The sequence below is a fragment of the Myotis nattereri genome (assembly GCF_964212035.1).
Source record: "Myotis nattereri genome assembly, chromosome: 3".
NCBI lineage: Eukaryota > Metazoa > Chordata > Mammalia > Chiroptera > Vespertilionidae > Myotis > Myotis nattereri.
In genome coordinates this window covers 8,332,382-8,545,174 of record NC_138077.1, presented here as the reverse complement: position 1 = coordinate 8,545,174, position 212,793 = coordinate 8,332,382, and the positions used below count along the sequence as shown (strand labels likewise).

The following is a 212,793-nucleotide window of genomic DNA, read 5'->3' as shown; positions in this document are numbered from 1 at the left end:
CGCAATTCTACTTTTGAATGTACACTCAAAAGTGAAAGCGGGGTCTTGAAGAGATAGTTGCACATCCATGTTCACAGCAGCATTCATCACAGGCGGCAAAGGCAGAAGCAACCGTGCCCACCATGAATGACGGATCAGCATGTGGCCCAGCCGCACAGTGGAGTATCATTCAGCCTTGAGGAGGAAGGAACTGCCACACATGCCACAGCACGGATGAACCTCAGGACACCACGCTCAGTGAGATAAGCCAGACAAGAAAAGACAAATACTGTGCGATCCCACTCATGCGCGGTCCCTGGAGTTGTCAGATTCATGCAGGGAGTAGGATGGTGGGTATCAGGGTCTGGGGCAGGGAGATGGAGAATTCGTGTTTCATAGAGACAGAGTTTCAGTTTGGGAAGATGGAAAGTTCTAGAAATGGGTGGTCTCAATGCCACTGAACTGTGCACTTAAAAATGGTTAAGATGTAAATGTGATGTGTATTCTCCCACAATTTTTGAAAAGGTAATGTGGGTTCCAAAAGGTGGGAGGGTCCTGCAGTCAGGCCCCCAGGCCCCGCCCCTCGCCCGGCCCTGGCCCTTCACTGGGAAGCACCAAGGACCAGCTCACACTGCGAGAACCTTTCCACATGGTGACGTGGCTGCAAAACGCTCCCAACTTTGAGTCTGCAGCCCCGTTTCTGGGAAAATACCCCGAGGAAAAGGTCTCTGAGGACAAAATGCTCTTCCCACCATGATTTTAATCAGGAGAAGCTGCCAACAACGGAGCGTCCACGGGGGTGAGGGGTGGGCTGCATGTAAGCGCCCTGAGAAACAGGACAGGCCCGGCCATTCGGGGCCGCGACCCAGCAGGGCCGTCGGAGGGCTGGGAGGCGCAGCGGTGTTTAACATGCTAACCTGCGCTCACCGAGAAAGGACTGAGCTACAAGACACACGGGCCCGGCAGCTTCAGGCTGTAGGGTGGGAGGCTGGCTTACTTTTTCTTTCCTCAATCTGCAGCAGTTTGGCTGCGCTCACTTTCACAGTAACATAAATATCAAAACTGGGAGCAGCGTGGCCCTAGGGCGGCCCCTGGACATTCCTGCCCTCGGCTTTCCCACGCTGGCATCATCACTGGGCTCTTCCCTGTCGGAAGGGAGAACCATCTTGGGGCAATTAAGGGCTTTTCCATGGGGAAGGGCTGTCTCTTGTCTTCTGGGGCACCCACCCCAGCGAGGGGGAGTGCTCCCCACCCTCAGCTCAGCCTCACAGAGGTGGGCCTTGGGCTAAGGCTCTGGTGGCAGCAGCCCTGCGGCCCTTGCACTTGGCCAGCGAGGCCGCCAGAGCCAGGTCTGGGACCCGCATCCATGCTCCTCGCAGACCCCCAGTGACAGGTCTTGCCTGGCTCCCCAGGATTTGTTTGTTTGGGTTTCCTATCACCTGGTGTTGCTGAAATGGCCGGGGAAGAGGGTGGAGAGTCCGTCCAATCAAGCACTTATCTCGTCAGGAAATGCCCGCAGACACACCCAGAATGTTTAATCTGGCCTCAAAGGGCAGTTGCACTGACACATGAAATTAACCATGACAGCAGAGGCCCCGGCAGGAGATGAAGGGCTAGGGGTGGGGGGTGGGGGGTGGCGGCCTTGCAGTGCCTTGTGCCAGAGGGAGCCTGGCACCCCCGCCCCAGCGCTCATTTGATAAATGACTGACCTTTCAGAGCCATTTAGCACCATCAATAAAAGCTGGTCTCCAGCTGGAAATCCCCCTCAGAATCCCCCACAGGCCTCCCAAGAACAACTTCCTCCCAGAGAGAGCGAGGGCTGGGACACCCATGTCACCTGCAGCAACAGCTGGGCAGGTGAGGGGCCTGGAGGGGCAACACTCTCGATCCCCTCCAGCCTTTTCATGCCCCACCCACTGCAGGGCACTCTGGGTCTAGTCTGGGCCTGGAGGCACCTGGGACCCTGTCTGTGTCCCAGGGCCGCTGGACAGGGTGGGGGCAAGGAAGTCTCACCCACCTGTCCTGCAGGGAATCCTGCGGCTGGGTCACCCTGAGAGCCCCACGACCCAGCAGCCTGCCCTGCTTGCTGCCCCACCCATTCTCCCATGTCTCCTCCTGTCTCCCCGCCTGCCTACCTCACCTGGGCGCCCCTCCTCAGGTGGCTCTGGAGAACCAGACCAGGACAGCCGCTGGGCACCAGGGCTCGGCAGCCAGACCCCTGTGGGCACTGTGGGGTCAGGTACCAGGCCTGGCAGGACAGCTGTGAGAGGAAGGTCTGGGAGGGCTCTGGGAGAGTTCGGCCATCACCAGTGTGTCCAGGAAGCTAGGTCCCACTGCGTGCTCATGGGCAGACGGGCAGACAGGCAGACAGGCAGACAGGCAGCGCATGCTGCCAGCACAGGCCCATGTCCCACTGCGTGCTCACTGACAGACGGGCAGACAGGCAGCACACGCTACGGGCACAGGCCCGGGTCCCATGGCACTCAGGGCAGAGCTGGGATCTGAGATCCAGGCAGCTGCTTCCTACATTTTTTCTCTGAGGACCAGCTCAGTTTCCAGGACCTAAAACCCATGTCCACCCCAAGTGGATGAGCCCTCGAAGCAGGCAGCGTGGTGGGCAGTGACAGGGTACCAGGGGTCCTGGACTGACTGCCCTTGCTGCCACAGAGCTGCACTCTGACCCGGCTACGATGGTAACTCCTATGTTATGTGTATGTCACAGTTAACCATCCTTGTGCCCCTGAAAACCTCTAGACTTGGGGAGCAGTCTTCACACATGCACGTCCTGGGCTGTGCTGGGCCAGGTTTGGGCAAGGGGCCCATGAGCTGTCAAGGGGGCTTTGGGCTCTGCCTCCTCAGAGTCCCACGCGGAGTGAGCTCTGTGCGGTCAAAGGCACACCCACCCTTTAACCCGAGGTGGTCAGCAACTTCACCGTCAGCCTCTGCATCGACTTACAAACCTCCCAAAGGCAGGCCCCCAGGTCCCAGTGTGCTCACGGACAGAGGGGCAGCCCTGGCCGTGTGGCTCAGTTGGTTGGGCACCGTCCCATGCACCAAGAGGCTGAGGGTTCAATTCCTGGTCACAGCACATGCCCAGGTCGCAGGCTTGATCCCCAGTCAAGGGCATGCAGGAGGCAGCCATCAAAGTTTCACTTTCACCCCCCCACCCCCACCCCACTCACTCTCACACACACACACAAAGATGGTTTCATAGGCTGAACTGTGTCCCCCCAAAGCCGGTATGTTGAAGCCCTGACCCCAAGACTTCAAACTGTGACTGTGTTTGGAGATGGGTCTTTGAAGAGGCGATTAAGGTGAAATGAGGTCATCACGGTGAGACCTGACCCAATCTTTCTGTGACCTTCTGAGAAGAGACCAGGACAGACACACAGAGGCACAGGCATATGAGGACACAGGTAGAAGACGGCTATTTGCAAACCAAGGAGAGGCCTCAGGAGAAAACAGCCCTGCTCGCACCTGGATCTCGACTTCCAGCCTCCAGGACTGTGAGAAAATGAGTCTGTTGTTTAAGCCGCCGGGTCGGTGGTGCCATCATGGTCCCCTGACACTAACACAGCTGGGTTCTGAGTTTCTCCCAAACCATCCTTTAACCCCAGGGAGCAAACCAGGTCTTCCCCAGGCTGGGAACGGCCCCCTCAGGGGGAGAGTCCCCTGTCCCTGCAGGACCCAGAGTCGGGGCTGGGGCCGCAGGTCGAGTGCACAGAGCCCGTGATGAACGCAGACTTCCGGCGACATGTCTCATAGAACTTCCTGTTTCAGGTCAGATCAGAAGCCCCATGAGACACTAATGAACACTATTTCAGTACTTCTGCTATTTGACCTTAGCCCAAACCAGGAAGTGCAGGGAAGCATGAAAACGAGACAGAAAATATTGAAGAGAACATTTAAAACTGATGGATTATGCAATTTTAAGACAACTCCATAAATTCCCCCCAAGGCGCCGTGGTCCTCCCTACGCTGCTCCCCCCACAGGCACAGCCGTTCCTTTGGAGCCCAGAACTGAGGCCACATCGGGACACACAGGACCCATGGGTGCTGGAGAGCAAAACAGAACAGCTGGGGCTGGTGGCTGGTGGGAGTGGCGTCTCCACTGGGGGAAACAGCCGGAAGTTTCGTAGCCACCGGCCCCAGCTGGGTCAAGCATAGGGTGCCCCACTGTGCACACCCATAGCCCCACAACCCCTTGTTCTTGGTGGCAAACGCGTGAGGCTTGGCCTGCACCACTGGGGGGCTGCCAGGGGGTTCTGGAAGACCCTAAATGGGGCACAATCCAACACAAGGTGGGCGTTCTCCAAGGCCTGTGAGGACAGAGGTGGGTGTCTGCCAGGGTGGCCCTGACCATCTGTCCTCAGACAGCAGCCCAGCCTGAAGCCACAGCAGAGTAACTCCCAACACAATGGACCCCTGATGGCCCGCCTAATCGTGGACCCACCCAGCAACTTGGCTCCCCGACCCAGTGATCCCTTTACTCTCTCTCCTCCCAACCCTGAGTCCAAACCTGCTTGGGGGGGGGGGGGGGGGAGGGGAGGCGGGGAGACACACACATGGCCTAGCCAGGGGCCAGGGCTCTGTAGTGCAGGGCCAGCCACCCAGGGCAGGACAGGCCCAAGCCCCACCTGGCAGGATGCTCACCTGAAGTTACAGACCACCCGTCCATTTGTGGACCAGGAGTGGGGCTTTTCTGCACCACAGCCACCCATGTCGCTTCCTTCCTTCCTACCACCTGCCTGGATGTGCAGGTATCTGGGAGACCTGCTGCCATCTGGCAGGGACCTCTGGGGTGTTCATGTCTGCTGTTCACTCTAAGCACTGAATCAATGCGTCTCTCACCCCAGGCCCTGAGCTGGGGGCTCGGATGGATATGAACAGATGCGCCCCGTCCAGCCCCCGCTTGAGCACCCCGTCTGTGGAGGTCAGCCAGATGCTCAGTTCCTTGATGCAGGGCAGCCCACTGGACAGGCCCCTGGCTCAGCCTGGGGCAGGGAGTGTACCATTACCTCCTGCTGCATAACAAACTACCCAAAAACGTAATGGGTTAAAACAACCATCACTTCATTTGCTCACAGTTCTGAACCAGCAATTCGAGCCGTTCTCCCCAGGCCTTCACGCACCGCAGCCATTCAGCCACTGGTGTGGCCGTCAGCCCACTGTCGGAAAAGGAGTGTGTGGACACACAGGCTTGCCACCAGAGTGGCACCATTGGGATGTCTGCTCCTGTCTCTAAGGAAGCACCAGGCTGTGAGCTCAGGGCTGAAGGACACGGCACAGACAGCACCTGTCCTCCATCCACCCACCAACACAGCCAGCCTGGCCCCTTCATGCCCACCCACTCCTTTCTCACAAGGCCCGCTGGCTTCAGGAGAGCAGCAGACATGAGGGGGGAGCTTCCAAAGCCACATCCTTTTCCTGGGAAAGTGCAGCAGGAACAGTCTCGCAGGATGTTTGCTGGGCGAAGGCCAGGGCCCCACTCGTGGAACGTCTGCCCTACTGTGTGCAGGGCCCAGGGGCTGAATCATGTCCTCAATGCGGAGCACGCCAAAAACTAGAACTAGGCTTGTCATAGTCAAACTACAGAAAACCAAGATAAAATCTTGAAGCCACAGTCTGACTGGTGTGGCGCAATGGTTGTATGTCCACCTATGAACCAGGAGGTCACAGTTCAATTCCCTGTCAGGGCACATGCCCAGGTTGTGGGCTCGATCCCCTGTGGGGGAAGCGTGCAGAGACAGCCAACCAATGATTCTCTTTCATCGTTGATGCTTCTCTCTCTCTCTCTCTCTGAGATCAATAAAAAAATATATATATATATATATATTTTTAAATGTATTTTTATTAATTTTTTTACAGAGAGGAAGGGAGAGAGATAGAGAGCTAGAAATATCGATCAGCTGCCTCCTGCACACCTCCTACTGGGGATGTGCCCGCAACCAAGGTACATGCCCTTGACCGGAATCGAACCTGGGACCTTTCAGTCCGCATGCCGACGCTCTATCCACTGAGCCAAACCGGTTATGGCAATAAAAATATATTTTAAAAAAAGTCACAGAATTAACCACCTGACCAAAGAGGAGCAAAGGTAAGAATGACATCTGACATCTCCTAGAAATCATGAAGCAAGACAGGGAGTGAAATATTTGAAGTTGAGCCCTAACCGGTTTGGCTCAGTGGACAGGGCGTCGGCCTGCGGACTGAAAGGTCCCAGGTTCGATTCCGGTCAAGGGCATGTACCTTGGTTGCGGGCACATCCCCAGTAGGGGGTGTGCAAGAGGCAGCTGATGGATGTTTCTCTCTCATTGATGTTTCTAACTCTCTATCCCTCTCCCTTCCTCTCTGTAAAAAAATCAATAAAATATATTAAAAAAGAAAGAAAGAAATATTTGAAGTTGAGAAAAAGGCCACCAACACATAGAAGTCTATACCCTGAAAAATGATCATTCAAAAGTGAAGGAGAAAAACTATTTCAGACAAACAAAACCTGAGGGGTTTGTTGCCAGTAGACCCGCCTTGCAAGAAATGTTAACAGAAGTTCTACAGAGAGAAGGAAGGATATAGATGGGAAACTCAGGCCCACATAGAGGGAAGGATTGGAGGAGGGAAAAGTGAAGGAAAAACAAAGCACCTTTCTTATTCCTAATCTATACAGCAGACAGCAGTTTGTTAAAAATAATAACAGCAACAATGTAGTCAATGATTAGTTTTCATAGAAGTGGAATGAATATAAGAGAGGGAGGGATCTGCAGTACTTTGTAATTAAATGTTATTGCCTGGCCAGCGTGGCTCAGTGGTTGAGCCTTGACTTATGAACCATGAGGTCATGGTTCGATTCCAGGTCAGGGCACATGCCTGGGTTGTGGGTTCAATCCCCAGTGTGGGACGTGCAGGAGGCAGCCAATCAATGATTCTCTCTAATCACTGATGTTTCTATTTCTCGCTCCCTCTCCCTTCCTCTCTGATATAATTTTTAAAAAGTTACTAGCATTTGAAAGCAGTCTTAGATTAGTTATATATGTATTGCAAACTGTACACAATCACTAAAAAAAGTAAAAAAATATAATTGATATGCTATCGGAGGAGAGAAAATGGAACCATATAAAACGCTCAGTTAAAACCACAAAAAGCAGAGTGGAAGGCAAAAATAGGAACAAAGACTGCGGGCAATGAATAGAAAATAGGAACAATATGGTAGACATTAATTGAACTGTGTCAATAATCACTTTGAATGTCACTGGTCTAAACATACCAATTAAAAGACACTCTGTCAGGCCCAACTACATATTGTCTACAAGAAACCCACTTTAAATACAGGATGGGCAGAAGCAGGTTTAGTTGTTGGCACGGAAAAATAATACAATAATTAATAAATAATAATATAAGAATAAATTCTGCCCTGGCAGGTGGCTCAGTTGGTTAGAGCATCTTCCCATTCACCAAAAGATTGCGGGTTTGATCCCCAGTAGGGGCCTGTATGGGAGGCAACCAATCAATGTATTTCTCTCTAAAAATCAATAAAAACATATCCTTGGGTGACAAGAAGAAAAAAAGAGAAGCATCTGTGTTTCCCATACTCACAATTGTGAACCTACTTTTGCCCTGTCCTGTACACAGATACATTGAGATTACAAGTACGTAGACAGACAAGGAAATACACTGCTAACACAGATTAAAAGAAAGTAGAAACAGCAATGTTAACTTTAGACATGGCGACCTAGAACAGAGGTATCAGGGATAAAGAGGGGCCTTACATGATGATAAGGGGCCAATTCTCTGTTCAAACCTGTAGAGAATCTTTATGAGATTATCTGAGCCAAACTGACAATTGCTGGGAAGCAAAATTTTAATGGATTGAGAAAATGTTCTGGAGAATGGCAGTTTTGCACCTTATTTTATACATCAGAGTCAAAGGGGTTCCCTAAGGAGAGTTGTGGGGAAATCTCTCAGATTGGGTAAAAAGTAAAATAGACACATCCTTCTTTTACACTGGCGGGTATGGATAGTTAACAGCACACAGTGATGGTATGCGGGAGAACGAGGTAACAATGAGGGGTTCTGTGGTCTTATGTTCTGGGGGGAGGCTGTGCCCTGCAGGGTCTGGAGAAAGGGGACCGCTCTGACACCCCACAGGTGTGCTCCTGTAGATGAGAAACAAGGTGAAACAGTGACGGGCAAGGCTGACCTTTGTCAAGGAAGATTCCGGCCTAGGACATGAACGTCCGCCACGACTCGCTCTTAGTTAGAAAGTTTCCATTTCAGACCACCTGTGCGGTTACTGTAGGTCGCTGAGTTTGTAAGGCCACCATGCTGGCCTCCCAAGAGCTTGTCAGGTTTAGTATATGGCCCTTTTTTTGTCCACATCTCCAAGAAGACATAACAAATCCTAACACACATGCACCTACAGAGAGGGTCAAACTACATGGGGCAAAAAGTGATAGAATTGCAAGGAGAAAACCCACGATTATCGTTAGAGACTGACACCTCTGATTCAGAAACGGACAGACCCAGCGGACGGAAGAGCAGTGTGGAGACGGCTGAACTCAACGACACCAGAAGCAGCTGGGTTTAACTGACCTCTAAGGACCACTTTATACGACGACAGCAGGACACGCATTCTTCTCAGGCTCACAGGGGACATTCATCAAGAGAGGCCACATTCCAGCCCCAGCCGGTTTGGCTCAGTGGATAGAGCTTCGGCCTGTGGACCAAGGATCCCAGGTTCGATTCCAGTCAAGGGCACGTGCTGTGGTTGCAGGCTCCTCCCTGACCCGGCCCTGGTTGGGGCATGTGGAGGCAACCAATCGATGTGTTTCTCTCACATCGATGTTTCTCTCTGTTAGTCATTCCCTCTCTCTTCTACTCTCTCTAAAAATCAATGGAAAAATACCCTCAGGTGAGGATTAACAAACAAACAAACAAAAGGCCACATTCTGGGTTAAGGATACACCTTAACACATTCAAGAGAACAGAAATCATTTAACATCTGCTCTCAGACCACAATGGAATTAAATTAGAAGTCAGTATCAGAAAGAAAACGGAAAATCCCTAAGCACTTGTAGATTAAATGACATACTTCTAAAGAACACGTGTATCAAACAAGAAATGTCAAGCGAAATTTTAAAATATTTTGAACTAAATAAAAATGAAAATACAGCAATCAAAGTTCGTGAGATGCAGCAAAAGGAGTGCTTAGAAAGAAATTTATAGCATTAAATGCATGTATTAGGAAAGAAAAAAGATCTAAAATCAATAACCTAAGCTTGTACTTCAGGAAACTTGAAGAGAAAATTATAAGTTCTAAGGAAGCAGAAGAAAAGAAATAAAAATTAGAGCAGAAGTAAATGAAACTGAACACAAGAAATAGAGAAAAATCAATGAGACCAATAGCTGGTTCTTCTTTGAAAAGATCAGTAATATTGATAAGCCTCTGGCCAGTCTAAGAAAAAAAACCAGTGAAGACACAAATTCCTAATATCAGAAATGAAAGAGGAAACCTTATTACAGATCCCATAGACATTAGAAAGATAGTAAGACATACTCTGACCAACTTTACGCCCACAGATTAACCTGGATGAAATGGACCAATTAATTCCTGGAAAGACAACATTTGTCAAAATACACAAGGTACAGATGGTCTGAATTGGCCTATATATGAAACGGAAATTGAAGCAATAATTAGATAATTTTCCCAAACAGAAGGCACCAGACCCAGACAGGTTCAGAGGTGAATTTTGCCAAGCTTTAAGGAAGGCATTATACCCGTTCTCTACAATCCCGTTCAGAGGAAAGAAGCTGAGAGAATACTCCCCATCTCATCCCATGAGGTCAGCATCACCTTGGTACCAAACTAAAGGCACTATAAGAAAACTGCAGACCAGTATCTCTCATAAACAAAGATGCAAAATCCTCAACAAAATATTAGCAAGTCAAAGCCACAGTGTTTAAAAAGAATTAAATACCACAACCAAGTGATTTATTCCAGCCATGCAAGGCTGGTTCAACATCTGAAAATCAACTATGTCATCCATCACGTCAACAGACTAAACAAGGAAAATCACAAGTTCCCATCATAGACACAGAAAAAACACTTGACAAATTTTAACACCAATCTATGATAATTTAAGAACCCCCTCTTGGGAACTTAGAAATAGAGGAAAACTTCCTCAACTCAACAAAGAAAATCTATAATTAACCTACAGCTAACATCACACTTGAGAAATTCAAAAGCTTTCTTAAGATGCTCTGCCCCGGCAGAGGCGGCAGGGGAGACTCAGGGAGGCCACCCACCCAGGCTGTCAACCAGGGAGCCTGCAGCCAGACCCCAGGACAGCTCTGTGGTGCCCCTGGTGGCAGGGCCTGACCCGGCACACACAGCACACCACTCATGGCCCTACTGCCCCATGCCGTGCTGTTCTTGACCTTGCTGGTGCTCCCACTGAGCCTCTGCACCGGCCACTCCACGGTCTCTTGGCTCCATGGCTCATCTGCCTGTGTACCAGTCATGCCCCCAGCCTGGAAAATCACAAGCTCCGTGAGTGCTGGGGTCACGTCTGCCCGTTTCCTCTGGCTCTGGGCATCAGTAGGCACTCAATCGCCCAATAACTGACAACTCGGGTTCGGACTGCTGGGGCCTCTTCAACGTTTCAGATTTGAGCAGCAGTCTTTGCCTGACCCAAGTCCCAGCCTAGCCTTATGACGGGACAGTCAGGAACCCACTGCCCAGGCCTCTGCTCGGGTTATGTGGGCAGATGCAAGTGGGACGGGCGCGGGACGTGGAGCCATGTGTGTTGGCGGTGGCCCTATTTCCCCAGCACAGTGGGGTCTCAGGAAGGGCAGGGAAGTGCCATCTGACCCGGGCCATTAGCACCTCATGGAAAAGCCATGGGATGCACAGTAGCCAAGTACACAAGGGAAGTGCCTGAGGACTGAGGGACACACGATCGCTTTCTGGGGTTTCCTTGTAAGTTCTCCCTTCCCTTTTGGTCACCTGCCCTTTGGCCAGGTCACCGCAGGTGAAGCAGAAGTGAGAGGAGGTGAAACCCGGCCAGCCTGTTGTTCCCCGAGCGCAGGCTCCATTTCTCGGGCACCCTGTCCACAGCACCTCTGATTGCCAAGCCCTGGGGGTGAGCCTGGAGTGGGTAGAGGTAGGGGGGTGGTGCCGCCCCCGCCCAGGGCTCCGTTCCAAGGGCCCATCCCCTGGCGTTTCCAGAAGAGACAAACCACACTGCAGAGCAGCTGGAGTCACAAACTTTGATTCTAGATGAACCACTGATCTGAACGAAGGTGAAACAACAGGTAACAGACGACAACACAGGAAAATGTGCGTCATGATGGGGGGGCGGAGAGGAGTAACAGAGAAACACAAGTGTGAAGGGTGATCAATGGGCCACATAAAAATGAGGACTGCCCTAGCCGTTTGGCTCAGTGGGTAGAGTGTCAGCCTGTGGACTGAAGAGTCCCAGGTTCGATTCCAGTCAGGGGCACATGCCTAGGTTGTGGGCTCAATCCCCAGTAGGGGGCATGCAGGAGGCAGCCAATCAATGATTCTCTCTCATTACTGATGTTTCTATCTCTTTCCCTCTTCCTTCCTCTCTGAAACCAATAAAAAGGTATTTTAAAAAATATATTTTATTGATTTTTTACAGAGAAGGGAAAGGGATAGAGAGTTAGAAACATCGATCAGCTGCCTCCTGCACACTCCCTACTGGGTATGTGCCCACACCCAAGGTACATGCCCTTGACCGGAGTCGAACCTGGGGCCCTTGAGTCCGCAGGCCGACGCTCTATCCACTGAGCCAAACCAGTTAGGGCAATAAAAAAATATTTTAAAAACATGAGGAATATCTGCTCACCAAGACGCCCTTGAGAATGAAGACAGTGGGGAAACAATATGGTGACCCACTTAACTGACAAAGGCCTTCTAGGCAGAACACATACATAACCTCAATGACAAGACAGACAACCACCGGAGCCGGACAGGTCCTTCACAAAAGAGGATTGCCAAAAGGCTGAAAAATACATAAAAAGTCATCAGCCTCAGTGGACATCAGGGAGACACCACCCATCCACCAGGGTGCTGGAATGAGACCGATGGCCAACCGCACCAGCAGGCGGGAGAGCGGGACACGCGTGCTGGTGGCACACAGCATGGACACGCAGGAGCACTGCCGACTTCCCACTAAAGCTCTGCCCCACAGCCTGGCAGCCTCCCGTGACAGTGCACGGAACACGATGAGACGTTGGTGGAGGCGCGGAACGTGCGCAACACCCCAATGGAGACACCCATTTGGAGATTCTCCCACAGGGGAAGCCACACGGCCAAGACTCCCCTGTGCTCGAGCCGAGACGCACTGGCACCTGCGGGCTCAGGTCTGGGGCTGAGGTCTCTGGGTCCGAGTGGAGGTTCCTGAGTGCGTCACTGTGAGAACTCGCTGAGGCGCACGCTTGGGACCTGCGCATTCTGCCATATGCGCGCATGCACACACATGAGCAGTGCTTCAATCAACAACCTTCTTAGGGAGGAGACTTCAACCTGTTACCTGCCCTCCAGCGAGGTTCCCTTTAGCAGCACAAGCAAGGACAGGCCTGGCCCTACGGCTGGTGCTGGCAGGTGCACCAAGGGGGCTCTTGCCCACGGGCCCAGCTTCAGTGGGAGAAAAGCTGGCCGCCAAACAATGGGGTTCCTGTGGAGAAAGGGCTGGAATGTCAGGGGCTGAAACAGGTGCAGGTGAGCCAGAGGGCCTGGGCGAGCGTGGTGCCAGGAATCACACCCCAGAAAACCAGCAGAGGGGCGTCCATCACCTCACCCTCCCTGGCAGGGGTCGGGGAGGAGCAGAGTGGCAGGCCCTGTCTCTGCACCCGTTCCCAGGCCGCCTCCGACACAGTGCAGTGTGAACTGGACCAAACGAAACAATCCAGCTACTTCCACCCAAGAGCTTTCTCAAAACCAAACAAAGCACAAACACGGTGGCGTCCGTGTATCCAGAGTGCTGCCAAGGGGCACAGAAGACAGACCGAAAGGGGAAAGGCGCTCCACACTTGGTTGGTCACCCCGAAAGCCCTCTCCCTATAACAGAAACCACACTTGCAAGAGGAACACAACAGAATGTACTGTGCCGTCTGGATACATCTGTGCCAGCTGCTGCTCGTGCCTGGGACCACCTGACAGCCACTACCTAGCAGGCCCACCACCCAGGCTGAGGATTGCAATTTCTTCCTGAAATTTAAGAGAACTGAGACTAATTAAGAGACCTCATTTACATTCCTCATTTGCCCATTTCAGAAGACCTGACACGTGGCTGCCTGCTACAGAAATCCCAACAACATTTTAATGAGTCCATGTTTACTCCAGATTAGAGAATCTTTAATTGTTAATAACCATGTTTCAAGTTTTCTGATTATTACATTTATAAACTTAAAACTATTTTCCCTTCCAAACACTAAGTATTCTGAAGCTAGGCAAACCTGAGGTTAGACAGTACCTCTACCTGACTGGCTTCGTGAGAAAGCTGACTGTCATTCTGGGAGGCACTAGGCGTCCAGTCGCTACTCCTACAGGCGGGGGCTCTGCCTGCCTCCTCTTGGAAGGAAGGTGAGCTGAGCAGAGCTGATGATGACTCTCACCCCAATTATCCGACCCCGTGTGTCATATTCCAAGCTGGACAGGACAATAGGCCGCCAGCTCTGCCTGGTGGAAGAGGCGAAGCCAGAGCCGGCGGCTCACTTCCTGGCAAGCTCCAGCACCTTCGTCACCATGGCCCCGATCCCGTCGTGGATGTGGTGGAGCGCCGTCTCACACATGAAGGCTGGGGTCGTGACCACCTTGTTTTTCTGGTCCACGTGAGCTTCGTGCACAGAAGTTAGGGAAACACTACCCAGTAAGGATGAGGGGAAGTTTTAGGCGCTAAGCACGTCCCGGCCACTGCTCCCAGCTGCCCTCAGAACAAGCGTCCCGTCCTTCCCAAGGTGACTGGGGTGTGGGGGGGACATTCTTCCCGGAGGAATCTGCTGGCAGGGCCTCTTCTGCACAATCTGTGCGGCTGAACTACATGAGAACGTGACCAGCACGCTCCCAAGAGGAAGAAAGCAGCTTGCACCTCAGCGGACCATGTCGGCCTCATGAAGCTGTACAGCAGAGTGCCCCTTGGTACCCACAACCCTGAAGGCGGCAGCAGCACCTCCGCTTTTCAGATCAAGAAGATTAAGAGAGTTCACCTGCGTGCCAGCAACAGCAGAGCAGAGGCCAAGTTCACCTGCGTGCCAGCAACAGCAGAGCAGAGGCCAATTTCACCTGGGACCCACCTCCCCACCCAGCTCACGCAGACCCTGGAGGTGACAGAAGTGGCCTCGCCCCATCTGCCCTGGACTACACAGAACCCTGGGCCAGCCCGGCTCCTTCCGACCGGCCACAGATCTGCTGGCTGCTCTGCGCTGGGGGATGGGGGCGGGGGACACCTGAAACTCACTGCTCATAAAGACACTAAGGATGAAGCCACCTTCAGCACAGGCAGGCGCCCAGAGGTGACGTGGTCATCTCCAGGACATCCTCCAGGCCCAGGTCCAGACCCGGGGTGTGACCCGCCTTTGCCCGAGGCTCTCTACGCCCATGGTGCTCGGCGCAGTTTCTGGTTGGAGACATCGCTTGACCAGCCACAGAAGAGGGAGACCCCTCTCCACACGGGTCCCCAGCTGCTGGAAAGGATATGGTCACTCCCTTCACACAGTGCTTGGCACCCATGGCTTTGATGGCTTCCGCGGTCCCGGCATACGGCCACTTGCCACCTTCCTCCTGCTCGTGGCCCACGGTGACCTCGACGCCAGGGAGCACTTTGGCCGCGAGGACAGGAGCGATGCAGCACAAGCTGAAAGGCAAAGAGACAGGGTCAGGGAGGCGGAGCCTCTGCAGTTGAGGGGAGACGTGCAGCGTGGATGGCATCAGCCTGCTCACAGGTCCAGTCTAGGAGGTGGGCAGGAGGCACATGCACAGACCGCCCCCAGGCTCGCACCCTAGGCTGGCACTGGTGGTGCTGCAGGGCTCCAGGACGGCCGCTGTCAGCAGGGACTGTCCTCAGCAGCCTCTGTCTCCCGCTGGGATGAAGGGGTCTAACATAAGCTGCTCTTTTTAGGTTCGCCAGTAACACGGTAGCAAGCAACACCCATGGGAGCCAGGAGCGGCCTCAAGTTTGCATCCCGCGAATTTGTTCGTAGTGTGTGCACTGGGCTCCTGCCAAGCCGTCTCCCAGTGACCGGCTCCAAAGACGGGAGATGCTCGCGCTCCGGCTCACTGACGCGGACAAACCATGCAGCAGGAGTGAGAAGCAGCCACTGGGACACTTGTGGACACGAAAGTCTGATGAAATCAGGTCTTATAACAGGGTCGCCATCACACGTTTCTGAGCCCCTCCTGGTTGCAGGTATGGCCAGCCTCACCTGTCCGTCAAGACCAAGGACCAGGGGCTGTGACATGAGCCATGGTTGTGCCGATGAGTTTGGGGGTGCAGAGAAGGAGACCCTAGTGTGCGGCCGGCCTCAGGATCCAGGCTCCACAAGGAAGATAGGGCAGTTGAGGATGACATGGTGGCAGGAACAGTGCACACAGCAGCAGTGAGAGTGGAAGACAAGGGCTAACTAGCTGAGCAAGGACAGGAGGGCGGATGGCGGCCAGGCAAGGGGCAGGGGTGCTGGGAAAGGATGGTGGTCAGGGAAGGACTGACGGGGGAACATTCTGGAACCTGACAATCACCCCTTCTCCTTCCTGTTAAGTCATCAGGAGAAACTAATGTAACCACAAGACTACAGAATTTTCAGAGCTGGAAGGCACCTGTGAAATCCCTCAGATAAAACGAGGAAACGGGCCAAGTTTTCAAGACCATGCAGCTCAGAGTGGCAGCTCCCAGTTACAAGCCCCAGGCCCTGGCCCAGGCCCCCTGCCCTCCCCACCACTGCCAGTCACCAGAGGCCCTCCTGCCCCCAGGCCTGCTCCTGGGCCAGCAGAACCTACCCGATGGGCTTCCCCGCCTTGTGGAAGTCCTTCAGGACGCGCTCCACGTCTTTGTTGACTTTGCAGTCTTTCCCGTCCACGGCGAATGTGCTCCTACAGTGAGAACAGGGTGCCTTACATCTCAGAGCCCCTGGCTATTTGCCACACTGAGATCTGACATGTGGTTCCATGGATTCCTCAGCAATGGAAATGATTAGCCTGTGGGTGTGCACATGTACACACGTGACTTCTCATTATCACTGTATATTTTTCTGTTTGTTTTGTTTTTAAAGAGAAAACAGTATGGAAAACGGGAGGAGGGAAGTGGGGCAGCAGAGGTGAGGTGGGAAAAGCAGACCCAGAGCTAGCTGAAGCCTCGGACTGCGAGCCACACCACCTGGTCCTTGGAGGTCTGCACTGGCCTAAAGCCAGTGACAGGTGCTCCACCTGACCAGCAAGGGAAAGGAATGCAAATTAAACAAGACACCGTCTTTTTCTGCAGAGCAGGAGTGGCTCAGGGTCTGGAATAGGCTGCCCTCCCAGGTGGTGGGTATGCCCTGCCTGTGCCATCTCTATGGAAGGCAACTGGGAGAGACCCGTCGAATTTCAAAGTGCACCCTCTTTGCCAAGAGCCACACGCTGGGCTTCCCTGTGTTCCGTCTGTGGGTCCCACTCCTCCATCCTACACACCTGCACGGCGTTGGCACAAAGGACTGACGGGTGGTCACTCTCCTGACACGTCAAAATGCATCATTTAAAATATGCACGCCCACTGCACCGCCAAAACGCTATTAGAAGAAGAGAGGACTGGACATCACGAGCCCCTACCAAAGTCGGGTCATCCACCCAGTGGGATGTTTGCAGCTGTTAGACTATGAATGGACCAATAAGCCACACAGTTACGAGGCTACCATCTGGTTAGAATTTTAACACAACCACATATGTGAATATCTCGGGAAATACACACAAAAGCTAGTAACAGTGCCAGGGAGGGGGCCGGGGTCCCACCAGGAGGAACCGAGTGACTTCTGTCACCACTGAACTCGCCTGCTGCCACGTGCTGCACCCAAAAGACCACAGCAGCCAGCGCGTAGGAAACCGCTGATGTAGGCGCGGGCCTTTCTTCTGGGAAGGCAGGAAAGCATGGGGCCAGCGGCCAGAAGTGCATGCTGGCCCAAGGAACCCCCCCCCCTTTAACACCGAGACACAGGCACACCAAGAACCAGGTGCACCTCCTGTCTGAGCTCCTAAGCCAACCAGGTATGGTGTCAGCCGTGCTGGGGACACGCCCCAGGGGTGGTGCTAACGGTCAGAGGTAAGGCCAGCGGTTTGTGAAGCCAGCTCATATTCCTGAGAAGGAAATCCTGGTCCTGTCGCAAGTGACAAGCCTTGCTGACCCAGACAGTTCTCTGCCATCTCCTACCAGGAAGCTCGTCAAGAGGGTGACATGGGGAAGCCACCTGAATGGCTGGTTTTGGGGACAGGGAGTGGGTGTGGGGCAGGGACAGGGCTCCCTCCCGGCAGAAAAGCAGCCTCCTAGGGGCTGGATCTGGAGGCATCAGGAGTGGCCTTGAACAGAGTCAGACTTTAGGGGACATACCACCTCCGCCCATCACTTTTGGGTGCAGGATGCCCAGACGGACAGAGCCAGCATGGGGGTCAACTGTCCCAACAGGGTGATGGGGGATAATGAGCAAGGACCCTGGCTGAGGCTTGAAGCTTCCCCTGCCCCATCTCCCCTCTCGCTGACTCTGATGACAGGTGAGTACAGGTGAGGCAGTCATCTCTAAAGATCAGCAAGATGCTCCAACAGGACTCTGGGACAGGCAGCTGGAAATGTGGGTCGGTAGGGGGAGGTTTGCAGTCCAAACATGATGGCAGCCAGGCAACATGTGAGTGCAATTCATGGGGAGAATGGGAAGGGGCCGCAGGAGGGAGGCGGAGACTCCATGAGGAGTACACAAAGGACCACTGGGCCCAGCGATCAGGCCGGACCCAACAGCACCCAGAAAAGTCGCCTAGGAGGGAGCACCTAGGTAGACACCTGCAAAAGGAGGTGTGAACAGCATGGCGAGGACCCAAAGGAGGTGGGCCTGGAAGGGCTGTGGGAGAGCAGCACCCACTCAGTCCAGGAGCTAAGGGGACGAGGAGAGAGCAATAAGAGGAAGTGGTGATTCCTGGAGCGCTACATGGGCAAGCGCCGTCAGCAGAGGGTGGGGAGCAAGGCAGCTGCAGAGCCCCAGGAATGACCTAGTCAGTGGAAAGGAATGCCCTGGGCTGGGTGCCTGCGGTCACAGTTAGGTGGTTTCATCACACACCCCGGGCTTGGGAAGGAACGTTCTTATAAGTGACACAGAAAAATGCTCCATCCAGGGCTGATTTGCTGATCTGCTGTTTCCATCAAACGCACAGAGTCAGGGTGTCACACACACTACACTGCGTGTTCACACAGCTGTGACGTGAACCCCCCTGCCCACAACAGGAGACAGGTCCTGGGACAGAGGCCAGTACAGACAATTTCCATGAAACTCAGAGACAAGGAAGGAGGGAAGAGAAAGAGGACCTGAAACCCCAAGGACGTCATAGTGACGGCCTCCCAGGCTCCCAGCCAGCTGCCGTGGCAAAGACCCAAGGGCTCCAGTCAGGACAGTCAGGTGACCGGAAAAACACACACACTTTTCTGAGCCCCACGGCCCACAGGAGCGTGGGCGCCTGCAGGAACAGACACACCTGCAGGAACAGACACACCTGCACAGAGGGTAGGTCAGAGAAGTCACACCCACAACAGTGGCCAGGTGCCAGGAGGGCTCGGGAAGGGAGCAGGTCGAGGAAAATTCAAGTCTTGCCAAAATGTGACCTGAGTCCATCCTGCATTGGTTCCGTCAGAGCAGCTACTTGCATCGTTTGGACCCGAGACCTCAGCAGTGGCTCATGTCGCCACCTGGTCCCCATCTACTGCTCCAGGCAAAAAGCACAGACCCCAAGCTCAAACACTCACAGGTTTTTGGCAGCTCCAAAGCCCCCAGGAAAGATGGCGGCATCATGGTTGGCTGCACTTAGCTGGGCCAGGTCAGTGATCTTGCCACGGGCGATCCTTGCTGACTCAGCCAGAACGTTCCTGGGAACGAGCACAAAGCAGCCAAGAAAAGGTTCAGGGCAGACGGGAGAATGGCAGGTAGGAGCCCACAAGACAAGAGGCCGTGTTTTCTCAGCCACGCGGAGCATGCTCACACGTGAATGTCACGTGAGTCCGCAGAAAAGGCAGTTAAAGCTACAGGGACGTAGACGTCTGCTGGACCCTTCAGATCAGCACTTCCAGCCCACCCGGGCCTTCTGGAGCCTCCTGCATCAGTCAGGGGCCCCCAGGAAGGCAGACCCCAAGGGTCTGAAGCAGACAGCATCTATGTGGAACTGATGGGCAGGGCGGCGGTGGGGAAGTCAGGGGGCTCCTGCGCCGGGTGAGTGCAGCAACCACAGTGGGAGCCACTGCCACCCTAGGCCAGGGTCCTGGCTAGGACCCACCCGCAGCAGGCGGAGCTGCCAGTTCTTCCCCTGGCCCATCTCCCACTGTCTGACCCCAGCTGGAAGCTGTCGGGAACCACAGCCTCCAGGGGCCATTCCCTGGGGTCCCGGCAGGACAGGAGGGGAGAAGATCTCAAGCACCCGGGGCCGCAGGAACAGAAACACTGCGGGGAGCTACTCAAAGACGTGTGGGCCCAGGCAGGCGAGTGAGGCGGCAGACAAACTGAGGCACACCCCTTTGGTCAGACCAAAGTATGGAGCGCAGCCTGCAGTAACCTGTTCTGGTGAGGAATGGAAGGGAAGTATGGACGGCGACATCCCGGCTCACTGCGTCGGTGCAGACCAGAGGACAAGAGCGCGAAGGAAGGGTGCTCGTTTGAACAGACTGGCCCTGGCTGGGCTGAAAGCGATACGCGTGCAGGTTCTCGGGGAGCTCACAGTCAAGGACGAGAGGGGGAGGACCCACACCTGGTCTCGCTCTCAGACGGCTGCCCCTTGGTGTGGTCAATCACGTGCATCTGAGGGACGTTAGGCGCGAAGATCTGGACCTCAGCCCCGCCACGGCTCAGGTGCACCAGCACCCTGCAAGGGAGGAAATCACACCAGGCTTTGAGACAGGCCCAACCCAGCTTCACCTGTCCACGTGCTTTTAAAGGCAGGATTGTAGCCGAATGCCAGGTATAAATTCCTTGTGTCGTTAATATCCCGCTTGTTTTGCAAAAAGCTGTGGCTGGCTTGCCGAAGACCCAAACACCCACAATTTGAATCCATTGTCACTGAACCAGCCTGCACTGATGAGCCAGTCTCCATTTCCCTTTACAGACCGAGGTGCAGGGGGCGGGGTGACCTGCTGGTGTCACAGTCTGGGTGTTTGGGTTCCCAGGCTGCTGTGGGGTGTTGTCCTCCCACAGGCCAACTGATGTGGGTCTCAAAAGGCTTAGGGGGGTCTCGGGTGGGTAGGTTTAATTCCAGGAGTCCCCCAACTTTGCTGTCACGGAGGTGGGAGACACGGAGACATGCAGGTCTCCCAGAGGGCTGCTCTATGACAGGCAGGCGGTAACTCACCCATCAGTCCCGGACCCGGTGCTGTCACTGTGCCCCTTTGGGAGGACGCATGACCCAGCAGAGCCGGGACTGCCCTGGTACTCGCTCGGGCTCTGCTGCTCTTGCAACTTCCTGGACACGCCACGTACAGCTCCTGGCACGTGCTGGGAGGTTTCAAGCTGTGCCCCGCTACTCGTGCTTTCTCCACTCTCCTGGCCCTGTGCCACCCACCTCCGCACACTAAATTTCACTCCTTCTCTAGCGCCAACACTGGCACACACGGGCAACCCGGGGAGGGGAGGGCTCTGAGGACACCCACAGCCAGCAGCCCCAGGCTCCTAACAAAGCAACAACTGACAGGTTTACAGGAGCAACAGTCTACAGCCAGGAGTGCTGCGCGGATGGAGACCCGCTGACACGGGGAAACCAGCTCCAAAACTCAGGCACCTGATCCCAATGTTTGTAACACGTGGGCGTTCAAACCACTAGAGCAGCGGTTCTCAACCTTGGCTGCACATCAGAATCACCTGGGAATCTTTTTAAAATCCTTGGATTCCCAGGTGATTCTAATGTGCAGCCACGGTTGAGAACCACTGCCCTAGAAGGATGTCACAGGTGATGCTGAAGCAGCTCATGTTGTGTCTCGCATTTTGCACGTGTAATTTAGAACGTCCCCCCCTGCGCCTCCCTGTGTCTTGTCAATCACTCCTGCCTTAACAAAGGGTAAAGGTTCCTCAGATCGATCGGGTCAGGAGAAGACAACCCCTCCCCAGGGCACTGTCCAGGGGGCTTACGCCGAGGCCTCGTGGAGCTCCGTGCCGTCGTAGACTCCGCACCCGGACAGCACCTGCGGGGGAGCGCGGGTCACGGGAGTCCACGCGGGGTGGCCCACGTGGGGGTGGGGGAGGGAGAGGGTGTTTCGGGTCGGGGACGGGGCGGGGGGAGCCCGACCTCGCGGCCCGCCCCACGTCCCCGCGGGCGCTCACTCACCAGCGCGACCCTGGCCCCCGGCCGCGGCGCGGAGCCGTGGAAGGCCGCGCGCGGGGCGGGCGCTGGCCCAGTGAGCAGCAGCGGCCGCAGACCGGGCACCGGCGCGAACGTAGAGGCCGCCGCCGCCACCAGCCGGGGTGCCAACAGGGCCCTGACCGCCGCCATGGCCGCGCGGGGACAGCAGGGTCAGAGGGTCAGACCGCGGAAGAGACCCGCGCGGGAACCCGCTCAGTGGCGCCTGCGCAGTCGCCCTCTCCCCAGCCCGTCAGCGAGGGACCGCGGAAGGGGCCGCGCATGCGCAGCCACACAGTTTCGCCTTGGCAAGAGCGGCGGTGGGAGGGGCTGCGCATGCGCAGTCGCCGGGCAGTCCTGCGGCTCACCCCGAGGGAAGTGGGACGTTTGCCCCTGGTCCCGCGTCGCTCGCGAGGCCGTCCGACCCTCGACCCTCGACCCTCGACCCTCGACCCTCGACCCTCGACCCTCGACCCTCGACCCTCGACCCTCGACCCTCGACCCTCGACCCTCGACCCTCGACCCTCGACGGTCTCCTCCAGCCCCGCCCCGCGCCCCCAGCTCCGGCGGGTTCAGGTCGACCCTGCGGTGTGTCCCGGGCCGCTGTGAAATAGCCCGTGTCAGCTCACCCCTAAAAGCGATTCCTGAGCAGCGATCAGCGTTCAGACGTGGGGCTCCAGGGTCATGCTGTTTGCGTTGGGGTCCGAATGCAGCCCCAGCCTGCGGCTCCTTCAGTTTGCCCTCACGTGGTCTTTCCCGGTGCGCCCCAGCACAGCCTGTGCTCGCGCCCCCTGTAAACCGCAGGCCCCCCTGGAGGCGCCCCTCTCGCTAGGATAGCCCCAGGCCGTGGCGCGTCCTTTAATCCAGAGCCCGCGATGCTCAGTGTGCCATGGCCCTTGCACTAATCATTGCAAAATGGGGACATGCTCATTCTTCCGGGTACATAAAGCACACCAAGTTATGCAGGAGCCGGTTGGCATACAAACGCCTGGATAGATGCTTTATCCTTTCCCTTGATTTGAAGTTTCAAACACAGATTTTCAAAAGATTATTTGAGAGGTCGCAGGTGAGCAACAGGCTGGGGCTGCAGACACAACCCAGGGCTGTTGCTTCTGGGCCCCACCTGCTGAGCTTCGCCTTCCATTCCTGTTACCTCCATGCGGGTTTGCTCAGCTGTACTTCCCTGTGCACACGTGAAGCTTACGGAAAAGCTCAGGTGAAGAGGGAATACATTTGTCCAGCCTGCCGGCGTTACAGGTGGGGAAGATGTAGAACACACCCAGTAACCGGGCTGAGCTCTGCCAGCCTAAGCATATGCACTGTGGGTGAGCAGAGGGTTAGAGGCCACGAGCAGGCATGGGCCGGCCGCGGAGGGCGTTCCCGTTGGATGGTGGTGGTGGCAGATACTGGAGCACCAGGTGTCATATGCACTACCCCCACCTGTCCAGGCAGGCCTCACATGAGCCTCGGGAGGTGGGCAGGTATCCACTTTGAGGAGCACAGGAGAGCCGGGCTGTCCAGTGACTTGTAGGCCGCACCTGATAAGCGACGGGGTGGGGCCCAGGACACCATCCCGCACTCTTGGGAAAGTGCTGCACCTGAAGCTGTTGCTACCAGCGAGGGGGACCCAGCACCTGGCTGTGGTGAAGCTGGTCCAAGCTACTCTCAGGGCCGCCTCCCAAGGGACACACAGGGCAGAGCTGGCACATCAGGTCTCCGAGCTCCTCAGGAGGCCCGTCTGGTCCTTCTCCACGGTCAGATCAAGCAGCTGCTCTCTGCCCAGACCCTATGGGAAGATTATGGGGTAGGCAGCCTAGGCTGGGGGCCATGAAGGCTGGGCGTGGCGGGCGGTCCACCTGTCCTGCTCACCTGTTCCCCTGGCATGGAGGTGCCAGTGGGTGGGTGGCCTGACTCCCCTGCATGACAATTACACTCATGATACATTATAAACATTTTAATTCAGAGTTTAGACTTAATCCATATTTACATTTTAGAAAATCCCATCTTTTTCATCCCTAAATGTACCATTAACACTTCTTATTAAAAATATAAATAACTTTCATACAAAGTTCATGAGTCTATAAATATGAACCTATTTGCCTCTCGAAAAGGCATTTGCAATAGCAGACGCCCAGCACTTTCTTATTCATACCATCAGGTCCTGGGCCCTGTGTGCCAAGCCCGTGCTGACCAGGGACCGGTCAGCTTGCTCTGATGCTTCGTTCTTGCACAAAGAGCGAGTCCTCAGTGATGGTTCCACAGCTCCCGATGGCCCTCCACTCACTTCCTGGGACCAGACAACCGTGGTTCTCTTTCTTCTACGGCCTTAACCGAAATGAGCCGGGCTGCAAGGCGCCGGCTTTACACCAACAGTGTGTCCCCGTCGTCCCCATCCCCATGTCCTCCACCGAGCAGGTGCAGACCGTCCTCATCATCAGACGCATCCGCTTCCTCCTCACTTCCCAGCGGCTCCGAGGGGCGTTTCATGCCCCGCTGCTTGGAAACTGCCAGAGCGTACTGAATGTTATAGCGGTTCCAGTCGCAGCTGTGAAAGTGCGGGGGTCACGTTAGTGAAAGCAGGAGTGACTTCTATTTTGCCAGAAACGCGGGTTCACCGGCACCCACCACCTCTCTGTGACCCTGACGATACCCAGCCATATGGTACGTTCTGTCCCCGAATGAGGTGACACTGGGAGCAGACCCTGCTGTGGTCCAGCTGGCGATGATACAACCCCCACCCAGCCCACCGACGCTGGCAAAACGTACAGTTTGGAAACGTCGTCCAAGTGCCGCTGGATGCTCTTCTGAAGGAACTGAACTGCCGGCAGCAGCTTCCCTGCTCTGGAAAGGAGACTTCCCTCAGCTCCGCAGCTATGAAAGGCCCCCCTTCGTGGTGTATGGGCGTCTGAAGGCCTCACGTCACACCACACACGCATGCAAAGCCCTCACCTCATGCTGTGCATCCACGTCAAGACCAATTCACGCCATGCTTGCATGCAAAGTTTCCCCTTTGATATGCAAAGATCAGCTGTGACAGGAGTCACGGACGAATGAGCAGGTCAGCACATCATACCTGGACTTCAGCTTCTGTCCATGCGCCATGAGCAATTTCTGAGTCCATATGAGGTAGAATTCCAGATGGCGAGACACTTCAAAGGATGAAGCCAAAAACTCAAGCACTTTCTCCACGTACAACTCGGGGAGGGAGGAGCTGATAACGTCAACTGTAAGAGAGAAGGAAACCCACGCTGACTCTGCCAAGAACTCAAACCAGGAGAAAAGCCGATTACAGCTTATGCCCTTTCTGTACGTGCACAGAACCAGAGAGCCCCGACCAGCAGCTGTGGGTGCAGGGTCCTGGCAGCTCCCCGCCCCCTCCCCCCCCCCCCCCCCCCCCCCAGCCGGGCCTGGCGCTCACTCTCATCCCAGGGCACCGACTCCAGGGTCTCCTGCAGCAGCTTCTTCTCGTTGAGCCGGACGGCCATCAGGATGGCCCTGGTGAAGTCCCTCTGGCGCAGTGCTGCCCGGATCCGCCCAGGGGTGACGCTGGTGTCCAGCTCAAAGGGGTCAAAGAGCATCTGGGTGTCCAGAGAGTAGATGAGGAGCCCCTCAGTGGTGGTGGCTGCCCAACAGCGCCCTGCGAAATGAAGCAGTCACACGGCTCCTAGCCCCTTATGCGCATGTTTCCTCACTTATTTTAAGGAGCAGGCACTGAACACAGTGCGCGGGCCCTGAGGCAGCAGCACAGGAAGGAGCACGGGGATGTCTTCCTCTGGCTCCTGCCCCGGCCGCCAGGTCCTCTGGGAGGAGCACCCGGTCACTGGGCCAGCCGTCCTCCCGCACCGCGCAGTGGCAGCAGACACATAGGTGCTCCCGCCTTGTTCACACTGGCAGGCCTGGCAGAATTGCCTGGCAAGGGCAGCAGATACTTCCAACTTTGCAGGCCATGTGGTCTCTGCAGCAATGTCTCAACTCCACCACATGCCCAGACAAAAGGGCAAACGAACTGGCATGGCTGGTCTGTGAAAGTTCAACTTAAAAAACAGGTGGCCACCAGACCTGCCTCTCGGCTGTGGTTGGCACCCCTGGCTCACAGTGGTACCATGCCAGGCGCTGCTCTGCACCTTACTGTCCTTGTCACCACTCCACGCTGGAGTGTCAGCTATCAGCTAGTAAAGACAAGCCCACCACAACCCTGTCATGTTCTGGTCTGCACACTGCACACACATAATGGCCCCAGGCCCTGGGGGTACTGACCCCTCCCCACAGCTGCCAGAGGCAGTCTGCTAGACACTCTTGGGGCCGGGGGCAGGGTAGAGGAGCAAGATACTTGATGGTAGACGAGGCGGCGGCCTCCAGCATGGTCCCAATTGGCACATGTGGAGGGTGCTCAGAGCAGGTGTCTGCCTCCCTGTCCCTAAGCCCAGCCTGTCTGAGGTCACAGCTTTCATAGCCAACCTCCAGACAGGACAAAGATGACCATACCTAATGCATGGGGGACAGTGCAGCTCAGACAGAGCTAGTCAGAAACTGAGACCAGCATTGTCCCTGGGAGCAGAGGCTTTGTGCAGAGTGTGGGTCCATGCCGGACCCGCCTTCCAGCACCAACAATGCTCTGCTTGGCTCACCTGTGGGAGAGAAGCGGAGTGAAGTCACCCTGATTTCCGGTTTGAAGTGACGAGAGCTCATGTCACCTGGAAATCAAAAGGAACCACTCAGTTACAGGGCAACATATCCCTCATCAGGTGAGTCACTTCACTGGCCCGGGTGGCAGTCCTGTCCCTGGCCCTCCAGCCCTATTCGCAGATGTGGCAGGTGAGCCCTGAGGTGGCACCTCAGACCTGCACGAACCAGCAGTGTGCATGTGGACTGGCCAGCCAACCACTTATTAGTTCTGGGAAGAGGCAGGCTGGTTCCGCCTCCACCTGTCCATCAGCCGGGAACTTGGAGCCGTGCACAAGCCACATGACTACACCAGGCAGGTCTGAGTGGAGGCCCATCCTTCCTGGGTATTGTCACATGAATCCTTTCAGGCACATTGTTTTCAAATTTGCTTTGTAAAGGGCAACACATTCTCATAGTAGGAAACTCCACAACTCAAAGGTGACCTGGGAAAAGTCTGTCTCCTCACTGCTCAGCCCTCGGCTGCCTGGAGCCCTTCCTGGAGGGCTACGTTCCATGCGTGCCCCACCCCGCAAGACACTGCCGGGAGCGCTCAACCTCGGGTGACCGACGTTTGGAGCCAGGTCCTTGCGGGTCTACAGACCCCTGGTCTGTCTACACTCAGTGCCAACAGCAACACCCCCGGAGTGGTGACAAAGCGCCCGGGCAGGTGGAGCCACACTCAGCCCGAGGGTCTGGAGGACGTGGTCAGCGCAGGCCTGTTGCCACCTGGTGCAGAGAAGTGAGCGTACGGTGCTCTGTGGTGCATGGAGCTGCTCTAGAACCGGCATCGGCTCATTTGATCCTCCCGGTCACCCAGCCAGCTAAGGTGCCCTCGCTCCCCAAGTGCAGGGCGGGCCTCGGGTGCCGGAGTGGGCATAAGCCAGGGCTAGAACGAACCGGGCCCAGGCCAGCTGCTGCAATATCATGCGACATATGGGCTTTCTGGCAGATAAATGTCCCTTCTTGATGGGACCCAAGTCTGCTGCCCTGTCCCTGTGAGGCACATGTACCCCTCGGGCCTCCTAGACTCCCCAACACTGAAGTCCTTTGCCCCATATGGGGGGCGAGGCCCAGAGGTGAGGAGGACGCAGCTGTGCAGCAAGTCACAGGGAGCTCCCCGCAGCCAGGCCTCCAGCAGACACCACACGTGCGCAGTGAGTTTTCAGACATGAACCACGGCAGCAATGCCAAGGGAGTAAAACTGCTGCTGCCCAGGACAAGCAGGTGAGCAGGGCGGCCTGCTGTGGCAGAGTCCACGGGGACATGAAGGACCCTCTGCTCACCTTTCCTTACGCCGGGCAATGGAATCGCGACTCCGTTCTCCTCCCCGGCATCTTGATCAATTAGCGCCAGGTTGCCAAACTCTGTCATTTTCCTTCGGTTCAAAAATTCCTACAAGAGTTAAACCCAGGTATCTCTGTAAGAGGTGGGGGAGGGGAGCACGCCTCCCCCTCTTTGCTGTGTGTGTAACACTTAAGGAAACCCAGCCCTGTCTAGGGCATGCACAGGACACAAGGCCCCTGAGGAGAGACAGCAACAAGCCAGTTTCACGGCAGAACCTCCCTCAGAGCCTAGTGCTGCTGGGCAGGAGTCCCTGCTGCCACAAGGGGGCTGGATTCTCTAACTCAACCTTCAGAGGACCCCCAGGGGTCTCTGTGAGGGGGACGAGCACGGGGGTCTGCTCCCTCAGACTGCCAGGCCCATCCTGGCCATCCCGTGCCCTCACCCCACAGCCCAGCCCCGCTCCACACCGGGTCCTGAGAAGCCCGCAGAGCTGTGCTGTGGAGCACTGGCTGCTCGCTCACCTCCATGGCGTCCAGCGACAGGTTGCAAGAGATCTCAAACTTCTTCCTGAGAATCTGCTCCCTGATGTGGTAGATGCACACGAACTTGGACATCCCTCCTGCCAGGACACTCTGGCCGTCCGCGGAGTAGCACAGAGTGGTGAAGGCCCTGCAGCGCAGGGGACTCGGACTTAGTCACCACTCGGGGACTGTGACGTGTGGTCCTCCCACATGTTCCCCAGCAGCCTCCTCGGCTCACTGCCTAGACACCCACACGACTCTAACCCTGCACCCACAGGTCCCTAACTCTGCACGCACAGCACACTAACCCTGCAGTCCCGTTCCCCTCAGTGTCGGGCATGGGCTGCAGCCTCCTGGGAGGCACAACCTCAACACAAAAGGACCATGTGGCTCAAATCAGGTCGTGTCCTTGTGAAGTCAGAAGGAAATGGATGTCTTCAAAATTAAAAACCTCTGTGCTTCAAAGGACATCATCAAGAAAGTGAAGACAACCCACAGAATAGGAAAAATATCTGCAAGTCATTATCTGATAAGTCTCTCGTTGTATCTTGAATATATGCATTCTTACAATTCAAATGAGAAAGACTCATTGACGCCAATTAAAATGGGCCAATGCTCTGGAGACACATTTATCCAAAGCTGACGATCCAACCCAACCCACCCATGAAAAGATGCTCAACAATATCAGTCCTCAGAGAAATGCAAATCAAAACCACGAGTTTTGCCATCTGGTGCGGAGAAGTGAGCGTGCTGTGCTCTGTGGTGAACACGTCCTCAAACTGCAGCACCTCACACCAGAGCGGCTGCGATGTAAAACGTCAACAGCACCGTGTTGGTGAGGGTGTGGGGGAATCGGAACCCGCCCACACGGCTGGGGGGCAAGGGACATGGTGCTGAGTCTTTGGAAAACCATCCGGCAGTTCCTCAGAAGTGAGTGTCACCCCAAGTCACCCAGCATCTCCATGGCGAGGGCCGAACAGGTATCCACACCAACCAGCCCCGAGTGCTCAGAGCAGCGCCGCTCACACGGCCTAAGTGGGGGACACTGCGATCTAACCCACAGAACCCCAACACAGGCTCAGTGCCCCTCTGGAGGATGAGGGGCAGAGTCCCCTCTGCTGAGCAGGCTCCTGGGCTCCAGGCGCACGCCCCGGGTGAAAGACGCCCTGCCCCCAGCACGGCACTCACTTCCCCTTGGCCGAGTGCTTGGCGGTGATCTTGTCCAGCTCCTTCCTGCCCGTCTTGAGGTCGTGCCTGCCCTCGATGGAGCCCGTCTGCACGGCGTTCTCAGGGTCCCAGAAGGTGATCTGTGCGTTCAGCGTGGCCACAGCCAGCTCTGCACCGTCGGGTCGATAGGTCACAGCCAGAGCTGAAGAGAGATGGAGAATCAGAGCCTGAGGAAGATCCAGGCTCCAGCAGACGGGCCACACCCTCGCTGCCCTCATTACCAGCTCCCTGAGGGATGGGCCTGGGCGGGGCGGGGATGGGGACACACAAGCTCTCCCTGAGATGCTCCACCCCAGTAGGAAGGGCCAGGCCTCAGCACCAACAGCTCACAACCACAGCTACATGTGCAGACAGGGCCCCAGTGCAGTGGGGCAAGGGGGCCCAGACTTGGCCATAGTTGGTACAGGGAGGACTAAGCAGGACGAGCCTGGTGGGAGGGCACAGGGGAGTCACACAGAGGTCACGGCAAAGGTTGCCCTGATGGGATTGCAGGACAGACGGGAAACAGACTACCTGGGGATGGAGGTCAGTGTGGAGGCCACATAAAGATACCAGAGGCCGGCTAGTAAGAGACTGAACCAGAGGCAGGTGGTGGGCAGGAAGCAGAGAAGCCCCCAGCGACCTGGAGTTGGCAGATGTGTTCTATGCAGGCCAGACAGCACACAGTCTAGTCTCTGCTGTGACCAATCAACTCCGCTGCCACAGGGAAAGCAGCCACAGATGAGACGTCCACACTCCGCTGGCTGTACATGGGGCAACTTCATGCACAAGCACAGGTGGTGGGACTCGGGGTGGCAGGGTCCACCCAGCCTGCCGTGGGGCCCCTGCACCTACTGCTTTCGGTGGACAAGAGTTAACCTACCGGCCAGGGCAGAAGTGGCAGGAATCTACAGCCGGGGCCCGCTCACTCTCTTAGGGGGGAGCCCAGTGCAAAGTGACACGACTGGGCTGCCAACCCCGACGGCTGTGGGGCCCGTGGGAGTCCTGGGCTTACATCCACACACAGCTGAGCCGGGCAGGACCAGCACTGAGACCAGGCCTTCCCACCCTGGGCCACGACTTCCGCCCGCTCACCCCACGTGCAGCTCACCATCGGAGGTCAGAGCCAGCGTCTCGGTGGTCCTCCAGCTGTCCACCATGTCCCACAGGCGCACTGTCTTATCCCAGGAGGCGCTGGCCAGGATCGACTTCATCGGGTTGAAACACAGACCGCTGATGGGCCCCTCGTGGCCGGACAGGACCTACGACAGTTCATAAAGGAGGTTTGAGAGATGAGCGTGGCGGGTGGATCCACGCCGGACAAGGGAGCACCGATGCTGTGGCTGCTGAGACACGACCCTTCTGAGTGCTCACGGCTGTGGGGTGAGGAAAGCGGGAGGCGAGGCCAGAAACCTGGAGTCAACAGTGACCCCTGCCCCTCCTGCACCACCCGTCCCTCTGGAGCACAGCTCCTGGGACGAGCAGCCTTACCTCCAGCAGCCTGCCTGTCTGCATGGACCAGATAAAGATCTCGAAGGAGTCCTGCGCCCCGGCACAGACGATCTCCCCGCTGGAGTCCACCGCCACGCAGGAGAACTGGGTGGGCCTCGGGGACGTGAAGGTGCGGAAGTTCCGGTACCTGCCGCGAAGAGAGAGGCCCAGCTGACATCGCCCGCCGAGGCCCCTGCCGCCCGTGTGTTCCGGGGCCTGAATGCCGTGGCTCCATCCCGAGCCTCTGTCCACACCACAGGCTGCCCGACAATCCCAGAACCCTCAGCCTCACTCTCACAGCCCAACAGAGGAACAGCCTGCTTTGAGCCAGACTGAGCAGAAAAGTCACCTGTGAAGGTCAAAGGCCCGCACAGTCCCGTCCATGGAAGAGGTCACAATGACGTAGCCAGTGGCAGTGAAGGTCACGCCGGTGACGCCGCTCGAGTGCTCCGTAAAAGTGATGAAGCAGAAGCCACTGAGGGTGTTCCACACCTTGACCTGTGTGGGGAGTGAGGAGCCGGCGGGCCCCGGTTTGGGCTCACTCTCTCACACACACATGCACGCACAAATCCCGTGTGGACACCGCCTGCCCACCTCCTCCCATGAGGGAGGGCTGGGGGATTGTAGGGGGCCGTGTCACCCTGGGAAGTGCAGCGTCAGATGGTGGTTGGTAGCACCAAACACCCCTCAGCCAAGTAGCTACACGTGTGGGAGCCCAAGCTCAAATCAGGGAAAGACACCTGAACCCACTCCACTCAGATCCGGGTAAGTTCATAAATGCCTTTTCCTGAGCCCAGATGAGGTGAGTGGGCCTGCAAGCCCTGGGATGAACCCCACAGCTGGGGCCTCGCCCAGGGCCTCGGTGACCCAATATGCCCAGCCTGAGGACAGGGGCAGGACCCCACACCTCCTCCCATCGGGCCATGCTCCCTCCCCGCTGACCAGCCCACCTTGCCGTCATCCCCGCCGGTCACGATGTACTGCCCGTCAGGCGAGTACGCCAGGGACACCATGCTGTTGAAGTGGCCCTGCTGCTTGAGCACGTAGGACTCGCTCTGCCACTCCCACACCAGCAGCTGGCCCAGGCCTGAGGGCACAGGGTGGGGCTGAGGACCTGATCCCAACCCCCTGCCCCGTGGGCAGACGAAGGCACTGATTGCTCGTGAGATTAGGGAGGGGGGGGGGCAGGGGGGTATCTGGCCCTGGCTCACGCTGGCACCCTGAGTGCCTATCCTACTCTGAGGCAGGTGCCGCCATCACCTTCCACCTGCGTGAGGGGACCAAGCGCAGACACACCCACCTCCTGAGTCCCCAGGGTGCAGAGTGGCCCCATACTCAGCCCGCCAGAGAAACCCGTTCTGGAAGTTTCACTGACTGCTCCTTCACCAGAGCCACCGCTGCCCCCTCTGCTCACAGCGTCTCCCAGTCCCCGGAGGGTCCGGGACCGAGGTGGGACCACTCGCAGGTGTCCCAGAGCAGAAGCTCCTTGTTCTCACACCATCGGGCAGGAAGACGCACCTGAGCAGCCCAAGGCGATCCAGTCCCCGGAGCTATTGATGGCGACAGACTCGATCCTCTGATCTGAGATGCTGAGCAGAAAGCAGGACTCCGTGAGTACAGCGCCTCCTGTCCCCACCCTCGGGGTCCAGCTTGCCATCAGAGACCACAGCCGGCCCCTCCAGCCTACACACTTCCTACCCACTCTCTCTCAGAGTCAACAGCCCAATGCAAAAGCCCTGGCAGCCCCAGAGCGCTGCCCTGCCTTCCAGTCCCTGAAGGTGCATAGTTTTGTGGAGCAGGCATTTTAACTTCCTCTATGTTCCGAAGATACAGAACAGAAGGGGGGGAAAAGCTGAGACCCACACGTGGAACCAAAGCCCGGGGAAGGGAACATCTGCCTCCCCTGCACTCCTCCGAGCACCCGGCCAGGACGGAGATGAAGCCAGGTGTCCTGGGAAGCCGCCCGTGCGGCCACCAGGCCTGGGGCCACTGCAGGGCCGAGACCAGGGCAGGCACAGCATGGCCTCACCTGGTCCCTGCCACTAGCCCCTCAGACCTGCAAGTGCATAAGCCACGCCCACCAGAAAGCAGAGGCACCCACCTCAGGGAGTGGATGAGGTTGAACTCCGGGAGCTCGTGAAGGTGGAAGATTCCAGAAGCAAAACCAGTGACCAAGAGATGGATCTTCTTGTGATAAGCTGCAGCTGTCAGATTGTTAAAATCTCCTTCTTTGTTGAAAAAGTACCTAAGTACAGGGGACAGCAGAGTTGGAAGGACCAGAGAGCCAGGCTGGTCTCACAGCCCCGCCTGGGACGGGAGGCCAGAGCGCCCGCTCCATGTGGGCCCTCGGGAAGCCGGCCCTCGCTGTCCTGCCTTGAGTCCCCTATTCCCTCCCGCCCTCAGCTCTCCATTCCGAGCCTCCCTGCGCCTGGGACCCAAGGAGCCTCTCAGCTGGTGCCCGTGCCTGGACTCCCCATGACGGGCCTACGATGAGCATCTGTTCTGTGCCTCTGGGTCCTCACCCCGTAACACCCCCCCCTACCCCCACCCCCCGCCAGGGACCCTTCTGAGGCAAGAGCCCACTCCAGCCCGAGAGGGTACGAGGCCCCCCCCAGCCCTCCTCTGTGGACGGGAGACCTACTTGGCCAGCCGGGAGTACTTCACTTTGCCCTGCTGCTCTTCCGAGGCCGGCGTGGCTTTCCCGCGGATGGTGGTCTCCCGCTCCTCCTCCTCCTCCTCCTCCTCCTCCTCTTCCCTCTGCAGCAGGTCTGCCTTCCAGCCCGTGGGGGCTTTCAGCCTCAGGCCCTCAGGGGGGGTGTCACACTGCCACACACACAGGGCTCCGTCCTGGCTGAGCGTGTAGAGCTGCAAGTGGGAGCACACAGGTGGGCATTGGTTACCCTGACCCCAGGCCCACACCATCCACAGGCAGCTTGACAAGAACTCTGTTTACCTGTCCCACAAAGCCTCCCCCATGCACCAGAGAGATGATTCCTAACGGGCAGCCAACAGCCACCCATGACTCCCCAACTGACCTGGGAGGAAGCAGGGGAGGGGGCACCTACATCGACAGGGGCGTGACCCGAGACTGTGGGGCTAGGGGTCTGGGTGCAGGGACATACGTCTAGGCTGTTGGATTCAAAGAAGCAGGCCACGATGGTGTCCTTGTGTCCGCCCAGAGCGTAGTAGATGAGGTTGTCCCAGCGCTCGGCCCCAAACACCCACGTGGACATGTCTTTGCTCCCGACCGCAAAGCACCTGGAAAGAGGAAATGGCTCATCCCCAGGGCTCCCAGCTGAGCACTGCCCCAAGCACAGTGGAGACACCCCAGGGCAGCGGTTCTCAACCTGTGGGTCGCGACTCCTTTGGCAGTTGAACGACCCTTTCACAGGGGTCACCTAAGACCATCCTGCATTATCAGGTATTTACATGACGATTCATAACAGTAGCAACATTACAGTTATGAAGTAGCAACGAAAATAATTTTATGGTTGGGTCACAACATGAGGAACTGTATTTAAAGGGCCAGAAGGTTGAGAACCATAGCCCCAGGGTGACTAGCAGGGACAGGTCAGGGTGTTGGCTACATCCATCTGTGTGTCTCCTGGAGCCTTGGTGGACACGTGTCACTGTTCTTCCTCGAAAAGTAGGCCCTCACAGGGTCAGCCAGAGAAGTCCCAAGAGCTGATCACAGAGCCCATTGGGTGTTGCTTGGGGAGTCAGCTCAAGCCTCCCTGAAACCGCCCCGCCCCCGCCCCCCCCAAGATCCCAATTGGGGCAAACTCTGCTTATGGCAATGACAGAGCCAGACGCAGGTGCCTGTTAAGGTCTGGTCTCGAGGCTCCCCACCCTTCCCCCATAGACCTGTCCCCCAGGAACGTGAGACTGCTGTCTCCCACAACATGCTGCCTGGGGACTGTGTCCCCGCTCCCCCGCCCTCCACTGAGGCCAACTGGTCCGATGTACAAAGCAGCAGCCACCGCCAGACTTCGTCTCTCCCTGAACGCAGAACGACAGGCAGCTGAGAAAAAGCCAGCCACTCTCAGGTGCCTTCTGGGATGGTTAGGAATGGCGGCCATGAAAGGGTGGGCCACAGCCGCTCCGGCACCCAGGCTGGGAAAGGCTTGCCCGCTCGCCCACCGCCCACGGCTCCCGAGGCCTGTGCTGGCATGAACCTGGCCAGTGCGCTGGGTTACAGCTTCCCTCGCCAGGGCGGACCTGCTCTCTGGTTTCAGTGACCAATGCCAAGCAGCGTGGATCTAACTCCAACCAGGCGCCCTCCCTCACCCAGCCCCACACAGGGCTCAGGAGGCCATTTCAGAACGAAACGGGCGTGACAACAGTCACCCGGCGCTCTTTCTCGAATAAGAGGCTGGTTACAGGCATCCTTTCTGGCCCCCCAGCCTCCCCGGCCCCCCCACCCAGGCCTCACCGGGAATCATCTGTCCAGTCAATGTGTGTGGTCTCATCGTATGGCCCAAAGTAGGTTTTGTCCAGGACAAAGGCGTTGAACTCTCTCTTCTTCCCAGGGGCGTGGTACATCTGAGCAATGTTGCCTTTCGTGATGACGAACTTCCTGTGGCAGAAACGGTAGTCCCGGTAGTTATCCACATTCAACACCAGCCAGACCTGAGGCCAGCTCGGGCCCTGGGAGCACAGACCACCTGCTCGGAGGTTAGTCTCCGACGAGGCACCTGGGGGCCGGCCTCACGTGGGGACCAGGGGAGGGAGGGCTGGCGGACGGCCAGGGAGGCTGCCACACCGCTGCCCTGAGCAGATCCCCCGCAGGCGCTCCCTCCCACCAGCCCAGTCGCCAAAGCCCTGGGAGGAAGACGGAGGAAGATACTGGCCCTGCTGACAGGCAGGACCTCGGATGCTGGCTAGGGGGCTTCTCAGTGTGGACGTGAGGCTCGCAGCTGAGCCCGGAGCCGCCCCTTCCCCGGCACATCCCGGTCAGCCCAGGTCTGAGCAGCCTGGGAACAAGCCCCCTTCCCCTCGGGCCTTGAACCTGGCCCCACACAGCCTCCTCACGACGACTTCGAAGCTGGTGGCTCCTTCACAGCCCCACGGTCTGGAGGCCGTGTGCCCACCAGCCCAGAGCAGGCGGAGCAGAGGGGCCGCGCGGGCAGCCCCGCAGGAGCCTGGACCCGGCGGGATCACTGGGTTCAGGAACTGTCTGAGCTGCCAACACAAGGCACAGCACCGGCTCCCACGGGGACTCCTGAGTGGAAAAAGCCCTCCAGGCCTGCACCAGGCAGCTCCAGCCCTGGACAGCGCCGGTCCTGGGCCGGGAGGCCCTTACCTGCCATCGGGGGAGAAGGAGACGCTGTGCACGCAGCCCTTGAAGTGGAAGCGGTGGAGCACGGACCTGCAGACCAGGCTGACCAGCAGCGCGTTGCCCCCTGCAGGAAGGAAGGGAGTGGCCACCGTGACACCTGGCCTGCAGCTGAACTGGGGGCTCCCAGCACGTGAAGCCCAGCCCCGCTTCGATGCCAAGGACTATGCCCACCACTCCACACTCCCCACACCGGGCCCCAGGGTGCGGGCCTATAACCCCAACAGGACCTGGAGTCGGCTTTGTGTCACCCTGATGCCCACACCTGCCCCCCGCCCCCAACCTGTGCCATCCGTCACCACCCTGCACCACTGTCTCCTATCTCTTGGTCACTGGTGGTTACCTTCATCGACGATGATGGCGAGTCGGCCATCTGGGGACAGCCCCACACACTTGACATTGTACCGGGTGGTCAGGGGCAGGGTGTTGGACTTGTTGCTGAGAGACAAAAACCAGAGCCGTGAAGGTGGCCTCACGCTGTCAGACGGGGAGGCCGGAACCACCAGGTCACCCGCCCCACGACACACCCCTCCTGTCCCCGGGGCCAGAGCTCTCCGCAAACCCTTGCTCCTCACTAAAGGGAGAGGAAGACACCCCTGGAGAACATGTGCCACAGCATATTAAACACCTAAAATGTGGCCTTTTTAAGGTCAGTTTTGCTTCCAGGACTGCACATCCAAACCCCACACATGTATAAAGTCAGAAGACTGGAAACAAGAGAGATTAACAGGAGAGATTAACCACAAAGACAGCACATCCACGTAAAACTGTTTTTACAGAAACTGCACAAAAATGGAAAAATAAGTAATGTCAAAAACAAATAACCACTGTGTTAGATTCTAATTTTGTTCTTTTATTTTATTTCCTAATTTTTCTTCAGTGAGTGTTTGACAGCTACTTTAGAGAGCCCCTCTCAGATGTCACTGAAACAAAACAGTGACAGTAACAACCACGCCAGCAGCCAGCCCTGGTCACACCCCGCGCAGGCACTGCTCTTGGGCGCTATAGCAAAGGCGAACGCTTGTACTACTGTCCCGTCCTACAGACAGGGGCACCGAGGCCTGCAGACCGGGGGAGAAACCCAGGCAGACTCTGCAACAAGAGGATCTTGCCCAGCGCGCCCATGCAGGGGTCCTTCCCTTAAGGAAGAAACACAGAAGCACTGCGCTGACGGGGAGGCGTCCAGGGCGGCTTCCACGCCCTCGCACCCTTTCCCAGTTTAGCCCAGTGACACGCGAGTGGTACCTTGAAGGTAACAACCTAGATACATGGGGTGTAGCTGAGGCACTAGAATGAAGAAACTGGGACTCCTCCGGCCAGTTCCACTGCGGACCCATCCACTCTGTAATCCGGTGGCCTCCGCCTCAGGCTGCCTGAGTTAACAGGTGTACTATTAAGAGGACGTTAAGGAAAACACCGCTGATTTTTACATGCAGAACTATAATGACTGCTGCTGTTAACATGATTTTGGTGTTATGAACTTCATACTTTTGTTTTTTAATCCTCACCAGAGGATATTTTTTCCACTGATATTTACAGAGAGGAGAAGGGATGGAGAGGGGGGGAAGAGACAGACAGAGACAGACACACACTGAGCAGCTGCCTCCTAATGTGTCCCAACAGGGGCTGGGGATCGAGCCTGCAACCCAGGTACATGCTCTTGACCAGGACCCGAACCCAAGACCCTTCGGTGCATGAGCCAATACTCCAACCACTGTCCAGGGGTTACGAACTTACTTTTTAAGGTCAAATACAGTGACTCTGTTTCCCACAGGACTGATCACAGAATTTCCATCACATGTAAAATTTAAGTTTCCACGCCGATAGACTGTCCCCAGCAAATTTGAAAACTGGAAAGAAAACAAAGTTGTCTTCATACAAAGAAAACACAGAATCTCAACTCCAGAAAAGGGCTAAGTGACAAAACTGATCAAGAAGACGGTGCAGGGCCCCCACAAGGTCCCCGGTCATCCCGGGGTCCCTCCAGTCACCCCCTGGGACACTTACTGGGCACCTACGCAGCCAGCCCTGAGCCAGAGAGAGGAAGAAGTGAGCCCAAACCCTAGGGGCCCGAGCTCCCACGGAGGTGGCTGAGGGTACCATGAGCACTGGGGAAGCCTCCACAGACGGGAGGTATCTGCCAGGAGGAGGAGAGAACAGGGCCCTCGTTTCAGGAGGAGAAAAGCTGCAACAATGGAATGGCACCCACCCCAAGTGCACTTTGGGTCCAAGGCTTCCTGAGCACAGGAGGAGCCTGCCAGCATCCTATTTATTCACTCATTCATTATCCAATCATCAAACGTGAGTGTGGCCTGGAGTTATCTCTGTGCGCAGGGCCTCTGCCCGCAAGGCCCTCACGGTCTACGTGCAGCAGGCAGGGCGAAGGAGGCACCATTAGACATGGGGCGAGGCGCAGACAGCAAACCCCAGCAGTGGGAGAGGAAGGGGCATTTCAGGGAGGGGCTCTTGGAGGGGCCGTCTGGGCTGGAACCTGGACGAAGACCCGGCAGGACGCATTGGGAGCAATAGGCCAGCAGGGCCGAGAACCTCGGGGAGCCCACGGGCCTGGTGATCCAAGGTTGTAAGCAGAGGCATGCTCTGACCCAATTCCTACTTTTTTTTTTTTTAAATATATTTTATTGATTTTTACAGAGAGGAAGGGAGAGGGATAGAGAGTTAGAAACATCGATGAGAGAGAAACATCGATCAGTCGCCTCCTGCACACCCCCCACTGGGGATGTGCCCGCAACCGAGGTACATGCCCTTGACCGGAATCGAACCCGGGACCCTTCAGTCCACAGGCCGAAGCTCTATCCACTGAACCAAACCGGCTTTGGCCCAATTCCTACTTTCTGACAACCACTCCAATGACCACGGAGGCAAGAGGGGAAACAGGGAAGCCGCTTAGGCTTCTGGGATACTCCACACAGAAGGTGAGGGTGTCCCAACCCGGGAGGTAATGCCAGGAATGGAGACGCCCCTGCACGTCGTCCGGATACGGGAGGGGGCAGGGCAGCGAAGCCCTTCGGGGTTTGGGTCACAGAGGAGTGTTGGGTAAGACAAGGGTCTCCAAGTCTGGGGGTTCTTGCTAAATGCTGCTCTGGATACATGCTCACGTGCAGCACAGTATTTTGCACGTGAGCTTTACCAGAACCACAACGGGCAGGTTTAGCTCACTGCGAAGAAGGAAGCAACATACGATCAGCCGGTGTATATGAACAACAGCTTCCCCTGCCTCCTTTATGTCGCAAGTGAAAATGCGATCAGCGGGTCGGCCGCTGGTCAATGGTCCTGAGCCGCGGAGGAAGAGGACCGGAGTGACGTGGGTGGGCTGGGCAACAGGTCATGGACGCCTGCGCCTGCACCCCTCCCCGTCCACGGGGCTCGGGGAACCGGGATTTCAGCTCCGGGCCGGCCTACCCGCCCCACATCGCCGCCCCCGGCCCGGCCCGCCTTCCTTCCCGGTCCAGGACGCTGCGGCGCTGGGAGTCCTCGCGGCCCGACTCCCTCGGGTTACGCTGGAGACGGTGCTGCCGGACGCCGAGCCCACCCCGGCCTGGGTCGCTGGCCCCCACGCCGCAGGCCTCCGGCACCGACACCCCCGCCTCCGCTTCCCCAAGCAGCCGACCAGCGTTCATGCTCACCCGGTACGCGAACTTCATCGCGGCCGCCGCACGTGTGCCGCCAGTCTCGTTGCCCCGCCCGCCGGCTTGCGACAAGTTCCGGGCCGGACCGCGGCCCCGCGCCACAGCGCCCCCAGCGGCCCGGAGGCGCAGCGCCGCCCGGAGCGGAGTCCCAGCCCTAGACCCCGCCCACAGGTGGAGCCTCCGCCCTCGGGCCCCGCCCCCTGCCGTCCTGGAGTCGCGCGCCTGCGCAGGGCCGGCGCATTCGGGGAAGATTGGATCATTGGATCTTTGCGGGCTTGCGTGGGGCTGGTCCCTACTGGCCAGGGGAACCCTTCATGCACGAAGGAAAGTGAGAAGATCCGACCTCACGCTTACTTAATAGCGTTGGATTATGAAAGGAGAATCAAAAAGAACGAGACTCTGAATAAGTTGAAAACCACACTTTTCCGAAAAAACTATTAGCGATACTACCAAGCATCACAGAGGCAGTAACCTTGTCAAATGTTAGGTTGGCAAATAAGTCTACAAAAACTGAAACCTCTGAAACTCACTTGTCTTGGTTCCTGTGAGCTACGGGGTAATCAGTTATGAAAAAAAATCCCTAACGTTCCCCCAAGCGAATAATCTACGCTTAGAGTCAGAAACAAAGTTAAGGGAGAAAAAACAAGAAAACTCTAACTCTGCACAATTTTCACATCCCACAGAAAAGACCAAAATGCAAATCAGCAGTTTCTTTTTAAAATGTGTATTTTCAGAATTTAAAATGCTTACATTTTAAACAGTCTTAATACAATGGTTTTAGTCTAACAATATATTACAGAATAATGTGAAAAATGACTTTCATAGTAAACCTTGAAAATGGAATTAATACCTGCAGTGTCAAAGTCACCAACTTGTCACCTTTTCCAGTCACAGAATCCCAGCAAATTTGATTAATAATGCCTTCTAGTTTTATAGCTTGGTGTATGAAATGAGTAAGTTTAGAGGAAGGGACATTTTCATGAAAAAAAAAAATCAAATTTTAAAATCATGTAGGATTTATTTTAAAGATCACAGTTAACAGTGAAATGTTTATGTCAGCCTAATTCTTTAATAAAAAATATTTAACGTTTCATTTTATATACACACCTGGAGTGTTTAAATTCATTTTATAACAATCTTATTTTAAACACTAAAGACAATTTGAATATAAGTCTGTGTGTATTTTCTCTACTGACTCTTTATAGGATATCTATCCTCATCAACTAAGACTTACTAATTTAGAAATCCAACCCACTACAGCCTGTGCTGACAATGGAACTGTAGGTAGAAGTCATTTTCAGATTAAATACATCTATTTTCACATTAGAATCAGAAGAGTTATAATTTTTCCAATCATAGGAGACCCCATGAAATTCACCAAAATTATAACTTACTTTCTGTTCCTTTTGCTAATATTTACATTTCCACACATATTTGCAAAGTAGCTGCATATTGTTTTTTGTTTTTTTTTAAGATGCATATTCTAAATCTGGCTTCATAATTATTTAACAGCTGCTACATCTTTATCAACTAAACCAGCTAGTCTCAAACCCATAAGCCTTATTTTATTTTAAACACCACAAAAATCCAAGTGAAGCCTTTCAGTTAAAAAAAAAGATAAAGTTTTAGGTGACATTCTTCCTTTGTGTAAAAAACAAAAATAAAATTTAAAAAACAGAGGTACTCTATCTTAAAGTACCTTCAAAATGGTAATTTATATTGTAAAAGATCTTTTGGTTAGGGTAAAAAAACAAAACCTGAGATAAATTTGATTTCCTTAAATTTTCAGACATTAAGAAACCGCCATAAACATCTGGATTTCCCCTCCATTTTTCCCCTCTCTATAATTAGAGAATGTCATCCTGGGATTAGAGCCCAGACACAAACAGAAATAAGGTCACCATTGAATCACACTGCCCCTTCAGAAGGAAGGGGGAAAGTTACACATGGATTTGTCCCCTGGGCTCCAAGGCTGACCACGAGGATTAGAGCTTTTCTGGCCAAATCAAATCTCAAAAGATCTCTTCATTCACAGGGCTTGGTAGACCTTTGTAGGGCAATCATCAATTTTTACAATAAAACAAATGTATTTTAGAAATCCTAACCCATCATTAGATGCTGAAGTTCTAATTTGCCTAAAAAGTTGACCAAGTTTATTAGTTTTAAATGGTCATAAGGAAGATAAATTTCTGGAAAGTTTAATTAAATACACAAATATTTATCTTCTTCACACACTTCTCCAATTTCTATAAACGAAGAAGACATGGGGGAGAAATGACACCACCTGCATTTGTTGAGTGAGTTGATACAGACAACCTACAGAACCATGAGACTGCTGTGTTGTACATGTACTGATCTGACCTTTTACCCCAGTACCAGCCTCTCTCAAGCAGGTGACAAGCCCCGGCTAGTAGCAGCTGCAGGAGGCTCCTATTTCTGTAAGGCTTACACATTTGAGGTTATTCACATGAAGCCCCACCCTCACTTGCATTAATCTGTTCAAGTTCAATTCCGATCACACTTTCCTAGTGAATTAAGAGTTCTCTATTCCATATGTACAAAAATACATTGCTTTGGAGAGGTGGAAAAGGTTTAATACATACAACACTTATTTACAAGCTGTGACTTTCACACCAATAAAAACAAACACGCATTTATTCTGTCCTTGATTTTTGGTGCAACTTATACATAAACATTACCTCAGTTAATTTGTACTTTTAAAAATAATAAATCAACCATATGTACAATTAAATTTACAACCGAAAGCAAATTAATCCATTGGTATGATATAACTGCAATTTAGTGGACCAGCAGAGAATATGCCAAGACTTTCGCCCCTTCCACAACCAGACTAGAAATGCACTGAGAGGACCCCTCTAATCTTCACTTAAATGGAACCTCTAAATTTCTAAGATTTAAGGTGCAAAAGAAAAATATTGATTTTACAGTTACAATTAGATGTAAAGACTTTAAGTTTAAAGGTGAGAGAAAACACAACATATTAACCCTCACATATATGACAATTAAAATAAATATATTTTTAATTTCAAGTGCATATAATATTCAATCAACATTATGAGGGAAAAAGTGTCCCAGAAACATTTATTCCTAAGCTGCTTCAACACTGAACTGTTCCTTAGGCCCTGCTCTATCTTAAAGTACCTTTAAAATGGCTCCAGTAATGGGTGCTCCAGGTCCGCCCAGTTTGACATCCCAAGGCACAGAAGGGGTTGTTCCCTCCCCACCCCACCCATTAGCCCACCCACCTGCCCCAAAAGGGTATTTTTCTAGAAAAGCACAACTAGATGAGCTGAGGTAAAGGACTGTGTTACTCCTTAGGAGACTGACAAATCCACCTGGTCCAGAAATTGGGCGGCCGTGTGACCAGAAAGGCACACACGTGTTACTGATAAGACTGCAAGGCCTGTCGTGTGCCTCTCTGGAAGACACACAGACCTCCCTAAAGAACCAGAAGAAGAAGAAGAAGAAAAAGAACCAGAGGTTGTCTGGGTGAAAGACCCCTCTGCAGAGCTTTCATGAGCAGGGAGTGAGGGGTGAGGAAGTGGGCTCCGGGCCAGCACTGTGGGGCACCAGCAAGGAACAAGTAACCTTACACCACTGACAACACAAACCTAACGTTGGACTCAGCTGACCGGCTGCACACGGAGACGCTCTGATGCTTCCATGGCCAGGCAGAGTCCCAGATCTGGTTGGAGCTAGAATGACAATGGAGGACAATCGAGTAGGATCCCTTGGAGTGCATTCACACTGGGTCTGGGCGTGTTAACTGGAGGAGTGGTCATGTGACACTGACTTCCAGAACATGGTCATCTTTGCTGGGGATGACCAGGATCTGCATGCCCGTGCTGGAGTTGAAGACCTGGCCGGGCGGCAGCGCCTGCAGCCGGGGCATAGGCAAGCCTTTATGCTCACTGCTGGCGGCCGAGTGCACGCTGCCCCTGCTCTTGATGCTGCTGCTGTCCAGCTGGTCATCCACATGCTTGTCCACCGACAGGCTGTCGTTTTCTATCCAGCTGTCTGCAAAACACACAGGAAGTGAGATGAGGCCACGGCCGCAGAGCCTTTACCCACCATGGGGAGTAGCAAGCCTCCCAAGACAACCTTCAGTGCAGCAGCGTGTTAACTCAGGCAACCCGTACAGGAACCTAGCACACAAGTCCTCAAAGGACTGAGCTCCAGGGCAGTTGCCCAAGGCTGGTCACCCTGCCCAGGTTTGGGCTTTAGGTTCCACTGGCCCAGAGAACATGCTGTGGTCAGCAGGCCTGCTCCCCGCACCAGAGTCCTTACCGGCGTCCAGTTGTGAGGAGTGCGCAGAGTGATGTGGGAGGTACTTAAAGAGCCTGACGTCGGGAAGGGGCAGGTAACCCGCGAACAGGGGCATCACCTCCATGTGGACTCTGTGCGTTGCCTGAGCGACCACAGGCATGGAGATGACTCCAGAACTTTTCCCACACACTGCCCAGTTGCTACTGTTGTCGACCACTGAAACAGAGAGGGAAGCACTGTCTTACCCCGGAAAAGGGCATGCATATTCATACCAAATAAAAGCATCAACAGTCTCACACTCTGCATAAAATCCCAAACATGTCTCTGCCTCCATGTCTTGTGACTGCACGTTCCAATAAGACACACACGGTGGAGCAAGCAAGACACATGCTGATGCCAGGGAAATCACTCTTCTCATCAATAAACGAACAAGGGTTCAATTCTGTTCGAAATCACCGCACAACCTGTGTGATACTTCAGGAGATGGCTGCCTGGCTGCTAAATGAGGAATGGGGGCGGCACCAAAGGTGGCATCTTCTAATGGGTGGCATCAGAGCAGAGAGGCTACATCCCAGCTGCCGCTCAGTCTAATACACGGAAGGTGTTATTATTGACACTAATAATAACACAGCTGTGTATAATCCAGTGCAAGTCAAACACTTAACTGAGCCGTCACTCCAAAGTATGTAGGACAGCATCGTTGTCCTCAAGAAGCAGATGACCCTGCAAAGAGGGCAGAGCATCCGGGTCACAGGAAATAAAGCAGGAGCCTAGGAGCATGTGATTGCAAGTTCTATGAGCCACAGAGGGGGTCACAGAGGGCTTCCTGCAGATGGGGAACCTCTGAAGATGAGATGAGTGGTGCCAAGGACATGCGGAGCTGTGCAAAGGACATACAGCATCCGGAGGGACACCTTGGAGCAGCAGTTCCCAGAGTGTGGTCCTCAGGGTGGGCCAAAGCCATTTTCACATTCCTGTCCTAACTTTGTGAAATGATTATAGACTCACAAGAAGCTGCAAACAGCAGAGAGGCCTGTGTGCCCATCGCCCGCCTCCCCAGCCTCGCTGTCTCCTGTGATGTAGGACCGGGCATCTGCACAGCGCAGGGTGCCAGACTGCTGAGCTCGCCTTGACTTCGCCAGCTGTGGCCACTCAGTCTTGGGTTTTTGCAGACATTTTCTTTCAATTGAATGACATGAGCCTGTCACTTTAAAGAAGTGGCCAATGATACAATCTGAAAAGTCTCATCAAAAATTAGAATTTTGGAAAACTTGCACTTGCCATTGTGAGCTTGACAATGTCCCTATAATCAGACCATCCTGATGAGTTCAGTGTGAGCTGGGAACGATGTGAATCTGTGAGGGTGTAATGAAAGGTGGCAACATTGAGAAGATCTGTATAACTCAGGAACCACGGTGCCCAAATGACCAATGCATGGTGCTACAAAGTGATGCCTTTCAAAATGCAAGTCAGATAAAAGGATTTCATGAAATCCAGTACAAAAGGGCCATTGGTGTGACCTCAGACCTCACAGTATCCAGCTGTAACAACAGCCACGTGCCAGGCTTTGGTGTAGGACCGAAGAGTATCTAGTTACCGGAAAGCTGCTACCCTATTCCTCCCGGTTCCATCTACATCGGTGTGAGAGACTGGCGTTTCGTCACGTCCTTGGACCGCTCTGATTACTGCAGACCAAACGCAGCCGACAGGAAAACTCAAGTTACCCCCAGAAGCCGGAAATTAAAGAGCTTTGAAAGAATGCAAAAACAATGTTTCTCTTGCTAGTTTTTGCTGTTGTTGTTGTTTTGGAGAACAGTTCTATTATTTTAAGTAAATAAGTAAATATTTGGCTCCTCAATAATTTTTTAGAGAATAAAGGGTCCTGACACCAAAAACAGGCCTGCTACTGAAGGAGCCAGCCTGAGGGGGAGGGGTGGGAAGGGTGCCCAAGCAATCAGCGACAAAGCAGGGGCCGGGCGCAGGGGGTCGCTGTGGGGTCACATGGGGATGAGGTATGAAAATGTGGTGAAAGGAGCTGGAGGGAAAAGGGCAGGAGCCATGATTACAGGACACCCGAACTGCTGAGCCATGGGGTTCGGACTCTGCTTCAAGGTGAGGTGAAGACCCCGAGTCACAGCAGAAAGGAAAGGGCAGCTCCTAGTGCTACCGTGTGCTCAGCTCTGAGCCCAACAGCTGCTGGATAACACCTGTTAGAAGAGGACTCCATAACAACCAAGTTCAACCTCCTGCGAGCGTAGGGCCACCTTGTATAGAAACATTCAGTTCTAGTACGTTCTCTTTGGACAAGGAACACTACACTCTGGGGGAGAGGGCGCACTCACTCAGCACGCTGGATCAGCACAACAGTTAGAAGGAAGAAGCCTCTAACCTACCTTCGTACATCAGCTTGGTCGAAAAGTACTCGTCGGATTCCGTCAGTGCTTCATCCCTGTCCACTTCCAGGAGGTCCGACAGGCGCGTGATGGACACCTCCAGGGCGCAGAGCGAGCCTGTCCTACAGAGCTCCGTCCCCGCGGGGGGCAGGATCTCAGCTTTCACGGTATATAAGGTCTGGGCGAGAGGGGGAGAAAAGGACAGCGGCGATGTGTAACACTGAAGACAAATCTGCAGAAACGCTGTGAGGCAGACAAGGTGCTGCCCTCAGACTCCGAGGAGAACGGAGGAGACGCCTGCCCAGCGCGGTGCCATCGGCCAGCAGAGCAGCTGCGCTTGCCCTGAACGACTCAGTGCTCTTGGGAGGCCTTGCTTCACGGCGTGCTGACGCTCGGGCACGCTAACAGCACAGGCAGCGACTGTGTGCCGTCACCCACGTCCCAGATTATCAACATGCCGTTCATTTGCTTCATCTATCCATCTACGCTGGTGTATTTTTTTTTAAGTGAACATATCAAAATTTTATTGTCATATAATAATAAAAATATGAAGCTTAGAACTAGATCACTTGACCCTTTCTCTTCTCTCTTCCCAGTTCCAAATGCTTGCACCTCTTAATCACCAGCAATTGGGCACAACACATTCAAGCCTCAGCACAATCTTCTTTGTAGTGTTAGCCTTTTTTTTTTTTCAGAAAATCGGCTAAGTCTGTCCACCATAGACACGCTGCCTCCTGTCACAACACCGCTTTCCTGGGCACACAGAGAATCCTTGCCCTTCTCGCACTGTTACCTGGTGGGGTTGATGCTTGCCACACTCTTACAGAAAGTCCCGTGGGTTTCAGGAACGCTCACCGTGTTTGCGAGAGCACTGTCAGCAGGGAAAAGCTCGCCTGGGGTATTTTTAGCAAATTTCAGACAATCTGTCGTTTTACCCATGTATGCTTCAGTATGTAATACTAAACACATAGGCATTTTCTTACCAAAACATAATGCCATTATAACTAGCAAATTTAACATTAATTCGTTGGGATCCCCCAATATCAAGTCCATAACCTGCTTTCTCCGCAATGTTTCCTTCTCCGTAACATGTTTATCTGATATTCATACCTATTCACACTCACCCAACATTTGCTTGCCACCCAGGACAAAGACCCAAAGCCTGCCAGGGGATCATGCCCACCTGCCGCACGCTGCAGGCTCCACTTAGGAAGGTGAGCGCCTTTCTTTCAGGACACCACTGAGTGTAGCTCAGCTACTCCGTGTTGGCCCAGCGGGGCCCTCAACTAACACTGGCCCCTCGTGCAAGCCACACTCTAGATCAGCGGTCACCAACCTTTTGGACTCACGGACCACCAGTGGCCCGCAGACCACCAGTTGGCGACTGCTGCCCTAGATAACAGCCCAGAGAGTCACGAGCAAACGTATATCCTGATACAGTTTCTCCAGTACCTGAGATCAACAGTCACCCTGCCTCCCAGCGCCTTCCCCTGTGCCCCTTAGGAAGAGCCCTGGGGGCTTACCCAGGCCCCGGGTGGAATTGACGAATCCAGTCTGAGTCCAAGAACCTCAAAGCACTCCACCCACAGGCCCTAATAAAGGCATGAGCCCCAGGTCCTGCTCCCTGTGTGCACTCTGCCCATGACCTCCCGGTGTGGCCTCTCCAGGCGTGTAGGGTACCTCCTCCAGGACCTGTAAGTAACACATTTCTCTACTTCAACTCCCCTTGTGGTCTATTGTTGAACCACAGCTCACCATCCAGCTACCTGTGCTCCACTTACTAAGTGTTAATTTCCTGAAGTTATAACAGATATATAAAGTAATTACTTAGAGTATAACTCAATTTAAAGTGTTCTGTTGTTGTTATAAAATGTTCAAAGAAGATTTCATGTTTTTCTGGGAGCTAACAAGGCTGACAGTAACCCTGATGGGCCTCAATCAGCGGTTTGTTTCCCTGTCAAACACCCAATCATGGCTGTTGGGGACAGGACAGACTTGTACCCATCAGAAGAGGGCTGCGCTGGAAGTTTATGCAGCTCTTCACTGGACGAAAAAGATGCCTGCACTTGCAGGTACAAATGGACACAAGCCCGTGGACGGGCAAGGAGACGCATGTCTGTGGACTGGGGGACGCAGCGGTGGCAGGAGATGGAGGAACGCTGGCACCACAGCAGAGCCGCCTGAGAAATCTGCTCCCAGGAAGCTCAGTCTGGACTGTCTGAGTGCCGCCGAAGTGGAATGTGCCTTTGCTCAGAGCCTGGAAGGAAGCGCAGCTGCAGACTGAAGGTGAGTGCGTTCCAAGTGTGTGTCCCTGAGCATCACGTTCTGGCTGCATGTGAAATGCAGGGCAGCGGCCAGCAGCCGAGGGGAAGCAGTGACGTGCCTCCTAAACCTGACAGCAACTGCTGAGGCTTTAGGGACAGTGTTAGAACTATTTAGAACTATTTATTTAGAAATAAACCTTGGCAGAAATAAATTCTAACATTTATGGCCAAATGATTTTCAACAAGGGTGCCAAGACCATCCAATGGGGAAAGAACAGTGTTTCCAACAAATGGTATAGGGACGCCTGAATAACCACATGGAAAGAATGAATTTGGACCCCTGCCTATCCCATACACAAAGGCTCACTCAAAATAGATCACAGACCTACATGTAAGAGCTACAACTATAGAACTCTTAGAAGAAAACATGAAGGAAATCTTTTTTACCTTGGGATAGGCAATGATTTCTAAATTTCTATACCAAAAGTACAAAAAATAAGAGAGATTAGTAAGTTGGACTTCATAAAAAGTAAAGATTTGTGTTTCAAAGGACATCAAGAAAGTGAAAATACAATCCACAAAATGAGAGAAAATATTTGCAAATCATATCTGATAAGGGACTGATATCTAAACTATATAAAGAACACTTACAACTCAGTAATAAAAAGACAACCTTATAAAAAGTGGGCAAAGGACTTGGGTAGACATTTCTCCAAAGAAGACAGACAAATGGCCAATAAGCACATGAAAGATGCTTAAAGTCATCAGCCACCAGGGGAATGCAAATCAAAACCACGAGATACCACTTCACACCCACTGGGATGGTTCTAATAAAAATGACAACAAACACAAGTGTTGGTGAGGAGGTGGGGATTGCAACCCTCGTATGTTGCCAGTGGGAATGTAAAGTGATGTCTCTTTGATAACAGAAAAACAAAATGTGGTCTGTCCACACTAGAATATTATTCAACCATAAAAAGGAATGAAGTTCTGATCCTGCTACAAAATGAATAAGCCCTGGGAACACTATTCCAAGTGAAGAAAGTCAGGCACAAAAAGATCACACACAACACGATCCCATTTATATGAACTGTTCAGAACAGACCAACTCATAGACAGCTTGGCCTCTAGGCCATGACTGCCAGGAATTGAGAAGAGGATGGGATGGGGAGTGACTGTTAACGAGGCACGTAGTTTCTTTTTGAATGAAGAAAGATCATTAAACTGTACCCTTTAAATGAGTGAACTTCATGGCATATTAATCATATCTGAATAAAGCCTTAAAAAAAAAGTGGTATCCATGCCGAAACCGGTTTGGCTCAGTGGATAGAGCGTCAGCTTGCGGACTAAGAGGTCCCAGGTTCGATTCCGGTCAAGGGCATGTACCTGGGTTGCGGGCACATCTCCTGTGGGAGATGTGCAGGAGGCAGCTGATCGATGTTTCTCTCTCATCGATGTTTCTAACTATCTCTTTCCCTTCCTCTCTGTAAAAAATCAATAAAATATATTTAAAAAAAAAAAAAAAAAGTGGTATCCATATATCTGGTCCTCAGTTGTGAAAAGAACAACCCACCAGATTGTTTCTCTGGCCTTTTACTCAGCTTGTACAGTTCTAAAGGAAAAATGTTCTATGCTCTTCACTTGAAGAGGAAGCAAAAAAGATTAAGGTATCAGTAAACACTGCTAACCAGTTAATAATAATCTGTATCAGCAAACCAGATGAAATTTCTGCAGAAATTTCTGTACCATGTGAACGACTTAATGTTCAGCTGCTATTAATATGATCATGTTGTCCACTATAGCTAATATGGACAGTTAAATAAGACAGAGGGTCAAAACAAATAGTCTTTTAGTTGAAAGGAGATATTGAAAAGATTGCTAAGCAAAAGCTGTCTGCACAAACACTTCTCAAAGTGTTGACAATTTCAGTAATAAAGAAAATAAAATAAAATGAAATACCACAAAATTGTTGACCCTTGAAAAATACAGGTTTGAGCTGCACAAGACCACTTACTTATACACAGATTTTTTTTAGATACTGTAAATGTATTTTCTTTTCCTTATGATTTTTTTAAATAACACTTCCTTCCTCTAGCTTACTTTTTTGTAAGAATATAATATGTAACAGGTAACATACAAATATGTGTCAATTGTCTGTTTATGTTATCAGTAAGGCTTCTCGCCAACAGTAGGCTAATGGTAGATAAATTTTGAGGGAATCAGAAGTTATATGTGTGTGTGTGTGTGGGGGGGCAATGGGGGAATAAGGACTCATATATAACACCTTAATCAATAAAGAAAAAAAAAGTTATATGTGGATTTTTGACTGTGGGGGGTGGGGGGGGGGTGGGTATCCCTAATCCCCCGAGTTGTTCAGGGTCAACTGTATTTTCATTTTCATTTAGCTAACACAAAATCCAATAATTTCACTACAGAAACAAAAGCCAACTATCTACTCACCTAGCTCAAGGCTACTTTAAGCTCCATGTGCAGGCTATAAAAAATCTTCCCAACATTAAGTAAACTGTGATATTTTCACTTTTTCTTTTAGAAAACTAGAGACATGTCTTTATAACACAACCGCCCTGTGTAGTAGCGAATGATCAAGATGAAAGGACTCTACTAAAGTCAACTAAGGAGGAGAAGGGAGTAGTAGTAAGTCTTTGGTCTTTATGCTAATAAACACTCATCTCAGAGCCGCCTGCAATAGTGCACATGTATCATGTCACCTAAAAAGACCTGGGATCAAATACAGTCAGTCAGTGATTTAACTGCCCCAAGCGTTAACTATTTTCTTTGAACTGTTGCTTCATTATATTGAAAGATCTTGTCTAATTTTTCTAGATTATAAAGAATACATGACTTTTCATTTTCCCACCCCACATCTCACCAAAAAAATAATACAATACATACAAAAAAGTTTTCCACTTGAAATTCATAAGTATAGGGCTTTAAGGAGATAGACAGCCGTTCTTCAGAAGCCGGGCGGAATTCCATGGAGAACCGGCCACGCAGCGAAGGGGGAGGCTCTCTTGTCCACGTCAGTTCCCAGACAAAGAACACCGACTGCCGGCTGCAGATGTGCTGCAAGAGAGTCGGTGTCACTGCAGAGACAAAGCCACACTCCGCCAGCAATGCACATACATGTGCGCGCGCGCACGCGCGCGCGCACACACACACACACACACACACACACACACGCACACAGAAAAAGCCACAGTCTGTCAAAGACACACTTCCTGCAATGGGAACGCGGGTGAGCCGAAAAAGAGACCCCACAGAGCTCTGCTACTGACATCCAGAGTGTGTTGTGCTAAGTCCTGTACCCTCACCACTGCCCCCACTCCTCCTGCTGCCCTTGCCCTCAGAGCAGGATGCACAAGGTTGGTAAAAAGGTCTTAATTTTTTAAGATTTCCTAAGTTTCACAGCATAGGAGATGAAATAGCTTAAGGAATGTTTATTAGTATATAGTATCCCATACATTTCCAAAGTGGGAAATGCATCAACCAATTAAAAAGGAAATCTACATCCATGCCAATTACTTTGTATTTAACATTAAGTTAAATGAGGAACTAGCACTACTTCACACAAAAAGTCCATGCCTATAGCACAGCCATAAAATTGGGTAGTGTCAGCTGTTAGTTGGGGAAAAACCTTTGAAAATGCTAAAAATTAGGCAATCATTAAGAACCTTTGCTCTTCTAAACACTCAGCACTTACTGTCTAAAACGCATGTGACAAACGAACATGAAAAGCAAGGTCGGGATTCAGCCAGGCAGTGTGAGCTGGGTAAGACCCCTTTACACCAGCACCTCTGATTTCTTCCTGGGGCGCGGGCAGGCACTGAATGACAGGCAGAGTGGAGCAGCCACCATTCCCTGTCCACATGAGACTACGAATAAGCTTGTAGTTACATAAATCTGTACGCAGGGTAGGACAAGTGTAAGATTTAATTCTTCTAATGAGAATCCAATCCCTTCACTGTACCACTCGGCCCACAGAGTGGGGGTGGACATGCACGCTGCGGCACAAAGCTGCGGTTCCCAGCAGTCTCGGGTGCGTGGGATGCTTACTGACCACCAGCACGCCATTCTCTGGATGGAGAGGCTTCCTCTGCCATGTCCACCAACACGTGTGGGTGGCTCAGTCAGTACACCCTTGTTCTCCTGTGTTCTGTCGAGTTCATGCTCAATTCTGGAAGACGGTTACCTGCTGGGATTTTGTGTTCAACGGCAGTAGCTGCAGGTCAGTACTATCCCCAGTGTCTACAAGATCACTATCTGACAGGCGAAAGTCAAGTTCCGACAGATTCTGGACACAAACTTGAATATATTTCCTAAAGCAGAAAAACAAAAAATATGGCTTTGACATTTAAGAACTTTATGAAATATACTTTGGCTTTGTTAAGAAGACCCTCTCTGGGGAATCAAAAAAGTGACACAGGCCCTGGCCGGTTTGGCTCGGTGGATAGAGCGTCAGCCTGCGGACTGAAGGGTCCCAGGTTCAATTCCAGTCAAAGGCACATGCCCGGGTTGCAGGCTCGGTCCCCAGTGTGGGGCGTGCAGGAGGCAGCCAATCAATGATTCTCTCTCATCACTGATGTATCTATCTCTCTCTCCCATCTTCCTTCCTCTCTAAAATCAGTAAAAATATGTTTTAAAAAAAAGTGACACAGGAAAATAAATAAGAACAGGTTGTTACTTATATTCCTACTTTTGATTTCACATGTAAAAGGGTCAGAAAATATAAATCTTTCTAAGTGAACTATTTCTAAGGAAAAATGGATTAAAGAACATTCTGATTCGGATACAGTATTTCTACACAATTATAACTGAGTTCCCTAAACCTGCAATGGATCTAAATGAGTTACTAGGAAAGTAGTGATCACAAATAATGATTACTCACTGAGAAACTAAGTACAGGATTCACTGTAATTTCTGTTACAGGTAAAGAGGAGTTTTGAAAAGACAGTTCTTAAAGCAACTCAGTTCTGTTTAAAATTGTTTTGTTTTGTTTTTAAATGAAGAAGTTAAATGTCTTATTATTGAACTTTGTTTCCTGAAAGGCTGCTATTTCACTGTATAAAACAGCACCAGCAACCTCAGTATACTGCAAAATTAAGGTAGTATTGTTCGTCATCTGACACTGTAACAACTAACCAAAACTTTTCTCCACTGCTAGTTATTTCCAATCATTAAGTATTTTGACCCAAATCTAGAGACTAATGTAAGTACGTTACACTATTCTATAAAGGCTTACAATAATGTTATCCTTGAAATACATAATTTTTATAACTAGGTTTTAACACAGACAATTTCAGGAATTATGAATATTGTAATTGTAGCCTGGCCTAAAAATTATAGGGTGCTGCGAAAAGATGCATAATGTCTTTATCTGTAATCATTAGAAAGTTAGGGGTATTTTTTCCAATAGCATTGTTGTAGTTTCTTTTTTCATGGTATTACTAAAAGTTGTTATCTTCTACAAACCACTAATTTAAGACAACTATGCTAACTGAAGATGTTTCATGCTACTTTATTTAGGGGGTTTTATTTATTCCACTCTAAATATGGTTCTGAAACCTATATGTTCATGTTGACCAATGTCACCCCAATAAATTTAATTTTAAAAAAACTCACTACCTCACAGGTGAGCTCTAAGTATTTCACTATTTTGCTTAAAAATAAATCTTAAAAGTTCTCAAATAAATAAATATGATTCTGACATTTTTGTTTCCAAATTACCCAAATAAGCCCTGGCTGAAGCAGAAGGGGATATTACAATGATGGGCCAGGCTCACCTAAGCCCAGTGGTCATGTGAGCATCACTGACGGGACAACGGGAACATCTCCTGATGCAGCGACATATGAAGCACAGGACACATCTCAAAGATTCCAGCCTTTCCGAGGGCTGACTGTGAATCTGATCAAGCTTCAAGCACAGTGGTTCTCAACTGGCAGCAATTTCCCCACACACACTCCAGTCAGGGGACGTTGGGCAATGTCTGGAGACATTTTTTGGTTGTCACACTGGGGTGGGCAGGATGGGGAGTATCACTGGCATAAAGCAGTGAGATGCTAACACCCTACAATGCACAGGGCAGTGCCCAGAGTAAGTTATCGACCCACAGCATCAGCAGTGTTGAGGCTGAAAAGGCCTGCTCTAGAATTAGCTAGAGATGCTGGGGAAACTAGTTTAACAAACTCACAAGGATGTGACCAGGCAAATGCAGAATGCGCACCTTCCAGAGGACAACTGGCCCATGTTTGTCAATGGGTCATGGGCTTGAAGAACAAGGCAAGGACAGAAAGAAAGGTCTGATAATATCACGGGCACTTGGATGGATCCCCTCTCCCACAAACCAGCTGTGCAGTCCACTACTGAGACAGCTGGGGAGATCTCAGTATAGACTGGGTACTGTAGTGGACAATGGCATCATGGTCATGTAAGAAAATGTGCTCAAGGTCACCAAAGCCAAGCTCTCAACAGCAAGGGTCTCTATGTCAAAGAGCCTGCGACAGAAGTAGGGCCTCCCTTACCGTGTCCCGGCTGACAGCACAGCATGTGTGGTCCTGAAGGGTACGCTGAACGTCAGTGCGATGACAGTGGAGTAGATGGACCACGGGCACTCGATGGACACCTAGGAGAAACAGAGGGACACCCATTCAGATTACTCACCAATGGCACAGCACCACCACCATCCATCCAAGTCTGCGGGGGCTGCCAATTTCCTACATACTTGATGGCTTTACAATTCCTTATTCAGAAGGAAAACCCCACTAAACATATGCACAAACACAGGAGAGACACAAAGCTACATACACAGTCAAGAAAAATGGACATGGGACCGGCAGAATGTCCAGAATCGTCTCAATGGCTGCGGAGCAGAGGCTGCAGCAAGCACATAAGCCACACCTCGCTATCCTCCCACATGTGGCCGTGATGCTAAATGTAATTTTTTACTGTGCAGGAAGTTATGACAAAGTGCTTTTAATCACTTATGTCTAGATGATATTACTCAGTCATTAACTATTAAAAAATTAAATGAATTATTCAAACACTTAACCCACATGACGCTGAATGCAGAGCTGAAAACCAATCAAGGCACAGTGTGGACAAAGCTATTAATTCCTGTAAGGGCAGAAACCAGGCCTCAAGCTTCGATTTATTTCCCTCACTTAACAAATATATTGAATATGGAAACTCACTCATTCAGCGTGACTATATGCTCTTAATTGAAATAAACATCATCTTTGTCTCCTGAACTCTGTATCAGGTGAGGGAAAACATTTCAAAGACTGAAAAATAAAAACATTATTCTTTAGGTGCCACTGGTCTGATATTCTATGCCTCTCTTTAAAATGACTGCATTTCTTAGCCTTTTGTGCATATACTTTTTAAAACTTGTCATTTAAACTAAAACAAAAAAACAGTTCAACCACTGCTCCCACCTACTACCACCAATCTGTTTTCTGTATCTGCAAGGTGTTTCTGAATATTTTTTAGATTCCACATTTAAGAGAGAAGATACAGTATTTCCCTTTCTCTCTCCGATTTATTTCACTTAGCATAATACCACTGAGATCCACTCGTGCTGCTGCAAATAGGAGGATTTCATTCCTTTTTATGGCCAAATAATACTCCACTGTGCGTATCACTTCTTTACCCATTCATCCATAAATGGTTCTAACAGTTTTTTGATCAAGTCTTTAGGATTTTCTATATATAAGATCATGTCATCTGCAAATGGTCAATTTCTTTTCTCCCTTTCCAATCTGTATGCCTTTGATTTCTTTTTCTTGACTAACTGCTCTGACTTAGACATCCAATACTGTTGTAAAAAAGAGTGGTGCGAGTGGGTATCCTCGTCTTGTTCTTAATCTTAGGGAAAAAATTTACAGCTTTTTACTGCTGAGTATGATATTAGTTGTGGGATTGTCATATCGTCTTCATTAAGCTGAAGTATGCTCCTTCAGTACCCACTTTGTTGAGAGTCTTTATCATAAATGGATGCAAATTCTGTCAAATGCTTTTTCTGCATCTATTGAGATGATCATGTAATTTTGTCCATTTTGGTGATGTGTACCACACCAACTGGTGTGCAGATTTGAACCCACCTTGCATCCCTGGAATAAATCCCTCTTGATCATACAGGGATTTATGATCCCATATGGTTGTTGCATCTGGTTTGTTAACATTTTGTTAAGGAGTTTTGCACCTATCTTCATCAGGAATGTTAGCCTGTAATTTTCTTTCCTATGGCATCTTTTCTGGTTTTGGTATCTATCAGGGACTCATAAAATAAGTTTGCAAGTGCTCCTTCCTCTTGTACTTTTTGAAAGAGTTTGAGCAAGACTGGCATTAATTCTTCTTTGAATGTTTAGTAGAATTTACTAGTAAAGCCATCTTGTCCTTTTGTTGGGAGGTTTTTCATCACTCATTCAATTCCTCACTAGTAATGAATCTGCTTAGATTTTCTATTTCATATGATTCAGACCTGAAAGGTTGTATATTTCTAAAAATTTATGCATTTCTTCTAGGTTGTCCAATTTGTTGAAATATAATTGTTCACCATAAACCTTTTTGTATTTCTACAAATTTATCCATTTCTTCTAGGTTGTCCAATTTATTGGCATATAATTGTTCACCGTAGAATCCTTTGTATTTCCATGGTATTTGTTTCTATCCCTCCACTCTTTTTCTCTTGGTGAATCCAGCCAAAGGTTTGTCAATTTTATCTTTTCAAAGAACTCTTAATTTTAGTGATTTCTGCTATTGTCTTTTTAGTCTCTCTCATTTATTTTTACTCTAATTTTTATTTCCTTCCTTATACTAACTCTGGGCTTTGTTCGTTATCTAGTTCCTTCAGGTACAAGGATGGGTTGTTTGAGACTTTCTTGCTTCCTGAGATAGGCAATTATCACTCTGAACTTCCCTCTTAAAACTGCTTATGCTGCAGCCCATAAATCTTGGTATGTTACATTTCCATTTTCATTTGTCTCAACGTATTTTTTTGGTTTCTTCTTTGACACATTGGCTGTTCAGTAGCAAGTTGTTTAATCTCCACATATTTGGGAATTTTCCAGTTTTCTTCACGTAATTTCTAGTTTCATACCGTTGTGGTTGAAGAAGATGCCTGATATGATTTCAACTCTCTTAAATGTATTAAGACTTGTGATCTAACATGATCTACCTTGGAAATCTTCCGCATGCACTGGAGAAGAACATGTATTCTTTTGCATTTGGATGGAATGCTCTGCATACGTGTTAAATTGATTTGCTCTAGCATGTCTAAGAGCAACATTTCCTTACTGATTTTCTATTTAGATGGTCTATCTATTAATGTAAGTGGGGTAGTAAGTCCCCTACTATTATTGTATTGTTATCTACTTCTTCCTGTTAGTATTTGCTTTATATATTTAGGTATTCCTATGTTGGGTATATAAATGTTATATTTTCTCTTTGTATTGATCTATTTTATTATTATGTAATGTCTCTTATTAAAATCTTTGTTTTAAAGTCTATTTTGTCTAAAATCAGTAGAGCTACTTCAGCTTTCTTTTGATATCTATTTGCATGGAATATCTTTTTTCATCCCTTCACTTTCAGTCTGTGTGCATCCTTACATCTAAAGTGAGTCTGTTATCAGCAGACCTGCTTAAATTCTAATTTGGTAAAAATGCTACTGGGATACTGTAAGTTTCAATTTCTCATGGTCAGTTTGGACTGACAAATGGCTTTGGTTCATTTTACAGATCAATAATTATTTCTCCCATTCAAGTACTAACCAGGCCCGACCCTGCTTAGCTTCCAAGATCAGACGAGATCGGGCGCGTTCAGGGTGGTATGGCCGTAGACTCAATAATTATTTCTAAGGGTAGTTCCAATTTCTTATTAGCTCTGAGGAAAGAAGTATTAATACAGTTCATTGAAAGGAGGCTATATAGTAGAGTGATTAAGGTAGTGGTTCTCAAACTTCCTAATGCAGTGACCCTTCAATACAGTTCCTCATGTTGTGGTGACCCCCAATTTCATTGTTACAATTTGAACATAATTAAAGCATAGTGATTAATCACACAAAAAAATAAAATAAAATAAAGTGAGTCTGTTATAGGCAGCATACAGATGGGTCTTGACTTTATTCATGCAGCCACAAGAATACACTTCTACACCTGAGCTGGTCAGAAGCCCTCATAACCGATATCTGTGTTACAAGACACAGACATACCTGGAATCAACACAATGCTAGCAACACATTGCGTGAGCTGATGGGCTGTGGATCGGGGACCAAAGTCATGGATTGCTCAAAACACTGTCAATAAATACCAGCACCAAAGCAGAGTTTTTTCCTTGCTAAGTTTGATGTGACACCTCAGTGGACAGAAACAAGCACACCAAGGCACATAACTCCCTCTAGCCTAATCACTAGGACAAACAGACTACGGGCCCAAGGTTGCCTCCCTTAAGCAAACGCTATCTTTCACAATAAACTGTCCTTCCCTCTTGAGCTGGGATAGGAAAGTTAGAGCTGTCTGTCTTTGTCTCTCCAAGATGTACCCATTATCAAAGGTGATTCACAGGTATTAGTGCTAAACCCAACAAGAGTGCGCGGCATCAGGAACTGGCAATCTGCCACTTCAACCGAATCATCTCTTACGCACTGGCTTTCAGAACCAGCAGGACATGACCCTCCTTACTTTGTGGTCTGTGGTAGCCATGCAGTGGTCGGCTTTCTGTGTGTCCTTAGGCTTCCTCTGGGCCTCCGTCATCCCCAGCATGGTGCTCCCCCCCTCCCCTCCAGCTGCTGGAGCTGAAGGTAAAGACAGAACTTCCAGTTCAAATTCGATCATGTGGTATGCAGGCGCTGCAGGCAGACTGATGCTGGTGACCTTGTCAGACGACTGAACTCGGAGTGATGCGTCAGAAGCCTTTTCTAGGAAAGATAGAAAAAGTCACTTCAAACACATTCCTTCTGTTTCCTTGTTCCTTTTTCTTCTAGCAGGTGATGGGCCCAGCAGTGAAGTGCCAGCCCAACTCCTGCTGCTCCTATACACATAAAAGCACAGAAAGGACTAAGGTGGGACTGAAGAGGCAGGAAAATCAGGCACAAAGCCCCCTAAGACAGGGTCACACTGCATGAAAGCCAGCTGGTCCCAGGCCAGAGAGCTGTCATTGTGCTCAGTCTGAATACAGAAGAGCATTGTGTGTGTCCCTGCACAACGTGCTCCCTCCCAGAAAGGGAGCAGCGTCCTTCCCTCCATAACTCACAGCTGACCACCGGGAGGACAGACTGTCCACTGCCTAAAAAGGCCGATTTACTTTTGCTTTTTGGTGAGGAAAGTGGGGAGGGTTGTAGGAGGCTAGAGGCCCGCAGGGCGTCACTATTAAGCACAGGCCCATGCTGCATCCGAAGTCCTAGCAGGGTCAGCACCACCTGGCAGCGAGCACATGCACGGCTCTGTTTATCCTTCCCATGTGTAACGCCCCATCCAGGGGCAGGGTCACTGCCCACCCCAGGCAGGATGCTGCCAGGAGAAAGTTGTGGACAGAAGCAGGCCTCAGGTGCTAACTAAGGATGAAAGGGATGACAGCTCCTTACATCCCCATGATCTGCACGGCAAACAATGCTGAGAGTCCACCTGCTAGGTGACCACCCCTTACCTCTCGTGTTAGAATAGATCACAGCTTTGTTCTCTGCGTGACACAGGATGAGCATGGCTTCCACATTGCTGAGTTGGAGGCTGTCCCCGTTTTTCACTGTATAATGGCCAGTAGTGACAGTGAACTTGACCTTCTGAGGAATACCAGCTAAAAGGCTATCTAAAGGGGAAAAGACTGCACTTAGCATCACTCTCACCCAAAAATAGCAATGGAGGAACTAGTATGAGGCTAAAATACAGTTTTTTTAAAAAAATAAAAACAACAAAAAAGCACTGTTTTTTCTACTAGAAAAGATTTTTTCACTTCAGATACTCCTCAAATTCACTGTTTCCATCCCTCCACTCTCACTTTAATCTCAATTACACGGACTGCAGGGTTGCGGGGTCCTTGCTGAGACTAAGAGAAGCTTTGAGCCTGAGGTGTCTGTCTCATCACCACGTTGGCTAAGAGTTAGGGATCACAGTGGCAACCATGTCTATGAGGGGCTCAAATTTTATCTGCCAATAAGTTAGTAAGAGACAATCAGATAATGACACCGAAGAACAGATTCATGAGACTTGGTCTTTTAGCTCAGTTGGTTAGAGCGTCGTCCCGATAGCCAAGGTTGAGGGTCTGATTTCTGGTCAGGGCACATACAAGAATCAACCAATGAAAGTTTAATAAGTGGAACAATAAACTCATGTTTCTCTCTCTCTCAAATCAATAATTTTTTTATTTTTTATTTTTAGAACAGACTGATGAAATTGCATGTGCTATTGCTATTCAGAATCTTCTTTGGATGTTTCAGATTAGGCCTTCAAGATCTTTGGCTTAAAAACAACTCAGTTAAAGACATGGCTATTGGTTTCTCTTAACATGAAAATGAGCTAAGGTTTCTGAGAATCCATCCCACTCCAGGGAAGGCGGAAGGAAGAAGGCAAGAGATAAGAAACACGGAAGAGAAAGAAACAGACAAACCAGAAGGTGGGAAGGCAGGGGCACGAGGAGGGAGGGGCTGCAGCAGGGAGGCGTGAGCACAGCTGGCTGGTCTCACCGGGCACATTCCAGGCTCTGCCAGCAACAAAGCTCAGCCTTTTTCACAAAAGGTTCTCTGACATAGAATCATTTGAGAGACTGCTGTGTTCAGCATCTGAGGCCTTTCCTGATGGCCATGGGAGAAGTTTAAAAACACAAAAATAGAAAGTATGGGGAGATTCAATAGAAAAAAATGCTTTCTTTGATTTTTTTTTCAAATGGAAGAAATAAGCCAATAAATACATTGTTCCAGCCTGAACAACTAAGACATTCTGTTTCACTGTTTTAATTGATGTGTGGTTTTAAATCATTTGTTTACACCAATTCTTTCTAATTTTTGAAATTAAGATCAACCAAAGGACTTACATGCAAGCATACAGGTCTAACCAATGGACACAGACAACAGGGGGGTGAGGGCATGAGTGGGGGAGATGGGGGTTAATGTGGGGATAAGGACACATATGTAATAACTTAATAAAAAATTATAAAAAAAGAACTTAACAAAGAGGACAACAGCTTTGAATTTCTCAAATACTATGCTAGGAGATCAAGAAATTATATTTACTTATTAAGTTCTCTGTAGTTGACATTAACTGATAGCTCATTTTTCTCTCATTTTTTTATGTTTGGATTTACCACGCTTATTAAACATGAAAGTTAGCATTTACAGAACGCAAATATTCGATGAACAGAAAAGTCACAGCCGGGCAAGATTTCTTTGATGCTACCCCAAACATCTCTTACAGAGGAATCCGGCTACACTGTGCTGCAAGTCCATTGGTGCAGAAAGCCCTGCTTTCAGACTCCTCCAAAAAGGAGTGAAGTGCAAACCAGAACTCCACAATCCCAGCTTTGTGCAGCCCACTCACCGGCCAGTGGCTCCACGTGCAGCTGCGGCTCCTGGGAGTACACATCGTACTGCGCCAGCGGGTAGAGGTGCGGAAGTACGAAGCACACTGGGCCCGCCGAGGCGCACAGCTGCCGCAGCGTGTATGTTCCAGGCTCCTTGGCCTAGGGTCAAATCAAGCACTTGGAAAGTCGTCACCCACTCTCGCAATTGTGAGCACCCGAAGAGCAGGAGGTACCATTATCCCTGAATTGATCCTTCTTTTACCCTCCTTATCCTACTGCTCTGTGCTCACATGTCTACAGGCAGGCTGTGCAAAGGGCCCTAAAAACTTCTACTGATGTCTTTCTGAGTAATTGGGGCTTCAACTTGACTTCTAATAATGAATTTTCAATTCAATAAACTTTATATGTGGCATTCTCTCTGAATGCATGAGATATAAAACCTGCTCTCAGACTAGACTAAAACACATGTGACAAATAGCTGTCCTTCCCAGAGGTCACATCCCTGATTAGCAGGGGTTATAGGACACACTGCATGGGAGACTGTCAGAGTGCATCAGAAGCACTGCTTTGACAGCCATGAGTCGCAAAAGGAAAATAAACTTTAACATCAAGGATGCTACCTTCTTTGAAATCTCATTTTAACAAATGAGGGTATATTTTAAAACAAAGGCAAAAAATCTAAGTCCAGTGAGAACCCAACTATGTTAAGACCTTCATTCAAAAGTTATCGATTGCCTTAAAACTGTATAAGTATAAAAATTATCTTAACTGTCAGTCTATTTTTCTTTAAGGATAAAACATTACCAAGGTTAAAAGAACAGAGGCCTCCACTTGCCTCCCACCATAGTTCAGACAATGCTTGCAGGCCAGCGCCCCCTGCTGACCACCTTTGAAGTCACCTCCCCAACTCAACACACACCTGTGTCCTGAAGGTTATGGTATTGGCCCCTGGTTCCAGAGTCACACCGCAGCACTTCAGCACAGGGGCCCCGTCATCCAGAGCCACCCCTGAGGGCGTGTCCAGAGCAGTGCTGCTTTCCTGCCGTCTCAGGAGCATGTGAACGTTTTTGCATATAATCCCCGTGGTGTTCAAGGAGTTATCGGAAGGGCTTCTCTCAAACATCTCATACAACTCCAGAGCCGGTAAACTGTTCTGGGACGCGGGGAAAGGCGAGGTCTCCATTGGAAAGTTAATAATCCCATTGGACGTCTTGTGCTTGGTAAGCCACTCAGCAGTCTTCCGGTAACTGTTTTTCTCGATGCTGAAGTGGACGCTGATGGCAATCTGGTCCATGTGGACAGGGACGGGCATCTGACTGCATACAGTTATCTCCACGGATAAAACACCACCCACGTGCACCACGGCATTGGAGGGAGTAAAACGGAGATCTCTCAGGTGTGCAAAGGAATGCATAGGGAGTACGACTTTGTGACCTGCAAATACATAGCACCATATTTTTCTTCCCAAGTCACACTTCTAGAAGATGCAGAGACAGCAGGACCTTGGTTACCATTGGGCCAACTGGAGTATGCTCAACATGAGAAGCAAGAAGTAATGAAGTTCAAATGAGACAGTTTAAAACTACCCAACCTCATACCATCTTCACACACCAAGAATTACTTTGTCAAAAGCAGAACATAATCAAATGCTTAGATAACGCCTGGAAATCATAAAACCTGAAGAAATAATGGTTTCTAAGTTCTGTTTTGATAAACCAAAGAGAAATACAGGTCAACTCTTCAATTTCAAAGCATTTTGAATGGGAGAGGGAGGGAAAGAGGGAGGAGGAGGAAGAGGGTGAGGGGGAGGGGAGGGGAGAAGGAAACATTGATCAGCTGCTTCCTACTGGGGATCAAGTCCGAACCTGGGCATGTGCCCTGACCAGGAATCGAAGCAGCTCCCTTTTGGTGCATGAGATGACGCTCAACCAACTGATCCACACTGGCCAGGGCCAAAACAACATTCTTAAATGGTCCAATTCCTACAGCTGTTTCAAGGAATTCCACCACTTTCCACCTCCATAACAAAATTCCCAAATGAAGATGTCCACCCACCCCTGCATATCGGGAAGCAAACCCAGGTGCTTGCGGCCTATGACGTCAGCCCACTGAGCAAGGAGCCCTGCCTCCTGAACTGCAGAGGGCCAGTGCAGCCCACCCCACAGTCACTAACCAAGAGGAACCCACTGCTTTCTCTGACCTCCTTTCTACAAGCACCTGGTTAGTCTAGAAAATCCACAGGGCTGCCATACTGAGCAATGGTATTTATTAAACACTAATCAACAAAAGAACCTGCTGATGGTGATGCTATAAAATCACACAAAAAATAGCGGATGACCTCGGAATAGCCGATTCACACAGAGATACCAAAGAACGTTGGCAGGAAAGACATAACTGCACAGTCTCACATCTATGTCACACACAGCAGACGTGGCACAAGGCTCTACCAACAGCTAGTTTGGGCCCATTAAAGAACCTAAGCAGACCAACTAATCAAGGCCATGTTGCTCCTGAGAAACCCATCCGAACAGCTCAATGTGAGTGAAACACGCCAGCAGTCAATGACCATATGGACCTGAAGCCAAACCTATGAAACACTGGCTTTCCAGTAGTTAGTAACTGCTATGGACTGAACTGTGTTCCCCCCACACTCTAAAGCTGAAGCCCCAAACACCCCTCCCTCCTTCCATGTAAGCACAAGTCAGGAGGAGAGGCCTCATCAGAAACTAACCCTGATGGCATCTGGTCTCAGATTCCAGCCTCCAGAGCTGTGAGACAATGTACATCTGCGGCTCACACATCCAGTCCATGGCATTTTGTGATGGCCACCACAGCTGACCAAGACAGTACTATTTTAGCCCTGGCCGCTTGGCTCAGTGGTTGGAGTGTCAGCCCACGGACCAAAGGGTCGTGGGTTCGAGTCCCAGTTAAGGGCATGTGCCTCAGTTGCAGATTCGATCCACGGCCCTGGTCAGTGTGAAAAGCAACCAGTTGATGTGTTTCTCTCACATCAATGTTTCTCTCTCTCTCCCCCCCCTCCCTCCCTTTCACTCTCTCTAAAAATAAATAGGAAAAATATCCTTGGGTGAAGATTAAAAAAAAAAAAAAAAGACAGTACTATTTTAAGTACTCTTTTTGATAAACAAAACCCCAGGAGCTAAGTGTTATAATAAATTTAATCTTACCACACAGCATTAGCTAGAAAATATATTTGCCAAAAGTTTTAGCTTGAATCTTAGCCTTTCGGAACAACCTTTCTGTTGGACACACCCATGAGGAAACACTGAACAAACTCCAGAAGGTGGGACAGTCCATGAAACAACTGGCTAAATGTCCAAAGGTCAGTGTTTTACACACAACCAATGAATGTGGGCCATCCATACAATGGAATATTATTAGCCATAAAAAAGAATGAAATACTGACACATTACAACATGGATGAATCTTGAAAACATTATGCTGAATGAAAGAAGCCAGTCACAAAAAACTACATGGTATATGATTGCATTCACATGAAATATCCAAAATAGTATCTAGAGACAGAAAGTGGATTGTGGTGATGTGCACATATCTATGAATATACTAAAAGGGGTTGAATTGTACACTGCAAAACAGTGAATTTTATGGTATGTAAATTCTATCTCAAAACAGCAGTGACATTAAAAAACTTTGATCAGTGTCTTGAAAAAAAAAAAGATGGGAAAAACGTTTAAATTAAAAGAGAATTCAGATACAACAATCAAATGTAATATATGATCCCTGATTAGACTCCACTAAAAATAATGTCAAAAAACAATGAGGAGATTTGAATTTGAGCTACTGAGTACCAGGAAGTTAGAACCCTGTCAATTTGGGCATGGTTAGGGGGCCGCCCTTGTTCTCCAAGACGCATGCTACACTGTTTCAGGGTGAAGTGTTATACTTGGTCTGAGGTTGCTTTAAAGTTCAGCAAAAAGAAATATTTAGATACATGTTTGCTACACAGCAAAGTGTTAGTAGCTGTTGAATCTAGGTGGTTAGCATACATTATACATTGTGTACTCTTTTTGCTTTTCTGTAACACTGAAAATGTTCACAATAAAAAGCTTTAACCATTGGTCTTACCTGAGCTGTCTGTCTGTTCACTGGCAAAGTTGAGTATCTCTTGGCAGAAGTATTTTCGTTCCTCTTCAGTTAAGTGATGATCACTGGCTAAAAGGCTGCTGGTCTGAAGGTAGCTGGAGTGGAGAGTCAAAGGGCCAGCACAGAGGACCTTATACCAAGGGGTGCTGCATGCAAACAGCTTCTCCAGGCCCCAGAGCTTTCAAAGTGCAGTTTAACAGGTATTTCCCCACCTCCTCCTTTTTTTTTTAATTATTAGGAATTCAGCCCAGCTCAGTGGTTGAGCACGGACTCAAGAACCAAAAGGTCACAGGTTCAATTCCCAGTCAGGGCACATAACCCGGATTGCTGGCTCAATTCCCAGTAGGGGGTGTGGAAGAGGCAGTCAATCGATGATGTTTCTCAACAAAGTTTCTATCGTTCTATGCCTCTCCCTTCCTCTCTCTCTAAAAATCAATAAAAACATATATTTTTTAAAAAGTATTAGGAACTCAGAGATCAAATGTGAGGACTAGGCATTTAACTTATATTTAACATGGTACCCATGTACAGGTTGGCTTTTTCTCTCCTAATTATTAGGTGTTTATTAAACACTCAATTGTAGACATTGTTGCTGTTTAAACAAAAACAATTTTCCTATTTCATGAAAATGCTAGACTTAAAGGATACTTCTCAATCTGTCCAAGGTGTTTTTGACATTCAGCCAGCTGCTTCCTTGTGTGTGTGATAGGCAGTGCCCAGCCCTCAGCCAGGTAATTCTTCAGTGCTCCTTGAAGATAGGTTTCTGCCTTCTGTGGAGACTTTTTCTTCCTTGCAAATCAACAAATAGAAGCTTTCATTATGGTTCATGATAATCAACAAACTTAGACATGATTTTTATGACCTGCTCTCCACCCTTTCCAGCCCTCCACAATGACCTTCGTACCATCTTAGACAGTCCTTCTCTGAGACGCGCTCTGGTCTGAGAAAGAGCACCAGATCAGGAATCCATCTCTGGGCCTGAAAATGGACTCATGGCGATGATGATCCCACACCACTTGCCCAGCATCATACACTAGTCGAAGAACTTTAATAATTGAATCTCAGGAGAAGAAAGTGAGGGCACTGTTCACTACCTCAAGCTGACATATAAGACTACCAAGGCTAAGAGAAGGTGAAGGTACATAGCTAGTTAGGGAGGAAGCTACGAAATCAGGGCTTCATGCCACCTACCTACTGAAGATAGGAAATAAGGAAGCAGTCTATTGGCCCAACCAAGAGGGAAGCTTGGGCAAATAGCACTGAGCAGGTTTCCAAGATTTACAGAGAATTATGAAGAATTTAATAGCAACACTTATCACTCAAGAGAGGATCTTCTGGATTTAAACCTTCATGATGTTCCGAATAAACCAAAGTTGAAAGCATAATTAGCAAGAGCTTGCCAAAGCTTCCATGACAACATGGGTCCCCTGGCCCTCACCAAAGGGCTGGGACCACCGAACTCACGGGACAAAGGCTAAGGCTAAACAGGCATCCTTGGAAGACACCCCGTCTTTACTGCCCTACTCTTGAAGCAATGACATTTCTCAAATTCTCAAATAAAATAAAATGTAAACCTATCAAATGATGTGTTAGTTTTTCTACACTTTTATGGTCCTCTCCCATTCCACCCCTTTTTAAAGAGATCCAAACCTTCAATACTTCTTCAGTTACTATCTCTAGCCAAAGATTCTTACATTCTAGAGTTGAAAGTCTACAGACCATCATTCAGCCCCCAGAGATGGAGGCCCTGCCACCTAGCTAGTATGTGGCCAAGGTGAAACCAGGACCTAACTGTCTGATTAGCCACTGTAGCACCTGGCCTCAGAGCAGACTAATGCCCAGGTGGGCACCACTCACAGCATCTGTAGACACGGCTCCTTTGCTCCACTAATAACTTACTCCTGAAATACACTAGATCAGTGGTTCTCAACCTTATGGCCCTTTAAATACAGTTCCTCATGTTGTGACCCAACCATAAAATTATTTTCGTTGCTACTTCATAACTGCAATGTTGCTACTGTTATGAATCATAATGTAAATATCTGATATGCAGGATGGTCTTAGGCACCCCTGTGAAAGGGTCGTTCGACCGCCAAAGGGGTCGCGACCCACAGGTTGAGAACCGCTGCACTAGATGGAGGCTCAACAGAGCCAATCCAGCCTGACTGTTGCTAAACAGTGACTGGCTAGCTGCTCTAAGCAAAGCTGGAAAACTTAATGTCACTTAGAAGATCTATGAACCCCTTTTGCAGCCGCTTCAACCAGTTGAAATAAATTATTCTTCTGTGTTTCACCTAATGAAAGTACTACAGATTTCAAGACATCATTTCAAACACACATTTCTTTTGAGAAAACTTAAAAATCTTTTCCCTTATAATGCATATTTCTTTCCAATGCTTTCAAATAGCAATGACACTGCCAGCCGGGATTTCTCCTTTGTGGCAGGCCAGTTTTATCAAACACATGAGAAATATGCTGTTTTGAGTTTTTCTGTGAAATCTGAGTCTAAAGCTGGAGCAAGACTGGGAATACTCCTTGTATCACTCAGTCATGGTCATCCTCTCTCCCAACATAATACATGCAGTTACTTTACATCACTGGCCTCCAGGCTTTCAAACTCCTAGGAGGCATTTAACATAAACTAGAGAAAATGCTATAGAACAAAATATTTAGGAATCTACACTTCAACTTAGTAAACACTGGATGTAGAATCTTAAATATTTCCTCATAATTCTTTAACTGAATAAATGTAATTATAATACTATATCTTACATATAATACTTACATATGTACAATGTTATATATACTACATAAGATCATTATGTTAATTAAGTAAAAGGAATGCAAAGATCAGTATCAGCTATTAAGAATAATAAGCTGAAAATCTCTCCATTTGGTTTTAAGAAATTGAAAAAAATGATGATGATTGGTTAACAAATTCTAATCTTTCATTCTATAAATATATGTACACTTCACATTAACTCCATACATAACAAATCTTTTCTTACTACAGGTGTGAAATATCTGAAATTCAAAGAAAATCAATTACATGTAAAATTCTGCCAGATCCTTTCCAACAAACTTAGCAGATCGAATCCTCCCAATACTTGTATACATTTCAATGGTAGCGTGGGACAGATCCTGTGGGAAAATAAAACACCACATAATGTTGTACTTTAATTTTAATGCTAGACACATCCCACATTTATTTACCCAAAGCTGAAGCAAAGGAGTTATTAAATAACACATTATTTTTACTTTGCATCTACTTTTGTATTGAGTTTTTATATAATGTGATTTATTTATTATTCTTTAAAATATATTTTTATTGATTTCAGAGAGAGAAAAGGAGAGGAAGAGATAGAAACATTAATGAGAATCATTGATTGGCTGCCTCTTACATGCCCCCTACTGGGGATGGAGCTGGCAACTCAGGCATGTGCCCTTGACTGGAACTGAACCTGGACCCTTCAGTCCGCTGGCCAACTTGCTCTATCCACTGAGCTAAACCGGCTAGGGCATATAATGTGATTTATACAAGATCATTAACTTGTACATAAAATTAAGCTGTATAATAAAAGAAATACAAACCCAGCAGGCATATAATATTTAGCTTGTCAACGTACTTTCTGTATATGGGTAACATTTCTAGTGTTTTTTTTCACTCTTTGGGTAACAGGGACAAACTATTAGAAGCCACCATCTAATACTCTTGAGTTAACCATGACTCAGGTATGCAGTTGACTCACCCAGCTTCTACCTATACTGCTTTGTAAGGTTCCAAATTTAAATCCTTTAAAAGCAAGCACAATAACTCTGTTTAAGTCCAAATTATTCCTCTGCCCATGGAAAACCATTCACTATCCTCTCTTACAAATTCTATTCTACTGAATTAGCAATGCCATTTTAAACAAACTTATAAATGTCTGAAGATAAGTTTATGCCTAAGTATGGCCCCATGAGTACTAGTAAACATTTAATGAACAACAGCTATTCTAGGTTTTACCCACAACTCCCTAGGGCACCAAAGAAACTGAAAAGGCCAACAAGAAGGGGGTCCCAAATTCCAGCTCATTCCCAATTCACAAGGTCACAGAGCAGCAAAAAGTCTTCTAGAGCTGGGTTTTCTGTCACAGGTAGACAGGGAACAACATATAAAATACTTACTAAGTAGTGTTTTTCAAAAGCTTCTACTGATGACAATGCTTCTTTGAGTTTCTTATAAGGACTCTGAGCTGTGTTGGCTTAAACAAAAAAGAAATAAAAGTCCTAATTCATCTTCACCATTTCAGGACACATGAGTTTACAGTGCCGCTCACCTGCTACAGGCAGATGACTTCATCTGACACTTGTAGAGACTACAAACATAGCCATGCAGGCTGAAACTACATAATTACCTATATTCTTGTCCAATTAATAAATGCATGAAATAGTCTAAACCCTTCATATAATTTTTTTAAAAAGCTTTGAGATTATAATTTTTTAAAGTATATATTACAAACCCTCCAATGAATTACATATTGCCAAATGATCTGAGGTGGTCTCCAGGTGAGACAGAGCAATATTATACATTTTCTCTTGTAAATGTATTCAATTTAGTAGGAGTCCTTTCAGTTCTTGGATTACAGGGACAAACTATTAGGAGTCTGTCCCTGTTATGCTAAATCATACTCATCACTATACTTGTACCCACAGGAACTAGCAATGCTCCCTTACAAGTGTTTTTATTACCTAGGAGTAATTTACTGAGGAAAATCATTTGTCTGGTCGTACTGTTAGAACACTAGCTTATTTAGTAATTCACAGGGAAACTGGTGCATTTAAATGTCACATGGGTTATAAAGTCATAATCAGCTCATGTAAGCCTGTGAGAAGCTCAGACACAGTTTTGAGAAATCTTCCAACAATTTCTTAAATAAGTTCTAACATTTCTTTATGTTACTAAAAGGTAAAATATCTGGTCAGCTATTCATGAGTACAATATCCTAAATGGTAATTATATTGTTAGAACTTGAGTTACATGTGCCAAGTTACAACCTACATTTTATTACTTTCCACTGCACTACGTGCACAAGTGCATCTCAGAAAGTACCTGTTTCAGGTCGCTCAGCTCCCAAACCTGCCAAAAGATCAACTGTCCTATTGAGGTCTTCTGAGTTGGGTCCTTTTTCTGACACAAGTCCACACAGGTAGCCCAAGGATTTTAGCTGTTGAGATAAACGCACAATTTCACTTAATTTGCCATAAGAGTCAGCAGAGAACTTATACATTTAAATATAAAAATTAAAATCCAACTACATTTTAGAAAAAAAAATTAGCTTTCCATCTAAATAATTCTTATCTGGATATAAAGATATACTTATTGGGATCATTTCACACTCCTACCTTCAACACAGTAATTCTCAGAGTGTCTCTGAAGTTGGTAATTCTCAGCTTATGCCATGCACCTGCTTACGCTCTCCCAAGTTTTCAAGGCCTCCCGCTCAATCTGCATCCCTGTGACCCCACTCCAGCAGGCCCTCGTGCTGCACACACGGGACCACACTGTATTTCTTACGTTTCACACTTCATCCTTCTTTGTAGACCCCGTCCCCCAAAATTGCTGACAGAGAACCACACCTTCAGCACAAGCATGACAAGTGTTTAATCTGTGCTGAATAAAGTGGTACAAGTAGGAACCATTTAATCAAGACACGTCCTAAAGTAACTAGAACCCATATAGTGACTGAGTGAACAACACTTCTTCAAACAGCTTAGTCCATCCACCCCCGAGAGGCACAGCTCACAGACAATGCCCACGTCTGCATTCAGGGGCAGTTACCTTTTCTGTGGCATAGCTCCATAAACCCACAGTGTGGGCAATGTTCGAGTCTATCTGCGCCCGATCACAGCAGCCTTCTATCCTCTGCAACACCTCCAGACAGCTTAGAAACACCCAGCAGTCCAGTGCGCCAGGCGGGACGGAGACCTGGGGGGTACAAGAGCGGGCACGTGAGGAGGGCACATGAGGAGGGCACTCAGGGAAAGCATGCAAACCCACACGTTCTAGTCTGCCCCTTCAAGCAGCTACCCAGTCTACTGGTGCTGTCACCTGCCAAGCTACAGGAAAGAAAAAGGGGACAATAACAATAATTATATCAGTTCACGTCCAAAGAGAACGAAGTGATCTATGTCCAAATACCTGATTTGGTTCTCTATTTCAGATGCTGATGAGTGATTTGGCAGAGATATACCTTTCACTCACAGAGTTTTTAAAGCTTATGAAGAAAAGAATCCTACAAGGCCAACTAGCATCACTCTAAATTTGCAACCTGGTCATATCTGGGTTCGAAGAGCAGATATTACAAAGAAAAGAAACTAAGATCTCAGATGACCGCTGGGTCACATTTTAGAAAGATCATATTCAATACTAGAAATCTAAATATTAAGTAAATATTAGATGATACTTAGGAATTACTGTTAATTTTTTTAGGTGATCATGTTTCTAAAAAAGAGCTCCTGTGGATTAGATACACACCGAAATATTTACACACAAACAAGACATGATATCTAGGACTTGCCGAAAAAATAACTCAGGAGAAAGCAGACAGGGACTTAGATGGCATAAAAATTGGCCACCCGCCCAGCTAGCGTGGCTCAGTAGTTGAACATCAATCCATGAACCAAGACGTCATGGTTCGATTCCCAGTCAGGGCACATGCCTGGGTTGCTGGCTCAATCCCCAGTAGGTGGCATGCAGGAAGCAGCAATCCATGTTTCTCTCTCGTGGATGTTTCTATCTCTCTACCTCTCTCCTTTCCTCTTTCTAAAATCAATAAAGACATATTAAAAAAATAAAACTAGACTTTAAAAATTGACCACGTTCTGGTTGGGGACTGTGGTAGCTAGTGATGGGTACCTAGAAGTTCATTATATTATCCTCTCTACTTCTGTACATATTTGAGCTGTCCCATTAAAAAACAAAACAAATGTGATACTATGCAAAAGTATTTACTGTATATGATCAACTCTAAAAGGTACTTCTTTCACGTTTTAGCATCTCTGAAATTGGAAACTGTCTCACAACCAATGGCACCTTGACACTCACAGCGGGCAGTGCTGCTTTCTTGGCAGCGCTAACATTATGGGGTATCTCACAATTGGCACCCCAGTTCTACTGAGATGGTCATTGGTACCATTCAAAATGGGAACCTAGCACTGACTGGGTGGTTCAATTGGTTGGATCATCATCTCATACACCAAAAGATTGCGGGTTCAATTCCCAGTCAGGGAATATACCTAGGTTGTGGGTTTGATCCCCGGTTGGGGCATGTATGGGAGACAACCAACCAATGTTTCTCTCTCTCTCCCCCTTCCTGTCTCTCAAAAGTCAATGAAAAAACATATCCCCGGGTGAACATTAAAAAAAGGGAACCTAGAAAGTAATTATCTGTCAGCTGACGAGGGAAGGGCTGCACAATGCTGATGAAACTTGGCTTATGTAAGGACTCCTTCAGCATACCCTGAGCACAAATAAAAGACAGAGCAAAGAGGGCCATTAAACGTTCCTATCAAAACTAATTTGCTTAGTCTCTAAAACATGAGATAAACTACTTAGAGCCTTTGAAAAGAAAAATCAGTGCAGAAAAAAATCACATGATCAGAAGGTACATTCATAAAGTGGTACAACTTTCTCGCCCAGACAATGGACCACACCCAAGGGATGCACAGAAGAGCCTTTGCAGGATGCAGCTCTGGGACAGAGCACGTTCCTCCCTTCCCAGTCAAACCAGGGCGGGCTCCGAGTGGGCTGGCCTCACCTCACAGGGCCTCCTGGTTCTAAGCTGTCAGGCAATCTGGGCGCTTTCACTTCACAAGACACCACCACACAGGTACCAATCCTGTGGGCACAGTTCCTCAGGCAACACAGGCTGTTTGCCAGGGAGGATGAAGGACATGGACCCTGTAGGGCGCTACACAGCGCTTTAAGCGTCTTGTGACTTAGAGGGGTCCGAGGAAACCCAGGAGTCACAGCAGGGAGCTCAGAGAGGCGAACACCTGTACCAGCAGCCAGGGGCAGGCCAGCCAGTCTCCGGCACCAGGCTGCACCTTCCCCTATGTGGCACATGCGTGTGTGCGGAGAAAGAATCGAGTCACACGCTGTGGTGGGAACAGTAGGCCACTTTGTGAAAAGGTTACAGCACAGCTTTTATTGGCTTATTTATTTTCTGCAAAGAGCAAGAACCACTTGTAAATCTGAAGAATAGTGTGTACAAAATAACACCGTCAGTTAGCGGCAGCTTTTCTAATGACCGAAGCTGAAGCCTCAACTTCCAACCTGGAGGAAGTCAAACCCAGCAGACGGACAGCACGCTGACACAAACACGACGCCTTGAGGTGCTCTGTCCTCCTGTCCAGACGCAGCGCTGGTTTTACTAACTGGAACCTGAAGCCTCCAGCCAGTCCTGCCCGGTGAGAAGTCCCACACACCCGTGCTCCTGCAAGCTGCGCACAGCTGGCTCCTGCACCAAGGCTGCTCAGGAACTGCAGAGCGCTCATTGGCCCTATTTCCAGAGACTTTCACAGCCTCCCACATTTCCTATGATACCCAGTTTAAACTTAAGTTTTCACTGAAAGACATCGGAACATAAATTGGTATGCCACATGGCATCTTACGACACATGTGATCTGCTGCTTCTCGGTGCCAACTACCTCTGACATTGCCACTCATTTGCGTGCGTCCATCTGGGCTCCCAACCAGACCCCAACTAAACACCCCAAAGTGACCAATGAGCCAGTTTCTTCTCCATACATTTCAGTGGCCGGGCAGAGCTGGGCTCCACGGCAGCCAGAACTTCAGTCATGGGTCACTTTTGGAAGTGACTTTTGGAAAGTTTAGTGAAACTTACTTAAAATATGATTGTAGTAATACCTTTCCCATTACTTAAAAAAAGTTACAAAATACACACAGCAAGGTATGTAAAGGGCACAAATCCTGAGTTTAGAGCTCAAGGACACATCTGTCACTACCACTCAAATCAAGAAACAGACCATTTCCATTATCCTGGAAGGTTCCCTCCAGCCCCTTTCCCAGTTGATACCCACTCCCCTATTCAGACTCTGTCACCAGTAATGCCTTCTGCCTGACTGTTGAACTTCACATAAACCGAGTCACACAGCATGAGCTCTTCTGCACGTGGCATCTTTCGCTCAATATAGTGTCAGCATAGCTCAGCTTTTCAGGGCCTATCGGCAGCAGGTGGTGCTTTACTGCGGGTGTCAGGCCTTTCTCCATATGCCAGTTTCTTCGTCCATCCCCCCACTGACAGGCATTTCGGTTGCTTTGAGGGTTTGGCTCCTACAGATAAGACTATTTGCAATGCTTTCCTCACTCTGGAGGAGGGAGGCTTCTCAGACCCAGAAGACCCGTCCCAGTGCCCAGCTACTCACAGAGGAGGCAGGTGATCCTGGCATTGGGTCCCTCGTGAAAGCTTGTGGTCCACGGAGTCCCTACCTCCTGTACCAGCTGCACATAGCAGTGAGGTGGCCAGGAGCACGGCCTCACGGTCAGGTTTCCACAGTCTCCCAGTTCAGACACAGTCTACTAATCAAAGGTGACTGATCATAAGCCGTGTTGCCTAAGAACATAGTTGCACCAACTTTATTCCCAGGAAGTTAACCACAGTCAGAGCCCTTGCCAGGTCACCAGCTGCTCTGCATAGTGCCATCCTGTTTTCTGGTTGGGCCCAATTTTCTTGGGTACCTAGGAATGGGAGTGCTGAGTCACAAGGCAGGCACGTTTAAGCTTTAGCAGACACTGCCAAGGAGTTTTCCAAGTGCTGTATCAATTTACACGCATCCCATCACTCAAGTTCCAATTTTCCTGTATCCTCACTAAAATTTGGTACTGTCAATCCCTTTAAAATGTTACTTTGGCCATTACAGCAGAGTTTGAGAATTTTTTCGAAGTCCCATAAACTGGAAAACAGTCGTTGTTCAGCAGCCACGGTAACAAGTAATCACTAGAACAAGCTTAAACCTATTTGAATGACCGCAAGCCCACCTCAGGGACCAGTCCAGGAGTGGTAGAGGCGTAGGACAGAGAGGGGCTCTGCTCCACGCAGGCCCGGGCCCACCCAGCAGGGCTCTGGGCTCTGTCGTCTCACTTGGACCGGGGCAGCAGGCTGAGACTCTTGGCAATTCATGTTCCCTAACAAGTAGGTGCTGAGCACGCTTCCAGACTGGGCCATTTGGATAACCACTTTTGTGAACAACAGAGTAATTAAACTAATTTCTTAATCCGTGTTCTTTAGTTTTCTTAAAATCCAACTCCTCTCTCAACACTGTTATCATCAGTAACCACAAGAGCTGTTTTTCCACTTTCAAAGTCTAAAATTAAAGGTGTTCTTTTTATTATTTTTCTGTTAAACCTGTATTTTTTATATATACTAGTATATACATATATAACCCAAATACTGAAAAACAGTGTCCTAAGTGAACCCCAACATCCCACCTGCCCCATTTGAGCTCCCTGTCTGTCACCATCACCTTCACAAACCCTCACTGGCCAACCAACCAGACTGTTCTTGGTTAATCTTGAACTTTGGAGACAAGGAACCTGTAGGGAGCAGCTATAGGGTTAAGCCTCGGACTGACGTGTTGGCAAAGCCACAAACAAGTCCCAGTTTAGAGGGCACAGCCCTCTTAGCATAGTTAGGCTTGACCTTATGACGCTCCCTAGATCTTATCTTATCCACCTAGACCAGTGATGGCGAACCTTTTGAGCTCAGAGTGTCAGCATTTTGAAAAACCCTAACTTAACTCTGGTGCTGTGTCACATATAGAAATTTTTTGGTATTTGCAACCACAGTAAAACAAAGACTTATATTTTTGATATTTATTTTATATATTTAAATGCCATTTAACAAAGAAAAATCAACCAAAAAAATGAGTTCGCGTGTCAGAGGTTCGCCATCACTGACCTAGACCCAGCTTATTCTCTTTGTCTGTCTTTTCTACATCCTTTGCCGTCCCCCCTCAGGCTCACCGAACCCTTGGCTGAGCTGGCCCGGCACAGGAATCATATACACATTCTTGTGTCTGACTTCTTTAGCTCCACTTTACGTGGGTGATGTTCGCCCACTACAAGTTCGCCCGTTTCCACTGCTGGATGCCTTCGATGGCCTGAACATATCGCAGTGGCTATATCCCTTGGACGTGATGGACATCTGGGTTATTTCCATTCTCTAGCAATTGAATAATGCTGCCACGAGCATTCTGCATGTGCCTTTGGGTACACACGTGTATGTGTTTCTGTACACCAGGGTGTGTGTGTAGCTTCAGCAGATGGTGCCAAACAACTTTCCAAAGTGGTGGCACCAATCACCTTCCTCCTCCTCATCATGAACGTGGTCAGTGTCCTGCCCTCTCGCTGGCACTTGTCAAGCCTTTCCATTTTAGCCAGGATGTCCTAGGGGGAGGGGGGTGCTTTTTGGCTTTTGTTTGCATTTCACTGTGATTAACTGATTCATGTGCTTATTGACCATTTGGATACCCTCTTTTGCCTATTTTTCTACTGATTTGTCAGTGTTTTTTACAAGATTTGTGGGAGCTCTCTGTGTATTCTGGGTAAGGGTCCTTCCTAACCACACATTATGCTAACACTCCTCCACTCTGGGCTTGCCCTTCCCTCACTCAGTGGTACCTACTGATGAAGAGTCTGATTTCTATGCAGTCCAGTGTGTCACTCTCTTCCTTTATAGTTAGTGTCTTTTGGTCCTATTTAAGAAACATTTGCTAACCTCCAGGTCGAGAAGAACATTCTCCCATATTGTCTTCTAGACGTTTGATTTTTCATGTTTAGGTCAAAACTCCACTGGAAATTAACTGTGCATGGTGTGAGATCAAGATTTATTTTTACACCAGAGGCCTGATGCACAAAATTCGTACAAGAGTAGGCCTTCCTTCCCCAGCTGCCAGCACCGGCTTCCCTCTGGCACCCAGGACCCAGGCTTCCCTCGAAGCCCCGGAAGCTGGAAGGATGTCCGGTCTAATTAGCATATTATGCTTTTATTATTATAGACCTATTAGGTTGATCAACAATTTATTCATGGAATAAATTTTTCTTGAACCCATTTATTTAAAATAAACTCTACTTCCTTAGTTCAGAACCTCATCCTTGGATTACACTAGAAGTCACTAAGTCTTCTCTCTCCCTCCATCTAATTCCTCACCCTCTCGGCCCTCTACCCTGCCCATTCCTAACACCTTCATGACACCCTCACCTCCCTCTCGGCCTTCTACCCTGCCCAGTCCTAACACCTTCATGATACCCTCGCCTCAAAATGGCTCCCTCCCAGCTCTAGAATAAAATCCAACCTTAAAAACGACACACAAGCACTTTCATAACCTTCAAGATGCACTTCCAGTACCTCTGTAGCCTGCACCTCCAAACCCTGCCTCACCCCTTAAGTTCTAACGAGACTAAGGTCCTTCAAAGTTCCTTACATAAAACATCATTTTCTCTGCCTGAAATGAACTCTTGCACTGGCCACAAGCCACATCTACAACCTACTCATTCCATTAAACAAAAGCTCCATAAGGTGAGGGTTTGGTCTGTCTTGCTCTCTGCTAAAAACACGGTGCCTAGAGTAAATGCTTGCTTGGCACAAAATAGGTGCTTGTTGAGTATTTGTTGACCAAATGAATCTTTTAAAATCTAGCTCAAATAAAAAATAAAATAAAGTAAAATGTAGCTCATATAAGACCACCTCTAGAAACCTTCCTAAGCACAGGTAGGCGCTGCACAAACATTTACTAAACTAAACAGAAGCGCCCGTGCACAGCTGCTTCTCCATCCCTGACCCCTCCTAAGATTCTTCTCTTACCACCCAGCTCTGACACGGGGCCCTGACGACCTGGGTACATGCCTGCTCAGTGCACTCAACTATGGGTGTCTTCCTCATGTGTGTCCCTATCCTCCCACCCGTGTTTACCACAGTGTCTGGCAGGTGGGCACCTGTTTCTTGGATGCTTGGTAGCCCTTTATCTCTTCCTACAGCCATCAACCCGGACTTCTTCCTCAGCAGCGCCCTTTCTTTGCACTGGCCTCCTCCTCCTGTCCACTCCCACTGCTCTTCCAGCTCAGATCCTCGTGGCTCAAGGTCACAACAGCCTCCAGGTCTCCACTGAGGAGCCCAGCAGAGGACCTAGTACACAGCAAGTATTGCTGACCCAACTTATCCTTCAACCACACCTCTGCTTCTGTCCTCTGCTAGGCTCAAACCCTGGGACACCTACCCCAGTCAGCCAGCCTGGATGGCAGCCCACTTTGTCCGTTTTCTCCAGTTTAACCTGGACGCTTCTACCATCTGCAGCCCCTGCTCACAATGTGGCCAGCTGGCTGCGATGGCCTCTCATGCATGGCTCCTGCCAGTCTCTGTAATGGGTAACTCTTCTAGGATCCTGAGGGGTCCTGATCCTGCTGGCCCTACCCTGTCTGTGAGCAGAATCACAACCTACGTGGATAAAAGGAAAGTCAGTGCCAAGGCGGACACATTAAGAAAAAATCATTTGGACAGTCATTGGATGAACACGTAATGGCCTCCTAGAAAATACCTTCCTTCTGTTGGTCTCACTTACCAGTTTGGTAAAGATTAGAAAACAGGCATTGCTGGTGTGACTGAAATGGGGAGATCTTTCTGGAAGGCCACCTGAAGGTTTATGTTAAACTAGAGGCCCGGTGCACAAATTCGTGCACAGGCAGGGTCTGGCCAGTCTGCCCCTATTGGGGCTGGCCAGGGGGAGGGGATGCGGGAGGTTGCCTGGCAGGCCCTGCCCCTGATTGGGCCAGTTGGCCAGGCGCAGTGCACGTCATAGTGACGGGTTGTTCTGGTCATTCCGGTTGTTCCTGTCATTCTCGTCACTTGGCTTTTATATATACAGATACTTTAAGAACAGTGTATCCTTGGACTAGTGTTCCTACTTGTATGACCATGTGGCGTTGAGATGATGTACGAGCAGCCTGCTCAGAGCAGGACGGACTGATGGGACAGCAGCTCCTCTACAGCGGAGGCCACAAGGGGACCTCCTGCTGTCAGTAGCATGACACTTCCTTCTGTGTGCCTGTCCGTATCTTCCAAACATATACAGAGGATATAATTAATTTTTGGTAAACAGAGGGCACATCTTTAACTGCTGTAGAAAAAAGCAAATCCTCTGAAGTGGAGTTATGTGACCCCCCAGAGCTGATGTAACTGCCTCCCTAAGCTGTGTGGAGTAAGTACAATTTCCATTTTCAATCAGGGGAGCTGGCCCCAGGCTCTTACTCGGGACCCCTGGGTGGGACTCTAGGCCCAACCACAGAGATGAGGCTTATTCCCATGGCATATGCCTCTTCCTCTCAAAGATACTTTACTTATTTTTATTTTTTGTGTTTGCAAGGCAAATATCTCTTCTCCTGCAGGAGGGTGCGCATGCACGTGGTCTGGGAGCACACGCACACTGAGTGGGCGGTCCGCTCGGCTTTGTAATCCTGCCGCAGGTGACCTGTCCCTCACTCTTGATTGGAGCTCAGGCGCACAGTCTTTCGTGATTGGCTAATGCAAAGGGAGGGGTTGACCTTTGCCGTTTCAAGATGGCGGCCCCCAGGGGAGCTGCCAGTCACGCGGGCCAACATGGCGGCTGCCTAAACTGTTCTTTGACAGAAAAGAGGACTTGTTTATTCTCAGAATCCCCCCTTTCCTTTATGTAAACACTTTTCTTCAAGCTCGGCTGACACGCCTTGACTTTCATGCTCTGCAGTGCCGAGGAGACGGCTATCTGCTGTCTGGTCAGTGCGGTTCTGATGAACCTGTGGGTGACACCCCATCACTGAAGCTCTAATCAAAGGGGTGAACGTGGACACCGTCATTCCCTCCCACTTACCAAACCACTGCTCTCGTGACTCAGAGAAAGGACCCTCTCAAAGGAAACACTTAAATCAACTGATACATCGACCTCGAAGCTACCAGGACAGGCCTCCCAGGTCACAGAAGCAAGTGTGTGCAGCATGTCCTGCTGGAGATGTCGCAATGAGGAGCGCACAGTCCTTGCAATACTTAGGCTTGGGCTTGGAAAGGTTAACAGCGTCAGCCTAACCCTGAGGAGCCACACACCAGTCCAGCCTCACGCTGGCCGAGCCTCCGCCTTGGCCCACAGCTGTCCCACCAGCGCCGCCGCCGCTCTGAGCTCTCAGCCCGCGTGTCAGAGCCAAAGCTCAGCACTGCCCCGGCCCCTGCCCTGACGATGGAAAACAGCCCCCCAGAAAGCCAGCCCAGCACAGGGCAGGGAGTCTGATTTTGAGAGTAGAATCATGTGTACAAAGTATGGAAATAATTGAGTCTTTTGACTTTTGAATGTTTGCAAAAAATTTTAAAAGAAACTCTAAGAATAAACTTTCCAAGTTAACTATCAACTGCAAAACGTCCTATATACTAAAAGGCTAATATGCAAATTGTCCCCTCGACCAGGAGTTCGACCAGGGGGTGGGGCCGGCCCACCAACTGCCTGCAGCCCCTCCCCCCTGCCAGCTGGCCCCCACTCATACACAAATGGGTGCACCGGGCCTCTAGTGTAAGATACAACAATCCTCCCCCTGCAGAAAGAATATTTTTTTAAAATATATTTCATTGATTTTTTACAGAGAGGAAGGGAGAGAGATAGAGAGTTTGAAACATCAATGAGAGAGAAACATCGATCAACTGCCTCCTGCACAACCCCTCCTGGGGATGTGCCCGCAACCAAGGTACATGCCTTTGACTGGAATCAAACCTGGGACCCTTTAGTCCGCAGGCCGACGCTCTATCCACTGAGCCAAACCAGTTAGGTCAGAAAGAATCTTAGAAGAGAAAGCTGAAAGAACAATTTTATGCTGACAGTGTCGCATAACCTCTACAGTCTTAGGAGAAAGCTGACATGTAAGTGTACAGGGAACTCTATCGCTTGAAAGAAACGCTCAAGAAGACAGGGATAAGGAGGGTCATGCTAAGACCTGGCTTGGAGGAGGGTGGTGATGTGCCCAGCCCATGCCACACTCCCTGTACACGTGGTACCTATGGGTCCTCACAACCCAATGGCAGCTGCGGTCTGCCTCCATCTGGTGGAGAAAGAGCGAGCTCAAAGCCAAGTACCTGCGTCAGGACCCAGCGGGAAGGGTGCAGGGCCTGCAAATGCAGACGCTGGCACCGCCCGTGTCCTCAAGCCTCACCAGGGACACCAACGACACTGCCATCAACCTGCTGGCAGACAGGAAAGCGCTTCTGCAGAGAAAGCAGCTCCCAGAAGCCCTGCAAGCGGACAGCAGTCAGGTCCATGGATTCAGGTCAGTGTGTGCGCACAGCAGGCAAGCACCCAGCGGGGGGAGCCCCAGGAAATGTCACGGACACGGTGGACTCCAGGGGCCGGGCACCTTGTGCATGCACGGAGGTCGTGGGGAATCCGAGCGACGGCGCAGTCACACAACAGCTGCTGGCGTGGGTGGCGTGAGAGCAGGAACAGCTGGGTCCTGAGGAAGGAGCCACTGACAGCAAACAGCAGGTGGTGTGTCCTCGCCATGAGGTCCCATTCAGCCTTGGTCCACCCCGCTAGAGGGACGGCCAAGAACCAGAAATGCGCAAAAGAGCACAATAAACATGATTAAAAGTGGGGACAGCCTCCACTCGGGGAAATAACATGACGGCAATGACCATTTTTCATCCAAAGAAGAAAGGAGCCAGGGATCACACACCCCAGTGCAGGCGGCATCCTGACAACAGCACAGGGTGCACTGCCCAGCGGAGGAGAGGAGCCCGAGAGCCCGTCACATCTGTGGACACGCGACCTCCACACACTCTGCCGCGGCACTCAAGGCCCACACCACGGTGCCTCGCACATCTCTTCCCAGGGCATAACTGGCCTGTTTCCATTCCTTCCACAATGGCCAGAGGCATGACAGGACTCAGAATACAGATAAGGACTCAGAGATAGCAGGCTCAAAGCCTGCTCTGCGCTGGGAGAGCTGACAAGAGGCGAGTGTGCTGTGGTGCAACCCACCTGCGTGTCGGGACACACCGCAATGACAAGGGATCCAGGCCGGGACAATGACACCAGTGCGCGATGACACATCCTGTTCTGAGCTGGATGTCCCCGGCCACACTCCCCCCTGCTGTCATGTGTGATGCATGAGGGGGCTCCCTTGCCTTCCAGCTTTAGAAGGCCTGGAGGGGACAGGAGGGCAAGAGAAGAAGGAAGTAGTTGCCCTGCCAGCTCCCTCCCCAGGGCCAGCGGCCCCACCAGAGGACTGGCCCTCAGGCCACCTGTTCCGTTGGCTCTGGCAATGCCTCCCCTCCTCTCTGCAGGTTGGCAGCCACGCTATGACTGGTCAACTTTTTAAGGTAAGAAAGAGAATCTGAGAATGGCTCTTAAATCCTTGAGTTTGTGACAAGCTGGGCACCATGCTAAAGGGGGGCTCCGCACCCCTCTGTGGTTTCCCAAGTCTGCCCTGAGCCATACAGCACTGCCTGATCACCCCTCCTGGGACTGTTCCATATGAAGTGCCCAGGGGACGTGACTGGACTCTAATATAAACCTCCCCCTCCCACAGTAGACTAGTATAAATCAGGCAAACTCTAGGCACACATGAGCACAGACAGCCTGTCTCATTAGTGAATGGTTACGCACAGTCCCCGCCCCCAGGTCTATACAGCAAGATCGGAGTAGCCAGAGCAGGTGATCTAAAGCTACTTGGTTGCTGAACCGGTTTGGCTCAGTGGATAGAGCGTCGGCCTGCAGACTGAGGGGTCCCGGGTTCGACTCCGGTCAAAGGCATGTACCTTGGTTGCAGGCACATCCCCAGTAGGGGGCGTGCAGGAGGCAGCTGATCGATCTCTCTCATTGATGTTTCTAACTCTCTATCCCTCTCCCTTCTTTTCTGTAAAAAATCAATAAAGTATATTTAAATAAATAAATAAAGCTACTTGGTTATAGGGAGCCAAAGAATTTCATTTCAAGGTGGAAAATGTTACTTTTCCTCATTTGCTTGATTAGATATCTGATGATAGAAAATAATTTGATAAGATTTGTAAATTCTCAAGTTTATGACAGCTGGGCTAGGCAGTTCTCCTTTAGAAATGAACTAAAATAATTTCTCTTCATTTGGATTTAAAAAGTTTAAATCGCTTGAGATTATTTCAAACTACGTGTTGAGCCTGTGTTTAGTACTCTAGGGCACAAAAAATAAAAGTTCCTGTATTAGGAAAGCTATCCCTGCCCATGGCTTACCTAACACAGGAATATTATACTCTTAGACCTTTCATAACTGTGCCCCTCGGGGTGCTGATGTGGACTAGGACAAGAGGGCACTAACCTGGCTTGGATGATCTGATTCTGTGACTACATATGTTACTGGGTAAGTTACCTAACCACTTCCAGACCCTTTTCTTCATGTGTGCAGTGGAATTAGACCACTCACTTAGTTCTTCATTGAGGAGTGGGGGTCGGGTGCTATGAATCCTCTGAAATAATATATTACATTGTGTATGTGCATACGTGCATTTCCCTGGGTAAAGAGGCTGCTGAAATTAAATGGCAGGAACCCATTTAACTAGGATTTCTCACAATAATGTTTATGATTCTACAGGCAGAAAGAGTTCAGGCGCCCTGGGTGAATTCATCTTTAAAGGCAGTATTTCACTATAGATCAACAACATTTAGCCTCACTTAGGTTTCTTTCCCACACATATGCACACATGTATTCATAATGCACTTTCCATTAAACTCTGTGCTATTAATTAACATGGCACAGCTGGCTGTGTGTCACACTGTTACCCGCATGTTCACGTACAAAACGAAGACAGTTCTGAAATAAAACAAATATCTACCTGCAAAACCTAATCCTGCATGTCCATCAGGAGGTTACCTTTATCATGAAGACCTGCTCCCAGAGAATAAGCCAAAGGCCACTTTCAAAATTATATTAAGAAAATGATCCAAAAGACTTGCTTTGTGCCAACATGAACTCCACCACGTTGGGAGCAGAAATTATATTTCCCAGCAATTAATTAATCTATGCAAAAAGTAACTATACAGATTATATACAAGAAATTAAGGATATTCAGAAAAGAAAACTCTTTCCTAAGCACAAACAGTTCAATGTCTGGGATTTCTGTGTGAACAGTCAAGAAAAGGGTAAATTGGGAAAACAGACGACTCACTTCCAAGAGCTTCAGCTCCTGCACACAGCTGTGCAGCAGCTCTAGGGCGCGCTGAGCCACCTCCCACGGCCTCTGCAGGAAGAGGAGCAGGGTGCACTGGCGAGCAAACAGGTAACTGCGCAGATCTAATAGGGTAGCTTCTTGCCTCTGTATCAATTCACGCTTCTCCATATCTATGGGCTTTCGAAGGGTCAATCCATTCCAGCTCTTCACCGGCTGGCAGAAAAAAGTCAGCCAGTTGGCACCATCTAAACAAACACACATCATGAAAGGCTGACGACAGATCCCTTCACCTCACTGAGATGCTGGAGGGACTGTGGGACCTCAGGGACCGGCGGGCAGCTCACCACCCAGTGACTCCCTAAGCACCGGCCCGCCCCTTCCGGTTGGCATGGAACCAGTCTTGGGATGCGGGGATGGGGTCCTTACAAGCACCGTACTCAGGACTTGTCACCTGACAGTGAGCACAGGGTAACATGACCTAGGCACAGGCTCCGTCGTATGATGCCACAAGGTGGTGACAGGTGAGGAAGCAATCAGACTGGGATGAGGGGTGAGGGAGCCGCGGGCTCTGTGGTCAGTCAGCTCTGAGGGAAGGCACGAGGCCTTGGCTGGAGCGGGTCTCCTGGGGCCGGAGGGCAGCCTGCTCATGGGGCCACACAGGTCTTTTTGTCTTCCTTGTCTCCACTCTTTTCCTTACTCAACTGTCTCTAACTCAATGATGCCAACTACCTGAGTCCTGCTCCTAGAGAAAAGGATGGTAAGCAAAGGAAGATGGAGTATAGCAAGTAGAGAGGAAAATTCTTGCTTGTCAAAAATTTCCGACAATGCTCTCAATTTAAACTTATAACCCCAAGACTCAAATATGACCTTAAAATAAACATAAGAAACTATAATAATAAGTCATTCAAACTCTATTAAAAAATCTTAATCTATTTTTCTCACTCCAAAAGAGAGGTGTTAGAACCATTTCGTTCTACGTTCATGTCAGGAAGCGACTCAATAATGGGCATCTGACACTACTGAGTATCTGCAGCGCCAACTGCAACCCAAAGCATCCTTTGCTGACTTACACTTATACTCAGAGCTGTTAGAGTGGACCCTAAGTGTGGTGCCTAGTCAGGCCCTTGGAGTCCCAACACCAGCAAGTCCCTCTGCCGGTCCTGGTCCTCACCACCAGGATTCTGCTGGCTCATGCCCATCTTCCCTTCGGGCTTTGTGCGAAGGCCACCTGCTCAGAGAGCCTTCCTGGACTGTTCAGCCTAAAACTGAACAGCACTCACCGCCACCTTCTCCCCTCCCTGTGTCCTTTCTGCAGCCTGCACTTATTCCTGCCTGCCTGCAAGTTAAATATTTCTCTTTCTGTGCCTCATTTCATTCTGATCCCTGCTGCACTGGAAATAGTGCCTGGTACTGAATGGATACTCAGCAAGTGTCTATGAAATGAAGGAACAAAAATGAACAATCGTATCAGTCAGCTGCAGAACTTGGACCAGATTTACTTTTGGATTTTAAATGACCCCAGGTTTATTTTAAAACTGAGAGAACAAAGAAATTATATAAAATATAATGTAAGAAATAGGTAAGATATTTAAAAGATATACATGTATAATATATCTAAAATATAAGAAATGCAATTTTATCTCTTCTAAATTTTTTTATTTAATTAGTAAATACTTTACTTTGGTTGTATGTTTACATTGTGTCTTGGCAAAATAAGAGATCCAAAGCTGAACTTGATAAAAACTAGCTGGGAGTCGGAGTCACGTGACACTGCATCATGCTTTCCAGAGCCAGGGTGGTCATGGCTCTAGCTCAGGGGTGGGCAAACTTTTTGACTCGAGGGCCACAATGGGTTCTTAAACTGGACCGGAGGGCCGGAACAAAAGCATGGATGGAGTGTTTGTGTGAACTAATATAAATTCAAAGTAAACATCATTACATAAAAGGATACGGTCTTTTTTTTTTTAGTTTTATTCATTTCAAACGGGCCGGATCCGGCCCGCGGGCCGTAGTTTGCCCACGGCTGCTCTAGCTTAGTGGCTGCCCTGGGACCGCTCATCCCAAGGGTTTTCTAGCAGACACTATGGGTCCCTGAAATCACTCCTTTCGTTGGACATCGTAACAAGAGTTCTCTCTGAAAAAAACAAACAAAAAACCCCCACCACCCAACAAAGATTGTTCTCTCTGAAAAAAAACAAACAAACAAAAGAAAAGCCACCACCCAACAAAGATGTCTATTACAGCCCAACTTGTGGTGGCAAGAGCAGAAAACACCCAAATGGCCAGCACCAAAGGACGGCTGGATAAACTAACGAATCCACACTACGAAGCATCACGCAGCTATGAATGCAAATAACTTAGAATTTCAGCTGTTACCTTGGAGAAATGCCTGCGATGGGCTGTTAATAAGAACAAGCTATAGACAAATATCTACAGATTTAATGCTATTTCCATAAAAATAAATTATCAACCAAAAAAATTGTGAGGACAATTATAACCTCCATAAATGGTTTGACAGTGCTACTTTTGTGCTTTTAAAAGAATTTAAGAAATTATCTGAAAGCTTAGAGGAAAAATGAACACCCATCACAATGGTGTCATATAAACCTCACTGCAATGAGCATTCAAATATCACAAAGATGACCTCTCAACAGAAGGAAAGATCCTACCCTTATGCTAGCAAGGAGGCACAGAATCAGAAGTTTCACTAGCCAGCTGTCAGTTGTAAAAACGACACTTTACACCTGAAAAACAACTTCTTAAATGCTTTTGTTACTTAGGAGTCGTCTAAAAGTGAACGTGACTAATTCTTAATTCTCATTTCATTCCTACTGAAACCATGAGAATATATCCATATAATTTACAATGACACAGATGCTTTCATCATTTTGTGAATGAATGGCAGCTTCCAGATAACTTAAACCGGGGAAACTGTGCTGAGAAGAGGATCTGCACCTAAGGCGTCACCACTCACCGCCGGCACCGAAGTTGACCACATACTGAGAGAACAGGGCGTCCAGCTCGTCGTACTGCACCAGGGCGTCTTCAAACTGCTGCAGCATCTCAAACACAAAGGCAAGTTCCTCCTGTTCACCCAGAGTTTTAAAAAAGCAAAAGCCTAAATCAGTATTCTGAAACACTATGTAGCTACTGAAGATTGTAACAGAGAGAAGCATGCAGCGTTATGAACAATGCTTGTGCTACGCTAAGTAAAAACCAGTTTAATGACATGTCAATGACATTTATGCAGGCAGAGAGGAGACTAGAATGAAACCAGAGAAGGCCAAGGTGAGCTCTGACTCTCCATGACTAATCAGCAGCACAGGACACCACAGTCAACTCTTGTCCTGGGCATTCCCCTTGCCATCCCAGATACAAGTTTTTCACTGGAATCTTCCACATGGAAGAGCTGGACCTTCTTCTCCATTTATTCATTTAGCCAGATCTTTATTTATATCTATGCAGTCTCATGGGTATGAACATCATTGCATGGGTGATTATTTATCTGGCATAAATGGTTCAGCTTATGTTCTTCTGCCAGACCTCCACCTTTCTTGTGCACTTCCTTACTTGCCGATCTATAGATATTCCAGGTCCCTGCCCCAACCCTGGAATCAACCACTTCTACAAGGAGCTCCAGCACCTTTTAGTGGAAAATGGAGCTTGGAAACCAAGATCTGGCACGAGGTGTGCTTACTGCTACTGAGGAGTCATCTTTCCTAGGCCCTGTCAGAAGGCAGAGCAAGTAAGTACATGTACTCACCCTCACAACACATACCCCTATATGTCTGAATGAACCCAACAATCTACCCATCCATCCACCCACCCACCCACTCACCTACCCATCCACCATACTGTGGGTTCACACTGATACCTCAGATTCCAATCCAACACTACTGGGTTCAAGGACAAGGCCATTTCATAAAAGGCTAAATGTCAAATTCTGAAGCTCTAGGGAGCTGCTGATATAATTACTCAGGATACCATCTCTGGACAGAAACATCTGTTAGCTACTATATTGTCTCTTCGTTTAAAAACCGATGCCAATAAGACTTAACCCAAGAGAGCTGCCTTATTTAGAAGGAAGGGAGGGAGAGAAGTGAGAAGGTGGGAGGACGGGAAGAGGGAGAGAAGAAAACTGTCCAGTTCTACCATTAGTCCAATACCTGAACCATGAAATATTCACAAAAGCTCCAGCCTGGCTCAGTCCTCTTCTCCCTCAAGGTCCTCATGTCATCCTCAAACTTGCCTAGGTTTTTGGTAAAAGACATAAGAAGCAATGTCCTGAGTTTGGTCAGGAAGGCATTCCAGGATTCCTGAGTTCGAGAAGAGTCCTTCAAGGGGTCATTGAGCACAACACACCTGCAGAGACAGGAACGGACTATGTGGAAAACACTCTCCAAGCACAGCATCACTGCTCCATTCCTCCTTCCAGTGAGTTCCTCCCTCCCCTTCCTTTCTTCCTTCTTTACTGGCGAGTCAGTCCCTGCAGCAGAGCGCCCACCAAGGCCTGGCGGTCCCGGTTACAGCTTGTGAAGGAGATGAAGCCAGCACTTTGTAACTTCTGTTTTGAAGGAATCCTGCTGCACACAAGAATGTCAAGGCTCCTTGAAGCCCTTGCTATGCTGACGCCCGTTATTATCAATAATGGGGGCCCACCACGTGGTCTCTCCCAGGGTCACTGGGCCAGAGGGCCTCTCCACGGGGGGTTACTGTGTACAGGTTTCACCTGCCAGACCAGGAACTCCACCAGGAGGGACCTGGTTCTGTTTTCAGCACGCCCATCACATGCTCAAGTGTCAGGCACACCACAGTCACGCAGAGTAAACATGTATCACTACCCGAAGCCAGTAATCTGTATCATCCCGGTATCAGCCCAATGAGGTAAAATTAAAGATACTTACCTGTCACTCTGTTTATTACAAAAATCATTTCTTATTTTGTCCACAATAGAAGTTCGAGGGAGGATGTTGGTTTTGTTTTTTTTCTTGGCATCATTTTCAACTACCACTATTAACCAGTCCACAGAGCTATGAGCTTTCAGGACATTCTGCCACTTCGTAAGGTCATCTTTTACTGTTGCTTTATATACTTCAGTATCCTAAAAATAAATACGTCATTGTGAAAGCAAGTTAATCCATCCCTTTCGTTTATATGGCAAAATGTGTCTAATAATAGGAAATACAGCAGCCACAGCACTTTCCAGTCCCGGAATGGGGACACTCCAGGAGACACCCAGTACCAAGCCACTCCTGCAGGTCTCTGGGCAGGCTCAGTACCTATCCTCTGAGTAATCCCCAAATACTTGGGACCCTGAGGGAAGATCTTCCAGTGTCACAGAGGAACAGACTGTGAGTCAGACAGCTCAGGAAGTTCCCACAGTGACACAGTCAGCTGGGTAAGTTGGGACTTCAAAACCCAGGCCTGCATGGCCAAAGGCCCTGTGCCCAAGCACTGCAGGAATCCCATCCACACATGTGCCTGGATGGGGGAGGCAGGAGGTTCCTCCCGCTGCAGGCTGCCTGCCATCACTGTAGGCCCTTTAGAAAATGCAATTTAAGGGTGAAAACACACCTCATTCATAATGCATAATCCACAAAAATCATATCTAACAATAAAAATACAAGACTTTTGTGAAAAAACATTGTAACACATTATTAAAGGATATAAAAAAGGCAGGAAGAAGGCAGAAACAAACCATGTTCCCAGACAAAAAGATTCATAATTACTAATTCCTCTCAAATTAATCTATAACTTATTCAAGGCAATCACAATCAAACTCTCTCCAGTCTTTCCTTTTTTCTTTTCAGGGACCTGCTGTTCCAGTGACCTGCTGCTTTGTAACAAACCATACAATATATAATGGTCCAGAACATGTATTCTGCTCAACAACCCACAACCTAGAGCAGTGATGGCGAACCTTTTGAGCTCAGCGTGTCAGCATTTTGAAAAACCCTAACTTAACTCTGGTGCTGTGTCACATATAGAAATTTTTTGATATTTGCAACCATAGTAAAACAAAGACTTATATTTTTGATATTTATTTTATATATTTAAATGCCATTTAACAAAGAAAAATCAACCAAAAAAATGAGTTCGCGTGTCACCTCTGACACGCGTATTACAGGTTCGCCATCACTGACCTAGAGACTTGGTGGACAGCTCATCTGCGCCCCCTGGTGTCAGCTGTGGGGTTTGAAGGCTGGAACCTGTAGGCCAGGACCTGGTGAGACTAGGGCTGCACCTCCAGATGCCTTCCCATGGAGGCACTTGACTTCCTCACAGAACGATGGCTGGGCTCTAAGAGAAAGCATCCTAAGAGGACCTGGCAGAAGGTATTTACCTTTTATGACCTGAAAAAATCAACAGCCTTTGTATACACAAAAAACTAAAATATATAATGAGAGAGAAAACCCCATTTACAATAGCAACAAAAAAGTAAAATACTTAGAAATAAAGTTAACAAAAAACGTTTAAAATCTATTTAGAAGAAAAGTAGAAAACACTCTGAAAGGCACAGAAGTAGACCTGCACACATGGAAAGACATCCCTTGTTCTGGGCTAGAACAGCTCAATATCGTCAAGATCTTAGATCTGCATGTGGTTATTTATAAACTTCATATGATCCCAATAAAAATACCCAGAAGCTTTGGTCTGGAGCTAAGGAACTTGATACTAATGTTCACGTGGAAAACCAAACAGGCAAGAGCAACCAGGAACACACGCTGTTAAGGACGAACCTCAAGGGGCACTAGGCCAAGCGGACAGGAAGGACATGTTCCGTCAGTCTAGGAAAGTGCAAACGGCGAACTGCTGAACTCTCTTAGAAGATGTGTTTCTAACTATAGCGTAGCGTTCATAGCAACCGTGAAACTATGTTATGCATATTGTAGGGCTGAGCCCAGAGCCGATATGTTCATGGTGTAGAGAACCAAGGTGAATATAAACATGAAATGGGTAAGGCCAGAAAGAGCCCTGCAGGGTCAGGCTAAAATCTGAGGCATCAGTAGCAACCGTAGGCGCTATAGAAATATCCTTTCTTAGCACTGTCTAAAAAAAGCACATAAAGCAGGGGCACTCCACAGTGGCAAAGGAAGAAATGGCTGATTCCAGTACAACGGTAGCAAAAGTACAAGAACCTAGAACATCTTATTGTTCCAGAAAGTTAGAAAATGCTCAAAAGGACATAGGAGCCATTTGAAGTGACCCTGGCTGGCCAAATCTGGGACCATTTGAACCTCATATAAGTAAGGCTAACTGGCTGTAAAGCATTAAATTACACAAAACCCATGCAGACTCTCTCCTGGAGTAGAGCACTGGCTGCTAAATTTGGGGGAGTGGTGTTTGCAACCCTTGGTAAAGGCTGGCTCAGGAAGAGTCACCAGTGGGGATGGCATCTCGGTGCCAACACTGGATAAGGAGAAGGGTGCTCCCAGGGCCATACAGTGCTCTCAGGAATGGCTTATTAGTTGCAAGGGGAAAACAAGTAGAGCATGAAGACAACTCCTTGACCACCAATCAAACCTGACATTACCACTGAGGGGCTGGAGAGAGACGTTACCAGGCCTGGGGCAGCCATCTCCAGGCCTCTCACAAGGCTGGTCCTTGGCTAGCGCCTGGGAATGTGGACTTCAGGAGGGTTCCCACCACATGTGAGAGGGCTTCCCTGGGCCTAAACCGTTTCTGTAGACACTATGGCTGTGCTGGAACCTACTCTCTCTCTGGAGGCCAGAGTTTTCATACATGCCAGGCAGAGGTGCCACATGATCAGCCCCAATAAAAACCCTGGGTGCTGAGTCTCTGATGAGCTAACAGACGACATCTCACACGTGTTGCTCGACAAAAGCAAAAGGTGTATGGGGTTAAGTCCACAAAAACCAGGCATGAGCTTTGAGTTGTTTCTCATTAAAATTACAAAAACTGCTTCTGCACCCTCAGATTCAGGTTGAAATGTCATAATATGCAATGACTTATGTGTTTTGTTTATTGCTAAATGTTTGCTTTATTAGACAAAAAGAAATGACCCACAAAATTTTCTATTAGTTCATGAGAGGAGAATTCTGTCAAGAATGAGAAGTTTCTCTCTCTCTGGATTTATAAATGTACAAGTGAACGCTGACAACAGCAGGGCTCACTCACTGGTGGGCAGTCCCGGAAGCCCTTTGTCAGGCCCTAGTCATGGGGAAGCTCCCAGTGCCCAGGCCCTCAGAAAGTACACACACCAGCAAGGGAAAACAAGGATTATCTGCTATGATGGTGAACAGAGAAGGTTATGAAAACCAAGCTAAAAGTAAATATTAAAAATACCTAGTGGCCACTGGCGCACAGAGAGATGCCTCACAGAATTTGGGACACAGGAAGGAAGACTGCAATGGTGATTACCATGAGGGTAACACACTGGACCAGAGCAGAAAGATGCAACAAAGCCATACATCTGGCTGATGAATGGAGAAAAGAGGACACCAAAATAAAGGGTGCACCAGAAAGTACATATGAAAAATTGTAACTGTCTAAAAAAAAACCTAGGCCCGTGGATTCTTAACCACATTTCAAGACATCCCCCACCCCCAGTGAATACTTACACAGCATTCTGTCCAATAAATGTGAAGGAAGGGGAACGTAAGCAGAGCTTTGTTTCCTTCTTTGGGCAGCAACTCCTCTTTGAACTGCACAAAGTTGGACTCTAGGTGAATCATCTTGGGAGCCCGGCCATAGGATCTATAAACAATACACAGTCACTGAGAAAAGCAACTGAAGTACGTTCAGCAGAAAGAGGGAAATGCAACAAGAATTTAATTATTTATTTTTCTTTTTTTTAAATTGATTTTTCAGAGAGAGACAGATAAAGGGGAAAAAATTCTGTTCTACTTATTCATGCACTCATTGAATGACTCTTGAATGTGCCCTGACCGGGAATTGAACATGGAATCTTGGCATATCAGAACAATTCTCTAACTAACTGAGCTACCTGGCCAGGGCAAAAATTTAATCATTTCTATGAGTTCAGAAGTACATATAGACTATTAACCCAAAAGGAGTCTTCCAAAATAATTCTAGAAATTATTTTAAACACAATTCACAGCTATACATCAAAGCTCTCTGTCCATAAAACCTATTTTACTCAATGAACTTGCAAGCACAAGAATATGCTATCTAACCAGGGCTATTTGCAACAATACAGACTTCTGAGGAAAATGGACCTGACTACTTCATCTGTAAGTCACCATAAAAGAAAAGTTTCCCGAACGTCAAAAGTGCAGTCTGAAACTATGAAAGCTAATACTATCGTCACCTGTGCTATCCAGAAAAGAGAACCGTGTGGTGAAAGAGAACCGGTTTTGTTTGCAGAGCACAAATAAAACCATGGTAACCACCCTCCTCCCTTTTCTCAGCACAAGAGGAAAGAACACGGAAACCCCATCGCGTACAAATATCTAACCTAAGGTTATCAGAAGATATGGGTGCTATTTTGTTATATTTCTAAAAATAAATTATGCCACATGTCTCTTTATTCCAAACCTTATTTTCCACCTCTTGAGGCTGTGTCTCCAATCTGAAGAGCATCCCTGCTCCAAGCTGACACCAACCATGTTGAATGTGACCATGCTCACACCTGAACTTGTCTACATCCTATTTGCAGGCTATTTTTTTCTGTCTTTTGTAAAATGAATCAAGTTCTCTTTTTCCATCTTAACCATCTATTCCTATTCTGCTGTTGCTTACATTTTTATTTTTTTATTTTATTTTTTAAATTTTATTGATTTTTTACAGAGAGGAAGGGAGAGAGATAGAGTTAGAAACATCGATGAGAGAGAAACATCGATCAGCTGCCTCCTGCACATCCCCCACTGGGGAAGTGCCCGCAACCCAGGTACATGCCCTTGACCGGAATCGAACCCGGGACCTTTCAGTCCCCAGGCCGATGCTCTATCCACTGAGCCAAACCGGTTTCGGCACATTTTTATTTTTAACTAGCGGCCCAGTGCACGAATTCGTGCACACTGAAAGGAAATTAATTAGAAGAAATATTTTAATATCGCTATTTGCCCTTTCTCTATAATAGAAGTGTCAACCAAGTTCACCATCAACAATGACAAATTGAAACACACGTGTGCAATTGGCACATTTGTTCCTCTTTTTTCCCCCCCCATAACTCCCCTCCTCCCAGTTCCCGCCCCACCCTCCGCCCTCACTCCCCACCCACTGTCCTCATCCATAGGTGCACGATTTTTGTCCAGTCTCTTCCCGCATCTCCCACACCCCTTTCCCCCCCAAGAATAGTCAGTCCATTCCCTTTCTATGTCCCTGATTCTATTATAATCACCAGTTCATTCTGTTCATCAGATTATTTATTCACTTGATTCTTAGATTCACTTGTTGATAGATGCATATTTGTTGTTCATAATTTGTATCTTTACCTTTTTCTCCCTCTTCCTCTTCTTAAAGGATACCTTTCAGCATTTCGTATAATCCTGGTTTGGTGGTGATGAACTCCTTTAGCTTTTCCTTATCTGTGAAGCTCTTTATCTGACCTTCAATTCTGAATGATAGCTTTGCTGGATAAAGTAATCTTGGTTGTAGGTTCTTGGTATTCATCACTTTGAATATTTCTTGCCACTCCCTTCTGGCCTGCAAAGTGTCTGTTGAGAAATCAGCTGACAGTCGTATGGGTATTCCCTTGTAGGTAACTGAGTTTCTTTCTCTTGCTGCTTTTAAGATTCTCTCTTTATCTTTTGCTCTTGGCATTTTAATTATGATGTGTCTTGGTGTGGTCCTCTTTGGATTCCTTTTGTTTGGGGTTCTCCGCGCTTCTTGGACCTGTAAGTCCATTTCTTTCACCAGGTGGGGGAAGTTTTCTGTCATTATTTCTTCAAATAGGTTTTCAATATCTTGGTCTCTCTCATCTTCTGGCACCCCTATAATTCTGATGTTGGTACGCTTGAAGCTGTCCCAGAGGCTCCTTACACTATCCTCGCATTTTTGGATTCTTTTTTCATTTTGCTTTTCCGGTTGGGTGTTTTTTGCTTCCTCGCATTTCAAATCATTGACTTGATTCTTGCGCTCCTCTGGTCTGCTGTCGGGAGTCTGTATAATATTCGTTATTTCAGTCCGTGTATGCTTAGTTTCTAGTTGGTTCCCCAATATAACATCGAGGGTCTCATTAGTTTTCTTGTAGATCTCATTAAGTTTATCGGCGGCTTCTAAACAGTTCTTGAGAGACCTTAAAAGTGTGGTTCTGAACTCTATATCTTCCATTGACAATTTTGTCCTGTTTCTTTGTCTCCGCATTTTGTTATGCTTCCTTGGTGCACCCCCTAGTGGTCTTTGTGTCGAGAGCTTTATATATAATAGATAAACTTGCTTAATTAGACCTGCTTTCTGATTTAGCTAAACTTTTTCCAGCACAGTAAAGCACCCCAACTTCTCCTTTAGGTAACTGTCAGCAACACAGCAGTAAATATCAACATGAAGCAGATTATTATTGTAGATCACGCAGGGAGAACAAAGCGTAGACTATTTAACTGCAGCAGTGTTTGACTATATTCTGCACAGTGAGAAAACCTGAAGTCATTTTCAAGGTCCACCATTTCTTACTTCTTTTCAGTCCGGTCAAGTTTCTAAGCTTTCTAAATCTCCATTTTCTGGCTAATGAAAAGAAAATAGGATTCCACCAAATCTCCTACCTACCTACTCCAGGACTTCTGTGAGGATCAAATGAGATGAGGCATGGGAAAATGCTTCACAGACATTTGATTAAAGTGTAAAATTTTCCACCTGGCTATAAAGCAAGTCGTGTTCCTGGGCTGAAGAAACTGCAAGGAGGCTAGTCGCTAGAGAGAGGAAGCAGGGCATTGCTATGTGACATCATTACCTGGTGCCCACAGCCACCGTTCCCGGGCTGGACTGGGCTGTGGGCGGCATTTTGCGCCATGGGGTCTTGGAAGCTTCGGCTGCGATTTGGTGGGCTGTTGCTCTGGGTGATGGTGGGGCTTTGTCTGTCCCCTGGTGGTCAGTGCACATCATAGCGACCAGTCAGACGGTCAGATACTTAGCATATTTGCCTTTTATATATATAGATATGCATAAACTTACATTTTCTTTCAAAGACTTAAGTCAACATGTATCTTCCTTGAATGAGACAAGAAAGACAGCACACCTCTCTTTTTTCCACATATCTGAAACTTTAGATTTTTTTTCATTTTTAAAAGAATTGATACCTTAACTTTAGGAAAATATTTTATGACTTGTTTGCTGGCATCTGCTTCCTTCACCTTGTAAATTCTGAGTTCATTTTTCTTCTTGAAATTATTTCTTCTTTAATTATTTCAGACAGAGTGGTAAAGTTTCTGATCACATATGTCTAAAAATGTTATTATTTATTGCATTGTTTTCCAACTATTTCCATGTCCTGGTAAGCAGTGAGTAGAATATTTGAATGGCACTCTGGACTAACACACATGGCTGTGCGCAGCTAGATGTGACAGGGCCCCTCGCCGTCCTGGGCCCCGGCTGGGCTCCAAGGCTAAAAGGAACAAAATCTCTTAGCACCCTGTCTCATCTAGGTGCACGCGCATACACATGTACACACACACACACACACACACACACACACGCACGTACCTACCCCATCCTCTCTGCCTCACCTACACAGTAGTCTCCTACAGCTGCTCTGATGCAGTTTTCCCTCTTGCACAAGTGCTAGGTTCAAAGGTATTTTCCCTCAGTACTTTGAGAAGACTGTCCTTAAATGTCCTATTTTATGCTGCATTTCAAATGTTGAGAGACTGCAAATTTTCCTTTTTCTCCATTTTCTTCGCATAGCTTTCTGTTTGCTCTGTTTTACTTTTATTCTGCTCGCCCTTCAGCAGGCTCTGATCACTTCTGGGAAAATCTTGATGTTAGTTCTTCAAATATTGCTTGTTTTCCATTCTCTGTTCTCTCCTCTGAAGCACCTATTAACTGTCTGTCCATCCTCCTGCTCTTCCTCCCCCTCCCTATGGCTCTATCACAAGTACTGGTTGCCCATATGCCCTGTGCCCCTTATTACTAAGTGTAGGAGCATGGTTCACTAATGAGCCAAGTAATAACACTGTGCTTGCAGTAGCTTTAGGATGTAACTTGTCTTTTTCTTGGCATTTTTATTTTCTTAAGCTCCCAGTGTCACCATTTGTAAATCTTCCAAAGCTCTCCAACAGAACTGTAAACCCTCTGAGTGCTACCCACACAGTCAGGCATCAGGGATTCTGTTGGTTCCTTTTCCCTGGTGACATCTCCCAGGAGTACAGTCTTACTGCTCCAATCAGGTCCTAAATTTGATGAAGCACCTCCTCCCAAGGTTTTCTAAAACAGAGAGTGTGGTAGCCTTATCCCTTGGGCCACCCAGTTTTTCCTGGATGAATGCTCTCCTCTCTTGCCTGGAGAGCATGGATGTGGCACAGAGTTCTTGGTTCTCAGCTGTACCCCATTCAGATTTAGACACGCTGATTTTAGAATGGCACTTCTCCCAACTTTTTGCAGTGCATCATATCCAAGGGTCGGGAGCTTCATGTCCATAGAAAGACTCCCCCCGCCCACTCCAGGGTCCTGCAGGGCAGACAACTGTGGTCACTTCTGCGCATGCACACACACACAGGCAGGCATGCATGCAGACACAGGACTGTGGGGGCCCTGCATCCAACTGCTCCCTACCAATGCCCTCTGCCACTATCCTTTCCGCCCTGGTCTTGCCCTTGCCTATCAAGGCCCTGACACCTGTCAGGGACTTGCCTGTTCCTCAGGGAGTCTCCTCTGGAGACACATAGGGCTCAGCTGTCTCTCCCAATTCCTCCATCTCTCTTCCTTCCAAAAGGTGCCCAAAAAGGTGTCCACATCTCTTTGATGCCATCATCTCCACCCCCTTTCTCAGTCCTTGTGCATTTATGCCTTTTTAGTCCTTTTTCTCATTTAATGTTTCAGGAAGGTAAAGAGATGAATACATATATTAAATCTATGTAGTTTCTCTACTTCATTTTTCCCCTTATAACTCTCTTTATTGTTTCATGGACACACTTTTTTTTCTTTTATCTTTCTGAGTATTTAAATAATGTATACTTATTTGAAATCCTTTTTAAATTACTCCATTTCTTTAGACATTAAATTCCTCCACTAGCTGAATGAAATGTTTTCTCTCGGTCACGGCACTAGGCCTCCTCAGAAGCAGAGCAATCTATATATATAAAAGGCTAATATGCAAAGTGTCTCCTCGGGAATTCGACGGGGAGTTCAATTGCCCGCTATGACGTGCGTTGACCACGAGGGGGCGGCACGGAACATGGTAGGCGACCAGCGGCAGTGGGAGCAAGGGAAGGAGGTGGGGAGGCAGGGAATATGATCCGCCCTGATTGCTGGCCAGGTCCAGGGACCCTACCCGTGCACGAATTTTGTACACTGAGCCTCTAGTTTTTTCATAAGAGAATTCTCCCACATTCTGTATATTATTTATATCAAATGTTACTGATTAAGCACATTCCTGCAACACAATAACTGGGCACAAAAATTAGACTAGATTCAATAGCGAACTTGGGTAAGTCATCCCCAGAAAGCCACACTAATTCTTCATGGTAAAAACTGGTAGTCAGGAATGAATAATGTAGCAATAATCAGAATTATATGAGCATGAATAACAACAGGACATTTTTATCCACATTGTTAAAATCAGATTACCTATGTTAACAAATTAAAATCCAAACACTTTCTAAAAATAGTATCTTACCAGAAATAATCCAAAACCAAGTATTTCCTTTGAACAAGTCATTAAATAAGCAATTACAACAGGGCAGCTGGGGTGGCTGATGTGGTTTCTGTCCTAATTTAAAAAAAACATCTTTCTGTACACTTTCTCATCCTTAAGGAAGAGCATGGGAAGGAGCTCAGGGTGGACAGAGGTGTTTATGAGAGTGCAGATAAAGGCCAATCTTCTGCCTTAATGTGAAGTCTGAGTGAGTGCCCGTCTCCTCTCCAAAGCGCCTATGCTTTTAAGATATTCTGATGAACCCTGAAGAATCAGAAATCTTTCCTGTAAAGGCAGGCCTCTAACTCAAAAGAACTGTCTTATTTTTTCCATCCTATGACTCATTAAGAAAATCCATCTATTTCTTAAGGAGGAAGGCCCACAGTTGTGATGCTACTCCGTTTCCCCACAGTGCACTGTAGGACTCGGGCTTTAACTTTTACTACTCACTTGTTCACACAGATGTCTAAAAGTGAAAGAGGGAGATACAGCCGAAAAACAAACACATCATACCTTCTCCATTCCATCGGTTCTCTCGGCAGCTGCTGTGAAAGTGTTGGGTAAATAGAGGTAAATAAATTCTGATCTCCAGCACCTAAACAGGAATAAAGAGAAATCCAGTTAGGACATTTTTAGGTAAATATAGGCAAAACGGGCTCTAAAATGTACTAAATTAGTAATTTTAGACTATTTCATATTTAGTAAAATGACGTCACAAAAAGAGATGTCTCACGTCTTTAAATAACTGGTCTCTAGAAAACCTGGAACCTGACATATGTGATCTAACTTAACCCTCATGACACCTCCAAGAGTAGGTATGACTTTTTCCTCGAGGAGAGTAAAGGCTCAAAAAGTTGAGTAACTTGGCCAAAGCCTCAGAGCTCAGGAAAGATGGGGCCCCTCAACTCTACCCAGTTTCACTCCTGAGTCTGCTCTGCAGCCACTGCTTTTTTCAACTTCAAGAGAACAGCCAGCCAGAACATTCCAGGCAGCAAAGTAAACCTGAAGAGGAGCACATGAACTTCGTCATCAAACTAAATCCAGTCTGCATCAAAATAGCATCGGGAGCAAAACCATACAAAACACCCACCATGCAGCCTCTCACTCAGACCCCACAGGAACTCCTAGGAGGCAAGGCCAAACCTGGAGCCCGCTGGACAGAAGGAAGAGGAGGTGTGAGAGGCGTTCAGAGCACACCCTAGACTGGCAGACACTGGTCATGAAACACACACACACCCGTGGCCTGACTTTAACTGCATACACACTCAGCTTTCCACTCAGCTCTTTCTCAGTAGTTTTAACAGAATGGAAAAGCCCACTTAGCTCTCATAAAAGGATAGTATAACCACACTGTCATACATAAGCTAGAAAAGAAAAGAACCTTTTTAATATAGATTACTCAAAGTCTTATACTCAGAGGATCCTCTGACTTTAAGCAAAACCACTTTCCAAATTGCTTTAATATTGATCTTAGAGAAAACATGGGGAATTGATGGGGGCCATTAAAACACTTGCTTGCTTTGCTATCGTGAACCTACAAAAACAAAAACAAAAAGAAACCTCCCAAACCATGTAACAATGTCGAGTCACTGCTGAGAGTAATGATATTGTGGGCAGCTGAGTTGTAAGTATCAGAAGGTGGTGAGGCACGGTGAGGGCACCAACGCTGCCAGCCTGAACACCTGAATCCCCGTCTCAGCTTCCCATCTGCTAGCTGAACAGCCTGGGGAGACCATCTACCCCTCCTGTGCCTCAGGGGACCATCTGTGAAATGGGAAAGTAAGACTACCTCCCCAACAGGCTGTGGTGAGGAGTAAATGATTCAACACCAATAAATAACCCTGAACAAGGCCAGAAGCAAATAATTCATAAGGGTATTATTACTACATTTTTGTTAAAATAAAAAAAAAACCAATTTTTATGTCTCAACTTATCATTTTTCATCATGTTCATTTCTTTGGTAGTCATCCTAAAAATCATTAAAGTAAGAAAATCTTCAGTTAGATTTCCTATCTCTGATTGCCAACTTTCATTGCCTCTTTAAAAGGTTCCAAGGTTAACATACAAAAATCACCACTCTGCTACACAGAACTTAGGGCAGCTGCATGAAAGCTTCCTCCTCGTTCACTCGATTTTCTATAAAGTCTCACATAAATGCCCAGTTAACATGCACAGAGTGAAAAAGCGGAATGCTTCCTGCACCCCTCCCCGTAAGCTACTTCCCCCAGGAAATCCGTTCACAGTAAAACATTCTAAATGGAGACTCTAAAATAACAACTTTTCTTACATTCTATCATGGAATAAATATTGAATCTGGGTCCAAATTTTCATTTTAAAATACTACAGGTTAATTAGCATATCTGTCAAGGGCAAAGATGTCATCTGACAACTGGGAACTTAACATGTGTCCATTTGACCTCAGTGCCTGTTGTGAACTGTGTGCCTTCCCCCCTCCCCCATTCTTATATTGAAACTATACTAAGGTCTTCGAAAAGGTAATGAAAAGACCATGTGAGACACAGCAAGAAGGTGGCCTATTACAAGCTAAGGAAAGAGGCTGCAGAAACCTACTCTGTGGATACGTGGACTTCCAGCCACCAGAACTGTTAGAAAGTAAGTCTCTGTTGTTTAAGCCACCCAGTGTGTGGCATTTTGTTATGACAGCCCTGGCAAACTAATACAGTATCCAAATTTACATTTGAAGGTCAAATTCTTCTAAACCACTGAAGCTCTACACTGAACAAGAATGGAGAAAAGGCACCATGATTTTCTCCAAATACACAGTTATTATCTTATCCTATATATAACAGCAGAACAACCGGTCGCTATGACACACACTGATCACCAGGGGGCAGACGCTCAATGCAGGAGCTGCCCCCTGGTGGTCAGTGCGCTCCCACGGGGGGGGGGGGGGGGTGCGGGTCGCTCAGCCAGAAGCTCTGAGCTGGGCTCATGGCCGGTGAGCGCAGCGGTGGTGGCAGGAGCCTCTCCCGCCTCCGTGGCAGTCAGTCAGACATCCCTCGAGGACTCCAGGACTGTGAGAGGGCTCAGGCCGGGCTAAGGGACCCGCCCCCCGCCCCCCCCGCCCCGAGTGCATGAATCTCGTGCACCGGGCCTCTAGTTAATTATAATACTCTTCAGTCTTTATTATCATAAAAATTAGAGATGCCTTTGAAAATGGGCTATAAAGAGCCAGAGAATGAAACAGAAAGATAGGAAAGGGTTTATGTATAAAACTCCCCAAAAATTAAATCTCAGTTAATGTGACAGGTAATTAAATTAACAGTATATACTTTGTAGCTTCCCAAAGTAGCCTGAGCTTTGAGGGCTGAATTGTAAGAGCAATAACTTCCAGGCTGAGTTTTCATTTTAATCCCACGGACAGAGACAAACCAAGGATTCAGCTATTAGAAAACAGCTACTAAAAGCAAAAATGAGGCTTAAGATAGATGTGCCTGTGCTCAGAGAACCCTGTTCAGAAACTTGCTGTGTTCATTTTTTCTGACTCAAGAGGCCTATTAAAAACAACTGAGATTTCTTTTTCTTTTTATGAGAGGAGGAAGATTTTTCAAACAATAAGAGGAATTCAAAGTACAATCTCATTAAATCTCTCCGTGTGTGTGTGTACATATGCTACCAGTTCTCAACACTAAGTAGGGGGCACATGGAGATCTGAGCATTCAGTAACACCTGAGGGCAGATCCAGGGATGTGCATGGTCGTCCCCTGCCCCTTACCATATCAGTGCAAGGCAGTGCCCTGGCAGGGCGATGAGGAGGGGTAGGCACAGGAGGCATTCAAGTGTGAAGGGAAACATCAGGGGACAGTCACTTTGCTCTGAAGAGAGGGTCATGGGCACTCTGCCTGGGTGCTGCCCAGACCCACTAGGCACCTGCCCCCAGGCTGAGGAAAGGCCAGTTCAGATACTCCCCGGGAAAGGCAGGCAGAGCCTTAGGTTTCTTTTTTTCCCCCAATTTTATTTTATTTTACTTTTCCATCACCATTTCTCCTCTCTAAGCCCTCTTCCACTTCCACCCATACCCCTCCAGACCCACAATCACACACTGTTGTCCATGCCCATGAGTTCTCTCTCTTTTTCTTTTTTTTTTTTTGCTTAATCCCTCCCCCCTCCCCAACCTACCCCATTCCCAGAGCTGTCTGCCTGCTCGAGCCCTAGGTTTCTGATTATATGAACCTGTTTTCTTATTACTTATGCCAGCTGTAACTGGATTTTCTGTTACATGTGGTCAGATGACAGACCTTCACTATTTCCTGAATTATGTCTGCGTACTCTGAGATTTTTACAAGCATAAATCCATGTATTAATCATGTAATTTAAAATTTTTATGTCTTAAGAGCAGATAGCTAGTTAAACATGGAGGAAAGAATTAAAAAAGATGATTTCAGTGACTTAAGCATAAATGAATCATATCTCAACAAACTCTGCTTAACATTTTCTTTGAAACAGAAGGACTTAGGGTCTAAATTATAGAGAAAGTAATTAGCAACTTATATCAACATTAAAAAGACACTAACAGGTCTAATTTACAAAACACAAGTCACTACAGATATAGATGTAGCATTTAGATATTAGATCACCAACAATAAGTCAATAAGAAATTGGCCATTTTTAAAGAAACTCTAGACTTCGAAGAAGTTGATTATAACTAAAAATAGAATCCTATAGGCTAGGGCCGGGGTCTTTTTAGACCCAAGATGCTATCGCTAAAATGATAAGCTAATCAAAGCCTAGTAACAGGCCCATATAAACCCAATGATAACGATGTTGCTGCTGCTATCCAGCAATGTGGTCGGGTTAGTTAAAGCTGTCGTCAGAGTCATATGCCATCTGTTTTACCATTCGTCAGCCTAAAGGGTAACAGAACTGTTTACTGTCAATCATTTTATGCACAAAACCTTTTACTTTAGGTCCACTAAAACTGCAAAGTCACAAACTTATTTAATATTAAACAATTTTTAAATTCATATTTTGGCTCAGGCCAGGTGGCTCAATTGGTTGGAGCACTGTCCCGTATACCAAAGGGTTACAGGTTCGATTCCCAGTCAGGTCACATAGGTTGCGTGATCAATCCCTAGAACTTGGTCACGTCGTGAGGCAAAAAATCGATGTTTCTCTCTCTCTCTCTAAAAATCAATAAAAACATATCCTCAGGTGAGAATTCATATTTTAATCCTGAACAGTCAATTGCACCATATTTTAATCCTTAACAGTCAATTGATACTTAATGAGCAGAGGACTCCAGGATGTCACAGCTCAGCACATCCTGTCACTTCATCGCTGGCTTTCACGGTATGCCCATGCCATAGCCCTCCTCCTGATCCTTCCTGTGAACATGCACACGAGGACATACACATGCGCTCTCTCCCACTTTGCTTTTCCCATTTTCCCAGTACCAAGTCTAGATAAGTTACTTTCCCTGGTAAGTGTAATCAAAGCGGGGGGGAGTACAAAGTATATTAGTGTTAATCAAGTTTTATACTCTGGGAATCTGTAGAAAAGGGACTACAATAGATATAGAGAGTCTACTACAAGATATAAAATCCCAAAGTCTTTCTTTTTCATCAGTAAACATAATTAGCACACATGTCAAGTGTTAACAGGGTTTGAGCAAACACTTGTAACCAGGGGACAACAGTCACCTCTAATACTCAGAGACGAGACTAGACTTAAAATCGGAGAGTCTAAACAAAAAGATTGGATAAATGCATATAAATATAAGAATACTGAAGAATCAGTCTTTGTTTAAAAAAATGTTTTTAAAGATGATTGTAGCAGTCTGAATTATAGCACTTGTAAATTCATGAAGAGATCATGTATTTTAAAAAAAACTGCCCGGCAGTGTGGCTCAGTAGTTGAACTCTGATCTATGAATCAGGAGGTCACAGTTTGATTTCTGGTCAAGGCACATGCCTGGGTTGCAAGCTTAATCCTCAGTAGGGGGCGTGCAGGAGGCAGCTGATCCATGATTCGCTATCATCATTGATGTTTCTATCTCTCCCTCTCCCTTCCTCTCTGAAATCAATAAAAATATATTAAAATTTTTTTTCAAAGTCTCAGGCCCACTCAGACCTGTTGAATCAGAAACTCTGGTGCAGCCTGGGGGTTCTAACAAGTCCTCAGAGCACTGGGATGTAGCTCCTTTGAGAACCTCGCTCTAACTCTGTCATCCACAAGTATCCATGAAAACAGAAAGAAAGAAAATACAGAAGATAGAGCAGTTCATTAAAACCCTGAAGTCCTGAATTTGCACTGAAAAGATCAGTGTGAATTTAGGACTCTAACTTTAAAGTCCTAGCTCTATTCCCCTGAAAAGGCTCAGCAGCACTTTAGCAGCCCAGGCATGCAGACTGGGCTCTCAAAATACCACCTCCCACCACAGGGAGTCAGGGCTCCTTGGAGAAATGGCTGATTCCAGGTCTAGGGCAAGAAATGTACAAAATGAGTCTGGGACCATCTTGTTACCTCAGATAGCAAAGAAACTAACAAAACTTCGTACATCTCAGAAGCCAAAGTAGTTGTTCAGGATGGAACAACTCGCTTATCAATGAGGATGACAACTTCAATGGGTGGAAACAAATCAAGAGTGTTAAAATTCTTAAGTTATTTTCTTTTTTTTAAAAAAAATGTTTTTATTGATTTTAGAGAGAGGAAGGGAGACGTACAGAGAGATAGAAACATCAATGAGAGAGAACCATAGGTCAGTTGCCTCCACATGTCCCCTGCTGGGGATGGAGCCTGCAACCTAGGCATGTGCCCTGACTGGGAATCAAACTGGTGGTTCATGAATCGATGCTCAACAACTAAGCCACAACAGCTGGCCATAAGTTCTTAATAATACTTCAAACACACACACACACACACACACACACACACACACAAATTGACCATAACTAAAGGAACTAATGAACCAGCTGACTCTGAAAACAGTACATAAAGGAAATGATCAAGCACTTAGTCTGCCTTCCTGTACACACTATACCACTGGGAAACCAATAATAGAAACATACGTCCGTATGTGTGTATATGCATATACACACACTCCTATACAGAAGTATTTCAGCTAATAAAAAAGAAATGGTAAAATTAGAATATCACCATTTTATAACCCTGCGGGAATTAATGACATGAGAATAAATGACTGCTAACATCACAAAAAAGAGAGACCACCAGACATTATGCACGGGCTGATGGAAGAACACACTACCACCTATGAAATAGTCTTGCCAAAAATAATCCAACCCCAATCTGAGCCTGCCTCTGGCTCCAACAACCACTTTACAGGAACACAGAGGGCAAAGGATGGTATTCAAGGACAACACAAGACGCAGGTGGCAAAGTCCAGACAAGGGGTGGACACTGCCACGGGATTAACAACCTGGGATCTTGAACAATTTGCAAGGAATGAAAGGGAAGTGGAAGGGAAACCAGATGGAGGTGGTCACTGGCGGGGGAGGGACATCTGTAATACTTTTAGCCATAAAGATAAACTTTAAAAAATAAATGAAAGGGAAATCAAGATTTTAAGAGAAACTGAAAACACCTGAAAACTTTGATACAAATTAATTCAGAGTTTAAAAAAAGGCACACTATCAATGTAAACACTGAATATTTGATATTAAGAATTTTTTAGGTGTTGTAAAGGTTTTGTAGTTATGGTTTTTGTTTGTTTATTTTAGAATGAACTTTTTATGAATTTTTCTTTATTGATTTGAGAGAGAAACATTGATCTGTTGTTCCACCCATCTATGCATTCATTGTTTCATTTTGGTATGTGCCCTGACCAGTGATCGAACCTGTAACCTTGGCGTATTGGGATGATGCTCCAAACAACTGAGCCACTCTGGTCAGGCTGTAGGGTTTCTTTATAATATTCTGTTTACTTTTGTACAAAGTTACAAGTTTCCATAATAAAAAGTTTGAAATTATACAACTCTCCCATTTCTCTTACCCTTTACTCCTCTTTCTTTTTGCCATAGCACTTGTCACCTATTATCTTCTATATATATAAAAGTCTAAGCGACTGAACGACCGAACAACCGGTCAACCTGTCACTATGATGCGCACTGACCTCCAGGGGGCAGATGCTCAATGCAGGAGCTGCCCCCTGGTGGTCAGTGTGCTCCCATAGCAGGAGTGCTGCTCAGCTTATGGGTGCTAGATGCCGGGCTCACGGCTGGCGAGCACACCTATGGCAGCGCTACTGAGCAGAGACAGGGCAGGCCCAGTGGGGCCAGGATGAGTGGGAGCTGCGCCTGGCCTGGGCTCAGGCTCCTCCCCAGCCGCCTACTGCTTCATGCACTACTACATCCCCTGAGGGGCCAAGCCTGCGGGGATTGGGCCAAAACTGGCAGTCCGACATCCCCCAAGGGGTCCCAGATTGAGAGAGGGCGCAGGCCAGGCTAAGGGACACCACCGGTGCACGAATCCATGCACCGGGCCTCTAGTAGTATATAATTTACTGTTTATGTATGTTATACATTTCCTCATGCTAGAATGTAAGCTCTAAGAGGGCTGATATTGTTGTTCACAAATGTAACCCAAGCATCTCCAACAGTGCCTGGCATATAACAGATGCTGAGTGGATATTTGTTGACTGGTGAGTCTAGCCCAGTGGTTGGCAAACTGCGGCTCGGCAAACCGTGGCTCGAGAGCCACATGCAGCTCTTTGGCCCCTTCAGTGTGGCTCTTCCACAAAATACCGGCTCTTCCACAAAATACCGACTTCTGTGCATGGGCCACGAAGTTTCAATCGCACTGTATGTGTGCACCCGCACGTGGTATTTTGTGGAAGAGCCACACTGAAGGGGCCAAAGGGCCGCATGTGGTTTGTGAGCCACAGTTTGCCGACCACAGGTCTATCCTGACTACTTCATATTTTACACAAGACAATCTGGGGCCCCCAAAGGACAGGATATCCTACAGCAGAAGTGATGACAGGGTTGGGCATCAGAATATGTTCTCAGAATACAAACTTAATTTTAGATTATACTAAAAATTTCTAGTGTAGCTGACTTAGTTCTTAGATTACTAAAGGAAGTGATTTTTTATTTTATTTAACTCCATAGGAAATGCTTTCTCACAGGGCTAATTTTAGGGGAAACACCCCTTCCATGTGGGCAGAGGGTGCCTGACTGCCCAACTACTTGGTAAAGTTATTACGGTAGAGGGGCATCAGCCACCGTGATGCAGGTCCTCCTTACACTACCAAACACTGAGGGACCTAGTCAAGCACAGTGATGCCCTCAGGTCTTCACACCTTCAGAAAGGCCTCTGACAGCCCTTCCCATTGCTCAGCTTGAAGCTTAGAAACTTTCTAATGGATCCAGATGAATTAAAAGTGTCCATAAAGGTGAGTTACAGATTTTGTAAAAATTACTACCCAAAAGTGTTGTTAGTTCCAAGGTAACTACCTAAAATTTCAGCTCTCAAATCAATGCAATGACTTCCAAATGCTAAACAGATCTGTCAAAAATAAGAAAAATGTCCTGATATACATACCTGTTGCTTTATATTCTCTCCTCACTTTGTGAAAAATGTAACAACCAAGGACCTAAAACAATAATACTGAGGAAGGAATCATCATGTGACAATGGCCAAGAAGTCAAATAAGGACATTTATTTCCCTTGAGGGAGGGGTGGGGGGGAGACAGACTGCAAAAAGGGCTCATCTTTTTCTAAGAGATCATCCCACCTTGTGTCAACTTCTGGAGCCCAATTTCCAGATGCCAGGGAATAAATTCCCATCGTCAGGAGGAGAGTGGGACACACCTCCAAAGGCAGAAGTGATATAAAAGCCCAAGACACTCACTGGGTGCTGGCCAATATGCACTGGCTGCCAGTGGAGATACTGTGGTATAGGGATAAACAGGGTCCCCAAAATTTGTGCACATCCTGACACCCAGAACCTGTGAATGGGACTTTGGAAAAAGAGCCTTGTAGATGTACTTAAGTTAAGGATCTCAAATGAAATCATTCCAGATCATCTGGATGGGCTCTAAATGTCCAATAAAAGACCAAAGAGAAAACACAGGGAGAGAGAAGGCCTTGTGAAGACGAGGCAGAGATGAGAGGAATGCAGCTACAAGCCCAGGCCGCCAAAGACTTCTGGGAGCTAGAAGAGACAGGAAGGATTCTCCCCTAAAACCCTGGGAGGGAGTGCAGCCCTGCTGACCCCTTGATTTTCAACTTCTGGTCCCCAGAACTGTGAGAAAATAAATTTCTGTTCTTTTAAGCCACCTAGTTTTTGATCATTTGTTACAGCAAAAACTAATACATATGATATAAAATATAAAAATGAAACGCACATTTTTTTCTAGTGCTATTTCATCTTCTAGACATGTTTTTTGCTATATCTCTTAAGCATCAAAATAAACACAGGTAATTCTGAAGAGGTCCAATCACCAAGAAACACATAAAAAGAGCCTCACTAATCATCAGGTATGGGCACACCAAAACAACTACGATGGCCTTGGGCTGGGCAAAGTATTCTTAGATACACTATCAAAAGTACAATCCATAAAAGCAAAAAAAAATATTAACTAGACTTGATCAAAATGAAAAACATTTGTGCTTCAAAAGACACCATTGAGAAAATATTTGTAAATCATCAATCTAATAAAGGTCATATACACAGAAAATATAATAAACTCTTACAACTGAATGACAATCTAATTTTTAAATGGGCAAATAATTTGAATAAATAATTCACTAAAGAAGATATATAAATGGCTAATAAGAACAAGCAAAGATGCTCAATATCACTAATCATTAGGGAAATGCATATTAAAACCAAAATCAGATACCACTACATGCCCACAAGGATGACTATAATAAAAAAGACAGACAAGTATCAGCAAAGATCTGGATAAACTGGGACCCTAACATATTGCTGGTGGGAGTGTTAAGCAGTACAGCCACTTTGGAAAACAACTTGACAGCTTCTTAAAAAGTTAGACATAAGCTTATCATACAAAATAGCAATTCTGCTCCCAAGAATCTTTCCATGGAAATTAAAAACACAAGTGCAAAAAAATAAAAACACAAGTCCACACATACAAATATTCATAAAAGCCAAAAACTGGAAACAAAATGTCCATCAACTGGTGAAAGGATAAACAAAATGTGGTCCACCCATACAATGGAATACTATTCAGCAATAAAAAGGGAACAGATGATAAATGGTGCAACATGGATGAACCTCAAAAACCAGTGTGAAAGAAGCCAGACACCAAGACTGATGTCATTTCTATTAAATGTCTAGAAAGCACACGTGTATAGAGACAGAAAACAGACTGGTGGATGCCTATGTCTAGGGGTGGGAGCAGGGATTAACTGCTAAAAAGTACAACGGAATTTCTTGGGGTGATAGAAATGTTCTAAAACTGAATTATGGTGATGGCTGCACAACTCTAAAAATAAACAGTCAAAGAAGTGTACGCTTATAATGGATAAATTTTACCATATAAGGATTAAAGCTCAATAAACCTGTTTTTTAAAAACACACAACTATGATAGTTTTTTTCACATCCACAGACTGGCAAAAAAAAAAAAAAAATTGTAAATAACTCCGATCCAGTGTAGTAAATACAACTTGGAGTACTGCTTTTTCACAGGTGATTAGGAAGCAGTTTTCAAAATGTAAACTGCTCTCATCTTCTGACCCAGCAATTCCACTCCTGGATTCCATTCTTTACCATAAAAAACTGTGTTCCTGTTTTACTGATGCTTTTTTAAGATTTCAAGTTCAGTTTTTTGGGTTTTTTAAAATATATTTTATTGATTTTTTACAGAGAGGAAGGGAGAGGGATAGAGAGTTAGAAACATAGATGAGAGAGAAACATCGACCAGCTGCCTTCTGCACACCCCCAACTGGGGATTTGCCTGCAACCAAGGTACATGCCCTTGACCGGAATCGAACCTGGGATCTTTCAGTCCACAGGTCGACACTCTATCCACTGAGCCAAACCGGCCAGGGCTCAAGTTCAGTTTTTAAAGTTACAGATGTATCTCTTTCAAGGCTTCATCCAAAAGCCGGGTTGATAGTCCCCCAACCTAAATCTCCACCTCAGAAGCTGAATCAGAAAGTTTCAATTTGGTCGTAAAGTTTCTACTGACTTGTAGTAAAGACAGTGTAACTGAACACAACAACTCAGGACCCCATTTCACAGAATAGAGTCCCTCGCATACAAGTTAACTTTATTTCTTTTACTGTATTAACATGTATTTTCTCAGTCAAAACTCTAAAAAGAGAATTTTCCATTATCAAATAAACTAAGCATATAGCAATTTACCTAAAAACAAGTGTAGGTGATGAGAATTCATACTTTCCAAATATTTTCTACAAAGCTGTCTTATCTTGATAAAAACATGTGCTTACAGAAAATAATTGTATGCCATCAAAAGCTTCTAACTTACAGAAGCATTATGTGAGTTATAGCACCGTTTGCATTTACTGAGCAGTTACTATGTGCCAGCATTGTTCTAGGTGGTGCAGACAGCAATGAACAAAACAGATAAAGGTCCTGCAATTCTGAACCTCATATTCATTTGTAGGCCACCTGGGTTAGGGGTAGAGAAACAATAAACAAAGAAAAAACAAATATTTATGTCAAGGGGTGCTGAGCCAAGAAAACTGAATGAAGTCAAAGGGGTGCTAAAGGATAAGTGGAGTGAAGGGGTGGCACCTAAGCAGCCGCCAGAGGAAGGAAGGGAAGGTCAGTGGAGCCATGCTGGCACTGCTGGAACACAGCCGCCAAGGCGCAGAGGGTACACGCTGCAGCCAGGAAGCCAGTGCTGGGGGCCCCGATGGCGGGGAGGGGGCACTGGACATCAGGGAGCGTCTGTCCCTGGAGGGGTCTGAGCAGAGGAATGACATGCTGTGGCTTCTTTTTTAGAGGGCTCACCCTTAACCCCATAGAGAACTAGCTTCAAGGGGCTAAAACAGAAATAGAGAGGTTAGCTGGGAGGCCCCTGGAATAACCCCGGGAAAGATGAAGGTGGCATGGGTTTGGGGGAGCAGCAGCACATATGGAGAAAAGTGGCTAAATTCTAAATAAATGTTAAAGATAAAACGATATTTGCTGATAGACTGAATGTTAGCTGTGAGAGAAAGAGTTAGGGATGGCTCCAAACTCATTAATTTTTAATTTAAAATTCAAATATCCTCTAAAACCAAAATACTGTGAATACATTGAAAATTCACAGTAAGAGCAGTTACTGAAGAAAGATTTGATTAGTAAAGAGGAGGCTACAGAGGCTCTGGGGCTAATACAGTAGGAAGCTATTCAGAAAGAGGTGTCTGTAGTATATGGGGTTCAGAACATGTGGATTATTTTGAGGTGAAGGCAACTGAGACAAGAGAAACTGGTACCTCTCCCTTAGTTTAAATTAGGGGCCTTGCCCATAATAAGAGTTTCACCAGAAATAAGGTTTTTTTGACCTATGTATAGAGCAGGGCAACTACTAATTACTGGACATCTGCTCTTGTCATCCTGCAATGTCCCTCCTCCCCTCTGTAGCCCCAGGTGCCTCACCGCATCCTTAGCTCAGAATGTTATATGTCCCTCATTTCCCGTCTGTCCCTGAACTGCTCCTGTATGTGGAGTAGCTGACTCTCTCATGTACATGGGATTCCCATACATAAGAATGTAATTACATTTGGTTAATTTCTCTTGTTAATCTGTCTCATGTCCACTGATTATTAGACCAGCCAGAAAAACCTAGAAGGGTAGAGGAAAAGGTTTTCCACCCCAAGAGAGTATTTAAGGCCATGCAGTATTTTCCCACAGCCCTGGTCTGTCATCTAGACCTGAAGTTACCAGGTGAGAGCAGAGGGAACAGGACATCTGCAAGTGATCCCTTGTGAGACCACACACACTAAATTGTGCAATTCATATGAAAAGACACTGTCAACTGGCAAAAAAACAAAAACATTTTTAGACAAAAAAATTATTCAGTGAGTCACTTGCATTTCCAATAAAAGATGACCAACTCAGCCTTTCCTATCTCACTGAGTAGCCCACATCATCATATCAGTTCCCTTCTAGAAAGACTAGCTTATGTGTTATGTCTTCCATACTTGATTACTTCAGATTCATTAGCACTTTTAAAAAATCAGACCCTTTGAGTTTCATTTGCATAAACCAAATTTTACTTTACTAGAAACTCTTCAAAAACATATTTTGTAAATCAGATATGTGAATTGAAGTTCAAGTAGAAAAGGAAGCTTTTCACTTCTAAATTATCCATTCAAATCCACCCTAGAGTCAGGATAATCGTATCCTATACAATAAAAGGCTAATATGCAAATTGACCAAACAGTGGAACGACCGGTCCCTATGACGTGCACAGACCACCAGGGGCAGACGCTCAACACAGGAGCTGCCCCCTGGTAGTCAGTACACTCCCACAGGGGGAGCATCGCTCAGCCAGAAGCCGGGCTCACAGCCTTGTGGCAGTCAGTCACCTCCCCAGGGCTCCCGGACTGCGAGAGGGCGCAGGCCAGGCTGAGGGTACCCCCCTCCCCCCCCCCACCACCACAGTGTACGAATTTCATGCACTGGGCCTCTAGTGTCCTAATAACATAGGTTCCCAAACTGTGTACCCAGGTGAGGTGCCTCAAGGTACCAGCAAGCCCCCAGAGGCCCCAGGAGACAGTTGAAATTATGAGGAAGCAGCAATGCTAGGGATGCAGCTACACCCTACTTCACGTATTGTTTCTATACTACATCACAGCACATTCCTTTCCATGATGTCATCACAAAACAGGGTGGTGCTGTGATAAAAGTCCACCAAAAAAAAAAAAAAATCAAAGAGTGTAGCAGTGTCCAATCGGACTCCCAGGTTAGAGAGTCCTGCAGTGCCCAAGAGGTGCAACACCCACTAGTACGTTGCTGTGGTTATCTAAGAATTAAATAAACTTTTCCCCCCAACTAGTATGTATTATTTTTTTTCCAAATAGCTATTAGGACATAATACTTAATAAAATTATTTGGACCTACCTACTTAGTAAATGAAATTATTAAGTATTCTTTTTTATCTAGGTGACAGGAAAAAATTCTGAGACACTAAAGCCATTGTGAACAGAGAAAGTTTAGGAATCTCTCCTCAGTAGCTAACTTTCTGCACACTGATCACTCTTCTGAGTGCTTCACAATATTCATTCTTTTAACCCCATTTCCCCCTATCAGGTTGGTACCATCACTATCCTTAGTTCACAGATGAGGCTAAGATTATGAAATGCTCTCTAAGTCACACGTGTAAGACCTAACTGTTTTTAACCAGTCCCGGGTAGAACTGACAAATAAAGCAAGGTGAGCACATTTGCTAGAGCCTTCAGTCCCTGCCCTCCTCACATACTCCAAGGAACAGCTGAGGTTTCCTAAGGTGAACTGCTTCTCCCACTTCTCAACTGCTGATTTGCTATTGGCTTAAGAATCCAATATGGACCAAGACTTGCATTTATGTGTATTGATTTTTTTAAAAAGACATTAAAAGGTACTTTTCTGGTAATGAAACTGAGGTAGTAGTTAAATCACAAGCACTGGATTTTCAGGCTTAGCAGAAAACTGTGATGTGCAAATTTTAATACTTTACCTTACCGGGGGAAAAACACAGATTCCAACCAGATATAAAACGTTACAGACCTGCTCATTTCTGTTGCCTTTTTCTCCCTTTCAAAACTTATAATATCACATCTGGAACCCCAAGTACAGAGAGAGATTCAGACCAATGAAATAGGCAATATAAAATGTGACTGGTGAGACAGAGCCTTTGGGCTGTGTTATTTTTCAGATTCCACACAATCCCATTTTGACAGTACGTGCCATTCTAGGTGTGATGCCGACACTCAGCAAAGAAAAGTCACGTATCAGTGGAATCCCAATAACTCTGTCCATGAACAAGATAGCTGGAAAAGGAACTTACCTTTCCTCACATACCCTTGGAGCAGACACCTAACTAAGTATTTATTCTAAAGCAAAGAACTGACCCAGTGATTGGGGGGAAAAAACTAAGCTAAAACAAATTCGGATCAAATGGATCTGCTGGATTTGTTTCAGTTTCACTGTGTATTTTTTATGATTAATAAATTACACTATAAGTATTCAAATTGCTATGATTAGGTAATTCGTCACCCAATGTCCTCCCGTTATTAGTACCACTACTGTTCACCTAGCATCCCTGCCAGATCCCCTCTGAGGCAGTCACTGCTCCAGAGGCAGGCAGGCGGCAGGTGCAAACCCTTGTAACTGTGGACGAAGGCCATTAAAACTTTTAGGTAGCTTCAGAATATTAATTCAGCAGGTTTTCAAGTAACAGTGAATTCCCCCTAATCTCTGGGGACTTTCCATTCTTCTCATGGCCACATATAAACAGCTCCTAAATTTACCTGAACCAGTTATATTCTACATTCTTCTCAGAAAGATCTACACACAATTCATTTTCACTTAAGATGTTCTAAATTCTATAAAGAAGAAAAAAACTGAAAACAAGCATAAACTCTACTTTCACTTTAAAATGAACACACACAGGCCTCATAGGGCACAATGGCTAGGTAAGTATTCAAGAAGATGTAAAGGGACTCTTGAAAACAAAAATGTTGCATGCTAAGACAACTAAGTACATAAGAGCAGAAACTGTGAAGCCTCTGGAGGGATTTTTAAAGCAAGTTTCCCACCTTCTTTGCACTGCTTAGACTAGCTCCTCCCTCCAAGCATGTGCAGCTGGAAGAATGGAACAAGGTAAAGTATGAAGTTAAACCAGGACGAGTGCCACCAAAGCTCAGCCCAGAGACACCAAAATGTCATTTCAAGGCTGAACTATGAAGGCAGCCTTTCAAAAAGTTAAAAAATCTTTAACTTCTAAAGGGATCGTCTCACCTCTCAAGCTAACTTTCTCTGAAAGTTTACTGCCGCTTTCTTTCCTGGGGTGCCTTTTAAGGCCGATACCGTCAGTGCACATAGCAATTACTCAGGGGAAGCTTCCACCAATGTAACAAATCTTCAGCTGTCATGCGTGTGTGTAAGAAACTAAACAGTAACAGGACCTCAAACACAGACTCCTGGACTCCTTGAATCCAACAGAGCTTTAGGAGCTTCTCAGAAATGTACAGACACAACGCTATAGAAACACACCGCTACGAGAAAGTAAGCCAAGGGGTGCGAGATGTCATTCGGCGTGTGGGTGCCCCTACCAGCAGCATGTATGCGCGCGCACAATGTGCACACCACCTGGGGAGAAGCTTCCGGAAACCTCCCATTCAGACTGCACTGAGCATGGCGCTGCTCCTGCGCCCCGGGGATCAGAAAGCGCCTGAACTGCAGGGCCTCCAGATCAAGGCCACACACCCGTCCGCCCGGACTTAGGTGCAGTCCCGAGTAAGGCTCGCAGTTATAATTATTCTGTGTGTGTGTGGGGGGGGGGGGGGGGTGCGGAGGGGGGGGAGCTACTGCTGAACCATTCAAGTCTCCAAATAGAGATGAAACTGTCCATTTCCCTAAGCAAGTTTACCAACTAAAGATGAAGTAGCAAACTTTAAATATACAATTTCTTGGGGGATCCGACAAGAGGGAGAATACAAGGAGCGTGTCCATTAATCAGAAAAAAGGGGAAAAAAAAAAAAAACAGGAAGAAAGAGAAAGAGATATGCAGAGTCTCCTATGGCCTGGCCACCCCGATTTTGCTGTACGAGTGCTTCCTTTCAGAGCACGGAAGACCACCTGAAAGATTAACTGAAGACACAAAAATACTGCCAAAAGTCAAGACTGTCGCTTCGAAATACCTCCCTGCAAGCCTCGAAATGCCAGCCAACATTCAACCCTTCCCATTCGTTATTTTTAAAGTATTTAACTCTAAAGTCATCGCTGTAGCTATGAGGAGGGATTTCTGTAACAGAAAAACAATTCCTCTGGGTATGCACGAATGTGGCAAAAAGGGGGGCGTGGGGGGGGGGGCGGGACGGGCCCAGGTCTAGTTGTCCGGCGTGTGGACTCGCCAGTGGGGCCTCGCTAACCTCTACGATCTCATCTGCGAAATGGGTTTCTCCCCGGGAACAGCACCCGGGCAGGCGAGAGCCTACGGGCGGGGGGGAGGGGGGGGGTAGACTCGAGGAGCAGGTGCGCGCGGCGCAGCCCTGGCCCGCCGTCTCGATTCGGTCCGGAACGGTCGCGCCCGTGCAAGACAGACGACCTGCGCCTTCCATTTATTTAACACTTTACTCAAGTACAAACCCGGTAAACGCACGCAAACTTCGTCCTCGCTCCCCAGTCTGCGAGCCTCGAGGGCCCTCCCCGGGGTCGGGGAGCGGTGTGACCGGGAGGACAACACGACCCCCGGCCGGGAGGACGGACCCTGCGGTCGCAGGCGGAACGACAGAGCCTGGGAAGCGCGCCGGCCCCGGGCGCTGTCAAACTGCACGAAACGGCCCGGGACGGCGTCTCCCCGGGGTCAGAGGTCGCTCGCGGGACGGAGGTCTGCCGCCGCCGCCCCGGCCACACCTCCAACCAGGGAGCGGCCCGGCGGGGTGCGAGGGGACCGAGGGGCCGGCGAGCCGGGGCCCGGCCGCCTACAACGGCCGCCGCCCCCTCCCGCGCCGACGGGCACTCACAGGTGACGATGGGCTTGTTCTCCATGGTGTAGATCACCGGCGGCAGCGGCTCCTCAGGGGCGTCCATGGGCGTCCGGCGTCACCGACCCGGCCCCCCGCGCCCCATGGGCAGCCCCGAGGCCGTCCCCGGCCAGCCCGTGCCTGAGCGGCGCCGCCGGCCGCGACAGCGACGCCTGCCCGGCCGCGGGAGGAAGATTCCCGGCCGGCCGCCCGCAGCTGCCGGCGCATCCACTTCCGGTACCGGCGCTGCCGCGGGACCGCTTCCGGGACGCGCGTCTTAAAGGGGAGGGCTCCCGTCCGGCTGGCGCTGCCCTCCGACCGAAAGGCAGCCCGGCGGCGTGGGGTGCGCAGAGGGAAAGCGGGCAGCGGCCGAGCGCCGGGGGCAGTCGCCCACAGCGGAGCGGAGCTGCAGTGGCTGCAGGGCTGGGAGCCGCCCCTGGGGCCGGCGTCTCCCTGGGGCGGACCAGGGACCTAGCCTCCCGGGGCGGGGGGGGGGGGGGAGGGAACACTGCGGGGCTCCCAGGACATGGCTCCCCGCGGAGTGCACGACGTCCAGGGTGGGTGCACGTGGCCCCTCCATCGCACCTGGAGACCGGGCGGCCCCAGCCCCACCACGCAGATTCCCCAGGTGGAGGGGCAGCCACGGGTGGGGGCGGGTCACCGACAACTTCTGGACACAGACACGACCCGGGAGCCACTGTGGACTCGGGATGACCTGGAGGGGAGGGGAGCCCAGGGGGGGCTCGGGATGACCCGGAGGGGGAGAGGGGGGCACTGAAAATGGCATGTGGACACAGGCATGGCCCTGGAGTCACGGACAGCACGTGGTCAGGGGAGACCCTGGGTGCCAGTGGCACGTGGACGCAGGTAATTCCTCCTTGTGCGGGCCTGCTGGCATCCCCTCGCCTTTACCCAACGCTGGAGGCCTCCGGGGGGCAGTTAGGACACCGGATTCATCCCCACCGCGGGCTGCACGGCAGTTAGCCCTTGCAAAACCCTCTGTCTGGTGCTTTCTCGTTACTCTGCTGTTAGGAAGTAGAACAAGGTTACTGCCTTCTCGCTAAAGACCTACAGCACACACCCCAGTGCTTCCTCCAGACTCCCCCCCAGGCCCCCTTGCCACAAGTCCCTGCAGATCACTGGAGTGAACCGCCTCTCTCTCTGAATTTCCACAGCATGTTGACTCCCCTCCTGTTAGCACTGGTTTCCTGCGTCCCTGACTGTAACCCTTTTGAATTTAGGGACTGTGCCTGTTACTTTGTCTGTAACTGCCCCCCACCCCCACCCCCTACCCAGGCGCACAGGACCTTCCCCGGAATAGGCAGTGGGACACATTTTGGGAACGCCACAAAATCAGTCCTTCCTTTCAGTCCGCAGGCCGACGCTCTATCCACTGAGCCAAACCGGTTCCGGCATCAATCCTTACTTTTGACTGCATATAAGTTTCTTGTGTAAGGAAAGTACAGTTAGAGTAACTTTTTTAAAAAACGGAATCTTGTTTTAATCTGATTTTTCAAAATAGTATTACTGATTTCAGAGAGGAAGGGAGAGGGAGCGAGAGAAACATCAATGATGAGAGAGAATCATTGATCGGTTGCCTCCTGCACACCCCCTACTGGGGATCGAGCCCATAACCCCGGCATGTACCCTTGACCGGATCGGAACCTGAGACCCTTCAGTCTGCAGGCTGACACTCTATCCGCTGAGCCAAACCAGCCAGGGCTAGAGTAACTTTTGCAAATGAAATAAAGCAAATGTACATGTGAAATAGTTTGAGTGTGAACACAGCTGCTGCGTGTTGTTCGTGTAGCATGGTGCATTGCAGCTGGGTGAGGAGGCGAAGATCAGCGCTAGGGGGGCTGGCACCCCTGAGGCAGGCAGAGCACGGGTTAGAAGGAGCTAGGCGGCCGGAGAGCCAGAGTCTCAGGGGGAGCGGGGGAGGGGGGGGGAGGGGGGGTGCTGTAAGTCCTAGGCTTCTGCTGCGATCAGCATGTGTAGGATGAGAGTCCATGTGGCTTACCAGGAAGAGGCTGTTACGGAATTGAGAACGGCACAAAGACTAGGGGCCGAGCAGAGCTACAGAAAAGGCCTCACTGATACCTCATTAGCATTCAGCTCAACTGGGACCCTAGCTTGAGGACCACACCCCCAGGGGTCAGCCTCCTTCATCTGTGAAGGCCGGATAAGTGTTTCGGGCTTCAGGGCCATATGCGGTTTCTGTCTCAAACTTTTCCTTGGGATTTTTAAAAACAATTATCTAAAAATGTAAAAATTAGCCCTGACCAGTGTGGCGCAGTTGGTTGAGTATTGTCCCATGTACTGAGAGGTTGCTGGTTCAAATTCCCAGTTAAGGGAACATACCGGGTTTCTAGTTTAATCCCCAGTAGGAGGCGTGCAGGAGGCAGTGGATTGATGTTTCTCTCCCTCTCCCTCTCTAAAATCAATAAAAACATTTTTTTTAAAAAAAGATTATGTATATATAAACTATTCTTAGCTCAACGGCCATACCAAAACAGGTCGTGGCCAAGATGTGTCCCGTGAGCCATCTCTAAGCCCTGCTCTGAGTAAGGCCTACACTAGACCCACCTTAACAAAGTGTACAGCAAAGCCTTGACGAGATCCGCAAGAGAGATTTGAACATTGACTCCTGCAAGTAGGGGACACTGAGGACATTTCTCAGATCCAGCCTAACAAAGAATAAAACCAAACCTGTAAAAGGTCAAGGTGATAAAGGCAGTAATTGACCTGCCAACGACCACAAATGTCAGAACGCTTCTCTGGAAGATGATCCAGAGTCTCTACAACTTGTAAGTGATCGATGTCCAGTACAGACACAAAAAATGGACTAGACATGCAAAAACCAGAAAGTGTAAACCATAGTCAGGAAAAAAGAAGTCGTCAATAGAAACCAACCCCGGTATAGCCCAGATGTTATATTTACAGATAAAGACTACACAGCAACTGTAATAAACGTGTTCAAAGAATTAAATGAAAATATGGTCTTAATCATTAAAGACTGCAGAGTAATAGCAAGTATAAAAAAGAACGGGCGGTCTAGCCCTGGCCGGTGTGCTCAGTGGTTAGAACACAGGCCTGCACACCCAAGGTTCGCGGGTTCAATTCCTGGTCAAGGGCCTGGGTTGGAGATTCCATCCTCCACATATGGGAGGCAAACAATCGATGTATCTCACACTGATGTTTCTCTCTCTCTCTCCCTCCCTAGCTCCTTTCCACTCTTTTAAAATCAATAGAAAAATATCTTTGGATGAGGATTAACAGCAACAACAAAAAATAATGGAAGTTCTAGAACTGAAAAGTACAACTGAAGTGAAAATTTTACTGCATTGGCTTAACAGCAGATTGGAAATAGCAGGAGGAGTCAGTGATCTTAAAGACCGATCAATACAAATTTTTTCAATCTGAAGAAGAGAAAAATGATTGAAGAAAAAAATCAACAGAGCCTTAGAGAATAGGCAGACATTTTATTTGAAAAAAAAAAAAAATACAGCCAGAGTCCACAAATTTGATGAAAAAGATTGATTTATAGGTCAAAAAAACTCTGCAAAACCTCAGAACACATACTAAGAAAAACATGTGCAGGCACATCACAGTCAGACTGTTGAAAACCGTAAAGAAGATCTTGAAAGCAGCCAGCAAAGGAGGACACGTTACCTTCAGGGGAACAATGATGAGAGTTTTCATTGACTTCTCATCAGACACAATCCAAACTGGAAAACAACGGTATAAACCAGTAAAGTGCTGAATTTAAAAAACTTAGCCCCAAACCCTTTGTCCAACAAAAATACTCCAAAAGATGAGGGCAGATAAAGATGCTTTCAGATAAAGTTGAGAGAATCTGTGTCCGCACGCGGGTCCTATAGTAAATGCTGACGATGTCCTTCAGGGTGAAAGGACACGAGACCAGATGAAAGTGGGACAATAGGAAGGGAAGGATCGCCTGCCCCGGGAGCGATCAGCAAGGGGGTAACAGTGGTGATGCTTTTTCCTCCCCATAACTCCCTCAAGAAAGAAACATACTTGATTACTTTGTGTGACGGTTTTAAAAAATATATGTTAAAGACATAAGGATAAGGTGGACAGAGGGCTCTTGCATTTGGGAGTCTATCCTTGTGGAATGGGAACGTTAGGGTGTGAAGTGAGAAGTGGGCGATGAGAGGCTCCTGTATAAAGAGAGAAGACTGAAGTAATACAATAGTAACTCAAAATAGAATTTGATATCAGGATTTCCAGCCCTAGAGCAAAACCACAAAAACAAAATTAAAAATGAAACAACATAAGGGTTTGGCTAAGAAGCCAGTAAAAGAAGCAAAACGGAAAAATATAAAACATTTGATTATGGGAGATAACTGCAATACTATCAACAATAAAAAATATATTAAAGTGAAAGAAAAAAACCACCAAAAACATTTGATTAGTCTAAAAGCAGTCAGGAAAGGAACAACAGATGAATAAACATCAGAGCGGACCATACAGTGGCCAATCATCACATAAAAAGAGGCTCAGCAACCAGCAGATACCAAGGAAATGCAAATTAAAGTGACAACGACTGACAGCTCACTTCACATCTACTCAAATAGCTAAAATGATTTTATTTTAAAACCTGACAACACCAAAGATACAGTCCAAGCCCAGGCCTCCATGTAATTCGTCTGTTCTCACCCAGACATCGTCCAGAGACTGAGAAAAGAGTCACTCACAAGTCTTCCTTCGTGAGGACACAGACACTGTCCTGGCCCCACCGGCCGCTCTGGGTGGAAGTTTTTTCTTTCCGGAGGGACGGGAGGGAGGGGCAAGGCTCTCCGACTCTGTTTTAGGCAAAACTTAGGCTCGCGGGCAGTTTTCTCTCCGGCAGAACCGTCAGAGATTCTTTGTTCACATGGGAATTTAGAAAATGCTTGAATTCAGCACAAACACTGGCTTAGCAATTCCTTTTCATCACGGTGAAAATGGTGGTATTACTGTTAATCGATGTCTATTCCTTTTCAGATCCGTTTGTTCTGAGACAGCATTTGTTTTTGTTTTTGTAAAGGTTGCTGGAACTTGAGCCCAAATGGCCTTTCCTGGCAGCCCATTACACTGTGTCCAGAGGCAAAGAGCCTGTTCAATTATGTATTGGAGTGCTGCGTAGGCTTGGTCTAAAACGGAGGCACCACAGGATTGTCTGTCTCTGTCCCACTCTCAGGCCCTCTCCACTGAGCCAGCAAACATGCCCAGCGGATGTATGCATAGTGGCCAAAGCCTAGAAGCAGCCAGATGGTCTTTGACAGGTGACTGGTTAGACAAACTGGTCCACCCGCGCCACGGAACATTATGCAGCAATAAAAAGGACTGACCTGTCCAGGCACACAGCAACCTGGATGAGTCTTGATAGAACGATGCTGCATGCAAAACGCCCAACCCCAGTCACATAGCCTGTGATTTCATTTATGGAACATTCTTGAAGTGACGAATTATAGAAATGGAGGACAGACTAGTGGTTGCCAAGGGTTAGGAGGGCGTGTGGGGTAAGTCTGCAGGCCGATGCTCTATCCACTGAGCCAAACCGGTTAGGACAAAACCCAACTGACTTTAAAGTAGTAACACGTGAGGCTCCAAAGAGCCCACAAGGTGACGATGTGGCACTCGCCCCGCTGTGTCAGCACCTCCCTCCCCCCAGGTGTTCAGGGGCAGGGGCAGCACAGTGCTGGGCCTCGGGGTCAGAGGTCGTCTTCCATGCAGTTAATGTGTGCTTTTAACCAAGCCTTCCAAAAACAGTACCCTCAGGTGGGCAAATGGTCCACAAAAGGGGAAACATAATTAGTAACAATTATGTAATTACTATAAATAATCTGCCTCGAGTAACTAATGAAATGCCACAGAAATTTTTTCCCTACAATTAACAAAAATGTGGGGGGATAAAAGAGACCAGAAGTGAGCTGAGGGAGGGGCGGGTGTGGTAACCCAGGCAGACCAGCAGGCGGAGGGCAGCTCTGCTCTGAAGTGCCACCGTTTTATTTCTTTTTCCTTTTTAAAAAAAAAATGATTTTTAGAGGGCCAGAGAGAGAAACATCCATTTGATTTGTTGTTCCACTTATTTATGCATTCATTGGTTGATTCTTATGTGCCCTGACTGGAGAGCGAACCTGCAATCTTGGCATCTCGGGTCGATGCTCTAAACAAACTGAGCTACCCGGCCAGGCCCCAGCCACCTTTTAAACAGGCAGTGACACCCGTCCATCCTTTGACCCAGCGCCTGGGTTCTAGAGCTCTTTAAGGAAAGTCTCTCCCAGATCTTGGATAAAAACCTGTTGCAGCATTGTTTGCAGCATCAGCTAAAAATTGGAAATGACCTAAAATAAATACCAATAACTGTGTTACATAAAGTATGCCATTTGTGTTGAAAAACTGTTATGTCATCGTCAAAACGGTGTTTGGAAAGGGTTTCAGATAGTCTGAGAAACGCCTATAATGTTCATTGAGAAAAGTCGGTCCCGGGATTATAAAGCTTCTGCCTGGCGATGACACTGGCTGCTACTGCCGTGCTCTTTCTGCCATTATTGGAGTGGCCACCTGCGTGGAGGTTTGCCAGAAGTCGGAGGACTCCCCCGCCCCACCAGAGGAATCGTGGCAGCATGGACTTAAAGAGGTTGAAATGTAGGCTTTAGCAACGGAGAAGCCAACAGTCAGCACCGGCCTGAAATCTTATCTGAATCCTGGATATCTTTAGGCTTTTGTACTTTATTTTTATTTTTTTAAAAATATATTTTATTGATTTTTTACAGAGAGGAAGGGAGAGAGACAGAGAGTTAGAAACATTGATCAGCCGCCTCCTGCACATCTCCTACTGGGGATATGCCTGCAACCCAGGTACATGCCCTTGACCAGAATCGAACCTGGGACCTTTGAGTCCGCAGGCCGACGCTCTATCCACTGAGCCAAACCGGTTTCGGCAAGGCTTTTGTACTTTAAAAAAAATCTCTTGAGCATTTTAAAAGGAATAAATGTGGACTTTTAAAAAGCTAAAATATGCCCTAGCCGGTTTGTCTCAGTGGATGGAGCATTGGCCTGTGGACTGAAGGGTCCCAGGTTCCATTCCGGTCAAGGGCACATGTCTGGGCTATGAGCTCGATCCCCAGTAGGGGGCGTGCGGGAGGCAGCTGATCAATGATTCTCATCATTCATGTTTCTTCTCCCTTCCTCTCTGAAATCAATAAAAAAATATATATATATTTTTTAAAAAGCTAAAATAAAAGCCTTAAAGTGAAGGTGTGATATGATCACAACCACATAAAAGAAAGAACTCTTTTAAAAGAGTTTGGAAGGGATGCATCAAAATGCTGGCAGTGACTGTCCCTCTGCACTCCAGCACCATTGCACATTCGTCACTGATCTGAAGAGGCGGTGTGTGCAAAAAGGGCTCAGGTTGTGGTTAGGCGGCCGATCTGAGCAGGATGCATGGCTTCTACATTACTCCTCGCTTCTCCTCAGTCTCAACTTTCTCATCGAAGAGCAGGGCTCATGACAGAGTTTTTCCCTCCAAAACATGCATCCTGTGTAATTGATCCCCACAGAATCCCCAGGAGGAGGAATTCCCATCCCCATTTCACAGATGGGGAAGTGGAGGCACTGACCCCTGGGGCTCGGCCACGGAACACTGTGCGCCTTGCTCCTTTCAGCTGGAAGCCAGGGCACCCGAAAGCGGGGCTGCCATCATCATCCCACTTTCTACAGGAGGAGCCTGAGGCACAGGCATTAGAGGGCAGAGCGGCCCGGGCCCCAGGCCTGTCCTCCTAGCACACGGCTGCCTGCGGGTGTCTTTGTGCCTCATTCTCAGGAAGAACCTGCTCTCCACTTGTGCAGCATTGGACAGGTTGAAATCTAGGCGTTAGCAGCATCCTTCTCCCAGGTTTCATTCTGCATTATGTGACTTAAATAATTAGCGATGGTGAAATCAAACCTGGCACTATAGATGGCATTTCTGGACATTCTGTTCAAGCCTCCTAGTTTTAGCTCAGGTGCCTTTCTTCTTGGCTTTCTGGCAGCCTGAGTTCTTGCTCTCCCCTTTCAAACAGAGGCTATCCTCCCAGCAGCCTGTCCATTTCCAAACCTCCGTCCCTCACGGGTGTCCCTGCTCAGAGGGGTGGGAGACAGGGAGCAGGAGGGACCACCTGCTAGAGACCCTCATCTGTCCTCCACCCACCTTATCAGACCCTCAAGCCCAGGAGCCACTCCCTGCCCTGGTGGGGGAAGCCGGCTGTGGCCTGGCTTAGCCTTTGGGAGCAGGGCCAGCGCCTCTTGTGCCAGCCTCTGGCACATCTAATATTGGGGTAACAGGAACAGAAGAGGAAGGAGGGGTGAGGGAAAGGCCAACTTAAGGGCTGGCTGCCCCAAATGCCAACCTCCAAGGGCACCGAACCTCACTGGAGTAGGCGGGAAGGATGGAGTCAGCTAACCCAGATTCCATGTGTCTCTTCCTGCCTAAGCAGCACCATGTAAACTGTCCTGTCGCAGTGGCCTGCGTGCTGCACACAGACCCGCAGCCCTGCTGGGTGCCCAGGCCGCACGCCCGCAGGTCTGATTTCACTGCAGAGGGGCGGCCCCGGCACTGTAAGGTGCCCACCCCAGGGCCTTCGGGCCCCACTTTCCTGCCTCAGGCCCAGAGCAGGCTGAGCAGAAAGGACTGGGCACTGGCACCACCAGGTCCTCCCGCACCAAGTGGGTAGATAAGTGTGCCAACCTCCCCTTGCTCAGAGTGTATCAGCGGCTTCTGAGAGGGGTTAAGCCCCCAGAGGTAACCAGCAAGGACAGGCACCGTCGCGGCTCCTTGCCCCTCCCTTCTCACCCTCCCCACCTCGCTCCCCTCTCTGGGTCCACTGGCAAACAGACCACCTGCACCCGAGTCCTTGCTCAGAGTCCACTGTGGTTCTGCTGCCCATGCACGCTGCCCAGCCCCGACCCAAGAGGGGCACCCGTGGTTGCCCAACAGCCTAGAACAGATGCATCCATGGCCTGGTGTCTGAAAATCAATGATTCATTTATTATTTCGATGTTCAATGTTTAATAGGCTGCCTTGGGACTTGGCTGGCTCAGGACACACGTAATAAATACTTCCTTTCGAGCGTTCAGAGTCCTTAATGGTTATTAATAGAAAGCCCTTTCAGGGAAGGTGGGAGCCATGCGTGAGGGCCGCGGCTCTGAGGGGGCTGGAGGGCTGCCCTGGCCAAGCTGCCCGCAGGCCTCAGCCCAGCTCTGGTGGGACCTAAAGGCTCCCTCGAAGGGTCAGCCAGCCTAAGGGGTCCTGGCAGGACGGGCCAGGCGCTCAGACCAAAGGCGACCGACAGCTGTAGAGCCGGGCTGGCATGGTTCTGGTGGGACTAACAGCAACCCTCAGCCCAGGGAGCCTCACCCTCCTGATACCCGGGAGCTTCCCGAACCCGTGCTATCGGGGTTCCGTGGAGGCTTCCTCCGTGGGCGTGGTGGAGCGTCACCTCCATCTCCATCCAGCTCCTTCCCCTTGTCTGAGGAATGGGGAGGGGCTGAGAGTTCCAAGCTTATATCTAGTCAGAGTTTGGTCTTCCTGGTGACCAGACCTCCTCCAGGAGCCACCCAGGAGCCCACCCACAGTCACCTCACCAGAACAAAAGAGGCTCCTCGTGCTCTTATGGCTGAGGAATTTCCCAGGGTTTCAGGAGCTCTGTGTCCTGGAGAAACAGACCAGGAGGGGCTGGGGAGGTACGTTCTGGACCACGGAACCTCAGACACCCTAAGGCAGGGCACCCTCCAAACCCAGAGTCACGTGCGGCCCGAGAGGTGGGCACATCTCCTTCCACACCAAACCTGCCCCTGCTCAAGGGGGCGCTGCCGCTGGGCCGCCGCCACTATTTCATGGTTGGAAGCAGCAGGAGAGGGTGTGAGCAGGGAGTGGTCAGTAATGCATACCTGCTCCGCCGTCGTCCTGAGATGCAGCTTCTGCGTCATGTCGGGGCGGCAGGGTCCCTGGAGGCAGCAGCCCCCTCCCCACTGTGTGTAAGTGTGGAGGCTCACCCGACGGCCCTGGGCTGTCCCCGGGGGTCAGGCTTCTTGCAAAGTCCTGGGCAGGGAACTGACCGCGTAGAGACATTGTCAGATCTTTACCAGGAAGCGAGCCGGTGGAACAGGCTGTGGGGATGTCCTGGAGGCGCGCTGGTCAGGAATAGTGCCTGAGGCCCGGGGAGAAGCCGCATGAAGCTGCATGCGGGTGTGTGGCACCGGCGCAGACAGCGGGGCAAAGGGGCACCCCGCTCTGCATCTGCCGGGCAGACAGCACCGAGTCCTTTGAAGTCGGGCTCCTGGGCTCCTGGCCCTCCGTGGTGGGTGCTTAACGCATACGGTGGTTTTGCAAACAGGCTGGACACACCTAGCGAGAGCCAGCTGTCCTCTCCCCCATCCCAGCTCCCGTTTCAGGTCTCTAAGGACACCCCCAGGCTCCTGCACACACCTCCTGGTTCAGAGTGCTCTGGGGTCCCTGGAATCCCCGCCTCTGACTCCCAAGGCTCACCTCACACTCTGGGCCTGCAGAGAAGATGGGGACAGACCTGGGACAGCACTGGGTCTCCCTTCTCCTGGACGGAGCCATCATCTCTGGCCAGCCTTACACACCGTCCTGCCAGACACACCCTTCCAGAAGGCAGTATGAGGGCCTCACCGGACTCCGCATTCTCATTTTAGGGGGTCAGCCTCCACTCCACCCCGCTGGGGTACCCTCCGGCTATAGGCAGGGCCCTCCCCGGGAGGAGGGACTGAAAACACCACCCAGTGCCCCCACAGGTCACACTTTCTGCCCACTTTCCACACCACCTGTCTCCTGGAATAAAGTGCCTGTGGGTGGAATGTTCGCCCCGCTCCCTGATGGAGCTAGAGCCCAGATCAAGTGACATCACTAACTCCTCTGAGACGTCACAGGACAAGCTGATTTATTTAGCATTTGGGGAGCACTTTCTTTAAGAGGAGCTTTTGTTTCCACAAATCCCACCGCGTACGGGTCACCTGGACTGTGGTGTTCTCAGGCTTTATTCCGGGAGAGACGGAAATTATTCCAGAGCAAAGTCTTGTGATTTCACCGCTTTTCTTAATAGGCCGGTGCTTAAATAACACTAAGCTTTGCCCCTACTCTTTGGGGTGTGCCTGTACATATGTGTGCACACCTATGTGTGTTTGTGAGCACGTGTTGGTGCACGTGTATATGTGTAGGTATGTGTGTATATATATGCACATAGTGCATGTGTATGTATAGATGTGTGTGCGCACTGTGTGCCTACATGGGTTTGTGTGCATGGGTATGCACATGTATGCATATGCCTTTGTGAAGGTATGTGTGTGTTCAGGTATGTATATGCACGGGCACATGTGTGTGTGCATTCTGGCACACACTTCTCATCACGTCAAGTGGCCAGGGGCTGATTCCTACACACCAAGTCGACCCGGCAGTCAAAGCAGAGGTGGGATCTGGGCCAGAGAAGTAGGTGGGCTTGGCCCATCTCCTGGGTGTCCCAGGTATCTGTGGGGGTTCAGGGGTGATGTCCACAGCCAGTCATTTCTACCCATGGACATTTGTGTTCACACAGGATCAGGCACACAGCAAGTCAGAACTGACCAAGACCCCCCCCCCCCATACTTAATACCAAGTGGCAGCAGGGCCCTTCAGTTTCATCTCCTGCATCACACCTCCACAAATTCCACTCCTATGCATGTTGTTCATGTGCACGTGTGGGCACAGGTGCATGTGCATGTGTGTATACATGCCTGGATGTGCACAGGTGTGCCTTGCTGGTATACATATGCTCTGAATTCAGGATGCATTTTAAAATAAATCATGGCTAGATCTGATGGCCCGTTTGCTCCCGGCCTCTCCAGTTCTCAAGGGGCTGGGCTGAGTGTGGATGTGGCCCAGCCCAGCTTCCACCACCACCACCGGGACCCACACAGAGCAGAGACACACGTCATCACGGCAGTTCCCGTGACACCACGGCTCTTTTAGCTCAATTTATTTTCCTCAAACAAATGTGACCCTGGACTAGCTCTTGGTTCTAACAAGAGTTCTTTATAAAGGAGAAAAAGGGTCCCTTGGTTTCCTCCATAGAATAAATTTTTATAGAAAATAGCTTTGGATGTATACAGGCCCACTTCAGAAACTCTTTCATCCTTGATGGCTCTGAAGACCCATTTTTAGGCAGAGTCATGTCGGAGACTTTATGCACCAACTAGCTTCCTCCCCGGCCTTGGCCAGATGATGGTGCTCTTTCTCCAATTTTCCCCCAAAGGCAACTGACATGCAAAGGAGAGGCTTGCAAAGTGCACTGAGCAGGAAGTGGAGGATGGAGGACAGGTGAGCGGCCTGTGCAGGCAGCAACCCCACAGGCCGGATCCTTTACTTGGGGGTGGGGGTGGGGGGGGGGTGAGGGGGGTGCGGGGGGAGAGGAGGCGATAATCTATGCAGACTAGAAACAAAGGAACAGAAGGAGGCAGACAGTCACTTTCTCTTCGATTGTGGATATTTATCCCTCTCTTTCACAGCAGCAACTTTAATAAACAAGCATGACGCCTGCAGCATCTAATCTAGAAAACACCGCCACGCAGGCAGGCTCACGCACGCCCATTACAGAGTGATCTTCACAGAGCATGGCACACACAGTCAGGTTTTGGGACACAGGTTTTTAAAGTCTAAGTTAGCTGCTCCCCCTCCCCCAGCTCCTATAGACCAAAAATACCTCTATCCTCAACTACATAAACGTTGTGAGTAGCAAACTTGTAAAAATGAAGAGTACAAAAAGGAACGTCCATAGAACATATTTGCACCCTGTATACAATGTATCACCCTTTAAACTGGCCGATGGTCAGCTATGGCCGATTGTCAACAATAGAAAAAGACCCCAACATCTGTCACGTGCACTGGAGTCGGTGGTGTGTGAGGTTCTCCAGAGAGGTTTTCATCTCCAGGGAGTGCTTGCCGACGGTCTTCGTGTTAATGGTTAGTTTGTGGTACATTACTTGCGGATGGTCTTTATGATTAAGAAGCCAGTTGAATTTCCTGGCATTTAGAAAACAAGTAACATTTGATTGTCACAACGTACAGCTCCGAGACAATAAATACAAGCAGATCCGATGCATTACTTCATTGTTATCAAGTAACTCCAGTTTAATTTAATACAATTTAGTGCATTTCAGTATCTCATTCACAGTTTTGACTTCTGTCCAAGTGCTTATGCAACAAAAAGGTTAAGAAAGGAAAGTTTACGAGAAAAGGAAATTCCAGGTGAACTTGCCATTACAAAGCTTAAAAATTTAAAGCGATCCAATTGTCTCTGAAAAAGAATGCCTGGCTGCCACTGAGGCTGACTGGTGTCAGCGTCTCTGGGAATTTCCCGGACTCCCTGAAAGTGGTCTTGTCCTTTAATTCCCCGAGTGGTGTGTGAGAAGGCCACCGTTTTCTCTGAATCAGCTAGCGGGCAAATGCTTGTGCTGCAACGTAACTCACATGTGTCCACCCCTCGATCACACAGAACACAATGTGACATCTACCCAAAAGCTGTCCCTGTGTTTTTGTGTCCTGGCCCTGATAGGCAAGAATGTGAAACCCGAATGTCTGCATGCACCTGGCCTGGCCCAGTGCAAGTGGGTGGTATGGCCAGGAGTGGGGAGGGGGAAAGGGAGGCGCACCCAGCACCCAGGCCTGGGCGTTCGGAGAGGCTGGCCCTTGCTTTGGGAGCCAACTCACTATACAAAGGGGCAGGCACGTGGGCCAGGGATGTGCCGTCTCCAGAGAGAAGGCAGGCGGGCACGGCAGGCCCACTGTTTCAACCCTCGGCCTCGGTAGACGGCAGGAGGGCTGGAAGCCACGTCACATCATTGGACGCGAAGTGTTGCATGCTGGGGGAAGCATGCACTACTGGCGAGAGGTCTGCAGCAGGAGCTCACGCTCAGGGTTGAACAATTCAGCTGAATATCAGCCGGGCTGAAAAGATTCTATTTGGCTTATCCTATAGGTGTCTCGGGCAGAGACAAAGCGACATGCAGAGTGACTCCTCCACCCCAAACCTGACACAACCGTAGTCACGTGGGTGTGGGACAGCCTCCAGACAGCCCTGAACTGCACGTGACTGCAGCCACCGCCTTCCTTCGGACCAAATCATGCTCCATCATTTAGTGTAAGGAGGTCCTCCTGCCTCCGCACACCAGGCGGGGACCAGGACGGACAAGGCAGATTCAGACTTGATCAGTGACCGCACCTGCACTGTTTCAGTGTCCGCTGTTGCTTTGTGATGGTTTAGTGGTTTCTACATTCAGAGCTCATCACACGGATCCTGTGCTTCTTGAGGACGGGGCCCCTCCAATGGGCTGTCACCAAGCAGGGGACGGCCTGTCCCTCTGCTTTCTCTGGCGGAAATGCTTGTCAGTGGGTAGCTATGTCAAACCCTCCACCAGGTTTGGAGAAAAGCGGGGCATACAGAAAACGAGCATTCAAAATCGATGCCCTGCTCTCCCTCTGACCAGCCGCGCTGCTCCCCACCGTCACTGCTCACGGTGCTGTCACAAGGACCTCAGAGATGGAAGCCAGAGAGCCCCCCGGCAGCTGCTACAAAGTCACCATGGAAATATCACAGTCACCCAGAGGGGCCCAAAGAACTGCGACCCCCAGCAGCTAGACACATGGGGAAGGCCCACAGGCCAAACTCCACGTACTGGGCAGGGGCAGGAGACAGAGGGAAGATGACATCGGACTTGGAGACTTGCACCTGAGAGTGGGGCCTTGGCCTGAGCTGAGAAACATGCAGCCAGCAACCCCCCAGCAGGAGCAGGGGGCTGGTTCCCAGGCACAGAGCAAGTAGCAGAGCCTACCCCAGAGAGAGTCAGCAAACACTTCCCCCAGCAGGGGGAGGCAGCAAACACCTCCGGGCCTTGACTGACCCAGGACCCGCCCTTTACGCCTAGAGAGCACAACTCGACTGCAACCAGCATGGCCTGTCCCACGCTCAGCCTGAATGTGACATGGCAGCATCAGCAACACAGGGAACTCCGTAGTGGGTGTAAAGGCAAAGAATAAAGAAAAGCACAATTCTGCAATTTATTAATTTAAGGTAAAAATTTAAAAGAGCTCCCCTCCCCCTTTCCTTATGAAGTGAATGAAAAGCAAAATCCATTCTCTCTCTCTCAAAAAAAAAAATAGTCTGCACATTCCTGGTGTAGTTTTTATTGCTCCCAAGGGCTCAGCGTTCAATGCAAGAGCTGATCCATGTTAAACCGGAAGGAATCACTGGGACTGGAAACCCACACCCCGGTCTCAGGCTCCATTAACAGGAGTCTGCATGGCCCATTCACTGACTCGATGTAGAATTCGCACATGATGAATTGATTTCAGGGGGAGGGGTCTTATCTGGGAAACCAGGACTATTAACTAAGTGGTAGAAGATCTAAATCTGCATCTTCCCGGTGGGGCTCCGTCCAGGAGGACCCTCCCTCTGGTTTCCTTTAAGCTGATTTAGGCATTCGTGACTCAGCAAATGACACAGGTGAACACGCATGGAGACAGATGAGCAGCACGGTATGAAGACAAATCAACTTGACGGTGGCCGCTCACCCTGAGGAGGGGGGGCAGGGGGGGGGGTGCTTCAGGACAGAGGCAAGCAGGCTTAGTTCTGAACCAAAGCATTTTGAACTGTTTTGTTTTAACCCTTCAGCCCCACAAGGAGTTGCATCCACGCGCCCTGGGACACGAGCAGCACAGAACTGGGGCGCAGTTCTCGGCACCTGCCGTCACGGCCACCAACCTAAACCTCTGGAGCGTCGCTGTTACGAGCCTTCGCGCCAGCCTGACAAATCTTCCCCAAACACACTTAGGGCCAGTACGTTATTGTTTTTTCAACTTAGTTTCTAATTTCTTTTATGTCTCTTTCCTCTATTTTTCTAGAAAATCCAACCTGCCTCTATTCGGAATGCTGGTTACAGTGTGTCAGAGATAATACCCATTAGTTTTCTTTCCCTTGCTAAAAAAAGAGGCGGGAAATGTGACTTTAAAAAAACCAACTTGAAGGTTTAAGAAGGAAGTCCAGTGCAGCCGTGTGCGGTGGGATGGCGGAGCGGAGCCACGGGAGGCGGGAGGAACCCTGGTTCCCACTCTGTCTGCCCAGCAGCTTCCAGCCAGCCAGGCTCCATCTGCGGGGCCAACCTCCCTCCAGGCCAGGCCTGCAAGGGATGCTGAGAGGACATAGTCAAGCACAGGCTGCCGGGACCTGAGGAGACACTCCACCGGGCACCTGTGGGTGTGGGCACCACCAGGCCAGGAGGCCACCCACCTGGTCAGAAGCAGGCCTCGGCCGGACACATGTGCCTGCTCAGGGCAGGGAGGGTGGCAGGATGGGGGAAGGCTCGCCACAACTCATTTTCATCAGGGAGTTGAGAGCCACCAACAGATCAAATGTGAAAACAGCATCTCTACAGGCCAACAAGCCCTGTGTTAACAGTCTCCAACCATCTCAGAAGACAGGCTGGGTGGTGACACTGCTTCTTAAGCAGCATTACAGGTTCTGGGGCTGCGGGGAGGGGCACTGGCCCAGTGAGGCCCCTCCCAGCACCCAGTGGAGGGACTGCAGTCAGGGCCACAGGGAGAAGGGGCTGAGGAGCTACATTCACCGCACCCGCACCCTCGAGCACTCACACCCAGGCTGAGGGAGGACACGGCACAGCCTCTGCCTGCTGCCAGCTGCCAGCCCTGCACGGGCTCCATCCATCGGACACCCAGGGTGCGCTTCTCACCCAGAGCATTCTCTCCACGGTGCCCTGCCCCCACCCGCTCCCCACCCTACTGTCCGGAAGCCAAGATGCTGGTTGCCTTGGGGACCAGAGATGCTGCGACATCTGCACCCAGGAGGCCTGGGGAAGAGTCCTGAAGAGAGTTTGCTGGGGGTGCAGGGGAGCGGCGAGGGGCCAGGGTGAGTTCCCGAAATCACAGGTAAAAACAAAAAAGGGACCCAAGTTTAAGAAGAGAAAGCATCAGAGGCTCTCTCTGGCCAGCAGAGTCCTTGAGCGATGGCGCTGGGTGAGTCCGGGACCCCAGGGGCCACCGCCCAGAGCAGACGCCGCCCTCCGCGCCCCGGTCTCCCACAGCGACAGGCGGCCCTGCGGTGCGCTGCGAAGTCTCCATCCGGAAGGCTTTCTGATTTCTTTACTCTTGGCTCAAGTTTATTGGTTAATATTAGTCACCAGTTAATAAGAAAATAGTTTCTAAGTGTCTTTTTTCCTCTGTGTGTGTGGTTCTGTTTTTAATTGAGTTAATCGGACACCACCATCAAGTTAAGTGTGTTCAATCACAGCCATTAATTATTCCTTTTTCTTAAATTCTTGGTTCCCGTAGCTGGAGCCTTTTTCTATTTCAGTTACTCCTATTAGTCGGCGGACTCCAAAGGAAGCTTTAAAACAGGAGAAAGGTGGGTTAGATGGTTCAACTGGGAAAATCATTATTGGGAGGCCCGTGGGTGGCAGGCAGGCCCCTCCCAGCCTCCCTCTGCCCCACCCACGCGCAGTCCAGGAGCAGATGACTCCCGCGGCAGAGTGGCTGGAGCCCGCGCTGAGGCCCCGAGGCCTTGCTTGGATCCCGTCTCCTTGATGCCTCCCAGGCACTGCGATGGCCTGCAGGCCTGGGCGCCTCCACGGGGCGGCGGGAGGGGGGGGGCGGGCATGGCAGGCCTGGGCCTGAGCGGTGGGAGCCTTCACATTCCTTACCTGCCCCGACAAAGCCCAGGAACGTGAGGATCAGGAGGGGAGAGCCGCTTGCAAAGACGCCCAAGACAAAGCGGAACAGAGGAGACAGGAGAACCGTGGCCCAGAAGAGGAAATTCAGGAGCGTCCACGGCCGGCGGGCAGGTCTGAAGGGCTCCCCCGGAAACACGCCCTTCTGGTTGTACGTCTCCTGCAGAGCATCCTGCCAGAGTCCACAGGGAAAGCGGTGTCATCGCATGCTGTGCTCTTACCCCGAGAGAACAGAACGCGGTGACTGAAACTGGCTCCACTGTAAAGGGCCCCAGGGACTGGACCAATTGTGCGCTGTGGGCGGGAGACAAAGGGGCACGACCTTCACACAGAACTTGGCTGCCTGCACCAAAATCTTGTAAAAACACAAACCCGGAGCAGCTCAGCGGCTGAGCAACGATTTATGAAACCAGGAGGTCATGGTTTGATTCCTGGGCAGGGCACATGCCCAGGTTGCAGCTCAGTACCCAGCAGGGGGCATGCAGGAGGCAGCCAATCAGTGAGTCTTTCTCATCATTGATGGTTCTCTCTCTCTCCCTCTCCCTTCCTCTCTGAAATCAATAAAATTATATTAAAAAACAAAACAAAAACCACAAACCCTGTGACCTGACACATTTCCTAAGAAAAGAATGAGTCTGTGCCTGGCCCAGGACGGACACTGTGACCCCAGGACTGGCGGTCTGAGCTAGGACCCTCATCATCTCCTGCTGTCTCAGGGGCACCGGGGGGCAGTGGGCAGAGAACAAGTCCTAGCATCGCCCCTGCCAGCTCTCACCCCTGGAAAGTTACTTCACCTCTCCTACTCCACTGCCTATGGGCCAATGACAGGAGCGAGCAGCCCGTGAAGACACGGGAGATGACCCTCGGCGGATCGTCAGCAGCGGCACGGTGGGGAGCGTGTTGTGAACACGGGGCAGGGCCGGCCGGCATACGGGCAACAATGGAGCAGACATCTCCGCAGCCACTACTCAGACGTGTTAACAAGGGGTGCACTGTGACATTTAAAGTGCCAGGTTATTCCATTTAAACAAAAAGCATGCAGGACTGGCTATGTGGGTGGGACCACGCTGAGAAGGATGCACCCCACGTGATCGTGGAGGAGTGCAATGTCGTCTGTTTTTATTTTTTCCATTTTATTTCCCACATTCCATTTTCTACAGTTATTAAGAAAAAAAAAGAAAAATATTTTCTATAGTTACGTTTTGTGTTATATAAAAATGGGGGGAGGAGCTTAACAAACACCTCATCTCACGGCCTCGTCTAACCTGTGGACAGGGGACAGTCACCCCACTGCTTGAGGCCGAGAGTGGCCCGGAGCACCCATGACCTTCATGCCTCACATACACCTCGGGGTGACCAAAAGGCCCAGGCCTTCACAGCCCTCAGCACGTTTCTGCCATTTTCAAGCTCATTGGGCCGCCCCCACTCTGCTACCTGACCCTAAGCGGACGGGACCTGCCTCCCCCTCTCACCCAGCGCTGCCCGGGGTCCCACAGAGGGTTTACAGTAGGTGGTGGTGAAGATGAACCAAGGCCGAGGCCACACTGCAAAACCGGAAGGCAGGCCCTGTCCACGCCTCCCTTTCTGAATTAGGACCACGTTTTATATTGCGATCCAGTGTCCACGTACGCAACCCGTTTCAGGAGGAAACAAAGCTCACCCAGGCCACAGGGAGCATTCGTACACGTTCCCACTCTGGTCTGTTTCACGTGCACCTGCCCCACTGGGGACAGCAAAGTGGGAGCAAACTAATGCTCACAGACAGGGACAGGGTACCAGCAGGTGGGGGAACACCAGGCGGCATCGAAACGGGGTGAATTTGACCCATTTATGTCACTATCAACAGATAGAAGAAAACAATGATGGCTAAAAAAAAGAAAAATATAGAACACCACAGTATATAAAAGTATATTATTAGGAAATAGATACACTGCATTTGTGTATTCATTTGCTCAGGTCACTTCTCATTTCCTGCTGAACAAATACTGTTGCTTGCACCTGTCACTTTGTTTACACAGAGTTTCAACACTTTAAAACCTGATGGAGATTCAGAGACACACTCTCCTTCGCCGCCTGATGCATCCAAGCTCCACCTGCCTATCTGCCTGTGCACACGCTGTTTCTGTTTCTTCTGGAAAGAGTTACATTGCTCTTCAAAATTATGTTTCATCTAAGTTTTCAAATGCGTAAGCATAAAGCTAGCCACAGTGCTCTCATATTATTTTCACTCTCTGCTCTTTTTTATTCCCATTACTGTCATCACTCTTTTTTAATTGGTCAGTCTTGCCCAAGGCCTTCTATTTTATAATAGTTTTAAAGAAAAAGCTTTTGGTGCCGTTGATTCACTCTTTATTTGTTCTCCTCTGGGTTTACTGTTTTGAGTATACATGTGTGTGCATGTATAATGTGTGTGTATGGTTATTAAGAGGATAAAACATGTTATACTTTAAAAGATTCTGATATGTAGTAAGAGATATGTCCTCTGCTAACCTCATGGTCGTTCCTTTGTGGGCAGTATGTCTTTTCTCTCTGGTGATTCTAAGATCTCTTTTTGTCTTTAGTGTTTTGGAATTTCATTGCCAAGCAGGGATGCATTTCTTTTTATTTTTATCTTATCCCAGACTGTACTTCTTGAACCTGATGAAATCTATGCCCATCAATTCTAGGAGTTTTATGGTTATTAGCTGTGACAACTGCGCTTCGCCATTCCTTCCACTTTCTCTCTCTGGACCTCCTGAGAGTTGCCTGCTGGACCTCTCGGTCGATGCTCCGTATTATTCAGCCTTTCATAAGTTACACTTCCTCTGGGCTGCATTCTGAGTAATTTCTTCTGAATCCTTCTTACTCATTTTCTCTTTAGCTGTATCTCATCTGATATTTAATCTGTTAAGGTTTTACTATGAATGACGAGATTTCTCATGCCTGTAAATGCTACTTGGTTTTTCCCAAATCTGACTCATTTTTTCCATAGGTCTTGCTCTTTTCTTTTCAGTTCCTTCTTTTGTGCTTAGTCATTTCAAAAATACTGATTTTAGTCTCTGATAGCTCCATTAGCTGAGGTTTTGGAGGGCTTCATTTTTCTGTCCGTCTGGCCCGTGATGGATTTTGGCTCTGAGCTTATCTCCAGCAGAATTTTACCTGAGAAAATCGTGGCAGCTTAGGACTGGAGTCATGTCCTTCCAGTTTTGCACACGCTTCTCCCAGGAGCTCCAGAGAGATTTGCCTGGAACCACTTTTCATGTTGATATTTTCTCTTTGTTCTTGAACTATGTTGTTAGTGTAAATTCAAACCCCAAACCTGGTTGCAGGCAGGCTTGTAATTGTGACTTACCAGGGGGACTTGTTGAGACCAAGAAAGGAAAACTCAGTCATTTCCCTGTGCTGGAAGGTGGATGTTTTTGTTTAACTTTCCTGCGGGTAAAGCTCTCAGAGGGCTCCAGCTTTAGCGTTCCCAGTTCCAACTTCTGCCTTGATCGGGTCAAACCCTTACCTTCTGTTTCCAGGTAGCAAACTTTAGGGTAAGCAGACCAGCAAACTCCACCAGGAGAATGTGGCTGTGTCAGCCCCCGGCTCACTACAGGTCTTTAGCTCCATCTTTTTCTGTTATTAATCCTCACCTGAGGATATTTTTCCACTGGTTTTTAGAGTGGAAGGGAGCGGGACAGACACACAGACATCGATTGGTTGCCTCCCGCAGGTGCCCCAACCAGAGCTGGGGACTGAGCCTGCAACTGAGGTATGTGCCCTTGACCCTTCAGTCCAAGGGTGGTGCTCTAACCACTGAACAAAACTGGCTAGGGCATCCATCTCCTTTTTTTGGATTCCTAGAGATTTCCCTTATTTTCTTGCAAGCTTGTCAATGCATTTAACAAAATATTTGTTATATAGTGAAGGATTTTCTGATTATCTAAGCCTCCCTTGGTGCTGAAAACAAAAATCTGGTGTCCTGTATGTTTGTATATATAAAATAAAACAGAATTAAGAGTCAGGAATGAGGCATGCCATGGGGGAATGGAGGTGGGGATGGGTGTGATCATAAGAATATTGTCATGTCATCTATAGTGTGTTTCTTCTTGCAAACCATATACATACACACACATATATACATCTGTTATATGTCTACAATTTCTTTTACATGAATAAATGAAACAAACATAATCAATTATTATCCGCCATAGTTACATAAGCACTGTTATCGTTATATTTTCCTCTAGTTTCTTAATTTCTCAAAAGTTAAGAAACATGAAAGAAAAGAGTTAGAAAGAAGCATCTGGGAACTCCTGACCCACAGGGAGGCGGCCTGCAGCTGCCCCCCGAGCCCGGGCAGTTCGCCTTTACCTTCTCCTGGTACAGCTTGTGGAGCCACTGGGCTGCTTCCTTCTCATCCTGCGGGATCTCTTCCAGAGGGAACCTCCTGTTCATGAAGAAGATCGAGAGCAAAGTGAATACCTAGGTGACAGCAAACTGAAAATGGGGGACACCTGTGCATCGGGGTGACCTGCTGGCCTGCTTTCGCTCATCAACCTCACTCTCACTTTCCAAAAACACACAAACATCCAAGTAACTTCTCCTTGGGCGTCCCCCAGAGTGGCCTGGGCTCTGCGGGCCTGCAGGGCGCCACGGAGGGGGCCGAGCCGCATCTACGTCCATGGGCTAGTGGGAGGATGTCACAAGGGGTCCCCAGGAGCCATGCAATAAGCAGGGCGTGCCCCCAGCTCCTCTGCGAAGGGTGACCCTTTATTAACTTCAGCAGGAGTTTTGGTCTCTCTCATCAGTTCACTCTCGGAAATAATTATGACTTGGAGTCTTTCATTAGGCAAAGAAGGTTGTGTCTTTCACAGATGAAATCCACTTGCTTCAAATATGAAAAACAACAGAGGTTTAGAACCTTCATCTCAACGAACAAACATCTGACTTCGGTTAGGACACTAACTTATTTATAAGCCTAATCACCAGCTAGATCACCAGCCCGTGAGAGGAGGTGTCCACCGGGAAGCTGAGCAGGACCAGAGCCACTTTCTTTTTTTGTTCATCCTCACCGGGGGTACTTTCCCATTGGTTTTTAGGGAGAGTGGAAGAGAGAGGGAAACAGAGAGAAACATCCATGTGAGAGAAACATCACTGATAAGTGGCCTCCTGCACACACTCCGACCAGGGGCCCTGGCCAGCCTGCAACTGAGGTACATGCCCTTGACCGGAATCGAACCCGACACCCTTCGGTCCGCAGGCTGACGTTCTATCCACTGAGCCAAACCGGCTGGGGCGAAGAACCACTTTCACAGCGACTGTTGTACTTCAAGATCACCAGCACACACCTGAGCTAGAATAACTAACGGGACGCAGGTGAGACGCAGTTCATCACGGGGCCCGGCTGCCCACTCCAGAGGGGCCCACAGTGAAAGGACAGCCAGGCGAAGTGTCCATGGCCAGACATGCATGTCCTGTTTTAAGCTATCTCAAACTTTTTGCTCTAAAAATTGAGAACTTTGATGTATGTGGGTCATGCCTGCAACCCAGGTATGTGCCCTTGACTAGGAATCAAACCTGCACCCTTTGCTGTACAGGCCAATGCTCTGACAACTGACCACCCGGCCACTACTGGGTGGTATTATTTTTAAAAGCTGTGCTGGCCCAAGCTCTCCAGACTGCAATGGCAAGGCTGGTCTGAGCCTTCGGCAATCACAGTGGCCAGGATGGTGACTGAGTCGCTGGTGGTCGGATGGCAGGCAAGGGCGCTAACGCAGAGCCCATCTGCATGGTCTCCACACCAGGGAAGGGCCTGCCTCCGGGGCATGCCTGAATGACACGGGGACTAGCCGTTCAACCAGGGAGACCCAGACAGGAGACAGCCTGAGCTGGAATCGAAGTCACAACACCATTTTATGAACAGAGTAATCCCCAGGCTGTTTTAAGTTTAAAATATATTTTGGGGATCAATTATCTCCTCTTCATGAGCCAGAGACACTTGGAGAGTCCAAGCGTGACCCTGAGACACGCAGTCGCCATCCGGGGACCACTCTCCTGGTCAGGGACCTCGATCTTGTGCGACAGGAATGAAGGTCGCTCCCCGTGTGAGGCCCTGCCTGCCTCTCAGAACAAAGCCCGGCTCAGCGTGGACACCTGGGTACCTCACTCTGTCGCGTCTCACTGGCTCCAGGAGCCACTCGGGTGAAACCCAAGACGGACCCTCCTCCCTTGGACTCTTACAGACTCAGATCCCTTAAATTCTGGGGCTGAAATCGCCAGTGTCAACAAAGGTCACAGAAATACAGCATCAAGCCCGGGGTGAGGGGGACCATGTGTTGGGGCTGGGAAGGCACGGGAGGGGGCACTGGGCAGGATGGGGTGCCCACTGGGCACGGAGCTCACCTCAAACACATATCCGCCTCGTACTTCTTCCCGTAGAGGATCCCCAGCAAAGACGGGTTCTTGTTTCCCCGGAAATTCAGAGTGACATCATAGATGGCTGCGACTGTGGGGGCGGGGGTGCAGGGTGAGCCAGGCCGCCGCTCACTCCTCGCCCACGCAGAGCCAGCGGGCTTTCACGCGGGTCGTTTTTCTTTGCCGACTCTCAGCTTTTAGTTGGGCATTTAATGATCACATCTGTGCTCACTGACTGTACTCACTGATGTGTGTGCATCTAAAGCCACTCTCTGCCCTCTTCTAACTGTTCTCTGCCCCTTTCTTTTATCTTGTCTCTTCTGGGGTTAGATTTTTTTCCTTTATAAGGTTTTCAGTTATGTACTTTTTGATTATTTTAGTTATTTTTCCATTAACTAGCATTTTATCACCTCAGAAATGACACCAGGATTTTACAATATGTTAAGTCTGCCTACATGGTCCTCCCTTTTCTGTCCTGCAGTTGACATGTAATTCACTCACGGAGTGTTGACTGCTTTCGTCTCTCGCTTTGCGTGGGGCCCAGAGGACCAGGGTCCCGGCTCTGGGGGCGCGGGCTCTCACCTGTCCCGCGCAGGCACTGGACCGCGGTGGTGAAGCCCTTGGTGCGAGGCAGCAGGTGGTGCTTGAGGGGGGGCAGCCCCTTGGAGGCGGCCACCTCCATGCTGACGCGGTGTTTCTTCTCTGTGAAGCGCGTGCCCTCACAGTACAGGAGAAACTAGGGCAGGAGCACAGGGACAGGGGCTCAGACGACTCCACGCACGGGGAGCCTGACCGGCAGCAAAACGCTTGCTGTCCGATTCGTAGAAATGACAGCACTGCTCCAGGGACAAGCACTTTGAAATGTTCTTTCATTTTAGGGTGACAACCTGCCCTAAAATACTCCCCACACGCCAATTCCCTCACCGGCAGCTAACAGCATTGCGCTTATTCTCAAAGCACGCAACAGGCAGCAGGGAGCGTGCAGGTCCCGGGCAGCCTTCTGGTGGGAGCGGAACACACACGAGGTAGAAACGCTCGGTAACGAGGCGGCTCTCAGAGGTCAGAAGAAGGCGAGACAGAGAAACGATCTGAGCCGCCTGACACCACTGACTCCAGGCGGGTGTCATCAAACGCATCTCAGGGGCTTGGAAACCTCTCACCGCCCCTTCCCCCCCCCCCCCCCCCCCCCAGCCCCGGGCCCTGGCTGCTGCTACAGGTCGTGTCCCCTGTCCTGTGCCCTGTGACTCTTCTACGCCCTGAAGGATGAACTCACCCAGACCTGCAGGTCACTAGGGGTCGCTCTGGAACCACCTCCAAAGAAGACCCTCCCTGCAGAGGCGGCGGCTCAGCCTGGGCGCTGGCCGGGCACCCACTCCTCCCAGGGGACCCCACTCTGTTGTGCAGGGAGGTGCCCCCTCCCTCCCGGCTCTGGCTTCCAATGGGGGCAGTGGGAGCAGGTGGCCCCCAGGCCCTGCTGTGAATCGGCCTAGCCTTTCCACTCATGATGCAGGTCATAGTCATACATGTAAGGTGGCACCAGCCAGTGCAGCCTCCCGTTCCAGGGCCCCCATGGGTGCACGGACTCACCCACATGTACTCAGGGTAGTCGGCCAGGCACCTCAGCCCTGCGATGACGGTGTCCCGGTCCTCCTCCCATTTCCTCTTGCAGAACACGATCTCCAGGAAGTACCACGTCCAGCCGATGAGGGGCACGCACAGCAGCTCCCTCTTGGCCAGGACCTTGGAGCTCTGCAGGGAGGAGGGGCAGGTAGTGCGCTCTCGGCTGGAGGTGCCCCGGGTGCCCCAGGCCTGGCGTGGTGGTCGTGCCTACCCTGCCCACAGGGGCACCTGACCCTGAGTGTGGGCCACTGGGACCAGCTTGACCCGAGAGCGCAGGTGTGCCTCCTACAGAGGAGGAAGCCAAGGCGCAGGCCTGGCAGAGGGAGGGGCCCAGGACGCAGCCACGGGAACTGGCGGCAAGGCCAGGCCTTCCTGAGGAGGGCAGGGACGCCACCCACGGCGCTCACTGCGGTGGGACCCCGTGGCCTGGCTCAGGGTGTTCACACTGCATCGGGCACCGGCTCACTGAGGCTCTGGGGACTCACGGGGTAGTAAGTAAGGCTCAGGAGAGGAAAGGCGGGACAGCCAACCTCAGGAGAGCCTGGGCAGGCTGCCATCGAGGCACCTTAGGCCAGCCGTGAGCCCGACCCCCAGCTCAGGGGGCCAGGAGCTAAAACAGGAGGAGCGGAAGCCCAGGCCCCAGAGAGCCAGGCCAGCACCTCCCTGGGCCCCCCACATCACTCACCCCCAGGACCCCGAACCGCTCACACATGGTCCACCCGCACAGGAAGTCGATCTCGAAGTTGTGGTTGAGGATGATGATGGCGTGCTCCTTCCCTAAGCGGTCCATGGTGGCCTGGTCGGCGAAGAGCGTGCACTGCGTGCAGGACCACCACTCCAGCAGCATGACCAGCTCTGCGGGCACACGGGGAGGGCAGGGCGTGGGCACGCGCAGCCGCACTCCGGCCGGCCTCCCTCGGGCAGCAGCACAGGCCAGGCCCAGCTCTGCCGCGGGCGGGGCTTTCCCAGTATTTCGTCCGGACCGGGCTTTTGGGCTAGAAATGGGTTTGGGTGGTTTACATTTAATAAAATAAGTTTTCCTAACTTATAATTACCTTCTCCAAGCAAACGTTGGGGAGAAGACAAATGAAGCGTCCAGAAAGTAGCAGAAAAATAATTAGGGAAACTCGCATCATAGATGGTTACCTGATGTCCAGTTAAGATTTCCACCTGTGCTGGGGGTTTATGGACTATCGCACATTTCATCCACAGAATGGGGGAGGGGCGAGTGTGGCACAGCCAGCCGGGCCCTGTGGTCGGCAGCGTGGCTGAGCGGGCGGCCAGGTGTCCTGAGCAGGGCGACCTCACGGTGAGGCTCCAGGCACAGGGCTGAGGGGGTCACACAGCACAGCCCCGTTCCTTGTGCTGAACCAGCCCCTCCGTTTCCCGGGGGCACCACCCCTTGGGGTGGAGGCCAGGGAATGCTTCCAAGACAGCCCAGGGCTAGAGCCTGGGCGCTGAGCCTCGGATTCCCCATTTCCAGAAAGGAGGGAAGAGTGGCTTCCTCGTGGCCACTGGGAGAAGAGCACGTGACACTGACTCCATTTAACAGCTTCCAGTCTGTCCATCTGACAGCCCGAGGTTGACTGATTCCGTATGTATAGACACACGGACACAAGTGCACAGGTAGCAGACATGCACGTCTACACACAGGTACTTGATTCAAGTGGGATGACAGGCCCCCTGAGAGAGGGGTGCTTCCCCGCCCTGGGGAGGGCACCCGGGGATCAGTGAGACGGGCTGGCCGTGTCCTGGCAGCTGCGAGGGCTGCTAACGGTGGATGAGTTTCTGACTGTTTCCAAGTCCCAAAGCACTGGGCTAACCCTCCCCAAGCTGCCCCCGCTGCGGGTCCAGGCCGGGTGTCGCCACGCCACTTGCTCGCCCTAATGATGAGTGTGGGTTGAGCATCTCTGCACACGCTCCCTGTGAGGAGTAACCCCCCGCCCTCCTGAGCACCCCGTCACAGCAGCACGCCCAGCGCTGCACGGCGGTACTCACGGCTCCAGAGCGAGTAGGCGAGGCGGCAGTTCAGCCGGCGGTACAGCTGCTTGTTCAGGGGCCAGAGGATGAGGGTGCAGAGCTGGATGAAGTTGATGACCAGCCCGCTCACCACAAAGACGAACCCGATGAGGAGGTGCAGGACGAACTGGGTCTTCAGGTAGGCGAGCAGGCCCATGGTCACTCCTCAGTAGCGAGAGCAAGGTCCTTCACTGAGAACGGCCGTCCTGGAGGGACGGGGACAGCAGTCAGGACGCATCCAGGGCCCAGAGGCCAGAGCTGCAGGCGGAAGGGAAGCCCACCGTCCCTACCTCAGAGCCCAGATCCGCAGCCCGAGGGTGAGGGGCTCACCAATGGCAGACTCAGGAGCGTCTGCAGGTCGGCAAACAGGGACCTGGCACCGTCATTTAGCCATGTGTCACACATACACCGCACCACACCACACCACACCACATACACACACACACACACACACACACACACACACCACGCCAGACCACACCACATACACATACACATATACACACCACACCACACAACACACACACACACATATACACACCACACCACACCACACACACACACACACCACACCACATACACACACACATATACACCACGCCACATACACCACACCACATACACACATATACACCACACCACATACACACACATATACACACCACACCACACCACACCACATACACACACACATATACACCACGCCACATACACCACACCACATACACACATATACACCACGCCACACACACACACATATACACACCACACCACACCACACACACACACACACACATATACACACCACACCACACCACACCACATACACACACACACATATACACCACACCACATACACACACATATACACACCACGCCACATACACACACACACATACACACCACACCACACCACATACACACACACATATACACACCACACCACACCTCACACACATATACACACCACACCACACCACATACACACACACATACACCACACCACATACACACACATATACATACCACACCACACCACACCACACCACACACACACACACACACACACACACATATACACCACGCCACATACACACACATATACACCACACCACATACACACACGAACCACACACACACACACCCAGGCATATAATAAAGGAAGAAGGCTAGAAGAAATGCACCCAAATATTAACAGTGATGATCTCTAGGTAAAGGCATTATGGGTAGTTTCAACTTTTTTTTAGCATCTTATTTAAAAAATTTAAATTGCAACTGAAATAAAACACATAACTGCCTTTTAATTCCCAGGCTGTTGTGCACTTTTTCAAGCTAAAAGGCTTTTGTTTTGGTTTCTAACACAAAACCGGCAACTCCTCCAAGAACTTAACTGGTTTTTCTCCCCTTTTCTTCAATGTGCACTTCTTAGTTCCTAAGGTGAAGCCAGAGCTCACATTCTGGGGTTGTCCCTGCTCTGGGCGCTGCCCGACAATTCCCCTTGTGAGGAGAGAAACAGGGAAGCTATGATTCAGCCCCTGGCGAGTCCCAAGCTGGCACGTGATGGTGCTGTGTGCACCCTGCTGAGCGCCCTGCCGCACTTGGCGAGCTGAGCGCGCCAGGGACCCAACCCCTGGTATCCCTGTGCTTGGAGAACAACTGATTGCCAGAAATGGTGCCATGGGGTTTCCCAGGCCGAGCCATAGAAGGGTCCCTGCCTGGCTGGCTCAGGGGAAGCAGCTGCCAGGGGAGGGCACCGGAGCAGGGGGTGCTGGATGTGGAGGGAGCCAAGACCTGTGCCAGGAGAGAGGCCACATGGACGTTGACCCTCCAGGCCCAGACAAGCCTTCAGATGCCCGCAGCCTGTGAGCACCGGACCCGCCCAGCCAGGCTGCCTGCAGCGGTGACCCTGAGCAACCGAGGGCGAGGAAGGCCTCGTGTTCTCACAGCACGGAGCCGGGGACACCTGTTACGCAGCATCAGAACACAATTCATTGCTCTAACGACTGCAGGAACTAACGCACTCGGCCAACACCCACTCCCACCAACAGCAGGCGAGACTCCACAGATCAGATGACTATAACGTCATAATTTCAATACTGCAGGTTCTGGGCTCTCACCTCCCTGTGTTACTGTTGGGAGCCATTAAAGATATTGGCTTAAACAAAGCCATCTTAAGAACTATAAGTTTCTGGTTCCTCCAGAAACTCCTAATTACCAGAAACCACCTGTGTCTTGCAAATTGGCCAGCAGTTACAGATAAACTACCCTCACATAGCTACTAAATCACACATCTCCACTGATAAACACACAGCCATCCAGAGCCTGCTAAATCACACATCTCCGCTGATAAGCACAGCCATCAAAAGCCTAATAAATCTCTAACAAAAGGTTACTGCCCATAGACCCCTTTACCCACCCCCCTTCCCTAAAACAGTATATATTCTGCCGCTGTGAGAATAAAGTTTGAGGCTTGATCAGAACTTGTCTTGCCTCCATTCTTTCGTGTCCCTTGTTTGTCTCATTCTCCTAGGGTGTCTCTTCGTTCCCCCGTTGTTGTCCCGCGGGTCGGGACAGTCTGGCGCCCAACGCGTGGCGACTTGGGGACCCCCTGCGAGAACGTCTGCTTGAAGCGCCTGGCCAGGCACCCCTTAGAGTCGCCACGCAGTATTGACTCGTGAGTGAAGACTCGGCATCTTGATCGCCACGGTTTCGCCCGCCCGTGAGACAGATCGTTGTGAAGGTAAGCAGACGAAACTTTTCAAACAAGAATTTCAAAATACCTCTTGAGAGCCCTCACCCTCTTTGGCACCCCCTTTGGCTGGCCTTTTTAGTTTTCTTGATCTCCCTCCAGTCCACTAATAAGCACTTCACCTCGCCGTTCGGGGAAGAGTGAAGGGTACCCGACACCGGCAGTGAAAACTCTGAATCACTGGGAAAAGTAATTCTTCTCTGGCCCGACCTGTGTCGCCCTCTCTGGCAAACTCTGAGCTCGTTAAGTCTTAGTGGTTGCCATCCTGGTATGGGGCTTATACATCCCAACCTATGACACGCGAGCAGAGGCCGTAAGGTAAAAGGAGAGCGGTTACATAAGGATCACCAGAGATTTAAGAAATTCCCAGCTGACCTGGCACGGGGTTTATACGTCCCAGAGGCTTACGTGGAGGAGGAAATCTTGAGAACTACCCAGTCAAAATAATGGGCAACTCATTGAACTCTCATGAGGTATTTCTAGGTGGGCTCAGGGAGTCCCTCAGGACACGGGGAGTAAGGGTTAAGAGAAAAATTTATGCATTTCTCAGGGGGCTCAGGGAGTCCCTCAAGGCGCGAGATTTTCAGGTTAAAAAGGAAAGATTTAAGCATTTCTCAGGGGGCTCAGGGAGTCCCTCAAGGCTCGAGGATTTCGGGTTAAAAAGAAAGATTTAAGGAATTTTTTCACTTTTGTCACTGACCTTTGCTCATGGTTTATTATAGACTTTTGATTTGCATGTTTAAAGTGTTAAAATTTTAGGAGGAAATCTTTTACAGTTTTTACATGTTATTATAGAATATAACCTTTGTTTTGCTTGAAAAAGGTACATTAGATCTTAAAAGTTTGCCAAAAAGTTAATCAGAACTTGCCAAAAATTGTTTCCCCTTGTGGAACATGGCATTTCATTTCCTAGAGGCTTTAGGAGAGGTCAAGGAGGATGGATCTCCTCCCCCTTCCACCCTCCGCTCCTTAAGAGGAGCAGAAAGAAAAAAAAAAAATGGGAAAAATGGCCTTCATGGCTCCCTCCACCTCCATGTCCTAATCCTGAAATGTTTAATTTGCCATTAATAGAATCACCTGTGCAAAAAGGCCAACTTATAAAGAAATTGGAATATTAAAAGGTACTCCTTAAAATCAGGCTGAAAAAATAGTGCCATGGTCATCTTAATATGTTTTCTTATCTTAACTTGTATTTGGAATCTAAAAGCTGTAATAAGAAATGAAACCCCACTGTTGAATCCGCCTCTGGTGTGAAGAGATTCAAAGGTGGCAAGAGAGAGCAGAGTTACAAGCTCTCCCGCAATGAGATTACTTAATGTTTTATTTAAAACTTACCGGAGAACATCTTATGACAACCAAACTTTGGCTAAGATAACTTTGGGTGTTAGCCATGACTTTAAAAAGTGAAATAGGAAAAAATTTAAAATGTCTTTTTCTATTAAGCATGACTTTGGGGAAAATACGCCATCTGAGTCATTTGCTGAAACTTCCCCCAAAAGCAGGATGGGGGGAAGGGAAGAAGGAGCACATGGCGATCTAATATGGACATCCCCTCCCCAGTATTCTAATTTAAAGTCTCCTTCTCGTAATTGAAAAGTTCTACAAAATTTAAAATGCGTCTGGGATTTCTGTTCACGTGTAAAGAGAGAACCTGGCTTGAAACTGATGCGCGCAAGTTCCGATTTTGGACATTTAGATAGAGTTTTAAGCTAAAATCTCTTTGCAAATGAGCAGAATAAAACCCAAGACTGATTATTTCCTAAATAAAATGGCGAATTTGACCCAGGGTAGAAATTCTAGCAACAAGATTGGTATTTTCCCATAATAATGTTAATGAAGCTACTCCAAAGCTAACTTTAAGACCTCTAAAAGAAAAATCAGTAAAATTGTCTCTGTTACAAAAATTTGCTAAAGTAAATGCCTGAAAATAATTGGATTCGAATCCCAAGAATTATTAAAAATTTCTTAATTTAAAAAAATCTAAGTAGCCCGGTAAAAAACCGGCCCTTTGTTAATTAAAAAGGCTAGCCACGCCTTTCTGTTGGAGAAAGGGGCTGCTTCCCGCCTGTAGCAAATTCTTACAGAAGGTGGTTAATTTACATCTGATTGGTCCAGGGTAGGCCAAACCTGTTCTTCCAGGGAAAACATCCCCCCCCCTCTTCCTCCCCCAGGCCAATTTTGAAACTTCCCACCGGCAAGCAAGGGGCAGAAAACAATGTTAGCTAAACCTTATTTCTTGACCTTCCCCAGAGGAAAAAATTATGGTCCTTTTAAAATCAAAGGCTGGGCCAAGCCCGCCTTGCCAGGCTCAAGTGTGGTTTTCAAAAGCTGCTGTGAAATTTAAGAACTTGGAGTTTACACCTAGGTATCTTAAAATGACATAATACTGAATTAAATGAGATCTGAGTATGCCTCATACAAAATCTAGAGGACAGTATTAAATCTGTTGGTTGATTATATCTTGCATTTTTAAAGTTTAGTCTTAATGTTACTGATTGAGAAATGAGTTTAAATTTAATTAATATCTCTTAATAATAATAAGTATATAATTTTTAAATCATATATATATATATTTAATGGTCTTTTCAAGTTGGATTTCAAAACTATACTTGAAATCATATGGCAAGCTTTATCAAATAAAAATTAATAAATATATTTTAAGTTTTTGCCTCTGAGAAAGGGCAAAACAAGTTATTTTGTTTAATATTTCTTAAAATACAGCAGTGAAATTTTAAGATATAATTTAAAATACAAAAGCTCCTCACTACTGCATTTTAAATTAGGCTGGAGGTGAAGCAGCATTTGCACCTTGTGTATCAGACATAAAACTTTACTAAATTTACTAATCTTTGTAAGCAATTGAATCCTAGTAAAGTAAATTCTTCTGAAAAAGTTACTGAAGGCTTCCCATGATCCCTCTGTATATGCAAATAAGCCGAAAGGGAACGCTGTTTAAAAACATTATTTTAAATTTAATAAAAAGGAGAAATTTTAATATTTTGAAATATCTTCCACTAATATTTACAGGATAATCTAATGATTTGCTGTTAAAATACCAGATCTGAAAATAAGTACAGTCACCATAAATGTTTAATGACTTTGACTTGGAATACATGGCCTTGCAGCACTACCAGTCAATATCCAAGAAGTAGCCCTATAGGTTACTTTGTGTAAAAAAGAAAGATTTTTCTTTTTTAAGTTAAAGTTCTCTAAGTGTAATCTAACAGGAGGAAGACAAACCAGACACCCAACAGCCCAGAGACCACCTGGGGCATGGTAAAATAAAGTATGGTAACAATTAATTCAGGTAAAAACTGTAATTCAGATAACATGCCTAAGTTTTACCTAGGTTACCCAAGGACTCTAGATAATGTGTTTACCCAAAACTGTAGTTTAGATAGCATGCTGTCTGTTTCTGTAAATTGCTTTTATTTGCAAACTAGGTCCCTCATTCCAAACCTCGAGACAGCCAATTTAAAATTAAGTTGTCATGACCTAGAGCAAAGAATATTCTTACATGGTATTATTCTACAAAGTTTTATTAGTTTTTGATGCTTTACAATAGTATATTGTGCATTTATCCCAAACAAACTTACAAATTAATATTTACCTTGGATATTTTGAGAATGTGAAAGGATTTATTCCCTCCTGGGGAAGGCACTTAAGCATTCGGTATTGACCTCTCTTGACTTTTTTTAGGAACAGCATTGCATACCTATAACAAATTATCTAACCAGCTAATTGACGATGTCCAAGCTCTCTCAGGCACTATCAATGATCTCCAAGATCAGATAGATTCCTTAGCTGAAGTAGTACTACAAAATAGAAGAGGGTTAGATTTGCTCACAGCAGAACAGGGAGGAATATGCTTAGCCCTACAGGAACGCTGCTGCTTCTATGCCAACAAATCCGGGATCGTCCGAGACAAGATAAAGAAGTTACAAGAAGATCTAGTGAAGAGACGGAGAGAATTATTCGAGAACCCCCTTTGGAGCGGATTGAACGGACTCCTGCCCTACCTGCTTCCTGTTCTCGGCCCCCTTGTCAGCCTTTTCCTAATCCTAGCTTTCGGCCCCTGGGCTTTTAGGAAATTAACAGACCTTGTAAAACAGCAGGTTGATAGCGTCCTGGCCAAACCCATTCAGGTACACTACCATCGTCTAACCATGTTAGACCGTGAATGTGATTATAATGACTGCTAAAACTCCCTCCCTGTGGGGACAGCATGACGCCAGAGGGATGCTTGCCTACTCCCCATAGAAGGAGAAAGGCATGGGCACCGACCTGGGTGCACGGCAAAGCACTGCAAGGGAAGGTCACAAAAAATTTTTTGACCTCCTCTGGATTTCCCTGTGAGCACACCTGGTTTGCATAGAGGTTGGTATCCATACATAACTTTCGGCTCTGCCTCTCCTCCCCAAAAGATACCAAGAGCCACTGATGGTGGGACCCCACCATCCCACGGGAGGAACCAGGTCCCTACTCCCCCAGTCGGTTAAAGCCCACCCTTAATAAAGAAAAAGGGAGGAATTGTTGGGAGCCATTAAAGATATTGGCTTAAACAAAGCCATCTTAAGAACTATAAGTTTCTGGTTCCTCCAGAAACTCCTAATTACCAGAAACCACCTGTGTCTTGCAAATTGGCCAGCAGTTACAGATAAACTACCCTCACATAGCTACTAAATCACACATCTCCACTGATAAACACACAGCCATCCAGAGCCTGCTAAATCACACATCTCCGCTGATAAGCACAGCCATCAAAAGCCTAATAAATCTCTAACAAAAGGTTACTGCCCATAGACCCCTTTACCCACCCCCCTTCCCTAAAACAGTATATATTCTGCCGCTGTGAGAATAAAGTTTGAGGCTTGATCAGAACTTGTCTTGCCTCCATTCTTTCGTGTCCCTTGTTTGTCTCATTCTCCTAGGGTGTCTCTTCGTTCCCCCGTTGTTGTCCCGCGGGTCGGGACATGTTACCTCTGAGGAAACCGAGGGCCAGAGAGGCCCGAGCGGCATCAGGGCCTGCGGCTCAGGCCGGGGGAGGCCACGGCGAGCCCTTGGCCACGGCGAGCCCTTGGCCACAGCCGCTCCTCATTTCTGGTTCTGATGCGTGAAGACAGGGTTCCCTTGAGAAAAGACCTGGACCCCAGCTCTCCTCCTCCCCCATCGCCGTGATTCTAGAGGACCGCCTGGGAAGCCCTGCCCGTGGGGAGCCCTGCTGCTGCTTTACCTGAGAGAAGAGCCAGGCCAGGCCCTGGGAGGCGGGACAGCCGGCCCACCCCGTCCACATGGCCTTCTCATTAGTGCTCAGACGCTGTCCTCTGAGACGGCGAGGAAACCTGAGCCGTTTCTAAGTCCCGTCAGCAGATAACAGGTTTAGATTGTTCCAGGAGCCTGGCACCTGCACAACCTGGGCCCCGGCTGAGGTGGCCGCCTCCTGGGTTCTGTGGCCCCTGTACAAGCCGCTAGGACCCCACCTTCTCAGCTGCATGATCACCTTCCCCAAAGGGACATACAGGGTGGTGTCACCACCACCCATACGCCCCCACCCCCTGGGGACAGGCTGCTGGCCACTCAGAGAGGGGGAGTGAGCCAGGTGGCTCAGCAAGGCCGAGCTAAAAATAGTTCCACAGCAGGTAAGCCTCACAAGGCCCGGAGGCACGGCTCCAGGAAGCCAGCAAGAGTTCCAGTCCTCCAGTCCGCAGGAAGGACTGGGCACCAGACCCAGACCTCCTCCCAGCTGCAGCACCCCTGAGCACCCAGTGCTCCTTCTCAAGGCCGGTGGTTAAGGGGAGAGCTGGGAGCCAGGAGCCCTGGCCATTCTCAGACCTGACCCTGGTACCTCATTATGGGTGAGCTGTGTCCCCCAAAAAGAAACATTGGTGCCCTACCTCCAGCACCTCAGAATGTGGCTGTAGGTGGGAATATGGTCTTTACAAAGGTAACCAAGTTAAATGAGGTCACTGGTGTGGGCCCTAATCCCATTGGACAGATGTCTTTATAAGAGGAGATGAGGACAGACGCACAGAGGGACAATCATGTGAGAACACGGGGAGGGGACAGTGTCTGTAAGCCGAGGAGGGAGGCCTTGGGAGGAACCAGACCTGTGATGACCATGATCTCAGCCTCCAGCCTCCAGACTGTGAGCAATAATTTCTGTTGCTTCTGTCCCCTGCCTGTGGTACTGTCGCAGCAGCCCCAGCAAAGGAATACACTTCTTATAAGTATTCAGGCCTTTTCCTAGAAGTGCACAAACCCCTCCCATGTCCTGCTGTAAACTTGGCCCTGCTGCTCAGGTGGCCCAGAGCCTGGCAGTGAACCCTGACCAGGCCTCGCCCTGCTCAAGGGTGAGCCCATCCCCTGCTCAGGAGTCCATCACCAGACGCCCATGGGACCCTCTCCCCAGCCCTGGCCCCTTTGTCCCTCTCAACCTCAAGAACTAGCTAGTCAGGCAGTCTGACCTTCAGGTGAGGATCTTTGTGGAAAGCACATCTTTTCCACAGAAATGGAGATGGAAGTCACGTGCCCACCGCCTCCGCACTAGCCAGAGTGTGGCCAGGCGTCCATGGCTTCGCTCTCTGCAGAGAAGGTAATGGCTTTCTCCGCATGTGGAGGACGGCTCTTTCATTTACACATGAGGTCAATGTCAGTCCTTCCATCTGGGTGCCGTTCATGCCTCTGCCGACGGCGCGTCAATCACACAGCGGGAGAGCGGAGAGGACCTGACGCTGCACCATCCCCTACAACATCCAGGCTGCCCCACAGCCACGCGGCTCCCCCTGTGCTGGAGCAGGAGCTGGCCCGTGCCGGGGCTGCCTCGTCAGGTGACCTGAGGCCCTGGTTCCTGAGCTCCAGGGAGACAACCTCTTGGGAACCAATTCCCCTTCCGAGCCGTGCGCACAGCACCTCACCTTGTCCTGTCTGTGTGGTCCTTCCAACAGTCAGTCTAACCTTGAGGAGGCGGTGGTTGGTGAAGGGAGAGGACGCTGAAATATTAGTCTCCATCACTCTCGCTTTAAACACAGCTTGGACGAGCGTGACTGGGTGGTCTCCTGGCCCACAGCCAATGGGAAGCACCAGGTTACACAATGGGGCAGGGGGGTGCTGGAGGCAGATATCCTGCTGACAGCAGCACAAAGGGGCAGAGACAAGCTGGTGACTCCATCAGCACCACCTCCGCGGGTGTCCAGTGTTGGGGAGCAGGTTTGCAGACCCAATGGCACCTCAATGACATCATGAATGAGAACATAATACAACAATTGTGGTCCACCCTGACCTCACTAAAATGCTGAGAAAGGGCCGTACCACACTCACCGTGTTATTTAAGAAGGCTGGAAGCAGGGAAGGTATTAATTACAACTCTGACTAAAGTTTTAGAATAGATGAATCCTGTTTTTGAGGTTTAAAGGGTCTAGCTTTAGTTCTTGGGTAAACCCATCACGGAGACCATCTTATCTTTCAAAAAGGCTGAAAAAGATGACATATTTCTTTGCTAATAATAATCTGTTGCCAGTCCAGCCTCATCAACATTTGGAATCACCAAGAAGTCTAAACATCAGGAAGGAGAAGTAACAACATCATTATGTGCAGAGAGCAGGTTTGGATCCTTAGAACCAAGAGAACCCACTGCAACCGAAATGCTACTTTAAACAATAAGTAACGAGAGTAATACTAAAAAGAATAAAATACAATATGCAGAACCCTGGCCGGATTGCTCAGTTGGTTAGAGCGTCATCCTGATACACCAAGGTTGTGGGTTCAATGCCCAGTCAGGGCACAGACAAGAATCAACCAATGAATACATGCATAAATAAGTAGAACAACAAATCGATGTCTCTCTCTCTCCTCCCCCTTCCTCTCTCTCTAAAATCAATAAATCAATAAAAACATGTAGAAATCAACATTCTCATAATGTTCAATAACTACTTCTAACTGAAGTTACTAGAAAGGACGATGACAATAGAGCTTATTTCTTTTTGACTTGACAGTTCCAGGTCACTGGACCTAGATGGTCATTTTTGGGACAACGGAGAAGCCTAGGAAGTCACGCACTGAAGATGGGAGCTTCAGGCAGCCGGACGCTCTGCCACACGGGTCACGTGGGGCCCAGGCTGCCGGGACTCCTCCGTCTTTAGTGCACGGCTTCCTGGGAGCTCTGTTGTCCCTTTCCAGGAGGCAGAAAGGGGGAACACTGGAAGTCGGGACTAGGGATTTCCTCTCATGCAAGTGGAATGCAAGCTCAGAGTTTGAGCACTTAGTTGCCAGGAGGATGAGGACATGTGGCCCTGTCATGTGTGCAGGCAGCCACAGGTCCACACAAACACACAAACACAGAAGGCATGTGGAGGAGACAGTGTGTACATTTGCAATAAAAGACAAACTACCTACTCCCAAACTTCAGAAGAATTAAACAAAGTCTATGCGATGAAACCTTACATCTTGCAAGATGCAAAAGCAGAACTAAGCAAATCAAAACATACTGGGCAACAGGTGGCAACAGCTAACTGCCCGCTGGCTCTCACTAGTGCCTTTGGCAGGCCTGGGCCACTGCAGCCCTGGACCCTGGCTGGCTTCGGGGCTCATGAATGGGATGTGGTGGGAGTAACGTTCTGGACTCCAGAGCTTGGCCCTTCAGAGGCCTCGCAGCTTCCCTGGCACCCCTGGGCCACGGAGGGAGGAAGCTGGGGCTAGTCTGCCGCAATGGGACCACATGGAGCAGAAATGGACCCATAGCCCCAGGCTGGCTGCCAGCGCATTACAACCACACGAAGGACTGCAAGTGAGACCAGCAGAAGAACCAGCCTGCTGAGCCCAGGGCGGTGAGCCAATGAAACAATGGTTGCTTTAAGTTGCTACATATCGAGGTGGTTTGTTAGACAGTCATATGTCAATGACACACAAACCATACATTCTAAGTTAGTTTGTAAATGTAATTGAACCGTAATTTAAAAAACAATAGTCCCCCACCCTTTACCCCCAGAACTAGACATATAGGTCCTACAGTTCATATGGAAAAACAAACAGGAAAGACAGCCAAGGAAACCATGAAAAAGAACCAAGGAACAGCCCTATAAAAGGCCACCACATACCATGTAGCCTCAAAAAATCAAGAGTGTGGTCCTGGCCTATGCACGGACATGTGAACCAGTGAGTGGAGAGGCCGTGAGGAGCCCCTGGGCACCTGCACAGGTATGGCCCTCCGTGTGGTGGGAGGCTGTGCGTGGGCTGCACAGTGCTACAGGCTAAGGAACAACACACACACCCCCGTATATGTATTCACGTTTATTTATTTCAACTTGGGCAAATTGGTATTTCTATTGTATTTAGATGCTATTATAATAAATAGCATACAAAATTAACTTAAAAGCATTACTGGACTAAGTGAATCTTTTTTTTTTTTTTTAAATATATTTTATTGATTTTTTACAGAGAGGAAGGGAGAGAGATAGAGAGTTAGAAACATCGATGAGAGAGAAACATCGATCAGCTGCCTCCCGCACATCCCCCGCCGGGGATATGCCCGCAACCGAGGCACATGCCCCTGACCGGAATCGAACCTGGGACCCCTCAGTCCGCAGGCCGACGCTCTATCCACTGAGCCAAACCGGCTTCGGCGAACTAAGTGAATCTTTTAGCATTAGACATTTGCTCTACCAGTGAGTAATGACGGTACAACTAAATGACACACCAGCCTGTCCGGTGTGGCCCAGTGGTTGAGCTTTGACCCATGAACCAAGAGGTCATCAGTTTGATTCCCATCCAGGGCACCTGCCTATGCTGTGGGCTCAGTCCCCAGTAGGGGACGTGCAAGAGGCAGCCAATCAATGTCTCTCACATCAATGTTTCTCTCTCCCTCTCTCTTCCTCTCTCTAAAATCCGTGCTTAAATCTTTTTAAGCACTCGCCGGTTTGGTTCAATGGATAGAGTGCTGGCATGCAGACTGGGTTCCAGTTCGATTCTAGTCAAGGACATATGCCTGGGTTACAGGATCAATCCCCAGTAGGGGGCATGCAGGAGGCAGCTAATCAATGATTCTCTCTCATCATTGATGTTTCTATCTCTCTCCCTCTCCCTTCCTCTCTGAAATCAACAAAAATATATTTTTAAAAAAACTGCAGAACCATGGTAGGAGGGTGCAAGCCTGCTCCAATCTGTGGACAGCGGGGATGTGGGGACCCTGGGGACACAGAAGCCACGGTGCCACCAGGTGAGGAGGCAGCTGGTGAAGCACCTCCAGGGACCCCTCACACCCTACCTACCCCAACTCTCCGAGTTCCAGAATCTTTTGCCTTTTCAAGGCTGTTCTGATGGGTGTACTGGCTTGAGTAGTGGTGCTGTTTGCGGTGGGAAGGGGAGGAGGCAGGGGGGAGAGATGTGAAAAGCTCCAGGACCTGATGACTGCACAATAGACCTGTGACAGGTCTCCGGCCTGCAGGACACTGCGGGCACTGCTCACCCCGAGGGCCTGGTGGGGCCACAGCACAGGAGTGCTCTCCTACGGGGCCTACGGGGCAAGCGTGGGGACCGGGTTCCAGAACACACACCATGCACACACACATGCACACACACATGCACTCACACACACGCACGCACACACAACAGTGACAGCTAAGTTGACTTAGACCTAATTTTATGACAATGAACCGCCTGCTATAATAACAACGTTTTATTCGCCAAGAAATGGATGGAGGTTTGCTCTGTGATTATCAACCAGCTGGGGGCTGACACACTTTTCTGCATGTACAATGTATTTCACAAATTCACAAATTACATGGGAGTACTGGCTTCCTCTTGGGAATGCAGAGAGCCTGTCGCTCCCGCCCTTACAACAAGAATAGAGCCAAGCAAACTGCAAGTTCATGACTTTCCTTAGCCCCATCGGAGACCTGAGGTCACAGGCAGCCAGCTAACAAGAAACTGGGGGCAAGAAGGAGGCCTGCAGAGAGCAGGACTGAGCCCTCGGTTCCCGGGCAGTTCCGGGATGCTGCTAAGAGGATTTCGGCTGGAACAGCAGAGACCAGGTGAGTCTGCATGGCTGGGAGAGGGAGTGTGAAGTCGCAGAGCTGGGGGGGGGGGTCAGGAGGGGAGGGGTCCCTCACCCTCCTGCCGGCCTTTCCTCTGTGATCACCCCCCCCTCAACACACACACACACACACACACAGTGAGAGTCCTGGGAAAGCTCCCCCTGCACAAACTCTAGAACTTGTTGGCGAACAGGGTGGTTTTAATCATGAGAAACAAGCCTTAACGGATGGCCAAGGTGTTGACAAAGATTAAAAAGTGTCACATTTGTCATTAAAGAGGCATTATGAGTCACACACTTAATAGATTTTTTTAAAGTTAGGGATTCAAAATGGAACCAAACAAACTGGGTTTCAAATACCCACCCTTGGCCTCTGCTCACGGCTGTGGGTGAGCCCCCACACGTCCCCCCGGTCCCACCGCAGCCCTGACCCAGGTGCGGTTGGAAAAGGTCTATCTGACCCCGAGTCATGGTCACCGGTCACTCAGCACCTGCCTCTTATCTGAGCTTCCTTCTCAATGTAAACTCAGAACATCTCAGATACACACGTTTTAACATAAAGGATAGTATTCAAAAGCATTACTCGGATCCAGGAAATGTAATACCCAATAGAGAGTGGAATAAAGATCGCCATCAGTGAACGCAGTGTGCCCACCAGGTTTGCCGGCGATTAGCAAACATGTGTGATGCCATCTGCCCAGCAACTGGCACATGGCGTGACCCCGGGACCCAGGATCAAGGTCCTGTCTGCTTCCTCACTTGCTACCGGTCGATGCCCTCCTCTGACTGGACCGTAGAAAGGTCTGGGCCGAGGTGCTGGACATGGGCAGTTCAAGGTCATGGCGTACACCTCACCCGACCCACCCCAGGGCCAGTCCTGCTCTGTCCTGTGGGCTGCTCCGTCCCCACTGTGTCATTGGGGTTGTGATTTCAAGGACACACAACAACCTATCACGTATACTCTGAACTGTGGTCGTGAGGATGAGACAGAGGCAACGAGGAGCCCCGTCCTCCTGGGGCAGCGGGGAGGGGTCCGGATGGTGAGGACACGCTGGCCCGCGGGGAAGCAGCCGCCGAGGCCAGACGTGACCTCTGCTCCCCTGCCGGCTGGGTCCCAGGATGGCAGCTAGGGTACGATCGAGTCTGGGGAGATGGGGCCGGGGGCCCCGCCTCTGCCTTGGGAGGGTGCTGCTCAGTTCATCCCTAACAAGGCTGCTCTGGTCCAGGGCACAGGCGCCCGTGCCCAGCTGACTGCGTGGCGACCTCAGGACTTTGGAAGAGAAGAAATCAGAGGTGCCCTGGCTCCTGAGAGAACCTTCTTCCTGTGACCCCTCCCGGGAACCTGCTTAGGGAGACAGCTCCTTCCCACAGGCATCTGTGCCCACGACTTCCTTCCCAAAAGTCAGAGAAATCCCACAGTAGCCAGGCTGGCCGCGGCCCTGCCCCTCCCCCACACCATGACCCTGCAGGGCGGCCAAAGGGACAGCCCAGACCACAGCCCCTTACCTCTGTCCCTCCCAGACTCAGCCAGCAGGACGCAGGGACAGCCCAGGCCCACTCAGCATGGACCTCCAGAGCGTAAAACCGTCTGTGGGCTGCAGAGCTGCGAGGGGCCTCCCGTGCCTGCATTTCTGAGCAGGGCTCTGGGCATCTGTCACAGGAGCCAACGGGGCACAGCGTGCTGCCAAGTAGGTGAAATGTTAGGGCCTGGGGCATCGCTGTGTTGCAAGCTTACTTTCAGACTTGGCACTGAGGTCAACAGAAGAATGGGGTGAGAGTGGAAGGCCGACAGAGCTTGGAGAGGCAGGAAACATCAAGTTCAAACTCCGCGGGGGTCCCTGCTCTGAGCAGCTTGGCCAGCCCCTCCGGGCCTGGGGCCCAGCTGTTATCGCCGCCCGTTCACAGGGGGCTCCATCTCGGAACGTCAGTCTCGGCGAGAAAGTGGTCACACGACGTGATCGCAGCACAGGAACCGTCGCCTGTTGCCCTCCATGCTTGGTCTTAAACAGAACTGTTTCCCGGCCTTGCCTTTACTGATGGTGGTGAATGAGCGGCTGCTGCTCCCAGCACCAGCACCTCTACCCACAGGACCACGGCTCGGCCCATTTTGTTCTCCACACGCTCCTCTGCGAGCCACCCCGACCCATGCTCGTGGGGGCTCCCAGAGAAGGTTGTAAAGTCCAGGCTTGGGGGGGCTGGGCTGGCTCAGGGACAAGAGGCTGCCCCAGAGGACTTTAAACTCCAGGAGGACATGAGGGCCGAGCCCTGCAGGCATGGCCCCAGGATGGGGGAGGTCCCTAGCCATCAGCTGGGCATCCACCCTCCTGGCCTGGACTTTCTCCTCATTCTGAGCCACTGAGAGCAGTTCCCCAGGATTGATTCTATTTCCTGTCTCCTCCCTGGAAAGTGAGCACAGGGAACTCTTGGTCTAGAACCCAGGACTTGGAGAGAGTCGCACTGGAACCCACAGCCACCCCAGGGAAGGAGGGGGTGTCCCCAGGAAGAACTGCAAAGTGTGACCCAGCCCTCCAGAGACAACTTTCTCAGCCTCCCTGTCCTGTCACCCAGGGCGGCGCCTGGCACCTTGAGAAGTTGGGGTGAATGAACAGTGAACAATTCAGTCCATCAATATCCATTAAACACCAGCAAACTCACAAGGTGAGACCCCCGTGGCCTCCAGTGACCACGCACGACAGCTGGCTTGGCCGAGGGCGCGCGGCACCTGGCACCCCCTCACCACGGCGTTCCTTCCTGTTTCCGTGAAGGGACTGACCGAGGGCACCTGGAGGCACGTGTCCAGGTCGCTCCGTAACAGCCATGGGGCTGCCCAGCACAGAGGCTGCTCACTGAGAGCCAAGCAACAGCCTGAGCCTCTGCACCTCTGTCCCCGAAACCACCCACCACAGGGCCCTGCAGGTCCAGCAGGGTTACAGAGACTGCAGCGCCCGTGGGTCTGGAAGTGTCTGGGTTGTGCCGGGAGCTCAGCGGAGTGGCACCTGGCATATGCCTTTGTAACTGAAGACATCTCACGAGTCCTCAAATTCCGTAAGTAACTTCCTTCCCTAAGGTCTAGATCCACAACAAAAGGGCGAATTCACTTTTGCCATCAACTGAAAAAGAGCAAGTGAAAGGACAGCCCTTGGAGATGACGCATGGCCATTGGGCACAACGCGCTCCAGCCAACCCCAAAGGCCACGCCCTTCAGCCCCGAGTTCAGCGGTCAGGAACCGATCCTACGGGGACCAAGGAAGGAACCGATCCTACGGGGACCAAGGAAGGAACCGGTCCTATGGGGACCAGGAGACAAGTGGGAAGGTGAATGCTGGACAGGCGGCTAGTGATGGATGATACCAAACACGGGAGACACAGGGCAACCTTGGTGAACCGGCGCACCACCTCCAGGTGCATTTGTCCCTCAGGACCTGGCTGCAGGGAGGCCTCAGTGACATGACGTGACTACTGCGTACACGGCTGGCGGACAGAGGTACACATGTCATGACAAACACACGCCTAAGAGAGACTGTACCTAACTGCCCTGGGGAAATCTCTGGTCATGAAATGATGTGGACTTTTTAAAAAATGCTTTTCTAATTTTCACTTAAGTTTCGGCATGGAATAATGATAACTTCTATAGTCATAAAAATGTTACTAAAATCAAAACAGTATCCTTGAAGTGAAAAGCTCTGAGGAGTCACGTATAGCAGCGAAGATGAGAAGGCCCTAGCACCAACACCCGGGCGTTCACCGTGCCTGAGCCCAGGCTGAGGGCTGCCCACAGGCCCATGGCTGACAGCGGGGCCTGTCCTAGGCCGGCGACCCTGGCGTATGCCTCATGCAGGACGGCAGCTGATGCCAACTGCTGTCACTCTAGAGGTTTCTCTTCTGATAAAATGGCTCTTTCTATTAGGCAAGCATTCTGCAACCAAGCCACGAGACAAGTTCGTGGAACTGGGACTCCTCTTGGGAAAGCGTTCAAGGCCTGCCTGCAGGGGTGGGGGGTGGGGGTGGCGGGAGGAGGCAGGAGGCAGGAGCGGGACGTTTAAAGGCACTGGAACACTACCAGGAGGTGGGTTATCTGTTGCACTAAGTTTAGGGATTTCTAAGATTAAATGAAACTAAAAACGCAGAACTCGCTGGCACCAGAAGTGTCTTCAATTAAATGGTCAACAAAGGCACCTCCAGAGCCCATCAATGCTTGGGAGACCGGCACACAAGCTCTACATCAAAGACACAAGGCAGCTTGTCTCTAAAAATGCCACTGACTTAGGAATAGTTTTGCAACATTAAAAATTTTAATTGCTTTTAATTTTTAATTCCTTCTAATTGGCATAGAAACCCCGAGTTCTCCCTCTTACAGCTGGCACTGCTGTTGGAAAGTTGTAACCAAGGAGGGCTGCTTGCGGCCACCTCGCACGAAGAGCCCTGCACTCCGCCCCGTGGGAAACGCACCCGAAATGATGTGTCTCTCTAGCTGGGCCTTCCTCCTTCCCACATAACCGCCTCGCTCCCTTTGCCTGGCTTTTCTAAATTGTGGCGTATACACCAATAACAAGCTACTGACTGGGCCAAGATAACAAGAATGCGTTCCCACTCGGTGTCCTCTGCACCTCGCCACCTCTTGGCAGCGGGGCAGCCACGGGGGTGTGACCGGGCTCTGGGGTCATGCCAGGCAGCATGTGGTGGGCAGGTTACGCGAACCTTGCTGTTACTCCATGATGTAAAGAATCGCACTTGGATGTGATAGCCCAGGGTGCACTTCGTAACGCGTTCTGTGACAGTGCCACATCTGGAAGCAGTGGCTGGCGATGTTGCTGAATAAAAAGGAAAGTGACCTGCAAGCGATGCTGGATGTGTAGCTGGTATTTGAACCCACATTTTCTGACACGTCTTACACCAGATCTGAAGCAAGGCCCACTGAGAACAGCAGGGCTCTGTCCCTGGCCAGCGTGCCCTGAGGTGGCGGCTGCAGAGACCTGCAGGTGGCGGTCAGAGGCTCCGTGTGGCCCCTTGCCGCTGGGTCAGGCTTCCCCTTGGAGCACCTCTCTCCACCCCAGCCCCATGCTGTGGCAGGTTCATTCGAGGCACAAGGAGGACCTGCCGAGAGTCCTTGCCGCAGAGACGCAGACAGGACCAGCCGGGAAGCTGCCTCCCGAGGACTCACATTGACCCCATTGGTGGGAACTCCCCGTGGAGTCCATGAGCCTTTCCGTGAAGTGCTTTCGAGCTGACCAAGTGCTGGCAGCCCCTTCAACAGAGGAACTCTTCCTGGCGCCTCCAACCAGAGCTGAGCTGAGTGGGTTGCTGGTCACAGCCGGGGAGGAGAAGGGGGGGCAGGGGGTGAGCCCATCCTGTGGTTTGCCACACCAGCTCTGGTCTCATCCTGTCAACGTGGCAGGGGAGCGTGGCAGCTGAAAAGGCATCTCGTGAGTCAGTCCTAACTGGGGAGGGGACAGCTTGGCAACCTCAGGGAACCAAGACCTGGCATTTTCTCCCAGTTCCCAGCACGGGAGTGAGGACGGGGACTCAGCAGGGTGTGTTTGGGGGGGGGAAAGGGGGGCTGCCCGAGTTCTCCGCCAGATCACAACGAGCTTCTAGCATGTTCTTCCAATGGGGTCTCTTCCCGTTTGTGGAACAAGGACTATTTAGTGGCAGGACAAGCGCTGCAAGAGGAAACATCCACAGACAGACGAGAAAACCAGCTGCCCCCCCCCCCCCCACGAGGTGGGCGGCCCGCTGCGCGGAGGCAGACCCGCCCCTTTTGGAGTCCAGCTGACTGACCAGTGCCACCAGGCCCCTGAGAGGCAAATAAATGACTAGAATGTTCAGGAGGAAGGGGGCTCTGAGGCAGAAAGGGCTGCCAAAGACTGGGGTACACCTGGGGACCAGAGGCCAGGAGCCAGCGGGGAGCCCTGCCCTGGCTGAGGCCTTGCCACCTGCAGCACCCCTCCATCGCCAGACATGAAAGAAGCATTAATCGGATCTACAGAAGAGAAAGCCTCCAGCTCAGAGGGTAGGACTCCCACCCAATCAAGGGCGGGGGAGGAACAAGAATACGCCAGGCAGAACCTCCGGGAAGCCTGCCTCTTTGCAGGAAACTGCCCGTTCTCCAGCACTAGCCAGTCAAGTGACTCCAGACCCGGGCTGGGGTTTCCCCACGGCCACCCCGGCAACCGCCCATCAGGAGGGAGCCGGCCCTGTGTGCCATCGGTACCCGCCCGTGTGCAAAGGTGGTCACCTGCAGAGATACGGTCAACATCCCATTTTACGGACAGAACTGGGGCCCAGCGCACACCTGCCCCGTTGGCTGTCACAGCCTCGTGAGGGGACGGAGGCGCTGAGCCCCCGGAGGGGAGGCCCGGTGGCCCACGGCGCCCCGCAGATCCCCGCATGTGGTCACAGCAAGCGCTGGGTGCGCTCCGGCCACCGCTGCTTAAAGGGTCACTGGTGACTCCCCATAAACCACCTTCTCACCTATGGGCACAACGGGTAACATGCCTCTGACGGAAGCTACCATTTTCTGTTCAGCTGACGACCCCGTGTCGGTCAGCTGCCCCCGCTGCCCCCGCTGCCCCCGCTCTGGGCTGAGAGGCGGGAGCGATGGCGAGGGCTCGGGGCAAGAGCTTCCCTCCCAGTCACCCAGCACCCTGACCCTCCCTCGGGAATGTTCTAACAAAGAGCATTCATGGAAGGGCAGGATAATCCCCAGCACACACTGTGCTCGGGCAGTAACCGCTTCCTTCCCCGCCCGCCATGGAGTCCCCACGGAGGGTGGAGTGAGTTTGTGGACCTACAGGGACAGCGGGGGCGGAGCCCCTCCCCCCGGACAGCCCAGCCCCCGGCACCAGCCACGCTCACCAGTACAAGTAATAGGTCAAAGCCACGGCCACCAGGGCGGCACAAACCCCTGAGAAGAGGCAGGTCGAGTAGCTGGCCAGCATCTTCACAGCCTGTCCCCTGTCTTCTGAGAGCTGGTGAGGAGACTGGCAGCGAGTGTCACCTTGGGCCGAAGGGTAAGGAGAGGGATTATGACCAGGCCCACACTTGCCACACGGGACGGGCTTGGGCCACAAAGAGCATCTGCTCGGCAGACCGAGGGGGACACGCACTTCTGGGGTGCTGCCTCCCGACCCAGAGGCGCCCTGCGAGTCTCGAAGGTCAGCTCGAATGAAAACAGGGCCCTGAAGCAGCACAGAGGGCGCGGCCTCCCTCCGCCCACTCGGGGCTGCCAGGCTCCCGCTAATCCAGTAAGCGGCTTTCAGCAGGAGCCGCTGTAAACAGGTGCATCACGGCCTCGGACAGGACCAGGTCAGCGGGCCCCGCCCAGCAGCTGACCCGGGACCTCAGACCCAGAAGCCGACAGAAACCCCAAGCACAACAACCCAGCACACGTGGGGCGAGCTAGTGAGGTGGGCCCCAGGCTCTGCTCGGGCTGGAAAAACCTCTGGAAGGCTTCCCAGTGCTGGACAGACATCCTCTCTTTGGGGCAATGCCCAGGCCATCGGACCCCCGCCCAGAGCAGGCTGCTGTGCTCCCACCAGAGGCCCAGTTCCAACTCCAGACCCTGGGGAATGCCTTTCCGGGCACTGCCCCGGGGAAGACTTGGGGAAGAGTCACTCCTTATTCCCGGGAAACAGCGGGACGTCGGCCAGACGTGCGAAGGACTGTTGTCTCCCACGTGGCCCTGCCTGGACTCTGAACGTGCACGGAGCTGAGATGAGATAGAGTTGCAGGCGGAAGTGTCACCCTTGCAAGCTGCTCGCTGTGCAAAGGCCCTGGCAGACACGCAGAAGCAGGAAGAGAGATGTTATTGGGAGAGCACCTCGAGGGGCCTCTGGCAAACGCACCTTCCTTCAGGGCTGGGGTGGGGAACGCCCAGCCCGCGGACAGTATAAGGCCCACGAAATCCTGTGGCCTGCCCCTGCCAAGGCATTAGGGGTGAGTTGATTACATGTTTGACCAAATACCGCAGGCTGATTTTTAAGTGGGTAACTCTGTATGGCCCTGGAATGATGTTACAAATACCCCAATGGCCCTTGGCAGAGAAAAGGTTCCCCTCCCCTGCTTCAGGGTCATCACGCTGCACTGGGTGACCAGAAGGTTACTGCTCTGTGCATCTTCCCTGCACGTGACACGAAGGGCCCACTTCCAGACAGGAAGGCCCCGCTGCCCTGCCTGCCCAGCCGAAGCTCCCTCCAGCACCTATGCTCCTGTGTCCTGCCAAGGGGGGGGCCCCACAGCTGGCAAAGCCTGCCCTGCCCCTGCCCCTGCTCTGCCCTGCCCCTGGAGCCTCCAGACTGATTGCAAGGCCCTTTAGAGGCATCCGTCTGTGACTTACACTCAGGCCTGTGGCCCGAGAAGCCATCGGAGGGAAGGCAGGTCGCCACTCCTCCGCTTAGCCCGCCGGGAAGGGGCTTTGCCCTGAGCAGTGTCTGGCTGCCTAAGGCTTCCCAACTCCGTAATCCCCAAAGCAGCCAGAGGAACTGCTGGCCGGGAGGACCTGCTCCCCCAGGGCGGTGTGTGCTCCCCCTGGGATGTGAGGACCGTCCTCATCTGAGGCCTGCGGAACAGGTCCTCTCCCTGCCAGGTACCCGACCTCGGCCTTTCTAATAAATAGTGAAAAGAAACCCTTCTCTCAAGAGCTGTGGGGTGGTGCACGTCCGCCCAGCCACCACCCCTCGTCTGCGATGCAGCTAAAGGCCCGGGCCCTCGTGCATCTGAGCCTCGAGGACGCTGGCCCCTGCGGCCGTGAAGCCCATCGCTGGGCACTGGTCTCGCTCCACAAAGGGCAGCAGGTGCCCTTGACTTGAGTGGCAGCACCTGGGCCCGACCTTTGCCCTGAGGTCAGCGCTCGTTTAGAAAGCTATTTTTGAGGACTCTCTGGGACCCGGGGTGGCCCTGCCCTCCGGAAAGGCTTTCTGCTTGCCAGTACCCCAGTAATTCAGGATGCCGGCCCCCTCCTCCACGGTGCCGCTGAGAGACTCTTCTAGAATAGAAACCGGGTCATGGCCCACCCCCAGCTGCCACTGCCAGAGCCCAGCAGCCACCTTCCCAACTGCAGGCTTTCGAGATACTTGCCACATCCTGTCCTCGTCCCCGGCCTCCTGCCCAGTTTGCAGGGCAGGAGCCAGGCTGGCGCCTCGGCGGGCGAGACAGTGGACAGGCCGTGGGGTTCCCGCACACCCTGGACTGCACAGACCCCTCTGAGTGCTGAGCCTCCAGACGGCTCCCCAGGGGCCCTCCGGGCCTGCGGTCAGCACCCAGTCTCGAAGGGGGTTCTCTGGCGAAGGGCGCCCTGGCTCTCGCTCTCTCTTTGCCCTTTGGACCTCAGTGTGTCACAGGAGTCTCCTCCCCCAGCCACATCGCAGGAGGCCTGTGACCACCCTGGAGAGAGGGTGCACAGCACAGCCCTGGGCACGGACTGCACCCCAATCCTGGCACTACCCCCCCCACCCCCCACCCCCCCCCCCCGCTTCAAGCTAAGCCTTAGTTTACTGTAAGGTGGGAATAATCACTCTACCCCCGTCAATGGGAGGTGGTGATGTTTAGGGGGTTGGTACAGGGAAAGCACCTGGCATAGTAAATGTCAAAATGGTTACAGCTCGTGATGACGTCATCACGGCTCCTGAACCAGGCCCGCAGAGGGGACCGGCCGGCCGGCAGAGGCGGGGAGAAATGCCGGGTACTTCTCTCCGGGCTGGAGCAGAACAGAAATTAAACCTCAGGCCTGGTTTGGGTTCTATGAACAGTAAGACATGTTTTTTGTTGTTTTTTAAAAATATATTTTTATTGATTTCAGAGAGGAAGGGAGAGGGAAAGAGAGATAGAAACATCAATGATGAGAGAGAATCATTGATTGGCTGCCTCCTGCACGCCCTCTACTGGGGATCAAGCCCACAACCCAGGTACTTGCCCTTGACCGGAATTGAACCTGGGACCCTTCAGTCTGTGGCCAGCGCTGTATCCACTGAGGCAAACCAACTAGGGCAGGAATGTTGAGATAGTTCTCACTTTTTACTATGCCCTTGCCATTATTTGTGTGAAACACAGCAAACCTAGAATGCTTAGAATCTTGGCTTTATTGATTTTGAAATAAATGTTGGCATAGGAATTTGGCCAAAATCCTCCTCGAGTAGTATTTCTTTGGACAGGAAACTCCCCGTGGGGTCCTGAGTGCATCTGTCCGCTGGCCGTGCTCAGGACCCGTGGCAGTGGCCCTCCTGGTCCTCAAGACCATGTGTGCGAGTGAGGTCACTCCTGCCCCTGGATTACTATTCGACTTCATTCTGAGTCTCTTATTGAAGGTTAAAGAGAATAAAGCTAATTTGAAGGTATTACACAAGAACGTGTCTAGATACTTCCCTGGACTAAAAATGACTGATTTATGCTAAATATGAAAGAGAACAGCAGGAGCGTGCTGACAGAACCTCCTGGTGGTGTCCTCAGAGCAGCAACATTAAAGGCAGTTTCTAAAAACTTAACTTTTCTTTAAACTCAGCAAGTTTCTCATGGAATGCCCACATTCTCTTTCGTACACAACCGAGAGCACTGCAGGTGTAATAACCGTTCCTGCTCAAGGAGGCAAGTACTGTGACCATCAGACATGAGGACAGATGAATGCGCGTATGCAGCTGCAGTTTATGTAGTTTCTCAAAGCAGCTCTTTAGTAACCCGCTGACGGCCCTCGTCCAGGGGAGAACCCCACTTGTCAGCCATTGGGGTCTGGGGGCGGCAGGTGCTGCTTCCTCATATCTGCTACAGGCCCTGCCCCAGAACAAGGAGCTGCCAGCATGGCAGGGAATGGCTCTGGAGCCACAAGGGGTCAGGCAGGAGGGGGTGCTGAGCTGGGGAAGGAAAGCTTGCCCTCTGGGCCACCCACGGGGCCCGCAGGGGCCACCTGGTCACAGGCTCTATGGTGGCACCTGCAGGAGCCGTGTGTCTCTCCAGCTTCCAGAACAAACATACGATCTCATCTACCTGCATCCAGGGGAGGGGCAGGTACAGACACAGGACAACTGGCCCACGCCTGTTGCCGCTCTGAGAGCCTGGGTCCTGCTCCTTCTGGGGCCACCTCCCTTCCCTGACCTGCTCTTTTCACTCACCTTCAGGCCAGGTGTGACTGGTCAGAGCTCTCGCCGTTCCCCCGCCTTACCCTGGACCTCCAGAAACTGTGACCCCCCTTTCTGCCAGCCTCACCTCCAGGTCCCAGCCCTCAGCATGGACCCCACCTGGAAACAACCCAGAGCCAGGTGCGACGGCCTCCGAGTTCACCGCAAGGGCTTGTGACGCTGAGGTCTGAAGGGCAGCATCGACAGGGAAAGGCAGGCAGGCCCACGGGCCACGCCGGGACGCCCTGGTGACAGGTGGGGAGACCACACCCAGACACGCCAGTGAGCGATCAGGGAGACCACGCAAGGTCGTGCTGAGAGGCACTAAACGCGAATTATTCATTGAGTGATCACAACTGCTCTCTTGGTACCACGACCAACTGCATGGCTCACAAATAACTGGCCGACCCAGGATGAGAACCAGGTTTGGCCGACGCTGGCCTCGGAGTATTTCACTGGCCCAGCGCAGCGGTTCAACCCAGACCTCCACCCCTCAACCCCCACCCCCGGAATGACTCGTGGCTTATTCAGTCTCCGGCAGTCCCCAGGGGCCAGGGTGTCTCCAAACCTCAGACTCTTGTTAACTCACAGTTAATCACCCTCTTTCCCACAGTGTCCCCAAAGGCACTGTGTCAATTCCTGGCATCCCGGCCTCAAGAAATCGGGTCCTGCCTGAACCACAGAACGGCAGTGGCAAGGCGCTGAGTTTCCAGCAGGAGAGACACTGAGCAAGTAACTTTGCAGCTTTTCGCCCTGCCTTTCGGCTCAGCCCTACTGCGTTTATTAGGTTAATGAGATGCTGCCCGCCCACTGGGAACACACCATCGCGCCAGCCTGTTTATCCTGATTGAGCTCAGCATTAGACCGGAGAGAACCCTCAGGATGCCAGCCACATGTTGCAGGACCATCAATAAGAAGCTGCCAAATGCACTCACTTAACCACTCCCCACCCCCACCCCCGCCCCCGCCCCTGAAGCCTCACTGGGCTCCTGGCTGTTGACAGGGCCCCACCTCACTCCTCATTCTTATGCCCAGTGCGTCCTTCCCACTGACCGGAGCTCCTGGTGCTTCCCAGCGGCTCTGGAAAGGTTATGAGTCCCTGGAGCCTTCTCCTCTGGTCCCAGGAAGCAGGCGAGACAGTCTGCAGCCGAGTGTGGCCGAGTCTCCACGCCCGCTCCAGTCACACTGCGCTGGGGGCACAGCTGAGGGCGTGTCCGTTCGGCGGGGCCTCTCCTGACACACGACGGTGGCACCGGCAGGAGGCCACTTCCCGCACCTGAGACTGCTGGTTTGGTTTCCACGCCTCACCCAACCAGCCCTTCCACAGCGTTAAGTGCACAAACAAATAAGTAAATAACAAAGCAAAGCTCCTGCTGTGACTCCCTCTGGGCAAATGAGACTCCAGGAGCGAGGCGGGTGCTCGCGGGGACCAGCTGATACCATGTCCTTCCAATCCACACGGGGACGCGCACTAGAACGTGGGTTACTATGCAAACCAAACACAAGTAAACAACCGAGGTGTGAGCCCAGGAAGGCCAGCGGCCAACTCTCCAGTGCTCTGAAGTGCAGTCAGGACGCTATGCCAGACGCTATCTGCGTGGCTTACAGCTACTCGGTGGCGTTGACACAGCCACGGGGATGAACAGGCACAGGTGTGACCGGCAGCAGGTGTGGGGGGGGGGGGGGGGGACGCGGCGCTGCCACGTGGGGGCGGGGCCTCGCCGGTTCAGGGTGGACTAAGAGATACCTGCTCGGCTCTAAGACAGAAAGGTCAGCCTGCAAAGCGTCCTCAGGACATGTGGCTGGGTTCTCGGGCCCTCGGCAAGCCCACAGATGTGAACACACGGCTTTTTCACGACTGCATGTCAGGACAGGTGGCAGCCTTCAGAAGGCAGTCACAGCCCAGGAGTAGGGAAGTGAGGAAAGCAGGTGCACACGGCCCTGGAGCACCTGTGAGAACCACCTGGTGGGCCCTGGTACACCAAAAAGTTGTGGGTTCGATCCAGGTCAGGGTTCCATCCCCGTTGGGACGTGTGTGGGTCCCCTAGCTCGCCCGCCGCCTGTGCTGCCTTGATACTGCTTCCATTTGCTCCCATTTGCATCTTCAGAACAGTGTGACCGGGCGGCCATGCTTCCTTCCACGGAATAGGCACTACGACAGGGATACACTAGAAGCCAGCGAGGAGCAACCACCAGCTCTGGGTGCTGGGCCGGGCCTACACCTGCACCCCAGCCTCCCTTCCCCGCCTGCAGAGGGCTTGTTCTCCCTCGTCGGCAGCATGGCTGTTCAGTGCTCCTGCTGCATTTCGAGTGCAGGCAGTGCCCGGTGGCTCAGCTGCCCAGCGCATAGGGAGCACCTCGAACTGCGAACACACAACCAGCCCCTGACGCCCGCCAGCCCCAGCTCCCTGGAGAGGAAGACCAGGGTCTAGAATTTCAGGCAGGACGTCCTAACAATGCTGCACAGGGTGACACGTCAGTAGACATGTCTGTAGCATGTCCCAGCATGCACGCTGGTCACCGTCCCTATGTGTCAGCTCATCCACTCTCACCACCCCTCAGAGGAGGGGGCACACTTTGAGCTTCATGTTACAGACCTGAAACGGAGGCACAGAGAGTGAGGCACTAGCCCAGAGGCACAGAGCAAGCAAATGGCGGTTCAGGACTCAGGCTTCCGTGAACAGGAACTAGGTCCTAAACAGTCTCAGAGCAAAATCCAATCAAATGCCCTGCAAACAGCCACTCATCCCTCCGCCCAGAGGCAGAGAAGGTCTGAGCCTGCAGCCGGAGAGGGGCCTGCTGGGTTGTGAAGGGAGGAGGAACGACCTGGGGAGGAGGGAGGAAGGATAAAAGCAGCAGCTTTAGTTCGCTGCCTTCTAACCAGGTCTGAATGGATGGGGGTGGTGAGTGAGGAACTCCAAAGACCCCCTGTTCACCGGGGAGACGGAGACGCTGTGGCCACTCACTGGTGTAGACTGGCTGCCCGTTCTGTGACCGAACGAAACATTTCTAGCAAAAACACCCCAACTCTTGAGCTCTGTGTTTTTAAAAGGACTTTGTAAAGCCCTGGCCAGTGTAGCTCAGTTGGTTAGAGCATCGTCCCATACACCAAAAGGTGGCAGGTTCCATTCCCAGTTAGAGCACATACCCACCCAGGTTGTGGGTTCGGTCCCCAGTTGGGGCATATGCAGGAGGCAACCAATTGATGTTTCTCTCTCTCTAAGATCAATTTTTTAAAAAAGAATGATTTTGTAAAGAATGAGATTTTGTGCGTTAGCAGGAAGTAATAGATTCTTGCTGCAAAACTTTCAAACCATGCAGAAGAACATGGTCAAAAGAGGAACCTTCGCCACCACCCCCACAGACTGCCGCGGGGCCTGGGGTCAGTTCCTGATGCAGGTGGCAATGTCGTGTGACTATAACTTGATTTCCTCCCACAATGCTCGCTCTCTGCTGTGGGCCGAATATTTGTGCCCGCTCCCCAAATTCATCTGTTGAAACCAAATGCCCCACGTGGAGGTATTGGAGGAGGGGCCTCTGGGAGGTAACTTAGGTCATGAGGGTGGAGCCCCCATGAACGGATTAGTGTCCTTATAAGGAAACCCCAGAGAGCGCCGTCACCCTCCCACTCGTGAGGACTCAGCAAGAAGACACTGTCTATGAGCCAGGATGCAGGCCTCTCCAGGCACCTGTGCCTTGATCTGGGACTTCCAGCCTCAGGAACTATGAGAAATCAATGTCTGTTTCTTTAAAGTCGCCGATCTATGGCATTGTGTTTATAACAGCCTGCACAGACTCAGACCTCCACCAGGAAAGCCTGCTGGGTCAGTGCAAGCCTCGTCTTTCTGGGAGAGGGCGGAGTGAATAGGAGCACATGACCGGGTTCAAATCCTGGCCTCCCCAACACCAGGCGTGTGACCTGGAGAAAGGACTGAGCCTCTCTGAGCCTCCACTTCCTCCTCTATAGTGTGGGGGTACTTCCTACACCACCAGGTTACGAGAGTTAAATGAGTGAGTTGTGAAATGCACTAGACCAGGGACTAGTTATCATCAGCATCACTGCCTTCTGTCGTTCTTGTTAAACTGGCTGCGAGCATTTCAATGTAGGAACGTATTAAAAGGCAGGTACCCGTTCTCCTGCCCAGGACATGCAGACCATCGAGTGCCCAGCCTGTGGTGTGACAATGTGACTGCGCCATCGCTTCGGGGCTCCTGGGCGAGGACCGAGGGGCCTGCGGTGGCCCCGCTCTTTGGGCACTTGCCTGTGTCCGGCTGGAATCCACTTCTGCTCTAGCCTCAGTAGCCTCTTGCTCGGGTGGAGTTTGCTCCCCCGTCCCATCGGGAGTCCTGCAGGGTGACTGCGTAACCCTGGAGAAGCCTCAGGGCGCCCCCACGCCATCCTGCCTGCCGGCCTGCTCTGTGGGATGCAGTCACCACCCTTCTCCCGGGACATGAGCACATGCATGGGGCCATGGGAGTTACTGCCCAGGCTGGGCGAGTTCCTTCTCCACAGAAGCTCCTGCCGGTTCCCACAGGTGGACTGTCTCCTGGCCACCTGGTCCTTTTAAGCCTCAGGGATTTGGATGGTGTGTGAGGTCCCGAGGGATCAGCCTGTGATGCCTGGGCCGCCCACACCTGGCCTTTGTCGCTGGGCATGGCGCGGGGGGAGGGGTGCTGGGGTGGCCGGTATTATGGTCCTGACCTGTACCTTGCTAATGACACTTCGACCTTTTCCTGAGAGGAGGCAAGCTATTTTTTTTAACCTTACAGAAAAAAGCAGAGACAGAAAAAGTAAAGAGAAACATAAACTACGGCCAACAACCAAAACCACACCTTTGCAGGCTTCACAGTGGCATTACCTGGAGGGCCGAGGCCAGCTGCCACCCTGCGCTCCCAGGTCCTGTCCAGCTCCTTGCCCTTCCTCCGGCTCCTCTCCTCTCTGCACGGCCACCTCAGGGCGGGCTCCTCCAACCTTAAAGAACTGAAAGCTGAGCCAGTCGTCAGACCGGCTGCTGGGGTTGGGCACAGCCCAGATCTTTCCCGCCTCCCCCACGGCTCCCAGCGGGCGCCAGCATGAGCTGCACCTGGCTTTGAAGGGACAAGGGTGTGAGACCAGGGCTCTGAAGTGTGGCCTGAAGAACAAGGTCTCTCCACCTCCCCTCTAAAAAAGACGGTCGCTACCACGCAGATTTACAAAATGTAATTCACCGAAAGGCCTCGACGCACAGGAGACTTTTCAGATGCAGAAGCCAGCTGGCTTCCAACCTGGCTCTCTGCGGTGTCAGCCGGAACACCTGGGATTAGCCTGCGTCTGGTTTTCCTGATAGAAATTTCTTTAGATTTCAAAGTAAAAAGTTTCAAAAGGAAATATAAGTTTGATTTTTTTCCTCAGACAAATTTCCTCCTAAGAAATAAAGCAGACCTAGCAAGAAAAAATACAGAAGAGAAGCCAAGCCTTCCCCCGAATCATGGATATGACATCCAACCTCTGCTGCTGCTTTAGTGACAGGTTAGTGCAGACCCGAGTTGTGCCCACAGACCTGGAAAGGTGTGTTTGGCCAGTCGTCGTTTTCACGGCACCTGCCAACAAGGTTACGCTGAGTCCCTGGCGGGCATAGCAGACGCCCCAACAACCAAAGGGCGTCCCCCGGGCTGCCGACCACCATGAGCGGCTCAGTCCCATGCTCAGGCCCTGTTACGAAAGCCTGATGGATTTTATCTTGGGAAATGGGGATGCATTATTTCTATGATCTTCAAAAAAGAGTGAGATCAGCCCTAACCAGTTTGGCTCAGTGGACAGAGCGTCAGCCTGCAGATGAAGGGTCCCAGGTTCGATTCCGGTCAAGGGCATGTACCTTGGTTGCGGGCACATCCCCAGTAAGGGATGTGCAGGAGGCACCTGATCGATGTTTCTCTCTCATCGGTGTTTCTAACTCTCTCTCTCCCTTCCTCTCTGTAAAAATATATATATATTTTTAAAAGAGTGCGATCAGAAAAGCCCCTCAGGCCTCCAGTGGTGGACACCAGTCCCGAGCTTCCTGGTCTGACCAGCTGCGCTAGTTTCTGGCCCCTCCCCTGTGGAGGCGGGCAGAGACAGTGCTGTTAGAGCCGAGAGGGGACTGACTGTTCCCCAGGGCCCAGGGGTCCTGCCGTTTGCCAGCCACCCCGTCTCCCTGCGAGTGGTGAGTGCCTCTCGGGCTCTTCTCACTCCAGCAGCCCTGGCCCAGGACTCAAGATGCAGACGAAATGCTGCCGCACAGGGGGAAGTGCCCATCACCAGGGGGCATGGCCATGTGCACCTCCCATTTGGGGGGAAAAGGAGAAAGTGCAGCCCAAGCTAGTGGTGCATCTGGGAGCAGAATGCAGACCTGCTCTTGGCATGAAATCCCTCTGCTTTCACCTACACAGCTTCCAGGAGACAAATGCCACAGGGAGCAGCACAGGAACGAGGTGGGAGCGGGCACCGAGAAGGGCCAGCCAGTGTGCTCTCCTGTGTGGAGGAGGCAGAGCCCGGGCTGCTTTGAGAAGAAGACACTGGGCCATTCTCAAGGCACAGCAGGTCCCAGCTGCGGCTGCTGGGCCTTCTGGGGGCAGGTCACCTGGGCACCGCGCCCACGGCACCCTCACAGTCTTGCCTGCAGGGGTCAGGCAGCCCTGGAGTCTGCCAAGCCCGGCAACATCCACAGCCTAGTCCTTACACATGCCATGTGCCTGGATCAACAAAAAGTGTCCCCACAAATCCTGTCGACCTGCACAAACCAGCTGTGAACAGGGGGGCTTGAGAGACGCACCTCAGCGACACTGGCAGCCTCACCCTCCCAACACTCGACCACGGCCACCTCCTCCTGTGCCACCCATGGGCTCTTGGGAGGAACACCCCGTGGAGCTGACTCGGCTCGTCCACCTTCCCAGGGCACCAGGCGGCCAGGAACCCTCCCTCCGGGACCTTCCCACCCATCTGTGCTCAGAAGGTGTCTTCACCAACGAGTGTGCACCCACCGTAAGCGGCCCACATCCAGCCCTCCAGCTCCTGCTCAGGCCTCTTGACCATGGTGTCTGCTGGTCTCTGGATGAGTCATGACCGCCTGGGTTAAACTTGCTTTTCTGACCACTGGGAGGTCGCACCTGCCACTCCAGCCATCTCTGGGTAGCCGCTGCTCACCCACTGCCCACTGAGCACTGGGTGGTCTGCTGTCAGCCCCTCCTTGCCAGGGCCCCTGGCCCCCATCCTGTGACCCTCCTGCCGGAGGACCCCAGGCCAACCCCACGCTGCAGGGCAGGTGCAGTCACTGTGCCTGGTGGGAACGCCCTCTAACCCTGGGGCTTAGATCAGGAAGCCGCGTGGATGCACATGTAAGACGTGTTCTTCAACAGATCAGTGAAAAGCTGACATTTTTACCTCCCCTGGTTCCAAACCAGACAGGACATGGGCTGGTTTAGTAGCCCCGACTCACAGTCACTTTTGCCCCGCAGTGACCTGTCTCATCCCTGGCCCTCTGAGCACCTTAAACAACATGTTTTCCAGCACCTTCCCAAAGGGCGGCACAATCGAGTCTCACCTGGAGAGATCCCATTCTGACACAGACTCCGCGTGGTCTTCATGTGGGACTTCGAGGGCAACCCTGACCTTGGCTGAGAGCTCCGTGCAGTTTCCTGAATCCTCTCTCCCGTCTTGGGCAGCTGGCTCCACCTGGCCAGCTGAGGCCTGCAGTCCAGACCCAGGACAAGACCGCACGTGGGCAGATGCATGCTGACCACAGCAGAGGTGGCCCCAGGCCCCCACCCCCGGCCCGGCTCTGCTGCCCGAGACCACTGGACACAGGTTCTAAGATCCCTCCCTGCACCAGCTTCCCTGGTGCCCTGGCAGGACATTGCCCATCAGTGCGCTCTTGTGGGAGCTCACCTTGACAGACAAGGGCAGACACACCGTTTATGGTTTTTCTGTACCCATTCCCACCACAGGCCCTGGCAGTAACAGTAACCAACATCTGTGAAACGAACAGATGGGTGGGTGTCTAGTCAAATGCTGAGTCATTACTGGGGCGAGTCTTTGCCCCTGATCCCAATCCTCGCCGTCCTCAAACCGGGCAGGGTGCAGCAGTACTGCCAGCTCCGCCACAGGTGCGCATCCTCTCTCACCAGCAGGTCCGTCAGGTGGGAGCCGGGTATACAACTTAATTCACCAGGAAACCTTTCCACCTCCTGCCACGTGTGCCGAGGTGGGGCCTGTGCCAAGCCCTCTGGACCCCTGGCCTGGCCACCTGCCCGTCCACTCCGGCATCACATGGGGCTGCTGGGCAGGGCCTGGGTCTCACCCTGCACAACACTCCCCGCACCTCATCGACAGGAACTAAACCACTAGCAAGACCACAGAGAACTCCTCGCTCTCAAATGCCTGGGTGCTGATTTCGTAGCATAAAACCCATCACATGTAGGAAGCTGCTGGTTCAAGTTCATTGTCGTGCAGGTGTGGTTCCTGTGCATGGCCTGTTCTCAGAGCCCCATGCCCGAGCCTACCTCGGGGCCCGATCCTGCCACACGCCCTGAACGTGTGCTCACCTGCGGAACTGCCTCCTCCTGCCCCTTGCGTGTTAACCTGATGATAATCCCGAAAGAAACCGCTGCTCAACCCAACACAGACCAAATGCCATCAGGTCCACATGCAGCCAACAGTGAGAAGGGGTCAAGGCCATGTTCTGCGTCACCTGTCACCTGGGCTTTTCAGTCCATCAGTTCCCATGTGTTTAACTCTCGGCGCCCCTCGGCTTGGCCCTCTGCTCTCCAGGGCTCACCAGCCACTCTGGGCAGTGGCATCGACACAGGACGGTTGGCTCTGTCATTCCAGTTAGTCACATGACATCAGTGGCAGACAAAAGCGTTGGCTGACCCTGGCTGGGAGATACTATGGACTCAGAAATCTGTCGAAATCCTGACAGACAGCAATGTTGAGGTGGAGGCCCTAGAAATGACTGTAAGGCAGACGCCAACAAGATGTCTTATCACCCAGTCCTGCCTTTGCTTTGTGGGTGAAAAGGGGGTTCTATGTGAAGTATTCTCACCGGATGATCTGATCATAAATTCCTAGCTGGGCAGCTCATGGGGGACAGCCCTGCCCAGGCCTATAACTTCTTTAGTGGAAGGTTTTAAGCCCGCCCTGTCCATTGTTCTCCTGCATCTAGGTTAACACACCTTTGAAACACCAAAAGCAATACCCCTGGAAGGGAGTGTTAACCCTCAAGGGAGTACAAGCTTGCCCTAGCCTGCTTTGCTCAATGATTAACGCCTGTGGGCTAAAGGGTTGCAGGCTCATCCCCGGCACTGATTGTGGTGCGTTTGAGAAGCAACCAATTGGTGTCTCTCTTATGTCGATGTTTCTCTCCCTGTCTCTCCCCCTCCCATTCACTATCTCTAAAAAAATCAATGGAAAAGAAACCCTCAGGTGAGGATTAACAACAACAGAGAGAGAAAGAGAGAGAGAGAAAGAGAGAGAGAGAGAGAGAGAGAGAGAGAGAGAGAGAGAAATCTTGTTGACTGTACTGTAACCCAATCCCTGCCCCGCTTTCCCCCACCTTCATGTAATCTCTCTTGATTTCAAATGTATGTAAGAAGCTGCAAAATCGCAGAGCTTTTGAGATCTTGTTCCCTGGCATATGTCATCAATTTGCCTCAAATAAACTCTTACAAAAATTTCTCTATAGGTTTGGACGCTTCTTACATTGACAATTGAGCTCAGGCTGGAGAAGGACAGACGCCAGCCACTGGGACCTCCCATATGTTAGAGGGACAGATGCCATTCCGAGCAAGCAAGGTGGAGGGTCCGGGATAAGTAACTCACCCACCCACTCTTCTGTGAGCAGAGCTTAGGGAGAGTCGGACCCACAGAGAGTGCAGATTCGGACGAGACGGTGGGGTCTGAGATGCGCGGCCCTCAACTCCTACTCTCTCTCCCACCCTCCACTCGGTGCCTCGCTCCATCGCTCCAGCTCCATCGGGGAGGTCGGGGGTTCTGCTGGAGAGCAGCCCTGCCCTTACCTGTGAGCTCCCGGGCCAGACCTGCAGGGCGGCTCCCTCTCCCTCACTGGAGGTGGCCCAGCTCTTATCCTGCCATCAGCCCCTCCCCGTCGGGGAGGCAGGATCTGTAGAGGGGCAGGAGCTCACCAGTTTTCCTTTTCTCTCTCTTTTTTTTTTTTTTTTTTCGAATTAAAGAGTCACATTTATTGCAAATCCGGGACTATGAGGGGGCATCTCCCAACTCTCATAGTGATAAGATGGCCACAACACCAGATTTATAGGCAAAGATCACAAAGGTATTGATTACATCCCAAGGTTTGGAATGAGGAACCTGGTTTGCAAAAAAGCAGTTTACAGAAGCAGAAGCAGTTTCACTTAAGCATGCTATCTAAGTTACAGTTTTGGGTCTCCGGACCACTGGGTCAACAGGGACACGTTCACCGGAGCCCTCTGACCTTGGGATAACTGTGCTGTCCTTCCCAGGTAAAGGAAAGTGTGCTTTCTAAGACCAGTATGACCACACCAATGGGATAATTTATATAATTCAGAAAATCAAAATAACGTTTCTATTGTTAAACAAAGCAAATAAGTACAGAAACCAAACAGCAGGGTTAAAGTTAAACGATAGTTTCTACCTGAGATGATTGCTACCATACTTCATTCCCCACTGGTTTTATGCACATGATTCAAATCTTGGACTCATCCTCATTAGTTAGGGGATTGTACTGCCCCCTAACTACAAGTAGTTTGACTGAATTAATTTTTTCTAAACTGCCAGCTTGGCACATTTAGTTTTCTACCAGTTTTCCTTTTCATCTCGAGTTAAAATCCCTGCTCACCAGGACGGTGAGAGCAGCCAGGAGCGTGGGTGGCCTGGGGCAACCGCTGCGGGGTCCAGGGGAGAGTGCCCAGCTGCCCACGTCCGGGGGGTGGGCCCCACTCCAGGCGGGGGAGCACTTAGGGAGAGGTCCTGCTCGAGGCAGTGGCTGTCGACTTTTTTTATTTTCACAGAGACTGAAAGCCAGGACCCGACCAGCCCCCACACCGAAAACCAGAAATGCAGGGCAACGGTTGCAGAACAGCCAATGTGTGCCAAGTGCAGCGAAGAGGGAAGCACGGAGAAATGGAGAAGATGCCTTCTTTTTATCACATCCAGGTCAAAGGTCAAGGATACACCTGATTTCTGGAATACTGACTACCCTAAGAAGTGGTAGGAAGGAGATGGCTGCTACAGGGGTTTAGAATGAGCACCCCAAGATATGCTTCTGTGGTTTGTAGATTGTTTTGAGCCGAAGACAACCAAGATCCTATGGGCTCAAGAGAAACTTCTGTCCCTACCCGCACCAGCCTAGAATTGAATTAGGGGCCTTGTATTAATAAGAGATGATCAGAGATCACCTTTTTTGGCCTCTCTATAGGGCAGCACAAACTAATTACTGAATATCTGCTCTTCTCGTCATCCTGCAATGGCCCGCTGCGGCCCCCAGGAACCTTGCCTCACCCCTAACTCAGAATGTCTTACATCCCTCACTGTCCCTGTCTGCCTCGGAACCTCTCGTGCATGTGGGGTTCCATGAGGACATATGTATTCAATTTGGCCATTTTCTAGTGCTAATCTGTCTGATGTGGATTTGATTAGACCAGCCAGCAGGACCTTGAGGGGAGAGGAACGTGCTCCCCCCACACACTGCCAGTGCAAATCTCACTGTCCCCCACTTCATACCAACAGGATGGACACACTGTCAGGCAGACGCAGGCTCAGCGAAAGGTAAGGTCCCAGCACCCTGCAGCTGGGACAGCCACGTCGGCCAGGGAGATGGCGGTAAAAGCCTCTGGGTGGAGCTCTTCCAAAGGAAACAGCCCAGCTGGGCCCTTCTCCCCCTCCAGCCTGGAATGCAGGTGAAATGGCAAGGCTGGAGCAGCCCTTCTGAAGCCACAAGTCATAACCAAGAGGACAGAGCTGCAGGCTGACAGGGACATCAGAGGGGGCCTGGGTGCCTGTGGCTGTGTGGGGCTGTTGCCCGGCCCTGGGCTGTCTCCGTGTTGGCGGGAGAGGGCAGACTGGCCTGCACTGATTTGCTGCCCACGTGGGCTGAGCCTGCTCCTAACACATGTAGAACTCCACGGCAAAGGAGTATTTAATAGTAGATCCTGGAGTCAGTGAAAACTACCTGAGCTGCTCCTGACTTCCGCTGCACCCGTTCCACCCCAGTGTCTCCCACTGAGCTTCCGACCACAGAGAGTGAGGGGGCTGCACCCAGCAGGGCCGTCCCAGTGGTCCCCACCCGCCTTCTGCAATGGATCCTGCTCTCCTGGCCTCTCCTCTTACACCAGCTGTTTTTCCCGGGGGCACGCCCTCCTGTAAGCACCGGGAAGAGAAGCAGAGGCCGATGGGAACAGACACTCTCACCAACCAGGGCCTGGCCTAGCCGTGCGCAGAGCACCCCGGGGCCCAGGTCATGCTGACCACAGACAGGCTCCTCCGGACGCACCCGAGGGCTGGGCTCTGCCCCCAGCACCCTGCCCACTGGCCACATGAGATCCCCCCTCACCCAAGGTTTGCGGGCAGCGGGGTTCAGCTGACCACTGTCCTCACCCGATTCATGGCTGACACCTGTCCTCTCACTTGATTGAGGGCAGCCTCCCTGCAGGAGCGCTCTGTCCTGGGAGGAGCCCTTTCCTATGTCCCTCTCATAGCACTTACATATGTTTTAAATTTTTTTTTAATTTCTTTATTGGTTAAGGTATTACAAATGTGTCCTCATTTCCCATGTTTTTAATTTTAAAGAGGCAAACAGAGCAGCGTCTCAAACGCCCAGCACCTGTCACTGAGATGGAACATTTGCCATAACTGCTTCAGATCTGTGTCTTTAAAGAAACAAAACCTTGTGTGCGTGGTGTGTGGTGTGAATATGGTGTGCGTGTGAAGTGTGCGCCTGTGCTGTGGGTATAAATAGTGTCTTGGACACATGACTGGGTGTGGGAACCCTGCTCTAGCTGCCTCCTGGACCTGCCCCGGAGCTGGGACATTTCCTCAGCCCCCCTGGGCCCCTGAAACCGGGGCCACCCTTCACATCCATCTATCCCTAGAGCAGGAGCCTCCTGTCCAGCCTCCAGCCTTTGGTCACGGGTCACATGACCGGGGCCCTGCAGGCTCGGAGCCTCTCGCCATGTGCCTTCCGCTGTGAGGCCGTCCTGCCATCCTGGTGGGAAGTAGGACGAGGCACACGTCCCTCCCCTCTTCCTAGTCAGACCTGGCTCTGCCTCCCCTGTTCCTGCAGGCGTGGGGGCAGGTCCGCAAACCCCGAGGAGGTGCAGCCCCTCCGCCCAGCATCCGGAGGGCGGTGCGGCCAGCCAGGGGCCTTGGCCAAAGGCCAGGCAGGGAGACATCTCGAAAGTCCGGCTACACACTGAGGCTAAGAGCCCACAGCTGGCCAGCGCCTGGGCGCTATCGAGCCATTTGTCCCCGAGGTGACTGTCGTGTTGCCAAGCAGCAGCATAAGGTCTAAGACAGACACAAACTCCAAAGGACGACTCCGCGAGAAGAGCCTCGCTCGGGACCAATCGGGGGACGAGTGTGCGCCTCCCAGTGCTGCCTCTGTCAGTCACACACATGTGTGCACACATGCAGCACATGCAGGCACACACACAGACGCACATGTACACACATATCCCACAGACTCCCATACGCACACTCAACCTGCCAGCAAGCCTGTCTGCTCTCCGCCACTGTGTCACCAGCCCCATCACCTCTCCCACTTCCACTCTTGTCCAAAGGGGAAGCCAGAGTTCTCTCCACCCAGTGGGGATCATGCCAAGGCCGGCCCACGCCCCAGTGACCCCATGTGCCTTCCACTGAACAGAACCAAGGACAGAAGCCACCCCCTCATGTCTGCTAAGCCAGGCGCCCTGGCCTCCTGGGCCTGCCCCTGCACTCCCCAGCCCTCACCAGCCTCACTGCGCCTGCCTGCCTGCCTGCCAAGCTGGCTGGTGCTGGGTGTTTGCTCCCTGCCATACCCTGTGAGGGTCGTCTGCTCCCCCCCAGCACCCACACCCACACAGCCCATCACGCTGCACAGCCCCACGCAGATCGCTCAGCACAGTTCAACTGGCATCTCCAGTGTATTTGTTCATTACTGTCACCTCGCCTCCCCGGCTGCCCACTAAAATGTAGCCCTCAGGGCTCTGTATCCATGAAGAACAAATGACTTCACACATGCTTCCCGCCAGTCTGTGTGAGGTCTAACGGCGGTCACCTCTGCCCCCAACACCAAGTGGGGCGCTGGCATGGGGGGGGAGCCCCAACTAAGTGAGTAATTATTAAACAAGGTCTACGCTACCTGACTCCATAGCTGACCTCCTGGGGCCCGTGCAGAGGGGCCTGGGAAGCCCACGTAATGGCGACCCAGGTCCTCTCCTCACCAACAAACCACACTGGACCCCAAGGCTCCCAACCCAAAGATCCAACCTCGCAGCAACCACGGAAACATGTTCACTTCTGTCTTTAGTCACAGCTTTTTGGGTTCCAAAGCATTGAATGCCATGGTTCTTCATAAGCAACTTGGCGTCTGAAGAACGTGTTGCTAGTTATGACGCTTTCCCGGCGGTGCGTACGACCTAAGTACCCACACCAGAGGACACACAGCCAAGCCCATACATAAGCGACTCCCCCCGCATATACCCTCGTGGTCCGACAATATCCCCTCCCGCTACCCACAGGTTCCTGCTCCTCACCTAGACCATGGGATTAAGAATTTTAACTTCCAACAGGAAATCTTCGTTAGACAGCATTTACTCCAAATGAAGAAGCCTAGATCCTCACAGTAACCTATCCAGTATCTGTTAAGCCTTCACAAAAACAGCATCAAAATACAGAGAAATTGGTAAAAAGACGTCCTGACACCGTACCTGCCGCTGGTCTCATGGGGTGTCCTCTATGGCTCGTCCACACTGAGGCTGGGAGGGCACGCCCACCTCGCCAGCCCCGACCAGGTCCCCAGACTCCAGAGCTCAGGGTCTCCTCAAGAAATGAGCCCTCGCCTGGCCGGTTTGGCTCGGTGGATAGAGCATCGGCCCACAGACTGAAGGGTCCCGGGTTTGATTCCCGTCAAGGGCACATGCCCAGGTTTCGGGCTCGATCGCCAGTGGGGGGTGTGCAGGAGGCAGCCGATCAAAGATTTTCTCTCATCATCGATGTTTCTATCTCTTTCTCCCTCTCCCTTTCTCTCTGAAATCAATAAAAATATATTAAAGGAAAGAGAAAAGAAAAGAAATGAGCCCTCACCCTGGACAGTCAACTCAGAGAGTTGGCAGCGTGGAGCTAATTACTCATTAACGAAGGACAGCCATCAACCCCTAGTTTTATTACTAACTGAAAACTTGTCAAAGGCACCGATCACTGACTGCTGCAAAACTCTCCCTGACTTTGATAAAGTCCAATGTCTATCAAGTTCTTAGTGTCACCTGAGCTGGGACAAAACCAGCAGCTCATTGTCCTCTCAGCCCAAGTCTCACCCTCAGGCAGGGAGGCACGCAACACACACACACACACACACACACACACAGACACACACACACACACACACACACACACACGGACGTGAGTCCACAGCACAACTGCCAGCCAGTCCAGGAAGTTGCCTCAGGAAGGGTCCCCACGCTCAAGGGTGTGGGCGGGTGATGGTTATCAGCGTGGACTTGACAAGAGCCAGGGGCCTGCCACATCAGAGCTGTGTGCCCCTGGGAACGGAGGCGTGGCCACGCGCTCTGGGAGGGCGGAGGCGGCAAGTGCTGAGCGGCCACGCAGAGCAGCACAGCCTGGCCCCCACGTGTCCTGTGGTTTGCTCCACAGTCACTTCTTCAGGGTCCAGGGCCCCCATGAGGGCCACGGCGGGGACTCCATCAGAGCACAGGGGTGTCTCAGAAAGGAGGAGACTAAATCAAAGGGCTGGGCAACCAAACAGGATTGTGAACCTGACCCGGAGGCAAGAGGCCCTGGGGAGAGGAACAGCTGGGACACAGCAACAAGCGGCTCCATTTGCTAACAGTCCAGACCTCTGCCCACACGGAGCGGAGCGAGGGACACGCCTGGGGCACCAAGAAGGCCCAGGGATGAGCTGTGATGTGTGCACCTGCAGAAAGAAGCCTAGCAGAGAGGGGCAGGCGGGAGGGAGGTGGGAGAGGAGCCTGCGCTTCAGAGGCAGGAGTGGGAACTGAGAGCAGAGTAACTGACAGGTGAGCAAGAAAGGCTCAGGCGTGTGGAGGTGCCAGAGCAGGTGCTCGGGGAGGCAGTGCCTTGGGAGGGCAGGTACAGGGTGCTTCACTGTCACGCTTAGTGCAGAAACAATAGACATTATCAAATAGAGGGAAGGACAGAACCACACACCTCCCCAGCTCTCAGGTCAACCACACCAAAACACAACACAACAACCAGGAAGACACAGAGCAGAGGCCACACGCCCTGTGAGTGTTTGTGAACGGGAACACGTTTTATCTGTAACCCCCAACACACAATACCAGCAGCACAAATCAACACAGGGACCATGTCCATCACTTCAAACCGGCGGAGATCACCGACCAGCAAAGGGGCTACTTCACAGAGAAATACCTTGACCAAAGCAAGCCAGCAAGGTCGAAAAGGATGACCAGATGTACATCGGGGAAATGTAAGTAAAAAGAGGTCCAAATGCTTAACATCAGAGAATAGAATATCCAGCCAAGTGACATTAAATGACAAAGCAGGAATATTTATAATGCTAGAACTAAAATTCTTAAAGATCTGATGGCTTAATACCTATGTACCAAATAACACAGCAGCCAGCGTGTCATGAAGCAGAAACGAATCCCCCCAGCTGACCATGACAGACGCTGCCACGTCTCCATCAAGAACAAGGGGTCGGGAAGAAGAAGGGCTGTCCAGAGACGCAGAGCAAGGTCGGTGCCGAGGTCTGAGGCACAGCCGATCTGCACTTGCTAAGAGGGAACACCCTTCTCCCCGTCGCTCAGAAACACCCACAAACAGTGTCCAGATATATGAAGCAACAAAGGAGTTTTCAACACATTCCAAACAGTAACTATAATCCAAACAGTATGCTCTAGAAATTCATAACAGAATCAGAAAACCGAAAAGGCCTCCTCCCTGAAATGTAAACATTCTCCTCTCAGATGTTCCTCTCCAGGGCAGGAGAAAATGTCTAGAAAACATAATGAAAGCGACAGCAGGGCTCTGAGGAAAATGAACTGCATTAAATACTTTACATTTTTAGAGATGAAAGCACGGAAATAAGAGAATGCATGGAAACAAAAAGTTGGAAGAAAATGACAAAGTAGCTGAAGGAATTAATAAAGGTAAAAGTAAAATATAGTGAGTTGGAAAAAAGCATTCTAATTAATTATAAATTTTTAAAAGATGGTTTCTTTTTAAAAATCAATAAAACAGACCAGTCACCTATAGCAATAAAAAAAAACTAATAAAAAAAGAGAATAAAATGAATAAATTAAGGAAAGAGGGAATAAGCATCAAAAGAAAATATTACTTTAAATTGTGGAAGTGACTGCACATCTCTATGCAAATAAATTTGAAAACCTCGATCAAGTATATACTTTTCTAGAGAAAAGAAATTTACAAAAAAAGGGACGTAGGAAGGATGGAGAGCCTGGGCAGACCTACTTTTGTAGAATTGAAAGAGCTATTTGTCATATCTGATGAAAGAGACCAAACCCAGATGACTTCACAAGAGGATTCCACCAATCCGGCACCAACAGGTCATCCTAACACTATTTAACCTTCTCCAGGTCCTAGACCAAGAAGGCAAACTCCCAAGTGCCTTGTACAAAGCAAGTGTGACATGACGTTCGCAATGCGGCGGACACTCGGCTAATCCATGTTCTCAGTGGGACAGGAGGGCCGCCAGGGGGTCTGGGAGTCCCCTGCCCCACCCCCCGCCCCAAGGCTGTGCTGGGTGAGGCAGGAGTTTCTTTGGGAACCTCAGCCACTGCCGACACGGATCCCTGCACCGTCCCCCATTAGGTCAGACATGAAAGAGGTTGATTACGTTGCAAAAATATAAACCAATGCCACTCTCCTCACTACACTGTTTTTCAGTTTTGAAAAAATATAGTTTCCTTTATTAAAAATGTGACTGATGTTGACGTGCAGTGGGCTTACTGCCTTTCCCTATGGTGGCAGCGTGGCTTACTCAGCTGTGCCGGAGTCCAGGCGCCGGGCTTGCCGTGGGCTCCTGGTGTACAAAGCCCGCACGTTCTGCCACTTCTTTCTGAGCCGCGACACCAGGAAGGTGACAGCTAAGTGGATGCTGCACACGCGCTCCGCCCTGTCATCTTCACGTGGCCAACAGCCACTGCCCGACACGCATCCTCTTCATCTGCATGTCACCTCATCGTTTCGGCCACCACGTTCTCCTCGTGGGTCAGCAAGGACAGGAACTGGTCCAGGCCTGGGCCCGGGACTCATGGGATCTGCTTGACCAGAGACTGAGGGCAAAAGACAGCACACTTCTTGGCCAACTTCGTATTCTTTTTGAGTTTTTTCTTCAGCGCCTCATGTCCCTGTGGGGGGTGTACTAGTAAACGGCCTTGGCCTCAGCACAGGGCTGCTGGTCCCCAGATCACAGGTGGAGAAAGTGGGGCAGGAGTGGACTTCCGCCTGGCGGTGCCCAAGGAGTGTCTGTCCTTCTGAGGGTCACAGCTCTTCAAGCCGATCTGCAGCCTGACTGTCTGCAAAGACCTCCTGCGCTGGCGCTGCTTCCTGTGCGGGACTTCCCGAGCCGCCTCATGCAGGGTATCCCAGGAGACTTTGCTGCTCAGGGTCCCTCGCACAGCCAAAACCAGAAAGAGCTCCTGCTGCTATTTTAAATAAATTATTAATGACTTTTAAATGTTCTTGGTGTTAGGTTCTAAAATAGTATATACATCAACACCGGGGTTTCTCCACATGGCACTACTGACATTTGGACCAGATACTCTGTGGTGGGGCTGCCCTGCGCACTGTCGGATATTAGCAGCATTCCTGGCTTCTACCCTAGAGGCAAACGGAAACACCACCACCACCACCACCACTTTATCAACCAAAAACATGTCCTGGCACTGCCAAGTGTAAAGGGATCAAAGGTTTGAGAACCACCGCTCTTCACTTATGAATATAAATGTAAAAATTCCTTTAAAAATTAGCAAACAGAACCTAATAGCATATTAAAAAAATAACACATGAAGACCAAGAAGGGTTTGTTCCATGAATGCAACCGTGATTTTATGGCAGGAAATCTATTCATAAAATTCATTCTGCTTCTTAAAGAAAAATGCTGGTCAGGTAATTTAGCAAAATCCAACCTCACTTCCTGATAAAAACACCCCATAAAGTGGAGGCAATTTAAAAGATTATAGACACTCATTATATGCTTCCCCTGAAAGCGACACACCCACTACGGACTCCCCTGTAAGATAATAACCTCTCCACCCCAAAGTCAGCATTTCCTGAATGAGAAACAATCAAGGCATTCCAGGAAACAGCAGGAGCCACACAAAATGCCCATTACTGAACCCATCGCAGGCAAGAATATAGATGGAATACTCACAATAAATATGTATTAGCAGACTGATTCTAGCCATGCAGTTTAAAAAAAAAAAATCATGACGGCTCTAGCTGGTTTGGCTCAGTGAACAGAGTGTCAACCTGTGGACTGAAGGGTCCTGGGTTCGATTCAGGTCAAGAGCACATGCCGGGATGCAGGCTCGATCCCCAGTAGGGGGCGTGCAGGAGGTAGCCGATCTATGATTTTGTCATCATTGATGTTTCTCTCTCTCTCCCTCTCCCTTCCTCTCTGAAATCAATGAAAATATATTTTTTAAAAATACTCCAAAATTTTAAAAAATAAAATAAAATCATGACCAAATTTTGTTTATATCAGGACACAGAAACAGTTTACTATAGAAAATCAATTAATCTAATTATTGGCAATAAGAGAAAAAGGAAGAAAACAAGCCTATTTCACTGGATTCAGGAAAGGCAGACGGGAAGTGCAATGCCACTCATACTTAAGAATGACCATCGAGACTCCATCCCAACATCGAGAACTTACTGCGGCCACAGTGAAAGACAAGTAAAGAATAAGAGACATAGAGATTGCACAGCTTTTGTCATTGGTGCATGAGATGATGATCTACACAGGAGATCCAAGGAGTTCTTGAGGCAATTTCGGAAAATGGAGAGCTGCAGGAGATGGTGGCCAGAACATGGACAGCGCTCCGCCCGCGGCAGCGCCTTCCCTCCCGCCAGGGCTGCCAGCTGCCCGCACGCCTCCCTGACAGACGCCCACTTTGGAAGACAATGAAGAGAGCCAAGTGGCACTAAAACTGAGAAGGGGCCACACACGCGTGACACTCACTCCTGTGCCAGGCTGGCGGGGTGCCCTCCCTTCAATGTCTGGGGCCGGACCATCCCCCCCGGCTCAGCCCTGTGTTTCTATGGACTCACCTCTTCACTTCAGTTCACGTGGAAGCGAGTAGGAGCACAGCTCAGGCAACACCAAGCGCCGAGTCAAGAAGGCGGCCAAGACAACTCAGGTTGCACGTGACGCGGCCACCAGATAGATACATGTGATGTGGCCCCCGATGCCCTTCCCCACAGTCCTCTGTTCCAGCCAGAACCCCTGATACAGAGCCAAACCGACGGCACACCAGGCCCTGGTGCGCCCAGGCACGGCCACTCCAGAGGAGCGCTTCAATTCTTAGTTCTAGTCCCCAAGAGATAAGCAGCTGCCAGGCAGGCGGTGTCTGTGAGACAAGACGGCGCCCGCCACAGTGGCCTCTGCCTGGTGTTAGACGCCTGGAGGCAGGCAGCCCTGCCCAGGAGCGCTGGTGACCTGGACAGCGAAGGCATGTGAACCTGCGTGCACACAGCCCTTTACGCGTTCCAGCAGGAGAATGCAGGGTGGGCGGTACCAGAAAACAGACGCCCCTTCCTGGGAAAGGAACCTGGTCCAGGAAGCTGATTTCAGTCTCCAATCTCCCCAAACTCCATCCTTCTGGGGAGGTCCGGCTGCTGACCAGTGAGTGACCCCAGGCCCCTCTAGCCCAGCAACAACCCGTGGCGGGGGACACACGCCTGCTGTGCACGGTGCAATGCGCCTCCCGGCGTCACCCACAGCCCCTGCAGCTCTGCACCCCTGGGCCCCAGTACCCCTGGCAGCTGTGAGGGAGAGAATCCCCTTGGCCCCAAGCATCCTCCAGTCACTGCAGGTGATAATCGACAGGAAAAGAAAGTAGTGCGTTGAGAGCTCAACCCTAGGATACAATGTAACTGTGATTTTCTTCTGTACACAATAGCAGCTCTCAACAACTTAACAAGTGAAACCCTACGCTGAGTATTAAATCAATGAGGAGCAAAGAAAGCACATACACTTTTGATTCAGAATGTCAGAGTCTACAGCCATACCACGCCCACGATATGGCCAGAGTGTTGGAGACGAGGCTTGTGTCATATTTATGGTAACAGTTACTAAACAGGCACTCATAAGGAAAGACTTAATTCTAAAGTGACACTAAACAAAGTAATTTTCACTTGAAAAGGAAGGCAGTACTGCAGTGCTCAGTTCATATATTTAAGCAACATTATTTTAAACAAGCCAAGACTACAAATACAAAAAGTATGAGATTGGCATGGGGTTGTATCAACTTACTCATATCCCCAAAACTGTTTGTTTTTACCAAATAGTAGCTATCAGCACACAGTTCGTTGTAATCATTACACAGGAGCTTAAACATCCTGCCTGAGAACTGGGAACTATTAATTAAATGTGCAAACTTCTAGACATGGTGGCTGGGACCCGCTCTTTGCAGACGACACTTTAAAAGACAGGTGACTTCAGGCCCAGAGAAGACATGGCAGGAGGCCATCTGGTGGAGGCATGATCAGCAGAAAGGAACCTGTCGCTCACTGACCCAACAGTAGATCTCAAGGCTGCGTGTGGGTGCAGGAGGGCGGTGGTCAGCTTGGAGCCTAACAGAAGGGACCCGGACTGCCTGGAGCCAGGACACAGAGGACAGAAGAGGGGGTGCGGGGAACTGGAGGCCACTCTGTGGGATGGGCCTGAGGACTCTGATGACTGGGTACCCCATGCCCACCCCGACTCAGTGCTCTCCGCCAGAGCTGCCCATTATCACTGGGCTCCCAGGGAGCGCCCTAAGAGCTCACTGCCCCATGGAGAACTGGGCCTCCTCCTGGCAAACATGCCCACAGACCTCGGGGTCACGTCACCCCTGGACATCTAAATGGACAGCCATGTCTGTCTCAAAGAGTCTCTCAATCTTCAGGGTCTGCTAACAAAAGCCAGGTCCAGCTCTGCGGGGTGATGCCCACTGCTGCTCCCCCGCGGACACACTGGGACCCAGCGGCATCTTTAGCCTGGCCCCCCAGGAGAGAACAGAAGGGGAGACCCCATACCTGAACTTTCTCATTTCGCTTTTGGATAAATGGGAACTTCAAAGCACATACCCCTTTAAGAAATCAATCAACATGCACTAAGGCCCAACTGTGCTCCACAAGGTCCCTTCAATGTCACTGAAGCTAACTCAGTGAGCCCGGCGCTCCGGGCAGATGGGCTTCTGGGTCTGCCAGCAAGAGCTGTGCCCAGATCACGAGGGCGGGACCCACTCCAGGGCCGTTCCGGGGAACAGAAACACACACACACACACACACACACACACACACACGCACGCGCGCGCGCGCGCTCGGGTGCCTCCTCTCCTAACTTACAGAGGATCGGGGTCGGCACAGCCAGGGAAGCAATCGTCCCGAGAGGTTCTCACCTTGAGGGCCTAAAAGCGAAAGGCACAAACACACGCAGGGAAAACACACGGGGACCAAACCCTGCACATCAGGGGAGCTGACCGCCGGGAATGAACTTTATTTCCCCGCGAACTGAATACTCCGCCACCTTCAGCAAACACCGGGGCCATGGCCCATTCGGGGCCTTTCCGAGCCGTGACTTCCCATTGCCTGATCGGGAGGCCCCACAGATGGCTCACAAATGAACACACCCCAGGAAGGACCACAAAGCAACTTCCACCTCCCCGCAGGCTCTCAGGAGCAGCTGAAGCTGGGCTCCTCCCGCCATGCGCGTGCGGATCCAAACAGCCCCCAGGCCTCTGCCCTCTGGATGCCAGGATCTGTCCTTCCCGGCACAGCAGTGCTGCCCGACCTCGTTCGCACTCTTGCTCCCTCCCATACCCGACAAACCCAGCACACCGGGCTCCCCTCCAGAACAGCCAGCCTCCTCTCCCTCCAGCACGACCTTAGGCTGTGACCAACAAGCAAAACCCCAGGGCCACTGGCCAATCTTATTCCTTGTTTTTGTTTGCTTTAAGTTGTGGTAAAATATACATAAAATTCACATTTTAATCACTTTTAACATATGTTTGTATTGATTTCAGAGGGAGAGGGAGAAACATCAATGATGAGAGAGAATCACTGATCGGCTGCCTCCTGCAAGCCCCCAACTGGGGATCCGGCCTGCAACCTGAGCATGTGCCCTGACCCGGAATTGAACCCTGACCTCCTGGTTCATAGGTCAACGCTCAACCACTGAGCCATCCCGGCCAGGCCATTTTAATCATTTTTAAGTGCACAGCTCAGGGACATTAAGCACATTCACACTGTTGTACAACCATCCACATCATCCACCTCCAGAACTTTCCACCTTCCACAGCTGCAACCCTCTCCTCATTAAACACTAACTCCCCCCGCCCCAGCCCCTGGCACCCAGCACCCTACTTTCTGCCTCTATGGGTCTGACTGCTCTGAGCATCTCATATATGTGGAATCACAGCCTTCGGCCTTTCGTGACTGGCTTATTTCACTCAGTATGATGTCCTCCAGCTTCATCCATGTCATAAGCATGTTTGTTTTTAAGGCTCAATAATATTCCATTTAAGTATACACCACACTTTTCTTCTATCAATCGTGTCGTTTCAGCTTCCACATTTAGGCCTACGACCCATTTCGAGTGGATTTTTTTACAATGGGAGGAAGTAGGACCAAGGTTCACTGTTTCTGCGTATGGGAGTCCAACAATCCTGGCAGCACTTGTTGAAAACGCTACCACTTCCTCATCGAATCACGCTGGTACTTTTGTTGGAAACTGATTGACTCTAAATGTGCGGGTTTGTTTCTGGAATCGTTCCATCCCACTGATCTTCATGCATACCTTTTCCACAATTAGCGAAGCAAGGGAGAGTCTGAAAACCAGGTCATCTTTTGTTTGTCTCTTCAAAATTATTCTGGCTATTCTAGGTCTTTGAATTTCCACTAACTTTTAAAATGAGCTTGTAAATTTCTAAAAAAAAAAATAAACAAACAAACAAAAACCTTGCCAGGATTATGATTTTGATTGCACCTCATCTCCGTGTCAGTTTTGGTAGATCTGATATATCAGTGACATCTGGTGTCCTAGTTCATTGACATAGTGTATCTCCCCATTTATATAGGTCTTCTTTAATTTCTCTGGGTACATTTTTTGGTTACATTTATCCCTAAGATTTCGTATTTTCCCTGCTGTTGTAAATGGTGTTTTATTACAAATTTTAATTGTCCAGTGCTAGTATATTGTCCAGTGTTATACTGACCTGTATCTTGTAAACTCACTGAACTCACCTATTAGTTCTAGTAGCTTATTGTAGATTCCATAGGGTTTGCCACACCTGTGAATAAAGATTTCCCTTCTCTTTCCCATCATGTATGTCTTTTATTTCCTTTTCTTCTCTTACTTTTCTAGTTTAAGGTTGGTTAAAAGCGGTGAGAAGGTGGGGGACATGCCAAGGTCACGGGGCCCTCTCTCACGAAGCCACTCGGAACTCGACAGCCCTGTCCTGTGGGAGCTTGACGCCAGCCACAAAGGGAAGTGCTCCTCCAACTGTACATTTTCTAGCGCCACATGAAAAAGTGAAAAGAAACAGACAAACATGATTTAATAGTACATTTTATTTGACCCAATATATCCAACTTCCAGTCCGTGTAAAAGCAGCTTAGGGAGGTGTCTTACGCTCCCTCTCATGCTCTTGGGAATCGTGTGCATGTCGCACTGACAGCACCTCCGAACCCTGGGCAGCCGCCACTCCTCCGGCTCCGCACAGTGCGGACAGAACACGCCTCCGAGGTCCTTGTCCTCCCATCTCCCTTTTCCACTAACAAGTTAGGCATTTTAGTTTCATGAATTCTTTGACTTCAAGTGATTTTACAGTGGTTAATTCTTCTACTGGATGGTAGGCATGGGGATTCAATATTCTGTTTTCATATTTCTTAATTAAAAAAAAAATAAGCTAACCCATTCCTGGAAATAGAATATAATCAGAAGTTATAAAATAAAAATGACAAAATTATCAAATACCCCCAATTTTCTATTTCTTCTGTAAACTTTGAAAGGAGAAGAAGAAACTGAACCCTTTCTGGAAATAAGTACTAATGACCAAGCACAAACAACTCGTAATTATCATCACTTCCTTTTAAACTTTCTCTTTTTTTCTAGAAAAAAGTTCTTATTTATAAGAAGCCCCTCTCTTATTTATATTCTCTGTCTCTCTATCAGACTGTCTCTCACCCCCAGCGCCCCTAGCCCCACTCCCAACAACAGGAAGGACCACCTCTGTCATCAAACCACCACCTGGTACAAATCTTTCTTGTTCTGTACAGTTGACGTGCTCCATGTCACACAATTCAAGTTACACGCCATGTCAAATAAAGCGCATCTGAAATGCTCCGGGCCGCTGCTGCTGACTCCATGCTGTGCTCAGGGATGGGCCAGGAGCCTCTCCCCACTTGGGTGCTTATGTCATTATTTGGCAGATGTATGTGAGTGGGAACAAAAAGACTAATTGGTAAAATCATTGTTGTTAAGTAAACCTGTCCTACTGTAAATGTGATGGCAAATGTTACCCTTATTTTCAAAACCTCCCTTCCCCCACACAAATGGCAGTAAACACAATCGCTGGGAAGAGAGGAGATACCCCAGCTGAGCCCATTATCCCCCCAACCTGAAGTCGCCCTACAAAGTCCCTCATGCAGCTTTCTTCCAGGGGTTCCCAACGCAGCCCTCACTCCCAGAGGAGCCTAAGGACACAAGACCAGGAGGACAGGCGGCCTCACCTGCCCCTGCCAATCAGCCACCCCAGTGCCACAAAGCGGCCACAACAGCTAGCAGCCCCTGCTGCTCTCAGACTAGTGGCTTTCAGGGAAGGAGAGGTGCTACCATCAGATCTGCTGAGCCATGAAATGATTCAGCAACCAGGAAAACCCGAAGCTGGCACAGAAACACGGTGCTGTATGGTGAGACAGGCAGACACCAGTTTGGGTGCGGGTGGGTGGCACGGCTAATGCCAATGCACCTGCCTCTACCACGCTCAGAACCTGCGAGACACTGGGCTGCAATGCCGCCAGGCCTCTTCCGGACAGAGTAACAGGGATAGACAGAGCCCACGGTCTCCTTCATCGGCACCCCCGGGAGGCAGGAGAGCCAACACCGGCAGGAGAGGCACGCGGGAGGGACCCTTGCCAGGTGTCCAAGGGCTCGTGGCCAGTTCGGGGACGAGTCCGTGCAAAGCTCAGCCCTTGTTTCTGTTCTTGCTCTTCTCCCTGTGGCGCTTGCCAATCGCAGCCCCCTCTTCCTACGTGCCGGCGTCCCGGGGGCAGGCCGGCCGGGACTCACACACACCACCTCGTGGGACGTCCCTTCTCAACCAGGCCTGAGGTGCGTGGTTGTGTGCACACCTCTTTACAAAGCGCTTCCGCACGTGGCCTTTCCCATCCTCACAGGCTCTCGGGGAAGAGGAACAGAGGCCATGCAGAGCCGCTGTCACCCATGCTCTCGGCCTGGAGCCTACGGTGCACCCTACACCTCCACAGAGGAGAGACCAGTCACCTGCCACCCACTCTCACCGGGTGACCTCAACAGAACTGCCTAGGGCGCTGTCGCAGTTCACAGTGAGATCCCAGCATGTTGGATTTCAAAATGAGAAAATAACGGAAAATGAAAAAAGTTAGACGCCTGGAAAGGTGCCATTCTTTCCAATACGATGGGGTGAATGGAAACAGCGTGAGCCTTTCAGAGGGTAAGGGTGGCATCATCCCATACACCGAAAGGATGTGGGTTCGATTCCCGGTCAGGTACATAGAGGAGGCAACTGATCAATGTTTCTCTCACACTGATGTTTCTCTCTCTCCCTTCTCTCTCAAAAATCAATAAACATTTCCTCAGGCGAGGATAAAAAAATTAATCAACCTAAAATCCCCACACATTAGAAAATAAAAATGTCTTTTAGGTCACTCATGAGTCACAGAAGAATAACACCAGAAATTGTTAAATGCTGAGACCTGAACAATGAAAATGCTACACACCAAAATATACAGGCTACCATAAAGCAGTGGCAGCCTTAAATGCTTACGATAGAAAAAAAGTCTGAAAGTTAAGAAATGAAGCTTAGAAAAAAATAAAGGATAATAATAAAGAAAAAAGTAAAAAATAAAGGATAAAACTATTAAACAAAATAAAAGCTTTCAATTCAATAACCTGAACACCAGATAAACTGAAGGAGCGTGGACAGCACTATGACAATGAAAGCAGAAATTAATGACACAGAGAACGGAGGCCATGGAGATGGTCCACAAAACTAAAAGCCGGCTCTGCAGTCAGTAACAAAATAGAGAAACCTCTGCGGAGATGACTCGGGAAAAAAGAAAGGCGAGAGCAATTTTAGGAATGCAAAGGGAGCTTACTATCAGACATAGTAGGGATTTTAAAATTAAGAAAATATAATGGCCTCTGTACCAAGGAAATGGCCAGTTTCATGAAATGGACAGTACGGTAGGCAGCCCCGAGATGACCGCCCGGGTTCACACCCTCATGCAATCCCCTCCCCTGGAGGGTGGGTTAGACCTGGTGACGGGCTTCTAACAAGAAGAGTACAGCATCCCAGGCCAGTGTGGCTCAGGGGTTGAGCACTGACCTAGGAACCAGGAGGTCACAGTTCAATTCCCAGTCAGGGCACATGTCCGGGGTTACAGACACAATCCCTAGTGTGGGGTGTGTAGGAGGCAACCAATCAATGATTCTCTCATCACTGATGTTTCCATCTCTCTCCTTCCCCCTTCCTCTCTGAAAATAAAAACATTTTTTTTTAAAAAAAAAAAAGAGTACAGCACAAGTAATGGAAGGTCACCTCCGAGGTGAGAGAAAGTTGCGGCCTTTCAAAAGCTCTGAGCTTTCTCTCTCACCTCACCCCTCCCTCACCTCCCTCTCACCCCTCCCTCACCTCCCTCCCTCTTCCTTCCTCTCTATCTTTTCATGTTTGCGTGCCCTTATGAGCAAATTGCCATGTTGGGGAGGCCCTCAGAATCCTGAGGACAACAACCCATGAGTGACCTTGAAAAGGGACCCTTCCCCATAGAGCCTTCAGGTAAGACCACAGCCTGGGTGACACCTTGATGGCAGCCCATGAAACCTAAGCTGTGCCCAGATTCTTGGACCGCAGAAACTGTGAGATGATAGTGTTGTTTTTAAAGCCAATAAACATTGGTGTCATTTGTCATAAGCACAGGTAACTAATGCAGATCCCTCCCTAGAAAAATAACTTACCAAATCATATTCAAACAGGATTGGAAAACCTGAACAGATCTGCAGCTGCTCAACACACCCGAGTAACCAACTCCTGGATCAAGACAGAAAGCATTCCCAGTGCCCCTAGGAGGCCCTGCATGTTCCCTTCCTGTCCCCAGTGGCCCCTCCGTGGCCACGCCCTGACTCCAGGCAGCAGGGCCTGGTCTTGCCTGCTTTTGTGCTTCCTACCCGTGGATCAGACAGCACGCACCTCTGTGCCTCACGCCCTTTGCTCCCACCTCTGTAAGAGCCACACATATCTGCCTGTGGTTGCAGCTACTTCATCTCTTTCCCATCGTGTGCATTTTATTTGAAGCAATATTCCGTTGTACATACACACCACATTTTTCTTCTCCAGGGTCTGCCCACTAAGTGGCTGTGGCCATCCTGTCCTGCCCGGGGTCCTGACACACACACTGAGTCATGTGCAATGGCCTCGCCTGCAGATCTGGCCACGAGGTCTCTGAAGCACTGCGCCATTTACAGCGCTGGGCCGAGGCCGCCGTATATTTTAGCCACCCCGGTGGGCAGGCCCGCACCTCCCTGTGGCCGTATTTTTGCATGTCCCTGATGACCAATGGAGGTAAGTCTTTAATCTCTTTATTGACTCTAATCCCAGGAGGCGCAATGGGACGATTCAGAACCAAACAGCCTGTGTCTGTACCAGCACGACAAGGGGAAACAATGGCATCCTTGACTTGAAATTGGGAACAATACGAGAACACCCTGTCACTCTGCCATCCAACACCGCCCTGAGGCCCAGGCAGGAAAATGGGAAGGAAAGACAGTAAAGGCACAGGATGAGGCAAAGCCACCATCATTCCCAGATAACAGGGGTGCCTGCGCAGGAAACCCCCACGTCCACAAATCTGGAAATAGAGACCGGCAAGGCGACTGGCTACAAAATCAATGCCCAAACTCAACTGCCCGTCTGTACAACATCCACAAGAAGTTAGAAACCAATTTAATTAAAAATAAATTTTTAAAACACCACTTACAAAAGCAACAAAAATTATAAGTGTCTGGGAATAAATTTAACTGCAGAGTCTAAGACAGTATGTGGAATATTACAGAACCTAATTGCAAGTCATTTAAAAAGATCTTCATTAATGGAGACACATACCATGTTTACATCAGGAAGACTTAATATTATAAAGATGAAAAATCCCCCCAAATGAATCTACAGAATTAATACAATTTCAATCAAAATCCTGACAAAGTTTCCATGAAACTTGACAAGCTGATTTTTTTAAAAATATATTTTTATTGATTTCAGAGAGGAAAGGAGAGGGAAAGAGAGATAGAAACACCAATGATGAGAATCATTGATCAGCTGCCTCCTGCATGCCCCTCACTGGGGATCGAGCCCACAATCCAGGCATGTGCCCTGACTGGGAACCGAACCATGACCTCCTGGTTCATAGGTCAACACTCAACCACTGAGCCACGCAGGCCAGGCGACAAGCTGATTTGAACATTTACACAGGAAAGCAAAGAACAAGAACAGCCAGGGGCCTCACAGACCCACAGGGAGGATGTCCAGACAGCAGGACAGGTAGAGAACCGAGCGACACGACGAAGCCCATGCAGACACACCAACCAGTGGGACAGACAACCAGACGGAGGGGACCTGGACACGGCAGGCCAGCAGGGAAAAGGCATTACCCATGAAAGGAAAGATGGGTAAAGTCCACATTAAATTAGGAATTTCTATTCATCAAAATAAAGTAAAAAGACAAGACTCAACTGGTATTGGGGTCCAGCCCCAGCAGGTCCAGGGGTTCCCAAAGGTGTGGACGGAGTCGGGAAGAAGGAAGGACACAGAGACACCGTTCAGTTCATCAGCATAGCCAGGTTCTCCCTTTATTGTCCTGTTACATCTGTATTTATACCATTTGATCCTATAAGCATGCCTCTATAATCACATCCTGGTATGTTTTGGGTAACCTTCTACAGTTCCTTGTTTTTTTTTTTTGTTTTTTTGTTTGTTTGTTTGTTTTTTTTACAGTTCCTTGTTTTATTTCCATAGTTTCTTATCTGACCTTTGCCAAAAATCCTGTCTCTATCTAGTTCTGTTGATTTTAATCTTGTCTAGGTTAATCTCTGTGTTCCATTATAAGGGCTATTCCAAGGTCACTGCTCTACTGATAAGCTACAAGGAAGTGACTGAAGGAGATTCTCCTACCCAGTAAAGGTTATGTCCTCCCAGCCCCGCTGCTTGCCTTCCCTGGGACTGCCCTGTGTCGGTGGATCTCCAGGGGTATAGGCTTTGGTGCTTTCCCTGGTGGGCAGACCCCTGGGGATGTGGGCCCAACAAGTCCCAAATTTATTGCCAACAGTCTTAGTCCAAGTTCTTCATAAGTAGTACATGGCATTTCTGTAACACTAGGGGGGTTTATGATTTATTCTCTTCCTTAGTCCTGTTAATCCCTAACTCCAGGGGAAAAAATCCTCACCTGGGGAAACAACCTTTCTCGGGGAGGCGGTCCTGTTTAAAACACACAGCGCTAAGAGGGGGAGCAAACATATGCCATATATGCCAGGTCCCTTGAAACATAAGCTGTGCAGATGTTTCTTCCCTGCAGCGACTGCGTCAAGCAGCAAGGGTGGACCGGCTTCCGGCAAACTGGGAAAAGGCATGTGATACACCCACTACGACACAGGGTTGGTAACACGAATATGAGGAAACATGTCATATAGAACTATATGGTTTTCATCTGCAGATAAAGGCTTAGGTATCTGTTATTCATTTCCTGCTTCTCTTGCATGCATTTGGGAAGTGCTCATTGTGTCTTCATTTAATTAGCTCAGTTACTTTATTTCAAAAATTAAACATATATTTGAGCCCAGAGGTTGCAAAAATAGGGTCTACTGACTGAATTAAAGCAGGAACATTTTCTATTTGCCTCCATGGTCTGTTAAAAATAACTTCATATAAAAATCCAGCTTCCGGGCTTGTCCCGGCAGACCAAAGGTCAGTGACTCTGGTCCTGCTCCCACCTGGTCCTGCTGGCTGGGCATCAGTGCTGGGTCAGGTGAGGGGGCCCCAGAAGAGGCGCTCGGGCATCACTCACGTTCACACGGCCATCATCATCGCTCCATCGCTGGCTTACCTTCCTCCCTGTCCCCTGTTGGAATCTGTGTCTACAACTTTCACTGTAGCTTTGTTCACCAAAAAATAGAAGTGTTTATACCCAATAACTCTAAAGTGTGAAGGAAAGTAGTGAGAGGCACAAAGCAGGTGGGGCTCCGGGAAGACAGGTGCTCGCCCTGAGCTGGAGCCGACCTGCAGGCCACCGGGCGCGTTTGCGAGCGAATATCTAGAACTTCAGTTACAGCAGCAGGTGCCTTGGTTGAGAAAACCGAGAATACACGCTGACGTGTGTGCTGATCTCTGTCATCCGTCTGGAAGCACCTGCCGGGACCCTCAACCTCGGAGGCGTTGCAGCGAAGGGACCTGAGTGACAGCCTAAGGCAGTGATGGCGAACCTATGAACTCATTTTTTTGGTTGATTTTTCTTTGTTAAATGGATTTAAATATATAAAATAAATATAAAAAATATAATTCTTTGTTTGACTATGGTTGCAAATATCAAAAAATGTCTATCTGTGACACGGCACCAGAGTTAAGTTAGGGTTTTTCAAAATGCTGACCCGCCGAGCTCAAAAGGTTCGCCATCACTGGCCTAAGGAGACCTGCCAAAACCAAGGGCTTTTCTGAAACCTCCTGGCACTGCTCACCTTGACACTCACCTCCCGAATAACCCAAATGGAGGCCGTCTTCACTTAACAATTTGACTGCTGTCTTATTTGGCAAAAATTGCTGATACTGAACTGTATTTTGCAAGGTCTATCAATTGAGTGACTTCTGTCTGAACTAAGAATTACGTGTATCTTCCTAATAAAAGTTACATCCCTGCACTCAGTCAATCAATCACTCCAATTAGACCAGGACAGTCATCTAGGTTAGAAATCAATCTATGGGGAGTTTCACACAACCATCAGCACGTTCTTATGCAACGGGTCAATGGGCAGCTCTACAGTTCAGCCCTACCTAGCGTCTAGTGAAACGCTGAGCACAGTGAAGCTGCATAAACTGAATTTCTGTTCTTTCCGATGCAGCATCGTATCTGCCTGTGTCTGTTTCTATCATCCCAGAGAGGGATTTCTGACTCCCGTCAGGTGAGAAGTTTGTGAATGAGTACTTCTGGGAAGCCATTCACTCAGTCCTTGTTTCTAAAATGTAGGTTTTCATTTACTGAGTTCTCTGAGCATCATGGCGATGCGGATTTAATCAGACCTTTGTCTGAAATCTAGATTCACCTGAGCGACCCTGGCCAAGCCTGCCCACCTCAGTTTCTCCATCTGTGTAATGGGGCAACACTACTGTCCTTACAGGGCTGTTTTGAGAATCCAACAAGAGAAGCACATAAAATGCCGGACAGGGGCAAGAATTGTAGCTGTTGCTATGAAAACAATACGCAGAGCCTAAATTACACAGGAGGGGACACATTTCATGTCGGCATATACTCACAAAGTTTTCAGGTCAGCAAACGACGTGATGAAGAGAGAAGCCGCCACTCCTGGCGCTCCAGAACCCAGCCCCTTGCCTGGTGTGCAACCTTTAGGGAGCAGGTCCCCGTGAGCCACGGCTCTGGGCGAGGTCTTTCCTGGCAGCGGCTTTTACTACCGCTCCCGGCAGAATCCATCACTCCGCTCTTTATGACTGAGTTCACTCCCCACCGCTTTCCGAGGGGTTCCCGAGGCTCCACGTGAACGGCACGGGGCCTCCCATCGCCCTGGGACGACTCTTGCCGCTCCCACGGGAGCACCCAGCTTCAGCTTTTAGTCCACGCCATGCAAAGCACGTGGCCAGGAGAATTCTGCCTGCCACATGTTCAAGGACACGTGCTCCTTTCGGTGTGGTGACACTGACATCTAACCTGTGTCTGCAACCCTTCTGGCTCCCGGGGAGAAGACGGGGCCCAGTGTGAGCACAGCCCCAGTCCCCAGTCCCCCCCCCCCCCCCGACTCCGCTCCCACCTCCAGAGACCACACAGACGGCCCCACCCTGACGTGTCCCAGGCTCTTCACACCCTGCTTGGTAAAGATAATCAAACAGTACTAAGTAAGTAACTAGACACAGAAGACTGTCAGAGGATGAGCCACCGATGTGCCTGCCCAAGACGCAGCTTTTTCAACTTAGTAATTTAGGATTCGTTTTAAAATGATCAGTGAGTGGTTTCAGGAACGAAGGATGAAGTCACAGCCCTTTCCCTTTAACACTTGAAACGACTCATTTAAAACTTCAAGCATTGTTTGGCCAAAGAATGGTTTACCGAAGTAAAACCCATACAATTCCTGAGACTGTTTTTACAAAATTCAGTCAACCTGAGGTAATTTTCTCAATGAGAAGAGTAAGTAATAAAGATCTCCGTTGTACAAACCGTTCAAAAGGAAACAGATAAATGTAACCCACCCGCCCAAGGCTTTGCTCTCTCAACATCAATCAGCCACAACCTGTAACCGTAAAATGTTAGAGTTTTTGACAAGGCGAGAGGGGGGAGGCAAGGATGGGAGTGGAAGCCATCGCTCCTGCCACAGGTGCCTCCTGACGGTGACAAGGGGGCGAGCGGCTAACGGTGAGGGGCCAGCCCCCTCTCAAGCCAGACTGAGTCCATGGCGCGTGTGTGTTTCAGGGTCAAATGTGACTGGACAAATTAACCAGACCCTCCCAAGCCAAACCCCAGCCAATGTGGCTCTCCTCACACACAACATCTGTTTTTCATTTTCCCTGTGTGTGCAAGGATTTCAACATTCCCTCCCACCCTGATTTAACCAGAGATAAAAGTTTACAGACTTTCAGTGGACGGATGGGTCTGAAAAGATGAGAGTCCGCGGAGCTTAATTTAAATTCTGGCCGTGCTGATCTGTGATCTGACCTTCAGCAGGTAACTGAACCCCACTGTTTTTCCACGACCACTGTTTACAAGGTCCAAGTCTGATCGGGGATAACACATGGCAAGGGTAACCCGGCGTATCCGGACCCACTGCTAGCCAACAGGGGGAGTGGAGTGAAAACCGTCACTTGGATGGATGCTCTTTTTCTAACTTCCAACATAAAGCAACTCCCAGTTTGCCTCCGCAGCCCTGACACACCAACGCGTGTACAGACACAGGGCACGTTTCTGCAAGCCAGCGGGCCAGCCCAGGGACAGGGGCCTCCCCCGCGGGGCGCGGCTTCCAGAATCAGGACTCCACAGTTCAAGGGCCCCGGCTGCATCTTCCTTCACACTGACATTAGGCCCTGCAGGTGGGGTGAACAGAGGCTCCCCAAGCGCAGAAAGTTTGGTTCAAAACGTTAAGGCGCCTTACAGTGTCCAAGGCCAAGGAGAGGCCCCTGTGCCTGCTGAATGTCAATCACATGCAGCTTCTTGATGAAACACTGAATCAACACAATCTCTGAGAGGCACCAAGAAATGGATACAGAAGTGAATTGTAACAGACTAACTATGAAACTTTAAGAGGGGGGGGGGGGGGGGGGACACAGCAGGGGGCGGGGACAGAAAGGAAGTGATCACATTAGAGAACCTGGACCTCTCAGGAAGCTCTGAAAGGGAGAAAAGCTCGGTTAGCGATCCCTAAGTGAGGATCATCAGCGGGGCTGTGACTTCACTCGCAGGGAACCTCTGGGCTGGGTGCGGCAGCGCGGCCCATCAGCACCAGCGCGGCCCATCAGCACCAGCGCGGCCCATCAGCACCAGCGCGGCCCATCAGCACCAGCGCGGCCCATCAGCAAGAGCGGGGCCCATCAGCACCAGCGCGGCCCATCAGCACCAGCGCGGCCCATCAGCACCAGCTCGGCACCAGCGCGGCCCATCAGCACCAGCGCGGCCCATCAGCACCAGCTCGGCAGGCGCGGGTCTGGGGTGGTTCTCACGTTTAGCACAGGCGGCCACGCTCCCTCCAGGCCGCCTCCAGGCCCGCAGCCCTCATGTTCCTTCTGGGAGATCCTATTTCCCAAGAAGAGGAGCCCAGCCGCTCAAGTATTCGCTTAGGCAAGGCTGACATTGTGCTTTAAAAGGAAAGGGCTGGGCAGCCATTTATAAAAGCGTTTCTCCTGTTTCACTGAACTTCTCTCAAAGTTGAAGGGGGAACCAGCGCAATTCTTCACGGCAGCGTCACTGCCAGGAGCCCCGCTGCCCTGGGGGCCGGCGCCCAAAGGCTCGGTGTCCGCGGGCCCCGGGGGAGGCGGCTCCTCCCGGGCTCCGGGCTGGGACCCATCACCTGACCGGGACATGGAAATTCACCGTCCGCCTCGGTCCAGACGCCAAAGTCAGGGCTGGGGACGGGGCGCCCCGCCCTGCGTCCACCTGCAGCCCCCGCTCCGCGGCGCAGAGTGAGGCCGGGCCGCGTGCACCGGAGGGGAGGGGGGCGGAGGGGAGGGGAGGGGAGGGGGGCGGAGGGGAGGGGAGGGGAGGGGGGCGGAGGGGAGGGGAGGGGAGGGGGGCGGAGGGGAGGGGAGGGGAGGGGGGCGGAGGGGGGCGCCCGGCCGGTCACAGCGCCCCACACGCCGGGGAGGGGGCACAGGGGATCCCACAAAGTCCGGGGTGGGGATGGGGATGGGGTGGGGGTGGCGCCCCTCCGAGCAGCCGGGCCCTCCCGGGGCCCCTCCCGGGACCGGAGCCCCGGCTGCAGGGCGGCGGGCAGAGGACGGGGCCGGCTTCGGCGGACCAGGCCCGGGCGGGTGGGGCCGGCCGCGGACGCCCCTTCCCCAGGCCGCAGCCGGAGCCGCCACTGCGGCGGGGCCGGGCCGGGCCGGGCGGGGCGGCGGGAGGGGGCCCCGGGCGGCGCTGGGGGGCGGGGGGGGGCGCTCACCTGCTCGTCCGCGCGGGGCCCCGGCGTCGCCTCCGCCTCCGGGCCGCTCCGGCTGCGCTCGGCCCCGGGCGCCCGGCCCTGCGTCGGGCCTCAGCGAGTGCGGCGCCCGCCGCCCCCGGCCCCCATCCCCCCGCGCCCGCCGCCGCCCCGCCACTTCCTGTGCGCGCCGCTCCCACAGTTCCGCCGGCGCGGGGCGGGGGACACGCGGGGAGGGGGGGGGACACGCCGTGGGGGGACGCGGGGAGAACACGTGTGGGGCGGGGGGACGGGGGACACGCAGGGTAACGGGAACGGGGACACGCGGGGGACACGGGACGTGGGGAAGGGGGCGTGGAGTGTTGGGGAGCACTTGGGGGGTAAGGGAGACATGGGGTGACACGGGGCACAGCTGGGGGGGTGGCAGGGGCGAGACTGGGCCAGGCCTATAGGACACGCGGGCAGGAGGGGTTGCGGGTGGGGGGGGGCTGGGGGGGAGGGGAAGAGGGCACATGGAGGGGCCGGATTAGGGGTGAAGGGGCAGGTCCCCCATGGAGGGGTCGGATTAGGGGTGAAGGGGGCCAGCTGGCAGAGGGTCCGTGGGGAACTGGGTTAGGGCCAGGGCACAGCGTGGTGGGAGGGGTCCGAGCAGACGGTCCCGGAGACAGTGCCACGGCCCCTGGATCCCCTCCTGGACGCCCCCACCTCCCCGGGGAACCCGTGAGGGCCCCGGGGGTGTTTCCAGGCCTGAATCCGGGCTGTGGTCTGAGGTTCACCGCGGGAGTGGGGTCACCGTGGGGAGCCTCCTGGGAGCCTTGACTCCACTGGCGGATCGTGTTTCAGGCCCACGTGCAGGGCTCTCAGGCTGATCCTTGGCTCTGGCTTGCAACGTTGTATTGGTGTCTGACCCTAGAGGAAGTTTCCCCCTGGGGTGGGGGCAGCAACCCCCCCTGGACTGGCCTCACGAGCCCCGCCCCTCGCCGGTGGTCACTGACCCCTGTCTGCTCTGGCCTGGCTGGACCCGCAGCCAAGGCCTCTGAATCTCCTGCATCTCCTGCATCTCCAGCGTCTCCTGCATCTCCAGCATCTCCAGCATCTCCTGCATCTCCAGCATCTCCTGCATCTCCAGCATCTCCCGCATCTCCTGCATCTCCTGCATCTCCAGCATCTCCTGCATCTCCAGCTCTCCTGCCTCTCCAGCTCTCCTGCATCTCCCGCATCTCCCGCATCTCCTGCATCTCCAGCATCTCCTGCATCTCCAGCATCTCCAGCATCTCCTGCATCTCCTGCATCTCCAGCATCTCCAGCATCTCCAGCATCTCCTGCATCTCCAGCCTCTCCTGCCTCTCCAGCATCTCCTGCATCTCCAGCTCTCCTGCCTCTCCAGCTCTCCTGCATCTCCCGCATCTCCCGCATCTCCTGCATCTCCAGCATCTCCTGCATCTCCTGCATCTCCAGCATCTCCTGCATCTCCTGCATCTCCTGCATCTCCTGTATCTCCTGCATCTCCTGCATCTCCAGTATCTCCTGCATCTCCAGCTCTCCTGCCCTATGGCTGAGCCTACAGAGGGCGTGGCAGGCAGGACTGTACTGAGGCCGCCTTGTTAATTGATGGCCATGATAGAAGATCACCTCCACTCTGCTGTCTCTGCTGGATACCTGGGTGTGACCTGAAGCCCATGCAGGTCCTCAGGTCTGCCTGTCCCCCCGGAGCTTGAACCAGTTTCACTGAAAGCTGTTTAAAATACGAGGTGCTGCCCTGGCCGATTTTGCTCAGTGGATAGAGCATCAGCCTGCGGACTGAAGGGTCCCGGGTTCGATTCCAGTCAAGGCCACATACTTCGGTTGCAGGCTCCTCTCTGGCCCAGGCCCTGGTCAGGGCACGTGCAGGAGGCAGCCAATTGATGTGTTTCTCTCACATCCATGTCTCTCTCTGTCTTTCCTTCTCTCTGTCACTCTTACTGAAAATCAATGGAAAAATATCCTCCAGTGAGGAGCAAAAAAAAATAATAATAAAATAAAATACCAGGTGCTGTTAGTGCTGGCTGTGCCTGTTTTTAAACCTCCTCAAATTATTTCAGAAAACATCTAGATTGGAATAAACATACCTGCACCTGCTCTATTTACGATTCCCTTATTCTTGGGGGGGGGGGGGAGTTACAGTTTGCAATGTTGTAGAAATTAAATGTAAAATCTTTGACCCTGCACAGCCACTTCCAGGCATTCATCCCACAGATAAACCCCACCAGCACCAACGTTCTGACTTACACATAGAATCACAGAAACCCTGACCATAACCAACAGAGACCTGGTTAACTGCACTCCAGAATATCCATTTAATACTATTTTAAATTTAAAACACTATTTTAAATTTAAAACAGTTTCTGTTCAGTGGTTTGAACATTTACCTGCAGACCTAAGAGTTTCAGGTTCCATTCCCAGTCAAGGGCTTATACCTGGGTTGCAGGTTCAATCCACAGCCCCAGTGAGGGCAGGTGTGGGAGGCAACCAATTGATGTGTCTCTCACATTGATGTTTCTCTCTCTCTCTCTCTCTCTCCCTCCCCCCAAAAAAATCAATGGAAAAAATATCCTCCCATGAGGATTAACAACAACAAAATTACTTTGAGCTTTTATATCAGCAAAAAAAATACTGCATTGTTCTCAACAGCGTAAAGTGTCATCAGTATGAGCTAATCTACATTCAGTGAGAATCTATGGTCACTCATACCTGAGCTGAGCAGGAAAAGCTCCTATGAACAGAGTAAACAGTTAAATGGAACTTGGAAGTCCGCCAGCCAGCCCTTGGCTGCTGGCTGGGCCCTGTGGTGTGCAGCTGATGGGAAATGTGGTCATTGTTCAGGCTTGTTGAGAGCCTCTTCTATGAGAGCATTTCACCTACTTAGGAAAACAAGGCTTCCATTTCACATTTGTGGAAACTGAGGCACAGCAACATTGCGCATCTTTCCCACCAGAATCCAGGCAGCCGCAGAGCCCCCGGACTCGGCCACAGGGCTGGGGCCTCTCCTGACCCCATTAGTGGCTGATGCTTCCTTGATAGGAGAGAACCTCGGACCCCAGTGCCCACGTTAAAATAGGGAGAGGATAATTCTCGCCTAGAGTGTCATGTGGCACAGATTTATAGAGAGAGGGCATCTCTGCCGTGAATGAGAAGGAAAACGACATTTAAGTGCCCACCATGGGTGTGACTGAGCATTGGGGGCAGAGGGGGGACCCCTGGTTCATGACTTCTCATTCTTAGAACAAACTTGCTGGGATCCTATTTTACTAATAAGTAAACCAGAGCTCCAGAGGTGATCCCAAGGTCAAATGGCAGGCAGGCGCCCATCTCTGAGCACACGGTGGGTTTTCTAGACCTGAGACTCTCATTGGAGAACTTGCCCCTCACGGCACATTTAGGTGCACGGCCAGTGGCATGGGCTGTGGGCGGGTCCTGGGAGAGGACCACTGGCTGCTGGACACAGACATCAGTCCAGTGCCACTGCCCAGGGAACTTAGAGCCAACTGGCCTGTGACCTTGGACAAGTCCTTACCCCTTTGGTCTTGGTTTCCTTTTCTGTGAAACAAGGAAGTTCCCACCGGGGACTTCCCTGATCTCCAAGAACAGGCCAAGAAAGTCAGCTCTGGGGCGACTTCAGGCATTTTTAACAAACTAAGGCGAACCTTACATTTATCCAAGATGTAAACATATCCCATAGCTAAAGAAAATAACTGTGCTGGGGATTTATAAGTCCAGCACGTTGCCACTAATCTCAAGTAGATAGATAGGTGCTTTTGACTAACACATAATAGGAAAACAGTGATAAATGCAATTTTTAGGAGACAAATTATTTTAAACGTGGGCTTCTACAAGGGCAAAAAGAAGAACAGGGGTTTTGCGGCAGAGACTGGAGGCCCCAGGACACACTGAGAGCCCGCGCTCAAGGTGGTTGTTGAGAAATCTCTTTCAGTGACATTAGCTGAAACTGCAAAAATGCCACGCAGAAGGGGCACTAGAGAGAAGCCTGGCCTGGTCAGCCTGGAGGTCAGAGTCCCAAGGGCAGGAGAAGCCAGTGCCCCTCTGAGCACAGACGGCGGGCAGGAATCCAGGGCCTGGGAAGCAGGGGAAAGGCTGGTCTGAACCTGGGCCCCCGTGCACGCCTGTGAGGGCAGGTGGTCATTCGATGTCAGGGCCCCTCTGCAGATGGTAACCGCTGTGTGCAGTTGTCATGTTGTAGGGACAGAGGACCTGCCCCCTGAGCACAGGGCCTGCCTCAGCGAGAGCTGCTGAGCTGTTAGCAGCTGTTAGCAGCAGCCTGGACCATCAGAGCAGCCTTTCAAGTGAGTCCCACGAAGAACTGAGGATGCCCGAGAGCAGAGCAGCGGGGCCAGAGGACAGGCTGATGGCAGAGACAGGGAGGCCAGAACAGGGCTGTGGGGTGCAGCCTGAGGCCTCCCTATCCAGGCAGCCTCAGGCAATAGGAGCAGGTGGGGTACTGGAACCAGACGCCCCTAACAGGCAACCTTTGCTCTGAGCCGGCCAGCTGCGTGGAGGTCTGAGGCTTCACCTACCCAGTCCTGCCCCCTTTATCTTTCACAGGTGTTACAGCGACACCCCCAAGTCCCTTGCACCCTAACCCTGCTCAGTATGTACTCTCTGGAGGCCCCCACCTGACACAGATACCTGAAAAAGAGACCT

At 50.2% G+C, this 212,793-nt stretch overlaps 4 protein-coding genes across 9 annotated transcripts; all 4 read right to left on the bottom strand.

Moving 5' to 3' along the window:
* Positions 1-13,078: 13,078 nt before the first annotated feature.
* On the bottom strand, positions 13,079-21,835 carry GATD3 (glutamine amidotransferase class 1 domain containing 3). Its single transcript, XM_081085297.1, has 7 exons — positions 21,527-21,835; positions 21,331-21,383; positions 19,961-20,074; positions 18,969-19,088; positions 15,992-16,084; positions 14,696-14,852; positions 13,079-13,839 (listed from the first exon to the last, which is right to left on the bottom strand). The coding sequence occupies exons 1-7, from the start codon at positions 21,689-21,691 to the stop codon at positions 13,711-13,713; spliced, it is 831 nt and encodes a 276-aa protein (XP_080941423.1). The 5' UTR covers positions 21,692-21,835; the 3' UTR covers positions 13,079-13,710.
* Positions 21,836-23,477: 1,642 nt separating this feature from the next.
* PWP2 (PWP2 small subunit processome component) lies at positions 23,478-39,741 on the bottom strand. Its single transcript, XM_081088386.1, has 21 exons — positions 39,685-39,741; positions 37,778-37,890; positions 36,384-36,478; positions 36,008-36,107; positions 35,138-35,281; positions 33,828-33,963; positions 33,347-33,570; positions 32,807-32,950; positions 32,224-32,294; positions 31,656-31,792; positions 31,055-31,203; positions 30,706-30,853; positions 30,326-30,476; positions 29,197-29,377; positions 28,009-28,156; positions 27,487-27,595; positions 26,167-26,232; positions 24,957-25,175; positions 24,612-24,762; positions 24,305-24,379; positions 23,478-24,083 (listed from the first exon to the last, which is right to left on the bottom strand). The coding sequence occupies exons 1-21, from the start codon at positions 39,700-39,702 to the stop codon at positions 23,900-23,902; spliced, it is 2,763 nt and encodes a 920-aa protein (XP_080944512.1). The 5' UTR covers positions 39,703-39,741; the 3' UTR covers positions 23,478-23,899.
* A 3,745-nt stretch (positions 39,742-43,486) lies between these two features.
* TRAPPC10 (trafficking protein particle complex subunit 10) lies at positions 43,487-119,138 on the bottom strand (the record flags this gene model as incomplete). Its single annotated transcript, XM_081088026.1, has 23 exons — positions 118,888-119,138; positions 100,776-100,857; positions 94,075-94,210; positions 90,397-90,593; positions 89,659-89,854; positions 88,467-88,578; positions 85,490-85,737; positions 72,103-72,249; positions 71,374-71,488; positions 70,449-70,525; positions 69,331-69,422; positions 66,930-67,070; positions 66,264-66,376; positions 63,079-63,593; positions 62,177-62,318; positions 60,294-60,452; positions 59,330-59,565; positions 55,172-55,272; positions 52,842-52,968; positions 51,545-51,715; positions 46,368-46,545; positions 43,996-44,190; positions 43,487-43,725 (listed from the first exon to the last, which is right to left on the bottom strand). The coding sequence occupies exons 1-23, from the start codon at positions 118,952-118,954 to the stop codon at positions 43,487-43,489; spliced, it is 3,786 nt and encodes a 1,261-aa protein (XP_080944152.1). The 5' UTR covers positions 118,955-119,138.
* A 14,835-nt stretch (positions 119,139-133,973) lies between these two features.
* AGPAT3 (1-acylglycerol-3-phosphate O-acyltransferase 3) lies at positions 133,974-208,314 on the bottom strand (the record flags this gene model as incomplete). 6 transcript variants are annotated; one of them, XM_081088012.1, is made up of 9 exons in its annotated part: positions 208,120-208,314; positions 146,668-146,894; positions 145,355-145,524; positions 144,637-144,798; positions 143,632-143,785; positions 143,038-143,140; positions 141,007-141,082; positions 136,642-136,840; positions 133,974-136,328 (listed from the first exon to the last, which is right to left on the bottom strand). In XM_081088012.1, exons 2-9 carry the CDS (start codon positions 146,843-146,845, stop codon positions 136,240-136,242), a joined length of 1,131 nt encoding a protein of 376 aa, XP_080944138.1. In that variant the 5' UTR covers positions 146,846-146,894; positions 208,120-208,314. The 6 variants fall into 6 exon arrangements, with proteins under 6 accessions (XP_080944138.1, XP_080944141.1, XP_080944137.1 ...); XM_081088015.1 differs by lacking the exon at positions 208,120-208,314 and adding an exon at positions 207,182-207,642; XM_081088011.1 differs by lacking the exon at positions 208,120-208,314 and adding an exon at positions 172,622-172,979.
* Between the last annotated feature and the right edge of the window lie 4,479 nt (positions 208,315-212,793).

Coding starts and splice junctions, on each gene's coding strand:
- GATD3 (XM_081085297.1), bottom strand. CDS start 21,691: ATGGCGGCGGTCAGGGCCCTGTTGGCACCCCGGCTGGTGGCGGCGGCG. Junction 19,089..19,960: donor CCGTCTGAGAGCGAGACCAG/GTGTGGGTCCTC, acceptor GCTCGTTCCCAG/GAACGTTCTGGCTGAGTCAG. Junction 14,853..15,991: donor AAGGCGGGGAAGCCCATCGG/GTAGGTTCTGCT, acceptor TTTGCCTTTCAG/CTTGTGCTGCATCGCTCCTG.
- PWP2 (XM_081088386.1), bottom strand. Junction 33,571..33,827: donor TTGAATCCAACAGCCTAGAC/GTATGTCCCTGC, acceptor TCCCACTTGCAG/CTCTACACGCTCAGCCAGGA. Junction 27,596..28,008: donor TGTCGCTGGACGCCATGGAG/GTGAGCGAGCAG, acceptor TAACTCTTGTAG/GAATTTTTGAACCGAAGGAA.